The sequence below is a fragment of the Aulonocara stuartgranti genome (genome assembly GCF_965226115.1).
Source record: "Aulonocara stuartgranti genome assembly, chromosome: 17".
In the NCBI taxonomy this organism is placed as follows: Eukaryota; Metazoa; Chordata; class Actinopteri; order Cichliformes; family Cichlidae; genus Aulonocara; species Aulonocara stuartgranti.
Window position 1 is genome coordinate 34,592,476 of NC_138953.1, and position 230,127 is coordinate 34,822,602.

The 230,127-nt window shown below is 41.1% G+C and overlaps 10 protein-coding genes across 23 annotated transcripts; 4 read left to right on the forward strand and 6 right to left on the reverse strand.

The window, feature by feature from the left end:
* Positions 1-14,771: 14,771 nt before the first annotated feature.
* cald1a (caldesmon 1a) lies at positions 14,772-79,614 on the forward strand. Of its 5 annotated transcripts, XR_014272097.1 has the most exons (17): positions 46,093-46,235; positions 46,990-47,075; positions 55,161-55,298; positions 58,224-58,659; positions 58,755-58,787; positions 58,877-58,987; positions 60,683-60,786; positions 62,843-63,110; positions 65,139-65,276; positions 69,999-70,042; positions 70,257-70,332; positions 71,784-71,924; positions 72,104-72,199; positions 73,656-73,724; positions 74,038-74,089; positions 75,226-75,262; positions 78,012-79,614. XR_014272097.1 is itself a non-coding variant. In XM_082509600.1 (16 exons), the coding sequence occupies exons 2-16, from the start codon at positions 46,999-47,001 to the stop codon at positions 78,023-78,025; spliced, it is 1,782 nt and encodes a 593-aa protein (XP_082365726.1). In that variant the 5' UTR covers positions 14,772-14,899; positions 46,990-46,998; the 3' UTR covers positions 78,026-79,614. The 5 variants fall into 5 exon arrangements, 4 of the variants coding, with proteins under 4 accessions (XP_082365726.1, XP_082365725.1, XP_082365727.1 ...); XM_082509600.1 differs by lacking the exons at positions 46,093-46,235; positions 74,038-74,089 and adding an exon at positions 14,772-14,899; XM_082509599.1 differs by lacking the exon at positions 74,038-74,089 and having other exon boundaries at positions 46,092-46,235.
* A 1,525-nt stretch (positions 79,615-81,139) lies between these two features.
* LOC309692683 (troponin T, fast skeletal muscle isoforms-like) lies at positions 81,140-98,931 on the forward strand. 2 transcript variants are annotated; one of them, XM_082511410.1, is made up of 17 exons: positions 81,140-81,218; positions 84,255-84,314; positions 84,407-84,414; positions 84,503-84,526; positions 86,837-86,860; positions 87,423-87,446; positions 87,674-87,688; positions 88,126-88,149; positions 88,384-88,414; positions 88,528-88,588; positions 90,152-90,268; positions 90,388-90,465; positions 91,395-91,508; positions 91,641-91,753; positions 91,921-92,011; positions 94,921-94,958; positions 98,745-98,931. In XM_082511410.1, exons 2-17 carry the CDS (start codon positions 84,271-84,273, stop codon positions 98,782-98,784), a joined length of 846 nt encoding a protein of 281 aa, XP_082367536.1. In that variant the 5' UTR covers positions 81,140-81,218; positions 84,255-84,270; the 3' UTR covers positions 98,785-98,931. The 2 variants fall into 2 exon arrangements, with proteins under 2 accessions (XP_082367536.1, XP_082367535.1); XM_082511409.1 differs by lacking the exons at positions 81,140-81,218; positions 84,255-84,314; positions 84,407-84,414; positions 84,503-84,526 and adding an exon at positions 85,640-86,659.
* A 102-nt stretch (positions 98,932-99,033) lies between these two features.
* On the reverse strand, positions 99,034-110,167 carry LOC309692682 (dynamin-1-like protein). Of its 3 annotated transcripts, none has more exons than XM_082511407.1 (19): positions 109,929-110,167; positions 108,899-109,037; positions 108,385-108,431; positions 108,229-108,300; positions 106,998-107,084; positions 106,478-106,640; positions 106,240-106,360; positions 105,773-105,904; positions 104,382-104,588; positions 104,041-104,161; positions 103,730-103,885; positions 103,560-103,649; positions 103,365-103,457; positions 102,774-102,827; positions 102,386-102,466; positions 101,413-101,544; positions 101,205-101,314; positions 99,962-100,121; positions 99,034-99,879 (listed from the first exon to the last, which is right to left on the reverse strand). In XM_082511407.1, the coding sequence occupies exons 1-19, from the start codon at positions 110,028-110,030 to the stop codon at positions 99,823-99,825; spliced, it is 2,124 nt and encodes a 707-aa protein (XP_082367533.1). In that variant the 5' UTR covers positions 110,031-110,167; the 3' UTR covers positions 99,034-99,822. The 3 variants fall into 3 exon arrangements, with proteins under 3 accessions (XP_082367533.1, XP_082367532.1, XP_082367534.1); XM_082511406.1 differs by having other exon boundaries at positions 108,896-109,037; XM_082511408.1 differs by lacking the exon at positions 102,386-102,466 and having other exon boundaries at positions 108,896-109,037.
* Positions 110,168-110,279: 112 nt separating this feature from the next.
* Positions 110,280-112,878, forward strand: stmp1 (short transmembrane mitochondrial protein 1). The gene is made up of 3 exons (XM_082511417.1): positions 110,280-110,421; positions 111,285-111,338; positions 112,349-112,878. The coding sequence occupies exons 1-3, from the start codon at positions 110,407-110,409 to the stop codon at positions 112,418-112,420; spliced, it is 141 nt and encodes a 46-aa protein (XP_082367543.1). The 5' UTR covers positions 110,280-110,406; the 3' UTR covers positions 112,421-112,878.
* On the reverse strand, positions 112,801-113,573 carry smkr1 (small lysine rich protein 1). 2 transcript variants are annotated; one of them, XM_082511415.1, is made up of 3 exons: positions 113,461-113,573; positions 113,319-113,363; positions 112,801-113,243 (listed from the first exon to the last, which is right to left on the reverse strand). In XM_082511415.1, exons 2-3 carry the CDS (start codon positions 113,319-113,321, stop codon positions 112,998-113,000), a joined length of 249 nt encoding a protein of 82 aa, XP_082367541.1. In that variant the 5' UTR covers positions 113,322-113,363; positions 113,461-113,573; the 3' UTR covers positions 112,801-112,997. The 2 variants fall into 2 exon arrangements, with proteins under 2 accessions (XP_082367541.1, XP_082367542.1); XM_082511416.1 differs by lacking the exon at positions 113,461-113,573 and having other exon boundaries at positions 113,319-113,449.
* Positions 113,574-113,690: 117 nt separating this feature from the next.
* Positions 113,691-124,822, reverse strand: dhx57 (DEAH (Asp-Glu-Ala-Asp/His) box polypeptide 57). Its single transcript, XM_082511402.1, has 25 exons — positions 124,766-124,822; positions 124,124-124,157; positions 123,864-124,019; positions 123,493-123,771; positions 123,205-123,411; positions 122,182-123,074; positions 121,908-122,089; positions 121,666-121,787; positions 120,357-120,552; positions 120,126-120,250; positions 119,873-120,006; positions 119,730-119,784; positions 119,423-119,634; positions 119,218-119,334; positions 118,763-118,859; positions 118,444-118,617; positions 116,743-116,943; positions 116,358-116,634; positions 116,024-116,119; positions 115,848-115,931; positions 115,491-115,628; positions 115,331-115,405; positions 115,110-115,244; positions 114,820-115,020; positions 113,691-114,602 (listed from the first exon to the last, which is right to left on the reverse strand). Exons 3-25 carry the CDS (start codon positions 124,013-124,015, stop codon positions 114,459-114,461), a joined length of 4,296 nt encoding a protein of 1,431 aa, XP_082367528.1. The 5' UTR covers positions 124,016-124,019; positions 124,124-124,157; positions 124,766-124,822; the 3' UTR covers positions 113,691-114,458.
* morn2 (MORN repeat containing 2) lies at positions 124,779-127,797 on the forward strand. 2 transcript variants are annotated; one of them, XM_082511411.1, is made up of 7 exons: positions 124,779-125,123; positions 125,212-125,288; positions 125,388-125,420; positions 125,492-125,542; positions 125,716-125,822; positions 125,905-126,041; positions 127,289-127,797. In XM_082511411.1, exons 2-7 carry the CDS (start codon positions 125,282-125,284, stop codon positions 127,389-127,391), a joined length of 438 nt encoding a protein of 145 aa, XP_082367537.1. In that variant the 5' UTR covers positions 124,779-125,123; positions 125,212-125,281; the 3' UTR covers positions 127,392-127,797. The 2 variants fall into 2 exon arrangements, with proteins under 2 accessions (XP_082367537.1, XP_082367538.1); XM_082511412.1 differs by having other exon boundaries at positions 124,779-124,942.
* A 29-nt stretch (positions 127,798-127,826) lies between these two features.
* strip2 (striatin interacting protein 2) lies at positions 127,827-159,154 on the reverse strand. 3 transcript variants are annotated; one of them, XM_082511405.1, is made up of 22 exons: positions 158,917-159,154; positions 153,635-153,704; positions 149,098-149,172; positions 147,276-147,410; positions 146,923-147,043; positions 145,583-145,651; positions 144,791-144,897; positions 144,544-144,671; positions 143,247-143,435; positions 142,834-142,884; positions 139,477-139,709; positions 138,770-138,835; positions 138,618-138,681; positions 138,264-138,335; positions 137,046-137,120; positions 136,636-136,733; positions 135,732-135,858; positions 134,821-134,921; positions 134,546-134,612; positions 134,343-134,447; positions 133,951-134,155; positions 127,827-132,427 (listed from the first exon to the last, which is right to left on the reverse strand). In XM_082511405.1, exons 1-22 carry the CDS (start codon positions 158,935-158,937, stop codon positions 132,177-132,179), a joined length of 2,430 nt encoding a protein of 809 aa, XP_082367531.1. In that variant the 5' UTR covers positions 158,938-159,154; the 3' UTR covers positions 127,827-132,176. The 3 variants fall into 3 exon arrangements, with proteins under 3 accessions (XP_082367531.1, XP_082367529.1, XP_082367530.1); XM_082511403.1 differs by having other exon boundaries at positions 158,827-159,153; XM_082511404.1 differs by lacking the exon at positions 142,834-142,884 and having other exon boundaries at positions 158,827-159,152.
* Positions 159,155-160,752: 1,598 nt separating this feature from the next.
* ahcyl2b (adenosylhomocysteinase like 2b) lies at positions 160,753-215,856 on the reverse strand (the record flags this gene model as incomplete). Of its 3 annotated transcripts, none has more annotated exons than XM_082511960.1 (17): positions 215,418-215,855; positions 178,629-178,737; positions 175,317-175,460; positions 174,934-175,034; positions 174,736-174,838; positions 174,484-174,578; positions 174,138-174,244; positions 172,565-172,681; positions 172,331-172,394; positions 171,200-171,288; positions 171,047-171,117; positions 170,151-170,245; positions 168,580-168,678; positions 166,679-166,747; positions 166,504-166,582; positions 165,587-165,707; positions 160,753-163,977 (listed from the first exon to the last, which is right to left on the reverse strand). In XM_082511960.1, the coding sequence occupies exons 1-17, from the start codon at positions 215,751-215,753 to the stop codon at positions 163,971-163,973; spliced, it is 1,806 nt and encodes a 601-aa protein (XP_082368086.1). In that variant the 5' UTR covers positions 215,754-215,855. The 3 variants fall into 3 exon arrangements, with proteins under 3 accessions (XP_082368086.1, XP_082368088.1, XP_082368087.1); XM_082511962.1 differs by lacking the exon at positions 215,418-215,855 and adding an exon at positions 180,129-180,307; XM_082511961.1 differs by lacking the exon at positions 160,753-163,977 and having other exon boundaries at positions 165,583-165,707; positions 215,418-215,856.
* Positions 215,857-217,327: 1,471 nt separating this feature from the next.
* tmem209 (transmembrane protein 209) lies at positions 217,328-223,639 on the reverse strand. Its single transcript, XM_082511963.1, has 15 exons — positions 223,574-223,639; positions 223,114-223,274; positions 222,965-223,023; positions 222,343-222,474; positions 221,958-222,187; positions 221,664-221,868; positions 219,850-220,025; positions 219,652-219,723; positions 219,454-219,550; positions 219,192-219,317; positions 218,866-218,963; positions 218,420-218,534; positions 218,193-218,290; positions 217,703-217,776; positions 217,328-217,497 (listed from the first exon to the last, which is right to left on the reverse strand). The coding sequence occupies exons 2-15, from the start codon at positions 223,251-223,253 to the stop codon at positions 217,443-217,445; spliced, it is 1,677 nt and encodes a 558-aa protein (XP_082368089.1). The 5' UTR covers positions 223,254-223,274; positions 223,574-223,639; the 3' UTR covers positions 217,328-217,442.
* Between the last annotated feature and the right edge of the window lie 6,488 nt (positions 223,640-230,127).

Here is a 230,127-nt window from a genome sequence, read left to right on the forward strand (position 1 = left end):
TCACTTGCCTGTAAAATGGTGTATTGACTTCATCCCCCTCCCCTTCTTCTGATTGTTATTCGTGTGCGAGCAGAGATGCCTCTGAGTGTTTCATGTGTTCTGTGTGAGAAAAATGAGCTCAAGTCATGAGTCTCCATGTAATGTATTGAAACCTTCATACAAAGGTTGACCATGTCCTGGTTGGTGACATTGTGATACAAAGTATCCAGGCAGCGTGTGCTTTGTGTAGTGTGTGTTCTTGCTCAGGTGAGCTAATAAGGTCACTAGAACCAGCAGAATGATGTGTCACAACGAAGGTCACTAGTTCAGTCCCTGTGTGTAATGTCACACTGGTGACATTAAAGCAGATGGCCTCTTAACTCAGCTGCCTTGTGCCAGTCTTTGGTACAGCAGACACCATGGCCGAAACACAATTACCCTTCCTAAGCCTCAATTGCAGTATGAAATCTTATCTCCTACAAGTTAACATTCTCCTTCAAAACAACTGAAGGGCAATTGGCCACAGAAGTAGGAGGGATGGAGAGAAAATCAAAGAGTGTTGGAAATCAAAGGTTGTTGTTTTTTTTTTTTAATTCTTTTCACCTTTACCTTTTTTTTCTTTTTTTTTGTATCATACACACAATTTCATCCAAGGACCCTATTAACCCACAGGATGAACTTTTGTCCCCTGCTCAGGTACCCTCATCTCTGCGTGTGATGAGGGAGATGGGGTCAGCTGTTTTTATCCCAAGCTGAGACCGCAAAGACCTTGTCGATCTGGTCCCCAGAGAGATGGCTCTAATAGCATTTTTCTGTAGAAATCATAGGACAAGACACAGCCCGAGCTGGGATCAGCAGGTATGAGAGGATATCTCTATGGCTATGGGAAGCTAGTACCATTTTTCCCTGAACGTCAGTGCCGCTAAACAGTGAGATAAATGTTAAATTAGAACTGCTCATAGCCATTTATGAGTAGAATATGTAATGGTATTGAGTGTGCATGTGTTAAGACCAGCGCTCGAGGTGGTAATGAAAAGAAAATTATGTTACACACTCCTATCAGGTTTATTTCACATTATATTATAATAACACTAATATTCGGTCTAATACACCCTTTTGCATAAATTATGTCACACAAGTTTGATCATTTGTCACAATTTAAGTAAAATGCAATCTAATAACACATGATCAAATCTCATGTTCTTGTAATGCATGCCATATGGTGCCGGCTTGACATGCCACAGCTGTGAATGTAGGCCAGTCAATTGCTTATTGCACCACGTTGGAAATCTAAGCGAGGACAACCACAAGGGGTGGTTGTCTGCCTGTCACACTGTCTTGCATTTCAATCAGTGATCTCCTTAGTAATGTCCTTGTTATTGATCGTAGTTGGGAAATGATTCGCTTGCTCCTGATGTTATTGTTTGCTTTCCTCTGCCTTGACGCCATGAATGTAAGAACAGTTGTTAAGTCTTGATTTGTTATTTTTGCCCCCGGTAGTGCTTCTTTGGCCAAACGTCTTGTCTGGGCCATTAAATCCCAAACCACTTCCTTCTGCTCTTATTTAAAATCCATTGCTTGTAATAATCTGATATATACCTTCTCTAAAACAACTAGCAAAAATCCACCCTACGGGCAGTTTTTCCAGGCCTGAGGTGCTTTTTCGCTTCACTCATGTATCACATCGACGTGTGTGGTTAATTTATCTTATCCTGAATATCTTTGTTACACAACTGTATTGTTAGATGACAAAAACTTGGTATTTGTTTTAAACTCAACAACAGAATATTAAATTGATGCATAGTGAATCTATATGAATATATATTTCTGTGTTTCTAAATTATGGCAAGATCCACCCCAAACCATAATAGAGCCTCCACCAGTCCTATGTACCTGTTGAAGACAATGTGAATTAAAATTTCACATTAGGAGTTATCACTCAATAAGACCTGTTGACATTGATTTTTAGGCCAGTTCTCTTGCAATTTGCTTTTCTCCCCATTTCCCTTCCTTGACAGCAGAGATGGTAACGCGTTACTGTAATCCGATTACTTTTTTCAAGTAACGAGTAAAGTAAGGGATTACTATTGCAAAAACGGTAATTAGATTACCGTTACTTTCCCGTAGGAACGCTGCATTACTGCGTTACTAAAACCGTGATTTTTTTTGCGAGAATGTCTCATGACAGTGACGTAAGCGAGTGCGACGTTTGTGACAACAGCTGTGTGCAGATCAACAATGGATAATATATCGAGTGCGGGAGAGAGTTTGAGCGTGCAGCGTTTAAAGCGTGGAAGTACTGACCTTACTTTGAGTTTGGTTCCATAAAAAGTGACAAAAACATTAGTGTCCGTTGTGCGTGGGAAGAAAACCCCTAAACTTCCAAGCAAGCACCGAGTGCGCAACGACGTAATGGGAAATTCACAGAGAAACTCGCGGATTCTTCCACTGACCGCCGCGGCTCACCTGCACCAGGGTAAACCTCCGCCTACCCAACTCCTGCTTTACAGATGAAAATAGAGCAACAGGACCGCTAGTCTGTGACTTTATTTATTTTCTGCTGTGTTTTACTTGCATCTATTTGAAAGACTGTAAACACACACAAAAAAATATTTTATGTGCTGGAATGTGCAGAAAATGGGTTTAAATATTAAACAAATTTATTCAAGTCAGAGAATGTTACATATAATTAAATTTTTGCTTGATGCATAAAGTTAAAAGATTAAAACTAATAAAACAAGTTTTAAAAAGAGACTTTTCCATTTGATTACATTTTGTATGATGGATTATGTAGAAAAAGTAGAATTGGGCTGAAAGATCTATCGCTTTATCACCTCTTCAAGTTGTAAATCGTGTTTTTAAAAAGTAACTAAGTAACTAAGTAATTAATTACTTTTGAAAATAAGTAACCAGTAAAGTAACGGGATTACTTTTTGGGGGAAGTAATCAGTAATTAGTTACTGATTACTTTTTTCAAGTAACTTGACCAACACTGCTTGACAGTATCTTCTTCTGCTGAGAAGAAGTCATGCTTCTGCTGAGATCATTTCTCATGAGGGTTCAGCAAACAAAAGATGGATCAATTCAAGGCCCAAATCATCTCTTGGGGTCTGTTTCTTAAGAGTTTTCAGGCCTTCTTGTGCCCTATACTTGTCTAGTTTCCTCAAATTCTTTAAAGAAACACTGCACATCATGTTGAGATATACAAAGTTGTCAGCTAATCTATCTGTGGGAATCACTTTGTGTAAGTAGAAACACAATTTAATGCCTGGCAAACTGTGTTATCTTGCACATTTTTCAAGACCAATTAAGACTTACAAGAAAGAGTTTTTGGAATCAACCTAAAAAAGAAATGAGGAATGGCTTAAGACTTTTTCACCCTATTTTACATAACTTTGCCATTTAATTTTTATCAAGTTGTATTATTAATGGCATGGCCATCTGATATTCTGAATTGACTCCTTAATCCTGCTTGTGGTGTTTCTTGAAGTACTTTTATTGCAGACAAATCTGTGGTAAATATTATTGACAACCCATTCAAAAATTCTGTTATCCAGTTATATTTATTGAAATGCTTCTTTGCAATGATGAGAAATGGACCTCTCATGTAATCTTTCACATGAAGCAGTTTTCAGCAAAGAGTTCAGCGTCTACACAGTGTTTTCAGCAGATAGTTCTCCTTCTTCTGCTGTTTTCAGATTCCACTACACGGCATTCACACTGCATTTTCACAGGAAATGCAGCTTTTTCTAGTTTCACTTTAAGAACTGTTTGGTGTCTTTATTTTACTGGAAAGGTTTTTGGGGTCTTCTTCCTGTCTGTGTTTGTTTACCTGTGTACACATCACACTGCTTACTATTTTAGAGGTTTGTGGATTTTTTCAAAGTGTTCTCACAGCAGCTTTAGTTTGGGAGGAATCTGGCTTACAGCAATGGTGTGGCAGGTCTGCACTGTGAAAAAATGAAAAATGTATTACTACTACATTTAAGATGCCTCTTCAAATGCATTATCTTTTTACATCCAAATAACCTGTGCTGGGTTCACTCAAGGGTAATCCACTCTGCAGCCTCTGGTAACATGAGTCTAATGGCTGTTTGTGCAATGGGATCAAGGTGCCAAGGCTTGTGTGCTGAATGAATAGTGTTCACTGTCTCCACTATGCACTGTAAAGTAAATACCTGGTTAATCGTCATGACAAGCTGTTAAGAGGGACCGAGGCTTCCCTGGTTGCCTAGACTGCAGAGATGGTAGCACAGGGGAGTGTAAAAGCTTCCAAAGTCAAAGAGAGTGCAGCTAGAGAACAGCTGCAGTGTGGGTATAAGGAAAAGATTATTGTCTTCACAATTGACAATTTCAAACTTCGAGAACTCATAGAAAGAAAGGTGCAGACCAGCGTGAGGTTCAGTGGAAGTCCATCAAAAATACATAAGATAAATAATACAGCTGTTTGGCAAGGTGAAACACTGTGATAAAGTCTCCAAAAGTTGATTCTGTTCATCTGGATGTACGGTTTTGTGGGAGAAACGTTTCGTCACTCATCCACGTGACTTCTTCAAGAAGTCACTTGGATGAGTGACGAAACGTTTCTCCCACAAAATGCTACGTCCAGATGAACAGAATCAACTTTTGGAGATTTACTTTGCTGGATGATTGAGAATGCATCAAGACATTCTGATAAAGACACAATAGCTGAAAAAGCCAACTGGATAAAGCAAGGTAGACTAGTAGAAATCTGATTATTGAAAAGAAAACAAAGACTTTACATGATGGATTATAACAACATTGCCCTTTCATTCAACCAATACTAGTGTATTACATACACTCAATGGACACTTTATTGGCTACATCTTGCTAGTACTGCCTTCAGAACTGTTTCTTTTCTACATGCTATATATTCAAAAAGATGCTGGAAACAATCCTCAGAGATTTTGGACTATGTTGTCATGACAGCATCAACAGTTGCTACAGCTTTGTCGAACTCACGTCCACAACGTGAATCTCCCATTCCACCATATCCCAAAGGTGCTCTATTGGACTGAGGTGTGGTGATTTTGAATACAGTGAAGTCATTGTCATGTTCAAGAAGCCTGTGTGAGATGAGCTTTGTGACAAGTTATCTTACTTAAAACAGCCAACAGAATGAACTTTGGTCATAAAGGGATGGACATAGTCCAGAGCATAGTTGGGTAGGCTGCGCTGTTTAAATGGCGCTCACTTGTTACTATAGCTCCCATACAATTACACCACCAGCAGCAGCCTGAACCTATTACACAAGGTAGGATGGATCCATACTTTATAGAGATTCCTACCCTACCATCCAAATGCTGCAGCAGAAATTAAAAGTCAACAGACCAGGCAATATTTTGACATTTTTCCAGTTTTGGTGAAATTGTATGAATTATAGCCTAAATTTCCTGTTCTTTGAGGACAGGCGTGGCACACAGTGAGGTCTTCTGCGTTAATTCATCTGCCCTCAAGGTTTGACATGTTGTGTGTTCGGAGCTGATCTTCTGCATTCCTTGGGTGTAATAAGTGGCTGTTTTAGATATTGTTCTCTTTTCTCTGTAAACCCTAGAGATGGTTGCATGGGAGGATCCCAGCAGATTAGCACCTGCTGAAATACTTAGATCAGCCCTTCTGGCACCATCCCGCATTCAAAATTACCTTTCTTCCACATCCTGATTCCTAGTTTGAACTTCAGCAGGTCATTTTGCCTGTGTCTACATGTCTAAATGGACTGACTCGTTGACTCTTGTCTCCTTTTCCATTAACATTATCACAGGAAGTAAGAGCTTCATGGCTTCCATACATGATCTGATACTTTTATCTTGGCATTGTTCCTACATCATCATAACAATGTTGGCCAAGGATAAACATTGCAACTGAACAGCACTCAGTTAGCATTAGCCAAGAATTTAGCTAATGCTTTCAAAGACTGTCATAGCAAACCAGCATGAGTAAGCAAAATTTGGCTAGTAAAACTAACTTGATAATATATTTATTAAATGATATAGATTCATAACAAACGATTAAAATGCTTCCAGAAGAGACTTTTATTTCCCCTAAATTGCAATGCTGTGACTGCACAACGCAGTTTTGATCCTGGACCAACATTTTTATGGTAATCATTGAACAGCACCGACACAGAGATATCAGATACACCAGGCTTCCATTGTCAAACAGCTTCTGTTGCTGGTCCAGTGCTTTTGTACATATTGTGTATTTGGTCAGAAGTTGGTGAAAGCCAGAAATGCTCTTCATTCACTGCAAATGCACAACTTCTTTGTCAAATGTAGACTTGCATAGTAGGTTTGGATCATAGTCTTAGAAATAGAACTCGTCCATCTTGTGTCTTTGCCATCGCTGTCACTCAACTGTAATTTCACAATACCAACAGCCATTGCCACAGTCTGAATAGCCAAACAGTTTACTCCTCTGCAAATGGTCCCTGGCTCTGTTGTATTCCCCAGCCCTCATGTCTTTATGTCCAGAATGGTTTACATTCTGGATAGGCTTATCTATGTGTGGATAAACTTTGCTTTTTTTTTTAAACTGCAGCTGCTCCCATGTGTTTCTCCGACAAACAGCATCTTTCACTGTGTATACTTTACTTTCTATAAAAGGACTTTTAAAAAAAAACCTGCCACCTGTCTAGTTGACAGCTGAGTGAAATTTAAAAGCCGTGGCTTTTACATGCCGTTTGATGATGAATCATTCCTTTCTTTCTTTTTATTTCCTTTTTTCCACCCTCCCATAGTGCTTTAAAGAAGCCCAAGAGCTCTGTAAGGATTTACACTGAAAGATTGACACAGTGGATGATGAGCGCTACGATATCGAGGTGAAGGTGGCCAAGAATGAGAAAGAGCTGCTTGTCTTTGTAATGGAAATGAACAGAAGTTTAACTCTGTGTCAGAATTTTTTATAGTTGCTAACCACACCTGTATTTTACCCTGGGTAACCTCCAGCTCTTTGAAGATCAAATGCTACACTCTCATCTTAATCCTCCTTCCAAGATTATATCTATTTACATCTCTAGCCACACCAAAGTGAAATTATGATATTGCATGCACTGCCTCATGGGGCATTGCAGAGATTGGTATGAAAAACCATGCATAGTTGAATGTCAAATTGTATTCTGCAGGCTTTGTGATCTGCTCTAATCCACAAAGGATGCAGAAGAAAGATGTTCTGTGTTAGTGCATATCTAAGATTGCAGAGCGAATATAGGAGAAATGGAGAAATGCTTCGCCCGCTTTCTTTTACTGACCCAGAGTCCCAGCTCGTGATTTTAGAAGATGCTGGAAAAGAAAGTTCATAAGAGGCCAAACCTGATGCACCAAAAGAGGCCTGGAAACCAAACTGAAAAAACAGCATGAAGAAGAAGAAAGTGAAAGTCAGGCTGCAGGCAGCAGCTTGCTCAGGTTTACACAGATTTTTTTTCCCATAGAAGCTATTGTGTGTACACACACACACACACACACACACACAGCCACACACTTTTTTATTTTTTACTGCAAGGCTTCTTGTTTGACATTACCAATATCTGCAATATCTTAAAGTCATAATTTAAATAATACTCAAGTGCTCTTGTATTTCTGCTTTTATTTGGCTAAATTTACTCTAACTTTTAGTTAGACGCAAACTGAAGTGTGGAAATACCTCAGGATTTTCTTTCGACTTGATATTTTGTAATAGAGTTTTGCAGGTCACAGATTACCCCAGCCCACCCCCCAAATGTCCAACCTCAACCCCACCAAGACACAACAGTATTTCAAATACAAGCTTGTTACCAAACGCAAGTGCATTTTGCATTTCTTTGGATCTACTTTGCATTCTGAACTGTTGGTGGCAGCATAGGTCAGGATGCTGACACCATGACCAATAAGGGATCTGACTCATACTTCCAGTGTTCACTTTATCATAATCTCCACCAGGGGCTGTCCAAGCATCACCCTCCACTCATCCATTCATTTTTATTTATTTATTTTTACTGATGCTTGAAAGAGGGCTGCAGAAGGTTGAAGGATGAAGGACTGATGGCACATTAAATTTTAACCCACAACTTGAGTAAACCTGGTCCTACATGGTTTGATTCTGTAATATAAGTTAGTATGGTCATGAATATCTTTACTGTTGCAGCTTATGATGATTGTGAAAGTACAGTTTGAGTGGTAGATTGTTGAATAATAGGTCATGATTGTAGGTGGCCAAACTACATACACAGTATCTATAAAACAATGCATTAAAAATACTGTTTCCTTACCTTCAATGCTCCATGTCATTTTGTGTTTTTCTTCTATTTTGAACAGATGGTCTTGTTATTATTGACCTCAGATGGGTTTCTGTAGTAATATCAAACATCCCACACAATGTTATATTTGCCCTAGCTTTGACTCTCAAGTCGAAATTATATCAAGGCTTTACTGTCTGCTGCTGTCTTATGTGTGTCCGTGCTGCTTACACTGGAACAAGCTAGAAATAAGACATAGGAACGTCCAGAGATTGCTTGGATCCATCCAGATATAGCTGCATGTAGCTTTATATTTGTTGATGGGAATCAGAGGAGCCTCACTGAGGTGTCATGGGAGTGATTTAGTTAAACATCTGCGATGGGAGGTGCCCACTTAATAACTGGTCACATCCTCTTCCTTACTCACCCATCTCTCTCTACTGTTTGCCAATGCTGGGTTTCTAAAGTTCTCTTTTTTTGCTTTTTTCACACAGTGTAGATTTATGGCATCCTATGTAAAAATAAACAATTCCAGTGGAAGATCAGTAGCCATCAGTGTCGTTACTATGAAATGGAGTTGAATAAAACACCTCTAGCGCAATAAGTGTAAATGATCTACACCGTAAAAAAAAAATCCTAAAAAAACAGTAATATTCCGGCAGCTGGGGCACCAAAATAATACCAGAAAATAACAGAAAATAACTTTCTCATGAAAATACGGTTATTTTCAGTAATGACAATACAGTTTGTTGCCCTAATTTTACATGGGATTTTGCCTTTTTCAAGTGCTTTTAAACATTAAATTAGGAACATTTTAATGTGATTAAACAATGAAATTACCTATAAACAAGGTCAATGAATGCTGCAATATGAATAATAATACTTAAATGTACAGAAATATACAGTTAACAGTTGGTTTAAATAATAATGGATTGCATTCATATAGCACTTTTTGAGACCCTCAAAGTGCTTTACAATTCCACTTTATAATTCCCCTGTGGCCATCACCAGTAGGTGGTAAGGTAGGTGAAGTGTCTTGCCCAAGGACACAACAAGTGTCCGAGCCGGGGCTCGAACTGGCAACCTTCTGATTATAAGGCGAACTGCTAACTCTTGAGCCAAGATCGCCCTAAATAACAATAATTATTATTATTATTTGATGTAAAAAAAAAGTTCATAAGAATCATTTTATATATTTTTCCATAGCATTACATTTGAATTTAACAGTTCAATCTTTCAAATAACGGACAAATATTTGTGAAATTATGATACATTTGTGAATGTATTTTGGCAATCTAAATATGCATATGTACAGACAAATACATTTAAAAAACAAGAAAATTGTGTTTTATTACATTTACAGTGATTTTACGTTAATTTACATTTGGAATGTAAAATCAGTCTATTTATGTGAATTTAATGATATTCTGGAAGAACAGTACAAAACTGTAAAATACACAGTAAAATACTTTTATATTACAATTTTTTTTACAGTGTAGCCATAGATAAGGTGGCAAAAATTCCTTTTTTTGAAATCTGGTTGATGATGGTGGTAGATTTTTGGTCATGGGAGATTTTGGCATTGCGTAAGGCCTGATGAAAGCAGGAACCAGATGGACTAGAAAAGGTAATCAGCTTTGACAGTTCAAGTGTGAGAACATGTTTTGTTTTGGAGGGGGGGGGTTCCTTTTATTGTTATTTAAAGATTTGATTTCTTGGCACCTGGAGTGTTTGAAAAAGCTCTTCCACAGTGGGTTGATATCTTTTTGCACATTTTATTTTATATATTTTCACAATGCACATATATCGCTCTATAATGTGTGGATCCTTATGTTTCAAATATACTGGCTGAGGGCTACTTTACTGTTACAAAATCAACAAGAACAAATTATTACATGTAACTACTTAAGCTTCACATAAATGCACTGAGTCAGACTTTTGATAAGAGACAACATTTTGCAAAGAAGAGACACACTGGATTTCTGTCTTTGCTTTTGTTAGACTTTTGTTAGAACAGTCGGGTCAGGGCAAGGCTTGTGGTAGTGGTGTGTGGTCAAGTGGTTACACCCGTAGACCTGACCGAGCAGGGATCCATATATATACTCCACTGCAGTCTAATGTTTCGCACATTATTAGTTAAGCAAAGCCATTCTGAAATAAAAATGAAAAAAAAATGAAATATCTCAAAAACTTTTATGGCTCATTGTGAAATCTGGTTTCTCTTTGACACGCATTAGATATTTTTTGTTCTTGATGAAGGATTGTGACATATATGAATATTATCTGACAATTATGTAGTAGTGATATTTGGTGTACTTTAGATTTTATGCCAAATGGCACATTAATAATATATCGGATCAACTGGTTTATGAATTTACTCTTAGAAATCAAGATATCAGATAACATGTATGTATGTATGTATTTATGTATGTATGTATGTATGTATATTGCAGTATACTACAAGGTGTGTCGAAATATTTGACTTTCTGTACCTTCTTAAAATAAGAATCTATTGGAGAAAAATGTCCCAATAGATAAGTACCTTATTTCAATCTTATGAAAACCTTTCTGTTTATCCTCAGAATATTGCAGTCCAAAGGTAGTATTAATGCAAATAAGAGCCACGCACAAGGGAAATAATCCAGCTGTTTGCTTCTGCAGGGGTCCGTCTTTTGTTGGTATTTTTGTCTTTGATATTACACAGCAGAGACACAAGAAGGAACAGGAAAATGATTGGATTGATAAAAGTGCTGGGTTTTACTCAAGATACTGCAGGTATTTGATATGCACATCGACCAGCTGAGCCTCCAAGACATCTCAGATACCAATCATCCATCATACATACATAGTCGGAGCAAGGGCTGCTGTATGAATTAATCCATATGAAGTTGATGTCTGACACTAATGGTATTACTTTCTTCTCAAACAGCGTGATGACATCATTAACAATTGCGCTTTTCCACGACTTCTACCTTCACCTCTGGAACGTCAGTTTCACACAAGATGGCAACGCACTCTTTCATCTAATTTAAAACAATATGATGAAATGGGGGAAATGTCAGGGGTTTGTTGAAAGCAATGCAGTGTTAGAACCTTTATAATTGCTTCTGAGGTGTTTTAGCTGATGTAACATTTTGAAGGTATACATGTCAGATTTTTGGCAACGTGAACCTCTCTGGCCTGAGGCGCCAAAGATCTATGAATCCTTGACAGCAGCTGCAAACGGCTTGCAGAAAGCAAAACAGCCTAGAGTCGCAATGTTTTCTTCCCAGGTTTGTCTCTACATGCTCAGTGCTGCCTCTTCTGGCATACACAAGACTTATTGAGCGATGATTTCATTAGGTCGTAGTAGGGAAACTCAGTTAGGATGCACAAAGCCAAAAGGTCCTGAGGAATAGTGCACAGGTATTACTGCAAATTTTGGGTTTGATCTGATACAAGTGAATACAGGGACAGTATTGCAATACCGATACTTTTAACCTATAAAGGCAGCATATCGAGCAGAGATTTGTGTGTCATGACTTATGAAATGAATTGTCATCAATTTGCAAATTCTGAACACATTGATGAGCACTAACACAGTAAAATACACATTTCAGCTTTTTATATAACTTGGTTTTTTTTGAAGAGCTGTGCCTGTCTCTAAAGCGCTTCTGTTGTTTAAATGTGCTACAGGCTACAAATCAAAAAGACGTGACAGTCAACACAAAAACGTTTTTTCAAAGTGTGTGAGATATTTTTTTTTTCATTTCCAAGAAGTTATTCATTCAACACAAATCATTGGGCTACATACTGAACTTAGAGTATAGAAACAAAGTCTGAATCTTATCGCGCTGCTTTCAGTCTGATACCAGTACCAGCGTTGGTATCAATACTAAAGATCATTCTGTCTACCTCCACTGAGGAGGCACAGCTCAAACTGAAGTGTGTGGCTGAGGTAAACAGGTGAGCTCATAATGTAAATATAGCAAAGGCATCACAGGCCCTGAGTATGTGGGCATTGCGCTAACTATAAACGTGCCCAAACCACAGCATCATTTTTGGCAATCAAATTATGCCGTGACGTGATTCAACTCAGGGTAGTGGAGGTTTCTGAGGCAGCTGTTGTTTGCAAACTGGATGAGGAATAAAAGTCGAAAAAAGAAACACGCAAGATGAAGAATGACAGGTTTATCTTTAAATACATCATTTTTCAAAGAAATTAACATAAACACATTTTCAGATTTGTTGAGCGGAATGGCCTTCTAACCCTCCACTCTCTCCTCGTTATGTCAGCACACACGCACACTTACTCACAACTGCGTTTGCACGTGTACACAATCAGCAGAGCGTATTTATTTCACTTTATCTTTAAAGAGCACATGCAAAAGAGCACCGGCGCATATGGTGCTCATTTCTGCACCAGTTGCCTAATGCTCTTAAGTTCACTCTTTGTTCTGAGCATCATTGTTTTAAGGGAGGGGGGGGGACAAAGCCGAGCAGTGTCTGCGTGCTGCTGTTTCACAGTAGAAAGTAGAACACTGCTGCTATTGTGTTTGTCATCTCCTAACTCTCTGTATCCTGAAATTGCTGACAGACACGTGGTCAGAAATAGCTGTGGTGCTTTTGGTGGAGGGAATCAAACGAGAAACTTCACTTCTGCAATTCTCTTGATCCGTTAATCATCTCGTGTAAGGGCTGACACAGAGAGTAATGTAAGAGCTGTAGTTTCTATTGAAGATAAAGGTCAAGTGTTTTGGGGTTTGTTTGTTTTTTGTTGTTCTCTTTCTGGGAATTTTGTGGTTTCCACACAAAATTAAGAGATTATGTTATAAAAACCTCTTCCACGGTGATCCCAAAAAGTTGATTCTGTTCAATTGACCTCTGTGTACTGTAGATTTTACCCAAGAATTAGCATGCTTGCAATCTAAGAGATGCTGACATACTGAACGTAGCCTACTTGTGAATCTGTTTCTGTATTTTTCTGTCTGAGCATTTCACAGAAGAGACCTGATCATATATCCTCCATCATTTGAACACACCCTGCTGAATATACACATTTAGCTTTCACTTTATTAGGTACACCTATACATCTGCTCATTATATAATACAGTAGCTTAGGTCATTTAGGTATGTAAACATGGTCAAGACCATCTCAAGCAGCTGAGATTCAAAGTGAGTATCAGAATTGGGAAGAAAGGTGATTTAAGTTGTTGTTAGTGCCAGAGGTCTGAGTGTTTCAGAAACTGTTCTTCCACTGGGATTGGTTCCAAAAAGATAAAATATCCAGTGAGGTGCAGTTCTCTGGGTGGAAATGCCAGAGAAGTCAAATAACCACTCATTACAGTGAAGGTTTGCAGAAGAGCATCATGCACTAAAAACAATGGGCTTCAGAAACAGAGGACCACATCAGGTGCCACTAGTTCACCATAAAGAACAAGAAAGCAGGGCTCCACCCTGCCTTGTATCAACAGTTCAGGTTAGTTGGGGTTGAATGATGTGGGGGATATTTTCTTGGCCCCTTAGTACCAACATAGCAGCGCATCTGAATATTGTTGCTGACCATGTCTCTTTATGACCACAGTGCACATACTTTCTGATGGCTGCTTCCAGCAGGATAGCGTACCGTTTCACTAAGATCAAATCATGCTTAAGTGGTTTCTTGAACATGACAATGAATTCACTATATTGAAATGGCCTCCAAAGTCACCAGTTCTCAGCTTGTTAGAGTACCTTTGGGATGTCTTAGAATGAGAAATCTGCAGGAACTGTGTAAAACTGTTGCGTCAATATGGACCAAAATATGTGAGGAATATTTCTAGCATCTTTCTGAAACTGAAGGCAAAAGAGGTCCAACCTGTTACTATTAAAGTGTACCTAATAAACTGTCTGATGAGTGTATATACATATAGACAGTATAGAGAACTCATTATCAGTGCAAATGACAAAATCTTGCTAAATTATAGCCAAGAGTTTGCTTAAACTGGTAGGAAAAAACTTCATTCTAATGGACAGGGACATTTTTATATCTGTAAAAAAAAAAATTCTTGCTAGAGTGAGTAAGTATCAAAGGAAAATTGGATTCCCACTAAGACTCATATGCATGTCAATAGCTTGGCAACATTAGCTAATGAGATATTCATTTTACTTAGCACACATGCCTTTTCAGAGTCACTGCATAAATGAATGTCTTGAGCAGTTATATAATTTGATAACTGTGGTTATTTGTCATGTTATGATGGCTCACATAATGGTGAGCAGTTAAAGGAACTCTGTAACTCAGTTGCCAACACATTATGCAGTCTTTGGGGCCTGCTGGTCTGCACCGTGAGCCCCTTTTTTTGTCCAAGATAAACATCTCATGCGATCTCTGTTGACACTTTATTTATCCCAGAAGGCTTTCTCCCCCCAAAAGTGTGCATTTTCTGCCCAGAGTCACTCTAGATGTTGGGAGTTTTGCACGAGCTCTTAGGAGAGCTGAGTTTTTCACTTTGGACTCGGCGTTACAAGAACAGACCGAAGCGTACAATGCAGCCAAGGGTAGATGTGTACTGTATGTCTTAAAAATGTGGGAGGGGCTTGAGCGGGCTTTGAGTTTGGTTTTATCATTGAGTGTAGTGGAGGACCCGACTGCAGACTAGGCTCCCTCCTCTCCTCTCCACTCCTCTCACTCGACTCTAGAGCTCTACTTTGTCCCGTCGTGATCCACAGGTAAGCGCAAAAAGACAACAACTTTAAACTTTTACAGACGATATCAGACCTTTTGTGGGTGGAAAGTTAAAGATGACGTAAAAAACAAACAAAAACAATGATGCAATAGGCCGCGTTACGATGGCAGATTATCATACTTGGATGTCTGCTGTGCGCATGGGCTGCTGATTTTACTTTTCGGAATTTCTTGGCTGGGAGCCGCTCCCTCTTTTGTGCGCGTTTCACGCTGCTGGTTCACTAAAGGCATGGTGACGTCATGATTCCCAGCTGCAGGCCCAGAGAGCTTTTTTAAAAATGTGTTTTTATTGTGGGGATGCATAAAGAAAAGCATACCGTATGCACGCTCTTGCAATGCGCGCTCACGCCTTCTGATTCTTTAGCGAACAAAGTATGAAGGGGCAGTAGGAAGAAAGAGGGGTGGGCAAGTTTCTCATCGCCAAAGTAGCCACTCAGTGCAGCCTGGTGGAAGTTTTTTTTTTTTTTTTGGTTTGAAGAAAAAGTTGCTCTACTTTTTGGCCTGTTGATGTTGACTCTCTGTCAACAGCATCCTCCAGACACTAAAGGAAGGTTGTGGTTTTCACCCTTAGTTTAGAAAGGCATTCGTAAAGTGTGCAGAGCTAGGATAAGGGCAGTTATCCTAACTTTGTATAGATGCCAGCTCAACAAATGCCCTTCAAAAGATCAAATCTGAACATAAGATTTTAAATTTCTTTTTTTTAAATTAATGCTTGAGTCTTAAAGACGTCCAGCATCTCCTGCAGACAAAGCCACAGGGCAGTCTTTCAGAGGGCAGGCCTTCTTACTCAAAAATGAATTCTCTTCTCAAGGTATGACATTCTCTGCAATCCTACCACGCCGGAGGCAAAAAAAACCTCTCTTCGGCTCTCATTGTACTTCAGTTTGGGCATAAAGTCTTTTGATCTCAGCTTTATTACGTAGTAGTATCTGTGAAATAGAAGCATGGTAAGTGTAAGAGGGTGGAGGGAACTGCAAAAGGTTGATCTGTAAGGTTTTGGGGTTTTTTTCCATTTTAAATACTTTCAGGAAACAGACAGCACAGTAATTGTCCATGAAACTGTATCCGATAAGTTGCGCAGTGTTTGGAAAACAAGTGGAGAATGCCCTCCTGCTCCTTATAAGGTGCAGGAGCAACCTGATGACAGATGACTGGAATAGCCTCAGGAATGCAATGAATAACACACTTCTAATACAGTAGTTCCAACCTTATGCACCCCACAGCCATCTCATGGTATCTGTAGCAGCCATTCATTTAATGTTCTCTTTGTGTCCATTTAAATTTTTCATCTGTGGAATACAGTTAACACCTTTGATCACCATACCACAGTCTAGCCATTACTTTTGTAATTAACAATTTCTTTTAGGTAACTGTATCTCTATTTATCCATTACTTATCCATTCCTTATAGCTATTTATTTATTTCAAATACTACTTCTTAGAAACTATGTAACTATATATTTCTTTTAGCTAACCATTTAACAATTCATCCTTTCCTTTTTGGTAACTGTTCAACCTGTGTCTATTACTTTTAGTTATATATTTGTACTATTTATCTGTTACTTTTTGTTGTGTCATGATTATTGGTGTGTTGGACCCAAGAAGCAGACATACAGAACAGACCCTGACAAACTGTGCAACTATTTACTTATATAGTCAGTTGTATCATTATTTGCCTGTTACTTCAATTCAGTTTAATTAAATTTAATTTAATTCACTTTGTATAGCACTAAATCACAGAAACAGACATCTCTAGGCATTTTATACTTAAGGTAAAAACCCTACATTAATACAGAAAAAACCCTGACAATGCCCTATGAGCAAGCACTTGGCAACAGTGGAAAGAAAAAACTTCCTTTTAACAGGAAGAAGCCGATCTTTTTTTTATTCAGTATGATTCAAAATGAGAGACTCAGCTCATAGAACTCAACAGAAAACTGTTTACAGAGATTAAGACAGATATTTTATTTGGTTAGACTTTTATAGGACCAGAGGGTTTTTTGCAACCACAGATATCGCCATCTGGTGACCTGGAGATAAAATGCCGTTTTAAGGCACTTCCATATCAGCGTAATTTTTCTGACCTTGAGGCTATGTCCATGTTTTATGCTGCCTTTGCTTTTATCCTACTATGTAAATATTTATCCGCAATTTCTAGCTTGCTAAAAAGCTTGTTAAACTATCGATCTGATCGAACAATGTGTATCTATTTAAATGTTTACATAATTACATCTACTGTCTTTTTTTATTATGCATAAATTGCTTACAGCCTTACAATCTCTGACATAGGTTTAAGATTGTGATACCTCCGCTGGCTTTGAAGGCCATTTTTATACTCATTAAACAAAGCTTGTGTTGTTTTTAATAAAGCTCCTTTGTGCCTTGTGATTGGCTTGTTGTCATCACAGTAGTATTCTTATCAAGTTAGAAAGGTTTAATTACTGGATGAAGATGATCACTCAAACCACTCAGATGTGTTAATTTGCAATGAGCCCACACAGCCCACATCATACTATTTCCAACACATCATAACATACAGCCCTCAACTCCTCACTGTTAAGATCAAATGTTTAGGGTTTTTTTTTTGTTTGTCTCTATGCGTCTCTGTTTATATACGTGTCGCCGAATCATGCTTTTAAAATTTTTTGTTTGATTAGTTGAGCCACTTTGTTTTTAAAGTGCTTCCTGACAACTGCCAAAGTAAGGTTTTTGCATGCATGTTCACACTGTCACACACATATTTAAACAGAGCACACATCAGACTGCAAGCCATACACTGGAAATGTGGTGCTCTGTATGGATTTATAATTGGAACGATATGATATGGGTGCAGAAGAATGTGGAGGTAATTGCACAGAGTGATAACATGGGTTTGGCAGTGTGGGCGAGGGCCAGGGTTAGGGCTGGGCAGGCAGGATGTAGGGAACACTGCCATGCATTTCCGGAGTCTGGCTCTGAGCTGCACAGTGCGGTGAAAGGCTTCTAGTTACTGTATCCTGGCTCCCGCTCACTCTCTCCATCTCATTTTTCATCCCATTTTTCTTTTCTTGCTGATTTAACTCAAGACGTTTGCTGATTATTGTGCCTTATTCTCACTAAAATCAAGAAATGCTAATTATTTGTTTACATGAATGTAATATATGTGGCTGCTTTGTTGAAGTCTAATGCTAGATACTCATAATCCACCACAGCATCATATTCCAAAGCAAGAATCCAGAGTTTCCCTTGCAAGGCAGTAGTTTCTTAGCACTGCTGAGCCAAGGCATTCAACCAAGTGTCTCAACTGAAATTTGAATAGAGTGGAAAACTGACAGAGGCAAATTTCAAACACAAATGATCAGACGATTCTTTTCTCTTTTTCTTTTATTTTTACCCAAACTCCCCATGTGGTACACTTTCCAAACATGAAGACACGTCAGTCCAAACATACATTGTTTCTGCACAGCAGGTGCCAGAGCTATTTTCTGGTTTCTTCTCATAACGGACCAGTGAAACTATGTCAAGCATGTTTCCTGTGCTCGAATGTTTTTGCCCGCTGGCTTAATTTCATGCAGATTTGTTTGTTGTAAGAATATGGCATGAGTATGCTGGGGAACCGCAAGCGAAATGAGCACTTCCTGTTTTATCAGTGTTGTCCTTGTCATTAGTGTGAGCACCACTTGCTTTGGGGGAAAAAACGTCAGTGAAGGTTTTAAGTTTGTCTTCTGGACAACAGCAGGAGTAGGATGGGGTTCACCTCATTTTGAAGTGATTGTGATTGACGTGTAGCTAACACTCAGGGGACTCTTGGTCCTGGACTCGAGCCCTACAGTGTACTCTGTGCTGTTCCCCCCCCTCCTTTTGCCTTTTGAATTTGATAGCATGTAATTTAGATGTGCTGCATCCAGAACCGCATACTAAGTTGTATAATATTGGTGAGCTTGGACAGACGGGCAGATGTCGGGTTGGGGAAGAATTCTTAACTATTTCACTGGGTAATGGCGGTCAGCAAGTGGTAGGTAAAAACTGGTAGGGATGGTTAACTGCTTGTGAAGGAAACCTTAGAAGATGTTTATTTATGCTTTAAGAGCTTGGAAGATGTTTGCGATATATAAATTCCTGTTATTTTCCATGTTAGGAGGAAAATCTCTTATGCCATGACACATTTCCGTGTGTAATTTAGGCTCATATGCTGTTTGTTGTTCTTCGCTTTGCAGCCAAACTGACATGGAACAGTTGTGCAGTGGGAGCAAAGTGTTCTTGGATGTTCTGGCATTTGTTCACTCTACAATTAGGCTCTGGTTGTCTCTTGGGTGATGGAGATTTCTTCTGCTCCTCTTCTTTTTTCCTTGGCCTATAAGAGATTTGCCACTATATTCAGTCCTATTTAACCAAACCACAATTTCATAGCTATTTCCAAGCTGCAGTTCTTTAACACACTTTAGGATCGAGCTGTCTTTTGCTTCCTTTCCTTTTCAGACTCACTCTCAACTAACTTTCAGTCGCCCCGTCTGAAGCAGTCATGTGGGCACAAAAGACCTGCGTTTGAATTCCTCTGAGCTTTAGTCACACTCGGATGGAGAGGGTTTGTTAGATCAACCTCTCACTCGTATCGTTTTCTGACTTGAAAGTGTGATCACTCAAGGCCAGATTGAATAATAGGCAGCACGGCATGTCAGTGTTGGTAATTGGCATATTGGTTCACCATCTGCTAGTTGCCAGATGCCAAGCTCTGCCAGAAGTTTCATAGCTATAGAAAAAAACACAAAAAAGGAATATTATGATCCTTTAGCTCTTACTAAATCTTTAGATTTTTGAGTGGGAGATGATTAAATTCATGAGGCAGCCTTGCTTTATATCTTAAAAGGTAAAAAATCTTCTCTTTTCCCCACGTGGTCTGCATTTCATTGTTTTTTTTTGTCGATGATTGATAGTGTGAGAGTGAGGTCAGCAATCCTAAGCAGCATTTCTGATGTCATGCTAAAAAGTTGCATGTTCTCCTCTTGGTTTCCCAAAGCAGGTTATTCTGAGAAGTGTACAACCTTGTTGAGAGGGGACATTTAGCCTTTGGGCTTCTTCTCCTCTGATAAAACAAGCACAGGAAATGTCTATGTTAGCTTGTTAGCTGATTGGCCTTGTGTTTTCCTTCACCGTCCTCCCGCTGGGACTCCAGAGATGCACAGTGTGTCCCTGTGGCAGAGAAGCCACCTTGTGTGCCCCTCTCTCATAGCAGTTACGTTACTTTTCCTTCAGCACCAATATATCCTTCCTAAGCTTTTATTTTTCTTTAAATTTATCTCAAGAATAAATGATTGATAAAACTTTCATTTACCCAGCTTCATCTCTTTGCCAACTTTCCATTCCTATGTCCTCTCTTCACCTCCCCTCCTCCTCCCTGCTCCTCTCAGCTTTTCGTCTTCCTCCCGAAAGAGTCCACAAAACTAAACAAACAGGGCTAATCAAGAGCCTGTTAAATCGCACTTTAAAAGTCCCATATTTTTTGTTAATGTGGAATTAAGGGAACGTGGAGGTAATAAGGTGATGTAAATCCCAGAGGAGTGTGTGAAAAATACCATTCAGTGTGAACATATGACTAATGAGGTCATATATTTACACGGTTAGCAAGGTTAACCGGCCTATGAATTGTACACGGGGGGTGGGACAGACAGACAGACAGACAGAGCATTGTGCAGGTCAGTTATAGGCCTGCTGGATTTATGCTTGTGGCTGTAGAAACGCTAAACGTGCCGAAAGGCGAATTTAAAGGACAGCTTGGAGAGGCCGTGCTGGACGTCTGCCATCCTGGGAGTGAGAACTGGCAAGAGCGAGATCAAGCTTGCATGTTGTAATGATGGTAGAGGAGTTAGCTCATACATATAAAACAATCACTGTGTCCTTACATGGATATTCACATGAGTCAGACTTCTACTGTAATTCAGTTTCAGCTTTTGGATGAGCTTCATAGTTGTGTTATTTTTCCAACCAAGTTCTAAGCGTTTAAAAATTCATTGATGTAAAATCTCAGGAGAGGGTCTCACACTTGCTGAGGTATTTAGGGATGCAACCAGCAATTATTTTTAACAAATCTGCCAGTCATTTGCTTGATTAAACTCTTGATTCCTCCTAGAGTCGAGATAAATCAGTTTATGGAGTAAGCCAAATAACAGACAAATAGAGGAAGTTATCATATTTAAAATGCCTGTAAAAGTTCCAGTTCTAACTTTTGCTTTCTTTTGACTACTCTGACTCAGTGAAAACAAGCCTCAAAGGCAACACTACAAAACCATTTTCAGCCAAAATATCCAGACATTTAGTCCCATGTAATTTTTCCACAGAACTAAAAGGTCCCTAAAGAACATTGGTTGTCTGTGTTTAGATTGCAGTTTAAAGCACTGTTTGCAAAGTGGAATTTATCTTTTCTTGTGCTTTGGCTAAACATGGCAAAAGGCTGTGTATTTTAAATTGGGCAGAGCAGATCTCTGTGGCAAAAATGCTCTTACGCTCGATTAAGCTAGTTTCATTCATTATAGTGGAAGGGTGATTTATGCTACATGTTCAGCGTAGCCAAAAGACAGAATAAAATTAAGCAAGCCCACTGAGATATTAAAAAGCAAATACTGTCCTTACATATAGTTTTGTGAAATAACTTCATTCATAATGGGATCTTTGGGATCTCTCTCAACTTAAAGTTAGTGGCTAATGCAGAGACTGACTGTACTGCAAGCCCCACCCTTAAACTTCCTGAACTTTCAGAAAGTGCTACCCCCTAAGGACTTGAAGGATAAATTAATTTCTCGGGAATTTCACCCATCCCTTCAAAAGTTCTTAGTAGATGCATTGGAAACAAAACTTTAGTTAATTATTGTATGTGTTGCCAAAAGTTACAAATATACAACTTCGACAGCATCATCATTAATTTAACATTTCATTTCTGAAAACCTAACTTAATGTCTTTTCTAGAGCCCGACTAATTTATTAGCCGATTGCTATCAGCTATTTGCCGATCTGTCGTATCAGCATTTATGATGCCTGATAAATAAATATTTGAAAAGGAATGAAAAGATGGGAGAAACACCCTTCAACAATATGGTAAGTGGTGACGTTACATAGTTTGGCCACCAGAGGGCACTCTGCAACATTAGTGTTAGCAATGCAGTTGGAACTACAACCAGCTGCTCTGAGTAGTCACAAGTAAATACATAACAACAAATGTTAGAGAAATCTATGTATGCTTCATATGTCTGAAAGAATATAATATTATAATAATATCTGATTTTAAAATTACCGTACCAGTATCCACATAAAAATGCTAAGGTGGTGAAAGATCGAATCTGTTTATTAGATAGTGGTCTGCTTTGGCTCTCAGGTTTGGTTGTACCTATCCAGAACCAAATGGGCTCCTTGGTTCTGGATAGGTAGTATGCACTGTGTTTATTATAGGCCATTCAGTGGTGGAAGCTCAGAGAGTGAATCAAAAAAGTGCAAGCAAGTTGAAGGATTATAATTTTCTGTAGGATAACGGCTATGCATTAAATTCTGTGACAGAACTTTAAACCAGTCCTTAATAATTGAAAGTATAGTTGAGCATTTGTTGAGCATTTGCATTCATAATACTTGTCAAACCTTTTTCAATCTGATTTTCAAAGTAAGACAAGGCACATTGTTGTAAATGGTCCACATCCAACTTTATCACCTGAATAGGCTGCAGCACAGTCTGAGGCCTGTGTCGGAGCTGCAGTTGGGAGCAGTGGTAATTGTTTAAGAGTGCATTTATAGAGTGTACTCTTTGTGCCTCCTAATCAGAAGCATACTCAGGCGTTTACATATGGGCCTCCGAGGATTGCTCAGGAATGTATTACAAGCAAGGCGAGAGGACGGGTGAGTACAAAAGCTAGTAGGCCACTCCGCTGTTACCACTTCTTTCCACTTCACATGTCACTGCCCTGTTCGGCTGAGGAGTTCGGTGGAGAGGGGTCGAAAAGATAAGTGTGGGGAGGGGAGGGGTGTGAAAGTGATTAAGGGTGAAGATCAAATCACAGAATGGCTGATGCAAAGTCTTTCCTCCATCACTACCAGTAACAAATGTACAGTATGTTCAGGCATACACTCAACATTCTCTTTTCCAGTGACTTTGAGATATGGATACCACCAATTTCACCCCCCCAAAAAAACATTGCTCCCATCTGTCCACCTATCGGAGGCCTTTAAATAGATTAGATCTGTTTTTGTGGATTCGTTTCAGTGAGCATTAGGTAATTTGTCAGTTTTTCTCTCTGTACTCAAACTCGGGTCTGGCAAGGGGACAAGGAGAACAAAAATATGGCCTCAGAAAACCATTTTAATCAGACACTGCTCCGCAGGGACATAGGCTGGCATAGAAGAGCTTTTTACCTCATCAGAGCTCTGCCAGTGGTGATTGGGAGAAACACTCAGTCAGGTTTTTATTGAATAACCCCAGCTCTGTACTGGAGGGGCTTTACTGTAAAAGAGCAGCTCTACAGCCGCCGAGGTGACAGCCAAATGGTACTTATTAAAGTAAGGGCTGATTCATACTATATGCCCTACTGCAGCTTAACCTTGTTGGAGGCTTATAGTTTGGCTACAGTGCTAAAGTCCAGTCACTTTTTTTATGACTAAATACATATGCATACGATTAGCCTCTGATCAGACATCAGAGTTCACAAATTTCCTATAAAAGCACCACATGATCGCATTTATCTAATACGGGCAAGGATTCATTTCATTTTACTTACAATTTGAGCTGTATTATCCACTTGAACTATGCAGCAAGTAAGTTTAGCTTTCTTGGGGGTACAGCACTAGGACATGTCCTGAGGTGCCATGCTATTCAGGAGTAATAGCTGTGGGTCCCATCGCCTCTGCTTGTTTACACAGTACACAGCTCTCCAGCACAAATTGAGCATGACATCTAATGGAGTGTGAGCGCGGATTAATTACCCCCGCTTCTAGACTAATGTCTCCTTCTCTTCTGATTAATGATGACACATGTCACATTGGAGCTGAGCACGGTTAAAACATGAAAATGTTCATGTTAAAATAAGATATCTGCAAACAGAGTAGTAAGGTGTTTTCTATAGATTTAGCTCTGCTAGATATCATTGACTTGTTGTTTTTATTGGTTTGATTCCATTCTGTTCAGGGTTCCAGAAGGATAATGGACGGTTCATTTGTTCAGATGTTGAGAAAGGTTCAAATGTAATATAGTGCATGTTAAGGATGGGGTAGGGTTCCTATTATGACTGGCCTCATTAAACGTGCCTTAATGAGAAACAAAACACCCAGATGACCCCCCCCACCACCACCCCCAGAACAATGGGTGCTTGTTATCAAAGAGACTGCATCGCATATATGACGGTGTCTGGCTTGCATCCCAACGACGGCTTTTTCACAAGATTCTGGATTCCTAAGTTGAGCCTTGAGCTGCGCGGTGCCATTCACTCCTGTAACAGCCACCTGGGAGACCACCTTGGAAAATAGGCCCCTATTAGTTCAGGTTAGACTTAATGACCAGTAATGGTACACCGGCCAAGCCAAACTGTGCAAAAGGGCTCGGGGCAGGCCGAAATGAAATACCAGTCACTCAAGCTCTGAACATAAACACAAGGTGGGTGGTGAGTGCATAGGTATTTCTGTAGGTGCATGTGTATGAGGGGATTCAGGCAGGCTGGCATCTATCCATTTGAAAAAAAGAGTTGACCCAGATGCATAGCACAAATTTCCAACTGGAGGACATGGGTGAACCCCTTTGGACAGATTAGTGGTAATGGTGGTGGTGGTGGGGTTGTTGGATGTGGTTTTGGATTTATTCCCATCAAGCGCTGCTGCTTTGTGAACCAAATCTCATTTCCAGTTTTGCCATGAGCTACAAAAAGCTTGCAGCAATCTCAACGGAGCAACAAGAGAAGCCTCCTAAAAGCACTGCTCAATTATTTACAATTTCATGCCTGTCTTAGATATGTGTTACTCCAATAAATTTAGGAATTAAGAAGCTTAAATACTGCACATATATTAACCTCTGAAGCTGAATTTTATCCTTTATTTAGTGGTAAATGCCACATCATGCTAATGGCGTTCAACAAGGATTTTGCCTTCCATGGTCCAAAGAGTCTTTGGTGTAGAATTAGCATAGGCATTAATAGTAAGGAAAGCCAGCATTTATAGCGGTATGATATGAGTCAATCAGTCACTGAATTAAATTACTTTTCGTCCCAGGGAGATTGAGCTGCAGAGCTTCCAGGCCTGCTGGGGCAGACAGAGGAACATAGTGTAATGAGACAAATACTGAGGAAGAGAGAGAGCTTTGTTATGTCTCGTGAAGCTCTAGAGTTTCCTGGAATTTCTGGCAGTGGATCCCAAAGTCACATAACCACAGAAAGAGAGAAGACAGACGTGGGGTAGCTCTCCTGAACAGCAGAGTTCAAGTCTAAAGAAAGCTGCTCTGTTGTTATGTACTCTGGGTATTAGAGCTAGGGCTCACTTTGGAATCTAAACAGTCATGCTTTATACAGATTATGGATCATTTTTAATGCAAGTATGTGAAATGCCAATGTCTGGTCCAAAAGGAGAAAATTAATATCTTTAACATTCACAAAGATGAGTCTCTGTCCTCAGGGAGGCTGTTTCCTTTGAAGCGCTCATGAAGGAAGTATTCAAGTACGTGCAGAGATCTCCTGCGGTTTCATGCTATAGTCACCTCGGCTTCATCGCTCAGACTTCATCTTATGCTTGAGCTGTGTTAAGAATTGTGTGACGATGTGTCTTAGTCTCGCATAGCTCGACGTGTCTGCGTTTGCAAACTTACATGGATCATGTTTTAGTCCTTAAGACCCTCGTTTGGGCCTTTAACCTTGACGGGGATTTAGAGGAGCCAAAGACATACCCATCCTAGCTGGCTGGCTGCCACACTAATAAGGCAACATTCAGCACAGCCATGCACGAAAGTGAGATCGGGTAAAGCTAGTGAACCTCAGCCCTGCAGAGCCCTGAAAGGATTTGAGGTACGAAAAGGCTGGAATGTATCTTTTGGATGGCGAGGTGAGCTCCCTCACTTAGAGAATGTGCTTCTGCTGTTTCAAAAACAGTGCTCTGATATCTTGAAAAATGTTACTGCAAACCCACTGAAACACATGTGCTTTACCGGATTACTGTATTTACTGGTCTGTATTTGTAGCTCCCTTCATAACATGCGACAGTTGGTGGAGGTGGACTGGGATTAGGATTGGTGTATTTGGCTGAGTTTTGTGCTGACCTCTGCAGCCCTTTGTCAAGAGCTATGATTTGGCCTTTTCATCAAAGTCCTTCTTATTCTAACTTTTTCCTCAGTGTACTCTTTAAATGTTCAGTTTGTGACGCTTGCATTTGATAGAAGTATTACTGTAAAATGATATACAATTTACAAATTCCCGCTGACTAGGATGGCAGATACATTAAAATACACAAAATTCACACTCTGACTATGAAGCCAAACCAAGCCCACAATCATAATACATCAGCATATAACAGCTGATTTTATGCTCATGTGATTAGATGGCTTAGCTGATACTATTCTGCAAATCTCGTGCAATTTTAAGTATCTTTAGCATGCCTACAGTTACTAGAGCAAGCTGCTCCAAGCTGCTTTGCAACCCACCTTTACCACAGCTTTTTACTTTAATTTGTGTTGCACTTTTTCAAGTTTCACTACAACTTGGACAGTTGTTTACAGACAGTAGCACAGCCTTCAAATCAAATCAAATCAAATCAAATCACTTTTATTGTCACATCACATGTGCAGGTACATTGGTACAGCACATGTGAGTGAAATTCTTGTGTGCGAGCTTCACAAGCAACAGAGTTGTGCAAAATACAATAATGTAAACAAGCAAAATACAAGAATGGCTACATGTGAAACTAATAAATATATGTACAATATATAATAGTATATGCATTTCTGGATGTGTATACTAAATATTTTTCTACGTGTGTGTGTGTGTGTGTGTGTGTGTGTGTGTGTGTGTGTGTACACATATTTTACAAATTAAATAGAGTAAACAATAAATAAAATATATAAAATAAATAAAATAAAATATACAGAGTGAGACATGTGCAAAACAGTGGTTACCAGATGGTTGTATAATAGTTTCTAGGCCTGTGTGATTGCAACCTGTCACTGATACCTGCTCTGTTCTGTGCTGTGGGTCTTGTTGCTGCTTTCCCTGCCTTAAAAGACTTCTATGCATGTGCACTGAAGGCTAGGGGGGTCCCAAAACGGAGGCACACTGACAAATATTAATACAAGTCTTTCACAGTGCGGCATTTAGTAGCTTAAAAGTCACGTGTTGTTTTTACAGTTTCCTCTCAAGTGGCCAAAAACATTAGTGGTGCAAGCATACTCAGCAGACTTGTATGGAGAGTAACTTAAACCTGCTGAATGCTGTCTCTGTCATTGTCATGGCCACTGAAGCCCATTTATCAAACGTCTGCTGAGTATTCCACTTAAAGGCATATTCTCATCTCCACACCTGGAAGAGGAGTCCCAGCGCATCCACCATTAAGCAGTTTGGTCCTGCATCAATTCACTGAGAGCACGTCTGCATGAATACCCAGAGACAGAGTCAAAGAATTAAAGCAAAACATCCTCCTCGATCTCTGCTGAGAGACTCTCTATTATCATACCTTCTTTACTGACTTGTGTAGATGCACCTTCCCCAAAGAAGCCTTCAGATTTTTCTTTTTTTCTTCCAACAAAGGCTGAACTGAAAGCAGCGTCAGGGGATCACTCCACATCCAGTGTGAGTAATAGGCCTACTCAGTCAGGTCATCTTGCTCTCCCACCACCCCACCCACCCACTCACTCCTTAATCTCCTCCTATCTCTCTCCAGGAATGCAGCCCCTTATTTTGAAAAATACCTTGTCATGCAATACCCTTGAAAAGCCTTGCAGCACTCTTCAAAAAAATTGGCATCACACCGCATGATTTACTGACTTGTATGCAAAAACAAGGCAGGAAAGATAAAGATTTATGATATTTAGGAGTGATTTAAATAAATATGTCCTCTGTTAAAGCCATTTTCCCTTTTGTTTTCCTGATAGGGCTGTGATGCCTGCTCGAACAAATAAAACGGCCCAAACTCGTGGCAGGATTTTCACTTAGCTGTCATGTTTTCAACAGGCTCTCAGTGTGCAGGGGCATTGCATCATGCCTTTCAGCCTCACTCTCCCCTCATGCATGTTTCCATGTAAGGCATGATGGGAAGACATTCTCTCGTGGCACAGTTTGAGTCAGCCACATAAATCACTCAGCCTTCTTTTTTATTCTTTTTTTTTTGGGGGGGGGGGTTGGTCATCTTTCCAATTTTCTCCCCTTCTCTCACCGAAGTGTAATTTCTCCCTGGCCACGGAGAGAGCCACACATCCAACGCGCCAGAAGCATGTCACAAATGTTAGCAGATCCATTTTATTTCCAGTTTTTGCCTTAGAGAAACGCATCAGGAACCTCTCAAATTTAACGAGAAATACATTTTTATGCTTCCCTTAATGCTTCCAACATGTCTTGTTATTGCCTGTGTACCAGAGGCAGTGGGGTGCTGTGGCTCTTGCTAATCACCTATACTTTTTCAGTCACTGAGCTTTGGTGTGTATATAGGATGACTTTACTCTTATTAAAGTTCAGTATCCTGCTCAAAGGCCTTTAAGCCAGGCTTAATTTTTTTTGTTAACTGGAACTGTGATCTTTTAGCTGCTTACTGTAGAAAAAGGAACTAAACCAATTTATCCTTACTTGAGATCTTTTCAGTTTAATTCTATCCTGCTTTTATATTCTCTCTTCCGTTCTCTAGCTGTGGTGTCAGCAGTAGCAGTGCTTAGACTCACAATACATCAGCACTCTGGTTCCACAAGTCTCCCCGGTCAGCTCACTAGTAGCAGATTAATGTCCTGTTGAGGAGACACAGACTCCTGCCCGGGCCTCATTTACTCTGACAGAAGGCAGGTGTCAAGACAGGCTGTCCTGAAGGAACGAGAGCAGGCTGCAAATGGACATGAGAGAAGGGCGAGGAAGGGATTCGTGACAGGTCTCATGTTCATGTGTGAAAGAAAAACTCCTCCATTGCTGCTAGAGGTATCCTCGAACCTTAAAGACACTTTTTTTTTTAGAATTACCATTTGTATTTAACAAAAACTTTGGCCACCAGGGGCATTATTTTAGCGTGATGTTTAACTGCTTTTTTAAATGCTATCCCCATAAAATGCTTCTAAAAAAGTTATATCTAGCTACACCTTCTTGTGGTACAAAAATAGAATTAGATAAAAGTATAGCCAAGCCATAGTTCAACTTAAGTTGAAATTTCTTCAACACAATACATAGATTGTTTGGGCATTAGGTTACACCATTTGTTTCTTCACATTCTTTTAAGAGCCTTATTTATTGGCAGGCTTTACCTGATATCGCCCAATATTGTTTTTCTTTCAGATACAAAAAACATAAACAGATTTTTCTAGCATTTCTAGCTATTTATTTACTCGTTTACCTACTGTGTGATCAGATAAACTGGCTGTTGTGTTTGTGGCAGTATTCCAAACATGTGAGTTCCAGAGTGCCCTCTGGTGGAGGAACTATGCAACGTCAACACTCATGACATGACTAAAGGGTGTTTCTCCCATCTCTCCTTACATTTTTAAATTTACATTTTATTTTCATTCATTGGCCATTATAAATGCTGATACCATTTGACACATAGCTAATGTTGGGATGATAATGAATATGTCAGGCTATTATAGGTACCCGGGAATCTTATTTGTCTGTGTGGTTTGTTTTTTTATTGTATTGAGCTCCTCTTCTTTGTCTTTGACTTCACTGAGCATCTGTCTGTCATTATTTATTTAACCTCCCATTTAATACACTTGAAAGTGTCAGAGTGCACCCTGAGGTACTGGATGATTCGATGATGACGTCCTTCTATATTCCTCAGAGCTCTGCTTTGTTTTGACAGGAAAACGATGTGGAGAAATTACATATATATATTCATTTTATTCCTGTCTTTTCTGATGCTATTACAGTCTTTTTTTAATACTGTATTGCCTCTTCACAACATGTTTGTTGTGACATTGCAGTTGATTCTGAATGACAAAAAGATGAGGGCTTGACTATAATGTCCTTGTGGAATTCCACAACAGACTGTTAATGTTGCATGTCAAGTGCAGGGGTGCATATTTATTGAGATTATTTGACATTCTGGATATTTGCACCAGAATATCTGATGTATATTTTTTTTTCCAAGGAGACGCTTACATAAGAGGGGTGCTGCGCTGAAAACCAAGGCTGCCTGGATCTTGAGCAAACAGAGGAGGAAAGTGCCAGATTGGCTTATTTATCGCCTTTCACTCCCCTCTTCATTGCTTGGCAGCAAAGCAAAGAACATTCATTGTCAAAAGTATCATGGTAATAAAACATTTCATTTCATGTGACCTAACCCGCATAAAAGTGTATTTTCCGAATTCTTTTACATTTGGGTTTTTTGAGTTGTCAAAATTCCCGTCTTAAGACTGATTGGGTTTATAGAGGAGGAACCTCAAATTAAATATGCTAGGATTACCATAACCCGCCAGGTCTACCCAGGTGTCACTCACTGCAACTTAAGTAGCTGCACAAAAGGCTCTGTAGTAGGCGCTCAGAAACCTTACTTTTAAATAGGAAGATAACCAGAATGCAACCAGTTGGCAACCAGTTGAGTTGAGTCCCCTATTGCAAACAGACATATCTCAGACAAGTTACACTTAGCACAGAATGGCTCACCTTGATTGCAAAGTGTTAGCAATCTGTCTGCATTTAGAAATTAGATTCTTTGCAAACTTTTTCCAATGTGCTTGACAGAGATTTTAGTCCGTTCAAGTCTGGACTGCAGCTTGTATGGTCAGAGGCTACAGGTGTTGCAACTACTTGCAGTTGGTCACCAAAAGGGAAACAAATCAATGCGATTACCGGGCAATCACCAATTTTTGCTGGTCACAAGGAGGTTGCCGTCCCATTTAGTGTGACTGCGGCATTTGTGATGTCAAGTGGGCAGGCAACAAGCTAAACTACTTTTAGGTTTGAGGCAAGCTACTGAAGCAACAACCATGAAGCAACAACCATGACAGAATAGGGAATCTGTTGGAGCGTTATCAGGTATCTGGAGCCTGGAATGTCCGCTGTAGAGCTGCTGACAAGATGTAGGTAGGTCCAGTGCTAAAAATTTCTCAATTTCTCAAGTTGAGCAACTGAAGCGACTACCAGTGTGGGAAAAAGATTATGTTGGCATCCTAGTCACCTAGAGCCTGAAATATCCACTGGTGACCAACCATGAGCAACAAACTGATGCACAGTTACATATCTGGATGCAGCCATTCTTCTTATTAAAGATGCACAATTAGCCAATGTAGAACTATTTGGGTGTGCTTGGGAAAAGGAGGATTACTTTATTGCATAAAATATTGCTGACTTCATCTTGCGGACATCTGCTATGCCAGCTAATTGTGGCGCTTTGTACACTCAACCCGATGAGCAAAGATCAAACAGTGTCTGACTCCAGCATGTCTGTCTGGTGAACCACCATTGCAACTGGCTCAAACAAGTTTTCCTCCACACTGTTGTCATTTCTAAAATGTTCTGCAAATGCTAACATTAAGGCCAACAGTTGGCTGTTTCAGCAAAGCTAGCCAACAGTGAAAAAACACTTACTGCTTTAACAGCCAGAGAGTGAAAGTGGACAGTATGTCCTTGGTTTTTTAACATAAACCCATTTTTGCAGCCAGGGGCAGCACAAAAGTGACCTACTGCTTTTTAGTTTTAGTGTCCTTGTTTTCCACTCAGTTGTAGTTCTGTCGTTAGTTAGCTAACATAAACTAATGTAAAGCTATTAGCAGTGACCAACCAAGTAATGACACATGCTTAACATGCTCTAAAAACTATAACCATAAACCGTTTTCTTAAATCTAGCTTCACAGACACTGTTAAACCGATGACAAGTTTTTAGCGTAGGGTTCCATGGTGGAAATTAACCTTAGTACATGTAGTGTTTCATGTTAATCTCTAATCACTCTAATCACTTTAAAAGAGCCATAGTAGCATTTTTAGGCTAACCTACAGTCACATTCTGGGTTTAGTTGAATGTTTAGCAAAGGGATATGAGATATTCTTATCTAACATAAGGCCAGAAACCAAATTAATGTATTTCTCAAATTCCAAACTCTTCGAAACTCCTTTCAGATTGTGAAAAATACTTTCCTTTGCTATTTTTTTACATTTGGCCTAGCAGACCTACTGAGTCAAGCTAGCTGCATCCCTGTTTAAAATCTGTAAAAGATGTTAAATCAGTCATTTATCACACAATCATGAGAGTGATATCCATGTTCTCATATACACCTTAGAAGGTAAGCCATTAAGCTTATTTCAGATGTCAGAGTGTTACTTCAGGTTTGATACAAAGGTTGAGTAACTTAGTAAGCAGTTTTGGAAAAACACAAGCACATTATTTATTGTTCTTTTCAGGGGGGTTTTCGCCCTCCTGATGGAAGGAGGAGGAAAACAAAAAATAAATCTCAGATTTTTCGATAAGTTTCTTGTGAAATGACAAACCTGCATTGAGATTTATTAGGCATTTCTTAGGCAGTGGCAGGAGAGTGTCAGAGCCACTCTGTATATTGGGGGCAGATAAACAAACTGTTTCTAACTGAAGTAGAGAACTGTGGCGTTGGAGATGGCGGATTTTTCACAGAGAGGAATGTTCCCTTCCAGGGGGCTCAGATTCAGAGTGCATTGCTGAGAATGGTATAGAGCTCATATGCGAGAGCGAAGAAAGCTTTTTGTGTGTTTAAAAATGAAACGTCACCGCAGCCAAAAGATTGGTGTGCCTTTCTTTCATGACTCCTGAGTCGTGCAGGTGTTTGCGTATTTGTGTGCGCTTGCCCGACAGTGTTGGCTGAGATGTCACGGCAGGTCCGACATCACCATCAGTCATGCTGCTTTGGGAAGGAGCCAGCTCTGTGGCCACTGCGGAGTGAGTGTAAGAGCTCTATCTCGCTGTGCACACAGCATGCAAGAAAACCTTCCCTTTTTTTCCCTTTTCCCAGTTTGGTTACGGGAAAAGGCAGCATTTTTTCCTTCCATATTTGGTCATATGGAGCACTGCCAGTGAGCAGTAGCCTTTTGATGCCGTCCAAACATCCCTATTTTGTGTGGGATTTGTACTTTTTGGAATGCTTTTTCTCCCAGTTCTGCATGATTGTGGGTGTAGCATCTGAAAGTGCACTTTTAAAAGGGACACAGCCTTTAAAAAGTCAAAGACTGAAGCGGAATTATATTGGCTCTCGACCGCTGCTGCTTCACAGAGACGTTGCAGGATTATTTATGATTTGGGCAGAAAGAATCCAACTCTTAATGCAAATGTACCCCTTAAAACCAACATTTAAAAGCAAGACAGTGTTTTATAGCCTTTCCTTTTTTCAGCCAACTGCTACATCGACTCCATTTGAGCAGTGATTTCATTTGGTAAATTGGATCAACAGCTGACAAATCAGAATTTATCATCTCTTTTCAGTGGTAAACTTTTAAGAGCTTCAAGTAAGATTTTGAGGCCGGATATAGTTAGATCTCCTCATAAATGGGAATAAAAGAGACCCGTTTGCAGTTTAAGGTGGAACATCTGTGCAATCAAACCTGAAAGTCAAAAAAGCTTAGATTCAGATGATGGATGGCGTGTTCTGGTGTTATTTTTATTGCAAATTAAGTGTGACTTAGCTTCAGGCATGGTGTTTAAGGACACGTAAACACACCCTCAGCCTGCAGGGGAATGTTGGCCGGTGAAGCTTGTCGGTGTCTTAAGCTGTCTCTCAGCAAAAAGAAAAAACAAGGGCAAAATATCTTTGGATCTTGCGCAGCCTAAAGTGTGATGAACAGTACAAAACTCCCATGCATGTGCTCTGGAGGAAGAGGAGAAAATATTAAAAGAACAGTGAGTCACAGTCAAAATATATAACCAATAACAGCCTGCAGAATTCAGCTGTGTTATCGCCGCTGACAGTGGAAAATAAAACACGGGACTGAAGTATGCTGCATTGAGAATCATTTGTTTTTTAAAAACGCAGCGCAAGAATGCAGAAAGTATCAAGCTGCAGCTTCCTGTCCAAAAAAGATTTGTCATTTTGAGAGATAATTGAAACTGTTTTATTTATTATCTCTGCTTTATCACAACACATGCGGTTTGAGAAAGTAAGGTGGAAGTTACACAACATTTTTTGCTGATAAATGCTAGAGACTGCAGGGGCGCTTGCCTTTTGTAGTTTGGATCATCATTTTTGTTGCTATGTGGGGACATGGACACAATGACCTGATCAGTTATAAACACAAAAATATGTTTTTGATATTGTGTGCAGTTTACTGTTTATTTATTACAATTACATTTTTATTTATATAGCACTGTATCACAATATATATTCCTAGGGTAAAGACCCTACAGTAACACAGAGAAAACTTAAATAATCAGATGACCAACTGTAAGCAAATACTTGTTGACAATGGGAAGGAAAAACTCCCTTTTAACAGGAAAAAACCTGGTAGAACAGGCTCAGGGAGGGGCGGCCATCTGCAACCGGTTGGGAGGTATTTAAGTGAAAAGATTCAAAGTAAGGTCAAATATCTTATTATATTTTAAGTTAAAAGGCATATCATGAGTAAAACAAACAGTCTTTGCAATCACTAAGCTTTCCCACCTGAGCTGTTGTGGAAATCACAGTCACTCAAACACAAATTCATCAACTTGCAGACTAACCTTGTAGATGGTGACTGGAGCAAGGGTTACCTGAGAGTAACAGCACAGTATTAGCTGTTTGGACAGTCAAATAATCATCGTGTCCCCTCCCAAAACTGACATGCAAAGTAATGGAGAGACGCTTGAAGTGAGGATAACGATAACTGTGGTGAAAGCAATTTGTAAGACTATGGTAGGTAAAGAAAACACCTCCAAACACGTGTTAATCTATGTAAAAGTGTTGTTTTTAAAGACATTTTTCTTTAGCTATGAAAGCTAGGACTTGTCTAAAGTGCTTCAGGCGCTTTGAATTTATTGATGCGCTCTGTTACTTTTTCTTTCCCCTAACATAACAGAACAGCACACTCTCTGTGTTGTGATTTACAAATTAACCACTGGGGTTTCCCCTCTTACTCAGCCAAACACACACTACAGCAGTGTAAACCAGAACCATCCTTTCCTTGATGTAGCAGGAGGACTTGTGAGTGAGATCACAGATAGAGAGGAAGAGTGGGGGCAGGCTGTAGGCGAGTGGTGGGAAACGGAGGCTTATTTGCATTTATAGATCTGCACAAACTAAATGAGGCAAAGGTCTAATGTTACATTTAAGACTTTTTTAGATTTAAAGGGATTTGGAATAAAAATAATCTATTTTTGTGATTCTGATGACATTATATGTCGCAGGCCTTTATGAGTGCTTCCTGGTTTGTGGGTCCACAGAAGGGCCAGCTCATTCAGGGCTGACTCTAGGGTGGAGCCCTGCTAACCTTGAACTGGACAAGCTAACATAGTCTCTTGATGTTTCCAATGCAAACTGGTCCCTCACCCTGAACTAGATTGCATTGGGTGACACTTCCAAGACCCTACCAAAGGCAAATAATATTAATAACATTATGACTGGCAGCAATGCTCATGCTGCAGAAATAAGATCTAATTTGTAATGATCCCAAGCTATCATTGAAAAATAATTTTCTTTCATTAGAGTCGCACTTTATGTAACATGTACATGACTCACAGTGATCGTTTTAACATCATAAATGCTTACTTTAACCTGCTAACCCTATAATGCATTTAAGGTATTCCATTGAGCTTTTCTTCAAGTGTGTGAACACATACCTTCAGTTGGTCTGTCTCAGTGTGTATGATTCACAGTGCACAGAGAAGTGTTATGGAATGTGAACCATTGTCTGGGAATGCAAGAGTCTCCTTTTTTTCACCAAGTGGAAACTTAACATCTTTAAACTTCAGGTCTCTTCCTTACGCTGATGCGAAATATTTCCTTGCTGGTTTGTCTTCCATCTGACAGCCAAAGTCAGCACAGAGGAGATTGTAGCACGATTTGAGGGAGGATTTTGTCTGATCAGTAGATCTTAAGTCAACAGTGACGGTATATCCAAAGCATTCGTGGTCCTGTTCTTATTTCATGCCCTAATCTTCAAAAACGTCGTCACATTATCACATTGCATTTCACTTTGCGCTGGCTTTAGATACTCAGTTTCGCCTTAGAATATCGTCGGCTCACGCTTAGTGAAATTTTTCCTCAGTCGAACCGAAGCTAAACTTTCAAAAATGTATTTTGGAGGAGATAGAGTGTGAGCGGAAAGCAGATGGTATTGAGATTGAGCTGCACTCTGATGCAGTTGGCCGCTTAATATGTTCCCTTGAATATATAGTCGCGGCTGACGGCCTCAGCTTTGACAGCAGAGCCTATTGTGGTTGATATTCACACTGTGGCATGTCGATGCGCACACAGACAAATAAGGAAAAAAAGCTTGGCTGCATGACACGCTTGAATACTCTGAACCAAGTACTCAACTTAATTCATAGCCGACCAACCAGCCGTCTGTCTCTTTATATTATAGCTGAACACGGTCTGCACTTGTTGGCTGCACTGTTGAATTGTGTTCCAAGCAGGAGTCAACACACACTAGCTGTTTAATATTTGAGATTTTAAACATATACGAATTATTGATGCTTTTGATGTGAGTATTTTAGAGATATGTGATAAGTTAAAAGGCTTAACTGGAAACTACATTACAGAGATAAATTAAGGTTTTGGTTAAGGAGCCAATAGTGCCATATATTTGGCATTTCTTTTATATTGGAGGTTTCCAGTCATGTGATTACTAACCACTTGATATTAACTATTAACTTGTTATGCTGTAGGGTCAACTGAATAAGGCCCACTTGGGCCCTGTGACTGTTCTGGGACTGTCTGGTAGCCACCAGTTGCAGGGGAATAGGAGTATTCCCTGGTGTTTTAATTAAATTGAATGAATTCAGACATTTAACTTTGTCATTGAATTTTAGGCCAGGTTTCACAATGAGCTCACCCGAAACCCTGGCTGATTGGGACCCACACCCAGTTTCACACCTTGGCTCAGGCGATTCGAGGATCATCAGGGGGTCCTTTTGTCCCTCTGTGGGGGGATACTCCCACTAGGTTTAAATCTGGGATTCCCCACCATTTGACCTTAGAACTGAAGAAGCTTCTCGGATGAGAGGTGAACGTGAAGTCCAGACGCTTTTCTTTGCAAGATGACCTGGATGACTGAGAACCTTCACAGACACATTGAATTTTATTCTTTAACAGTGTCTTGCTTTCCTCACTGATAAGCTAATGTGAACTTAGCATGTTAACTTTATTGGCTGCTAACAAAAGCTAACAAGCTATGACATTGCAGTTATTAGGGCTGTTCGATATAATGATTTATATCGTTTGTTGTTTTCGTGGTGTCGCAAATTAAACAGTTTACAGCAATATTTTTTTATCGTTTTGATGGTCACTGTAGTGGCTATATTAAATTCTTAAAGTTCTCTCTTTCTCTTACATTTAAAATAACCACACTATGGATGGACAAGCGACTGTTTTTACATGTTGTCGTTAGCAACAATGATGGTAAACCCAGCGTGTGGCTCTGCTGTTCGCTTGTTTATTTTCCACATAAACCTTTCACAATAAAGCTGAAGATCCTTTCGAGATCTTTCAAAATAAACTGAAATGATGAAAAACAGAAAGACCAGTCAAAACAAATTGAGGTCCTTATTTCGAAACGTAGCATGTACATGGTTTGGATATTAAAAGTCTGACATGGATCAGAAAACTGCACTATGCAAATTATGCAGGAAACCGGCCCCCGCCTCAGACTCAAACACGACAAACCTCTTCTACCACCTACGCAAGAGTCACGTGAAAGAGTATGGAGAGAGTTTACGGATAAGAAGCAAAAAAGAGCTCAGGTGCTCAAAATAAACATTAGACTCAACTGTTAGAACAGGCTTTTCCCTGCAGCACGCCGTGTAATAAATACTCACAAAGAAAATGGCGGCCGTTACAACTTATGTCTAAAAATGTATAGTTTCATGCATCGGTCAAAACACTCAACTCCAGGTACAGGACGCCCAGCTGGAAACACTTCACGCAAGTCGAGTTGCCCGAGATTCACAGAATTTAAAGAAAATGTAAAATTTTGGGGATATATATCAATATATATCCCCAATATAATATAATGTAATATATAATATATCGGATATGAGATTTTCGTCATATCGCACAGCCCTAACTAATATCCAGAATTTTTTTTATCTATAGTTCCGACTCAAAAATGTTTCCTTATCTTAATTTCCTGATTGTTCTGGGCCATCTTTGTTCAGGAGTTTTCATTATGGCTTGTTAGTTTTTGCTTTTTGGTATTAGCAAAAAAAAACAAAAACCCAAAAAGCGGCAATAGGAGAAATTTCCAGCTAGATTGAATTTTTAACAGTTTAGTCATAACGAAACTCTACAGGCTTTAAAAAAAATAACTGGTAAAATACACTAGATTATAGACAAAACTGAGACGAACATGTAAGCATTGAAAAATTCTTGACCTTGTTGTGACAAAACGCGTCCACGAATTTATGAATGCTCAGCCACAGCAGCTCTGCATCCTGGGACTGTACGTGTTAATGTTGCTTTGGCCTGGACGTGTGAGAGGAGCCACATAGTGCAGAAACCCACAACCACCGGGCCAGCTTTCCAAACTCTACAACTGCGCTGTAGGTGTTGATGGATATCGCACATGTACACACATTTATTGTACCATAAACACAAACTGCACTTGCTTTGGTTTCTCATGTTTGCAGTGTTAAACAGTTTATTCAGTTTTTAGTTGAAGTCAGCACTAAGAAAGCCTCATCTGTACACATCTGCAGACATTTCCCCCCACACAAGCCCATTCACAAATGTAAATTTTACTTTTTAAGTACTGTTTATCATAATGCACACACCCTTACACACAGGCTGAGCATATTTTAACAGCCTTGTCAGACTGCTCTCAGGAGACTCCTTACCCCTGCAGAAAACGTTAGGTTTACCCAACTCAAACTGTCCCCAGAGCCTCAGCCAAAACAGCTGTTAGTGTGCACTACCTACAGGAAAACAGTATCTCGTTCTCCTTTTTTATTTCCCTCCTCCTTCTTGCTTTATTGAAGAAGCTTTATCTGTGCGATAAAATAACCATAAAATGATCTTTCCCACTTCAGTAAAACACACTATCATCATATCTTAGTTTAGATTGAACTGTCTCTACCCCTTTTTCCTCCTCCAACTTTTATTGCTCCTATACCGTCAAAGGACAGCACGTGACCTACAGTTTCAAGTGGAGTAATGGTTAGATTCCCACTGTGTCAGTTACCGCCTCCATGTATTTGAAAAGTGCATCTTTTGGATTGTTGATTTTAATAATGTATTGTAGTGCAATATAATGTCTTTAGTGGCAAAAAGATATGAATTGTGTGAAATGGGAGCCACGTGTCCAGCCGAATTGCATTAGCACCTTTCTTGCTCCTTCTAATAAAAATAGCATTGAAAAAAATTGATGTTTCTACACTGATAACAAATTACCCGTTTTGACAATTTATGTTCCAAAAAGGAAGAAATTTCCTTATTTGCAAGACAATTAATATTTTTATTAGTGCTGTCAGCGTTAATCTCGTTAAAACGACGTTAACGCCATAACTGCATTAACGAGATTAACGCTAACAGCACTAATTTTTTTGATATTTCATATTTGTCCATGTTGCCAGCTATAAGCCAGCAGAAGATTTACATTTTAACATGCTCAACTGGCTCACTGTAAAAATAAATAAATAAATAAATAAGACTATAACCTGAAAACTCAAAGCCCATGAAAAACAGGAAGAGTTAGGATTTTACAGATACATTAAAGATACTTTTTAGAATTACTGGTGCTATTTTCTTTCTATATTTTGAAGTTAAATAAGTAGTCCTACAAAATAGCAGCTCAACTCAAGCAACTCAATCTCAACTTCTTGCCAAGCAAGTATGAGGGCATTCGATAAGTGCTATGGTAATCTCCCCCCATAGCTGAAAATACCACAAAGAACCATGAGCAAAACAAAATTTGTTTGTTCTGGTTGTCAGGACAGCGCAAACACAAGTTCAAACTTGGGTTGATAGCCCTTTGCAGAGGCATACAAAAACACAGTTATATAACCACAAACAACTAGTTGTTATGAGTTTTTCAAGTCCACTACAGGTCCTTCTGATGGATGTTTGTATACTTGGTGCATTATATTGTAGTACTGGTAAGGCCACTTACTCTAATGACTAAATTTGCATCATTCCAACCCAAGTGGACCAGTGTATACTTACAGACACTAAAATACTGGTGTTTGGCTGAATATGCAGCACTAAGCAACTGTTGCTGTGCTAGCTATTGATTACAAAGTATCCAGTATCTTGACTAACTCGACTCTACTGTAATCTTGCCTATTGAAGTTATTAGTAAGACTATGATAATGTTTTTACCTGTCTCTTTTTTCCTTCGTATAGGAATTGAGAATAGTTTTGTGTCATGGTTTGGTGCTTTTTGTTGTTTATTTTTCAAGTTATTTCTGATTTTATGTCATAGTCTTTGGTTCCTGTCTATTCCTGTCAGCTTTACTTCCTCCTATTGTTAGATTTCCCTCCTTTGTAATTGTCTGCCCCACCCTCATTAGTATCACCAATCAGTCAATCAGTGTCCTCGGCACTCCAGCTGTCCATTTCCTGCTTGTCAGACTGATTTCCATCATGTCCTGAGAATTTTCTGATGAAAAAGCAAGCTCTGTTAGAATGAATTAATACTGTCGACATACCAAGAGCAGCACTTTTTATAGAGACAGTTACCAATACTTTCAGACAGATTAGTCTGGAACTTATACCAGTTCAATGTCTGTCCTCTGTACTCATCTCTTAAAGTCAGCTAAGGCTGTCTTTGGCATACTTTCTCAAGCCTTTAAGTCTAACGTATCTGTTATGCGTTTTGGTAAAAAACGAAAAGAAAAATCTTAATCCATAGAGCTTTGCAAAAGAGATCCACTGTCTACCATCAAGCTAAAGTGACTATTAGCAGAGACTCTTTCAGTCATTTCAGAATCAGAATCAGAATACTTTATTGATCCCTGGGGGAAATTATTTCCACTATAAAGGCGGGGTGAATAACATACGTCAAGCTAGTCTGGTAGACCTATGACAGTATTTAATAAGAGAGGCTCCTGATGTCATAAAGGTTTGTCAGAATATAGAGACAAAGTATTTACATCCTTGAGAAGCCCTAAAATTTGAGTCTAGCTAAGTCAATATTGATGGGAGACAGCTGATGTCAAAATACATGAAATCCTGCTTCTTATAAAACTTTTCTCATAGTTAGGAAGTGATGCTTTCTACAGTCCTTCGTTTGTAATATACAGTATCTTGTCAACTACTTGAAAATGACTTTGTATTGTATACATTTGAATGCACCTTGTGTATCATCAGGCCTTCTACAGTAGAACTTCTGTGAAAGATCAAATATCATGTGGCTGGTTAAAAAGAAAGAAAGAAAGTAGCTCATGAACTCTGCTGCATACCAAGTACTGTGGCAGGTGGACAAAATATTTTCTTCCACTGACGCAGAGACTAGAAAGCCTTGGGGTTGTGCCAGTGTTTCTTTTACATTTCTGTTTACTGCAGTACTTCTCTTTACCTGAACACCTGCACAGTTGTGACTGTTGTAACTCTTCTCATAACTCTCCTCTTCAGTGTTGTAGAGCTACAGCATTTGTGGCAGTTTTCACTTCTAATGCCAGGTTGGACACCCTTTGACTTTCAGAACTGCCTTAATTCTTTGTGACATAGATTTACGAAGGAAGTGGAAATATTCCTCAGAGATGCCTATTGACATGATAGCATCACGCAGTTGTTGCAGATGATTTATTGAATTGAGGTCTAGATGCCATTTGAGAACAGTGAACTCGTTGTCATGTTCAAAAAAGCAGTTTGAGATGATTTGAGCTTTCTGACATGTCACATGCCCTGCTGAAAGCAAACATCAGAGGATGGGTACACTCAGGGTACAGGATGGTCATAAAGGAGCGGACATGGTCAGCGATACTACTCTGGTAGCCTGTGGCAATTAGTGATGTGCGATACCACTGATTTCCTTTCCGATCCGATACCAAGTAAAATTCAGGGTGGTATCGACGATACTGATCCGATACTTTGTACAAAAACGTATTTCAGTTACTGTATCTCAAATTATAGCGTCATAATGATTACAGGACATCGGATTACTTGTTCTTATCGTTTAATAATGCACAGTTAACATATAGAAATAAGAAAACTGAAGTTGTGCGCTATTTGAACATGTTGCCTGCCTGCAGCACTAAAGGACTCTATGAGAGGCGTCTGTCTCGCCCTAGCAGCACCTGTCCCTGTCCACTCCTCCTCTTCAGTTCGCCTCAACATAAGCTCGTCATATTCTGTGATATGATTTACTCTGAAGTGCTTGATGAGGTTAGTAGTGTTGCCACAACACCTCACTTTCTTGCCACAAGTATTGCAAACTACGTCTCAACCGTTTGTGGAAGTAAAATACGTCTGCACATGACTCCATTTACGCTCAGCCATTGTTGTGAGTGTGCACACCAAGGGGCTGGACACATTTATACAGACGTACTTTGCACATGACTATGGCAGGCGGAAGACTAAGTAGTGCCTTCCAATGTAGACAATCCAAATAATATAGTTTCTTTCCACTCTGTTCCTGTTAATGATAACCTACAAATTTACACTAAATTACTAAAATATCGATATTTTGATATGAGTATCGATTCTAGAACATAAATGACTGGTATCGGAGGAATTGATATTTCTGTATCGATCCGCGCATCACTCAGTTGTTACTAAGGGGCCCCAAGTGTACCAAGAAAATATCCCCCACACTGTTATACCACCAGCGACCTGAACCATTGATATAAGGCATAACTGATCCATGGTTTGATGGAAATGCTGACCCTGTCTTCGAATGTCATAGAAGTCAAGACTCATCAAATCAGGAAAGGTTTTTCCAATCTTCTATTGTTTAACTTTGGTAAACCTCAGTTTCCTTTTTCCTGTGCTGATACAGCAAACTGTGGCAAATCAGTTTCCACGTGTTGTGTTCAGAGATGCTCTTCTGCTTTCAGTAGTTTCTCATAAAATCAGGCTAGCCCATTTTTTAGCAACCATGTTGTGTTCAAAGTTACTTAAATAACTTTTCTTCTACATTCTGATGCTCAGTTTGAACTACAGCAAGTCATCTTGACCATGTGTGTGCCTAAATGCACTGCATTGCTGTCGTGTGTCTGGCTTATCAGTTATGGATTTGCTTGTACAGGTATGCTATAATAAAATGATCATGTGCAAAACTTGTATATTAGCGAGCATGGTCGTATGTTAACAACTCACTATATATCATCAGTACACTTTTTTGTAGTACACCACTTACACTATAAGTGGTGTACTTTATAAGTTAGGAAGCTAAATTCTTCTAGTGCAAATGATAATTAAATACACTTGTACCAAGTCACCAAAACATCAGATCAGAATCTGATCAGATTCTGCTATTGCTAGTTAGCTAGCTAACAGTAGCAACACAATTAGCATGGTCAAAGGAGCTTGCAAAGAAAAGCGTCTGGACTTCTTTAAGTTGCTTCAAGCAACTTAAAGAAGTCCAGACGCTTTTCTTTGCAAGCTCCTTTGACTACGATGACCTGGATGACTGAGAACCTTCACAGACACAATTAGCATGGATGACATAGCTATATTATCTCCTTTCTTTACTCTAACAAAAATTTAGGATAGGAATTCCACAGAGGTCCACTTGACTGTTATAAGTTATATGTTGGAGCTGCATGTAGCTATACTTAACAGTGTGAATTTACTCTTTTAGGCACTGTGAATGGGAAGTGTAAGTACAGAAATACACCATCTGAGAGTTATTTTTGCTTAATTACAGAATTAGCTTTGTCTTTATTATAAAATAGCTACTGTTTAATTTGTGTATAAAACAGATTACATCATAATTTTTTTAACTAATGATCTTTTTTAAAAAAAACAATCTTGGGAATAGCAAGCTACCTTTGTTCCCTCATTTGCAAATCTTGAAGCTGGCAAGCACATAACTCTTGCAAAGCTGGTTTTTACTTGTTTATCTTCACATTAATTCCCCTTATTCAGCAACCAAAATAGGGTTAAGGTTAGGAGCTGAGCTGAGTATAACTGCCATGTGAATGAGTAATTTAGAGACTCTTTCAAGTCCCCTCTGCTAAAATCAGAGGCTGAATCGGAGCATTCCTCACATAGCTCCATAACCATAATGTGGAGATTAATGTGCTTGTCTAAAGGTTATGAGGGGACAGTTGCTCCGAGTATCAGAGTTACAAATCTGACCAAAAAGTTGCACTCTTCTTTTCTCACAGAATGCTAAAACAGACTTAGGAACATTTTGGCAGAGCCAAAAATAGATGCTGCACTGCTGGCCTGTTATTCTTCAGGCCAGCTCCCAGACTTTTGCTCGATCTACTCTTTGCCTCATTTGGCCGATAGGAGTCCATTGTTTGGGGGCTTTTACCTGGAGACCCCACGAGTCGATAGAGGCATTACAACGTGGTGTAAAACTAGTGGCTGTCAGGATAAAATCAACTTGGATTTCAAGGTTTTTCAAGAGGTTGGCACTTAGACACTGGGTCTCTGCCAGGGTCTGGCAGTCTCGACAGGTAGTAATTTAACTGGTAAATGTGTCATTATAGCCATTGTAGAAGGTTGGGGCAGACAGGGAAAGAAAAAAGAGGGGGAGGAGAGAAGGAAAAAGACAAACAGAAGGGAGGTGGAAAGATGGAGATAAACGATGGAATAAATGGTCTGATGCAGCAAAGGTTGAAGACGTCTTACGGCGGACCGGCTCAGGCCGTCTGAACTTATACAAAAGGTCTAAAAATGTCGCAAACTTGTGACTTCAGGTTGCTCAATTTTATGGAATGCCGTCTTTGTCTTCTGCCTCTGTTAGCTTTTGCAAAGTGTGGGTGGTCCTCTCAGTGATTTTCAGTACACAACAGTTACTCTCTGACGTCTTGCTGTGGGCCCTTTTTGTCAGTGTACAACGCAGCCCCCCATGTTGCTGCTGCTTCATTCAGAAAGCAGCCCCATCCGCACATCATAAATCAGTTTAAAACACTATTATCGCAAGTTTGTTATTCAATTAAATCTTGGGTACGTAATCCGCTTATCTTTTGGAAAACTAAGTCTTAATTTTAATTTACCTACAGATCATTGCGTAAGAGTAAATAACATGTCTTTAAAAAGGATACATAGCTCATTTTTTTGTCTAATCCAAACACCAAGAATGAATAAGTAATTTGTTATTTGCATCTATAACTCCAAATTCATTCGCAGCCGTGCTTGTGTTACTAATAAGTTTGTCTCCCTTGGCGTCGCTACTTCTAGGAAGTATGTGATTACACTGGTGATGTTTGGAGGCCTTGTCGCTTTTAGTTATTGCTCTCATTTCGTCTTAATTACAGTTGTACGAATAGCCCCACGTCCAAATGCAGCTTGCCTCCCCACGGTTTCACAAATGACACTAAGCGTGCATCTAAACATAGACGGTGAATTCTTGCGGTGTTTAGAACATCTCCTTCTCATCACAAAAGCAAAAGCTCTCACAGTGCAGAGGCAGGGCCGTGTTTACTATACGGGCTCAGAAAGGGGGGAGGACACTGGGTGAGAAGATGCAGTGGGGAGGTTGAGTATTAGCGGGACCTCTTGTCCTCGTGGTTTCTTTGAGAATGTCGCTCCTGTGCATTTCCCATGCATGTGCTCGTTGCTGTAGTGTTATCACGCTTGTGTGCGCGTGTACCTGATGTGCAGTAAGCTGTGGGGACAGAAGAAAAAGCAGACAGAAGGCACAGGAAATCGAAAACTGTTCAGCCAAGCTCTGACATGGCGGTAAACAACACAGGAAAAGTTAGCTGTAGAGATAGGGAGAGATAGAGAGAGGGCTCAGGAAGGGGTGGGGGTCACTGAGGGATGGAGGGAGGGACGACTAGCAGGGAGGGGAAAGAAGAAGAAACATTCGCCTTTTCTGTCAGCTGAAGCCGGACTGTGGGAGACTATCACTGAAAGTTTGTGCCTCTGTGTCTTTGCTTGGAGAAGGCATCGTGAGGAGCTGGTATGGTGTGAAGGGAAAATACATTGTTTGAAGTCTAAACTAAGGTATGACATGCATGATTCTTTCTTTTTGGCTTTCCAAAAGCATTTTAAAGCGGTGTCTCTTTCCCCACATTCTTGGTCTTTAGATATCACTTTATTCTCACCTTTTTCAATCAAATGCTCGGTTAGCATTTGTTTGCTATGCCTCCCGGTGTATAGTGGATGTTTTTGTTGATTTAGTACAGAGATGTGTGATGGGAAGCTCAGCAGCTCCTGGGTGGTCTCAGGCCTCACAAGCACAGCCTGTCACGTACCCTTCCAGAGTATTTTTAGTGAGGGTTTCTCGTAAGGGATGGAGTTAACATCCTGCCTTGGCTTCTCCTTTCCTCCTTTATACAGCTTTCTCTATCATTTTCTCTCTGGTTCTGCAGTTTGTTAGCTTTGATTCCATCAAATTTGTGTCACTAAACAGAAGGACAAGGCCTCACACTTGTTGTTGTCATTGCTTGCAGAAAGAGATTGTGTTTAAAGTTCTAATTCTTATAAATTTTCGCCTTGGTTGATTTGGCACCACCTGCGGCTGATATAGTAACAGCAGCAGTAACAAAAGTTAGAAGTAATCACAGAGTCACACGCATTGCCTTATCTATCAATTCCATGGTGGGAATGACACATATGACAAATATAACAATAAATTTACAGGCGTAATTAGAGTATGTAAAAATATTCATATAGAGGTTGACTATAGCTTTAAAAAAAAAATTCTGGCTGCTGACTGAGTGAATTAATGTCTATTCTTTATGATGTCTCCGTGTAGGGCACAGCCATGGAGGAAATGGACTTTGAGCGGCGCAGGGAGTTGAGGAGACAGAAGCGGGAAGAGATGCGCCTGGAGGCAGAGAGGTGAGACATGTTGGTGTTTGCAGATTTCTCAAAAGGTGTTTAAGAAATCTATCCTCTGCAGTGGCCTAAAGAACACATACAGACCAGCTGCTTAGATTGTTTGAATAGCCTCTACTATTTCAAGGCTCTGGTAGTTTCAGTGCACAACGCACTTACTTTGATGCGCACACCAAGCAGAAAGAGCAAGGATTCAGGAGCTAGGTCTTTTACAAAACATCAATCAGCAAATGTCGACTTCCTTAAACCAGGCTGGAAGGAGAAAAAAAGAGCTGATAAGAAATCTGATAGGAGACGTGATGACCTTTAATGTTCAATCGTGCCCTCCCTCTCTCTTTCCAATTTTCTCTCCCAGATACCACAGCCTTCTGAACCGCCTTTGATTCACTGGGGAAAAAAAAACGGATTAAACTAAAGTTCATTTCAGCAAATTGATTGAGTGGTAACCGGCCAAGTGCAGTAATCAAAAAGAGTAAAAAGGGGTTTTTATTGTGAGGATTTGATACATAGTCTGCCAAGGAGGTATTTTCACAAAAGTCTCTTCATCTGTGCTGCAGCCCTCGCAATTAGAGATGAGGTCGATGTGGATGCAGATACTGGCCAAGGTCACTTGCCTCTTAGAAGCATTTTATTACAGCTACTTGCTCCATCACTCATGGAAAACAAGCTGACATAGTCCTGACCACTGCTGAATACATAGATGGTTCTCTCTGATAAGTCATCTATATGACACAAAGAATGTGTAAGGGCATTAACTGTAGTAAAGAACAAGGCCCTTTGCTCAAGGTAAAGTAGCTTTTCTTGTTTTAAGGAAAATGTCCGTGATAGTGGGTATACTTGGTAATAAAAATTCAGGGTCAAGTCATTCATCCAGTTCTAGGAAGTGTGTCATTCATCTAGTAAATGCATGCCTGGATACGTTAAGTGTATTTCCAAGTTATTTTCAGAATGAGAACTTACGGGACTATTTTTGCTCAGTCATTTAACTAAACCTACCTGAATAGAAAGCTTAGAACGAAGAAAGATGGTGAACAAAGCCTGACTACATTTCTGCTTCATAAATGTTGGCAAGTATGAGAATAGATGCAACAAACTGCAGTACAGGAATGTTTAATATTTACTTGTGGTGCTAAAAAAAAGAAATAAATTACCTGTAAATTAAAAATGGCTTTGTATTGTTTTTCTGTCACTTGGGGGCAGCAAAGCAAGCTGTGCGCATTAGCATACAGTATTCTTACTTTAGTTTATCTGATATGGCCTAACAGTTGACAACTGACTTTGTGAAACTGACTCCTGCTAATGCTTAATGGATTAGCATTAGCAGGATTTTCTGGCATTCTGCTAAAATTAATGTGTTTTTATCTCTAGCTAGACATTAAGGAAACATATATTTTTTTAGCTGCTAAAAGCTACATAGCATTTGTAACCTTCGACAACATTATCTGTCTGTCATTTGGTTAGTACAACAGGTTTATGTGAGCTCTTTTGCTGAACACACCAGCTTACTTACAGATAAAATAAGACAAGCTAGCCAAAATGCTACACGCTCTGAACCAGAGAATTTATAAATATGGTGGTATCTATCATGTTATACGTAGTCACGCATGTCATTGTATTTTTATAACATGTTTTTGGAATGTTTTCATGCTAGTTGTTGTTTCTAATGTCTCTGTAAAGCACTTTGAATCACCTTGTTGTTGATTTGTGCTATACAAATAAACTTGCCTTGCCTTGCCTAGTAGCAAGAAGTAGGAATCATCAGACGCCTCAGAAAGCTAAAACCTTTATCTTTTGCCTTTTAAGACGTATATTCCTTATTTCCCCAGCTGTACCCTAAATAGCTGATTGGAGTGAAGGTCAATGCCTCTGTTAGCTTTCACAGCCTAAAACCCCCCACTGCTGGAATTATTTATGCATTTTTGGAATGTTTATGTTACATGGAGAAGATGGAATTTGGCAGAAAGTGTAGACTAAAAAAAAAAAAGGCGACCGAGAAGAGTTGTGGGCCGACTGGAAGAGCAATGGAGCAAGAGTGAAAAAGGGCCAGAGTCGTAAGCGCCCTCAACATTTACATTTTCAGCTCGGCGGGAGTTTCTCCGTGACTGTTTATTTGGCCCGAGCAGCAATAATTTCAGCTGGCAGGCGACGCGCCGCTCCTGTTATTGATAAAAGATTACATCTCTAAATTGTTTCCATTTCTGCCAATATATTGAAACAATCAATATTTACATGCCCCCTCTTGGTCGGACTAGTCAAAACCACATGTTGTCTCATTGGCTTGCTTCCATTCAACCATCATTGAGTGTGCTGTGAGAAAAAGGAGACTTTGGGGCAGTATAATAACGGCTGAAGCAATGCCAAATTCCTGGCTATTATAAGTGTTTACTGGCCAGGTCTCCATGAGCTGTTTCCTACATGCTGGGATGCTGCGATTGTGGGCTTCCTCACGCCAGCTCTGTGCATGTCACTGTACTTGAGAGCGCATGTGCACGAATGTTAGGACGCTTCCACGCAGCGAGTGTTGGTGTGTTTCGTATCAGCATCGGGCGATGAAGGCTTGACAAGCTCCATTCACTTTTTAAAAATACAACCAAGTATACAAGTGTGCGTGTTTGTCGGGATGACAGCCAAGCCTTCCCTTGTTCTGCCTTGCATCAACGTCAGTTATAGCTCTAAGAAAAGGGTCATTGACGCTGTGGCTCACATCGTGCTTTTGATTTCAGTTTTATTAAGCAAAGCCACACACATACACCCCGTTTTTCTGCTCAAAGGTTTCTCACACTCTCTCGCGCTCTATAATTCCCTGCAATCCACGCCGTTCGTCGGCGCTATAGCAATCAGACAAGGAATGTCTCTGCCTTTTTTCCCCCGCTTCTTAGCCAATGAACGCACATAGATGTGGAATTTTCCCAGTCAATTCACTGACCAGAGGGTATCTGCCTTGGTTAAAAATGTTTTTTTCTCATGGAGCCTACAGAAATGTTGCTGCCACTCCCTTCCCAAATGAAACTCGTGTACTTGAGCAGTTAATCCTCCTGGATTTGGCTATTAGAAAGCATTTGATCATACGCAGCAGTTTAATCTAACATAGGTGACTGTCTGTGTGAAGGCTACTCTGAGTGATCACTGTTTCAAAGAAATACTATGACTTGTGTGCTGAGAGCAAGGTAGTCTCACTATTCCTTCAATTTTAAACTATGAGGTAATGTTTATTCTCTGAGGCCTTTACTTAGCATTTCTTCTTTTATTTCCTTTTTTGGGAAGTGTTTATTTTTGATTTTTGCCATTCCCCACCTCCCGATCACCCTCCTCTGTCTCCTCCCTTCATTCTTTATGCATCCCATCCTCCTCCCCCTCCTCCTCCTCTGGGTCTCACTGTCTTTCTTCTTCTCCCACCCCTCCAAAAACCCACTTTCATTTTCTGATTATTCTCCTGATTGTTTCCCTCTCCTCCTCTCTTAAACTGTCACCTCTGCCTTTCCTCTCATCTTCTCCCCGCTTCTTCTTCCTTTTGATCCCGCTCCTCCACTTAAATTGTCAACCCCTCATTCTCCACTTCCTTCTCGCTCGCTCACGGTCCGTTTCTCCGTCGCTTCTTTCACGTCTTTTCACCGTCCTCCCTTTCCTCCTCATTCTTACATCTGCGCTGGCCCTCTGCCTCAGAGACTAGGAAGGGTTGAGGAAATAACACCCATCCTCCGTGAATGAGCCATGCCAAACGGTCCCCCGCCCTGGTTGAACGGACCATTCGCAACGTGACCCGGTCCTGCATCATAAATCTTTGCCAGCTTCTAAGCTGCTTTGCCACATCAGCATTGAAGGGAGTTAAGGCTACCCTTCCTCTCTTAGTTATTTTCAGATGCATGCCATATTACCTCATTCATCTTCGAGTAGAAGAATAAATGCAGTCTAGAAGGACTGTACCACAGCTAGCAATATGAATTCTTGGAGCTGGCCCAGCAGAGCGCAGGGTGGGGGGAGGGACAGACGGGGGATGTTGTGGTTCTGTGGGCCGGCAGTAGGAAGGGAAACAGTCCAGAGAGACCAGCGTGGGAATGGGTCAGCATTTCTGACAGCTCAAGCCAAGCCCCCACCCTCTCTCCCTCGCCCTAACCATCCCTTCCTTAACTCCCCTCTCCCCCATCTGCTCACAGCAGCCTTTTTCCCTCCCTCCGCTGTTTTCGAGCTTCCTCTTCACTTTTCTCCCTTCCTTCCCTCTGTCCCTCCTCTTGCCAAGGAGGGGTGAAGAAGTCTTTTCTCATGAGCTTTTCCCAAATTGTTTTCACTGACATTTCTGAGATATTTTGCTGTAAAGAAAATATTTGGACATACTTCTCCCTAATAGGTTCACTGATGGCGATGTTTAGTGTGCTTTCCATGCAGGCGGTTTAAATCAGCGAAAACACACTACTCAGGGTGTGAAACACACGTTATTCATATGCTTCACTGTAGCTGCCACGGTGAAGTCCACGGCATTCGTAGTAAAGCACCAATAATGGGCAGGTTTCCTTTATTTACATGCTGTACTCGGCCACTCAAGAAATAGGCGTCTGGTGGAGACGCCTATGTGTCCTGGTAACCTGCAATTTATTGCTGTGGCTTCACATCATTTCGTACAGGAAAAGTTGTCGACTATGATAAAATCTGCAGATTACTCCTTTTTCCATTATTGTGCACACCCCTTCCTTTCCCGTTTTTCATTTCCCACCTCTCCACTTTATCCTCACTCTATCCCATTTCACTTGCCTGTTCTCTTCTTCTCCTATTTTTTCTTTCTTCCATTATCCACCATTCCACCTCTCACCGTATTTCTGTCAGTATGCTGATAGACTTTGGGGGCCCCGCTATGGAAAGGGATATTAAATCAGGGCTTTGGTTGTGTATGTGTCTCCAGCCAAGGCTGTGATTGACAGGAATGCTAATTCAGCTTTCAGGAGTTTTTTCTGTCTTTCTTTCTTCCTTTTTTTTTCCTACTGAGGAATCTTTAACCCTGAGATTGTCGTCGTCACCGCCACCAAGGACTCCTTTGTTCCATTTTTAGCTGTTTTCGTTTTCTCATGACATTCGGTGCTGTTTCTGGGACGGTTCAGTCCTTCGGGAATTACAGCAGTTGTTGTTTCACTACTTTTTTTTTTAGGTCTCACAAAAACATCACTCTGCTCTGATATTTTAAATAAGGGTTAATGTACTTTTTTTTGCAGTGGAGCTCAATTGACCTTAATAATGAATGGAAAAGAAAAAAAAACTCTTTCTTGTATTTTTTTTGTTTGCTAAAATGTAAATATTGTGCTAGCGCTCTCAGTGTACAATGTATATCACTGGCCCGCAGGGCTGGAATTCAGGATAGACCCTCCTCTGGATAAAGCTGATTTTCTACACTCGGAGATGCTGAATAGTTTAAACTAAGCAGACACACATGCACATGTGTAAAGCATTGCCTGACGTCACTGATGTCACCGTCCCACAGGTCTAACTTGGGCGTTAGCAGATTCATCTGTTCTGTTATGACTAACCCTAACATGCCTCATATGAGAGGGAGAGGGGGTTGGGGGAACAGCATAGTGGGTGGGGGAGGGGGGGGGGGGGTGTTGTTCACAAGCTGTAAAACCTCACATAAACCCTGGCGGCTTTAGCTCGCCTCACCACACGTGTTGCAATTAACATGCAACGGCATGCTTCGCTGGCCGGCCTCAAAGGCTGCGCTGCGATGTTAGGTAGCTGGGCATGTGGTGAGCAGTGGAAGTGTAAAGGTCAGTCGGGGCAACACAGATCAAGCATGGAGCTGAGTTCATAGATGTCAGGTGGCCAGAAACACTGCACTGCACAATTTGATACCTTAAAAAAAAGGAATAGTTTCAGTGTTGGGTAGTATTGCATTGTTTGATATATGATATATAATTTTACTTTTGGGTGTAGTCTCTTTTCCTTAAAACTGTCTATTGTACTTCACTTGAGTTTCCTGCATTCCCCAGACTGACTTTGGACAGACCCGAGAGAAAGGCCTGAACTTGTTGCTTTCAATCAAATTTAAGAACATAAATATACAGTAGCTTGCAAGCCAGTTAGATTTTTGGACAGTGGAGTCTTGTTTATGATAGCATGCAGCCGCACCCTGTACTTAAACCTTTGCGTTAAATAAATTATTTTATAACTCGCAGCATGTCTCTGAATGATTGTGTGAGGTATAATGCAAAAAACAGATGTTTGCCCATGTTTTAGACATGACCTGCAATGACCATGCATCATCTGCTGTGTGCTTAAATGCAGCAGGAGTTACGACCCATGTAGCAGTGCTGAATGAATTTAATGCAAGAAATAATTTGTACAGATATTTGAGCTTGCTTTTGAGGAGTAAACTTTTATTCTGCTGTCTAAAGTTCTCCACAGTTAAAACAATGGCACAGATTAACCAATTGCAATGCAGCAGCTTCATTTGTGATCTCGCCCCAACCGGTCACAGCAGATGGCTGCCCCTCCCTGACCCTGGTTCTGCCTGAGGTTTCTTCTGTTTAAAAAGAGTATTTCCTTCCCACTGTCGCCAAAGTGATGCTCATAAGGGGTCGTTTGATTGTTGAGGTTTTCTCTGTATTATTTTAGGGTCTTTATATTATAATATAAAGTGACTAGAAATGACTGTTGTTGTGATTTGGTGCTATATAAGTAAAAGTTAACTGAAACTTAATTATCTGAAAGCCAACAGGTAGTGATAGCTCTGGTTGCAAAAGGACTTCCAGGCCTATAGAAGTCTATGGCAGAACGGCTTTGTTTCACACTCCACACACACACTCCTGTCGAGTGTATTATTTCGAGTCATGTTAAAGAAAGAGAAATCTATTTTGAAAATTTAGTTCATACCAAGTGACATCACGATAGCTACATCATCTTTATCACCTGCTAGCATCCTGTATTTTACAAGCCATTGAGCACATCTTGTTTAATCCTCCTTTATGACTCTTAGAATGATGATAAGACGAGTGTTTACCGAGGTCAGAGAGCGAGGCAATCAAGGGTCATTTGCCCAGACTTCTATGAAATCATTAGTCTTTTTGAGAGCAGATCAGTCGTCCCCTGCTGCCTATTAAGAAGAATGCAGGTAGCGTTTTGTCTTTAGTTGTAAGCTGTGTTTGTCTTTTATACTATATACAGTGGCCAGTTAATTTGATTGCGTCATATGTTGCATATATATAACTGTAAGAGTAGTATCAGTGTTGTCATCTAGCCCCGGGCGTTTCAGCAAAAGCTGAGCTTGTCTATCATTTAATTGATGCGTGCTTCAGCTATGCACGCACCAAATACAGCTAAGAGAAGTTTTTATTGTAGTATATCAACTGATTCGCACTACAACCTGGTTTTCCTTCTTATCTGTAGTTATTTTTATTTAATTTAATAACTGTACAGTACTCTGTATATAGTAACCATTGTCCATATGTAAATATGTAAGAAAAATGTGTATGTTTCTGTCCTGTGTACTGTTTGTTTGTCTATGTGTCTTTCTGGCTGCTGTTACAACCAAATTTCCCCTTGTGGGACAATTAAAGGATTATTCTATTCTATTCAACTCTGGAAAAATACGATTGCTAAATTTAATGCTGTATTAAATTCTTTGGAAGAATTATGAACTTTTAAGATTACACTGGTTATTGGCCAGTGTACACACACACACACACACACACACACACACACACAGCTCTCCTGCTTCCTCCGTTCCTGCACTGACCGGACTAGTACAAGCTGCTGGCCAGAAACACTGTTTCACTGCTCTCTTATCCTTAGCCAAGCCATGTCTCCAGACAGAGTTTTTATCAGCTCGTGAAAACTGCAGCCACGATAAGAAGTATTGGTGGTTACACAGCTGACAGCTCCACTTGATAGAAGAGAAGGGGTGGGTGGGGGGGACTTGGGGTAAATCCACCAGATTTGGTCACTGCGAAGATTACAGTCCAATTTAAAGAACCGCTCACTTTGAAGTTTCTAACTGCTAAGCTAAATTGAGGATAGGGAGAAAGGAGATGAGGGGTTGAAAGTTGAAAATAGATAATGCATGCCTTTGTCTTCTCACTCTCTCTTTCTTCTTTCGTCTTCCCGCAGGATGGCAAAGAATGATGATGATGAAGAGGAGGCGGCCCGTGAGAGGAGGCGCAGGGCACGCCAGGAGAGGATGAAGAGCAAGGAGAGCGAGGAGCCCAGCAGCCAGTCAGACAGCCTGGTTATGACCAACAGCCACAGGTATAGCAAAACAAGCTCTCGTACGTAGTCCAGCAGACGACTGATTGGCTCCCTCTTTTTTTTTTTGGATCGGCTGCAAAAGCGAGAGAGCACCAGTAAAGTCCAACTAATAAACTCTCAACGTAATGTCATTTTCTGGGTTTAGGGTGTCGGAGTGGAGCTGCATGGTTAGATAGTCTACCGCCAGACGTTTTTGAGAAAGCTTTAGTAATTTAAGTGAACTAGCCCATGAAAACTCCCAAAAGGAGAGGTGCCAGAGTGTATATGAGGAGTAAAAAAATCACTTCTCTAAAACCTAAAGTCTCCAAACACAATAAGACTGCGGATAATTTATAAGTGCAGGTTTGAGATAAATTGTGTTGGCTACAGTGGAAGTGGTGGGTCGCTCTGACATCTAGTCACACAGACACTGCTTTGTGGTGATGAATGTTTCCTCTCTGTAAGCGCTTAGATACATCCTGGGGTGGTCAAACAACAAGGGGATTGTGCAGAAGGATGCTGAGATAGGACCTAGTTCTTGCTAGCCATTGTTGATTGTGCAGATGCAAGGATAATGTTTGGCAGACTTTTAGGTCACAGTATTGTGAGTCATGCTGTAGTCATGCCTCAAGGTGGAAGGATAGTCACTGAATATTTTAGTTAGAAAATATAAATACACTTACTCCACACTTTATTAGGTACATCTTGGTAGTACCAGGTTGGGCTCTCTTGTGCCTTCAAAACTGCATTAATTCCTCATAACAGAGATTTAACAAGTTGCTGGAAACATTCCTCAGAGATTTTGGTCCACTGCAGATTTCTTGGCTGCTTATCTCCCATTCTACCACATCTCTAACAGGAGATCTGGTGACTGTGGATTGAGGCCTGGTGATTCTGGAGGCCATTTGAGTACAATAACCTCATTGTCAGTTTGAGATGATTTGTGCTGTGTTATATGGTGCATTATCATGCTGCATGTAGAAATCAGAATGTGGGTACACTGATCTTAAAGGAATGGACATGGTCAGCAACAATACTTGGGTAGGCTGGAAGTGTGCCAGGAAAATATCCCCAACACCATTACACCACCACCATCAGCCTGACCTGTTGATTCAAGGCCGGATGGCTCCATGCTGTCGTGTTGTTTATGCCAAATTCTGACCTCCCGTCTGAGTATTGCAGCAGAAATAAAGGCTCGTCAGATCAGGAAAGATTTTTCCAGAAAAAAACAGATCTTCCAATTTTGGTGAGCCTATATGAATTGTAGCCTCAGCTCCCTGCCCTCACCTCACAGGAGTAACACCTGGTGTGGTCCATCAGCTATAGGCCATCTGCTTTTGATTTGATTTGAGGTTTGATATGTTGGGCATTCAGAGTTGTTCTTCTGTGTCCCTTGGTTTTAAAGCGTTGCCTTCATATCAGCTCGAAGAAGTCGGGCCATTTCTTCTGACATGAACAAGTTGTTTTCGCCCAGAAAACTGTGGCTTCCTGGTAGGGCTGGGTCATATCATACCGGTATAATGTTGGGCAACGATAGAAAAATGAAATACCGCGATAGAATATGCTTGATGGATTGTCGGAGCATTACGGCTATCGTAGGCAGGAGCCTCGCGGAGTGATACGTACTGTGCGTCAACATAATATTACCGTATTGTGTGTGCATAACCTATAAAGTTTTGTAGATATTATACATGGTTATGCTGAGGATATGTTGGCCAATTTCCACTGGAAATGCCTTTTGGTTAAACTGTCAGCAAGGAATTTGTATCTGGACTGCCAAATTTTTATATAACTTTAATGCACATAAAACATCTGCTTGTTTAAGAGAAAATACATTGATGGGGGGGGGTTTGCACTAATAAAGTTGTGGAGTTGTAAAGTATTTTGTCTAGTGTCAATTATATCATCAGTTATATCGTTATCGCAAATTTTCAAATGTATATCGTGATAAATATTTTTGGTCATATCGCCCTGCTCTACCTCCTGGATATTTTCTCTTCTTCGAACCATTCTCAGTAAACTCGAGCGATGGCTCTGTGGGAAAATCCCTGCAGATCAGCAGTTTCTGAAACACTCAGAAAAGCCCCTCTGCCACCAGCAATCATGCCACGTTCAAAGACAAATCCCCCTTCTGATTCTCAGTTTGAACAGCAGCTGGTCTTGATCCTCTCTACATGCCTAAAAGCACAGAGACACAGTGATTGGCTGATTAGATATGTGCACGAGTGAGAAGGTGACCAGGTGTACCACATGAAGTAGCCAGTAAGTGTGTATTTTAGTCACGCTGAAGCAAAGCTTTATAAAAGATTATCTTGGTTTGTTTGGAGGTCCTTTAGCGCAGACAAAACTAAACAAAATTTTTTTACACATTTGTGCTCTGATGCAACGCTTAATCCTCATGTATTTGGTAATGTTACACATTGTGGGTTAAATTTTATGCCACAGCAACTATTGACTCGGCATCCAAAAACATGCTAACTATGATAGCATGTTAGCATGCTATCGTAGTTAGCATTCAGTCCAAAGTTTTAGCAGGTGTTAGCATGGCTGTAAACTGTAGGCTATGGCTGTATCTGAGCACATACAAAAGTTCCCACCTAAAATCAAAATTTCCATTCATTATAAGGCCTCACCTGAGTTTATTTGAAGAGCTGTGGTGAAGACCAGTCAGTAAAGCCATGGGTCTACATTTTCTGCTGTTCTTGGCTATAAAGCTGTCAGTAATAATGCAACCTCTTTCTGGAAATTATGATTACACAGGGGTTGCGGCCTTCCACCAGGGGCAGCTCAGAGGTAACAGAAGATAATGTCATGGATTATCTTTCCATGCCCACATTTTTATAACGGCTGACGTCTGCTGTGACCTCACCCCTTCCTCCTCTTTGACACGAATACACACAATGTGACATTTGTGCCGTCTCTCTCTTTCTCTCTCTCTCCTCGTAGTGTCACAGAGACGGTGTCTGTGAGCAGCTCTTATGGAGGCGGTGGAGATGACGAGGACCAAGCCCTACTGGACCGCATGGCCAAACGTGAGGAGAGACGGCAGAGGCGCATGAAGGAGGCGCTGGAGAGACAGAAACAGCTGGACCCCACTGTGACGGAGGGCAACGACAGCACCGCCACGGAGAAAAACAGCGCAGAAGAGGAGAGGCCCTCCTCCTGGCGTAGGGGACGTTACCGTGACAATGACGACGAGGCTGAGAAGATGGAAACCTATAGCTCGAGAAGAGAGGAGGAGAAGGAGCGAGAGGAGCCGAGGGAGGAAGAGCAGGCTGCCCCTGAAGGGGGAGAGGAAGAAGCGGAGGGGGTAGATGAAGAGGAGGAGCAGCCAGTTGCAGTTGTGGAGGACAAACCAAGAAGGTCTTACTTGAGAGACCAGGTCAGTTATCAGGTCACCATTCTTCTTTCATGTCAGACATTAAGTTAAGCTGGTGTAACCGACAGCCTTGGCACATTTGATCCTTGTTTCTATAGGCTTCAGCTGAAGAGCCTAAAATTCAAAACAAGGTATGGTTAGTGATTTGTTGTCTTTTTTGTTACCTTTGATTTGATCGCTGAGCTTACTTTCAAAGAACTGCTATAATCCTTTTTCATAGGACTTCGCCGAAGAAGACAGACATTCGGTAGTCAGTGAAAGTTCAAATCAGACCAAGTCGTCAAATTCAGAGGCTGGGGAGGATACAGTAGCATCAGGGGAAGCTGAAGAGGTACCAGAGGATGATAATGTAGATAATTCACAGGGGAACAAGCCTATGTTACTAAGAAATGACAGTGAAGAGGACTTTGAGGTATCTGAATCAGAAGATAATGAGGTATCATACATGCGGTAAGAACTTCAGTAGAGGTGTGATGCACAGCACGTGAAATTTCTTTGGATAACTTCAGTGTCTAACTAGACAGAAATGTTTACATGTTAAACCTCTCAATGAGACATCTTGTTGACGTGTTGATTTATGACACTGAAATTACCCGGACACCTCGTGCCGTCTAGCATGGTTTGCAACATTTGCAAACTGGTAATGACAGGTCTGTGTTTGATGAGGTGCGGTTTACAGCCGTGTGGTCAGACTTTTCAAAAGGTTAATGCTATGCTCCACAGAGTGGTCACATTTTTTTTCTGCATGTCTTCCACCTCAGCCATGAGTGCAACAACACATCACATTACACTGGCTCCACTTCAGCAACTCAGTGAGGCATCAGGTCATCTTTCGATATCTGTCAAAAGTTTAAGATTGCAATAAACCCTTTTGTACAGGGCACTAGTGTTGTCCCTTAGTTGATCCAATGTCTGGAACAAGCTCCTTTAGGCCGTATTCCATCACTACCAGCAGATTGCTTCACTCACCAGTAGTTTTAGTGTAAGACACCAGCTTGTCTGCAAACCGTCACCAGTTTTTGCAGTTGAAATTCAAATGTTCGACTGTCCTTCTTAAAAGTAAAAATTATGCCTTGACACTGAAAAAAAAAACACATTTCAAAAGCACAGTGTTTAGTATTTATTTATTTCTGTTTGTGGTTTAGGCTGCACTTGTCGCTGCTTCAGTACAAAAGTTGGCGAGGGTGTGCAACAAGTTGGTGTCTTCCATGCAAACTGCGGGTGACCACTGCAGTTGCCTTTCAGTTTTTGCTGCTGCATCATATAGTTCTTTACAACCACTTTCATCAAGCGACAGCAAGCAACCTCCCATAACCACTCGTTAACTGGTGGACGAATGTACATTTTCCCTAGTATCTGGCAGTTGCCAACCAGTTGCCAACCAGTTGCCAACCAGCCTGTGTAACTGGGGCCAGTTCCTTCTGGTTGAAAAAAGAGGGTTTGAACTTGCCTATTAGGGGTTACCTGGACATATGGCTGTGTTTTAATGTGGATTCACCACTTCAACATAGACAGATAGATAGCTATGACAAAAATAGGGAAAAGCATATTTAACTGATGACGTCAGCATTTTATATTGAAATGGTGTCAGTGCAAGAATAAGAAAGTTTATAGCGCTTTCTTGGTAAAGATTCATAATTTGCATTACATTCATAATATATCCCATGGTCTTCAAAATTTGACTGGATATGTACTTCACAGAAATAGTAATTATCACATATAAGACTTTAATTATGTTTCTGATTATGGACAGCAAATGGATGTAGGAAATACCCAGCTGGAGACACTCCCAGTGTGATCACATGTTAGATAATCCTTTGTCAACAGTAATCCTGGAGTGGACGTAGTGTGATGTGATGTTCTGTGTTATTTTATTTGGGCGTGCTCTCTTTCTCTTATGGGATATCATGTGATGTCACATGATTGAATCCAATCACACTTCACTCTGTGCACCTTTCTGCCTACCTTTGTTGTTCAGTATCACTCTATCTTGCTTTCTGTGTGTGTGTGGGGGGGGTGGCTTTAGGTGAATGAGCCCAGAGAGGAGAGGGAGGATCAGAGGAAGCACAACGGAGGGCTGCATGAGGAGGCGCCTCCCAAACAGCACAGGAAACCTGAGAGGACCACCAGGTACACAACAGCAACAAAAGCACACACTGTCTCATTGTCACCCTGAGGCCAAACTGGGGATAGCCCAGTCCTGTGAATTATTCAAGCGCCTGAGCTGTCAGCAGTATCGCTCAGATTCGTGTGACAGTTTGACGCTCTCTAATTTGTGAAAAATCATAAAGACCAGAATGCAATTTGTATTTACACTGTTGCAAAAATGTGAAGATTGCCAGTAGTTTGTGTCATCTAACTCGATAAATGTTCTGTTTTTTACTGCAGACAAACAGAAATTAGGCTAATATTTTCTCATTTTCAGTTCAATATTTTGTCACCTATCTGATAATGGTTATTTAAGTCCTACTAAAAAAGATAATGATGCCTTTATTCTGAAGCAACAGGTGACTAATTCGTTAATGAAACCTGTATGCATGAATAAAACACACAGACTCAATGAATGTGACTAATAGCAGCTGCGCTTATCTAATCTTTCTTGCAAAAAAAGGCTAGATATAAAAAACCACTTAGCTACAGTGCTGTGCATAAGTCCTGAGCCGCCACTCATTTCTCATTTCTTCATTTACTTGTATTATTTGAGCAGCAATTCTTCAGGCATTTATAAAGGTCTTTCAGACTTTTTCTTTGGACATTGGCTGTTTTTCACACTTTTCAGTCCTTGCACCCGACCATTTTCAGAGAAATGTTTTTGTTATGCTACTTAATGCTGACCTGTGACTCATTCAAGCATAAAAAAGACACCTAACTCCAGAGATGAGTCAGTGTTCTGTCTACACATAACCAATAAATTTATCTTAAGGTACTTTATTGCTAACAAGCAACATTTGTTCCCAGATCTTTAGTTGAATCTGCAAAAAAAAAGCAAAGAACACAGTCTAACAGACATGAAATAGCTTTTTTAATCTAAACGACTATTTTAAGTCTCAAAAACTTGGTATAGCTCAATGTAAAGTGTGTTCTTTTCAAAATAGAGGGAATTGTAAACTCAGAAAGTACATCAGATCCAGCATGGAATACTAACCGGAAACATGTGATTGGCAACTGCTTCGGTGTTTAATGTGACAATAATCAGCAAACACATTGTCAGTGTAGTAAAACACAAACATAGTGGAACACCATCAGTCATGGATTGGCATCCCCAGAGCCTTGACCACAACATTACTGAAGCAGTGTGGATCAAATCAGCAGAAAATGGAACAAAAGGCAGTAAACATCCAAAAAAGAGCTTTGGGTGTCCTTCAAACAGGCTGGAGAACTATTTCTGAAGACTACTTAAAGAAATGAGAAGAGAGTTCAGGCTGTGTTAAAGAATTAAGGTGGTCATACCGAATATTGATTTTCAAGTTCATTAGAATTCCACAAACTCTGATTGTGCCTTATATATTGTATTTTCATTTGTGTTTGCACATTTCAGCAAATTGCTGGACTTATTTCTGCACAAGTTTGATTTTTATGAAGAAGCTCAAGACCTTTGCTGATATATCAGTGACTCTACTCTTGTCCACTTGTGGAAAAGTACTGCAGTAACTTAATATACCAGACCCAAAGGTCAGCTGAAAAGATCAAACTACAAATAACCAAAGCTCATTGTGACCGAGTGCGAGGAGAGGACAACAGTCTGTTGATAAACAACATTATGTACTGCATTTTAAAGGAAATTAGTTTTATCAGACAGGAAGTTATGTATGAGGCTGACATTTATCATTTATTGCACAGGCTGGTGTGAAAGTATAAACATGTAGCCCGAGGCTTCTGAAACATAATTGAAAAGCAAATCTCATTCAGACTTTCAAGAAAAACACGTTGTTTTTGTTCAGCTGGCAGAGTGGCCGTGTTTTTCTGTCACAGGTCACCTGCAGTGAGTTCTCAGGTTGAAACACTGGAACGAAACTTGATACCGCCTGTAACTTTATCTTTGCAAACGTGATTGCATTTGTTTGTTGTGTGAATTCCATGAAGGCAACATCTTCTTCTGGTGTGCATTTGAATACCTGGATCAAAAGGCAACCAGCTTTCCACTCCGACCCGTGTGCTGACCTGTGTTTTTATGTGTCCTTCCCAGCCGTGGCAGCGTGCGCTCCCCCGAGCCTTCTGCGGGTGATGACCCGGACGAGGACGCCCGCCTGGAGGCGGAGCGCAAGCTGGAGGAGCTGAAGCGTCGTCGCGATGATGCGGAGAGCGGGGAGTTTGAGAGGATGAGGCAGAAGCAGCAGGACGCCGAAGCTGAGCTGGAGGAGCTGAAAAGGAAGAGGGAGGAGAGGAGAAAGGTGCTGGAGGAGGAGGAGAGGCAGAGGAAGGAGGAAGAGGCAGAAAGGAAAGCCAAAGAGGAGGTGGATGTTTTGTTTTGTTTTACTTAACTTTTAAGCTGTTTTTACTCTGTTTTATCCCATCTCTATGTAAATGTTTTGTTTAAAAAAAAATCATGATGTTATAAAAGTCTGAGTTTCAGGCAAGTGGCCAATGGACGCAAGTCTGAGTGTCATCTTACAATCGGTGGGAGACTGGAATCAGCAAAATTATTGTGCATGTGCAATGAAGTTCTGAACTGGTTGCCTTCGAAGTGGATGTTTCAAAGATGGGGACCAGTTCTCTGACCACCTGCAGTCAGTTGTTGTCTTCAAAGCAAATTTGATACATCAATAAGAGCAATAAGTTGCTATGAGTCTCTTCTTGTGATAATTGGGAACTGTGATAAATGTAAAAAAATTCAAATCAATCTCTGGGCTACCACCAACTGTTCTTAGACGCTAAGAGGTTGCTGTCCTGTTTTCTCTCTATTATGACTGAATTATCACACAATTCTGGTTTTCAGTCATCTTTTCCTTTTTTAATATTGTTCTTTTGTTTGTTTGCTTTTGCCCTTTCATCTTTGGATTAAGCCACATTTCTATGCAAATGGCTTATCGGAGTCTCCGATATATCCATGAAGCTGTCCCTTTAAACTTGAAAAAGCATGAAAAAGCTACACATCCCTGAACTATATGTTTACGTAGTTACAGGAAAAATTGCAGTTATTCAGTTTTGTAGCCCAAGAAAAGAAGCTTGCTTTCTAATTTGGATCTTGTTGAGTCCAGATGAAACACCTGCTGAGATATTTGTAAGCTCCTGCACACGCAGTGTTGTGTCTGTTCCCATTATTGTTATAATAAAAAAAAGGAGGGGCTGTAGTTGGGGATAGCAAGTCTCGAGAACGGCCCATCTCTTACAAATGAGTCATTCTGCAACAATAACACACCGTGTGTGCTTAAACCTCTGACTGGGCCAACAGCGAAAGATTGAAACCAAAAAACCCCAAAACAATCGAAAGAAGAATGGACTTGAATGGTTTTTATTGCCTGCCCACACAGCTGTTGCAACAATCAAATTTCAAATGCAGACATCAGTGAGAATGAAGTCAACAACCATCACTGCAGTCTTTTACATTTTCTCATGCTCTGCACCATGTTGATTCATCCCTTTGCACCTGTATGAGCAGAAACCCATGCATCACTCTCTCTCACACTTGCACCGCTGTGACGTTATCTCGCCATACGTCTCCGTTATCATGACTCAACCTATTTGGGTCCCCGCTTGTAACTCACATATGTCATTCCTCTGTCTCCTCTTCTTACAACATCCTCGTCCTTGCGTATCTCAGACGCGATAACCTCTGCTTTCCTTCGTGTTCCCCCGCTGTACCGAAACGCGTCGCTCATTTTCGCTTGCAGTCAGCTTGCGCCGAGGCCCCTACATTCTCGCTATTACCCTGACTGGTCTTCTTTGTTGCTCTTGGCTCCGAACGTGGCAGCCCATCTCTAGCTATCTGCCCCTGTTCTTCTCCTCTTGTGTGATGTTAATGAGGCCTTTTGGTTTGTAATTAAAAGATGGCCCAGAGATACAGAGAGACTAATTAACCAAGACAAGGCTGCCGGAGAGGGCTGATATACTGCCAAGCACCAGCCCTCTTCTGAATACTGTACAAATGATTCATACTTTTTTTCCTTTCTTTTTTTTTAACTCTTGATAGTCTGCTGTATCAGGCTTTTCAAAATGCCTTTTTTCTCCCGAGGCAGCCGATGGCTGTAAATAAGAATTTACTCAGAGTAATTGAATTCGAGACTGACCTGCTTCATTTGATAAAATAAGTAAATCAGTTAGAAAGTGTCTGGGTCGGCTGCATTTTTGATTGTCAACTGCCAGTGACATTTTCTTTATCATGTGATAGCCTGTGGCAGCATAAGTATGTTTCCATTTAGTTAGAGTCGATACAAGCAGCTAGCAGACACAAGCTACCATTACCTGGCAGGACTGCTGTAATTAAATTGACCAACGCGTTCCCTGTCAGAGACACTCAGAAATGCCTGCCATCTCTTTCTCAGGAGGAGAAGAGGAAGATGAAAGAGGAGATCGAAAGGAGGAGAGCAGAGGCGGCTGAGAAGAGACAGAAGGTGGATGACACTATGGATGGAGAGGGCAAACCGTTTAAGTGTCTCAGCCCACGAGGATCCTCTCTGAAGGTCAGTCCAACTATCTTTGACTTCTCACCTCAGGTTTTCCATTCTGGTACTGCGCATATGGGTTAGGATAGAAATAGAAGCAGCAATAGAAATCAAAATACAAAGATCATTCGGCGGCCTGAACAGGCATATGTCACTGGCAGATTTTTTTCAGCGGGGGCTAACAAGCCGATTAGGCAGAGATGAACTCTGTTTGTTGTATGAAAATGCAGTTCCTGACTGACTTTTATTCCAGTAAAGCCTGAACCATGAAATATTTGCCAGATTTTTTTTTGCTGGATTATTAACTGAACCTTCAAATTTAAAAAAAAAACATAAATTTGCAATTGAGTTTTAATTTCTGTAATTTTTCCCAAAACTGATATTTTTGTGCAATGTATTGCTCACAGTAGTCATGCTTACGTCTTATTGGATACTGCAGGGTTTTTAAAAAAAAATGGGTTAAATCCATCTGAGCTGTTTTTAAAATCAGCATCTTAAAATGGGACTAAAACATTTGCACTTAATGGCTGAATACATGATTTATTGTTGACCTGTAAGGATAAGCTGAAATGCAGTGAAGCTCTTAATAGTTTGATGAAGTATGATGATGTAAACTCTAATCATTCAAGGTAAATTAGTTTCAAACTGCATATTTTTCATCCTTAACTCAAATAAAACGTGCAAAAATGTTTGGAAAATTAAGTGTTGTAATGCTAAGCTAATCTTTACATCCCTGACAGGCCCCCACACTATGTATGAACACACTATAATGACCACGCTAACACTTGTAGCTTTGGTTAAGCAGACAGTCAAACTATTAATACATATTTGTGCTTGTGTTTTTGAATTGGACAAGAGAGTAAAAGCATGCACTTCATCTAAAACTATCAGGCTAAATTGTTGCGACCATCAAAAATCAACTTGTGATCCTGCTGCCTTTAAAATAACTGCTTTAGAGACAGGGACCAGGTCAACAACCACTTAGTCAGCTGTCGTCTTCTAAGAAACTTTACTGATCAAAAGCCAATAAGACATTGTCAGTCTCCTATCAGTCTGCTATTAGTTTGTTATTCAGTGGGGTTAAGTTGCCAATTACATGTGATTGACAACCAGTTAGCAACCAGTCGAGAAAAGTATTGCTAAGAGACATGTCACAGACGAGTTGTGCTCATCAGTAAAAACTGGCTCAAATTTATTTCAACATGCTGGCTGCCTGCCTCCATTTATAAAATAGATGGCAATTATTTGCAAACCTTCACCATTTTGTCTTAAAGTGATTGCAGTCAGGTTGAGTCAGAATTGAGTCAAAAATTAATTCACTGGGCAACCACTGATATTTTACTACATTGCAAGTGGCATCAAAGCTAACAATCAAACCAGCATTTGCATCCAAAGCTATTTGACAATGTAGTGTAGTGAACAGCGGGTGAACACTTAAATAAGTTTAAGGCTTAAAACAACTTTATAGCATTTGTGTGCTGTACTAAACTCCATTTGCACTGGTTCCTTTGCAGTCGTCAGCAGAACTCTGTAAAAGCTTTCCTGCAAACCTGCAAACACCATCTATCCTTCAGTGCAGCAAAGCCTACTCTGAACATTCAAATATTTGGAGAGATTAACCGCCAGGTGACTGGCATCTGCACAAGTGTTATCTAACTGAGATAAAGGAGTGGATTTCATAAAACCAGAGAGAGAGATGCAATAATCAAACTGTAACTTGTTTTTTTAAAACTGTCTAAATCTAAACCCTTCTCGAGAAATGCACGAAGAAAAGTTTCCCCCCAACCCTCCCCACCGCCTTATCTAAAGATAAATGTTTGTCACTGCAAAGGAACGTTTAATCAACTCAAATGTGAATAAATGTTTTCAGTTTTGCCAAAAGCCAACTCCCACGCACACAAAATCTAGGGGGATTTTTTAGCCAGTGGAGAAAATCTAATTAGTGACAGTTAGCTGTAATATCCATCTGGCTCATCCCAGTGAGACTCTAGACTAGAGGTTTGGCTCTAATGGTGTGTGAGCTCTGATTGTACTAGACCCAGGCACTTCTTTTAATTGTGGTCACTTTGTGAACAGTAATTCTCATGCCCCCTTCACTCCCTTCACAGACAAAGCTTTACTTTGTCGTCATGTTCACTGTACGTACAAGTGTTTCTTCGTGACTGTGTTTGTTTGAGTGCATATCTATCTGTTGTGTTCTTCACGTACACGGAACATATGAACAGTTATGGTGCTGTGTTTTGCTTTGAGTTAATTTGTGTGTTTTCGCAACAGATGAAATAATCCAAAAAAGGAGGGGTCTGGAAACTCCATAAATTAAATTAAAATCATATAGCTAATATGAATGTTGCCTTAACAAACATTTGCAGACACATTGCGTCTTTAGCATTTATTAAATGCCACATATTTCGATGTTTAGTGATTGTAATATCTGATATGAATTTCGGTTCAGTTATTCAGCTATTGCAAGGCATCCGAATAGTACTGACTAGCTAGCTAATTTTTGCTAGCAGGAAACACGCTTAAAACAAAAGGTACTCACTGTCTCGTAAGTACCTGAAAAGCTAGTTCCTTAATGCGGTTAGTACAAAAGGATATCAATAAAGACAAAACGGCATCTACCTGTTGCTCAAAACTGAAAATGGCTTGTTTGTGTGTAGTTTTTATTAAGATGAGTTTGAGAGCAAGCAGATCTGTCATGAATGTGAAAATGTTTTTGGATTGTAAGCAGGTTATAATATAGGGGTCATTTTAACAAGCAGCGATTTTTGGTACTTAAATGGGGGCTAAATTTAAACTCAGAAGGCTCATATGCTTGGGAGGTAGCTGATGCATTTCACAAAAAACGAAGTAACTCATTGTTAATTTAAGAAAATGGACAACCCAAAAGCCCAGTAGGTCGGGTATATACCATATAAGCACTAAATCCCTGGACTGTCTCCACTATCCCTGACTATAAAGGAACATAAAACCACAGAAATTTAAGTTTGAACCTTTTGTTATTATAGGAGCACAAAATACGGGCGTAATAATCCCATAACTGTGAAGAAGATAGAGCATGAAAAGCAACTCTAATCTATTTCATGCTGAAATACCTTTTGCTACATAAAGACAACAGACAACAACAGATCTGTTTTTCTCTATATTGGCTCACGTGAATTGGAGCATATTCTTGCTTGATTTATGTGCAGAGTGAATTTCATGCCCCTTTGGTTTTTGTTGAACCTGTCCAAAGGCTACTTCCTATATCAAAATGACATGCATGCCATTGAAGACACACACTTTACTCCCCTCATTTCTTTTTGCTATTAGGTGCTTTTTGTTTGACAGCTGCCATTTGGTGCCTCCTGTTACACTAAAACGTTAAAAAAAAAGACTGTCTTACTATCAGGAATCAGCTCCCAGTGGAACTCTCAGTCCCGAGAGCTCGCCTTCATGTTATCAGCAGTAAACCACCATAACCCCGCTCTGTATTGTAGATAAAGCTCAGTGTTCTGTGGCAGAAAAGGACAGAGGGACGAGATGAAGGACAGGCAGCAGGGATATGCAGGAAAGCGATTAGGGTTAACAGGATTACTGTAACTGCATTCGGATGGCTACGGCTCTTTAAAATGCGTCTGAGAATGGGGAATTTCCTGTCAGGGAGTATTTTTGGGAACTCCCACATTCGGTAGCAGTCGAGTGCAATGGCCTTCTTCATAAAGAGAGGGGAAGAGGGCCTTTTTTTCTGCTGTTTCTTCTTTTGTCCCTATTATAGGGTTTTGTGTTTTGTGTGTGTATGTGTGCATCTAAGGAACGCATGTGCTGCCCTCTCTTTTAGCCTTTTGTGCCGTTGATCATAAACAATCCTCAGAGATTCCCACAGACTAAAGGCAGAGAGAGCAAAGCGTTTGCTGTGGGGTGGGGGTCAGTTTCTGACTGTGTGTGCGTGTGTGTGCATGTCTTTCAGAGCATTTTGCACATAGAGGGAACAGTATCTTGGTGCTGCTCAAGTGAAGCCAAATTATATTACGTATGAAGGAAAATAATAATGAGATATTTACTATTTAAAAACACACCCTGCAAAGAGATTGCGGGAAATAAAGTTAAGTGCATGAAGGGGACCTATTTCTTGTCTGTGGTATATACTCTTACGATGATGGATGTTCATAAACATGGTCAAAGTTTAAAATATTGAGCAGAAGTAACCCCTGTATGGCAGAAGCTCAGGGCTCACACTGCTTTATTCTTGGATCTGTAAGCTGTCAATGAGAACAGATATCTATAATATGATCGTCTCAGGCACACAGCTCTGGCTGCAAGCATAGCAGCTCCACCCACCTTCTGTTCAAATTATCTGTTTGCCGGGTAAGGCAAAGGGAAGTCAGCTTGAAGTGGAGGGAAAGCGAGCTGAGATGGCCTTAGGTGTCACAGCAAGCCTCAGGTTAAAACAAATGAGGATTATTATGAACTATGTCTTTGGTGGAGTCAAGAAAAACAAAATCTGAAGCTGCACACAGGTTAACAGATCCCCTTTATGTTATTAATCATCAAAGCTTAGTGACTGTTTAGAACTAGGCGTGTCTACATGTTGAAGTTAGAAATGAGTTCATATTAACGGTAATAAAAGGATTGATGCACTTGAATCAGCAGCAGGGATGCTGTAATAAATATCTGAAGTGTGGTAGAGATGTACTGCATGCAGCGGAGCAATTCTGATGCAATATTTATAACTCACAGATTTCTAACCTTTCTTTACAGATTGAGGAGAGAGCCGAGTTTCTAAACAAGTCAGCACAGAAAAGGTAAGCGTCATCTTTTTTAGTCATGTTGACCTCTACTAACAACGCTTTTTAAGCAATCCTGTTTTTGCTGAATATGAACAATACAATCGAGAGCTAGACCCGAGGGTCTGTAGTGTAGGACGTAAAGCCCAAACTGTATGTAATGTGTATATCATTTTCAGGGCATTTAGATTTTTCATGCACTGTATGTTAATTTCTTGCTTTTGCCCAGCAGCACAATGAAGGCGTCTCATTGTCCTGTGGTGTCCAAGATAGACAACAGGCTGGAGCAGTACACCTCAGCTGCTCAGGTTAGCTCTGCATCAGCTTTGAAAACACTGATGGATGGATGGATGGATGGATGGATGGATGGATGGATGGATGGATGGATGGATGATGGATGGAGTTGTTTGTCATTTTCAACAAGTTTCACGTACGTCTCCTGTGCAATCCCAGCCCATTCTTCTTTGGCGAATCTCTCAAGCTCCTCCAGATTTGATGGTCTTCTGACACAGATTTTTTGAATGGGATTCAAGTCCGGGCCTTAAGCTGCCCAGTCAGTAATGTTCACTTTAGTCTTCTGGAGGAGTGATGTGTGTTTTGTGTTGTTGTTTCTTCAGTCCTTCCACCTTGATAAGATTCCCAGTTCCAGACACACTGAAGCATCCCCAAAGCATAATACTACCACCATGGTGTTTTTAATGTGGGGATGGTGTTCTTTGGGTTGTGCACGTCTCTCGTCTTTCTCCAAACATAACCAGAATCTCTATAACCAAAGAGCTCCAGTTTCATCTCAGGTGACGGACTTCTAGTATACCTAATCATTCTCGAGGTTTTCCTTAGGATACTTCAGTCTGGTTTGAAGGTCTACAGGCTCACAGTTCATTCCCTGCGCGAGGTTCTAGTGATTGTCTTCTTTGACATCACAATTCCCAACTTGGTTAAGTCATTCTCTTGTGTCTCTAGTGTCTTGGCAGTTGTCCTGGGGTCTTTAGACACATTTCTCACTAGTTTTCTTTTCAGAGTCTTTGAAATCTTTCACTGCCTACCTCTGCCAGCCTTGCTCTGTGTGGCTCTGTTTGAATTTCTTGATGATACTTCTCACTCCAGTCCTCAACACTTGGAAACACTATGATAACTTTTTATATCCAGCATTTGCTTTGTGAGCATCAGCAATTGTTTTTCTCAAGATTTCTTTTGTTTTTGGCACGATGCTTTCTCAAGTGACAGCTCAAACCCTCACAAAGTTTTTATATTGTGTGTAAATTGGAAGATAACCCTCAGTTTTAACTTGACTAAATCTTACAAACCCTGAGCATCACAAAGTTAAAACACATCATTGCACAGCAATGGTTTGTGCTATGGCTCAATAATTTATCTGTACATAAATAGATATGTTGAAGCAATCAAAACATCATCATAGCTCCACCCACATTGCACATACCAGTCACTGATTGATCTGTGCATCTCTAGTGCAAATATCCAATATTTGTCAAAAAGCAACTATGCAGAAAAAGTAATATTTCATTCCGTAAGCGTTTTAATTTGCTTGACTAAAATGTGCCTGCACTGCCTATTTTTGGCTATCATTCTGGAAATATTATTATCATCAATCCAAAAGTGCCACTCCTGAGCACAACATTCTACTTTGACTCCCCAACTTAGCCAAAACATAACAAAGACGTTGCATTGAGTTGTTAGTATTTATGCTTTTTTCCTGAGCTTTTATCGTAGCTTAAAACCCAGATTTCTGTCTCCTCAGAGAGAGAACAAGGAGTCTCGATCCCCTCGCTCCGGAGCCGTGGATCTGCCCGTGGTCACCGACAGCATACGAAACATCAAGAGCATGTGGGAGAAAGGCAACGTGTTCAGCTCGCCTGGAAGCGGCGGGAGCACATTCAAGGTAAAAAAAAAAAAGAAAAAAGTAAAGGTGGTGCAGGATGTTAGAAAGTTGTTGAAACTTTCTGTGTGTATGAGCGAGAGAAGGACAGACAGGAAATAGCCCAGTTCACTGGTCCTTCCTGCTCTGCCCCGCTGCCAGTGATGACCAGGCTTGGCTGACCTTTGACATTGTCCAAACAGGAAGCAGCTGTGATAAAGACAGGCGTAGCGGGCCGCATCAACGACTGGCTGAATAAAACCCCAGAGAGCAGCAAGACACCAGGAGGAAGGCCAGCGGTAGGTCAACGCTGTATGAGCACAGTACACTTAGCACTCACCTCAGAGCAAAATCCAGAACCAGAGCACATGAAGGTAGTGGCCTGCATTAGGGTTAGGGTCATCTTTTAAATATCATAAAGTTGTCATGGAAAACACAAGTAGTCATTCTTCTGCCAAAGTTTGTTTTGTTTTTCTCTTTTGTATTTTGTTTTTCTTGGCTCTTATTTTGAAGTGGGTGGTGCTTGGTTGGCAGAGAGTGATGCCACTGGCCTCTGTCAGAGACCCACCCCCGATGAGCCTGGTTCTGCCTGCTTTCATCCTGTTAAAAAGGAGTTTTTCCTTCCCACTGTCACCAAGTGCTTGCTCATAAGCGGTCTTTTGATAGCTGAGGTTTTCTCTCTGTTATTGCAGACTCTTGAGATGACTGTTATTATGACTTCACGTTATATAAATCAAATTGAACTGAATTGTACACCAGTCACGATTTAACAAGTTGACCCAGAATCCAATGACAGCTGGTGGGTTTTTCTTTAACTGTCAACCAAGGCCAAATCCCACTGTGGCCTCTACACCCTCCCATTTCGCTGGGAGTGTGAAGTGCTGTTGAAGGTTCTCTGAGGCCATCCTTGTGAAATAAAACAGGTGTATGGGCAGTTATCCGACATCGCTGCTGCTCCCACGTTAGACCAGTTGGCTTGGAACGGCTCTTAATGTAGCGGACCCTCCACATAACAGTGAGAGTGACTAGTAATAATGTGCAGCATTCCCTCTCCTGCTCCAGTCCCGCTGTCTTTTTATGCCTGTGTCATATTTACTGCTGCTTATGTTCTGTGTAGGACATGTTTTATGATCACTTTCAAACGATGCAGTGAAGCAGGTCAGTTGGACGCAGGCTGTATCCTCTCTCTGACTCCACCTGGTGGCCTCAAATAAAAATGAATTATGACGTGTGTGAGCTTGCTGCTCTCGCAGCTGTAATTTCCAGCTATAGTGCGTGTGGACAGTGTAGACGTGGCATCATTTTCAAGCATTTGATGCTAAACCCGTTGCAGTGTTTGCTTGCAGACAATGATTGAGCTTTTTGTCCTGTCCTTCCCAAGTGTATAGAAACATTTAAAGCTGTGACTTTATCCAAATATTCATGCTGGAGCATTATGCTGTGTGCTAACATTGTTAAAACAGAGCAGGGGAAACTTTCACTGCACATAACTTTATGTCCAACGTGACAGCATTAAGACGTCTTTCTCGAGTTTTACTTGGATTGCCTCAGACTATTGATTATCGTGTGAGCGCTTTTTCCTCCACACAAACCCCTCTCCGCTTGATCGCATTAGTCATTCTCTGCGCTCGTTCCATCCTGCCTACATCTCAGGTACACCGCCACTGCTGCCACACGATGAACATTTTCAATCAGAGCTCCAAATGCAGAGCATGCACTGATAATGCGCTTGCTTTCTGACTCTCCCCCTGACAGGACCTGAAGCCTGTTGACGTCACCAACAAGAGGAGTCTATGGGAAAACAAAGGCGCCTCTCCGGCCAAGGTAGATGTCATTAATATCAGCCCATTTACTTGCTTAACATGAAGTGAGATTTGTATAGGAAAAGATCCAGATTAGTGCTCCACGTACTGGAAGAAGTCCAGAATGGAGTTTTGACTCTGCCAAAACAGTTTGCGGTCTTGGATGGCTCTCCATATATATTTTTTTGCTCCAGTTTCCTGTCGTTGTCAATCAAAGAGAACATTTTGTTAAAGAGATGAAGTAGAAATATTAGATTAATCTCATGATGTTTCGACCCTGTGTGGCATTACTGAGAGTAACAATCACGTTTATGTGTTTTTTTTTGTTTTTAAAGAACTCTGATAGCTAGTTGACCTCACCGTTAAATCTGGAATAAGCCTGGAGAGGTAAAAGAGAAACTATTCTATGTCTTTTTTGTGTCTTTTTTTTTTCAAAGCGCTTATGACTGAATGAGCCCACACTGCTTTGCACTGACTTTTTTGTATGTGTTTTGTTTTGTTTTTTTGGCTGTGGTTGGACATTTTTGAGTTTCAGTCCAAAGTTAGAGATTTGTGATCTAACGTGTATGTCACTTTTTGTGCCTCCTTGACTCGCAGTGTTTTTAGAGGCTTTTATTTTGACGACCAGTACACTTTGAGCCACTTTCTGCAAAAAGAGAAAAGAAAAAAACTAGAAAGAAATAGAAATCTTTTCAATTGTTGTAAAATAACACACACAAAGTGGACTTAGTCAGTTTAAAGAAAGGTTACACTGTTGCCTCCATTAACATCCATAGGTTATTAAAGCCAACGCAACAAAATCCAGAAGATTACATCAAATTTACATTGTAAATTTACAAAAAAAACAAAGAGTGTGCCCGTTGTCCAACTGCAGGCTTTAAACTTTTCACAAATGGCTGCATCACATCACTGCTGCTCCTTCTGACGGCCACAAATCACCGCTCTCGAGCCAGCTCAGCTTCACTTTACTTTTTATTGCCCTAATGGAGGAACTGTTTACAGCATTCTTTACAGGAGAGATGCCTCACTGGGGTGTGCAGCGGCAGCTCGACCGCTGTGAATCACTGTTATCGCCTCTGATTTTCAAACACGTTTGACTAAAAGCTGATGGGAATGATCTGTTTTATCGAATGTCTGTGTGTAAATTTAAACTCTGCTTAGCAGAAGTGGGGAAAAAGGCTGGATATCCACCATAACCACTCATTTTTCTACAAACTCTCTTTTCCTTCTTATCTGGCAGCCTTGTGTTGCCGCAGTAGCTACAGCGCAGGCCAGAGGCTGTGGTCTGCAAGTGAGTAGTGGGGCTGGAGGACACCAGGCGGTGGTCTGTGCTGATGTAAAAAAAGGGCCCTGTACAGGAAAAGTGGTGGTTAGAGTTTTCATTAGGTAGTGTGCTATGCTGTGACGTCAGGGAAGACAGCAGAAGCGGGTGGGATAGGCGCAAGAATCCGTGGGCGAGGTGCAAGTGGAAGTCTTTCTGCATCTTCGCTGGCTCATTAACTTCTTGTCTTCGTGTTTTCCAGGTGGCAGGCAGAGGGGAGACCAAATCAGTTGCTAATGGTGAGTTTTTCCACGCACAGGCATGCGTGCGGCCGCTCTGAAGAGTTCAACTTCACTGGCTCATTCTGAGCTGGGCCACTTTGTCTGCTTTCTTCATTTGTGTAATTGAAAAGACTGGGGGATTTCCTCAATCCACAGGGGTACACACTTAATCCTTTAGTTGAGGTGGAAATGTGGAAATGAAGTTAGACAATCGACTAAAGGACAAGGACATCGATTATCTCATTGTGTACAGGCAGGAGCGTCTTGTAACAAGCGAGGAGCGACAGAAATTCACGTGTTCGCTTGACTCCCCCAGCAGCAAACTTTTCCACTTGTGTTTGTTTGGACACATGTCTAAGCACTTAAGCATTTTAATTTTTGTCGGGATTAGAGGCATGACCTCACCTACGCTTTGACTTACACAACACCGTGTGTTCCAAAGCGCATAACTGGTCCTCCCACAGGCAGCCGTGCAGTATTTCGGTTTGCGGTTTGGCCTTTTGTTTGGCTGCTGCTTTAGGATGCCACTTACCCATACATTGTTTGCTATTTTAAAATCAGATCCGAGCACAGCCTCCTCCTCCTCAGGCAGAAGAGAGCTTTTGGCCTTGAGAGATTCCACACATGTCAGCGTAATGCGGTGTTTGTTCAGAGCACACACACACGCGCACACATAACCAATTTCACCTTTATGAATGCTCTCAACAGCCTTCTTGACACCACTCAGACCTTTCAGCTTTTCCACTCTTGCACACGTCCACGTCTGTTGCTTAGATCCGGGCAGCGTTACAAGCAGCATTCCTGCCAAGCCGGTTTGTCACATTAATAACTGGTATGTTCGAGATTAGCACACCATAGCAGTCTGACTCAGAGGATGAGAAAGGATTTGTTTCTTCTTTTTTTTTTTTAATTAATTAATTAATTTATTTTTTATTTCTTACTAAGAGTTGGCTGTCACACCGTACAGACATCTGACACCAGAGTGGACAGCGTGGAAGTTTACAGCCCACCCGCTCTCCACATGCTTGGAGAGTTTCCAAAATTATGTAGACACTTGAAAATAGGTAGGATTCAATGCTTACTGAGTGTAGCAGTTTATGAATCAGGGTGCACAACTTATCTGCTGTCCTTCAACAATGCAGAAATATTCAAAAGAATTGCTTGTATTCGACTTTTTTAATAAATCAGAAGTAACCAAGGGTCTTGAATGGCATTAGGACCTCTGTTAATATTATTATGTGGCTTGTTTTAGATGTTGGATTGAACTATGAAACAGCGAACAAAAATAAGTACTTACTAAGTGCTTAAAAATAACAATGCTTTGAGCCAAACAGTCGTGTCAGTAAACCTGTTAGCATGATTGCTGGGCTGAGAGAAAAAAACATCTGCAATAATTTGGTGGTTAACTGGAGAAACTGAACGTTTTGACCTGATGATGGTGTTAAATGAAAAGTTGAATTGAAAATTAGTACGATAACGATCATGTTCCTAGAAATACAATACTATGCAAAAATCTTTGACTCCTCATTTCTTTATAGTTTGATAGAAAAATGGAAAATAGGTGCAGTGTTTTATTGAAACATTGAAGTACAGCATATAAGGCAAAAACAGATTGTGTACAATCCTCATGAGTGTGAAAGTCACCATTATTCTTCAACACAATCTGTACTCTTAGTTTTTGTCATCTCTTAAGGAGTAATTCTCCAGGCTTGTTGAGGGGACATTCAAAGCTCTTCTCTGGATGTTTACTGCCTTTTGCATCGTTTTCTGTCAGGACAATCCCACATTGTGTCAGTAATGTTGAGATCTGGGCTCTGGGGAGGACAATCCATGACTGATAGTTTTCTGGTGTGTGTTTTTCTATCCCGATATGTTTGTAGTGGACTGAGAGTGTGTTTGGCATCATTGTCACAGTGAAAAAAGAAGCTGTTGCCAATCAGACACTTTCCTCGTTCTGTTGCATGATGGAAGGTATTTTGCTGCATTCATAATTCCCTCAATTTTGACAAGACCCCAACACCACTGGCTGAAATGCATTCCCCAAATCATTACAGATGTGTGTGTACTCACTGCTGTTCATATATATTTTGATGACGACTTGAACCAAAAATATAATTTGTAATCATCGCTCCATAGGTTCACTTGCCACTGATTTTGACACCAGTTCTCATGTAATTTGAAGTACCTCTGTGTCATGACTTGACATGACTTCTTTCCACTGGGAGCATTTCTGATATTAGTGATCAGTAGATGGATTCAAAGAAAGGCCATCTTTCAGATCCTGCGTTAGGTCTTTGCTTGGATTGTTTCCTGTTTCTTAAGGGCACGACTTACTCTTTAAAATTGGTTCTTTGCTAAGCTGTCTGTTATTCCATTTAACTTAAATGATTCATAGGTCAGCGTTAGGTAGCTTAACAAACAAAAAAGTTAATTTCTCTGTTACAAGGGGTGGTCTTTTAAAAAATATAAAAGACCTTCGGGAAACTTGAAGAACTCTTGCTCAAAACCAACAATATTTCACCAAAGTCTTGCTCCTTGTAATCAAAATATAAAGACGAGTGGTGAGTCAAGACTTTTCCACAGTACCATATGGAAAATTAGCAAAACTATTTTGACTCCTTGTTTTGAAGTTGAAACAAGTCCAATAAACTCAGACTTCTGTGGAGCCAAATTTAAACACCTCACTGCTTGGTTTAACACAGACCTGTGTGGGAATATGGACTTGGAGTCAGGCCACTGATGTACTCGTTTTTGTGTCTTTCGATAGGTATGGGACACTAATGTCTTGAAGGAGCCACTAAAGCTGGGGACCACGACAATCCAAGAATCTTCTTTGACTTTTCCTTAAGAACCAAATGCCACACCCCCAGGAGGGACCCCCAAGAGCACGCAGGGACAGGACAGACACTGTCCGAGCACTGTACCGAAACAGCATCAGCATATTGTTATAGGCTTACCACGTATAGTGCCTTTGCACAATAATTTCTGCTTTCTAAAAAATTAAAAAAAATAAAGTATGATAACAACAAAATGCTGTGAAATTTGGACATTTAAAATCACTAATTACTTTATAAAATCCTGCCAGGAAGACAATAAAACTAATAGAATTAAGATTTATGTCTCGTACTCCGTGCTGAGTGGATGAGTTCAAAAGTTTCCACATTCCAAAGAGATGGGCGATATCACTTCTCTCCCTCAGAATATTTTCCATCTCTCTCTTTTTTTATTTATATTTAAAGCAAAAGCTTCACACAATGCTATATTATTCAACGTTCACCTGTTCAGGATAGAAATATAAGCACTTCTAGAGTTTAGCTTATTTCACTTTTATTGTCTTACCAATAGTGCAGCAATGGTCTGAGTAATATATGCTAGCACATGTGATGTTTTGACTATGACCTATCATACTGTATCATATATAACATCTGTATACTTATAACAAAAGGTATTTTTTGCTTTTTTTATTCATTCACCAACAGGCAGTTGATTTTGAAGGTGACAGGAGTGTTGGATATTCAGAAGGCCACTTTGACATTTATTGTCCTTTCATGTCATTTGTTTTTTTTAATTTATGTTTTAATGTTTTTTGGGGGGGGGGTTGAGTTCTTTCTAGCTTTCGAACACTTTAAAACATCTTCAGACATTCCTCTTAAAAGCAGTTGCACGTGGTGCCTTTGCTGCCTTAAAGTTTTATGATGTAGGACATGTTTTTTTAATCTGCCTTTAACTTCTTTTTTGCCTCTATGCACACTCTTATGCTCAGCAATACTTTTCATATTGAGGGCATACAAAGTAAAATCAGGGTGCCTAAACATATAGCAAGGTCATAGTAACAAGGATATTTACCACTATCTAAAACTTCTGGCCTTATGATTGCAATGACAGCATTTAGGACAGCCGAGGTACAGTACTTTAAAGCCTCCTAGCAGCTCAGCATGATTTTGACTTGTGATTTTTCACGTTTTCGCGCAGCACAAGCTTATAAGAATATGAACTGTTTGTCAGGGCATTAAATTGATCGGTGTTACTGCTCAACAATCTGACAATCACATTCCATGGCTCCTGAAAAGAGCAGGGGAGCTGGACCAAAATATTTTTAAGCATGATAAAATGTGACGTTTTTGTATTTTTTTAATGTAATGGTTTCATAATGTTGTGTTTTGTTTTGTTTTCTACAGCCTTGTGTCCACTTTTTAAATTTCCATGTTTAACCAGACACTTGTTCCTTGTGTAGCGCTAAGCCTATGCAGAATACATTATCTGTAGTCTCTCTCCAAATGTCATACAAGCAGGCAGTTTCCAAGCGGAGGAATGTGTTGAACATTGTAACCTTGACTCAACAACAGCAATAAATACATTGAGGTATTCCACATTGTTGAGTTTCCTTTCACACCTTCACTTAATACACTCACCAGATGCTTCTCTATAGTAGTACCAGGCTGGACTGCCATTTGCCTTCACAACTGCCTTTGTTTCTTGTATTCTGAATCTCTTGTTCCACCACATCCTAAAGGTGCTCCACTGGGTTGAGAACTGAACACAGTGGAGGACATTTGAGTACAGTGAACTCATTATTATGTTCAAGAAACCAGTTTGAGATGATGTGAGCTTTGTGACATGGTGCAATGTCCTGCTGGAAGCAGCCATCAGAGAATTGGTACTAAATTGGTCATAAAGGCACAGATATGGTCAGCAACAATATCTGGTGTTATAACCATATATAATATAATTTCTTCCTCCCCACTCTTGCCAAGTACTTCCTCACAGGAGGTAATCTGATTGTTGGGGTTTTTATCTCTATTATTTTAGGGTCTTTACAATATAAACAGCCTCAACTGTTGTGATTTGGCACTACATAAATAAAATGTAATTGAATTAAATTGGCATGAAACAGCCCAAGAAAATACCCTCACACCATGACACCACCACCACTGGATGGACCCATGCTTTGCTAGTACTCGCTACAAAAGGATCGATCTGGTAAAGGGGTGGGCAACTCCAGGCCTCGAGGGCCGGTGTCCTGCAGGTTTTAGATATCACCCTGGGTCAATACACCTGAATCAGATGATTAGTTCATTGCCAGGTCTCTAGAGAACTGCAAGACATGTTGAGGAAGTAATTTAGCCATTTGAATCAGCTGTGTTGGATCAAGGACACATCTAAAACCTGCAGGACACTGGCCCTCGAGGCCTGGAGTTGCCCACCCCTAATCTAGTACCTTGCTAGTACTAGGTTGGACCCTGTTTGCTTTCAGAATGAAAGGGTATTAATAAAAGGTCCATGGATTTGTGTTATTTATGCCAAATTCCCAGCAGCTGGGGGAAGTCTGGTCATTCTCCTCTCATCTCCTGTATCTGCTCAAGGCATTTTCTACAGCAGAACTGCCGCTCACTGGATAAGGCCTCCACCAAAGTGGAAACACACCTCCACCTGGCTATGCCTAGAAATCCTGTCCTTAAAATTAATATATAATAGGCAATCTTGGAAAAAGTTGAATATAATGAGTTTGACGATGGTCAAAATCGCAAAAACATGTTTCTGTATGAAATTATTTGGCTGAGGTGTAATTGAAGGTACAAGTTTGAAGGCAATTGTACTTCCACTCCAGCAGAGCACAGCTTTGTGGTGTCATTTCTCTAAAGGAACAAAAACCATGACGTTCTGACAGCCCTCTTTAAAATGACTCTAAAGTGAAAAGTATTTCCAATTTCTCCCATCATGTGTAGCGGATTACGGTGAGCACTCAAAGGCAGCATGTCTGTCCAGGTATAACTCATCTGTCTGCCTCCAACAATAGAACTGACCATCCTGACCAGTCATAGAAAAGATATGTGGTCACATGACAAACAGGGCTGTATTAAGTGTGCGCTGTGGGTTGGGAGGCAGATGATTGAACTTGTCTTTGTCTGGCAGCTGAAGAATAAGACCAGTACTTGTGGCTAATCCCATTTTTTCTTCAAGGAATATATAGGAGGTAAGAGTTGAGCATGGCCATCATCTCAGGGTGCATGATGTCAAAAAGGCCAATAATTGCAATTAAAGCGCTCCTGAGTTAGATACGTAAAACCCATCAGCATGATCAAACGATTACCTGTTACTCATACGTAGTGAGATGTAATGGATCAAACTGGCTTGGCCATTTTTATGATGACTTCTTCTTTTTTTTCTGTATTCTAATCCAAACTGTGTATATCACGCTGTGGAAGGTGCTAAGCTCGCTCCTGAGACTTTGGAGTTGGTTGCATGCTTTTGGCTTTAACTTAATGCTGCCTAATGCTGAAACCAGCACCCGCAACATTCTTGCCGCTGTCAGACTCTCTGTTGTTCCACAGTTTCAGCCAGACGGGGACTGACCGCATTCATTAAAGCAAATACACATTTAATACCCGGCCATGACAGCTCTCATACATTGTGAATTCTTTCTGGGTTTCCAGTTAGTATTATTCTTCAACCAGATGGCCTTCTTTCATTTCAGCTTTCTCTACCTTTCTTGGTCTCGCTCACTTTTTCTTCCTTTGCATTGGCCCTTTGACGTCAGCTGCTGAGTTTAGTGCCACAAGTAACCACACTGGGGCCTCCACAGGCGCCGCGATGTGTGAATTTGAGCACATATGTAGCAGAATTTAAACAGAAGCATACATTTGGGGCAGTAACCATATACAGAAGGTGTAAATATGGCGTGCAGAGATTGAATGTGCAGCTGGTCAGGACGGCATCCAGGCAGTGGGAGCGAGGGTGGAACTGGGGATGTGGAGCTAATTTTATTTCATCATCCATTCAACGTGTGCATGAGAACAAATATCTGTTACCAAATATGACTTTAAAAAGCAAGAGAGTCTACCCAGAGGTATTGTGAAAATGTTTCCCCAAACAATCAGCTGACCAAACTGCAATGGCAAAAATAGCCTGAGTCACAGCTCATTGATTTACTGTGAGTATGCGCGAGGTGAGCCAAGCCCATTGTCTGGAGGAGCTGTTCAGCACCTGTTCAAAAGCTTGCTCTGTTATTCTTATAAATAGACCCTCGCCCTCGGTCCTTCTATTCTGACCCACTGACATTGGCGTTTACGGTTCGGTGATTTATAAGCATGTGGAAAAAAAACACGGCCCCAGAAGGTGCTCTGCGCAACCATATTTCCGACATGTAACTGTTACATATAAAGAACCTTATTGAATCCCTTCCTCTGAGCAGCATGACCTTGACTCTGACATTTTGATGGTGTTGTTACAGAAGCTGGATCGACCGTGTTCCTATGTGAATTTTACTCTATGTATGATTTCATTTTCTTAATGTTAGGTAGCTTTCTCTGATTTCAAAGGGATACACCAATGATTACTTTCATGAAGGACCTCCACGAGAAACAGATAAAGACATCAGAAATACATTTGTTTGTGCTCTTTCTCAAAATAAAGGTTGTGTTTTTACAGAGGGAGGTATTTACAAAACTATATCCTATTCCTGTGAAAGAAACGATGAAAAATTAAAAGAGAGGAGCTTGAGATGTCTTGACCTATGATCTGATTATCTATAAAGTTGTGAATAAGAACGTTTTCAGGGGCTGGATACAGTTCTGTGAAAAATTATGTTCATTCTTACTGCTTCCATGAAAATGCCATAATACATTAAATACTTCAAAACTTTGGTGTAACACAATAAAAGAGGCAATTTAATGATCAGTTTTTAAACAATTCAAATATGAATTTAGATTTTAAACCATGTATAATTTCCAGGTATAAAATGTAAAAACAATGCAGAAGTGCCTTAGACTTGCATTTATTCTAATGGCCATTGAGGGGGAACTTTTGTGGTTCCAAATAGAAGTCAGTTAATTCACTGTTTTCTTAGTGAATTAATGGGCTTCATCACTAGAATCAGATCCACCCCTCTACCTTGCCCAGCTTTTGGCTTTTGTTTCTATTCTGAATACATTTTTTTTAATATTACAGTGAATGACAGATGTGCCAAGATGGCTACATCTGAAATCTCAAGCGTCAGCCTTCAAAACAGTAGTCCACTCATGCGTTAGGTGAACACACACTTCTTTCAAACCCCACGCTACAATTTTGTAACACAATCTTTTTGTTACAAGTCTAGCTTAACCTTCATGACATCCTCATGGCTGTATCAAGGTTGCCCTCTAAGACTTTAGAAATCGAAATTCAGAACAGCAGCCACTCAGCCTGAGTAGTACAGATCATGACAAGAAAATTGATTTCTAAGTAAACAAAAAGAGGGTAATGGCCGCTTAATAAACCGAGCTTGTACTGAAATCAAATACAACTGCTTTTAAAAGAAATATATTAAGTTAAGCATTGCCATCACGCTAAATAGCACCTGTTATGATGGAGATTTCTTGCACTACTTCAAAGCCTTTTAAGTACCTGGGAAACTGTTTATGAGTGTACGTATCAAAGCCAATGCAATATGTGTGGCTGCAGATACATCAGTGCATCCCCGAAGAACTCATGCAAGCCTGATATTTTCAGCGCTTTTCAGACTCTAGTCGGCTGACTGCAGCCTTGATCAGCGCCAAAAGGAAATGGCTGAGGATTAGGCCTGGAGCTGTTTAAAGCCCTGGGCCTCTGCCTGCAGTGCCCATGGTGGAATCGTTTCGGATTCTACAACTGCTCCAATCTCACAGCATGTAGCCAAGTTGTTTTTTTTAATTTAAATATTTTTTTGTGGATTTTTGGTTTAGTTGTTTGCACAAATGATAAAAGTACCGAAAGGAGAAGAAAAGAAGAAAGATCTGATCCATCTGTTCGAGGGGGAAAAAATCTCGAGGGCTTGTGAAAACATTACAGGCAATGAGATGTCAAGAAAACAATCAGAGCAATCACAGCACGAAAATTTGTGAAATGTACAAATAAATGTGAATGCCCTAATGACCCGGATGGATACGTGTGGGTATGATTTCGTGTTGTCTCAACAGCTGCTTCTTTTCTTATGTAAAAATGTATCAAATTAAATTTGTGTGGCGACTTTTTGATGTTTTGCTCTCCGATGCAGGTAACTGTGATCCAAGATGTGTGATCAAGAGCTAGAAGTAGAAGTTATCGAGGAGATTCTGTGAGTACCTTCACTACGCCCTCGAAACACAGCTATAAATACACAAAATCAGCTGATTTTAAAGTTTACGTCTTTGCTTCCTGCATTTTCAGGGAGGAAGGTAAGTAAAGGTTTTGTGAGAATTTGCTCTTTATATACCAAAATGTCATTCCTCGCTTCTATACGCTGACCTGATTATGTCTGCTCAGAGGCAGAGACGCAGCAAGAGGAAGGTAAAGGCTTCTTGAGTGGCTTTGCGTGTGCTTCATCTTGTTTCTGGTGTGTCTGTTGCCATTACAGTGTCTGCTGTCAGGGATAAAAAGCCATAGCAAGCTGGCTGTGTGTGTTTTCTTTTTGAATGTTAACAACCTCTCTGTCAACACCGATGTGTCAGCTCATGTTTAGCCGTCAGTTTATATTGGAAATGTCTCCGTGACATTTTCAGGACTGTACAGTTCATCTCAGTATGTATACAGTGTACTGTGGGTTTTAGTCTTCTGACAGGTTTACTAACCAGGTTGCCGATTTGACTCTTTCTAATCAGTTTGACTTTTAGAGAAAAAGTTTACTTAAATATGCTACTTTCACTCCACCGTGCCTGTAGCGACATGGGCCTTTGTTAAAATACACCAGGCTTACTCTTTTTAAATGATGGTATGTTATGCAATAGCTTCACATTTAATTATATTAATTTCTCAGTGGCTGCAGCAGCATTTTTAAATCACCTATCCCCAAAACAGCTATTTTCCAGATAAGATGGATTCCCATATATTTATTGTATTTGTACAGTAATTTTACCCCTACGTCCATGCTTAAGCGTCTCTTGTCACGTGACATATTTCCAGGCAATAATGTTAATGTGAGTGAAGGTTTTCTTCCAGTAAGCCTCTCTAAATCATGGTTATGTTATTGAAAGGGTGTGTTTTATGCCAAACCACAGTCTGTTTCTAAACATAACCAAGTACTTTGTCTCCTAAACCCAGCTCAGCTGTGAAAGAAAATTAAAAAGAAGAAAAAAAGGCAAACTTCTCTCTACCTTTGATATGCCCTTCTTCAGACCCCTTTAGTCTTAGTTATGAGTTGCATAACATCTGTTTTTTTGGAAAGGACTCATTTTAAGAACTGCACTCACCAGTCATTTGAAGAGGTACACCTACTCATCTGCTCATTAATGTAAATATCTAAGCAGCCAATCATGTGTCAGCAACTTATTGCGGCATGCAGAGATGGTCAAAATGACCTGTTTGACGCAGTTCAAACTGAGAATCTTTAAACATGGCATGGTCGTTGATTCTGAGTATTTCAGAAACTGCTGATCTGCTGAAAGTTTCTCACAAAGCTATCTCCATGGCCCCAAAAAGGGAAAATATCCATTGAGCAGCAGTTCTCTGGGAGAAAAATCCCTTTCTGATGTCAGAGGAGAATGGTCAGATCACAGTAACTCAAATAATCATCGTTACAACCAAGGTATGCAGAAGAGCATCTCTAAATTGCACAGCAGCAGGCTATAAATCGTAAGGGTTTACAAAACTGGAAAACAGAAGACTGTAAAAACTTATTCTGATGAGTCTCTGTGTCTGCTGTGATATTAGATAGGGTTGGAATTTGGCAATAATAACATGACAATCCACCCTTATTCTGAGGAAAGTCCCCATCACCTTGCTGAATCTATGCCACAGAGGCTTAAGAGAATTGGGAAAGCAAAAAAGGTCCAACCCAGTAGTAGTGGAACTAATAAAGTGTGGAGTGTAGTATAGTACAGTTTACAATTTGGTTGCATTGGCTAGCTTGATGAGTTTGGGAGCATCTGCTAGCTCAGGTTAGCACAAATATGCACATGTCAGACTGGCTAGCCAAACCACAATATTTTCTCAAACTTAACCAAGTAAACTTGGTTTCTTTACCCTAACAAAACTTCTCCCATTAACCACAATTACAGGAAACAGAAAAGCTAGCCTGGCTCTATCAAAAGGTACCTGAGCTGTGACAGTACATGCCCAACAGAAATTGCTGCTACCCTACTTATCAAACTTTTCATTTTGGAGAACTTTTACACTGAAGCATTCAGAGGCTACTTTTGTAAAGGAGAGGAGCGCTGATAAGCGTGTGGTAACAGTCATATATAAAACATGTGCTCAGGCTTTGCTTTGATATCTGGCCTGTTGCAAACCGCTCTCGGGTTCAGTTTTTGGCTTTGCTCAAAATGAATGTCAAACACCAGCACTGCTTCTCAGTGCATCCCCAAGAGACAACATCACAGTGCTCAGAGTGTGACCAAAACCCAGCCGCAAGCTGTCTGCAAGAGTCTCATTGATCCACTAATCCATATTTTGTTCACTCAGTCATGGAGACGCTGAAAGAAAAAGGTTTGTATGACTTTTTTTGTCTGTAAACAAAGCATGTTTCTTTACTTACACACTTGTGGGATATTATTGTGGTTGTTTCTGTTGTATCATGCCCTTTTTTGTGTGTTGTTGTTGTATTCACCCAAGAGCAACAGAAGTTTACTTCAATAAGTTTACTTCACTGTTCTTGCTTTGCAGAAGAAGCTGTTCCTGAAGTCGAAGGTAATTCTTCTTTGTACATTTTTTTCTCCTCCATTGTGAAGAAATGTTTTTCCTCGATTGTAACAATATTTATGGAGAAAAATTATGATTAATTTCATAAACTTGCACCATTCTAAACATCAGATGAGATCACTGAAATATAAAAAAAATGATTTTTAACATCGTCTCTCCCGTTTCCACATCAAATTGAAACGATACTTCATTCACTTCATCATTACCTCCTTAACTAAATCATTGTAAACGTTCCTATGTTCAGTACTCGCTAATTATATGTTTGGCTCCCAGGAGTTACCTGCTGAGTTTGGCAGATTTATTTGCCAGGATCTTTGAAAAAAGAAAAAAAAATAGAGACACCTACTCAGACAAAAGCGACTGCGTGCAATGCAAGAAGAGCTCTGGGTGTTGAAATTCAATTTTCATTTCAGATCACACATGTTTGACATTCATTTAGTCGTGTTTATCCCACGGCAAACATGTCTTGATTGTTTTAAGAAGGAAAATGCATTGCATCGATTAAAGAGTGACAGCATCTAATCATATTTTCATTACTCTCACCCCTCAGAACCCCCGGTTTCAACAGCTGAAGGTAATGACCTCTTTTTCCCTTTTAGCTTTATAGGAAATTACGGCCTTCTTGCGAGGGTTTCATCACCAACTGTTCTTGTTATTTTCCTTAACTTTAGCGTTCTATTATTTAATAAACATAACAAATGTGTTCAGCGCCTTGTCCATCTACGAGCAGTCTTAACTGATAAGTTGTTTTCCATTTCCTGCAATCCTCATCTACTGTCTCCTCGCCTTGCCCTCGCCAAGAGCCTGCAGAAGACGGTAATGTATACGGGTGCATATACAAGACTATATCAGTTGTTTTTGTGCGCATCTTTGTCAGGTAATAAAATCCAATTGTTTTGATTTTCTCCCGTACCGAGGCATTCATTTGCAGCGTAAATATCTCAATATCGTCCAATTTTATTTTGGCCCTTATGGTTGATACACATTTATCAAAGAGATGCCTCCACTGTTTCAAGGTAAACTAAGGCTCATGGCTTGCAACCCCGAGAGTACTTAGAGCAACTCTAGTTTGACACGTTATACAGAAACGATTTAGACTCCATTTCCGACCCTGACATGCAAGAAAGATTTTCATATCAATAGACACAGGGTAAATATCAGAGCTGAGTGAAATGGAGTTTGGAAATAATAAAAGGAAATCCATTTGCATTCCACCTGCTGATGCACTAACATTTTCCTTTGTCCTTTTGCAGCCGAGTCTCCAGCTGTGGATGAAGGTACTTTTACATGCTGATAAGGCCTTGTGAAAATAGCTTGATCACTGCTCTAGTTTACCAAAAATGTCTGGTGTCTTCAACCCGCCTTTGATAACCAAACAAAAGGAAATAAAAAATCCACAGATGCTCTCCATCACTGCTAAAATAATGGAAAAATCCAATAAAATAAAGATTTTTAGGACACTGGATACACACATATACACCCATAATATATTATTATTTTCCCTGTTGCAGATATGACAGATGAATCCAAACCTAAACCAAAGTAGGGCTGGGTTTTGGTTTTTTTTTGTTATTTGAATTTTAATCAGTTTATCCAACTTGCAATAAGGTTGTTCAAAGTTCCTCTCATTGTAACACAGAGATGTTATATTTCAGGCTGTTTGCACCACCGCTGACTGTGCCAAAGATACCTGAGGGAGAAAAAGTCGACTTTGATGTGAGTGACTGAAGCCAATTTAAAGAAACAGTGTGGCATTTTTCAACATGGCTTGCCTTGGAGTTAGATGGGGAGAGCAGCGCTATTTCTAAATATGAATTTAGAATACATCTCTTTTTTTTGGCAACATAGAAAATTATTAATTTCTAATTAAAAAATGAGTAGGTGGACTCACACTTAAAAAGACATAATCAAAGGCTTATCTGACTTTTGCATGTATCTACAAGTGGGTGTGAAGCACAGCTCTTGATAAAGCTTTGGTTATAAGTACTGGTCCTCTTCAGTTAAAAAGATACACTCAGCAGCCACTTTATTAGGTGACCTTACTAGTACCATGTTGGACCCGCTTTTACCTTCAAAACTGCCTTTAATCTTGGTGGCATAGATTCAACAAGATGCTGGAATCCTTCCTCTGAGATTTTGGTCCATATCGACATGACAGCATCACACAGATGCTGCAGAGTTCTCGGCTACTCGCCAATCATATCAATCTCCTGTTCTGCCACATCCCAGAGGTGCTCTAATGGATTGAGATCTGGTGACTGTGAAGACTATTTGAATACAGTGAACTCATTGTCATGTTCAAGAAAGTAGTTTAGGATGACTAAACTAGCAAATGAACTTTGTGACATAGTGCAGTTATCAGAAGATGGGTACACTGTGGTTATAGAGGGTTGGACACAGTCAGCAACAACACTCAGGTAGGCTGTGGTGTTTAAATGATGCTCAGTTGCTATTAAGATGCCTAAAGTGTGCCCCCACACTGTGGGAGCCTGAACCGCTGATGCACAACAAGACAAAATGGATCCATATTGGTATGTTGCCTATGCAACAATTTCAGACTCGACCATTTGAGCATCACAGCAGAAATCAAGACTCATCAGACCAGGCAACCTTTTTCCAATCTTCTATTCTTCAACTTCTGTGAATGATAGCCTGGTTCCTGTTCTTAAATGACGCCAGGTGTGGTCTTCTGCTGCTGTATTGCTGTCATTTCCTTCAAGGTTAAATTTGTTGTGTGTTCACAGATGCTTTTTTTGCATACCTTTATTGTAACAAGGGATTATTTGAGTTCCTGAAGGAAGGATCGTGTCCATTGTCCTCTGACCTCTGGCATTTTCACCCAAAGAATCGCTGCTCACTGGATGTTTTCTATTTTCCGAGCATTTTCTCTAAACCTTAGAGATGTTTGTGTGGGAATATCTCAGCAGATTTCCAAAATACTATAACAACCATGCCACATCCAAAGTCACTTTAAACACCTTACTTGACACTAACTTTGAACTTCTCGATCATGCCTATATGCCTGAAACCACTGAGTTGCTGCCATGTGCTAAGTTATTGGGTGATTAGAGATTTGTATTAACATGCAGTAATAAAGGGATCAGTTAGTGTATATAATCATCAAGTTTCATGTGTGCTGCATGTTTGAGGACTGTACTAGTGGGTGTCTGCCTGTTTTCCTTGCCAAAATGTAGATCTTAGCGTGAAGCCAGTACTGGAGATGATATGCATACGAGTCGTGCTCAGTAGAGAACTAAAAACATCTATACGTGACTGCAGGATATCCACAGGAAGCGTCAGGAGAAGGATCTGACTGAGCTGCAATCTCTGATCGAGGCCCACTTCATTCAGAGAAAGAAGGACGAGGAGGAGCTCATCGCTCTCGTTAACAGGATTGTAAGTATTCCAGGAAAGCGTGCCAGATCGCTACAGTGATGCACCACCCAGCAAACAATTACACTCTGTTTATGTGTGCGTGTGTGTGGTTGTGTTTGCGTGTGGGCATGGATGATTAGGAGAAGCGTCGTGCTGAGAGAGCTGAGCAACAGAGGATCAGAACCGAGCATGAGAAGGAGAGGCAGAATCGGCTTGCTGTGAGTTTCTAGATGCAGTTGCCTCTGCCTTTTTTCAGAATGTGATAATGTTTGCAATAAACGAAGAGTGTCCTGCCTCCAGGAGCTGACACGCTGTGGTTTTACTCACGTTCCTGAACAGAATTAGAGTACAGTCTGCAAAAGCCTAATTAACAACAAAAAAAAAGAACCATCCTGGATCTGTTTGTCCTCTGTTTTCATGTAATGTTACGCACTGGCTTTTTAATGGCTAGTGAAAATTTACGTTTGAATCAGATTCCATAAACTGGGATAAACACAAAGTCTTTGCACTCGGATATTTGCTTTCCATTTTACAATTTCTTTTTTTACTTTAAACCTGCCCTCAACATTTTTAATAATAACAGTGGGTCAAATGATGATATTTGACTCACTGATTCTTTATAAAGCCTCATTTTCAGCCACAGGAGAAAGGCGTTGTTAGCAAGTGTAGAGCCAAATATTTCTCTTAAGAGGAGCCAGAATTGTACAGAAGTATTAGACTAGTGTTAAACTTGCTATGGTCACAAACACATCTCCAAGTGAATGCTTGGAATTTAAGTAGGAAAATTTATTTTAGTGCTCTAACTTATCTTAAAACATGAGACCAGCGGTATGTCAGTGATGGATTCACAGCTTGTTTCTGCTGCCCCCAAGTGGCAGTAAAAATATTATTTATGTATTTTGCACATAGACGTTAATCTTATGTGCAAAATAACCTTGATTGCACAATAGAATAGCCTTGCTCACATAAAAACAATATTCTGAACTTTTTGAGAATGAACGACAATGGACGCTACATTCTTTTTTATGACATCAGAGGACGTCAGAACGTTTGGAGGATGCTATCTTCAGTCCTGTTTTAGTGGCTGGAAAGACAAGTGGACAGATGGTTTCATTTTCTCTTTTCTGTTCTTTAATCCGTGTCACAGGAAGAAAAGGAGAGGAAGGAACAGGAAGAGGCCCGCAGGAAGCAGGACGAGGACGCCAAGAAGAAGAAGGCTCTCACAAACATGACTCAGCAGTACTCTGGCTTCCAGCAGAGGGTGAGTGATCACACGCGCGCACACATTTGCATTCAAAGCAATAGGAAATATGATCAGCTTCACAGTTTGCCTGTTTATTATGTAAATGCGGTCTCTTCCTTATTTTACACGTTCATTAAATCTCACATACAGCAAGACGGAAAGCGGGGAGCGAAGAAGCAGACGGAGAGAGAGAAGAAAAGAAAGATCCTGGCGGAGAGGAAGAAACCTCTCAACGTCGAGCGTCTCAACGAGGACAAACTGAAGTAAGGACACTACTGTTCACAGTTCTGCTCAAACACCTAAATCCACATTTCAAGTCTGCTGCAGGTGATTTGGCGGTGCATAAACTCTCATCTACCTCCCATTACAGTTTGAGCCTTTTGGCCTTTAGGTTTTCACTTTTTATATTCCTCCTGGTTTTGATTAAAAGGGAGAAGGCCAATGAGCTCTATCAGTGGCTGTGGATGCTGGAGGCTGAGAAGTTTGACTTCACCAAGACACTGATGAGACAGAAATATGATGTAAGTATTTCGCCTCGGGATATTACGTGCCGTGCAATGACATAGTGAACACCGCTTTTATTTGCACCTGTTAAAATATCAGCTAACAGTAATCAAACTTAATGCAAAGTCATTCTATTTAAATGATCAGCTGGCTCCAGATCTGCATCACTGAGCAGCAGAATTTGTGAGTAACTGTTAAAGACGAGTCTGAGCCTTCTGGTTTTTTGGTCTGTGTGTCAAAGGGTCAAAAACTGAGTCTCAAAGGGCTGAACCAGAGCTGACTGACCGCTGAGTGAGTAAGTTATAAACAGGAGGTGAAAACAGTGGTGTGTGCTGGTGAAGCTAGCGTGTGGCCGTTTAATCCTGGACCTTAAGAGACAGTACAGAGTTGAGACGGTACTTGAGGTCTGACTTACAAGAAGGCAGAGACACAAGACAAAGGAAAAAGGGTTTTTTTTTTAAATTATTTCCTTTGTTTCTAAGATTCTAATTCCCTTAGCAGAACAAAAATCTAATATTACAAGGTTCACATTAACTCTTTAACCTAAAAAAACAACATCTGATGACCTCTCCTGTATCCTTAATGGCAAGATTTGGCAACTCAGTATATATTTATAAAGACGTGCTTTGACAATCAGTAAAATAGGTTCCGGGTTTTTCCAATAATAGCCCTACTAAGCTGTACAGGGAGAAAGTCATTCGGTTCCAGAAGGAGGCCTGAATTATGACAGTAGTAGGCGTCCAAGGGGAAAAAAGTCCGTGGTTCCCTGATATGGCGATTTCCATGTTTTTATTTGTGGGCTTTTTATGATTTACAATTCAAAATAATTCTTATTTACATGATACCGGGTCTTTTTGCACACCATCACATTTAACTCACTGTCAAATAAAAGCTGTTTTATGTTCTCTCTTTCTTTAAGGCCGCCTTCTGACTAATTTGCTGGTGGAAAAAATAGGTTAGTCAACTAGTCTAAAAGACAGAAAATCTAAAGAAAACATTTTAAAGCACACATATTAAATGTACAAAGATCAAAATTGGCCAAACAAATATTTTGTGTACATTTTAGGAGCTACATGAAACCCTTAATTGCCTCATTATTGATCTCATTCAGTTTAATTCTATTTAATTTATATTCATAACAGCAGTTGCCTGAAGGTGCTTTGCATTGTAGGGTAAAACCTTACAATATCAGAAAGAAAACCCAAACAGTCAGACAACTTGGTAACTGTGGGAAGGAAAAACACGGTTTTAACAGGAAGAAAACCCCAGCACATAGGGTTTCAAATGTTGCTAAATTGCATAGCACTTCGCACCACGTATGATGATGCAAATACACACAGTGTCAGATTAGTTTGTACAGCTGAGCTAATGTTAGCAGTGCTAGCAACAGTAGCCTTGGTTACTTTCATGCTAGTGTCCAGTAAGAAAGGGAGGTGAAGCTAGCTGTCAGGGATGCCAGTGGTGTCCTAACTCTACAGTGGCCCTGAGAGGCCAAACGGACTGCAACTTAAGAAAACACCAGCAATAAGAAAAGCACAAAACACAACGGAAATAGGAAAAACCAAAACAGAAACAAGAAAAACAACAACGGAAACAAGAAAAACGAAAAAAGAAATAGGAAAAAACACAAGGGAAGTGTTTCTGGGGAGACAATAACCCGACGGACCAGTTGCAGGAACCCAAAACGTGGTAGGCGTGTTTTATCATGATTGATATAATACTGATGATGGATTTTTAGGCTAATGGCAGGCTAACACACTTACCTCTCATTTTTTCTTTCCTCATAAAACCGATAGATCCTCCACTTCATTTAAGTGTCTCCCAGCGCAATTCTTAGCATATTTTGGTTCCTGCAACTGGTCCGTCGGGTTATTGTCTCCCCAGAAACACTTCCCTTGCGCTTTTGGAAATCTGTTTTTTCCTATTTCTGTTTTCGTTTTTCCTATTTCCTTTGGTTTTTGTGTGCTTTTGCAGCGTTTTTCTTATTGCTGGTGTTTTCTTAAGTTGCAATCCGTTTGGCCTCTCAGTGCCACTGTACGTAACACCTCTGAGGCTTTACCTGCCTTTGTACATGAATATGTTTAGTACTAGCTAATCTGGTGCTGATTAGCAAGGGCAGCAAGGTTTAAACATCGAGTCAACTAATCACACAAATAAAAGAGGGTGGGGCTGCTGTGTTCATACTCTAGGCTGTGCGACTGAGATGGACGTATTAGGCATATCCGCTTTCAGTGACATCAGAGAGAGCCAAGTTTAGGAAACAATGTCTGAAATATAGCGTTTAAAGTAGTTTGAAGCCTTACAAGGTTTACTTGTGCATACATGGACCTCATTATTTAAAACTTTGGAAATGAATGTCCAACATTATATAATTGACAGAAAATAACAAAGGTATAGTAGGTTCACTTTAAATTTGTAAGACAGAATGTGAATGTCAGATTTGTTTTTGCATTATGTTGGGACTTTTTCATTAGCATTTTTAGCAATGTTGTGTATTTAAAGCAGATGGCAACTGTGGTTTTTCCAAATCTTTTACTTGGAACTGTCAACTGAGTATCAGCCATTGATGCTGTATTTGAGGTTTTATTACATAGGGGAGAGGCAAGTAGCTTCATATTCAGTGTGGTGCAATAAAGTCTTTCTAAAATCTTTGTTTACTTTTGTGTGTCTGGAAGCACTATTTGATTTACACATTCACCAAGTTACACATGAGCAGTAATCCGAATATTAGCTTTCAGTCTGTTTAAAATATGTCTTAAATATAGACTGTTCACAGAACAGGTTGCCATGCGGACATAAAATTATGAAGGAGAATATGCTGTTAGCTAGTTACTCCATAGGACCAGAAGATCCTCTTTTTCTGGCTCAGCTGGCGTCTGTTGTTTTTCCTGGACTCAGCATGTCCTCCATGTTTCTTCCTCTACAGATCACTCTGCTCCAGGTTCGTGTTCAGAACAGCCAGAGGTAAGTAACATCTATGAACCACCCTTCAGGTGTGGCTCATATTTGCACTAAGGGCATCATTAGAATTTCTTTAAAAATGTTGTTGTGTATCAAGGTGATTTTGCTTTTCCTTTCGATTAAACACTCCCGGAGAAATCTAATCCAGGGATGGGTAATTGATTTAATTCTCCCTTTTTTTCTTTTTTTTAAAATAAAGACATGACATTAACACTGAGCACATCTGTGTTCAGTTTATTGGTGAAGCCAACAACACAACTCAGTTGCTCATTTGGCCCACTGGGAAAATTGGATTTCTATTATTCAGAAAGAATTTGGTCGTTTATACATTTTTTCTCGGGCATGTTACTTATCTCTTACGCTCAAAGCCTCCAAAATTCACATAATGCTGTATAATATTAATTGGGAGCGTGTTGTCTTAGCTGGGCTACAAATTATCACAGGCACGTGAAAACGTAGCCAAACTTCTTTTTGTTTGAAACAGACATGAAAAGGATCACCTCATTAATAGAAATTCTTGTAGTTCTTGTGTATTGCAACCTTTTTTAGGCTTGTATGCAGTTTCCTTTATTTATTTTTATCATCTTTTCTGGTTTATATTCTCTTAAATGCTGTTACAACACTTTTTCATCTTTCCCTTTCATCTTTTACATTTTTCAGTTTTTGATTTTAAGTATGTCAAAAATTAGGACAGACAGTGTGAGTTGTGTGTCGAAGCAGCCTGTATTTTTATGACTGTATCAGATCTTATGGGCAAGGGTGCAAAACAGACAGCGGCTGCACATCAAAGGTGAGGACACAGTCATCGTTTGCCAGCTGTGTTCAGCATAAAATTGTGTCCTTTGTCCCTGTCTAATAGAATGATGCTTTGGCATTTGCCCTTTCCTTTCATCTATCACAGCTCTTTCTTGCTGTCCCTCTTATTTTCATATAGCACATGGGGCCCCACTTAGTATAAACACTAAGGAAACATAACCCAAAACCAATCTATATGCAGACAAGGATATGTACTGTCATTCAAGTACCAGACACTGAGGTACCAACATGGCACGAGATATTTTAAATGTCATTTCCACTCTTTTTATTTGGTTAAAATGAAACCGCAGCTTGTTTTGATTATATTGATTATATTGTAATTTATATGACATATATTTATTTTCAACTATTTATCCAAATTGTCAAAGTTGTGGTCATACCTTAAGGCAAATATTTTAACCCTACTTGAAAGTTTCTATACTTTAATGTTTATGCTTGTGTACGATCATGTGAAAAAAGCTTTTACAGTCCTGTGAAAAACTGTGCACATCCCATAATTCATTTGCTTGTAGAAACACTTTTGGTAGCAGCCACTTGAAGTCCTTCTTTTTCTGTTTGGCTTTATCAGACTCTCACATCGTTCTGGAGAAACTTTTGCCCACCCACAGTGTGCTTCAGTTCATGGAGGTTTGCAGGCATTCATTTATGCATAGCTCTCTCAAGGTCCTGCCACAGCATTTCACTCAGGTTGAGGTCTGGACTTGGCGTGGGCTATTGCGACATGATTCTTTTATTTTTCAGCCATTCTGTGGTAGATTTGCTGCTGTGTTTGGGATCACTGTCCTGTTCTGTTACTCAGTTTGGGCCAAACTTTAGCTTGCCTCACACAATGGCCTCATATCTGACAGCTGGTATGAGGTGTTTGTGCTATTTTTCTGCTTTTTCGTTTTCTGAGCTGTGCATTATGGGCAAAACTCTTCACTGTTTGTCCAAAGGACATTTTTCCACAGGTTTTGTGGTTTGTTCCGATGCACCTTTGCAAATCTAAGCTGTGCTGTTATGCTCTTTTTTAAAGAGAAGCAGCTTTCTCCTGGAAACCTGTCTAAATTCAAATGCAAATGTTATTTGTCACATACACAGTCATACACAGTACGATATGCAGTGAAATGCTTAGACAACTACTCGTGACCTAAACTAAAAGACTATGGATAGGAAATAAATATGAAAATTAAAATAAAGGGCAAATTTAACTAGGAAAGAATAAAATAAAATGTAAAAATTAAAGTTAAAAATAAAATAACTGTAACAAAATACACAATATAGAAAATATATAAAGAATATATGAAGAAATATAGAACAATAAGAGCAGCTGTGCAAGTAATAAATGGTATTGAAGTAATAAATGGTTATGAATAATGAATAAATAAGTCATGCTACTTGCCTTCTAAAAACTGTAAACACAGTAAAGGTAGTAAGGGCGTAAAGTCCTGTGAAACAGGGGCGGATTAACTGTGGTGGCATGTGCATAAGGTGCCCACCCCACTAAAAAATAAATAGCAAAAAGATTGTGAAACATAAAAAGTTAGACTTGTATTTCTAACTGATCCACCTCTTGTTGTGTAGCTTTCTGGATTTTATACTTACAATTGGGCTACATGGTTATTTATTATAAAGGCTATACACTACATAAAATTAAAATTCACATTTCTTTATGTTACTGAAATATGTAAATATTTTGGGCTAAAGATAATAAGAAAGTTACAATGTTTATATGAAATGTGTAACATATGTAAATGTGTTGCATTTGATGTAATTTAACCTTGTTTCCCAGCCACTGTGCCTCGGCACATAGGTGTGCCGTGGAAGATTATCTGGTTCCACCTGATAAATACTCTAAGCAACCAGCATGAGTAGCGATCAGAACAATTACATTCTCCTTCGCTATAGGGCAGTACAACTACCTGCTGTAATTAAATGAGTTGCCAACTGCCAGTAAAACAGAAGAAAACAAAGAAGAAAATCCATAATAGTCATGCTGTGAGACGACACAGCGCGTAATAGCAATAGATAAATATTTGAAAAGGAAAAAAGTAGTCAATCTGGCCTGGGTCCTGGAGAAAATTCCCACCCAGAAAAAGGCCCTAGGATGAGTAGTGGTCAGAAGAAAGCAAAAAAGGTAAACAAACCAAACCAATTTCGCTATGCCTGGTGCGCGGGGAAAAATTATCAATATGCTTTTTGTGACATTTTTGTTCGGTGGTGTGCTGTGTGATTTGTCTGATGCAAAATATGTGAAATACATGGCTGCAAAAGGTTGGAAAACACAGTTTTAACCACATATAGTACATATTACAGAATGTAACGCCTGAATGTGTAAAGAAATGGCTTTGATTTTGCCACCCCGTTTGATTTCCATGCCACCCTAACCAAATTTCTCTAGATCCGCCCCTGCTCTGAAAACGTTTTCACTGGACTATGTTTCCAGCTAGTTTGCATTGTCAGCTAACAATTCCACTTTATCCATACATTAATGTTGCTACATGTACTTTAAATGTGTTTTTTACATCATTAGCTAAAAGGTTAAAATAGCTATTAGCTATCTTTTTAGCTATCTTTTTAGCTAGCTTTTTGCTTCTTGAAAATAATGTTTCCATGTATGCCAGCAAACTACAGAATTACTCCCTGGGTACTATTAAAAGACATTATGAAATAATCATAACTGCAAGCAGGTGAAGGAAGATAAGCATTAAATAGTTAAACATTGTTTATTTTCTCCAAATCCGGCTTATCGTTATCAAGTCTTTTTTTTTTTTTTTTTTTTTTAAATCTAGTGTCTATTCACACCTCTATTAAATACTGCTTATTTTTTTGATTTAAGATCAGTAAATTGGTTCATATTTATTCATGATTACAACTTCAGCAGGAAAAATGCCGTACGGAGGTTCAAATAGGTGTAAACTATGCAGTTTAACTTAAAAATATTCATCTATGCACACATGCTGAACAGTTGAATATTTTTGTCTGACTTCACAGCGCCAAAGGGAGAGGAAAGGCCAAGGGCAGAGTGAGATAGATGGAAACGTCGACATATATTCTCAGAGGAGCCATCTCACCACGAGTGCCCGTGTTGGAATTTGTTCTCAATCTGCACTTCAGTAATCTCAGTTTTGTGCCTTTTAGCCCTTAGCCTTTACAAACAATAAACAGACTTGTGCTTTTATGCCCATTTGTGTGTTTTCATGTTAAATTATCTCAGAAATGAAGCACTCTTTTCTTTTCACTAATCCTCACTCTTTGCACATATGAATTCAAACCAATTAACTGGCAGTAAAATACCACTTTTTATTTATTTTTTTTCTTTTGGGAACCACACACAGAACCACAGTGCACCATGAATTTTCTTTACACATAGGCAGCGATATGTAAACTTAATTAAATGACGTCCTGCTACAGTGCTCTGGAAATTATCCACACATTTAAATAACACAGTAATAAATAAAGACTCTGATGGCAATACAGTGTCAGGTTAATGGACTTGCTTTACAGTACAGTGCAGTTATAATAGTGCAAAGATTAAGATGGAGGTTTGATGGTTTCGGACATGTGACAGCTACTCTTAAATGAAAAGGCTGCGAATTAGGAGCTGAATATTTTAAATACATTACTTTTCTTTTTTTGAGTTTATAACTTGGAACCAAAATATTAAATGCTTTGCTGAGTTGCCAAAAAATGGATTCAAAAACTTTGATTTCAGCATCGCACAAATGTCCATCTCCATACTGGTTAACCACACTTTGGCGAAAACGAAAAGTGCACTGCCTTTAGCGGCACTCTCAGTTCCTCCTGGAGTCGTGGGTGGCGACATTTTACCGTTAGCAAACAGAGGCAGTGCATTTTCACATGCTCCAGACAACACTACACTTTTTTAGTGAACAACACGAGTTTCGCTCCTTTCAAGTAGCTCTGTACACCGAAGCAGAGATCAGAATATTTTCATGGTAGCAAATCTAAAACTTCAAGTTCAGACATGATGAATGAGTGGAGCATCGGTCCTTTGGGTGTGACGAGGAGGTAACAGCCTGGGATGCGTTTTTTTTTCCCCCCCTCTCCTTCACCACAGATGTGTTTCCCTGATCTCTGCTATCACCTGACTGGCCCTCTGCAACGCCTGTGGACAAATGTGAACAAGTATTGAAGCGACTGTACACTGGAGAAAACTTGAGCACTGCTCAAACGTAGGAACCTGTTACCTGTAGCATGTCAGCGGCTTCCTTACGCCGCTGGGCCATGTCTTCAGACTCGGTCAGCAGGTCGTTGAGGAGGCCAGATTTATACAGCTGGCCAACGAGCTCGCTCTGGAGGCTGTCCTTCACATGGTTGACCAGGAAGTGCATCACTGCCTTTGGCACGCTGCCGCAGAGAGAGAAAGAGGAAACAGACCGAACAGATGGTTGAGAACAAGGCGGCAAGATGGCCCGGCGATGGCGTCGTTTCCCCAGACGGAGGTGGCTCGACTTTGAACCGCCAGGTGGCCATGCCTGTCCGAGGACTGAGCTGTTTAAGCAGGAGCTAAATATGATGGATTTAATCTTCCTGAGCTTTAAAGGGCACTTTCTGCTCCCAAGAGGAAAGGGAGGCATTTTAAAGGACGGTGTTTACATGTCCTGTAGTGTCGGTCGCTGTGCTTTCCAAATTTCCACTGTGTCTACTGAAATTAATGTGTAGAAACAGGCCGCCAATACAGACGTCACATAAAAACATTAGCAAAACACTTCTTTCTTAAAATTCTCACAGCTGCTCAAGTTTGGTGTGTGCAAAGGCGTATGATTTACATAGTTTTCATCCTCATAAACCATTCAGTGACCCCCACCTTGTGCCCTGTGGACGGGGGTGCGTTTACAGCCTGATCCCAGAGATTAGAATTTTTTCATCACATGATGACAGTAATCACTCAGAACAACTGATTTGTAGCGACCTTTCCCTCCTAGGGACAAAGCATGCACAAAATCAGCAGAACCACCGGATCACCTCAGTATAGTGGGGGAACCGCAATTTCCCATCACCAATGTCTGTATATAATTTCTTTTTTTCTTTTTAAAGGCTCATTAGTTTTCTAGAAGTGAATGTATAAATTTTACTCAGACAAGACTTTTTTTAAATCCGTTTACTGGACTATTCACAAACAGATTACTGCTCATTTGGCGCACTACTGAGCATTTAAAGAGGCAGAGATATTATATGTGAGAGATTTAGTGAAAATAAGGTACAGTGCCTCTGGTTGCTAATAAAAATGATCCAACAAAGCGGCTCGCTGATGCATTTTAAATTCTGATTTCTGGACAACAATGGCGCTCGAGCAGACAAGGGGAATACTAGAAATGAGGCTTCAGCTGCACACACTGTGTTAGCAGATCTATCTTAGTGTTGGTTTTTGGTCTCTTTATGTAGGATTTGATGGCAATAAACAAAAGAGGAGCAGGTGGGAGGGCCTACCTGTCCTGGATGTTCTTGCGGACGATGAGGAAGTAAGACTTGATGAGGCGCTCGATGACCTCACAGTCCCGCTGCTCGCGTGACGACAGCTTCCTGGCAACAGGCACAGGCTGCAAAAGGGAAGAAAGAAGGGAAGGCTAGTGTTTTAATCCCTCAATAGACTGTCATGTTTAATACGAGCCACGCTGGAAGGCCAGTGTTAAGTTACCACATCTAGTAGGTTGACCGCTCCTTTAAGTGGGCTTCCGGGTCCTGAGCCTGGGGCTTCCTCCCCTTTCTTCAGCATGCCCCTCCAGCTTCCTGTGCCGTCCTGCTCCCCCTGAATCCCTGCAGGTGGGGCCTGGGAAAAAAAAAAAAAAAAGAATGATAAAAATGCTTTTCCACTATCTAGAACCCTTAATATCATTACAGTATGACATTTGCAGAAAGTGATGGTTAAAGTAGGACTCATATGCACTGCTAACACAAAACAGGCATGTTAAAAAAAAAGAGACCGGATTAATCAAATTAAAGTTTATGTCTTTGTGCTGTTAATGAACAAGTTAGAGAGAAAACATGACAAAAGCCATGCCAAATGTTAACTTCAGACATCAATGGCAACACTATCAAAGCAGGTTAGCATGCTTATTAAGATTAAAAACAAAGCACACCTAAGGGGGATGCTTGGAAAAAGTGAAGCAATTTCAACACTGCTACAATTAAGATGAAGGGGGAACCCAGCCACGTCACAAACTAAGTAAGAGGAAAAGTCAAGGGGTCACCAAAGTCAGCACGCTTTATTCCCTGAGGAACATGAACTGTTAGCATAGCTTACAGAAAAAGAAAAAGAAAAGAAAGGAGGATTAATTAGATGGTACGCAGAGGTAGGATTATTCTCTACCTCAAAATGTCTGGAATCTAAAAACAAAAGACTGCACATACAGTATTAAGAGGTTAGAAAGGGAAAGAGAAAGAAATCTTTTTTTTTTCTGTTAGACAAACTTTGGGTTCAACAGACTTCAGGGAACACAATAGTTGTCAGTGCAAGTCCACACAGGCTGAGGGAAAGCAAAATAAGAGCACGCCATTAGCAGACAAAGATCAGAGTGCATGCCAGCAGACCATGCCCATCATCCATCCATCGCTACCAGCAGCCCCGCAGCCAGCCAGGCACAGAGCCAGCAGGCTGCATGTGTGCCCACCTTGGCACCGTCCATCTCTGCTCCAGATGCAGGGGGCTCGCCAGACACCGCAGTTGGGCCGGCCGGGCCTTTGCCAACAGACTAGCATGAATACGAGAGCAGGAATGGGGGAGAGGAAGGAAAAAGAAAGCACTGAGAAGAAATGTGGAAAGACAGAAGAAAAGGAGGCTGGCTGTCGTAAGCTGAGGCAAGAGGAGAGAAGAGATGTGGGATAAAATTCCTTGATGGAAACTATCCGAAGCATTTGCTTCACGGATCATCATTCAGCAGTGCTCCGAGTGATTAACGCCACACAAGTCTCCTTTATACTGGGACTCTGCAGCCTGCGACCAAATGTTACAACACATGAGCTACGGTTATATTTGACAACACAGTCGCTCTCTTTTACCTTATCCCTGGGAACTGCAGCGGGCATCTCCCTCATCCTGTTTCTCCTTTGCTCCTAGAAACATACAAAAACACACGTCTGAACAGTTGATGGTTTTTGACACTTCTTAGAAAGAAAAAAAAAATATGGAAAATAATTTACTGGCAAGAAGATTAGAGAAAAAAAAAAAAAAAAGGGGGGTTCGGTCTGAAACCAACCACTTTGCTCATTTCAAACACATTTCATCATGTAGCACTGTTAGTTATTCTGTTTATAATATAAATAATTTAATAGACATGAAGGAAAAACTCAAATGACTAAATTAGAAAAACATATTTACCAAAGTTCACAAAGAGTCATATTGAAAACACAAGTGACCAGTATTCAAAACCCTGTGCATGAAATTATTTGGGTAATAAGTGAGTTTTGAACAGAGCTGGATCACCCGATCCTGCTCTATATCACTTGAACTAAAATGCAATTAAATATCACCAACAGGGGTTCAGTGTAATCAGTTGCTTCTTAATTTCCAAATACTGCCTCCATCATTTTGCTTCCATGCACTTTATTTTCTATATCTAATGTGTTTATTGTTTCCACGTGAGTACGAACCTCTATGTTGTTATTCATGACCCCACATGCGTCTGCAAAGTCCGGGTGTTTGGTGTTGATATAGGCCAGCTCGATTGCAACCAAGTTGTGAACCTGCGGCGAGAATAAAACAGCTTAAAGTGGTTGTACTTGCCGCTAAAACCCAGCCGCAGGAGATAAATGCACACGTGCAAAGAGAAGTGAAGGCGCCGGTACCATCTCGTTGGTGATGGGCAGTCTCTTTCTCAGGAGGGAGGTGACCACTTCTACGATGGCCTCGTGCAGCTTAGGGAATCTCTGCAGCTCCTGCGGGGTGAAGCGGCACGAACGTTAATGATTGCACGCGAGCAAAGGCGAGCTGAGTGCACGCCGGGCCTGTTAGCTACCTGTGTGCTGTAGTTGCTGCAGTGCTGGATGATCCTCTGCATCTCCTCGTGGACCAGCTCCACGCAGCGCAGACTGGGTTCCTCCAGGCGTTTCACCTGCTTCTTTACCAGCAGCTCGAAGGAAACCTCTGGCACGAACAGGGAAGGTCGAGGGCCCTATTGCGGGGAGGCAGGGGAGGAAGTGCTGAACAGATAAGTTGTATGACAGATAAAGTGTTTTTCATCATGTTTTACAACAGACTACTGAACGCAGGTGTGAGAGGACAAGCTGCAGTGATGCTAATGACATCATGCGACAGCTGACGACTCACTGTGGCGTTCCTTATGGCCGTTAGGATATCTATGGTGCTCAGTCCCCCCAGAGGATCCACAGACTCCAGCGTCCTACCGAAGGTCTCGTGGAATATGTAACAAATTCTGGCTCCACCGCACCTGAAAAATAGCAGCGGGGGGATATTAGCTGTGATGTGAACCCCATGGCCTCCGCTCCTGTCAGCTCTTCCCTCGCAGAGGCTGTGCGTGCCTCAACTTACAATTTGGATCATATTAAATGATGAAACCAATGCAGCTGTTTTGCTCATTTCTCCCTGCACCGGATCAACAGCGTCACCATGTGGCAGGTCGGAGGAGTGGCACAGAGACTACTACTCACAGCTCTGCCGTCTCGATGTATTTGGCCGTGCCCTCGATGGTGTTGCAGTACTCTGTGGCAAACTTGGTGATGAGCTGGAGCAAGGTGGCACTTTGGTCCTCCACAGGTTCCCCGTAGCTGCTGAGCAGGGACTGGTACTGTGCTGCCAGGACGTTGATCCGTGTCTTCAGCTCAGGGAGACAGTCTCGAATGTGATGCATCAGTAGCCTGATATTACAACAGCAAAGGGCAGAGCATTACCTTTTCTAGGACGGACAATAGCAACATGCGCTGATGCCTGTAATTAATGCCAGGGCTGCTCCATATCTATGCAGACAGCATCTTCACAGAGGAAGCACTACTTGGGCATTTTCTAGTATATATGACAATGATCACATTCTGCAAACAAACGCAAACTAATCACTGGTGTTAACAAACAAAAAGCCTCATCTAGCCTAAGTAACACAAAGTAAACAACACTATATACTCTTAAACGCTGCCCTTCAAACCACCATTTTTTTGTCTCTACACATTATGACCAAACATCACCCTGGTTCTGATGCCATTAATTGAGGATTCAAGTCAATGGTCTAACTCCAGAGTACATCAGTAGTGAATCTACAGATGCCGCCTCATATCCAGGGACATACTCAGAGGGAGAGACACGAGGAGGCTCTCACCCTCTATAAATCTGAAAATCACATTTCAATACACAGGTAAATAAAAACAATCTCCATCTGCAATATTAAAGTGATATACACATTAATACATCACTATTATCCAGTAATATAACCTAAATGATTCTGACAAGGCTCTGTCTGCATATTAGTAGTTTAATTTTAGGTCTGCAAGGCATCTTATGTAACACTAAGAACTGTGTGTTTGCCATTTTGGGTCTGACGCTGTGGAACACTCTCCCCCTGGAGCCTGGGAGTCTTCTGGGTGTTTTAAGTATCACCTGAAGCCCTGGAACTTTTGTGCTGGAGGTACACATTTTTAATTTGCAATGACTTTAACTGTCTTTGCATTTTAATCTGTGTTTCCTTTTGTAATTTGGTCTTTACTTCTTTCTACATTCATGTGAAGTAACATGTGTAATATATAAGCAGCCCACTGCTTCTGTCAGTCTATGTAATAAAGCTACTTTTAAATTACCCCAAGCATCATTTACACTTCTTGTTTTTATTTTTAGAACTAATTTTCATATGGCCACATACAGGACAGCATAAACACAGGCCCGAGAACAGAATCATCTCCAATAGGCCAATATCAGCCAACAGATACATCATCTGGGCTCTACTTCACCAACTAGCTTTTGAATGGTGCTCGATAAAGAAAATGCAACTTTCTATCATCGTCTCAGTGTGATTTAGACATTAAAGTCTAAATCATCAGGGTGCCGTTACTTTTACCTGTTTAGGGTTCTGGCCAGGTACTTGGTTCCATTTCTGTTGGCAAGTGATGGATATTTCTTCTGCAGGAAAGCGTGTTCATCACGAATTGCATCAGCCACAGACTTTTTATTGTTGATGTCCAGCTGGCTCCTAAAAGTTCAAACGTACCAAAAAAAGAAAAAGGAAAAAACAAAACAAAACAGACATTTACGAGAAAAGGTCTGTTTTACGGTACTTTCTCGTATTTTTCCCAGAAGTCTAATGGTGATTGATGTGCACAAAGACTGAAACGTTTTTATTAAATCTTCCCCCTCGATGGCACGACAGTGATAAAGGAAAACAAACAATAGATCCTGACATTAGCCTTTACTAGGAGCATTAAAAATTGATGTGGCACTCCTCTCTCGACATCTCCACTGAGCTATTCATCTCTGATATGAAATCATACTCATTATGAGTAGCGGTTTGTGTGATGTTTGTGAGACCTGTTGACTACTCCGATTATGCCGAGTTTGACAGGGATCACTCTGCCCAGCAGTACATCCATAGCGTCGGTACCAGCGTCCATCAGGTCCAGCTTGGTCACCACAGCCAATGTCCTCCTGCCTGATGAATTACAGTCATTCGCAAAGGGCACCATAACCCACTGCCACTAGATTACACCTTTAAAATACTCCTTATTTTACTAGTTTTAGAACATGGCTCCCATTTGGTTTTTCTTACCATCTGGGTCGACTTCCCGGGCCACCTTGAGGGCCTCCGAGGTAGCCATGTCTGTGTTAGCCGCCGTGACAGCCAGGATAATGCAGTTGGGGTTAGAGATGTGCTTCAGGATTAAATCTCTTATCTGAATCTCGATGTCCTTAGGCTGATCACCCACAGGCACCTGAAAGGAGCAATTCCAATTACAAGCAAAGACACAGCACCCGTTGTTTTGAGTCAGACAACAAAGTAGGAACCAACTAATGAGGCTAGAATCAAAGCCTGGATACCCTGAGGCTTTCATAGCACACGGTTGAAAAACATTAATTCCCAGCCATCTACAAATATGAAATACACAAAAGCATTGACCAGATGGAGAAATGAACATTGCTGACCAGGCTTATAAGGTAAAGCTTTTTTTAAGGCATTTTAGTGCTCTTTAATGAATAAAACTTTTAAGAAAGGAGGTGTTGTACAATTAATTTCCCTTGGGGTGCACGATGATCAAAGACTTGTCTTGGGGAGCTGGAGCAAATGTTACCTTAGTGATTCCTGGCAGATCAACCAGTGTGAGGTTAACGACATGAGGAGAGAAAATCTTCAGATGAATGGGTTCATCGCTGATTCCCTGCAGAGGGACAAGAAAAGAGGAAAGTGGAGAGTGGATTTAATAGCTTAGTAACTTAGAACTGGGGGGGTCACTGACCCTCTAGAGTCACTGACCTAAACCAGAGTTACACTTTCACTTGCCATTTTCAAAGCATTTAGTTTAAAAGTTGTGCTGCAGCTGGATTATTTTAATTCTCTGTTTTTATTACTGTATGTACGGCCTGCTAACTATCTTTGCATCAACGCCAGTAAGACAAAGGAGCTGGAGATTGACTTCAGCAAGAAGCCACCAGTGAACATCCAGGGTTTGGACATTGAAACGGTGGAGGAGTACAAATACCTGGAAGTTCACCTCAATAACAAACTGGACTGGTCCACGAACACAAATGACGACTTAGACCCTTATTGTAGGGTCTAAGTCGTCTCCACCTGCTACGGTGGCTGAGATCCTTCGGGTGAACAGGACACTCCTAAGGATGTTTTACGACACTGTGGTAGCGTCTGCTATCTTTTATCCTGTGGTCTGCTGGAGTGATGGAATGGCAGAGAGGGACAGGGGGAAACTCAACAAACTGATCAGGAGGGCCAGCTCTGTCCTGGACTGTCCGCTGGAGTCCATCGAGCAGGTTGGGGAGTAGAGGATCTTGTCTAAGCTATAATCCATCATGGACAACACCTCCCACCCCCTGCATGAGACCGTACGAGCACTGAGCAGCTCGTTCAACAGTAGACTTTTTACACCCACAGTGTAGGAAGGAGCGCTACCGCAGGTCATTCTTACCAGCAGCTGTCAGACTCTATAACACAGTTTAACATCCTTTTGGTTATCTTGTACAGTACATTTTATTCATATCTCCGTACAATTTTTTTCTATACATTGTTACCTGTATATACAAACTTCAGTTGCTTATGTATATAGGATCACTTTGTGTCTTCCTTTTATATTTCCCGCTGCTATAAGAGCTGTGTAACACCCAAATTTCTCATCTGTGGGATAACAAAGGTTTATTCTATTCTGTTCTATTCTAACTCCTAGTTTGACTGTAGGTGGCCCACAGTTTAAAGTTGGGTTTCTGACAAGCAAAATAAGGAAGAAATATCCTATAATGATTTTATCCTCAATGACCCCACGGGCTTTAGAAAATGTTCAACCCTCATCTCACCTTATTATTCCCAGATATTCGCTCGGTTTCATTCTCAATTTCTTGCCTGATTTCATCAAAATCGGTGTAGATCTGTAAAGAAAAACCACAACAACAATATCACAACAAGTATGGCTCAGCAGACTGAATTCTTTTTAGTATCACAATAACACATACCTTATTTTTAGTGTGTAGAAATTTGCCCCACTCTTCAGTGTCTCTGCCTGTGAACCAGAATAAAAACATTCTTAAAGCAGGTCGACACAGGTGCTGGCTATTAAAGAAGCTACTCTGCGCGGGAGCCTGAGCGTGATGGCGGTTAATGCGAGGACTGATGCCTGGTGACATTTACTGGTGTGGTGAATAAAAGCAGCTGGAATCACAGGTAGTGCTTTTGAGGAGGAGGAGGGGGTAGAGCTAAGAAGGTGATGTAGGTTACTAAACATTAAGACACCTGTACAATGCACCTCCTTGAAGTACAGTGCTTTTCACACCATGACATCTGCAAGTTGTTTGAAAGACAGTGATAGAGACAGGATTTTAAAACTGGGGCAGGGAATCTTTCACACAGGATACTAAAGATTACAAGGATGTGTGTGTGTGTGTGTGTGTGTGTGTGTGTGTTGTATTAAAAAAAAGAAAAGAAGTTTAAAGACCAAAAAGGGTTATTACAGTTCATAGTACATACCACCTTCATCATGTTTCCTTGTGTCTCCAGGATCCACGTGGACTAGCTGGAGGATTAGAGGTCTCCTGGTTACAATGCCAGTCCCACGGGGCAGCAAGTCCCTGCCCACCAGGCTCTCCAACACAGAGCTCTTTCCACTACTCTGCAGGCAGAAGTGCATCAAAAAAAAGATATGAGTTAAAGCACCAGAGAGTTGGCTTGTTATAGTTCAGTTTTATTGTTTAAAGGGGACCTATTATGCCCTTTTCCAACCCCATTTTTAAATTCTTGGTAGCTTTACAGCTTTACATCATTCACAATTTATCCTTATTTAGCCTATACAGGGCCTTAATGTAGCTCTTCAGTTCATCTACTGTCTGAAACAAGCAGTTTTAGCTCCCCTCTCTTTAAGGCCAATCTCCTGACTGGCTGCACCTTGCAAACAAAAGATTTGAATATCAGGTCAGTGAGGCAGCAGGAAATGGAGCATTTAACCAGGAAATTTGGTTCATCCAGTCTACCTGTACATACAACCTTGTTATTTGGAACTTCCTCTTTTAGCACAAGCTTGTATGTAGTAGCAGCTTATAATCGGTAAGAATGTTTACTTTTAGTTCATTCTTTGATAGCTTAGGTGTCTTTTTTTAGTTATTTGTGATGGGTAAGATTTACGAATTTCAAACACATATGGAACCAGGGGTTTAAAATATTTTTTTTAGCAAACTACCTCTACCTCTTCCTCGGGCTATGTCCTAGTTTTAGTCTACAGAAGCTAGATGAGGATGTGGAGATAATTAATGGTGATCAAAATAGACTTAATTGCTCTCGTTAGGTCAGACTCTGCGTATCTGTTTATTAGCTGTCAAAAAGAAGAAGTGACAATTTAGCAGAACTCCCAGACACGGCCTTTGCGTCATTTTGATATGCGAATCGGTATCACGGTGCAGTAAATGCTACTCTCTTAGTCCTCCTACATACATGTATATCATTAAAACAAGGTTATCTGGCTAGCATGACAGCCTGCTGAGCAAAATGCACCCAGTCAGCCTTTTACCTGAGTCCCCACTACTGCAATCTGCGGCAGCTGGATAATATCCGCCCCTACTGTGTTGAACACATCCTGGAGCTTGTTTATGACGGGTATAAGAGCCTCCATGCTCGTGAATGCTGAATTAACCTAATAAACCCGTATTTCTTCCGTGATGGAGCCAAAGTCATTCAATGTCCCTCCGACACCACCATTGCAACAACACCCACCAGACGGCTGAGAGATTTTGTGGGGTGCTGGGAGTTGTAGTTCTCCAATGTTCGAAAACGTATGGCTCAGGATAAGGAAAAGACTACATCATATAGACGCTGAAAATGACGCCACAATTAGTTGTCTTGCGCATGCGTAGACGTTTTGTTGATAAAAAGCTAGCTTCATTCGCCAAGAAACTCGGCTACTTCCCCCCCTCCTAACTTTGACCTGCCTGCATGCTTTTGTACCATTGAGTTAGTTTGCTTACCTCTAGTGTCTTCAGTATTTCATCATGCTGCAGTTCCTGGTAAGTTTTATATTTGTATTATTTTCCTTAAAAGTTGACGTCTGTTGCGAAGCTAGCCGAGTTAAAAATGTTAGCATTATGCTAACCGTGCAGCTAGTGCTGCTAGTTTGGATTGAAATTGAAACTGAGTTTCATGATTAGGAATAAATGTCACTGTCAACCACCACAAAGAATCTATCCATCTATCCATCCATCCCATGGTAGTTGTCAGTGCAAGTCAAATCCACTTTATTAATTTATCATCAAGAAGTGTAAACTTTGAAGTTTGCCAGATTTCTGCTCTAGAGCATTCACAATGCCACAATCATCCAGCAAAATCACCCAAGGTCAGACCGTGCAGTGCTTAGAGAAACTGGAATTACTCAGGGGAGGGCTGATGATCTGGGCTTGTTTTGCAGCCACAGTACCTGGAAGCGTGAAGTCATTGAGTACGTGAACTCCTCTCTAAAGTAGTCTATAGTGAAGGGTGAGGCCATCGTTCCGACATCTCATCCTCGGCCAAAATTGTGTTATTTAACAAGGCAATGATCCCGATTACAGTAGCGAATCTACAACAGAATTACTCAATGTGATGAAATGGCCCAGTTAAAGTCTAGCCTGATTAAAATGCGGTGATGGTACCTTAAGAGAGCTGTGAACAAACGATTGTCAGCAAACTTCAATAAAGTGAAGCAACGCTGTGACGAGGAGTGGGCTAAAATTCCTCTACAACGATGTGACAGACTGATAAAGTAATACAGAATACAAGGCTATTGAATGGGGTGTGCTTAGTTTTTCACAGAACGTTGTGGAATCCTGTGAAATTGTTGTTGTTTTTTTCACACTAGTTTAAAGGGTTTTAATGAACTTTGTTTTTCTTCCAGGCTGGCTTCACCTTGGGAAATGTTGTGGGGATGTATCTCGCTCAGAACTATGAAGTAAGTGTGTTTTGTGACTTGCAAACCTTTTTTTTTTTTTTCCAATGATTTAGTGAAAATGTCACTTTAACCCATGTGCTCCACTAACCCCAAACCAAAACGTATCTGGTGTGAATAGATGCTGGCTGGAGCCTTTTATTCCTTCAGTGACTGATGTGTGAAACTGCAGTTTTGTAAGGTCGTTGCCTTTATCTATGTATAGAAACGCATCCTGACTGAGCTATTAAAACACAAACACGGTATATGTGCACATTTCAAGTTTTTGCATTCTTTGTGTTTCTTGAATGTCTTTTTTGAACAACCAGAACATCTCAGTTGGATTATGATCTGGACTCTGGTTGGTTTACTTGTGGGATTTGGGTTATTGTCTCTACACTTTTTTTTTTTTCTTTTTTTTTTTCTGAATTTTCTTGATACAATTTTAAATTTATTGTTCCCTAAAAGCAGCTTTAAACCATGTTGTTCCCTTCAGTGTGTTGGTGTGCAGTGCAAGTTGTGCAATATTTCAAAGATTTCCATCATTACCATTCCTTGTTGTAAATGGTCCGTATTTAATTGTCTGTAACCAGACTTTGAATGTCTTTATTTACATCTACAATCTGTCAAGTTCAATTTCTATAGTACATTTTAAATGACCTCAATTGATCAAAATGACCAAGGTGCTGTAAAAGTTATGACTTGAGATGATCGTAACACATTTTCTGAGTAATCTTTGTTGTTCCAAAGGGTTCAAATATTTTCTTGCAACTGCATGTTCAGTGCCACTTTCTGCAGTCCTGGCTGTATCTATTATTTCCCACCTTTGTAAGATGGCTACAATAGATATTTAAGTTTGAAGCTTACAGCAAAAATCTGAATGTTGTATTTTTATTTTTTTTTTATGAAAAATGTACTTTAGATCAGTTAATTTACACTACATTAGTTTTAGTTTGGTGCCTCTAACAAACCACAACCTATACATTTCTCAGACTTTATTACTGGTAGTTGTAATTTGTATCTTTCTCCTCTAGGTGCCCAACATAGCCAAGAAAATCGAAGCTTTTAAGAAAGATGTGGAAGCCAAGAAGAAGCCCCCAGAGTGAGCAAAGTGGGACCGTGTTGCAAGCAAGAATGGACATCCTCTGCAGAGAAACTATTTATTTTAAAGGCTTATTTTGATGTCATGGTTGTACACTTGATAAGAGTTGACCATGTTACATGTATATGAAAATATAAGCCATGCCTGGAACAGTGTTTGTTTCTTCCTTTAGTTTTAGAAGCATACTCTTTGTAAACTGTTTTCTAAGGTAAATAGTGCAAAGACTGGATTTAAAGAATATTACAAAAAAACTAATGGGATCATTTTAATTCCAGTTTCATGGTACTGCTGGTTGACCATTTTTGTTATGCACTCAAGCTATTCAATATGTCCACAGATTTTAGAGTTAAAGTTAATAAAGATTTTCCTTCACACACCTCACAATAACTGCCAAAGTTTTTATTGTTGTTGTACAAACATCATTCTGAACCACACAATAAAGTTGAATATAGTGAAGTCTCATGCAGTTTTACTAGAATTAATTATTTACTGCCTCAAACACTCAAACTGTCATCTCAAATCCATCCAGTAGGTGTCACCATTGGAAGGCAGTTAAAATTCTCTTTGGCAAAATTTATGATTCAGTTTTTCTTTCGTTTTGTCCCCTTCTTTTTCTTCTTTGAATTTGGCCACCCAAATCCTCTGAACTCCAGGCAGTCTGCTGCATTGTGAGCAATGTAGTAGATATTCTCCATGGCTGCTGGGCTGAGGATGTCCACCTCAGTTGTGGTGACTTTGGCACTACATGAGGACCTCTTTTTAGGAGTCTTTGGGCTCATAGTCTTCTTGGCTGACTTGGAACTGTGGGATCTTGATTTCCTGGTGGGCTTTGGAGAAAATACGTGGTTTAATCACTCATCTATAAATATGTCTTTTTTTCTTTTTTTTTTTTTTTACTTTACCATAGCGAATGTCAATCTTGCTTCAGTAAGTGATCAGATTTTCATCTGTAAAACAAGAAATCAGGTTTTTCTCTGCCAAAAAAGATTTAAAGTTTTTAGGACAAAGTGCCTAAAATGATAATAAAATACAATCATTTCATACCAGCTCTCGCCTTGGCACTTTAAGTGGCACTCGAATGGCTTCAGCGGTGACAGTGATACCCCATCTGTTTACATCCTGTTGTCGTAGAAACAGACTGGACTTGCTCATGTATGAAGGGGGTTGGCCTTCCACCGGAGCTTAAATTCTTTTGCTGTATCTGAGACACAGCTGGGCATCAAACAGCACACACCGCTTACATTAAGTAAGGAAGAAAAACAGCGAACAACAGGTTATCATCGCAATAATTTAATGGTAGTGCAGCGTTCAGTGGAATTCATGTTAAGACAGTAGCTTTCCAGTTTCTTTGGCAGCTCTCACCAAATCATCCTGGTGTAAAAAGCCCTTGCATTCACATTGTGAAATTGTACTTTAACATTTAAATACATTCAGTAAATGTACACCAACTGTATACCATGCAGAAGCTCTTGGATCTTTTAGTCATGCATTACAAATAAACTCATAGTACAAAATCCAATATGGACCCAAGAAACTTCTCAGTTGTGAGCAAGACACAACCCAAAATAAAAAACCACTGTATACAAACTCTGTGACATCACTTAACAACCAATCATGTGCCAATTTATGTGCACATACCATGCAGCGGTAGTATGACATCAAAAACTGAACGAAGCATTAGCTGCTTTAGTCCAGCAGGAATAAGAGTGGAATCTTAATAATCACCTGCATAGAGACATTTTTTTCTTTAAAGGCAGAATTTGCTTTAAAAACCTTGAGTGCAACAGCAACTCAGTGGAAAACAACACTTTTAAGTGTAAGGTGGCAACACTGGTGTACTGAAACTGAGCTCATGTCAAATATTTGCCCAGCTAATCTTCCTCTGACTATCCACCATCAATGCAGTAATATTGACTTTTTAAAGAATTTTTAATAAAGACTTTGTGGGAGTGATGCAGGAGCACAAAAACATTATCACTGGGGCTCCATGCATCTGAGCCCTTTAAATAAAGAAATAATAAAGGAAGCTTTGAGTAGCAGAGCTACTCTGTAGAGATGAGGTGGACGATCATTTGTATGATGCTGGAGCCACGGGGGCAGCTGCACAGGTCCATGCTCGGGTTTTTGATTTTATCCTCCAGAAGCAGGTCCAGCTCCCAGCGCAGCTCCTTCAAAAGCTCAGCCACCTGGATATAGTCACACAAGCACATGTAGTAACATATATGTTAACTTATATGTTGTAGTTGTTCAGTTGTCGTGCTTGCACTCTCCATAAAACTTGTTAAACCTTTAAAGCATATAAACTCTACACAGCTTGTACGCCCGTTGCAATACTAAGATCTGAGCCAGCTATAACTCTTTGATCATGTGATCAATAAAAAAAAAAAAATCAGATTCTCTGACCTCGTGTGAAGCAGCAGCAAATCGGATCCACCCATCATCCAGGGAGATGACAAACTCCCTTCTGTGCAGCTCCACGTTGACCTGTCCGCATCCAAACAGCACCAGCGGGTAAACAGACACCATGCTGCAGTCCCTGATGAAAACGCGACTCGTTTTCACCTTCTCATGGTAAACCAGGTACGGGCTGTCGTAGTGGCGAACCTGGTGCATAAAGAACAGAAAGGTGAGGCTTATTTCTCCTACAAGTTGTTTAGTTTGGAGCGTATCTTTTTTTCCCCCCCTAACCTCACCGTGTAGTTGACGGATGATGGATGCACGTGGACGTAACCGTCGTTCTTGGTCACAAAGCGGAGCTCGTTGGCTTTGGGTTGCATCTTCATCACTCCCGTGCCCGTCTTCTTATAAGTCCCTTGAGGAGCTCGTACCTGCAGGACATCAAGTGTGAATGTTTCATACTTCTGTTTGGCTTTCTGTTCTTTACTTGTATGACAAAGAGGGGGACTATGCCCACCTGGACCACGTTAGGATAGAGGGCAGCACACAGCATGGCGGACATCAGCCGGATGTTACTGGAATTTAGGTTTGCCTGAGATGCAAAATATTAGAATTTTTGAATTATTTTCTCCAAGATGAACCCTTGAATCACTGATTCAGTGATTTGTATGTGTCACCTCAGGGCCAGTAGCTTCCATGACCCCGTCTGTACCCTTGTAAGACATTTGCTCAATAATCCTGGCCTTCAGTCCCTCCTTGATGAAGCCAATGTCAGACAACAGCTCAGCAAACTGCCTCTTCAGACTGGCGATCTCCTGCCAAAGGTCACAATTCACCATTTCAAATATTATTCATATAAAACACACTGCTCGGGCCATTTGAAATTAAATCTGAATACATTGGAAGAACTTCATAAGCTTTAGCACTGCTTTAGATTTATATTCAAACAGAGAAGATCAGAATTATACTGTAGAGCAAGTGAGTTTATTGATTCTGGACAAGTGATTAAGTGCTTCTGGACACCACTGCCTCACCTGTAAACCCCGCCATGACAGGAAGTTCTCCCTGCAGTAGAGGAAGCTGGCACGGTGGCCATTCCTTGCTGCGGAGCACCATCCCTGCATAAAAAAAAAAGAAAGTTTTTATATTATCTGTATGTATTTCAACATCTTTGAATTATCTTATCACAATAAGCGAACGCAGTAGGGACCTTGTATGCCTGCAACAAAGCTAGATGGTCACTTTTAGCCACTGCAAACTCCACTTTCTTTTTATTTGCTTCCTCTCGCTTATCCCATGGAGACACCTGGAAGCAGACCAGATTTTCATTTCCATAAAATTAGACACTTGCATTACAAATATACATAATAAACAAATAAATGTCATTATGTAACCTCCTATCTGTTAAAAACCAACAGAAAAGATGAAGCAGCTCATTACTGCGCTGTGTACTATACTTGTAATTGTTAATGAGCCTAAAATCAGGGGCATGCTGCAGATGAACTGCACATAGCGTCTCTCAACAGAAACTAGCGCCTTCTTACAAATGGGGATTTGAAGGCCAGACTTGCAGCAATGGTGAGTGCTGGGTCAAGGCAGCGGAAGATGGCGCCGAACAGCATGAGCTTTCCGATGCGCACGTCGACAGGCAGGCAGGCCAGGTGGTAGCCCAGCGGGGTCAGCTTCTCATCTGTGGTCAGAGCTCCCAGGTCCTGAAGGCGCTGCTTGGCAGCGTCCAAGCTTCCCACTGACGGGGGCTCGATGAGCCGAGAGAAGACTGACTCCAGCGGCTGCTCCGCGAACACATCCAGGATCTTGATTCTGTTACAGAAAGGTCAGTGTTGTGAACAACCGTTTTGGAATTTCTCCAAATCAAATGCCATTTGCATTTTATAGTCAGAGTTATGTGGGAAAAACAGATGGCTCTACCGGAGACAGAGCTGCTCTAGTGGCACTCTCTGGATCTCAGGCAGCTGCTGCTCAGCCAGCTGGTGTTTAAAGCAGTGGCTGGTGAAGAGGTGGAAGCAGACCCCCGAGGCCACACGACCTGCTCGACCCCTTCTCTGCAGCGCGTTAGCTTGAGAAATCCACGTGTCCTCCAGGCTCTCCATGCTTTTAGATGAATCGTACCTGAAAGAAAAAAATATATATATATCAAGGGAGACTTAGAGATTTGTGGATTTGAGCATATATCAGTGCATCTTCATGTATCACAAAACCATTTTAATATGATTGCATGGGCCTTTTAAAAAAACAAGAAGTATAATTCACACAGTGTTGGGAGTAACGGAATACATGTACCGCCGTTGTCTAAGGAGCTTGGAAAGAAAAGCGTCTGGACTTCTTTGAGTTGCTTGAAGACGTTTCACCTCTCATCCGAGAAGCTTCTTCAGTTCTAAGGGTCAAGGGTGGAGAGTCCCAGATTTAAAACCCAGTGGGAGTTTCCCCCCAAAGAGGGACAAGGGACCCCCGATGATCCTCTACCTAATCACATGAGCTTTTCTTTCCAAGCTCCTTAGACTACGATGACCTGGATGACTGAGAACCGTCACAGACATGTACCGCCGTTACGTATTTAAAATACAAAATATGAGTAACTGTATTGCGTTACAGTTACCGTTTAAAAAGGTGGTATTGAGAATACAGTTACTTTGTTGAAATAAATGGATTACACCGTGGTTTTTTCCTGTTTCATATGTTAGGCTATGCCCTCTCTATTTTTGGTAATTCCACACCGGTGGAAATGCAAACAAAACACGCATTAAGATGACGTGAAGAAATATTTTTTTAAATTCTCTAACATGAATGCAATAGGCAGAGTGTTACAGGCATAGCCCTAAACAATGTAGCATCATGGGCAGTGTAGTCCGTGCTGCAGGGAAAATGGACTGCCATACCCGTTATGTGTCTGTGAGCGAGAGGGATGGAGAAAAAGGAGAGTGGAAAAGTACGAGTTATCACCGAGCCGAAAGCTGGAAGCATGTAAATATAATAATAACCACTGCAGCCAAAAGGAGTGCCTGACGAGCCCAGTTGTAAGTTAACTATTAAGACTCGACTGTACACTGTTCTGTTTTCCTCCGAAACAATAAGCTCCTTTGGAGCAGCCTTTCAACGCCTCTCTCTGTCTCTCGCTAGCAAAGTTGACCCAGACAACAAAGTAAAGATGGTTTTCGGCTACGAGCCCGACATGAACCTGATGTATTTGCCAGAGGTCCCTTTACTACGGTTCAGAGCCACGGACCTGTTTTATATACGCGCGGAATAGTTTACTATACGAGATCGCTGCAAAAACTGCAGCCTGACCTAATGTCCACCCTACTGTTACTCATTTTATATTAAGATTTAAAAATCTGGTCGGTATTGGTATGGCGAGTAACCTTCAGTAATAGTAATAAATCACATTCATGTAGTTGTAAAAAAGCATAATAATATATTAAGTAATCCAAAGTATTCAGAAGACGTTACTCTCATTGAGTAACATAACAGAATACGTTACAAAATACATTTTGGGGCATGTATTCTGTAATCTGTAGTGGAATACATTTTAAAAGTAACCTTCCCAACACTGAATTCACAACCCGAAACTGTCAAAAATGAGAATTTAGGGCTAGCATAATAGAAGGTTACCTTTTCTCCTTCATTTTTCCGGAGTCGATGACATAAACCACGTCGTCGATGGTTACTGAGGTCTCAGCAATGTTGGTGGAGATGATGATCTTTGTGACACCATCTGGAGGCCGGCTAAAAACTGCTTGCTGCTCCTCATTGGACAATGTTGAGTGAAGGGGGTACACCACGCACCTGATGGGCATGACCAAAAGTTACAGTTAATGTGTTTCAGTCAAAAGTTTTCACACAAACAAACAAAAAAAACTGGTTCAGCTTTTAGCTTCATTTTATACACATACAATTGCAAACCAAGTGTTGCCATAAAACACACACAGACCTGGACGCGCCCCTGTTGTTGAACATTCTATTGGACTGAAGCTGCTCATAGAGCATCTTGATCTCAGCGAGGCCTGGCAAAAACACCAGCACTGCACCTGCAGACACAAAGCAACATAACCAGTGTTCAGCTTCACAGCTGTCCCCAATCCAGATCAGTACATCAGAGACTTACTGGCCACCTGTATATGGCAATGTTAACTGGACTGGCTCTTAGATAGAACAGAAAAGCGTTATATGAACACTCAAAGCGCTTTACACAACTTGTTCATTCAAACAAGTACTTTTTCTAAGCATATCTAACATTCACACATGCATTCATCGGAGAGCAACATAGAGTTAGTCTTGCCCAAGGATATTCGGCATGCAGACTGGAGCAGGACCGCCAACCTTCCAGTTGGCATGTGACCTGCTCTACCACCTGAGATTGCTTTGCTGTCAGTGTTGTTTTCTTACCAGGTGGGTAGTTGTGCTTTCCTTCTACTATCCACTCCAGCAGGCTTTCCACCAGGTCCATATTGATCTTGTCCAGGTCCATTGTGGCGATGGTTTTGAGCACAGACTTCTTAGTATCTGCATCAGCAACGCAAAATTTTAGATGTATGCCCTGATTGGCACTGGCAGCTTATCTGATTAAAACCTAAATATATTTTCATTTCACCTTTGTATCTGATGGTGAGATCCTGCAGGCTGAGCTGTTGGTCTGGGACCGAGTCTTTGACAAAGTCTTTATTACAGAAAGACATGAAGTTCCAGACATCTTCACTCAAATCATCTACCACGCAACTCAGGTCCCCTCTGCTTCGGGCACCCGTGGTTGACTGATTCTGTTTTCCTGAGCGCATGTAAGGGCTACCATCCTCAATGACATAGCTGGAAAAAAACAGCACAATACACAAACCGTTGTGTTACTACGCAAATTGTAAAGACAGTCTACGGTTTACTTAAATGTTTTAAAATGTATTTACCGAGTATTAGCAATGGCATCTTCAAGAAAAAACTGGTCAACAGGAAAGGTGCGCCCTGGAGCAACACACATTATTAGAATGAAGAGGGGAATGCATAGAATGAGGTGTAAGAATAGAATTAGTCAGTTCTGCTAATAGATTACCTGGTATGTGGATAGTAGGACAGTTATAGAAATAGTCAGAAAAGAGGTTTGCATTAAGAGTGGCACTCATGAGGATAATCTTCAAGTCAGGCCTTTGCACCATCAAGTCTTTGAGCACCAGAAGCAGAAAGTCACTGAAAATAACAAATTAAGAGACAAGAAACAAAGAAGCAGCTTAAAATTTTTTTTTCCAGGTTCATTTTTCCACATGTTACAATACAAGTGCCATTAAGCTGAAGTATTTCTGTCTCACCTCTCCTCTGTTCGCTCGTGCACCTCATCCACGATGACATGCGTGACTCCTCTGAGGTCTGCCTCACCCTCCAGTCTCCTCAGCAACACCCCTGTGGTGCAGTATAGCAGCCTGGTGACTGAAGTCTGATAAAAGGAGCAGTCAGTGTTGGAAGAGTATATAGTATTAATATAAAAAAAAACAGACAACCAGAATGCTGTATTGTAGATGTTTTTATATCTGTATCTGTACCCTGACACTCTCCAGGCGGATCTGGTAGCCCACAGAGTTCCCCAGACACTCTGCGCGCTCCTGTGCCACTCTCTGAGCCACTGACATGGCAGAAATGCGGCGAGGCTGCGTGCAGATGATGTTGGCCACCTGCTCCGCGGGGCCACTCAAAGAGGCATCTAGAATGAACTGAGGAACCTGAGTGGTCTTACCACACCTGCAGAAAAGTCACATTAATTAAAAAACAAAACAAAAAAAAAAAAACACATGAAACACAGTCATGTTTAGGAACAGGCAATAATCACAGGCATGTTTAGCATCTTTTTTGTGAAGGTGAATTTTTATACTTCTTTTAAACTCGAGTCCTCTTTTATATTAAGCTTACACTGGACTTTGGTATAGGCCATCTGTTCAGCCACAGCAGGTTTCTGTCTAAGTTTATATATGATTTTTATATTATATGATGATCAAATTGAACCATTTATCCTTAACCATTTTCATACAAAACCCAGACTACAAAAGAATGAGAGTTTAGAACAATGTGAAACCTGAGCTTTTGGTTCATTGAGATTACCTATGTACATACACTGATCTCTCCAAAAGTTGATTCTGTTCATCTGGACGTAGCGTTTTGTGGGAGAAACGTTTCGTCACTCATCCAAGTGACTTCTTCAGTCTCAGCTGACTGCAGGTTTTCCCAAATCTTATAAACAGTAAATTTGCATAATAACTGAAACCAGCCCACTGAAGGAACAATGGGCTGGGAGGTCAGTTCCTTAATCATAATTATGCAAATTCTCATGACCATTTCTCATGACCAAATTCTCAACAACCACTGACCAAAACCCACTGATCAATGGCCATGAGTACCATTCACAGAGAGTTGGGGAATGGCTGCAATCACAGCATTGTAAGATGGCGAAAGATGTACCCTTAGGCCCCCTCCTCGATTCAGAGATGGTTTTTCCCTTTTCACGTAAATGGCCTCCTTGACTCCGCGCTCAAACCAGCGTTCCTCTCTGTCCTAAGGGTACATCTTTCGAGACGATACACTGATCTCATTATTTAAAACTTCAAATAATTATAACAATATAACAGCAGATATGACAAAAAGTAAGGAAAGCCATAGTAGATCTCATTTATAAACTTTCAATTTTAATATATCTGATGTAAATGTTTTTAATTCCATACAAGCTAAAACCCTTCATATATCCATACATCACATTTGACTTGCTATTGGTTGGGGAAAAAAGGCTGAAAGGGTGGATCAGTATCATTAAAATATATTTTTTCTTTAATTTATAAGTCACGGTAAAACTCTGGGACCTACCCAGTCATGCCACTGATCACCAGCACCTGACACTGGTCCAGTACATCTAGGATGTGCTCTTTCTCTTGCCAAGCTGGAAGATTCTTCCTCTGTTCAAGCATAGAACTGTAGCGTCTGGAGGACTGGTTTGACAGAGGAACCAAAGGAAATCGGAAACAGATTACAAAGGATGCATCATATTGAGAAGGATTTGGAGGAAGAAAAACCAAAAAAAATATACACATTTTTTTCCTAAGACCCACCTGTTTCCTACTGAACTCTTTGCACAGCTTGCTGTTTTCTAGCAGCAGATTGCCCATCGTATTGTGCTTTTTGACCATGTTCCTCTTTAGCTTGACGTAACTGTCGTTCTTAACTGGAACTGCGTGGTCCCTCTCATCCTCGTCTTTCTCATCCAGCTCTTCTGCATCCACTGTCCGTTTTACTAAAAAGTGAGCAGAATTAAATACAGCTCTCTATTGTATAAAGAAACGACAGAAAATATATAGCAAAAATGTACATTTCTATCCGACTTACTATCTGTGGTCCTTGGGTTGCTAGATGCAGCAGCACTCCCGCTGTTTGCATGGTTACTACTGCTGGTGATGGCATTCATGCTCTCCTCAGAAGCTTTGCTCCTTACAGTTTTACTCTTTCCTATGGCAAGAAAGGGTGGAGGAACAGCAATCACAGGAGGTGGGGTGCTGTATTTGTGATGCCGTATGGACAATAGTTCTTTCATGGTATTTTCATCCTCACACAAGGTTATCAGGGTGTAAACAACAGGCTGGTTGCTTTCTGCTGCAGACAATGCCTCTCCAAGTAATCTCTCAGTCACATGGAGCCTCCCCGCAGCGCAGAGAGACTCATCATTGGTACTGAAGGCAACTATTGGTGCTTGAAAAGGGTAACGGTTCCCTTTGGGGAAACGAACTTCCAGCTCATACTCAGGAGGAGAATAGCTGCTGACACCAGGCTGGCCTGGGCCTTTCAGGTCCGAGGAACCAGCCTCAGACATGTCTTTTTTGGGAAATTCATGTTTGAACCAACATTTGTTTCCATAGCGGCAGCCTTGACCTTTCATGTAGAATTTGCAGATGTCACCGATGTTTGGAGCTCCTCCACCTACCACTCCTCCTTTCTTAACAGGAGATCGTGAGAGGAACGACAGGTCCAGGGTTACTGTCCATACAGCATTGGCAATGCGCTCACTGAAGCGATCGCCATAAATAGCAGCTAGAGCCAAGGCCTCCTCCTGCTTTTGGTTTACACACTCATCCAAAGGCACCTCATCAAGTCCATCAGGGGAAACTGCTTTCTGACCATAGCGCTCAGTGAAAATCTGTTGGAGGAGCTGTTCCAAAGTTGCCCCAAACTCTCCTCCACCAGCTTCCAGCGCCTGTTTGCTGCGCTCCCTGTCAAAACCATATCTACACAGAGGAAATTATGAGAAAGCAATGGGTTAGAAGCTAATTATATTTACACACAAAAGCACCGATTCAGAACATCTGATTTAGCTCATAGGTAAGGTTCTGGAAATAAAACAAAATTTGAAATCACCTGCAGAGCTTTCCTATGGCAAATAAGGAGATAACAGGTTCAGGGCTGGGCTGTTCATCCTCATATTCTAGGTCAAATGTTGGGCTCTCTGTTTTCTGCACAGGCTCATCATTTGTGGCCCAAAACTGGCCTTCCTCACGGTAATCCAATTCATCAAATTCCTCTTCTTCCTCCTCATCTAGCCCGGAATAATCTGAACCAGAATCACTAAGGAACAAACAGAGGGTTGCATGAGTTTATTTCCTAGCTTTCTAATTGTTCTTTTCAAACAAGTGCGTATGTACTTACTCATACAGTTCATCAGAGTCCTGTGTCTGTAAAATCCTCAGCAACTCCTTGAGTTGTTCCTGGTTCGCATTAGTCATGAAGATCTTCTGCAACGGCATACTGCTCACCTCTGGTCTGATGCATTCACTGACCTTTGAGTGCATCCTGGTACTCGTCAAGGACCTTGGCAGAGCCTTGCTACTACTTTTCCCATTTCGGTCTCGATCTCTAGCTTTCTTTCCTCCTCGACCACCATCCCCGCCACCAGCATGGGCGCCACCACCTCGTCCTTTATTTGATCTGCAGACAGAATGAGACACGAGGCAAAATGATAGGAAATCAACTGAAGCCGAGCACACAAACCTAAATATTTCTTCAATATAAATTAACACCTGCTGAAATAAGAGGGTCCAAAATCAAGGTTGAAATCATCCCCGTCATCCCAGAGCCTGGTTCCTCCTTTCCGATTTCCTCCTCCTCCTCTTTGTTTATTAAATCTTCCACCTCCTCTGTTGGGCTTCCCACCTCTTCTCCTTGCGTTCATTTCTCTACCAAAGGACACACGAACAGTTTCATTACATAAACACCAGTACAAATACAAAATTGACTATTAAAAAAGAAAAAAAAATCACTGCTGTCAGAATATACTTACACTCAATCAGTGTCCAATCATAGCAGAAAACAATCTGCGAAAAGAGACATTAAAAAGCATGGTCTGAATAAATTTTTCCAACCCTGGGAGTATACCCCCCAAAAAAAACCTAGATGAGGGAGAGAGAGCTACTGGTTGCGGACCCGGGAAGAGCAGGCAGCTACTACTGTCCACCCTCTGCAGAGCACAGTCACACATCGCTGTGGGCTGGCTGGCACTTCAATTCAAGTGCGAGCAATGAGATGGTGGCTGACACACAGCGCTGGTGGCTACAATTATGCAATCAAACTTAACATGCAGACTAACAACCCAGTCAGGGCGATGACCGATTAACCCCACGGCTAGGTGGCTGGCTACAGGCAAAGTACAAAAGACCAGAACATATAAGGAATAATGTGGAAGTAAGGTGCTGCACGTTAATCATCTTCAAGTATAAGGAGTCGGCTAGCTAACGAGCTAACAGCTAGCAAGCACACTCATCACTTTTAATGTAACAGTAAGCTAACTGAAAAAAGCCTCCCGGCAAGGCAAGTCAGTGAATCTAAATGCTTTAAAAATGTCAAAAAGTATAGAGCCGTGTTATAATCGGTAAAGTGCGCAATAAACTGAAAAACGAAACTTTAATAACAATTGCGAACAAACCTGAACCAGCTGCTCTGACCACCGGTAGCCTGCATCTCTTCTATTGGCCCAAACTCTTGAGTTCAACGTTTCTTTTCCGGTTTACGTTCGCGCTTAGAAAAAAAAAACACAATAAAAAGTTAGCAAACAGTATCTCTCGGTCACTCGACAAGGTTAAAGTCGAAGGTTTTAGCGGCGGTAAGCCTTTCTTCTTGTTATTTAAAAACGGTAGTTTAATAAAACGCATTTAGAGCGTCGCACAAGCCATTAAAGATATTACTTTGCACCAATTCCGTAACTATGGTAACAAGGGCTAGCCTCTAGCTGCCTTTAAAACACAGGACCCCCGGCTTACTGGCAGCATTAGCTCCATTTAAGGGCAAGTAAAAGTGAACAGTTACAGTGCGGTTGTAACTTGTGTCATAGTCACAACTTTCTAATCAGCTGTCTGACTTTTCACATTGAAGAAGTTGGCCAGAACACAGCATTTGCTCTCGGCTCTGACAACCATCTGCCAGCTGGGGGAAGCTGTCACGGATGTCTGGTAGAGTGTGATTGTGAAGATATGAGTTCTAACACCTAGTCTGCGCACACTCACACACACACAAACCCTGTTCTGATTCGGTGTGATTTTCATTTTCAGATAAGAAAGGAAGCGATTCTTTGAACACTGATGGTAAATATCCTCTTCGCGCCACAGTTTGCGCATTCTTGTGACAGCGTGAATAAATGTGTATTTGTTTACAGGGGGTGGACCTCTAAAAGTCTCCTACATTTTTCCAAACGGAGACAGATATGGTAAGTTATAGCTGGCTGATGATCCAGCTTTACACGTGAAACATTTCCACGTGTAAAAATCTTGGGAAGAAGAGACCTAATTCTTGGTTAAAGCAATACACAATGCCTCAATTTGACTGCTCAGATGAAATTTAAGTCTATGCTAATTATGTATGAACCTCTGTTCTCCACAGAGGGAGAGTGCAGCAGGTCTGCATATGGAGCACTGGTGAGGAGCGGTGCTGGTAAACACACCTCAGCAAGTGGCATCACATACACTGGAGAGTGGCATGAGGACAAAGTATGCAATTACTGCCTCAAACATCAGTTATTTTTACCATGTGGTTAAACAAACATAATCTCCCTCTCTGTCGCTCTCCCAGATGCATGGTAGAGGGACCATGCAGTATCCCTCTGGAGCACAATATGAAGGAGAATTCAAAGACAACATGTACAACGGCACAGGAACATACACCTTCCCAGATGGTTCTATGTGTAAAGGTCACTTTCATAATAACAGGTAAAAAAAAATGCCTTTTTAAAAATATTTTCTGGAAAAAAAATCAGATAAATATTAAAGACAACTATTATATGAGAGTTTTTATTTTAAAAGACACAAACATGTCATTTGGGAGTTTGCACAGGAGATGCAATTGACCAAACAAGAAATCCCAGACAAACCTAGTACAGTTCTTAAAGCACCTGACGATCAGATGAGATTTAAAGTTACATTGCTTAGTATGGGGACGATTCAAATGCAGGATGTGGGAACAAACAAAAAATCCTAAATTCAAACTGGATTCTTCTAATCTTATGATTATACAGTCCAACCTGGGAACCAAAATATAGCCAACACAAAGATATGACAATGACAAGGTTGAAAAACAGGTCAGTATATATGCACAAGTGATCGACTGAGGATGAGAAACAGGTGGGGAACCAAGCACAGGTGAAAGTAATCAAGCAAAGACAACCACAACCAGAGAAGCAGGCGCGAATGAAAGAGTGAAACCTGACATATTAGGAAACCAACTATCAAAGTAAAGCAGGAAATAGCTAAAGGACAAATTATAAACACTGAAATAATAAGACTTAACACTAAAACATGATAATAAGTAGAAGGTGCTACTACATAGACAAAACAGTGGGGAAGTCAGGGAAACACTAGGAAGACTTGAATAACAGTAAAATCAAAGCAGGAACCAAAAGAGGAATTTAAATGATCTCAGCTGGTGATATAAAAAAAAGCATAAATCAACCTGCTCTAAATCAATTTTACGCTGCAGCTTCTTGAACACAGAGTAGAACATTGATTAGTTACATCTTTATTTGCATATTTCCACATTCTTTATATTCTGTTCATGTGACAATTTCTGTGATTGGAGTGGTTTCTGCTCAATTAATCTTTTTTAGTCTTAAGAATAGTCAAGCATGAGGCAGAAAGTACCCGTTTTTTTCCCAGCTGGAGTTCTTAGGTTTGATTAAGCCAGCTAACACAAAGGAAACCTGGCTATGTTAAACTTCCTTCATAGGTCAAACCCCAGGACCCCGACATAATAAATTGAAAGAATATATGGTAACAACAACTGTTTGAATGAACTGTATCCAGACCAGACTGAAATTTATCTTTCCTTATTTTTATTTATTGTACGCGTTTAGCTACAATATTGTGTAACCCAGTAGTTGTTGTTTCTTCGGTTCTTTGGCTTCGTTTGGTTCAAGCAGATGAAATTGAAGATTTTAGCTGTTTTTACTGGTGTGTTCCAGGTTGGAGGGAGATGGGGCCTTCATTAGCGCACAGGGACTGTTCTGGACGGGGGAGTTCCACGGCAAAGCAGCGCTTGGACTCAAATTGGAACACAATCTTTAGGCAAAACAAATACCACACTTTGGCACATATATCTATAACATTAAAATGTAACTGCATCAGACAACAAACTTCTTCTGTATTTTGTTTTTCATACAAGATCTTGTGCACATTTTCTTTCACTTCATATATTAGTGGGTGACAGTCGCTGGCATAAGTGAGTCAAGTATCTACAATACTGTGTCTTGACTCTTTGTGAGAGTGAAGGACAAGTGCAGGGTAATTTTATTATCACTGCACCACCATCCAATCCCAGAGGGGCTCATGTCCCCATCCATAACAGCTGTACCCAAACTGCTGGAACATTGGCCTGGGGAAGAGTGAGTATGTGGTCATTTTGACCTTCAGTGTGTGTACACACAGCTTTGTGTGTGAACTGGCTTTCTGCCCCACATAACCCCTCCGACAAATTAAAATGAGTCGACAAACAAACACAAGTGTTCAACACTGTTTAATAAGCAACTCTGCAACTCTGATATCGTAATCTGTCACTCTATCGTATAATGCCTCTATGGATGTGTAATTGCACATACCCCTGAACATCTTCAGTGTCGAGTATTTACTGGATCTAGAATATGCAGATATGGAAGTGTGAGTAACAAAAAACACATATATACGGTAATAACGTCCATACAATACTAAACACTTCTGGTGAAATATTACCCTAGATACAATAAACGGCAATTTTCACTGATTGTACAGTTTTCAGGTAGAAAAAAAACAACATTTTTTTTTGCATTCCAAGTCTTCAGTATGGACTTGAATGCAGATAGCAGAAACAAGAGAATAAAAACAGGAAATGGCACTCAAATTTGGCACAAGATACAAAAAGAAATAAACATTACATCTGAACTTTAAGTGCGACCAACACTCACAATGAGCTACTGTGTTTTTGTGACGATGCACAGCTTATGCAGTAAATGTTTAGAGGTTCAGGTGTATCAGAATGTATATTCCTCTTTACAGGTAGTGAGCCAGAGAATGGCAAGGAAGCTTTTAAAACTGTTGTCATATATATATATATATATATCATCTCCATAAACCTGAGAATCTATAAAGTATACAATATTATTGTTAAAGATATCGCCTTCCTGAAGAAGAAAACAAAAACAGAATCCTGTGTGGTGCACAACACTGTACGAGTGACTGTACGAGAAACAAAAAAAACTTTTCTTACTGGACTGGAAAGACATTAACACGTGAACACAGAACAGAACCATGGTCATGCACATTTCAACAAGACTGAGTATCAAAATTATTTCTATACAGAGATAATACGTAACAGTTTGTAACCCCTCAAAGCAAGTAGATAACAATCTGAAACAATCAACAATTGTACAAAAACAAAAGTACATGCTTTTTGTCCTTTGTGCTTGTTTGTGTGCTTAAGTAAAGACATATCCAGGAATCAAGGTGCTCACCTCTGAAGCATCGTTTAGGCAGTCGCATCTACAGGAAGTTGCACTAAACTGGAAAAGCAGCACCATTATTGTGACAACCGCCACCACCAGTGTGGTTCACATGTTGTGCTGTTGTTGAGTGGAAGTGGGGCGTCAGTTAACGGAATGGCCACTGTTCCGATCATGGGTTCGAATAACTCCAGATGGTTCGATAGAAAAGCTCAGGGAAGCAAGCAGACACAGTCCAGCCAAGACAACAAATTCGTTTTCACTCTAGAGGTCTTTTTGCTTTAAAATAAACAAATTACAACTTTTGGAAACACTTCATAAAACATTTTTTGTTTGGTTTTTAATGTCTTGCTTCTTTGTGGCGTGCCAAGACAAAACAGACACACTATCGACCTTTAAGTCTGTGGAGGACAAAGAGTGCCAAACTAAACAATCAATAAAAGAAATGCTCCATTATTTAGATGAAAAACCTTTTAAATTGCCTTAACTTAGTTATAAAAAGGGACAATTACATTATTTTATTTGAATTTCTTCTGTGTGTGTAAATTTCTCTATTCACAACAGCCAAGAAAAGACACGATCAAGACAGACTTGTGGACTTTCCAATATGTCCATAATATTGAATAATAATGTTTGCAAATATCTGTCAGAACTATGTCTCAAAATGTTTTTTATTGAATAGGTTTCTGGTGCATTGAGAGAAACTATTTTGTGTTTGTTTATGTATTAATATTTGTTTGAGTATTTCTCTGTTTGCATTGTTACCACAATAATCCAAAGACATCCCGAAGCTGTAAAGTCATAGAAAATAAACAAAGAAAAATAGACTTTAACGTCAAAGCTTTGACATTTAGGAAACAAAGATTTTTTTTTTTTAAAGACAATTTTGGACTTGTTTTTCAAATACTGCACATATTTATTTATTTCCAATTAAATTTAAATCCTTAATCAATTTGTTAAACATGTACTAAAAATAGCAGGCTCCAGCCCCCCGTGACCCTGACAGGGAAAAGCAGAAGAGAATGGATGGAATTTACTAAAAATATTTGTTTTAAATCGTGAATGTATTTCAGTGTTATTTCCGCCTTAGTGTCTACGATTTCAAGCAGCTTTCTGACTGTTCAAGTTGAGCCTGGCATTAACTAACCAAAAGACACGACGATGATCTTATGATGAACTTGAAATTACAGCTGCTCAATTTGCATAACATAAGAAGATATTTATTGAGAAATGAAAAGGTTGTAGTTGAAACATAATAAATGGATAAATAAACAAATGAACAACAAGAAATAAATGGATAAATTGGCAAATATGAGAATAAATGCACGAGTAAATAAATGCTATGCCTATATTTTTGGTATATTTTAAAGAATATTAATTAACTGAGTCACTCATTTTTTTTAATTTAGTTCTAATCTTGGCAGTTTTGGTCTTCCATATAGGTAAAAAAAACCTTCCCCATTCCACAGTCAATAACAAATTCAAACAAGTGATACACAGGTCATATTATGGCTCAGTCATACTTGAGTGAAACTACAACTATAACCTCATTGTGACTGGGAGAAATGAATAATTGCCCAGGAGCTGCACTGAATTTTTCACATTCGCCAACCAATTGCAAGCATTTGTGGTGACCCACTGGGGAGATCGAGAGTGCAACGCCCCTACGTCTGTGCAACCAGTCCCAATTGTAACTGCCGAGGTCGCCTGCCGGGAGAAAACCTGTTTTTAAACAGTCGTTGTCCAATTCAAGACTGACTGCCAGACAAACAGAAAAAGGTTTGCAAATTATTGTCCGTTTAGAAATGCAGACAAATTACCAACATGTTGCAATCTGAGCCAGTTTGTTTTGTTTTCAACAGAGAACTCAAAACAACTGGCTTTCAATTGACTGCATTTTGTTAAATTCCTGTGTAATTTTCAGTAAAAATTGCTGTCCTGCAGCAATTACGTCACCATTTCTGAATTTGTATTTCAGATCTTTGAGGTTCTGGCTGGACTCTTAATCTAAGCAGTGATGTCCTGTGTCTGTAGATAGCAACAGATTTGCAGTTTTCACTGATTTATCTTAGCTGATTGCTTTATTATCACAAACGCATTGCATTTAATTTCCAACTTGACCATATTCAGTGACAGACTGATAGAAGACTGACTCCATCTTGTTGCTGGTTCGTCAATATCTTTGTTCTTGGCACACCACAGTGGCTTTGAAGACAGCGACTGACTGTGAGTGGTTGCAGGCTTGGTCTGCACCTTTTGAAGGAACCATTTCAAAAGCAAGTTCATTGCACACGGTTGCAATAATTGTGGTCACACTGCGACCTCCAACCAATGTTTTCCCCAGTGTGACTGTAGCGTTACAGCTTCATTCAAAGTGATATGAAAAACTGAAGCGTTTTGATAAAAAGTACATCCAATTAGCTTCTGTGACCTCTTCATCTCTCACGACATGTATCGAAACAAACCCTGGAGGACATCAGTAATTATAGGTTTGACGTTGCTAAAAATGAAGCTAAGATATTTGGAATAGCAGGATTTCTGTATATAAGGTTAATTTTCTACTTAAAAATACAGATATATATATTTTTTAGGACAAAACATTTTGTTTTTTAAACTCACATCTCCCATTTTTTCAGATTTCCTTCTCCACACAAAGACTTTTACACATCCACAGAACAAACCCATACACTAATACGCTGGTATATTTCTCTTTAGTTTTTTTGGTGCCTTCGGAGCAAAGAGCTCCCATTTCTACATTTGGACTATCATAACCCTGTGGCTCCATTTCTCTTTTATACAAAATATATAATAGAAATGTTTAAACCCATCACCGACAATCCACAATCTCTATACCTACAGTAGGCTCTGTGTTAAATTTAAAAAAAGGTTCTTTCAAACAATCATTTATCACGTAATGTTTAGAACACACGTTGATACAAATAAAGAGGAAAACATCACTGAGGAATCAGAAGAGCACCGACGTGTTAAAAAAAGGGACATGGTGTAGAAATCGATGTTTTTGTTGTCTAACATGGGGGCGGGGCAGTATAACTGGCCAAAAAAAAAACAGTTTCCTGCTACAGCGATACCAGGTGTTTCTTATAACTGCTACCTCTGTTCTTGCCGGTCATGTGTGTTCATAGTAGTTATAGGCACATGTCAGTGTGTGGCACTCTTTAATTGGATCCATTTTACAACTCATCTTTGATCCTCTTGTCGTTTCTTCCATTGCTGCATGCAGCTGCCAGCTCCTTCTTCCCGCTGGCGCTGCTTGGTACGACCTCCTTAAACCACTCCCAAGAGGCTGAATGTGTGACCTTCGCACAGTTACATCCACCCCACGCCCTCATGCCCCCTCTCTTCCCTCCCTCCCCGTACGTTATGGATTCTGTAGTAGGCCCTCCCACTGGATTGGCTGCGAGAAGACCTCTCTCTCCAGCCACATCTCGTAGCTGTAGTGGAAGTCCTCCGGCAGCTCTACGCGCTGGCCCAGCACGCTCTGCAGGCAGTTGTCCACGGGCGCGAAATCTCCGTTCCTGTTCCTTTCGTAGCGGCGGCTGTTGAACTTCTCGATGCTCTCCCGCAGGGCACACTCCTCTGCCTGGAAGTCCCACGGCCGTGCGTCGATATCTGCGATTTTTACACAATTTGAATTTAAGTGCCTGCTTCTTCTTTCTATCTCCTACTCTTTCCCGCTCTCTCTGTCACGCTCACAGTGACAGCTTGCTTGCTCTCCCAGCAGGGATGGAGACCCTGAAAAGTCCCCCCACCCCACTGCCACCCCCATCCGTGTTGCCATAGCAACACAAACCAGACAGTTTGCCATTGGCTGCTGGACAACTGTACTACACACATATATGACAGTATAGGAATCATGCAACCAGCTGCACAAACACCCACATACATGCAGTAACTACCCTGAACGTTCCTGTTTTCACAGCCCCGGGTACACATGTTCATTATGCTGCAGTCTCCTCTCTGTTCATCAGCTCTGAGTGAGGAGCACTGCTGGGGCCAATTAGCTCTGTGACTGCTTCGTTTAGGAAGATCTAAAAGGCTAAACTGAATGTATTCTGAGCAATGCTGCAGGATGTTCCTAATTTAATCTGTGACTCCAGCCTATCAGACTACAATTTACTAAGCTCCACTCGACAGTTTTTGACTAACATAATAAGTACCCTGTGTCATCATCATAAAGCATACAATAAAACTGTCACAGCTGTTCCCATTAAAACGCTGTTAGAAAATTCTATTTTGCATTTTTAAATCGGATTTTAAATTTGCCTGCCTCTCGCCCTATGACAGCTGGGATAGGCTCCAGCGCCCCCCGCGACCCTGAAAAGGATAAGCGGAAGCGAATGGATGGATGGATTTTTAATTTGTATTATTTATATTTTTACTACATTATCTTTTCTTTTAGCTAATGTACTTTGTCACTGTGAACTAAGAGTCAGACACTGGCTTATCATAGACATATTAATGCATACTGACATTTTTTTAAAGCACACTGCAGAAAATCTGAATTTGGAAGTGCTGTTATAACAGCGTTTGTCCAGCAGAGGTTGCTCTATGTGTTCAGCACTGCAGCACAGGTAGCAGAGAGTCATCAAAGCTGAATGGTGCAGAACAAATGCCTTCTTCACTTAAGTTACAGTAACTTTATGGTTTAGATATACTGTATGTGTATTATACATAAAGAATATGCGTTGCTATATTTATTAAAGGATTTTTTTTGTATCTGTCCCCAAAATCACATATCAGTTGCTCCAAATTGGATAAAAATTGGCTAAAGAAAAATTCCTAGACAAAGTGTTAAAAGGAGTAAAAATGAAATAAAACCCAGAGAGCACACGAGTCACAAAACATAAACTGGTCTTTAGTAAATCAAACTGAACTGTGCAAACAGATGGCTGTTCCCCAGTACACAAGGATATATTCTCTTCCCATGAGACGTGTTTTTTGACCTTTCGTCCACACATAAACAATGTTTTAGGTCAGTGAAAACGGAGCTTCCGTGCACAGTGTTATTTGTAGCTTCTGATTGGCCAGTATTTTCAGATTTTTGGGGGTTTTCGTGATATTTTTCAAAATGTAAGCAGAAAATCCCTGTTTCAACAAATCCCAGCATACTACTTCTGCCAGCTGCTATTTACCGTTTCCATAGGCCCAGTCATCATTGAGCCTGTGCCGGACCTTCTGGTAGATAGCCGACATGGTCTTCATGTTGCTCTTCCTCCACTGGCGGCCCAGGTACTTGGTCTGAATCTTGAGCAGTTTGAGAACATAGAGCTGCATCATGGCCTGCTTCACCTTCAAAGCCCTCTTCAAGATGGGGGCAGACTTGAAAACAACCAGCATCTGAAAGAAAGATTAAATATAATGAAGCAAATTGAAGGAATCTTACAAACTAAATGTCCCTTTAACAGGATGCACACTAGTAAGGAGGCAAATATCACTTTGCATTCAATATAAAGATATTGAATTCAGGTGGGTGTTCCAACCTAAGGCTTCCTTATGAGACGCAGACTAATGCAGATTTACACACCATGGTCCTCGAGTGTTTCCACTTGGTCAGCTTGTTCAGGATTCTCAGCAGATTAATGCAGGAAAACAGATTCCTCCAGCAGAACTGACTGCTGTCTCCGGCTTCCTGAAAACACACGTGGAGACACCGAGATCATCATTAAACAGCGAGCGCTACGTTCTTAGCTGACTATTACTCATTGAGGCTCAATCAGTGTGACTCACCAGGCTCTCAGCTGTAAGCTCAGGCATCTCATGGACCACACAATGGGGAAAGTCCAGCACACATATACTATAGTGTGAAAACACAGAAACAAACAACGAGAGACAAAAACTGATAACTCTGCAGATCAACCTGTCACCTGTAACTTAATGTGAATCTGTATGAACCTCTTTTAGGTTATTACACAAACAGATGCTTGTGCAACTGATCGTCGGAGGTTGAATATGGTGACGTAAATGGCGCTGTAAGTCGAAAGGATGAGAGAAAAGGATCCTACCTGTTTTTGGCACTGATGTAAGACATGATGTTCTGGTTAAAGAACTTGAGGATGAGTGGGATACAGTTGGCAAACACCAAGTGCTGGGAGACAATCTCAAACTGCAGGGAAAAAAAGAGGAGGCGGCAGTGAGGAACAGTCTGGAGAAGAGCCATGGCTGAAAATGCAACGGTTACATTTAGTGATATGTATTGAAAGAAAGGAAAGCCAATCAATCAGTCAATAATAGTAAAAATAATGCAACACATTTCAGACTTTTCATTGGGGGGTGTGGGGAAAAAACAACCCAATATTACTGCTGAGTGTGGAAAAGATCAGGAGCCAAGTGGGGTCATTTCTCATGCTGAAGCTACAGTATTCATCTCAATGCCGAGTTTGTGTGGGTCTCAAACAATCCGCAACCGATTTGGCTTCCCACTGGAGCCGCTTTCCCCTTCAAAATTGTGTCAGCATGTAATCTCCTTTAGTTGCAACAGAGGGCGCTATCATTCTAAGTTTACAGAGCAGCTTTTCAACTATGTAGATATCCCTTACTAGCATCAGAAAAATTCATAATCACTGAAGCAACAAAAAACTGAGATACTAAGCACCAGAAATGAGGATGAATCATTTTTCAGTGAGTTTTACGTCCTCACTGAGATGAACTCCAATTACGAGTCTGTGTGGCTGAGTCAGGGGTTTGCGAGTTGTGAGTGAAGATAAAGCTACAAACGTGTGAGGGGGGGAGGAGGATGAAATGGAGAAAGCGATGGCACACTTGACTGATTAATCAGGCGCAGGACTGGGGAGGTTACAGTGGGGGAGGTGTATGGATTTTATCAGGGAAGAGAGGTGACATGTAAGAGGAGGAAAAGTAAGTTAAGGTGTATGTAGGAGGGCACAGTGAAGGTGTCTGTGTGTGTGTGTGTAACCTGATAGATATGGTTGAGTTTGAAGTGCTTGAGGAGCAGGAGCAGCAGAGCAGAGATGGCCTTGACGATGATTTCCTTGTGCCGGTTAACATCGATTCCCAGCTTCATGCTCTGCAGGACGGTGATACTAAAAGAAACACACGCTGTAACTGTAAGGCCTTTGGGTCTTTAACAGTATAATCACTTCTCTGACAAAGTGACAGGCACAGAAGGAGACCGAATAAGATTTATTTTGGGCTTTTTAAAAAACTTTTTTTTTTTAGCCAGGACAGAACTGGAAGACACGCAGGAAACAAACTGGGGCAGACTTGAACCCAGGCACCCTGTATGGCCTTCTGATGGTTCTGCTGCCAGCTCAGGCAGGTGAGCGAGTGCGTAGTTTCAAAACACGCTCACAAAAAAAAAAGAAAGAAATGGATTTCAGCCATGAAAATATCAGACATCTTTCTTTTTTCTGAGTGGGTGTTTTTGCATCAGGAAAACTGTCTCTCCTTTCATTGGCGTGTCAGCGAATCTAAAACAGAGCCATCCTACAGACCACGAACAACCCACAAGTAGTGCATTTCCACCAGTGCTAACAGCCAAGAAAATCCATAAGAAAAGCAGGCTGTTTTTTTTCTTGCCAAGCAATTAGACAAAAATAAAAATAAATCGTACATAAACAGCAGTGCAAAGATGCTCCCGAGAGAATTTCTTTCTTTTTATTCCACACTGCATCTTTTTTTAATTATCGCTGAGCATTATTAGCAAAAGTGTGTTTACTCTTCAAAACTGTCTCATCTAAATATGGCTCTAGATATTTACAGCATCATGACAAAATAAAGAAAAAAAAAAACAGCAGCACGGGTAGGGGAAAGAAAAGAAAGACAGTCAAGGATCCCAGCAGTCTTTCTGCAGTACTTACGGCATCTCCTCAGGCAGCACATCAGCCAGGATGTTGATGGAGTCCGTTTTGGCTTTGGAGGTCGGAGCTGCAGCGAGCAGTAGCTTCAGGAGGGCAATCTGATGCAAAAAAGAACACAAAAATAGAGGAATAATAACAGGCTAATCATTCAAGTTTCTACAGTACCCTCTTAAAAATCTTGTAAGCTTTTTTGTCCTCCACAAAACACATTTCATATGAGATAATGTGCAATAATTTAATGCTAGCTAAAAAAAAGAAGCACGAAGTGCTATCAGAAATATGATTGAAACCAGTACAGAGACAGTTGCTAACCACTGAGACTCTGTGTTAGACTATTAAAGATTTAATGAGCTGGTTTTATTAAACAAAGGTCAATAACTCCGGTGAGAATTTAATCATTAATCACTCACCACATACTGTGACAGGTTGGGAAGCATTCCCAGGTACAGCATCTCTGCTGCTGTGTCCTCCACTTCCTCTTCACCCTGGGAGATAACACGTGCATACAGTGGAAAGTCAACACTGAGTGCTCAATAGGGCAACATTCGAATCTTTCTTCCAAATTTAAGTTCAAACACCTGAACAAAGGCAGATATAAGCTCAACACTGACAGAATTGGGGAAATTAGATGATGTGATCACAGCCAATCGATCGAGTTAATGTTGCTGAACCAGACCTATATTCACGTTCATGCTCAAGTTTGACATCAGCCACTGTATTTCACACAGTTTTAATGTTACCGCGCTGACAACATCTGTCCAAAGGCAAAACAATGTCTTTGTATTGGTAAGAATTAACAGATCTCTGGATCACATGATTCCTTCTTGCAGCCAGTGTGGTCCTACTGGCTTCACCTGCCCTGGAGATGCTCCAAAAAACTGCAATGCTGTGGACTTGTGGCTGATTTAAACTTCTGCAGTGAATCTTTGTAGAGACCACGACATAACCTACATAAGCATTGAGCATGGGGTTAAATACTTTGCAGTTATGTGAATTAGATCTATGCAGTATCACGCATATATATATATATTTCCGGTATATATAGATATATTTTTCATTTATGTTCACCTGCTGTCACAAGCTGTGGGTAGTGACTGACGGGATAAGGTCATGGACACTAGCAGCATGAATCACATTCACAGGTGTTTGTTATCACCCGCAGAGTTTGGGTGAGGACCTCAGACATTTAGGATGCAACCTTCTGCTGGGAAGCCTGGGGTCCTATGATTCATGTACTGTATATGTCAAGTAAATGCCCGCGGCAGTCACTGGAACACGTCGGATACACGGAGGCTCCAACAACACTGGAGCAGAGATGTTGCCGTGGCACCAGCACAGTATCAGGCAGGTGGTTTACGGCTGTAGCTGATCAGTGGACAGAGATCTGAAGGACCGCTTATGCCAACTGTGCAAGATGCAGTTCTAAACCTTAAATATGTATAGCTGGCAAAGAGTTTGGCTTGATGGGAATGGTACTTTCTTCATTTTTAATGTATTTGTGAGGTTACTGTGTCTGGTGCATAAGCCTAATAAGTCTTAAATCAGGCGTGCTTGGAGAAATCATTACAGTTGTGCCTGCTCCCTGTAATACACTCTATATTATACACAAGCCTGGTAGGATTGCTGACCAGAGTCAGTGGACACTGCTGCAGCTCCTCTTCCCTTTTGATCTGCACTTCAGCAATGGACATGTACTTATGCTGGAGAAAAAAACAAAAACATATGAGAATAATTGTTAATTAGCATCGTCGGCTGACACCCAGAGCTGTGTGATTAAGCATATCAGTCTGTTCTATGAAGACGTTATGGATTTTTCAGTGGGAGGCCAATTTCAAGAGGATTCAACAGTGTGGGAGTATTGATTAACGGAGACTATATCCACAAGGAAGTGGATAAGGGCATCTAGAAATGTGAATTTGTGTAAGAATGACTTACTAAGTCAAAAACATAGAAAATAATCCCACAGTAATTCCCACACTCACCTGTTTAAGAGTCTTGACACTCTCATGGATGGGTCTGGGTAAGCCCACCAGGGTTTCTGTGTCACTGTAAAGTAACGAACAGCACTCGAATGAAGAAGTCGGCAAAAACTGAATGAATACAGATATTTAACAGTCTTAGATGAAGCACCTACTTCCCCAGAGTAAAACCGATGAACTTGTTCCTACTCGTCTCGAGGAAGTGCTCGATGTCTTTCTCCCTGAAGACACAGGAGCAGACTTAAGCGAGATTTAAGCCACAAATATGTGCGCACACACCCACATAAACGCACACAACACAAGGTCACAGCGTACTGCATCAGCTCCCTCTCAAATCTCATCGGGCACACGGTGTGCTGCTGCTGTTCTCTGTGAGAAGGGTTAAGAACCTCCTACTGATCAGAGTCTAATCACCATTGTGTGATGCAGCGCTCTGACCAAAGAAAAAACACACAGTAACGAGAGCGCCCAGTGACACGGCTCAGTTAAAGAAAAGGCTTTAACTGATGCACTGCTATAACGTGTTTGTCTTCTCTGAGATGTATTATTCAACAGCAGCCCCCTGCAGAGACACCCAGGCTTGTGTCTGAAATACACAGATGGAGAGCATATTGTTGGACGTTGGCGAGGAGAGAAATCTGGAGGAGGTTGTGTTTAAGATCTACTTTTAACTTCTCGAAACCAGGGTGGGAAACAGACACCACCTTCCCGTCATGTCCCAGCTGAAGTTTCCTGTACCCCAGTGGTCACCGTGGTAACAAACCAACCAATCCTTTGGAACCTTTGTAGAATAAAACGTCATATCATGAACAACTTTCTGACTTTTAGGAATACAGATTGCAACAACATTTTTTTTATTAACCTGACTTTAGGGGCCCAAGGAAGACCTTTGGGGAAGTTGACCCTCTCTGTCGGTGGTCTTAGAGGAGGTGGCGGTGGTGGCGGTTGGATGATGACGTCGCGGTCCAGAGGGTCTACCTCACCCTCAATACCACTGTCCGTGTCCTCAGGGTCCTCCTCTTCGTCCCGGGCGTCGTCGTTCTTAAAGGGGTCTCGCTCGTTGTACGTGTCCAAGCTGTCCTGCTTGACCAGGGGCTGGGAGACAGAGGGGAGAGGAGGGGAAGGAGGTCAGATATGCACCTACTGTGCAACCAAGGAGTTAGCAGCTCGTCCAAATTTTTAAGACATAATAAATTCCAGTTTTCACTGCAAAACCAAGAAGTGATTGAAAATCCACCATATAAACTTTACCTGTGAGTTTATCAGCTTTAAGCACCTTTTTCTCTGCAAATGTATATAAAATCATGCAAAAGGAATTAAGGTGCTTCTATCTAGACTGCAGGAAGCAGTGCACCAGATACCATTTTTACTCCATAAGACGATGTGTTTTAATTAAAGTGCCAAAAAATTCACACGCATACTAAAAACTACACACTTTCAGCTCAAGCGTTCCATATGTGGTTAGTAGTTGGACCGATAGTATATAATTTATAGCAATGCAGTCTCAGTGTGAGGACTCTTCAGGGACAGCTGAAGCAAACCTGCTGCAGGAGGAGTATTAAAGAAAGCTGCTGACGGAGGTATTTGTGAGGCACCACATACTGGTCACACTGAAAACACACAGCCTTCAAAAAGTGTGTAAGTGTACCTCAATGGGAAATACATCTTCTCCTCTGCTAAAGGATAGCAGAGGAGAAGATTGACTCCACTATTATGCATCATATCACCTTAGCACAGAGGCTAATTACGACCCAAGTGAAGCTGAAGTCAATACATGTTGAGATTTACATGTCACAGTTACAATAATGAGAATGACAAATGTGCACAGCTTCTTAACAGCAAAACAAACCGCAATATATCTGCACACACCCACACAGACCTGTGAAGTGGTCTAATTACACAGGAATGAATACACCTGTGTGGGTGGATGTGTATGTGTGTGACTTAAATATGAAGCTGTATACAGGAGGCTAGCTTTAGGGATCTCCACCTCTATTGCTCACTTAATATCAAATTTCATTATTTTGAGGCAGTGATAGCCTTCCTCTTAACCTTTAAATAGAAAGAGGCAGCTTCCCCTTGAAGCTAAACGAAAGTAATTGACATCATTCCATATTAAATGTAGTGTTATAGCATCTGCAAACACCTTTAAAGCGCACTAATTAACACACATTAGAAGCAGTAATAGCAGTCTTTTTGACGTTTGGAGGGAACTATGTTTGTTTTATCAAAATACTATCAAATACTGATACTATACTAATACGCAAAGCTAAGCTAACTGTTTCTTTGGGCTTTTTGGTCATTGATATTTAAGCTGTCAACCAGCACCCCTAAAGCAAATTATTGAGGTTTAGAGCTAAGGTATGTTTAATAATAATAAAAAGTCTATAAAAAACCTTATAGGAGGATATTTATTTGTTTTTTAACATTAGCTTAGAGTTGGGTTAGCTGTTTAATTGCACGTCATGCTACACCAGACCTGGAGGCATTCGGCCCTTTGCATTATTATTTACTTCTGAATCCTATTTTTCCTTTAACCTCACTGAGGCCGGTCAGGCACAGGCAGTTTGCCCCATTTTAGCCACCAAACACTCTTTGATAAAGTCCCCTGCTACATGAAGTCCAGTTGCCTTCACCTCAAGTGCGTGAGACTGAAATAAGCTGGATGGCTGGAAACCTACATAGACACATGTTTATTACGCTTTAAGTCTTTATGCTAAGCTAACAGATATTCCGCATAAAAAACTGAAGCAACAGATTTCTTGAAATGTTCTTTTAACTCTCTTAGGTTACTGTGTCCTGTCAAAAACCTGTGAAACAAATGTGATATATTGAAGAAAGACTTCCACAACACCACAAGCAGCATGTCTGATTAAACTTACCACACACCACACATCTGCACTGAAGAAACGGGTAAAAACGCAAGCGGCAGTCTCAAAAAGACAGTGTTCATATTGAACTCTTAAGTGCCAAACACACACACACACACACACACACACACACACACACAAAGCATCTTTGTTTTCTACTTCTACAATGAATGATTGTGGTAAGAGTGCAAGCATCAGGCATGAGTCAGCGTTCGGGGCATTAGTTGAGCTACTGGAGTTGATGTACAGTATTGGTGTATCAGTGGTAGCGCTAATGCTAAGTGAGCACTAATAGTGAGTGTATGGTGGGAGCGAGGGAGTGGGAAGAGGGAGAGGAGAAGGTGAGACTGTGTCGTGAGCCATTCTCTATGGAAAAGCCATTCTCTGCTATGTGGGAGGTAAAGCTAGTGGTTTTTTCTACCAGGGTTAGGGGGCAACTGCTTTTAATGCCATCCATTTACGAGAGAGGTCAACTGAAACCTACAATACAGCACCTGCAGAAGTAAAACTACAGTAGCGGTGATCTCAATTCACCTCCTCAATGAATGCATTTTAAAGACATTGACCCCTAGTCCACACTCTACGGTGCAAGGTGATTTTTGAGACCAAACCCAGTAGCAATGTGATGAAAACTACAAGGGAGATGCTCCTACTGTTGATGTCTGAAGTGAGCTTTCTTTATGGGACTGCTCCAGCGTCAGTGATTACAGCCAGCAAGTCAGCCCTGTCCCTCAAACCCTGCCGCCCCAGGAGGAAGAGGAGGAAGAAAGAGTAACGAAAAGAGGGGAAAATAGTGGAATATGAGCACAAATAAAAGAGGGGAGAAGACAAAATGGAAAAGCAAAGCAGGGGAAGGGAATGAGGGACACTTGGAGGATTAAAACAGAAGCATGCACAAATGATTAAAATAACAGGAGACTTAAAGGAAAGCAAAAGAAATACACACATGTGCATGAAGCTGGAAACAATTAAATGGAGTATTAGAAATTAGGCAGAATGTAAGGCTGCACCAAAACCATCTATAACATCAGAATTTTGCCAATCCATTATCTATTCAAACACTAAAGAGTTTGCCCAGTGGATAACTTCAAACTCCAATTTAAATCAGGTAAATTATCTGACAAGTGCAGTGCATCCGGTCGGGACTGGATGAGTTTTAAATGGCAACAGTTAGGACACGTAGAGGAGAAAAGTAAACGCAGGTAGAAGGAGAAAAAGGAAGCCAAAGTGGCAGAGAGAGGAGATTTTGCACGGGGCGGGTTGCAGGGATGTGGGAGAGGAGTGCAAAAAGTCTAGCTCAGTGCAGAAAGAAAATGCAGGAGAATAAGAGGGAACTTGTGGGTAAAGACCTGCTTCTTGGGAAAAGGACTGTCTCCTTCCAAGCTATCAACAAAGGCACTCTGTGGGGACACAAGGAAGGAAGAGGGGCAATTAAAGAGGAAGCCTGTCCAGTCAAACTTTGTAGTATTAAAAAAAATAGAGAGGCTGGGATTCTCAAAGCTGTCCGAGCACCAAGATCATCTGTGGTCACTGACTTACAGCAGGGAACTGATGATGTTGGAACTTTTGGAAAAAGGTGACCCAGCAAAGAGTTAGAGAGTGAGAGTCTACTAGGGTAGATAGATGAAACTGATCAACATTACATTAGTTTGTATTAATAACAGCATGCCAGCAATATACACTAAAGTGACACTGTCACCTAAACGTTGTCTAAATGGATTTAGCTTCAGTGTGAGATCCGTGTGTGCTTGAGGGCTAGTACCCTGCGGCTGCGGCGGCCTCTCTTCTGCTGCTGTTGCTGTTCGATGAGCTCCATGGCGGAGGCCGGGGGCGAGGCCGCTCTCATGGCCCTGACCACCTTGATGCTGTCCTCTGGCAGTGGGGGCAGGTTGAGACGCTCCCGGTGTCGCACCTTCATCTCCTGGAGCTCCTCAAAACCTCCCAAAGTAAACTGAAAGACAGAAAAGACCCAGGTAAACAATGATTCATTTGTTATAAAACATTAGCAACTAAGTTTAAGTAATGTCTATTAACAGCGGAATTAATTTTGTAAACAATAATGTGTATGTGTTAGTCCCCATAGGGAAATAACTCTTCTGCATTTAACCCATTCACCCAGTGGGCAGCCACCAGTACAGCGCCCAGGGAGCAGTGTGCAGGGACGGTACCTTGCTCAGGGTAGCCGTTCAGTGGATTCGAACCCCCGACCTTCCCATCATGGGGCAGTATTAGCCTGTTTGACTTCCCCCCCAATCAACCAATCACATGGCAGCAACTCAGTGTATTTAGTCATGTAGACGTGGTCATCACGACCTGCTGGAGTTCAAACTGAGCACCAGAATGGTGAGGAAAGACAATCCAAGTGGCTCAACCTGGCATGGTGTTAGTGTCAGATGGGCTGTGTATATTTCAGATTTTCCACATCATAGCCATCTGACAATGGTATTAAAAAAAAGGAAACTATCCAATGATTGGCAGTTCTCTGGGAGAAAATGCCTTGATGACGCCAGGGTCAGAATCTGGTGTAAACAACATAAAAGCATGAATCCATCCTGCCTTGTATCAACCGTTCTGGCTGCTGCTGGTGTAATACTGTGGACACTTTCTTGGCACACTTTGGGCCCCGCAGTGGCAATTTTGTATCATTTAAACGTCACAGCCTACAAGACAGTACTGTTTTTGACCTTGTCATGCCTTTATGGCCACAGTGTACCCATCCTCTGACTGCTGCTTCCAGCAGCATAAAACCAGATGTCAATGCAACAGAGTAGCAAATTTACAGCGACTGTGCGATGCCATCATGTCAATATGGACCAAAATCTCTGGGGAATATTTCCAGCACCTTGTTGAATCTATGCCACCAACTATTAACACAGCTAAGAAAGCAAAATAAGGCCCAACCAGGTACCAGCAAGGTCTAAATAATGAAGTGGGCGCTGAGTGTTTGTGAAACTTGTTTTATTAAAAAAAAAAAAAAAAAAGCAAAACAAAAATGCAGACATGGACAGAAATAGATTTATTTGCATTACATGCAACAACCATGACTGTAACACACTGACCAGTATTGTTTTCCACAGCAGCAGTAGTACTTTCTTCATGGGGAAGTGTGGCGCGTTCATGCTGCAGAACTTGGTCACCATGGTGAAAAGCAGTAGAGCAAAGGGCTCTCCGTTGTAAAGAGGAGAAGCTGGAGGGGGGGTCAAAGGCAATGTTTTTAAATGGAATAAAATGACATGCAGCATGAAAGCCAATGAAAAGATATACTCATGCAACTTCAAAATACTGAATAAACACACACGCACACACCGAGCTCATTCTTGAAGGTCTCTCTGGCTGCTATCCACTCAGGTCGGTCGTCTTCTGTTTGCACTCTAATGGTTTCCACCATCAAGTACATGATGCTCAGTAAGACTCTGCGAGAAAAAGAAACATCCAAAGAACTCATCATGGACACATTGAGGTTATGTGTGCATTTGTCTGTGTGTGGCATGCATTTAACTGCTGCCCTGACCAGATACAATGGCCCTAAATGGCCTATAAGTACAAGAATCATTGATATAACAGAGGAAATTATAAGCAAGTAGCGCTTGGTTTTGCAAATTGCTCGCGCATTTAGGAAAAAATAATCTCCGAGCTCTGGCTGGATAATGCAGCCATTCCCTCGTAATTATCTGATGCAATACAGGTGGTGTTTTGTACATTAAATGCTTTGTTCGCTCAACAAAGCTTCTCGCTCGGTTCAAAAGGACTATAATGGCTTTCGGTTCTGCGGCAGTAATTAAGGGCAAATCCACTCGTCTAGCTTGTAATTATTTGTAAGTGTTCATCTAGGGAACACACAGACGGTGCTACTGTATGTGTGTGAATCGTATGATTTCATGTGTTTGTGTGTAAGGCCTGTTGTGTTAAAAAAAATCAATTTCATTAGGCAGAAGTAGAGTGAAAATGAATGTGAGGACAACAGTCAGCGAATACAATTACCTTTTGCAGATTAGGCCAGATGGCATGAAGTTAAGCATTTTGGTTATTTTTAAACGGTATTTATTGGCCTCCTGATCTGAAGCAGACAGGAAGTTGAATCGGTTTTATGCTGCTTACCTGAGCTCTGTGCTGTCTGCAAGAGAGATGGCAGGCTTCCTCACCGCACTGCTGCACGCCTGGCTGTTGCTGCGGGAACAAACGCTACATGATTTTAGTGGATTATCTGAACGTGGCAAGCCAGTCTCTGAATACATCGCAGGTGAGACTACCTGTACCTGTATGATTAACACTTCATCATGTTTTTCCTGCTCGTCTTGCTGAAACCGCCCTGCTCTGCAGCTCTATGCAACTTGAAGATGCCTCGCAGCAGCTTATGTAACAACAAAGCAGCACTGAAGCCCAACTGAGGCTGACACCAGCAGCAACAAAGCTGGCTTGAAGGAGCCTTTGTCACGCCACGTTCCCAGTGAAGGGGTCTGTTGATCACAGGCGGCGCGCTACCTATAGTCTCTCCTCAGCAGCCTTTTATGTGTCTCTGCCTCTCTGAAGTAATGAAGAACAGAGGTGTAGTGCTATGTATCCAGTTACAATGCGCTCCCAGTATCATTACATTTGTATATGACCATGTAACTAAAGTGGCAAGTTTGCATACATTAGTCATCTTTAACTGACCACATCATCAAATGATGGACTGGATTTATGATTAGATCACAGCCATCTGTCTGTTCAGCTTCAGCTTCATCTCTGCCTGGCTGACCATCTTCATCAGCCTCTGCATATTCCTCACTTCTCTCTCTCTCTCTCTGTTTTCTCTCTGATCCCCAGGGAATGCTAGCCCCTCTCTCCCTTACTTATTCTGAGTTAGACTAAGACGTGAACTTGTATTTGTGTTTACAAGGCAATTACTTTTTCACACAAGACGAGGTTGGCATTTTCACTCAATTAATGATATCATCATTTACAAAACTGCATTTTGTATTTACTAGTTTATATTTGTCTAATGTTAAAAATTGATGATCTGAAACATGTAAGAGTAAGAAATATAACAAAAAAGAAACTTTTTCACTGCACTGCAGGGGCATGTCTACAAGGGGACATGGGATGGCAGCAGCATGCTTCTATGCCAGCCCATAAAAAGCTTGTTTGAATCTCCACTTTTCTTATAATAAATCTGCGATAGGACAGAGGTTTGTACCTCAGTTTTCTATAATTGTTCTATTCTTTTTGATAATTTTGTTTTAATTAAACAGTCTGCACTCATTCTAAGTCAACCCGCCGGGGGCGCCCCAGCGAAGGGGACCCGAACGGGCATTGCAGCTGAGGCGATCCACAAGAAGGGCGAGGAGGGCGATGGAGCATCTACTCCCCCAGGAGCGCTTCGCACCCCAGCCTGGAAACATCCCTGCAGCACTGCATAAAGAACAATGTTACATTTATAACCAGGGTGTCTTACTCACTCTATCTCCATGCTAAGCAGCTCCAGCAGTGCTGTGAAGATGCCCATGTCGTACAGCAGGAAAATGTTGTGCCTGGACCAGTGCAGGACATCCACCTCTGTGTCACACTCATCAAACACTCCTGGAGAAACAAGGCGAGAAGTGATGACTATTCGAAGCAAATGATGGCAGAATAGCAGTGACCGGTGTAAATAATGAAATCATTCTATTTCAGGTGCTGTGCATTCTGGCTCACTGTCACGACCTTGTTGAAGACTTAGCCATGGTTAATATTAACAGCAAGACATGTGCGTTTCCTCTAAAACCTAAATGTCTGCTGTGAAAAAGGCTTGTATTTTGTGCAGCCCACACACCCTGAGCCAGGTAGAGGATGGCCCTGGCCACCTTCAGCCTCTTGTCCCTGTCCGTCACCTCCAGCGCGTCCAGCAGCCTCATTACATACGCCCTCTGCTCCTCCACCGTCAGCTCGATCCACCGCCTGCCTCGAGCTGCAGAAAGGACACAGAAACAAAAGGTTCAAGGTTGCAGTCAGATAAATTTAATTTGTATTTTTTTTCTGTGCCTTAGAGAACTCCGAGTGTATCTGTGTCGACTTTTTCAAAGTTTTGATGCACTTTGCAGCATTTTTTTATGCGAGTGGAGGAATAAGTGGAGGAAAAAGTGAGGAAAAGAAACTTGAAAACAATCTGAATCTACAGGGAAGTTAATTTTTCAAAATAACAAGAATAAATAATTTTATAATAATGACACAGTCCTCGTACCTTGGTTTGCTACGGTCAAGGAATGATGCAGTTGCTACGTGCTGCACTAAAGCCGTTTCCTATAGTAACATGGATGTCGTAAACCCAGGATTCTCATTGGCTGTTGCACAAACGAGGTACTTATCATTTCCTGTTCTCGTTAGGAGTTTTCTTCATCACAGTGGATTACATATCAAACAATTAAGATGTGATTAAAGTGCAAATTTCCAGCTTTAATTTTACTGCACTGTGCCGTGCATGCAATTAATTAAGCTAACTGCAAAAGTAGCTGTTAGTTCTGCCATCTGGGAATCCATTATATTCAGATATTTTGGCAGACTTGTATGTTGTGGCTCACTGCATTAGCTTTGGAGATAGCTGAAAGCAATGAGGAGAAACCTGATGTATGCTTTAAAAAAAACACTATTTTTAAGACTAGCAAAAACTAAGTCTGAGTGCACCTCAAACAACTACAAAAACAGCAGCACTGCAGAAATGTCTCAGTCTCTAGCAGGGACTATGGCATTTTTTTCCTCCCATCTTCTACTCTTAGACTCTTCAGTTGATTAGACAGGCAGTGATAAGCATTAAGGAGTAAAGCATCCTCACTGATCTCTTTCAACTTAACACACTCTCACTTGTGCAAGGAAAACACACAAAAAACGTTCTAATTTCAGCACACATCACAAAAAACGTTTTTTTTAAACAGCAAAGACCATCAATTAGACGTGCCTTGATAATAACTGTAATTCATGAGAGTGACTGGGAGGGTAGCAGCATAAAACATTGATGAGCTCTCACATCTCTGTCCTCTGTTCCTCCATAAAACAGTGAAGCTCTCATCTAATTCTGCTATTCATCATCACACAGCATGGAGGGAAAGTGACAGACGGCGAGGACCACTCACTTCTGATTCAAACCGTCTACAAAGGGCGCCTCGAGACCGTCTCTGCAGGACTTGATGTAACGCCCTAAACCTAAAAATAATACCTCCCTCAATACAGAAAACCCGACTTTGTCACAATAAAATAAATCAAGAAGAAAGTTTTTCTTCTTGCTCAACAGGAAAAACGTAATTTAATGCAATTTTCCACACAAAAGCAGATAAAGCAACACCGTATTAAAGCTCGATCCTGTCAGGCTGATAATAACGCCGACGTACAGACTGGAAAAGCCACTTTGTTCTCGATAACCAAACGTTAATCACATGCTTTAAGGGTGGCCCCTTCAATCTGTAGGGATATCAATTCTTTGAACAGCTTAAAAGAGCAGAGCTTTGATGTGTCTGCTCACCCTCGCCTCGCCTCACCTCACCGGTCAGGTTGTAAACCACAGCAGCTCATTGAACACGTCGCTTTTACAGCCTTTAGTGTGCAAGTGCAATTTTGTAATTCTGGAACTTGAAGGGACACACACACACACACGCACACATTACCATGGCTTCTGAAGTCCTCCTCGAAGTAGTCTCTGTTGAGGGCAAACTCTGGCTCTTCTGTGTAACTGTAGAGCTCTGTGGACACAACAGGATACAATCAGGGATGAAATAAATACTATAACCCACTCAGTAATGGAAAACCAATTTCCAGTTAATTCTAGAGCTTGAGAAGCAATTTAAACCCGCTAATAATTCCCCAAAAGTAAGAGAATGAAAAGAATACATCAGAAGAAAGATGAGCCTCCTAGCAGAGGATTCGAAGTCCTACAGCGCCTTGTTCTCGAATCAAAAGATTTTGAGAAAACCTGACCTCTGACCTTGACTTTAAGGTTGAGCTCACCGAGATTCAAACTCGCCCGAGATCTTTAGTAGATATACCTATGGTATCAACTTGAAGCTCCTACGTCAACTTGCTCTTAAGTTATCACATTCACAAACTTGGGTGCGTCCATGCTGCCGGCCCGGTGAACTGACGACAGTACCCCGTCAGGCTTTTAAAGTTAAGGGCTAAAAATGAAATGCTCAAATCCAGCACTCCCCAAACTGCATTGTGCAGTGTTGAAGCTGTTCAATATTGTAATGCAATTGGGATGTTTTTGTAGCATCTGCTCCAAAAGGCTTGGATAAATCAAACCATGCTGTGGTATTTCAGTCAGCAGTTGTCCAGATGAATTATTCCGTAGTATCCCAAGAGTCCTAGATTTCCTTGATAGAAAAGAAATTCACATTTTACTGATTTTCAGAAGTTTTTTGAGTCTGCAGACTTGTATAAGCTCTAACGAAATAAATGTATTTACTGTTAACATTGGAGACAAAGAATTAATTGAAGACGTGTTTATCATAAGTCTGAATTCATTTCCGGCTTCATATAATGTACATATAAATAAACGTGATGATAAGATGTCCCTCCATTATAGACCAGTACAGTCACACCCAGAGACGTGCGTCTGACAGGTTTGTAAAGAGCTAGGGATGGATCTGAATGAGAGTCCAACAGACACTGCACTTTTACGTGGTAGGAATCTGTTAGTCCCAAGGTAGACCCACCACCAAACACCAAACATCAGTCAATCACAGGGCAGCAACTTAATGAATTACACACAGCCTGGATGACTGTGGATGTACAATCTGAGCATCAGAACGGGGAAGAAAGGTGATTTAAGTGACTTTGAATGTGGATGATGAGCTGGTCTGAGTATTTCAGAAACTGCTGATCTAATGGGATTTTCACACACAACCATCTCTAGGGTTTACAGAGATTGGCTTGAAAAAGAGAAAATATCCAGTGAGCGGCTGTTCTCTGGAAGAAAATGCATTGTTGATGCAAGAGGTCAGAGGAGGAATGTCAGACTGTTTTGAACTGATAGGAAAGCAACAGTGACTCAGATAATCAATCAATACAAAGTATGCAGAAGAGCATCTCTGAACACATGGAACCTTGAAGCAGATGAGCTACAGCAGGAGACCATACCAGGTGTCACTCCTTTCATCTAAGAAGACACTAAAATTACCATAGGCTCAACAATATTGGACAACAGAAGACTGAAAAAACACTCAAATTCTACTACGATATTTGGATGTAGAGTCAAAATTTGTCATGAACAATCTGATAGGATCCATCATGCCTTATGTCAATGGTTCAGGCTTGTGGTGATGGCGGTGTGGGCATTTAAATGTCACTCAATAGAAAAGAGCACAGTGAGGATGTGGTGGTGAAAGTGCAACATCTTGTTGAATTGATGCCACTAAGAATTAAGTCCATTCTGAAGGATAAAAGGGGTCCAACTCAGTACTGGCAAGGTGTAACTAATAAAGTAGCACATACTCTGTAACCACAGCTGTATGCATGTAAATAAGAATGCAGATCCACTAACAAGCATGCAAAAATTCTGATTTTTTCTTAAAATCACTCTGCATCTATCTCTCTAAACAACCTTCATTCCAAAGCCCTGCAAAACCAAGAGCTAAGCCTCACAACAACAGTGCTGTGCAAACACCGATTAAAATAACCCAAATAACAATGCAGTGCAAAGAAAACGTATTCCGCAATCTACTAAAAGCCAAAGAGATTATGAATTGGCAAAATATCCGTCCGCCCACGCTCGACGGGTGAGGTCAAGACACAGATAGACCTCCATCTACAGCGAAAAACAACAAATTTAACTCGGAAATCCCAGATTTTTACAGAGCTTAAGGGCCTTTCAATATTATAGCGACACTTATAATAAGACACCTACATCAAGACCAGCAGGAGAATGAAATAGGACGACTTTGCAGCCCACTACGCACAACACAAAAAGCACACATGCACATGACAAACTGTAAATGCTGCATATAATTAAGGAGATGAATTATTTTCTGCCATAAGTTATAATATAATAATGAAAATTCAGGTTTGTATGTATGCATCCCCTTCACATTCACATTATTGTAACCGTATGATGTTTATTATATGCTCTGATGCTTTGAGCAGCTGTCCTCCTTGGTTTGTTTCATGCGCAGTCTAAAGATCCGTCACACAGTCACGCGTCTCCTCCTGTTCTCGGAGCAGTCGTCATTCCCTTACCCCGAGGAGCTGTCGGCAGAAAGCCGCGGTGACTGTCTTGCCCGTTTGTGTGTGACTAACCTTTTTGGCAAATCAGCTGCCGTTTGCCATCTACCAGGTGGACCATCATTCTGACTTCAAATCGACACACTTATTCAACGTTTCTCTCAGCACACCAGCCGGATCGGAGAAAATAAATAATATGCTCTCTAAATAATCTTTTTGTACTCGGCCCTGAAAGGAACATTATTAACCAAGCTCCAAGTCAAGTACAGGCTGTTACCACCTTACACAGATGCTGCGGTTCTGAATGAATAATCAGTGTTAATGATTAGTGTTAGTCATTTTTTCTGTGCGTGGCAAAAAAAAAAAATAAATACCAGCACGCACCAAAAGATTTTTGTTCTGCGCCTTCATCGCTGTTCTCGTCGACTCTCTTTGTTTGCATGTGTAACATAAAACAGCTGAAAGGATCCTGAGGAATGTGGATGTTTGATTTATTTTTCAAATCAATGGCACATTCTCGTTCCTATGCTAAGTAGAAACAGGGGTGTCACCGTAGGAATTCTGTGGGCGAAGAGCTCTGTCATGCATAACAAGCAGACATAGATCTTTGATCTGCAGTCATGAGAAAGTTTTCACAGCAGTCTATACAGTCCACACTCACTGCTTCCATAAGAATTAGGAGAAAAAGAAGCAGCCAGGTCCTGCTATTCAACACTAGATTTGCAAAGTTGCATCTGAACAAACCGGTTACAGCTGACAGCTGCCCCTCCCTGATCCTGGTTCTGCTGTAAGTTTCTTCCTGTTAAAAGGGAGTTTTACCTTCCCACTGTCACCAAAGTACTTACTCAGAGGGGGTTGTCTCACGGCTGGGGTTTTCTCTGTATCATTGTAGGGTGTTTGCCTTACAACATAAAGTGTTTGAGGTGACATTTGACTGTAATAGACACAGCACCATGTTTGATGGAAAGCACACGCAGCATATTAGGGTAAACATCTGATACCAACTATAAAGCATGGTGGTGAAGGGGTGATGATTTGGGTTTGTTTTGCAGCCACAGGACCTGGGTACCTTGCAGACAGATCAACCGCAAAGTCCTCTGTATAGGTTGGTTTGGGCTTAAAAATTGGGGGATATTTTCTTGGCATATCTTGGATCTCTTAGTACCGACAAAGTATCTTTTAAATGTGAAAGCCTACTCCAATATTGTTTAGCCATGTTCTGATGTTCTGCGCCATGTCACAAAGCTCAGATCATCTCAAACTTGTATTCTAAACATAACTGTACTCAAATGGCCTTCACATTTGAGTCCATATCTGAGTCAAATGTGAGGCTATCTGTCTGACAGCTAAAGCTTGGCTAAAACTGAGAGATACAGCAGGATAATGTTCCAAAACAATCCAGCAAATCTACAAAGGGAAAGGCTGAAAAAGAAAAGAAAAGAATCAAAGAATGACTGCAGTGGCCCAGTCAAAACCTCAATTCGACTGAAATGCTGCAGTGGGACCCTAAGAGAGCTTTGTATAAATGAACGTCAGTGACTCTTAATCAACAGAAGCAACGGTGTAAAGAAGAGTGAGCCAAAATTCCTCCCCAATGGAGAATATTTATTATGCACAGACTAGATGCACAGCACTGCATCGAGCCCTGTGAAAATGTTCCTTTTTCACATGACTGTAAGTCTGCTCTGGCAGCTTTTCGACTGACAGGTGTCCCAACACAGATTGTCAATCGAGTCGCTGATCTGCACCTGCATCGTGTTTTCGCTTTTGGTGGCTGTTAAAGTAATTTTATTGGAATCGTTTGACGAGTAATATGGCCCGCTGTGTGGTACTGACCATCCAGATGGCTGTGCTCCATTTTTGATGGGTGAAACTTCGCACCTGTCATTCAAATACGGCCACAAAAGCGCAGCGGTGGTCAAAATGGTAATTCTGAGGCTTCGAATACAAAGTCCAAAGCCAACGGATTACGGTCTGTGATCTTACCAGAGAGCTCTGCAGTCAGTGTGTCCGTGTCTCCGTACTCAAACTCCAGGTTTGGAGACTCCATGGAGCTCTGCAAGAGCAAAACACACATTAGCACACATAATGTAGCTGAATTCAGTTAATCACAGTTTCCCCAAACGCCCACAGACATTGAAATAGATGCAAAAAACATACTGTGGGATATTTACATATCCCAACACCTACAATTACTATGTACTCGGTTTGCAGTCACATCCATACACACATCACCCACACACACACACACACACCATGGCTTTTTACTGGTGGCTGTTTTTTCAGGCAGTGCTGATTAGTCATTTACATCTTTCCTCTGAGATCCTCTTACGCAGAGCCACTCACTCATGGTTACAGGTGCTCTCTATGGACGCACACAGCTACTGCTTTAATCAGCCTAATTGAACAGTCAGAGAAGGCTTTCCCTAGCCAGCACCAGAACAAGAGGAAAGAGAAGGCACAGGAGTCAACATGCCCCCACCCCCATATCAAAGCAGATTATCCACTGTATCCAGGAAAAGGTCTCTCTAAGCTCTGACATTAGCCTCACCCTGTGATTTACAAATACCCACGAGACAGGCTGCACACATTTTCTATGTTTCACGCAATCGCAACACTCAGAATCTGTGAGCGTGTGAACAGTATGTCATCCACGCACCCGCGCACACACACAGTCATATTTAGAGCGTAACCTTAGGGCAAGACAACTGAAAAATGTAACTTTGTCCGAGATCTCGCCAAACTAACAACACTCCCAGCAGCCTCAGACTCTTTTGTCTAGCTAGCTTAATGACCAAGACAGACCTAATAAATTATGAATGCATTTTATGAAGCCTTTCTCAACATCTAAACAAGTAAAACCAAAGTTGGGAGGGTAAGCATGTAATCGCACGCACACAACAGAGGGAGATGGGCAGATAAGCTCGCAGAAAGGCCTGCAGTCACTGTCCTTTTGAAACAAATTCATTTGCAGGGAAACAGGATGCACAGTACACATAATGACACCTTACTAACTTGCACCAAGACACACTGCACAATAAGTAGCATGCAGCCATACAGAGAGGCTTTTAAAACCTTGTAAGGGTAGGAACAAAGTGGTGAAAGGGTTGTGCTTGATAATAACGTGAAGCGAAATTTCTCTACAGGGATTATAAAAGATTCATGTTATGCTAATGAGAATTAAGAAACGCTCCTGGCAGCACTTAGCTTCAGGCTAAGGGTGTGAGCCGTGTTTAACCCTGTGCAAACCGCCCTGGGGACCGGTCCAGGACTGTAAATAAGGATCTGCTCTCTGAGTCAGGCATCCTGGTTAAATAACTGTGTGCTGCCATGTCTCCTATAAATACCTGCTGCAACCAAGTCAGCAGGAAGTAGAATATGCAGGACATCAGATGGCAGTTTGTTTATGACCGAGAGCCTGAGCAACACAATTTGATGTCATTACTGCACTTGTAAACCAGGAAATGAAAACCACTTGGGAGTCAGAATGATTGAAGGAAAATGCTTATCGTGACCCTTAAAGCAGCAGAAGGGAGGCTCTGCAGTGTTTATCCTTGGCTGTCTGTTTTTGAAGGGGGCGGGTGAACCAAAGCTAGGGGGATGTTGGTGACAGTGGTAAGGGTTTTATTTTCTAGGGACAGTTATGAAAACGAGCCATATCGTCATTTTAGACGGATTAACACTTGCCGGGGAGGAATTACGGCACTCACGGTAATTTACAGAGTCATCTACACCTTGAGTATTAATGTCTTCACATTACCACACTCTGGTTAGTGTATGTGAGAAAGGGCTTTACACACAGACAAGCCCACATGATAAAACATACACAACAGAAAGCCCAGGAGAGCAGAGGACAGAAATTAGTGTCATCACAAGACCCTAACTAGAGCTCGGCCAAAAGTAAAGAATAGATGGGAGAAATGCCTTTAAACCATGTTTTGAGTGTTGCTGTTGCACATTTTTTCCACCAGGGGGCAACTTCCCTATTTCAAACATATGTTTGGAAGGTAAAGGAGTAATCTTTGACAATGAAATCATTGTTTTTTAAGGTCCAAGATAATTAAAGAATCCAAAGACTTATAAATAAATGCACATAACAAATATTAGAGAAGTATGTTTATGTTTTTTGTGTCTGAAAGCAGAAAAAAAACATTGGCCGAAATATCGAATTTTCGTCAATTATCGGCATGGTATTCGTCTTAAAACTCCCATGTCTATTAGGCTCTAAATCTAACTTATAGCTTTAAGGTAAGTAATGCTGGTACCAGTACCAATAACAACATTTCTGATAGTGTGACATTCCTACTTTGGACTTGTTCTTATTTTTGGTCTTCTCTTTAACTTCATGCATTACAAACACATGTTTCAGAACAAACAATTTTGTCAGGCAACTTTTATCAAGTGAACTTCATCTGATTAGTAGCTACTATAATATTACAGCTATTACAAAACCATCCTTTATTAACATTATTCATCATTAATAATTAAACAATGCATAAAATTCCAAGGATTACTAGTTTTCTTAGTCGATTAGTTTTATGCAGAAGACTATACAAAAATTCAAGAACAACCCAAACTGTTTAGCTTACACTGAAAATTGTGTGACCATGCAAGAGCCCACTCCTGAAAGTAAAAGTGATTGAGGCGACTTGTTTTCAAGGCCTTTAACACTTTCACTTAGGCTTAATTAGCCTTGATAAATTACTTAAATAGATTATATTACTGAGTCTCTTAGTCCCTCAGTCCTCCATTGGCATCCCTGAAACTGAAGTTAACTCCTCTGCCCAAACTGAAATGACACGTCTCTTTATGTTTCTCTTTAATTCTCATGCCTCTCCTCTCTCTTCTTCGTCTGCTGCTACTCTTCCATTTCTCCTTACAATTACCCAGTCTCTCTCTTCCACTCCTTCATTTTCCCCCCATTCACTCTCGTTTACCATTCCTCTTCTCTTTGCCACCAGCTGATAACCAAAATTGCCCCGGCTCCAAACTGAACTGGCACGGCTCCTGTGTTTGCACGCTCTACACCGCATCAGCGTGCAAACACCGGGCGCAGTGTCAAGGCTGAACGCCCCCTCTCCTACCAACATATGCCAACATGGACAACCGATGACCACTCCAGCCAGCAAGAAAGACAAACAGTCACGTACACGACTGAGTAAGGTTTGAGATTCCTGGTTCAACTGTAGAGGCCAGGGAACCTCATTCATTCACCCCCAACCCCCTATCCATTGACCGTATGATGAATATGCTCTAGTTCCCCCAAAAAACATTCAGCGTCCTCTTTCAAAGCACTCTGAATGGTTTCGGCTTCAACGCACTCTGAGTAACATCTCTTATGTATCTGGACCGAGTAACCCCACCAATGAAGCCCATCATCTAGTAATTTTTTCATGAGGAGGATGAATTATAGCTGCCGAGCACTGAGGGAGCCTTAACAACAAGCCTCGCCAGTCAAGTTTAGAAATAGCGGAGGAGATTACAGCTTACAGGTCCATATTACAGAAGGTGACTCCCATAAGCGTCTACGGTGGCTCTAAACACTCTTTAAACCACAGAAAATATGCTTATACACCGGACCTATGGGACCGCCTCAGTCTTTTTTATCAAAAAAAGGATACTGCAATGATGTTAAAAAAAAAAAAAAATTATTGGCTGATTCCAATGTACACCCAGCAGTTCAAACACAAACTCACTGGATTTGCAGGTACAAATTCTTAGACAGTAAAAAGGCTCTAATATCAACATATTACTCAATATTCTATTTACATACACTTGCTAGCTACTTCATTAAGTATACCTGTTCAACAGCTTGTTTATGCAAATAACTAATCATCCAGTTATGTGGCAACAAGTCAATACATTTAGGCATGTAGATGCAGTCAAGTCGGCCTGCGGAAATTCAAACTGAGCATCAGAATGGGGGAAGAAAGGTGATAATCTACTGGGATTTCTCCGATGGCAAGACTGCTTCAAGCTGAAAGGAAGGCAACGGTAGCTCAAATGATCACTTGTTACAACCAATATGTGCAGGAGAGCATCTTTGCTGCTGAAGCAGCAGAAGAGCACAATGGGTCCCACTCCTTCCGGTTAAGAAGAGGAAACTGAGGGTACAATTTGCACAAGCTCACTAAAATCAGGCAGAAGATTGGAAAAAAACAAACATTGCCTGGTTGGATGAGTCTCGATTTGCAACAGGATCGATATTTGGTGCAAATGACATGAAAGCATTGATCCACCCTGACGTGTAGCAATAATTCAGAAGGCAATTATGGTCTAATAGTCTAGGGAGATAATTTCTTGATTCACTTTGAGTTAAAATACAATCTCATTTATATAAAACGCATTACAAATTTAAACTTTCTAACTCACAACGTTTACGCTGACTACATATTTTCATCATTTGTGCCTCTCTGTTTTTATCAGTTTACAATAGACGATAACAGCCTCCAGAGCTAGCTAGAAGGCAGAGGAGGGCACCTGCTGGTGATATGTATGGGACTGGAAACAACTGTACATTTAGTGGGACTGTAGCATCCAAATTAGGTCTCTGACGCGCCCCAAACAATTCTAAATTTATAACAGGCCAGCATCGGCTTATTATTGTGCCACCAGTATATCACTCATACTGTAGTTCAAACCTCAAAGATTTTAAATTTGCATATGTTTTATTGTCTGGCAGCCACTTTTATTTCAGTTTCCAAGAAAGCGTACTAAACCAAATCCCTCCTTTCACAAAGATACCAAATAAAACCAATAAATGCTCATCTGAGGAGCAGGCGGACTGCCAAAAACCGATCCGATTCTCTGATTGATTAAATGGAGGATGCACTCCAGATGCCATAAGGACACCACGAGGACATAAATATGATATGCAGTTACGTTCGGTGGTCCTGGGAGCAGCAGTCACATTTCACCACCTGCAGTCCCCCACGCTGAGCACCGCTGTAGGATTACCGCTGGGTTATTTATAGGAGCCGCTGCCAAAATAACACCTCGCCGTCTGCCCGCATGCATGCTCTGGAGCAAAGACGACTCGCTGCATGGAAAGGACATTCAGCTGATCTGAAAGCTTCCCAGCAACAACACACACATACACACACGTACGCGCACACAGCCGTCCAGTGCGCTCCTGTACCAGGAGCTGTGGGAGCCCGCTGTGCTGTACTTGAATTTACCTCTGACTCCTTCTGCTGATCCTTGAACACATCTTTCCCTTTCGGCCTCTGTCTGTCGCCGTTATCGTTAAGGTTATTAATGATAGGTACCTCCATGTCCTCCGTCTGCATCTTTCACGGTCGGCTCGGCTCACTTCCTCCTCCGCGGATAGTGCATACCGATCCGGTGGACAGCTCAAGACTGCACCGCGTCAGGAGGGGGGGACCGACTCCGGAGAGCCAAGTTGAGGATCTCCTCCTCCTCCTTCTGCTGCTGTTGCGACTCCCCCCCTCCCGATATGTTTGATTCGCTGTCCCTGCTCGAACCGAGAGGGCGGAGTTAAATAGAGTCGCATCAGCTGACACATGGAACCAAAACGATGTCAGTGTACTAAAGTGGAGGTTGAATGGCTCAAAGTATTAGAAGCACCTACATCTTATAAAAATAACTGCTGCATCCCCTTTGCTGAGCTGCCACACAGTCTGCCGTCAGCCGTGATGTCACTGTCGCAGATCACTTCACGTGTGTGCATCTTCATTTGTCATTTCACCTCCTGTCACTTTCCCCTGTGAATTATTGATGTGTGGCTGTGAGGGGATTGTCCTGCAGACTGAAACACACACAGCCCCCTGACTGTGGAAAAACCACTTAAGATGACATGATTGGAGTGAACAGTTCAGAGCAGGCTTGTGCCACATGGCCTAGGGCAGTGGGGGAGGTGAGAGAGTTCAAGGTTAAATAGTAATTTACTGGTGGTTAAATCCATCGCAGGCCAAGATCAGCAGACACAACACAGGAGCTACAAAAACACAGTGATGTGAGGAACTCTAGAACTCTAGTCTAAATGTAACTCAAGTACTCACTTTCAGAATTTTATGTGATTTCAGTTGATGGACGATTTTTTTTTAGGAAGGCAAATTGGATTTATCAAAAACATTAACTGTTTAGTTTCATGGTAGCAGACAAACTGCAAAGTACCTACAGACAGTTTTTGCAAGGACGAGGTTTCCTATTTTCTGTTATAAATTCCAGGCCACAGCTCAGGTTTGGTCTAAAAACTATTCCAATGGTATCATCAGGGTTAATTTCTCTTAAAGGTGGGTCAAGGCAGCTTCAAAAGGCCTGACTACAGACTGTATGTAAAAGATGGCAGCAGACAACAGTGGTGGATCTATTCACATGACAGATGTAACATTAAGTTGTTTGCTGTAGGGTTACGTGAATAAGGCTCCAGTGAACAAACCTAGAGACCAGTTGGCAACTACTGATGTCTATTCTCTGGTTGGGAAATAGTTGGTTAAATAAATGTTAATAATGAGTCCTCATTGTGTATTACACTGGCATGAATGCAGTGTAGTAAGAAGCAGTGAGTTTCAGAGCCACCCCTGTGAAATTAATGGTGGCAGTCTGGTGACCTTGATAAAACCCGTCTGGCTCCACTGCTGTGCCCACTTCAGGCCACCCTCTCCCTCCACCTTAAACACTGCAATTTGTCACAGTGACACTTCATATAAGAAACTAAGCTTACACATTACTGTTGTAGCACCCAAACCAAACCTCATTTTAAATGCTTCAAAAGAAACAAGCTGAAATAGAATGTAACTGGATTATAGTGTAACACACATACAATACGATTCTATTTAAAGTAATCTGCTCACATAAACTTGACTAATGTTTCTAGAATAAATAGAGGCTCAGAGCCAGCTCGGCTCAGCTGATGTCAGAGATGTCCCCGTCTGACTGCTGCTGGCTCAGATGAGCTCACTGTGGCTGTGACAGACCTCAGCAGCTGCATGCATCTTCTTCTTCCACGGCACATAAATACAACTAGAAACCAATCCACGATGACACAACACAGGCTGCGACATAAAAAAAACCCTCTGTATGTGAACACACTGGGTGACTGTGTATTAAATGTAGTAGAAATAAAGCAGCACACAAAGGAATAACTTTTTTTCCCCATTTTTTTATTCATTCAGATTACAGAATTTTGTCATTATTGCTCATCATCTAACATTATCACTTGCAATATTTAAACATAGGGTTTATTTTTTCTTTATTAGACAACTTAAAACATGTTGAATTTTTGTCAGTTTGAACAGTATGAGGATTTACAACAATAAATACAGGTGTCAATTCTTCTTTTACCTTCCTATACTTTTAAAGGTTGTCATATCTGCATATAGTATGTATATACATCTATGATGCTGGTGTCTTCCCCCGCCTACCCGGTCAGCAGAGCGCTGACGGAAAAACAAAACGGTTTCTCCACCCCTAACACACAGGCTAGGATCCTGAGGCAGCTGGTAACAAAGCAACTATGGCCTACAAAACAGAAAGGATGCTTACAAATACAGAGAGACATTTAGATGTGCACCGTCGTCGTCGTCATCACGCTCGTTCACACACGCGCGCACAAAAGGAAGAAAAAAGACTTAAGACAAAAGGTTTAAGTACTACAGACAAGCAGTCAACAACATGAAGAGACGGATGAAAGGGACTCAGTATAGGAGTTTGACTAAAGGGTTCCCATATTGTTCTTATTTTTGCCTAAAACAAAAAAGGAACAGTTTTATTTATTTATTTGACCAAAATTTCAACAGATGCGTGAAACCTTGTCAAATAGGTAGTACAAGCCCTCTCAGGAACCCTTCAAAATAAATCCTGAACTACTTGATTAAACTGACCTGCAAAAGCATACTTATTCAACTGGTAAACAAAGTTTTTTTGTGCCACTCCCACCTTTTCAAAAAATAAAACTTTTACTGTTACCTTTCATATCTAGTACGATACAGTAAACTTTCAGACTTGGGTAATGAGCCACTCTGTGTGCGTTTGATCCTAGTGTGTGAAAGCAGAGCTGGCGGCGTCTCGCAGCACGCCAGAAGAGATTGTGATCGGTTCAGGTGCAGAGCCGGTGTGGCAGCGGGGTACACTTCAGGTGAAATCACTGTCAGGGCTTTTCTAATTTCAAATGTCAGCTCAGCTGGGGACGAGCTGCAGTGGATGGCGACTGTGCAGCTCATTACAGCCATAAGAAAGACAGACAAAGACAAAGAAAGAAAGCGCCTTCCGGGTGGGAGAAAAGGCGGAAATGGACCTGAAAGGCTAGTGCACGTCAGAGATGTCGTGTGCGTGCCGTCTTTCATTTGTAAGCTCAACTCATCTGTGAGTACCAAAGAGTTGTGTCATCTGATTATGGCAAATACAGTAATTCTTAACAGCACCATGTGTTTTACTGAGGACCTGACAGAAGAAATCTGCTTAATGGGACAGCTCACCTCACAGTCACTTATTAAATAGATTTTCCTGGCATTTAGTGTTATTTTATCCACAATGTACACTGCACAGATAGAGATGTATGCTGTAGAGGCGTCTGCCTTCTCTTAAATATAATGGACGTAAGTGGGGTTTTGCTTAAAGCGGTAACTCAAAAATACTGTTGGCCTTCTAGTAGATGCAACTATGGTATCAAGTTAAAAATCATACATCGTTTCATTCTCGAGTTATCACATTCACAAACCTGGGTGTCTACGCCGCCTGCCCAGCAGGGTGTGGGTAAAAATCTCATCTTGTTATTGGAGGTTTCATGTAGGAACTATTTTCTTTCTTCTGTCTACATCAGCCAAACAAACAGCTCAGGGGACGGGGGACACCCATTAGTGTTCACACCCTGTCACAAAAATAAGCGTTATGAGTGAGAGGGTTGTTGTAATTCAGCAGGAAGGAAACAGTTCCTACATGAAGCTGCTCACAATATTTGGGTGGAGTTTTGTTCCTTTATCTTGAATAGCCGGAGCATAATTTTGCGAAAGTGATACTGCTACCTAGTTTCAGATCGATTTTTTTTAATGCTCCAAGAACTAGAAGAGAAGGTAATGCTTTTTAGTTCCATGACGTTCAAGAGAAGGCAGATCCAAACAAAGCTACAACCTACATTTGAAAGAAAACAAACAAACTAACTAACTACATTTGATTTTTGAGGTGAGCTGCTCCTTTACGTACCAGGGTGGCTGCTGTTTGGTATTTCTGTAAATATTTTCTCACAGTATTTAAAACGAGAGTTCGAGTATATTTATTACACGCATCATTAGAACATTATACTGCAATGATATTAGAGGAGAGGAAATAAACGAAAGATAGAAAAATCTTTTCTTTATAAACATCTAAATACACAGTATACCCTCGTGATGATCCAAAAGCCTGCCATGCTTTTACTACAGTATTCTTGTTTAAGTGAAGGACCAAATAAAAATACTTTTCATTACTTCAACACTGGCGTCGCTACAGCGGGTGAGAAAGAAGAGCAGCGAATGAGATGGTTTCACTGTGGGTTTGAGTGACAGGTGTTTGGGTGAGGGGCTGGCGGGGGTCACCCTCCAGTCACGTTTTAAAAAACAAAGGAAGAAAGAAAAACTACAGGGTGACCCGTAGTGACATAAGAGCGTACTAAAAAAAAAACAACTTAAAAACAGACAATTCGCAATCAAATAAAACGATATGATTGGACCCTGAGACCCCCGCCTAAACCCTCAGTCTAGCCCCACCCGTCCCACCCCAATAATACACAAAAAAAGAGAAGAAAAAAAAATCACAAGTAGAAAAGAAAAGACGACAAAAATAAGGGACAGGAAAAATTGTCCGACACAAGATAAATCTTCAAAGGTGGTCTTCATTCACACAGTTTTTTTGTTTTTTTAAATCAAGATTTTTTTTTAATATAGTATATATCTTTAGCTTCAGTAATTTCATATTTAACAGATAAACGATAAAAGATCTGGCAACGTGGAAGGGAGGATGGAGGTTTACATACGACTCGACATACAAATGAGCGTCTGAAGAGGACCGGGTGGAAATGATGAAATGACGAGTGAGCGGGAGACGGGGTTTGGGAGCTAGCTCGAGGTGAATGGCAGGAGCAGCTCCGAGGTGTAGTTAATGTTATTATTGTTATTATTACTGTTATCAGGCGGGGGATAAATAAAACGACTGCCATAAGCAGGGAAAGCCACGCCCCTCCCCACCCCCACCCTGCAGGCTCGTTCAGAGCTCCGCCCCCTTCTCCCTTACATATAAAGCAGGTGTATTGGCTGTTGTGTCCTCCCTCCTGTCCTCCGCTACCAGTCTGTATGATTCACGGAGTTCTTCTTCCCACAACACTTGGCTAATACCTTAAAAACAAAGAACATACATGTTAGCAGCTGTCGGAGCAACTGAACTGACTGTGGCGGAAACAAGCAGGTTAAACTGATGTACAGGTGTCAAAGGAAGAAATCAAAATCATTTTGGATAAACCAAATGCAAATTTAAATGATAATATATACCCAAATATATCTAAAAACCAAACTTTGTTGTTAATCTGATGCTTTTCATTACAGTTCTGCACAGACGAGGAGAGTCGAGTGAAGCAGCTCCTTCAGGCTGACAGACAGGCATTGCTGTAACCATGGCCTCACCTAATGGTTTAACAAATGTCCATCCACAGCAGCCTGAGACTGCATCCATGCACCAAAACTACATTTATCGAACCCCTTGATCTGGATTATTATCCTCAAAACTTTAAAATGACGTTTCCATATTTTTTGTCTTCTTTTAATTTGATATACATTTGTGAAGATGTGACGGGATGTGAGTGTTGAAATTTGCACATTTGCCTAACAAACAAAAGCTCTCCGGTTTGATCTTGGGAGGAAATGCAAAATGCCACTTTATCCTTCAACGGTAAAGATTCCTTCTAGATAATCCTGGATTCAATTACGGATCCAGATCAACTTTAAATTTTCCTCTTTCAGTTTAGCCATGCCCTACTTGTTAGGGTTTGGGGGGATCGACTGAAATTGTGATAGCGTCCACAGCAATGCTGGTATTAGCAGTGGCTAATACTACCAGGATAGGAGTGATGCTTTTGTTTGTCTCCTATAAGCCCAATGCACTCCATACAAACACACTTGGCTCCGCCCCCTCCTCCCTACTCTGCTGTATTTAGTAGGCGGTAAATGAAAACACTGCAAGCAGTGATGCGTGTTGAAGGGAAATTCTCTACTTTGGCAACACCACCAACTTATTTGAATACATGAAAGATCACAAAACAGAAACAGCTTCTTCCTGGAATGAGCAGCAAAAGAAACAATGAGGAGGAAGAAATGCCTTCAGACAGATCCAGTGAACAAAATGTTTCAGTCATGATGATGATTCATCTCTTATTAATGTCACACAGCTATCCTCAACATAAGATCCCATTATAAGTCAAAAATACCAGTATCTTTACTTTGTATCAGGAATACTGGCTCTGCATTTTCGTCGCATTGGGCGGATACCGTATCACACATCACTACTGCACAGCATCAGTCCAGCGACGCTGCTCTTTACTTGCAAATTTGTGTTTACGTTGAAATGGACCATGACCTGAACAGTAAGCGCGACACAGAAGTTTAGGTTCTGAGTCTATATGGAGCTGGTAGACAAAACACCTGCATGTATTAATCTCCCAAGATAACCAACCTCTTGCTCAAAACAAAGCATGGCTATAGTGGTGCGATACCTGGTGGCTGCTGTAGCTCATTAACATTCAGACCTAAAGTCGCTTGGTGAAAAGGCTGATTAGAAAGCTAAACCCACCAGTATTCAACAGGGTCTTTGAAAGGATTTAGCTTTAATAAGAGGGTGTGGTACACTATGTCAATTTAATAACAAGTACATACACACGGGATCATTATTTGAATTACGGGATTATATGTCAGCCACTCAAAACAGTGCAAGTGCGCTGAGGTGTTTGCTTACCTATAGTAATTTGGCTTAAAGGGCCCGTTCTTGTTTAAGCCCAGGTACTTGGCCTGCTCGTCGCTCAGCTCTGTAAGATGCGCATCAAATGTTGGGAGATGCAGGCTGGCCACATACTCATCTGAAGGGCAAGAGCGAGAGAACGTGCTTACATTCACCAGGCGTCCATGTTTGATTAATCATTTAAATGAGAACAGGAAGTAGCAGGATTTCCCAGCTGTTTTCTTCTGCAGTGATAACCGTCTTCCTTTTTCCCTTTCTCTGACCGCATTCTTCTCTTCCTTATCCGAACCCGGCCCTCTCCCACCTCTGTGTCAGTGTGTGTTGTGATAACAGTGGCAGTTGCTTACAGACCGACCTACATTCTTCTCCTTGTTTTTCTCTTTACGATATGTGCGCTCTGCTCTCAGCCTCTGAGAGACGGCTCAGAGATGTGACAAGCGGCAGACATGCACACATGTGTCTACAGATACACAGGATTCACTCTGCTGTGAGTGATTTGCTATCCGGGGAGACGACTCTGGACTGAACAGATGAGTCTGTCTGCAGAGATAAATGTAGTCTGTCTGCAGGGCTTCTAACATGCTGTAATCACATCCTGTACATCCACGTAGATGGTATTTGTTACACAAGAGGTTTTTATGTGTTCTGATATCAAAGTGGACTCTAAATCATAAAAAACTACTATGATAAAGTCCAAAATAATTCGTATTTATCTCACACTGGGGTTAGGCACAGCCCTGCAGTTCATCTTCATCATCCCCTTGAAGACAGAAGGTTTGAACAACAAGTTGGTGGAGCTTTTGCCTAAAACCTAAGAGCCTGACTGAAATTACTTGAATGCCGAAGTCGTTATTTGAAATGTTTAATACAAACATCCACTACTTTAACACATCCAGAAATGATGGTACTCTTACCCATCTTCTTGGGCAGCAGGTAAACATCCTGTTTGTACCGTCCTTCAGGGGCATTGTAGAGCTCTATCAGTGCCAGTGCCTGGACAGATCCACACACACAAATGCAGCAATGCAAAGTGTAACAAGCCAAACATATGCGACAATATAAATGAGACAAATTGATCCACAGCTTTACCTGAGTGGTGGCAGTGATTGAGAGAACGAAAGTGGGCACAGTGGAACAGCTGAGGTTCAGCAGACGACCCTGGACAGGAGGGAAAAAACAAAACAAAAACAACAACACAAGGTTAGAGTACAAGTCAAAAATACACATACAGGCTCGCGCCTTTGTGTAAAAATGTACCTTTTGGGCGGCATCATGAAAAGGAATCAATAAACTCAGATCTCGGTGTCCCTCAACAAATCGACTGTGTATCAGCTGTGTAACGCTGCAGTCAGTCCTGTTAATGAATGAAACTGCTGTGCATTAGCTTACTGATGAAGACAGATGTTGCTAACTATGCACCGAGTGGCCATCCCTCTGAAACTGAAAAGCTACACGAAGAGAGGGGAACAGACTGCCGTTCAACTGTTGTTGCTGGATGATGAAAGCAGAACAGAAACTCCACACAGGGGTTTAATTTGCTGTACACACTGAAGTCCACACACACGCTGCTCGCTAGTGCTGTGTGCATTTTCACATGATAAAGCAGCTGTCTGTGAACCATCTTACAGCTTAATAATGCTCATAAATATGACATAAATGCCTGAGTGTGCATTATTACACTGGGACACAAAAAGGGAACAAAAAAATAACTTCCTTTTTTTGGACAGAGCCACAATTTAAATAAACTTTAAACATCCAAATGTTAGCTATACTAAAGGATCAGATGTTGTTTTGTATATTTAAACTGAATGGCATTTTTGGAGCACTGCTCTATTTTAAGGATCAGAACAGAGTGATCTGGAGGCAGGTGAGGTGAGGATGGAGGCGCAAATCTACTGATGTGGTTAAAACTTCTGCAGATCAAACAGCCTCAGAGAGGCAGGCATTGACAGGCTGGCAGTTTGCCTGTCTGGCCCTGTTGGACTGCTCTCATTCTGTCACATACGCACACACACCTCATCTTATCCTAAAATATTCATGATCAGGGGGTGAGTGTGTGCATATTACTGCAAGTAAAGTTGCAAAAAAGTTTGCAGGGTAAGTGTCCTGTTTATGTGTTTATTCCATAACAACTTGCACTACATTACAAAAGAATATTTTAAATGATGATTAATCAACCAATTATTAAATATGAGAGGATAACTCTGCCAAAGAGGTTTCCAAAGTGATTAAATCAGAGGAGAAAATAGGATGAATAAACTCGCCTAAAAGCAAGAATACGCCCTGAAAGCAGTCGAACTTGAAGATAATTTAACGGATGTGGTTAAACATCGTCTGTGTAAACGTCTACTGTATTTAATCCTTTAAAATTATTTTCTTAAACATTGTCATGGCAGTGGGCCCATTTTACAAAGTGCTCTTTAAATGGCCATAAACCCAATACAGTTTGTGACTCTGATGACAAACCATACGGGGATATTTGTGGTATCAACGCAGAAGAAAGCATTCACAAGGTTCTGCTGTCTGAACACAGACAACTTGGTGTTTTAGGCATAAATTTGGACACGTTATTCGATTATTTTGCCTGCTAACATTAATGCATTATGTACTGCTCTGTTTGAGTGGCTGTTTGCCTGCCAGTTACAGTCTACATACAAAGTAATGCAGAACAGCACTAGCTAGGGGTTCTCTGTCTTACAAAAGTACTCCTGACTTCCAGTTACACAAAGAGGTGCTTAAGAGAATGAAAGAATGAAAAGTGGAATATCCAGCTCTCTAAATAAAGTAAAAGTTTTCTTCTAGGATTTTACATTCTGTTTTTGTATCGCAGCACCATGAATCACTTTATGGCAACCATTTATTTAAATATGGACATATTATCAACATCATCACACCAAAAATGTCTAGTTGCCTGTTGTTGTACCCCGGACTGAACTGATGCCAATTAGACACCAGGATTAGAAGGAAGACGCGTGGCTGGGTGTGTTTACCTCTGCCAGCAGGACTATCCTCTTTCCATCAGGCCAGATTACGTGGTCCACCTGAGAGCGCACTCTCTCCCAGGTGAGTTCAGGAGTCCGCAGACTTGCCTATAAGGAAGAAACGACATCATCGGTTATTTGTATTTGGCTGTTTGCTCTATGACATCTCATCACGAGTCATATATTGACTGAGCACGCTTCATTTCCAGGACTGGAGTGACTCAGAGCTTCCTTTCATATGAACCATTTCCTTTGTCCATCACCCATTGTTATTACTGATTTTGAAACATCCTCACGTTGCCCTGTGTTCCAATTTCTAAACACTTCTGTACAATCTTTAATGACCAGAAAGCTTTATTAGCCTGTTACAGACTGATAAAGGTACTAACAGTAGTGGTAAAGTGTGCATCCGGTGTCTGCAAGTACAAAAGTTTCACAAGACATTTTGAGACCTTTATTATCATTTTATATGAGGTGTAGATTGGAATGTTTAAAGCACACCCATAATAAATATGAAAATATGATTTTTGTGTTAACTGGTTGAAATGAACAATAAGTCAAAATGAAAAAAGGAAATAAAAGTTTCTTGTTAACGCCACGTCCAGCCATCTCTCATTAAACTTATCTTTCCATTCCAGCAGACTTATCGCACAGACTGGCTAGCCTCTTGATTTTTATCTTCACAATTTCCACAAGTGTACTGTAAACTCTAAATGAATGACCTGAAAAGATTCCGTAAACAACAGGGAAACTTATAATAACTTAAGGTTAAGGCAACAAATTAATCTCGTTTTGCTGCTACACACTTGAAACAGGCTTAAAGCATCATTGGAACATTAAGGAAGTAAAAAAAGAAAGCTGCACATGTGACATCCATCCACTATTTGTTGTTAACATTAGCCTAAACCGCTCATCTCTGTATATGAAGATGATTAAGCGTCTTTCTGAAGTGTTCTGCTGGTACAGCCTTTTGTACTGAAGCAAATATCTTAAACATGCAGCTGCACAGGTTGATTTCATTGTGTACATGGGTCAAAGATAGTTACACTGTGTGGTGCAAGTTCTTGCATGCATGTGACTGGTGATACTTAATGATTTATTTTTATGGGTTTTTTTTATTGGTAAATGTGTATTTCAAAGACAAAGATTCATGGCTGCCCTGGATAAAAGCTTAACAATCTTTATGGTTTGAAAGCTTGTAAAGGTCTGCTAGTTTTTGCATTACGTAACCAAAGAAAGGCTAGTGGCAGCTCCATATTTTTCCCTGTCTTTCTAGGAAACTAACTATCCATCTGTCAGTCTTGTTTATTTCTGAGTGTAACAGCAGGTTATAGATCAGACCTTTTACTGACGCCACACTTACTCAAGTCTACGTCGACTGCTACCATGACAACAATGAGCAATCACTGCCCCAGGTCAAGCTTTACAGACGTGAGGACATTTAACAGGGGAGCAGAAATCTTTTACAGTCTCGATCGAGTAGTTCAGTCTTCCAAAATGATAACTAGTGGCAGTGTTTTAACACGCCTAAATCTGATGAGATGACTACAATTTAGACCTCGTGCAAACTGGCAACTGACCACATCGATCTCAGTGTTGGAATGTCCCATGTTGCAGACGATGCAGCCGTTCTTCATGCGGTCGAGGTTCTCTCTCACCACAACGTTCTTATTGCCTGATGAGGGGAGAGGACACAAAGAACAGAGAGAAACGTTGAGGAAGCAAAAATCTCCAGAGGAAGGAAAGAGGCTCGGCTGTACGTGAGGTTTTAATCAAATACGACGCTGTAAAGGGACTGAACAGGTTTTCTGAAATCTATGTACTGGGGGGAAAAGAAGGAGGATTGCCCTTATCGCTCATGATTTAATTACTTATCGCACGACTTGAACAAAGTTAATTAGGGAATGTAATTTAGTTTAGAGTCTCACCTGTCTACATAGAGCATTTTAAATGGTTTTGTATTTATCTATTTAGATCAAAACAAGCTAAAATCTTTTACTAAGCAATAAAAAACAGACGTGATAGAGGTGAATAAAAACCAAACAAAGAGACTGCTGTGTGTATGTGTGAGATAAGAGTTATGACAGCGTGTTTTAATATATTTGTTTCTTTTATTTCACAACACTCTTGAACTTTATTGAGGCCACAAATCCTTTTATTATCTTTGCTGTTATCTTTGCCATTTCCACCTAAGGACAGACCTCTGCAGCTCGCCTGCCAGCAGCACCGACTAATGAAGCTGAGAGGGCGAGTAATTCTCTGCTTCAAGCGCTCAACTTGCTGGCTGCTGAGTTAAGAACTTTATTAGTAGCTGCTGCAGACTGATTACAAGGACTTATTATCCGTTTAGGCACCCTGAATGAATGATACCAGGGACTGCTTTATGTTTTGTATCCTCCTAACATGCAACATCTAAGCTGGATTTCTCTTTGCATTGTGTTTCTTCTTGTCAGATAAGGACAGCGGCTGAACCAACCTGTGCAGGTAATGACGATATCCACTTGTCTGATGACTTCGGTGAGTTTCACCAGCCTGAAGCCGTCCATGCTACGGTTGGTTAAAGAAAGTGTGTAAGATGAATGCAGCATCAACGGCAACAAAGGAAGAACAAGAGCTGAAGAAGTCTCACCAGGCCTGCAAGGCACAGATGGGGTCGATCTCTGTGACGTAGACGATGGAGCCCATTGCTTTGAGGGCAGCGCAGCAGCCTTTTCCAACCTGAGGAGAGAAAAAAAGTACAAATGGAGTTAACACAAAGGACATAAACCCATATCACATGCAGAAACTGTCCATGATGCTTCTGTTTGAGTGAATGTAGTGTGTTAAGTGTGCACACTATTTCACTATTTAGAAAAAGAACTGAAAACGACGTGTTTCTTAATCAACCAGTCACACAATAGGAGCCACGTGGAAGCAACAAGGATCAAACCACCTATTTTGTAGCACTGCTGTCCATTTAGTGTGACTCAGTAGTAATATATTATATTAAATAAATACCAGTACGTCCTACTTGACTGGGTTGCATTTGTCAGTATGCAGGCCACAATTTGACCCCAAATCCTCTGAAGAGGACAGATTACTTACGCCACGACAAAGCACTAACATAGGAGTAATTTGAAGTAATCTTTTTACCATTTTAAAACCTCATACATTTTAATTTTACTCGAAGTCCTCTGTTACACACAAAAAGGTCAAAACTAAGGGCTATGTTTTGAAGCGTGTTCCAGTTTAATAGCAACTATGGTACACAGCGTTGACCACAAGGCGCACTTAGAATTCATTCAATCGTGTCTCAGTAAGTTAAGCACTTGGGTTCAAAGAAAAGACCTCCTACTGTACACTGACACATTAGCCCCGTTAGGTTTTAATTTAAACCCAAAGCAAAGAAAAAGAAAAAAAAAAGAAAGAAAGAAAGAAAAGGTTTAAAGACATTTATGTACTTTTTAAAAAAAAAAAAAATCCACAGCAGCTGGCCTCTGCTACCATCACTTGGATGTTCTATTAGCACAAAACTCTCTGGTGGCTTGTTCTGTATTAATCAAGTTCAAGCCAGCCTTTTACAAATTTAATTGCCACGGCCTTAGCAAAACCCCATCCTTACTTAGATGCCTCAAAAAGGCCGACAACAATTATCTAACTTGTCGTGCTACATTGAAATCTGTTCATGTGCATAAGCGAACTCACAGGAGACAGGACAAGGCTTCAGTGTTTGCATCACTGTGTGAACAAGAAAGGTGCGTGACGAGGACGGTGGCCTTACCTCTCCATATCCACACACCACCACCTGTTTGCCTCCAAACATGACGTCAGTAGTCCTCTTCAGGCTGAGGACAGAAACACTGTTATAACACACAGGCGACCCAATATTTATTCACACTGTTTGGAGCAGACTGGATGCGGGTGTATACACCTTGCAGCAATGCATGTTATTAGAAACAAAAAACTTGGCCTGTTTTATAATTCTAACAAGGTTCAACAGGAGAGCATTTCCTACCCGTCTAAGATGGACTCTCTGCAGCAGTACAGGTTGTCAAATTTCTGCTTGGTGACTGAATCGTTGACATTCATGGCTGGAACGCAGAGTTTCCCGGCCTTGGACAGCTGATATAACCTGCACACACAAACACACACCAAAAAACATTTAAACTTTACATCAGAATACAATCATGTCTCTTAATTCAATGACTGGAAGAAAGGTGGCAAATTAATCCTGACAGGAGAAGCTGCTGCTTAAATCTTTGAAAGGATTTGTTTTATCATTTAGATTTAACTGATGTGTTTCTATTTGCGCAAATGAAGTTGAAATTTTGCTACCATGCCACAAATATACAGTGGAGAACATATTCACCACTAGATGGTGATGTTGGCACACCACAGATTATGTAAACACTTCTTCAGTGAGAAATAAATACACAAACCAGCACATTAACAGACACATTTACAGCACCTGGTTTTATCTACCTAAAGGTGGAATGTCTCATTCATCTGGAGGTAGATGCTGTACTCCTCATCTAAACAAATAACCCCCTCCCACTGGGGCTCAATCACAAGCTCAGCCCTAAAATTCATTGACATGCATCTCCAAGACGACTGCACTAATAATGGGCTAGCTGGTTAGCGCATTCATGCTTACACAGCATGAATGCATATTTCTCATAGCTGTGATTTAAAAAACAAAACACCAAACAAACAAGATCAGCATTAAATATTATCACACAGACCACATGTAAGCACAAAACCCCAGCATGCCAAACTAGTGAGAGCAGGTTGTTCGGACGTTTTTTCTCTCTCTATAGGACGACTATAGTGCCTGCAGGCACCATCCTTTCCCCGGTGAAGCTGAAGCCAGAACCCAGGGCAACCTGCTGCTGCGGCTGCTGGCGCAGAGAAGCCCACCGACAGATGGGGAGTCTTTGCATGCAACAAAGATGCAAGGAAGGCTTCTTGCACAACATTCTCCCGTGAAAACGAGCTAAAATCAAAAACCTCATCAATTCCTCTGAATCCAGTTTTTTGGGATCAACCCTATTTTGGCTAAACAGGGAGTGTTTGCACGTGCAAAACAAATGCAAGCCTTTTTTTCTAATGTCAACCATCGACTCTGAAAACCTGTGCAGGCCTCCTTTTCCAAACTCAGAGACTGACCCAGAATTAATAAGGGGAACTGATGAATACGATTCTATTGATGTCTTCATTTCTATATTTCCTTAGTAACAGAGAGAGGTGCAGGCTCTCAAACCGTCCTGCTCTACAAGCTGGACGGTTTTCCTCTGAATCCACTCAGGAAAACGTGCAGACACTCTCAGGCTATGGTTCTCCTGTGTGTGACCGAACACTCCTTGCTCCAAGTCGGCTTAAACGTTGTGTGAATTGGTCAGAATCACATCTCCCCACAACATGTACAAACACCTGATTTGACTTCAGTACACATACAGAACGGACAACCAGTGGACCATAAAGGGATCTCGTGTGTTGAATCAGAACGGATCAATCGACGTTTATGACACACACACACACACACACACACACACACACAAAAACTAAACTAAAAAGACACCACGTCCTACCTGTGCACACCAGTAACGCTCTCCTCTACTATGCCCTTGATCTTCTTGAACATGCTGGGATATTTTTTATAAATCCAGTGAGTCAGGTCACCACCGTCATCCAAGATCTGACGAGAAATCAGAAAGATAAGTTTTCTATGTTTGAATATGCAGAACAAATTATCTGATATAATGAATGCCCCTTTCTTCACTTCTAGCCACAGTGGTAGACAATCATCACGTAAAAATACATTTAAAAACCTACTACACAACAGATGAATGGCCTACCAATGATTGATGTTTGATGTAAAAACCACAGAGGCAACTTTTCTGTAATAAGCTTTATTTAGATATGTAGGTGTGCTACCATGTTGGGCTGCCAGCCTTCCACATTGACACAGCGGTCGATGCACCACCAGAAGTCGTCCTCTGATTCTCCCTTCCACGCAAATACACTGAAACCTACAAAGAGAGGAAGCGTTGAATACATATTGCATACGAGTGTATGAATAACAATGGATGTGACCATGAAGGGAAAAGCGAGCGCATTAATATTTTAGGCAGCAAAAAAGAGAGAAGAAAAGGTCAGGTGTCACCACATGGGAACACTGAGCCTCACCTCCCTCTGCCAGGGCAGCTGCCACCTCATTCTGGGTGGAGTAGATGTTGCATGCTGCCCATCTGCACTGAGCGCCCAGAGCTGACAGAGTCTCCATCAGCACCTTGGGAGAAGACGAGGGTCAAGTTTGAGTTTTCGTCGTGGCAGAAGAGAAAAATAAACAAGTGTGTGTGAGTGTTTTGCACTGCTACTACTTACAGCAGTCTGGGCAGTGATGTGGGTGCAGCCCACAATCTTGGCACCAGCGAGGGGTTTTTCCCCCTGGGCTCGCTTCCTCAGAGCCATCAGTGCTGGCATCTCTGAAAGAAAAGGAAACACACACATACACACAAATACACATAAGTGGATATACAGGATTGATCTGGATGATTAAGGAATTCCCATCATTTAATCCTCCTAATACTTCAAAACTAATCCATCGCCTCGTGCGGTGGAGTAGCTCGATGAGCGAGGCTCTCTGCTAGGTAATTAGAGAGTAATGTCAATGAAATACATTGAGTTTGATTTTAAATGGTGGTCATAACAGCAGTTTGGTATTTAGCTCAGTTCCCAGTTTTTAAAGCTACTGCCCGCTGGTTCACCTTGCTCAGCTATCTCGATCTCTCTGCGGCCGAAGTCGGCCTGTTTGATGTTTTTGATGCAGAAGTCGCCGTTGCCCTTGGAGTTTTTCTGCTGTTTGTCACGAGGAGATGTCTCGTCATCAGAGCTGTCCGTGTATGATGCCGCTGCAAACAAACACACACAGGCATTGTCAGCATGTCAACACATCACATAGGAGGCAAAATATTGCCGCTGTAACCAAAAACAAAACAAAAAAAAGTTGTAAACTGTGAATCCATGTTTAAGTACAGAATACACTGAATGTATTCTGTACCTAAACATGGATTCTCTCAGCCTCTGGTTTCATCAGAATACATTAAACTCAAATGTGCAACTTGAATTTGTTAGCCTACAGATTTCAGGCACCACAGGCTTTAATTTATCATAGAGCTGCCAGCCAAACTTTTCCCACTAAGAGCAAAACTAGCAGCTTTATCACCTCTGACTGAAGCAGAAAGTAAACACAGGATGTTATTGGACTTAAGTATTTACACTTGGATATAAAAAGAAAACATGTTTGAGTAGTATCACTGGACCTGTGATATAAACAGTCATATGCACAGTCTGCACTTTGCATTATTGTGTGGTTTCAAATGTACTGTACATTTCTATACATGGAGGTGCACAGGGTGTACTCCTCCATGAGTACAAATGGTGCATGATGCCAACATCACACACGCCTTTAAGTGCAGACAGGAAAACAAAGGTTTGAGGGTGTAAGAGGATATCCCGAATCCAATTCTTCAAGTTTTAGTTCATTACAAGCAATCGATATTGATTAACAATAGCGTCACCTCATGTCCGGGGGTAACACCCATGAATTCAAGACAATGTCTGTGCTGTGTTTTTGGCTGTACATGTAAATGATATCCTTAGAGAACGTTCCAAAGATTTTTTTTTTTTTTTAACCTGGCCTTCTTTGGGAAAATCTATGAAATTCTATGCAGAGTGCCTAAATCAGGTAAAAGCTGATGAAGTAAAACATGATTAGTGAGTTGATTTGAAATAATAATAAAAATAAATAAATAAAAAAAAAACAATCTAAATGCCCAAAACTGAAAAACAAATCATCTATCAATGAAAAAAAAATACCCTTCCGTCCTACTTCCAAAACACGTTGGGACAAAACCAGGTGAGGGGAAAAAGGTTTTGCATGATGAAATTCTTCTCAAGAAACACAAAATCTAAAAAAGCTTAAAAACATCCAAACTAAGAAGCCTTAGCCTCGATCTGCTTTACAGTGGCTATAAACTTCAGCTACATGTTAACTTTACCTGGAACCTGTACTGTCATGACATTATTTACAATGTACTGTAAATGTGTTGGTTCTGCTTTACAGACTAGGACCACCAGCTTTAAAAAGAACCCTAATCAAAGGATCCTAAACTAAAGTGGTTCGGGGGAAGCTGTGTGACTGGTGCTTGCTGTAGTCTCTGTACTGTGGGAGCCATCAGAGAAATCAGAATCACTCCAGTGAGGGAATTATGAGGAAAGACAGGGAATCAGCCGAGGAGGAAGAGCGGGGAAAAAAAAGCAGCACAAGGATTCTGTACTGGAGTCTGAAACCAGGCTCAAACAGGAAGAAAGAAAGGGAAAGAAACACAATGTCGCCTTCTCAGCTGACCCCAACAAGCGCCTATGAAAACACAGAGCTGTCTGCAAATGTGCCAGTGGGAAGTTACAGAGCCGAAACGCCTCATCTTCTCTGAATAAAAGTACTGATGCAGGGGCTTTTCTTCTTCTTTTGCACCCCTGACCTGAGGGATCCATTATGCACATGCACTAATACTGACTGACAGTCCATGTGTCCGTTTGCCATCCATCTGTCTGTCCTAGCGCCATCATGCAGATTAATTCATCATGTTAAATGGTGTCGTTTAAAGTTATGTGGCCCGTGACTCTGACACACAGCAGGACATCAAAAGAGCCCGAGTCCAAGTGGCTTATGCAATATCGCATTTAAAAACGACTGATAACTGAGAAGGAAAGGAAAGCCAGGATTATAGTGACCGATTTATAAAGAACCTTTGCTCCCTTGTCCCTTCTTGTTTTCTGTGGTATTTGAGCAGAGCCATGTTAACCATTTCCAAATATACAGGAGTGTTGCATCAATCTACTCAAACTATGGCTACAGCTATCAGTTATATTAGTGATGAGTATTTGAGACCTCTACATCATCAGTGTGACTCGTTTACTCCTAACTTTAACCACCTTATGTGCTTTTATTCGTTAAATTAATTCTGGATGAAAGAAAGCAAAAGATTAAAAAAACATTTTTTAAACAACCACGTTTTTCCTAGTTACTCGATAAATCGTTGCAGCTTGAACTTAAACTAATCATACACAGAGTGTATTGTCTCCAAATCACTCAGCCTGTCTCTCCTGGTTACTCCCAAAGAAAATCATAACATCATGACAATGCATACTTAAACCAAATTTACAAAACAAAGAAACCCCTTATCTATACATACAATGAAACTTGTACTGTAAGACATAAAACTACACCTTACAGTTGCTGATACTAGCTGCCAGCTAAAACTCTTTTTAGACTATTGGCATATTTATCTTTACCAGCTTTCCAGTTAATCACCAATAGGGCGATGGTTTGGCTCTCCCATCCTATTTGGTTTCAGCCACACCCAATGCTTCAGCACCTGCTAATCCTCTAACACAGGGCCCACAGTTTCACATAAACCCAGGGTCTGAGTGTGAGAAAGAGTGCTAGAAACACAAGGACAGAAGTGGTAGATAAGTCCAGTCAACCATTCATCCAGGTGGAACTCAATGGAAAATTTAACATCCCCCTGGAATATCAGATAAGCAGCAAGGTAAAGTGATTGAGTAACAGGCTATAGTTTAAGACAGGAATGCAGGTATGGCGAAAGAGAGACACTGTGATGAAGTCTGCACTATATACTTAAACAAACAGGTCATTTTAGTCTATTTACTTTGTGCTGTAAAGACACTGCTTTAGTCTTAGATGTCTGTGCCAACAAGGCTTGCACGGCCCTGCTATATTTTGTTCAGCGTTTCTTCCACCACTGCTCGCAACTTCCCAACAAGGCCGACTTTATTTGGCTCAGTGTGAGAGCCTCTACCATGCTACCAACTTTCAAGTCTCACTCCTGTGCTCTTTGTTTCATGAGGACACAAACTGAGAAGAGTGGAGCTGAGCAGGTAAGAATAATGTTACTTGAGTCGATGACAAGACATTACTGTGAGCACACTGACACCAAAAATAATAGCTATCATAATCAGGATGAGTCACCCAAACATAAAATCTGTCTGTTTACCTGAGCTGTAGCTGTCTGTGGAGGACTGGGAGATGGAGCGGGACAGAGAGCGCCGTCCGATCTTGGAGGGACGCTTGTTGAACTCCTGTTTCTGGTCTGCAAACTGGATCTGTTGGTGGAGAAGGAGAGCAGAAACATTCAGGCAATCTGAATTGAGCTTTGAAAAATGTATTTAAATAAAACTATTCACAAACAGGACTCACAAAGCAATTTGAAAGCCAGGAAAAGAAAACTTTGCATCTTTAATAAACTGATTGCTTTTTAGCTCAGGTTACTCTAGGTTCATGTTAAGCTCCTGATTAAGAGAATGCTATCCTGAGTGAAAAATGTTTTACAGATAAGAGAAGATCAATAAAATAGATAAATAAGACAGGCAATAAACAGAGAGAGAACAAGTTCACTATAGTCTCTGAGGAGGGAGACTGCCTTTGAGTTCACTCTGACTCTGAAAGATAAAAGAGACAATGAGGCTATTATCAAGCAGTGACAAGGCCACGCGAGGTGCACCAGTTCATTCTGGTTCTGTGAAAATGAGCGGGATGTGTTTGGCTATTTGCCGCTTTCAGGACACTAAACTGACCATGAGCCTATCTTTCAGTGTTGCATCAAAGCCAATGACTTGGTGCATCATAATTCATCCAGTGATAATATTACAGCACATGAATGGCTGACTTATTCCTACAATAAAGCCACACGACAAGAACAAAAACTGCCAGTGTGTGTGTGTATATGCATTAAAACCTCTTTTTATTAGTCAGGTTGCTTTTATTAAATGAGCAATAATGGTGTCCATAAATTCATAGAAAGAAAGGCTTTTACATTGCCACATGGATGTCTAATGGATGTTGCACAAGGCAAAAAAAAAAAAAAAAAAAGCAGCTGAAAGAGCATCAGTTCTTTGAGCATGTACTCATTTTTAAATAATTTTCATCCTCACAAAAAGATGTCCTTGAAAATTTTCAGGTTCTTGAGTGTGTGTGTGTGTGTGTGTGTGTGTGTGTGTGTGTGTGTGCGCATGTACGAGTAAAATACCAGGAGGCTTTGTATGTATTGACTTATTTATTCTCATAATGTGTGGAGACATTCGGTAAATTTCATGAGCGAGAGCTGCTGTTCACTCAAAAGTCACCTCTACGATCTGAAATCATCAGCAATATACACATTTCCCCCATTTTTTGCTTTGTGATCTCTGAGGCATTTCTTAAGTAGAGCCCAAACCCTGGTGATTCAGCCTGGAAAATGTGCACCTTAATAAACAGGCATGGAAAGGAAAGCAATGCAGCATTAAAGCTCTCAGAAAGCCAAACTGCACATGCAGCTGGGCAAGTTAAATAGTTAAAACTCATCACAAATTATCTGGTTAGGATGCTAGCTGATTAGCTGAGCATTTCTCCTTCCATTTCAATTCCACCCAAGCACCGATACTCTCAATATCATTTTAATCTCAATAAATAACACGTCATAAATCAGACTAATCCACTTCTCATCCATTCTCCTTACCTTTTTCACACAGCGCTCACTGCTCTCCCCACTCTTTTCCTTCTTCAACATTGCCACGTGTGTGTGTGTGTGTGGGACGAACTGCCAAGTACAGTGCGTGTTTGATTCAGGGCCTTGTGCATTGACGGGACATCATCTTTCAATGATCATTTCAGTGGCTGCACCTCTTGCCCTCTGCCTCTTTTTAGCCTTTCCTTTTCTGTAAACCAGCCCAAACTGCTCCGCCCATGTGCCAACAACACAATGCAATGAATTGTTTTCCCTTCCTTTCATTTTTTCCCCTTCCCTCTCTCCTACCTCAGTATTCTTGTTTAATTGTCAATTGTTCAAGCGCAGGCTGAATCGCTGCCATCAAAACTAAGCTTTGCCCTTGCTGACCCAAGACATGTAGCCAACAAACTAAGAGCATTAAGAAAGGAAGCAGTGATAGAAAAGGACTGGAATGAGCCATCTATACATCCTTATAAACTCTCTTAATGAATGGAAATGCTCATTAGCATACAGAAGAAGAGGTTAGGTTAAAAACTACAGTGATTACAGTTAATCTTGAAAGGAAGTAATTTCGATTGATCCTTTGAGCTCCACTCTTATCAGCACTGTGATTAAAAATGGCCATCATACAAGAAGATAAATAAATAAAAATATGAGGATTAAACTGTTGTTCTTTGGAACATAGAAGATTCCAAAACAACACAAGCAGAACAAGTCAGAACTGCTGCTTTATGTTATTTACAAGGGCAGCCATTGGTGCAAACATCGCTGACCTCATGCAACCTGTAATGGGTATGCTGGTCTCGAAAGTTTATTGGATGGGAGATTAAATGAGGGGCTTTAAGAGCTCAGAGTTGCACTGAAGGATTGCAGGTCATTTTAGGAGCTGGGGATAGAGGGCTTATTGGATGTTTTTTGGGACAAGATTACCACAGGGCACAAAGGAAACAGGGGCTACTGCCAGAGAGAATGGCACAGTGGTTCACTTATTCCTGTGTAAAATGAGAACAAGCAAACAGCATGAGAAGAACAACCCAAACGTAACCCATTCAGTTCTGATTTCTATTCCCTAGCTAATCTTTGAAAAGCACAGAATTAACAGGGTTTTTATTACTAAGGTATGGGGTAAGCATTGTCTAAAAGCTATTAAAACTCCTTTCCATTAAACGCATACTATATGAATGTGAATCAGTGAAATCTGTCACTTTTCCATCGCTGGCACACCTGCAATCTTATCAGTGTGAATCCAGTAATATTTATGCACCACTTCTACCATAGCTCAAGTCTATTAATCCAGTGCATGCATTAACAGACAGCCATGCACAAATTACAAGTGTAAATAGTCAAGTTATAACATATGTCTCTGAGCTCGAGTCTCAATCAGAAATCAGCTCTCTCACTCAGACACTGGGTGCGAGGGGCAGGATCATAAAATTCAAAGTGGCTTATATGTGAATGACACAGCGCCATTTATAGACCAATTCTGCTTGCAGTGCTAAACACCTCATCTGTGAGAAAAGGTTTAAATCTGTATTTCAGCTTGTGGCAATAAAAGTCTGCAAATAAACTCAAAGTAATGAATGAGCTGGTGCTCATCCGCGTACAATAACCCGTCAGCCAAATTCTGGTTAGGTGTTCCTGCAGCTTACTGCTCACCACGAGTGGCAAGTCTGAATGAAGGGCTGTTGTTATGAGTGATCACATACTGGTTAGATTAGAGATGACTTTACAGTAACCTGACAGATTCTAAGATGGTCCTTCAATCTCAAATAATAAACTATTTTCAGTTTGACCATCTCTGATTTGCATAAACATTTTATGGTCCACAGCTTGAACAAGTGTAATGAAGAAAATAGCATTTTCTTCTTTTTTTGACTAAGAATTTCATGTAAAAATGTATTCAGCATGTTTTGTTTTGCATTATTGTGAAATTCAACTATATACTATTCAGAAATTGTCACCAATTGTGTTTTGACATCTTTTTAATGTTTAATTCTAATGAGTCTGCGGTCAAATACGGGGCTTTATAAGACTGCTTAAGTTTTTTTTTTTTTTTAGTCCTCAATACTGAGACGTTTTTTGATCCGTCTATCCCAATTTCACAGCTATTGATTCATTTTGATGGTAAGAAAGGGCACTGAAAATTTCAGGTTTGTATCTTTAGTTTTTGAGATATTCATGTTCAAACAAAAACAACAAGAAAATTGCTGCAAGTGGTTTGACAAAAGTATTTCGAAAAGTATTTGAAATAAAAAAATCATTATATAGAAGTCCAAAAATGGGAACATAATATTTTTAGGCAAAATTGGGGATGGTTGAGGTGAAGGCCCACAGTGATTTGAGATCAAAGAACCCAAAAGACACTTGTAGCTGAAGGCAGTGAAAACAGCGAATGGAGTCAGCAGCATGCTTCTCCTGTGCTCATATATTAGCCACTCAGGAATGGCTGTACAAGTCCCAACATATAAAAAGCTATTTTCAGAGGCAAACAGCTTTTGTGTGTCAATGTCATTCAATTTGTCAAATACCTGGAGAAGAAAGGCCACTGTGTAATTCAGTATCCTCTGATTATTTACAATATATATGTCTGTAATAGTCTCTCATATAATGATCCAAGACTGGGTAAAAATGGAGAAAAAAAATCTTGGTGATTTTCCCTCCTCACATCAGTCAATATTGATATATAATCACGATATATATATTTAAACCAAAATGAACTTCATGAGTTTGTCATAAGCTGAACATGATAAATGTACTGCAACACTGTAACTGTATTTTAAATAAATACTGTTGTAGTATATAGACAAACTCTTTCAAATTGTTGGCCACATGAAGTGCAGTACTGGGTAGTGAGGCTCATAAATGGGCCAGGTGTGCGCTTTGCACTCAGCTGCTTAAAATATGACATTTTGGACCATGTTTACCGACATCATGTCTTGTAATGTGTGTAAGCCGCCATTGTGGAAACATGTTTTCAACACAGTTTACAGTGTATACTGCTCTGCTTCTTTGTCAGACTTTAAATAGCCAAAATATCGCCACATTAATTCCTCAATAGTGTCCTAATCCTTTGAGTATCAGGTTGTATCCACTGCAGTGTCATATTTGGTAACAAAGTCGTTTGATTTTTCAATAACAGTCTTTGTTCTCATTTTCTCTTTTATCTCACTCGAATTCCTAATATACTGTAGTGTGTAGCAGCCCAAACGTTAGCACATGTGCTGACTATTCTTACTGTCATTGGCCTTCAGTGTTGTCAGTAAAAAAAAAAAAATGGATTTGGATAAGCTCCATGCAGTTTATATTGACCTTGTTTAGTAATGCCATCTTGGAAAGTTTTTGCACGATAATTATTTTTATCGTTTTATCACCTGGCTCTATAAGAATCACTCACTTTTTTTATACTAGGTTTCCTTTCAGACAGCACCGGCACTGCTGCAGAACTCCAGCATGTTTGCAGGTTGCGACACTGGAAGAGCCATAAACGTGGAGTTCGTGTTGTGATGTGGGTTGTATGCAGGTAATAAAAATATTTCAGACTAATCTGCCTTAAGCAACAATGTTCATCTCTTGGCTTTCCCCTCCATGACATTCCTAATCTTCCACTTTCTATCCAGCTTTCACACCCCGCAGGAACTCTTTTACATAACAGATTGATTGGGTAGCTAATGATTTATGAATAATACATGTTCAATATTCAGCACTTGCCCACATGGGACACAATCGTGTATCCGGCAGTGACCATGAGCCACCAATACAACCACAGAAGAAAGGGGATGAGGAGCACTTGGTATGCACTTGTTTTCTAGCAGTCGCTTATATAGACGCATGTGCACAATGAGGAAAAGAGATGAAAAGAGCTCTATTTAAAGCCATGTGCTCCTTTGTTACAAGTGTCTTTGAATGGGCTATTCCAATTCAGTATAAGATGCTATTGAGCTCTTATGCTGAATTGGACAGACACAGATGCAGCATCGTTTTATATGTTTGTGCTCGCTGGAGGACAAATATAATCTTTCCAGTCGTGGGGTTGGGGTGGAGGCCTAAGCTTAACTCCTAATAATCTATAACCCCTTAACTCTAAATGGAAGCCCTAAAGTGCTGCGAAGCATCCATGCTGGAATACATCTGACATCTAACATCAGAGATCAAACACGCAGGCTTTATGCCCCATCTGTTTATGTAATTCATATGGCGATACCCACAATGAAACCATAAATATCACAACATCTAAATCCTGGCTCCTGGCACATTCAGCTGGGCTCTGCAGCCCTCTGGAAATGACAGATTTGTTTTAAATTTGTGGTAAGACGACATGTTTTAGAACTGGGTGGGGGGAATCTCCCGTTGAACACAGTCAACAAGCTAGCTGAGTGCCAAGGGAACTGTGGTACAGCGCAAAGAACATCTAGGCTGGCGTTGTGAAAAAACAGAGACCCCTCTGGGAGAGAGAAAATGAAAACAGACACAGATGCAGCATCAGATCTGACGAGATATGGTACTGTTTTGATTTCCCCACAAACACCGTGGATTCATCTCATCCTGCTAGACTATCAACAGAAATTTGAAGTGACAAGTGACTTAACAAACATGCTCTGTTATTAATCACAGAGGTGAAGATAGCAATATTTAGCACTTATGAATACACTGTAAAAAAAACAAAACAAAAAAACATGTTTGTCATGTTTTTGTATACAAATACACTTTGAAGATATACAACATATCAATACAACAGTGCACTTGCCTTATACCTGCTTTGGCTTGTGAATGTCAATAAGAGGATTTACAGCTCTTTAAGGTACAGCTATACGCTGACATCTTTACCTTCTTTCTGCTGCTCACTTTAGGGGTCACTACAGGTAATCATCTGCCTCCATTTCAACCTATCCCTAGCATCCTCTTGTCACGCCAACCCCCTTCACCTTCCCTCCTACCTCATAGCTTCATCTTTTCCACCCAGATGTCTGCTATCTGCTCTGCACATTTCCAAACTCAGCTTTGCCTCTATTTGCGTCTAAACCGCTCAACCTGAGCTTTCCCTCTGATGTACTCATTTCTAATCCTTTCCATCCTAGTCATTCTGAACAAAACCTTGGGAGGATACCCTGCCACATCCATCATATCCATACATCATAAACCACCATCATAGCAGGTCTCACTGCCATCTCTTAAACATGCCCTTTAACCTTGGTACCATTTGTTACGATTAACGCCAACGCTCTTCTCCAACCCCTCCACCTGCCTGCACTCTCTTCTTCACCTCTCTTGTGCTCATCTGTAGCTTTGGATGGTTGACCAGCCAAAGTCATCCACCGTCAATCCTCTTTTCTCCAGAGCATATCTCCACCTGTTCCCTCCTCTACAGATAACAGTATGGTAAATGGTAAATGGCCTGTATTTATATAGCGCTTTACTAGTCCCTAAGGACCCCAAAGCGCTTTACATATCCAGTCATCCACCCATTCACACACTGGTGATGGCAAGCTACATTGTAGCCACAGCCACCCTGGGGCGCACTGACAGAGGCGAGGCTGCCGGACACTGGCGCCACCGGGCCCTCTGACCACCACCAGTAGGCAACGGGTGAAGTGTCTTGCCCAAGGACACAACGACCGAGACTGTCCAAGCCGGGGCTCGAACCGGCAACCTTCCGATTACAAGACGAACTCCCAACTCTTGAGCCACGATCGCCCATAAGTATAGTCTGCAAAAATAACAGTCCATGGAAACTCCTGCCTGACATCACCTGTTAACCTGTGATGTTGCTATTTTTAATATTTTGCTTAAAGAGTTGAATGAAATGTTACTAAAGCACCTCAGGTAAAAAAAAAAATCATGCCTTTATAAAAAGGGAGAAACAGGAAGAAGTTACTCCTTATTATAATTCATTTGGACAAGGTTTTATCTTTAAAAGAACATATAATATTCACTTCACACACCATATTGTTATTCTCTGATTCTAGTAGAATAACGTGGCATGATTCACAGTTAAAAATGATCATCATTTATCTTTTGGGGCCTTGAAGAATTTTTTTAGTTCACCCGCTCTCAAAAAAACAAAAAACATTTATGCCCTATCCTACTCTCTTCCTCTCTAAGACCACACTCACTTTTAAGCAAGCTTTCTTCTGACTAGCACAGAAGGTCAGAACAGCTGGTGGTTTTTTGTTTGAGGGAAAGAAAATACACCCATGCTCACTGAAGTCTTGAGTACAGCAGGCTTTTCAGCTCCAGCAGCAGGAGGAAAAAAATGCCTCCCTCTTTTAACCAGTTTGGTTGTTTTTTGGTATGAAAGCTGCAAAAGATGAGACACCAGCTAACTACCTTAAAAAAAAATGGCACCCTGCAATCTTGAATAAAAAACACATAAATAAGCCAATAAAGAGACCAAGCACAAACCAAAGCTAAAAGCTTGGCTCTAACTGCTAAGTGGCTTGTAATGACGTTGGTCACTTAATATTTTTGTAATACATTTCTGCTCAGAACAAAGCACAGAGCAAGTGCAAAATGCCAAGCTCTGCACTCTGCCTTTGGCATCACTCCACCAAGGAAAACATTTCATCTTCTAAAATTAATGTTTACCCCATACTCGCGCAACACCTCCCACAGGACGCCCCTGTGTCTGGCCCATTGCTACGGGCCATTCAATCCCTATACAACCGTTGCAAGAGCTTGGTTCGCATTGCCGGCAATAAGTCGGACTCGTTCCCGGTGGGTGATGGGCTCCGCCAGGGCTGCCCTTTGTCTCCGGTTCTGTTCATAATTTTTATGGACAGGATTTCTAGGCGCAGCCAAGTGGCGGAGGGCTTTCGCTTTGGTGGCCTCAGAATCTCATCTCTGATTTTTGCGGATGATGTGGTTCTGTTGGCTTCATCGGGTGAGGGCCTCCAGCTCGCACTGGAGCGGTTCGCAGCCGAGTGTAACGCAGCGGGAATGAGGATCAGCACCTCCAAATCTGAGGCCATGGTTCTCAGCCGGAAAAGGGTGGAGTGCCCACTCCGGGTCGGGGATGAGTTCCTGCCCCAAGTGGAGGAGTTCAAGTATCTCGGGGTCTTGTTCGCGAGTGATGGGAGAAGGGAGCTGGAGATCGACAGACGGATTGGGGCTGCGGCTGCAGTAATGCGGACGCTGCACCGGTCAGTCGTGGTGAAGAGGGAGCTGAGTGTAAAAGCGAAGCTCTCAATTTACCGGTCGATCTACGTCCCTACCCTCACCTATGGCCACGAGCTGTGGGTAGTGACCGAAAGAACGAGATCGCGGATACAAGCGGCGGAAATGAGCTTCCTCCGAAGGGTGGCTGGCCTCTCCCTTAGAGATAGGGTGAGAAGTTCGGCCATCCGGGAGGGGCTTAGAGTAGAGCAGCTGCTGCTCCACATCGAAAGGAGCCAGCTGAGGTGGTTCGGGCATCTGGCAAGGATGCCCCCTGGGCGCCTCCTGGGCGAGGTGTTCCAGGCATGTCCCACCGGGAGGAGGCCCCGGGGCAGACCCAGGACACGCTGGAGAGATTATATCTCTCGGCTGGCCTGGGAACGCCTTGGTATTCCCCCGGACAAGCTGGAGGAGGTGGCTGGGGAGAGGGAGGTCTGGACCTCTTTGCTTAGGCTGCTACCCCCGCGACCCGATCTCGGATAAGCGGATGAAGATGGATGGATGGATGGAAAATTAATGTTTAGCCATTTCTGAGTATTTCAAGGAATTCTAGACGAAAGCTTTAAAGATTAATTTGATGTTTAGTCACACATCATAACACGTATGCCTCGAACAAGGACTTTAAACCAGCAGTGAGGTGACGGGACAATGACCGTGCAGACTTTAAGCCTGGTGTCTTCAGTGCTGGCCTTTGCCACTGATTGACAAGCCAACAGGAAGGGAGGGAGGGCTTATTCGGCATCCCCACAACACCTGATAACTGTGGGGAGCCAAAGAGTCCTGCCCAATATGCCTTTCTGTGTGCGTGTGTGGGAGTACAAAATGTTCCCTTTGGCTGAAAGAACCTGAGGTACTTCAGGTTCATCAGGAATTTTCCCAGCTTTGAAATGCCTTTTCAGGGCAACACAAAAATCAGATGTGATGGTTTAACATTCTAAAAGGCAGTAAGTCTTTGTTGACCATTTCATAAACCAAAATATCTTTATGCTTCATAAATGAAACCCAGATTAACAAAATTGGTTTCAAAATACTGATGGCCCTCAGCGCTATCCCTCAGCCTTTTAGGAGAAGCACCTATGTCAATTAGATTAGAAAATCCTAGGTCATATCTTTCTCAAGTTACCACATTCACATGATTTTCAGAAAACATGACATTGATGTCACTGAGATTCAAACTTTAGTATCAATATGGAAAATCAATATGGAATAAAAAATTAAGTACTTCGATGCTGCTGATTTTTCTGTCTCAGGATGAAAACTTTGTAGGGTCATAAAAAATAAATCAATAAAATGTATTCTTTGTCTGAAAAATCCTGCATGAAGGGTAAAATTCTAGTGGTAATTAATCAAATTCAACTGAGACTTCAGACAGAGACTGTTGTGTGCACTCAGGTGAAATGGACACGTTTTAAGATAAACTTCAGGGCAAATTATTGAAGTGACTACCAATGACAGTGCAAGATACTAATGATTGACATTTTACAGTCGGGCAACTGAAGCCCTGAATGTCCACTAGCAACAAAACATCTTCAAAAAGTGATTAAAATGCAAACAATTACTTTGCTAATCAATTCTTTTACATATTCAACTTGCAGTTTGGGTGGCTGTTCGAGCAAAAACGTGCAGTTTTAAAACATCGCTCTGTAGGAAATACTGAGAGGGTTGTAGGGGGGGTTGTAGTTTTTCCAACAAGGAAAAATATTTCACAAATAAAGGCTGTGTGTGTACTCAGCTGTGACTGTAGGGACACAAGCTGGCATGCTATGCTACACAATGCAAAACATACAGTGATGTCTTCACAGCTGTGTTTCTGAAGGCTCTGCATGCAAATTTCTTCTAAAAACATTCGAGTTCCCGTAAATCAGATGTTTGGCTAGAAACGAGAGCAAAGCAAGCAGCTCTTTCGATGAGCCGTGTGTATGGTTTGGCAGCTTGAGTTTTGTTTTAATTTTTTTGTTTTTTCAAAGGTGGCTTCACACCAGAAGAGATCAAATCTGTGTTTTTCCGAACCATTGATCTCGGTCACACGACGGGGTAATGGGCTGGAGCGGTGACCCCTGCAGCAACGACCGCACTGAACCTACTGAGTTGAACTGTGGACTTTCATTAGAAAGTAACCATCTCACGTTCAATTGCTAACTTGCTTGGAAGGGATTCAAACCTTATGGCACCTCTATTACACGGCCCACAAGATTGCCTCATTGGCACACACATGAGATAAAATTGTCAGCCTATCCAGATCTCATCAGCATACGGTGGTGGATGTTCATTTCCCATTCGACCTGCTTAACTGACGTGAATAATAAACAGATACGGAGCCTCTCGTCTCACGGTGTGAGGCTTCTACACAGATTGGCATGTGTTCCAAAATGAGTAATCGTAAGTGAAAGACAGAAGGAGACAGACAGAGAGGAGCATGCTAACAAACACTGATGAGAAGGTAATGTACTAGAAAGAAAATTGAAATTTAATGATGATGACAGGGAAAATTGGCCAGCTCACGTTGGCTCCATTTGCCAGGATCGGTGCTGCAAAAGTTCTTTTTATTGTGCCTTTTTTTTTTCTTTCTTACAGTGGCACAATTTGCAATCACCTTGAGCTGGTCTGTTTTTTACACTTATTTATTTTTTGCTTTGCATCTGTGTGGACACTTGTCAGTCCGTTCTCCAATCTGGTGTCAAATCTTGCCTTCGAACTGCACGTGTCATCATCTATAAAAGTTTTAGCCACATCAGGAACAGAAAGAGACAGGGGCTGAGTGAGGAAGAGGAGTGGGTATATAAAGGATTGAGGCAAAAGAAGACTTGAGCCCTGTCTCTCATAATTGAAGTCTTATTCACTCACTCCCACATAACCTGTCAATTTTTATCGCCTCACTGCAGCTGTTCAAACTGCCAACCATCTATAATTACCACTCTAAAAATACATGATGCTGACCAAATAATCACAAACCAGCTTAAAACCTTTGTCTGATGTTTCTGGGCCCCAAAGCACTTATGTAGATGATCATGGGCCATATCATTTAATGCTCCTCCACCTAAAACCAAAGAGCCATTGTTCTCATGGAGCAAACAGTGAATGTTTGTGTCAGAGATACTGAGACCCCATGTGTGGTCATCTGAATGACACTGTTGGATTGTGCGCATCCCCAAAATGGATAAAACTCACCCAACAGCTCCGATGAGTATTTAACAGTATAACAGTTATAATTTTATGCAGGTTTTCAAATACAGCTATACTGGTAAACAAGTAAAAACACCCAGTGTGCACATTGCAAGCTTTTTGGAAGGATGGATAACCCAAGCAAGTTTTAAGTATCCTGGGATCTTGTTAATGAGTGATGGGAAGGTGGAGCGACAGGTGGAAGTGTGTATTGCTGCAATATCAGCAGTAATGCGGGCACTGTACCAGATTGCTGTGGTGAACAGAGAGCTGATCTGGAGGTCAAAATTCTCCCTGAGGTCTGCACTCGCCCGGCTGAGAGGAGACAGCAGGATAGACGCAGGACTATATTGCTCATTTGGTCTGGGAGTGTCCCACAATCCCCTAGGATGAACCTGCTATACTGCTAGGAAAAAGGGTGCCTGGAAAACCCTCCTCAGCCTGCTACCAAAGCAAGCCAACTTTGGATGAGGGGAAGAAAATGGACATTTATTTAGAAACTTCCAGCAGGATCATGAGGAGACTTGTAGAGTTAATATGTTAGGGTGCCGTTATAATTATGGGGATCCACATTTGATAAATATTCAAGAGGTGAATTTAAGGGTTTCAAGTATGAACAGACTTTTAAGTACTTTTATTACACCATAAAAAGTCACACACAGACTGAGCCTCAGAATGAAGGGACAAGACTGAGGGACGTGTGTATATATTACAATTATAGCAACAGTAAAACAGTATAATTGCTAGACTGTTTTAGTATGGTTGATGGGTTCTCCTATGAACATTTACCAGCATATGCTATCGCCACCTGTTTGTTTATTTAGAGGCTCTAAAGCACCCTTCATCCTTCTTTTAGTACCCACAGCTTGCCAGCACAAGCAACCATAAGCCAGGACACACTTAGCTCCTCCACTGATATATTAGCAATCACTGATGATTGAAGTGACAGTGACTGACATATTACCTACCCCTAGTGTCTATGTAAAAGAAGGAAGGTAAACAGTTGAGGTAACCTAAGCTAGGCCTGTAGAAGCCTGATGCACAGTCCTTTGAGAGGAAACCCAAGAGGAGAAGAGGGAAGGAAGTATTCTCCATAAGGCCAGTAGGAAACTTGCTGTTTATACCTCCTTTGCTGCTGCTCTTCTCTGGGGGAAATCTCAATTGCTTCAAATGTATTTCTGTGCTGATATTTTTACAGAAGTCATATCCTGATATTATAGCAAGTTATATTTTACCACCATAAAACAGAAGAAAATGAACAGTTTGCTAATTATAGTTTTTGAGAGGTATATAAATAGCAGACTTGTCTTAGCCAAACACAAGTTTTAAGCAAAAACATAATAAAACAGCAGCCTGGGCAGGACGGAGGAAGGGAAACATGAGCACGAAGCATTACGTCAGTGACTTTAGGAATAAAATTCTTGCTTATGGTGTCTTTTAATGATGCAATCTACACAAGATCGCATGCTCATTTAAGCTCTTCCAGAGTATAAGCTAGTTAGGAAAGACACCCTTCCCCCTCACTGCAAATGTTTTTTTCAACACCTTACCAGGTACCAAAGCTTTGTGATCGTTGTTCCATGGTGCTGGACTGGCTATCAGGTTTTTATGTCATAATAACATAATTATAGGTGATGATGACTGAACAAAGTTCAAAGGAGAAAACAAGCGGATCAGATCAGACTAAGAGCAAGGATCACTTCTCTTAAATCAAAGTGCCAGAGAGCTTTTAATAGCTTTGTTCAAATGTCTGCCATAAGGTCTGGAAAACTGAGTGGTGACATTTAAAAAAAAAAAGGAAAGAAAACAAGGAACATGTCCTGTTAACAGCTTAACGCACCACACAAATATCTGGTAATGTCCTCAAAACCAAATCCTAAAAGTGCTTCTGTCAGACTGTCCCCAATCTGGGAGTCATTTAGTTAAAAGTAGAGACTTTAACTCAGAGTTAAAAACAGTAGGAACCCTACCCATGTGCCAAAGGTTGTAAAAGCAAAATGCTCATGCATACAATATAATCTAATATTAAAATTAACCCAAATGCTCCCTATATATTACAAAAAGAAATATCTTGTAAAATTGATCTGCATCTGCAACAACTCATGCAATGTGGTCAAAAACATTTATAGGTAATTATTATGTGTGTAAATGGTCCTTTGGGGAAATGTAGTTTTTGAATGCCACAAGCTTGGGCATCCATCTCTTAGTCACTTAACACAGGTAATAATCCAACAAGGCTGGACACTAGAATATCAAACACAGTACTACATGAATGTTAACTTATTAGACAACAAGTTAAAATCAAAAAGCTTATGTGGATATTAGATGAAGGTTCTTCTGACTGCTCCCTTATTTCCACAGAGGTTGCAACAGTGGATGGATCCATAGGTTTCATTTGACACAGATCTTATGCCAGATGCGCTTCCTGATGCAAACATGCCAATTATCCATGCTTGGGACCGGTGATGTGCCAAAAAGTAATAATCTGCCACAAAGTGATTCCCAATGTTTCTGTTTTTTTTTTTTTTTTTTTTATTATCTAATACATTTGCTCACATTGCAAAATAGGCTCTACTTAGCATGACTTATTAAGGCATTATACATAAAATGAAGAAATGACCTGTTCTTCAAGTATCTCTATGGCTCTGACTTGTTGTCCCTACCATTGTGATCTACATTATAATCAATTGGGTCCTTTATGGCCACTTAAAATATCTTTATAGAACCGTTTTGTTATATTCATTCAAATTGCTGCTCTCCTCTTGGCCAGAACGCCTCTGAAAAAGACATTTTTAATGTCAATGATAATGTTTACGTGATTAATGTCACTTTGCTAAGAACTGATTACAGCTTTAATATTGTGAAAGGTATCTATGTTCTGGCTCATAATGGCATCTAATCATTCATGAGAGATTTGTTTGACATGTATTTGACAGATTACAGGCCAACAAGTAATTTACAACAGTTCGCAAGCACTGGAAATCACTTTTTGGCACAACACCTGGCACCAGGAGTACACTAGCTTGTGACTCACAATTAATGGTAATTGCTAGGAGTTAGGTGGCTAACATTAATATGTGTGCCAGCAAGGTTAACGTTTTCGATAACTGTTCAATACTTCACCATTGTTGAAACGGGAGCTTTTATGGCCTCTTGATATTAGCAGTGTGTCACTATAAAGAAGCCAAAGAGCCGTCAAGACACCTTGGTGGAAACACGTATTGTTACAACATCTTGTTAACAGTGTGTTTTGGCCTTGGTTCTTAAAGCAGAGGAAGTCCTTCAGGCTTTTATGAAGTGTACTAGACAAAGCAACGGATGTCTTGCTTTGCAGCACTCCGTAGAGGACATGCAGTCCTAAAGGAAGCAACTAAAAAGAGACCATAAATGATTCTCTCTTTTTACTCCATTCTTGTTACAACTCTTCCTCCGTAAACAATCTTGATTCAGAGTGGAGCCGACCACAGTTTATTATGTGCTTGTTTTGTAAGCTGCTCTTGGATGCCACATGTAAGAGCTGTGGACATGCTTCTCAGTGGTTTTACTTGCTATTCTTGGATTACTATTGTGTTTGTGTAGAAGAAAACCTATAATAGACTGCAGCAGACAGAGAGGTGTCGACAATATTTTAAAAATATATTTTTCTTCTTATGTCGCTCTCCCTCTCTTTACACATTTCCCTGCCTCTGTAATTGAAGTGAGATCAAACACAGCCCACAGCTTGGCTGGATTACAGCAGCCTCAGATTTAAGTCAAACTGTACTGGCGGACAAGTCTTTAAAAAAAGAAAATAAAAAAATGAAAGAATTTTTCCATTTTTTTCCTATTATTCTCACAACATCTACACTGAACCATCACAGTTTATCCACCTTGTGAACAATGTTATCAACCAGACAGAGCTAACAGGTGGCTGGATCTTCAAGCACGCACAACGCTGCTGACTGACATTTTGGCTGACAATTGAGGCTGTTGAAGACAGCTCGGCCTGTCATACACCCAGGCTGCGCTACCGCTGGATCGCATGCAAGCAGCAGACCGTCTGTCGATCTTTGCTCGGCCTTCAGGGAGGTAACATCTGCGTTAAAGGGTGCCATCAGTCTCATCTTTGCCTGATGTCTAAATACTGTGCAATGTTGCATGTCACTGGCACTTCCATAGACAAAAGTTAAGTTACTGACCAACATGTTTAACAGGCATGAAAGGAAGAGTCCATTTTGCTTTTGTAATGAGAAACTGCCTTTGTCAGAGTGAAATTAAAGGCGACAGAGTAGGGTTTCTTACCCATGCATAGATTTTTCTACAAAAAATGAAAAAAAAGAAAGAAAACAATAGTTGGAGAGAACAACCTGCACAATGGAGCAAAACAATAACCATCTGAAAAACAAGCCTGTGGCTAAGATCGTGTCTGAACTCACGCCACAGGAAAGGCCAGACACAAAAACAGGGGCAGAACTCTGGCAGACGCCTGGCTTTTACTGAAATGGCTCTGTAGTCTGCAAGCTCTGGCAAAGCAGAAGCAGACACACAAACCAGACAAGCAAGTAAAAGGCAGAGAAACCTTTTTTTTTTTTTTTTTTTTTGCCTGTCCCGTTTGGCTCTTTTGCCATCAGAATTGTTGTCTAAAGGCAAAGAAAGATGCCCAACGGATTTACTTTACCAAATTGACCATCCCAGCCTTGCCGTAATGGTCCATTTGATTCACCTTTTATTGTTTATTTTATTTTCACTTACTGAATACGGGACAGATTTGACTGGGGGAAAGAAGGGGAGAAAGAAAGAGGGAAAGAGAAACAGCTGAGAAGAGGGACGGGGGAGAAGGGCAAAAAACAAAAACCAACAGAATGAGCAGAAAGAAAAAAAAAAGAAATAAAAAATGCATATATCGATCACCTGGATCACCTGCTGAGAAAGAAAAAAGAAAACAAGCAGAAGAGAACAAGAGTAATAGAATAAACAGCATCACAATGATATATGGGAATATGACAGTAAATACTAAATATTAAACATTATTGTGCAGCACATAAGATCAACAGAACACAGTGTGCTTTGAGGTAGGAGCCAAAAAGGGTGTAGTTTGTGGGTGTGATCACCCGTGTGTACACCTGTGAGCATGGACGCGCTTGTTTTTTTAAAAGGTTCCTTCATGTAATGATCTGCTAGAGGGTGTGGGGGGGCCACAGCCCCGTCCTCCAGGGCATGAAGCAGGTATGGAGGAGATCAAAACTCCAGACATCCAGAGGCACCCAGAACACAAGAGACCAAGGAAGACCAACAGAGGGGCAGCCGCGCCACTGTCCCAGAAAGAGCTGAGGAGAGTCCCAGATGAGGGCTCACTCAGCAGCCGCGGAGCAGAAGCCAGGGGGAGTTGCAGTGACGCGCCCGTGAGCTCCGCCGGCAGCCAGCCGTGCCTGAGTGACCGAGCCCCAGGCCGAGAGGCCGGGGGCACCCCACCTCCGAAGTGGCCCGAGCGAGCCCCAGGCTCCAGGCCCCGATAAGCGGCCGCCAAGGAGTGAGCCGGTGTGTACCTGGACGCCCATCCCCGGACACAAAGAACCACCAACGCACCGACACCTGAGGGAGTCCGCCACCGGCAGGGGAAGTGGTGGTAGGGGGAGATAGGCCTCCAAACCTTGGAGGGCCTGAGATGTCCCCAGAGAGGTGGCGCCTGACACCCAACCTGACATATAGACACAGAAATACAGGCACACACAGATACAAACATCCATTCCCACCCTCATGCTCTCATATGCACTTACTCCACACTCAACCAACGTGGAGACAGACATAAAGAGACGCTGTACACACGATCACACTCCCCAAGCGTACTCTACAAACCGGGTCTAGGTACCCTTGCCCCTGGAGGGGGAACTGCACCCAGACCCAGGTGGTGTTACCCTTTTCCCTGCGGTGGGGGGAGGCAGACCGCCCCGACTCCGCAGCAGCAGGGAGGCCCCACACTCCAGACCACAGTCGGACGGCCAACTCCTCCTCCTAGCCCCCCCGCTCCAGCAGGTCGCAGAGAACGGGGGTGAGAGAAGACTCCAAACCTCCCTCCACCCGCTCATTGTAGTGTTGATGCATGTGTGTTCTAAGGTGCATTTAAAACCCAGGAGGGCATGGAGCTACCTGCCAGAGAGCAGCAGGTAAGCGCATGGTCCCTCCTGCTAGCCCTCAATGTCTACGTGTATTTAACCTTGAGAGGTGGGCAACGACGCCAGGGGTGGGGTGTACACCCTGATGGTACTTTGGATTCCGTGTATCGTGCCCACCCCCAAGACCCTATATGTATGTGTAATGAGAGTGTGAGTAATGTGAATGTCTAAGTTGTGGGATAAAATTGAGGCAGACAGAAGGGGACAGAGGGGGGGGGGGGGGGGGGTAGCCTCCTCTGCACCCTGGTGACATACCCCTACTCCAAGGCCCTGCATGTGTGGGTGGTTGTGGTGGAGCGGGAAGAGGGAGGCAGCTGGAGATGGGGAGGGAAGGAAGGGAGGGGCAGGTGACCCCTCCCTGGGGCCAACTCCCCCGCTGACCCCAGTAGGCACCCCCATACTCCGCGACCCGCCAGGGAAAGGGGGCCCAGGCCCATCCAGACCGGGGCCCAGTGCAGCAGCGCCTCCCGGCCCCACAGAGCCCGGGACAGTCCACCCAACCCCACCACAGAGAAAACTGCACCCACCCCACCATCCACTCATCTTCCAGACTACATAAGACAATAAACACCCAGGCTGAGATCTTCCTCCACCTCTCCTGTATCTCCCCCTCCTGCAGAGAGAGCTCCCGAGGAGAGGAAAGCTCCTGCAAGATGTGACAATCTCCCCCACCAGTTGAAGAGCCCCCCAGGCGGCTCGATGCACCGGCGGCACCCTGCTCCAGGGGTGGGCCCCCATGCACCCACCCGCCCACAACCCCGGCAACACACCAACCAGGCAACACATCAACTAGCAGGTGGCCAGAAATCAAACAGCTTCTCGTTGTGTTATGCTGCCATACAGTGTAGTGACACACCTAGGGTCCACCTAGCTAGCCAAACTTGCTAGTATTAGCTGACAACAGCACAGCACACCAAGCAAAGTCAGGTGCACCTGTCCGGATCTAATCAGTCAATCACATGGCAGTAAGTAGTGTATTTAGGCATGTGGACACAGTCAGGACGAGCTGCTGAAGTTCAAACTGAGAGTCAGAAAGGAGAAGAAAGGTTACTCAAGTAACTTTGAACATAGCATGATTGCTGGTGACAGATGGACTGGTCTGAGTATTTCAGAAACTACTGATTTACTGGGATTTTCCAACACAAACATCTCTAGGGTTTACAGAGAATGGTCTGTCCAGTGAGCAACAGTTCTCTGTGAGAAAATGCCTCGGCGTAAGAGGTTTGAGAATGACCAGACTTCTGACAGATAGGCAACAGTAAGTCAAATAACCACTCGTTGCAAACAGGGTACGCAGAAGAGAATCTCTGAATGCAAAACATGTAAAATGTTGAAGCAGTAGAAGATCACACCAGGTACTGATTCTGTGGGCTAAGATCATGAAACAGTGGCTGCAGCTAACCAAAATTGGAGAAAAAAAAGAAAACTAAACGTGCTGCCCTGTCCTAATGTCTGCTGCAACATTCAGATGGTGGTTTTATTACCTTCCTTTCACCCAATTGTAGATTTCTGACTGCTCTGAGCAATAAGGAGGAAAAAATATGAAGGAAGGAAGCAAGCTAGTGTGAGGTGGTGTGTATAAGGATATGTTTCAGAATCAGAGCACAGTGTGCTGCCCTGAGGTTGCCTATGATGTAAGAATGCCCCCTCTGATTTATACACACAGACAAGTATTCAGACTGTAAATAAAAAGGCACACATACGCACACTCATGCGCCCACCATTACCGTGCATACACTTGGCAGCTACTGAGACAACATGCAATTACCAATGGGCTAGCACGTGCCCACACACACAGTATGTATATGTTGGTAGAGGCTTTGTGCAGCCACGTCAGCAGCAGAGAAAGCCATCTTAAGCTCTTCACTGAAGCCTATTTGCAGCATCAGCACATACTGTGTCCCAAAAAAAAAAAAAAGTAAAGATGCATTATGTAGATGAACAGCTAGCAGCTACGTACCTGGTACTTTGGCAAATTGTTGTCCTTTTTTTTTAAATTTGTTAATCAGTTGTATTAAAATTGATATGAACACAAATGTTTGTAGAAATGTTAGTTTAATCCATTGCAAAAGGAGATGTTTGAGTCTAGACTCCATCAGGGGACCAATTCACTTCTCGCTCTTTTTCTTTTTATTTCAAAAATGGAAATATTAAAATAAAAAGCACCCAGAGACAACTCATACTGTGAATTGGTTCTGCAGAAACAAAACTGAATGGACCTGAACTGTAATTCTAAGTTTTCACCAGGATGAAACTGTACAAGAGTAGAGGGAGCTGTGGGTATTTTCGGTCTGGGTGCATCTTTAAGAGGGACATGTAGTGCTTATTCAATTGTTTCTAATGACAATGCCTCATTGGTAGATAAGCTACACGCACCAACAGTGCAATGAAGCACTGTGTGTCTTTTCTGTTGCAAGCTTTCACCCCCCCCCCCCCAGGTCCTAAAGAGGGGAGAAATGTCCTTTGACTAGACAGACACTGACCTATGACCTAGCTGTCCAATCACTTTGGAGAAATGAGGGACAAACATCACCTGTGTGAACCAACTTGTAGCTGTATAACAATGGAAAACTTATTCTGCAACTCTCCAAATATTCCCACATATCAACTGACACCCCAGGATTACCACAAGAATTATATCATTACAGCACTGTTTGGGAGAACGTTTTGTTTGCTGTGGATCTGCAGCAGCAGTTAGACAGTACTCATATCACTGACAGGGGATGTTCTGTATTAAAGCAATCCAAGTTTCTTAGTTTTAAAAAAGAAAAAGGAATAATTATTATGTCCTCAAAGTTAAGTGTTATCAATACATTTCATCTATGTTTTATCTAATGATATAACATTATATTTATAACATACCAACACTGTCACTAAATGTCATAAATGCTGCCATAAGATGGAGTCTGTCTGCTATCACTCTGCAATTGAATGGGATTAAGTTGGCAATTTTGCAAGCAATCCGTTTGCGATAATACAGCAATTGACTGATAAATCATTTAAAAAATATATATATATATATATCACACACACCTTTTGCCGTCTGCATAGACTGAAATTCACATTTTGGCTAAACAAGCTTTGCAGAAATTGCTGTCAGGCAGTGGAAAGCTCGGGTTTGCTGTCCAAGTCCAACATGACATGAAAAAAATGAAAGAATGAAAAAAAAGTTTTTTTCCTATTGCCTACAAACTGTGCATGAGAATCAGAATTCAAATCTTAAAAAATAAAATTAAATAACATAAAAACAAATAATAATAATAATAATAATAATAATAATAATAATAAGGGGAGGATTACTGAATGAGCCTACTTCCTTTTGAATGCCTCTCTCTTACTGCAACTGCCTGAAATGATCCCAGTGCTGCTATAAAACTATGGAAAGTATGCAGGGCCATCTACACAGAGCACTCCCCACTAAAACAATCGCTGTCCTTCTGATATGATCTGATAGTCACAGTAAAAACCCAGGGACACTGATACTGGAGGAGAACAGGCAATGAATGATGGGGCTTAGTGACAGATTAAACCCTACCTGCTTACTTAACAGAGACGGGGGAGAGAGGACACATGCAGGCCTTTCTGGAACTTTTTTCTTCTTTCACATGACTCTTCCTTCTTATTCTGAGTGGGGGTGGGTGTGGTGGTGGTGGTGGTGGTGGTGGTGGGGGGGGGCTTTCACATGTCCTTTAAGAAACGTTTTGCTGTGTCGCTGATTTTAAATGCCACATTTTACTTGCAGTGACCACCAGAAACATTACTGATAAACTTTTGAGTCTTCAGCCCAAACTGACAAAGCAAAATATTCTGATTTAAAAAAAAAAAAAGAAACAAAAAAAACCCCAAAAACTGTTAGACTTTGTTAATTAAAAACAGGCAAATTCAAATCATATCTAATTAAGAGAAGAAATACTGTATTGAGGCATTGTGGCATTAAATAGAAAAGATTTTCTATTATTAGAAAATCTCACTGAGTCTAATTATAGTCTTTATCTATCTCACATGCACAGTCCCAAAATTCAGTTGTGTAACAGGGTCTTTTTTTCCCCCCACTACGTCAATCAAACTAGGGCACGGTTTGGTGCCCAAAGGCTTCACACTCCCATTCAATGGCTGTGGTCAAATAACCTCCATTCACAGAGATGACCAAGCCATCAATATTACTATTGATCAGCTCATTTAATAATCAATTGTTTCTACTCTGACTATGTGGCTCTCACATCTGAGAGAAAACAAACCGCAACAATCGACAAATGATGACTAAAAGAACTGGCCCAATGAGCTGAATGACTTCCGACCGGTGGCACTGACGTCTAGGGCTGAACGATTATGGAAAATAATCTAATTGCGATTTTTTTGCCCCAATATTGCGATTGCGATGCGATATGCGATTATTTTTTAAGGTCTTTGTCTTCTGTATTATTAAACAAAGACAAGCAATACATCATATAGTATGGCCAATACTATATTACATTAATTTTAAACTGTTCTTTCCTGGAAGACAGACCTCTGTTATGATGACATGAGGCGATGCATGAATTGATGACTGACATTTTTATTTAACTTCTTCAATCACAACAGTATATTTGAACATACACAATAGTTTATTTTTAGCTTACAAACATCTGAGCATAAAGTGCTGACAAGGAACCCTGGTGTAAACATTAAAATGAAAGTCAGTACAATGTGCAGATTGCAGAAATATACATAAAAAAAAAATCAGTGGCTTTACCACACTCAGTTTTTCGACATCTGTGAACTACTAGACAGTCATTCAATTAAAAAATAATATTAAATAAATAAAACTAATAAATAAAAAATACACACATCTTACTGATCTCTGCAGTCAGTAACATTACACATAAAGTGCAAACATAATAGCAATTGTATAAACACACACACACAAACACGCCTTTAAAGTTTAAAGGCGTGAAATTGGACGGTCTAGCCTTCTGATTAGCTAATCAGAAGGCTAGTTCTGATTAGCGTCACCGCTGTCTCGGTGGAGTTTAATAAACTCGGCCGTCTGCTTCTTGCTATCTAAAATATAACCAGACACTGGCGTAAATTCTCGACTGTCTCATACTTCTGTTTAATAAGTTTTCTGTTTGACGTTTAGTCAGCTGTGTGAAAACCAAGGAGGAACCCACCCGGGGGATTAATAAAGTTTTATTTTATCTAATCTAATAACTTTAATCTCAGCCAAACCGATTTACTCACGAACAAACAAAACACTGAAAAAAGCCCAACAATAACATTTTTAGGTTGTCTAAGTGACTTATATATTACGTTTAACCCGAGCAGCGAAACTCCGCGGTGATCTGAAAATGATGTGCCGGGAGTTGTGCCGTTCTCGGCCGCATCAGTAATCCTCGAGCTCCCGGCTAGCTGTCGAGCTGGTGGGTAGCAGACGCCTCTGAAAACGTCGAAGCACTTTTGCAAATATGGGATATCTTGATAAACCGAGCAGATATTTGATGTTTACACAACTACTTTCTCGCCTGAAAATATGTTAAAAGTTTATTTTGTGACCCAGAAAGATTAGTATGAGTAATTTTAAAACTTAGTAGCGGCCGCCATTGCTGGAAACTGGAGTTTGGCTGGGCCGCGCTATGAATTCTGGGATATGGTAGTAATTTGGACAGCCTTATAATCGCAGTATAATCGCAGCCTTTGCGGTTAGAAAATTGCACTTGATCATGTCGCGATATTATCGCAAATGCGATATATCGTTCAGCCCTACTGACGTCACATCTTATGAAGACTCTAGAGCGGCTCTTCCTCAACCTCCTCCGACCACAGGTACAACATGCCCAGGACCCACTACAGTTTGCATACAAGGCGGGTGTCGGAGTGGAGGATGCCATCCTGTACCTCCTACACAGAGCCCACTCACACCTGGATGGGGGAAAAGGCACGGTCAGGATCCTGTTTCTTGACTTTTCCAGTGCCTTTAATACCATCCGGCCCTGTATGCTTCAAGAAAAACTGAACAGGATGGAGGTGGACCCCTGCCTGGTGGCTTGGATCTCCGACTACCTCACCGACAGACCACAGTACGTCAGGCTGAAGGACATCACGTCTGACACAGTGGTCAGCAGCACAGGAGCACCACAGGGAACTGTGCTGTCCCCTCTTCTCTTCACCCTGTACACCTCTGACTTCTGCTACAACTCTGAATTATGCCACATTCAGAAGTTTGCAGACGACACAGCCATCATGGGGTGTATCTGGGATGATCAGGAAGAGGAGTACAGAAGTCTGGTGAGGAACTTTGTCGCATGGAGTCACACAAACCACCTGCAACTCAACACCTCAAAGACTAAGGAACTGGTTGTGGACTTCGGGAGGTCTAGAGCAGGTCCACTGCCGGTTCAGATAGAGGGGGAGGAGGTGGAGGTGGTCAACAAGTACAAGTACCTCGGGCTGTGGGTGGACAATAACTGGACTGGTCATGCAACACAGAGTACCTGTATAAAAAAGCCCAAAGCCGACTGTACTTCCTCAGGAGGCTGAGGTCTTTTAACATCTGCAGGAAGCTCCTGAGGATGTTTTACCAGTCGGTGGTTGCTGGAGTACTTTTCTATGCTGTGGTGTGCTGGGGGAGCAGCACAGCAAAGAAGGACTCATCCAGGCTGGAGAAACTGATCAGGAGGGCTAGCTCTGTGGTCGGCATGAAGTTGGACACTCTGGTGACAGTGGCAGAGAAAAGGACATTAAAGAAACTGATGGACATTATGGACAATGCCAGGCATCCTCTGCACACGGCCATTAACAACCAGAAGAGTCTGTTCAGTGACAGGTTGCTTCTCCCAAAGACAAGAACTAACAGACTTAAAAACTCCTTTGTCCCACACGCCATCAGACTGTTTAACTCCTCTCTGGAGGGGAGAGGGAGGGGAAACAGGAGGACAAAGGAGGGAACAACTAAGCTGTAGTGCCTCTGCACCTCACTGTGCAATACCTTTTGTGCAATACTTTTGTAAATAGTCAACGGTGCAATAGACTCAATACTTGAAATGTGCAATTCACTTGTATTTTTATTTTTATTCCTATTTATTCTATTTATCCCCTTCGTATATTTTATTTATATTGTCTCTGTATTTATATATATGTGTGTGTGTATAACTCTGTAACTTCTGTCGGTGCTGTGCTTTTTTGGAAATCGAATTTCCCAGAGGAACCCACCCGAGGGATTAATAAAGTTCTATCTTATCTTATCTTAAGTGATGCATCAAAACTGTGTCTGTGGCCTTTTTAGCAAATTGAAGAGCAACCTGTATCTGCTGCCTTTATACAGATCCATCTCCAGTCTACTTTTTTTAAGCCACTGCAGGGTCGATAAATGTCACCATTAGAAAGAAACATAATTTAACATTAACCAAAAATCAATTAAGTAATTATATATAATAATTTTTTCCACGAGCTTGAAAGCAACACCACACACTTTTAGAATATGCCACAACAAATCTCAAAAATTAAGTGATTTGTCTCTGGAAATGTGTGTTTGTGTTTTGTCTTCCCTCTTTTTGAAATGCTAAAAATAGCAGCAGCTCCCTGTGGGGAAGGTATAATTACATCAAAAGCACACAGTAGGGGGTGGTGCTGCTCTATTTTTGAATAAACCCATTATGGGGGTCGATGATCTATGTTTAATTAGGATTGTGGAGCAATTTCTTCATTGGTTATTAGGCTGGATTTGTCTTTATAAATTAATCCGACTAACAACAAAACCTGCACAGCAGCAAACAACATGAAATATGAGGAAAGCTGGTGTTTAAAGCTACTCTAAGAAGGAGGTTTTTTCCACATATATCGCCTATGCAAATAATTATCATATGACTCTAGTTTCCCTGAGCTATAGGTAACATTTTAGCATCATTCAGCTTATTGTTTGGGTTTTACACCCTGGAGTTTTGCCATTTTAGTCAATGATTGCTAAAAATCAAATACTAAAACACAACTGTGAAGAGGGCTGTCTGTTCAAACAGTACTATTCAAACAGCAGTTTGTTAGCAATACCATCTTTACATGATGTGCCTGACTTAACTAAGTAAAGAACATTACTTCTGCTCATATCAATGAAATTTCCTTAGCTCAAATGTAATAAAGTGTACATCTAGAAGTGGATTTATACATCCATTATCCAGCTCCAAGGTGATTCAAGCTTTAGCAGCCATTGTCTCTCTCTGCCAAGAGTTGGTGGTTTTGTCTAACTAATAGGAAGCTGGATAGACAGATGGGTGTGTAGGGGCTCATTTCAGGCTTTGTGAAGGCCTTTTGTGAGGCAGCACTTTTTGAGCACAATGTTGTTCCTTTGTTCACTTGCAATGCTCAAGCACAGAGCATTCGCTGTATTGCTGGGAGGTGCAACCAGAAATGTACACTACTTATTTTGTTTTTGTTAGTTTAAATTAGTGCTGTAACAAAAGGAGATTTTCATTTTGATATTACTGTATGATCAGCAAAATAACAATATTTTCACAGAATCAACAGAAAATTAAAGGGAAGTAGTGGTTTCATGTCTTTAAGCATGCCTGGGTTCTTCGGCACAGCCTGAACTCTCTTAGAAAGCTTTCTTCTAAGATCCCACGCTGCTTCAATAATGGTGAGGTCTGGGCTTTGCTGAGGCCAATCCATCACTGATGGTACATTTTTCTACCCAGCATAGACAGTTTGTTTGGAATCACTGTCATGGTGAAAAATCAAGCATCTATAGACATTCGCTGTTATACCACTTTCCTGATCTCTGCTGTACATATTAATGATGATTTGAACCAAAACGTTCAAAAATCTGGATTCATCACTCCACAAGAACTGCTGCCACTGATTTTCAGTCCAGTTCCAGGGTAATTTGGTATACCTTTGTGTCTTTTCTCAGTTTCCCTTCATTAAAAATGGCTTGTTCACAGACACCCTTCAGCTAAGACCATTTCTGACGAGCATTCAATAAAGAGCAGCTTGATCAACTAAATGACCAGATCTCAGATAGTTCTGCCCTCCATGGCAAGATACGCCAAGTTTTTGAACAACAGCTTTTTGGGAACCACCTTGTTGGTGCAAAATACTACTTTATGCCTGTCAAACGTTTTCATCTTTGGTATTTTCAGTTAAAGAACTGGAACAAGTGAAGTGTTTTGTCAGTTATGTGTAGACAACAATGGTTCATCCCTTGAGTTAGGTTCCTTTTTTATGCTTGAATGATTCATGGGTCAGTGTTAAGTGGCTTAAAGACAGACAAAAAAATTCCAATGAGAATTGTCATCTGAAACTCAGCGAAAAAGTAGCTAATGTGCAAACAAAGAACAATTGCTCAATATCTCTTTAAAGGTGACAAGAAAGTCTGGCTTTCTTGCAATAATATATCAAGAAACGACAGGTGACTCGGACATTTTTTTTTAAACCACTACAGTTCCTTATACTACTGCTTCTTATAACAGAATTAAAATAAAAATAACAAAATAAAAACACTAAATAACAAAAACAGACTCTTGGATTCAATGTTTATATTGTTAGTTTGCCTCCCCCCCCCCCCCCTTCTCTTTAAAACTAACTAAATCATACAGCATAGAAAGCTCCCAAATTTAGTGATGAAGCCTCTCTCAGCTCCTAACAGGTTGTTTTTGTCTAGCCAACATTACCCAGCATGCCCCTGTGGTGTAATTTTGAAAACATACAATTATAGGTGTTACAAAGTGTCTAACATGGTGTTTGTTCTGTTACAGTTTTACTTGTATGTGACTGACTGCAGTGTTAAAGTTAGAACCATAAGTAAGAACGTTTACATAGTCGACAATATTACAGATTTCTGTTTTCCAGAGCCACAAGAACCTTGCATAATTTATATCGTATGGGGAAATTGAAACAAGCACAGCCCAACACCATTTTCTTCTCATGCTTGGCGACTTGTCTGTTAATGTCCACAGATTCTCATGTGTACTCAGCATTGTAGGCTGGAGGTCGCACATACACACACACACACACACAAACAAAAAGCCTGGGCTCCCTCGCTGGTTCAACAGTAACTAAAGTAAGGGGTTTAAAATTTCACACTATGCTGGTTGTTTATGAACATGGGTTCCAGGAAAAGTGAGTGCTCTTCTTTTCCCTTCATTATGTTCACTCCTCTGTGCCAAGGATCTGAGGCTTGTAAAAAGCCTATTGATGGAAAGATGTGTAACTCAATCAGCTGTACATGCTCAGTGATACCAAGCTGGGATGACAAGGCAGGAAATGAGTTTCAACTGGGGAGTTGCAGATGTGTATGTGTGGGTGGTACACTCATTAGGAGGGATGCAAAGACTCTTAAAGTGCCAGTCTCAAACCAGACCCACAGGCAAGAAAAGGGGAAAACCTTCATGAATTGTCCACGACAGGCGTTCAGATCCCATCTACTGAGCACTAGATGTCAAGGCCAGTAAAGTCAGCATCATGTGCCAGTGGAAGGTGATACATGTAGGTGCAACCTAATTTAGAAATGAATGTGTGCTGTAAGAACAGCAGGAGACTGGGAGGTAAAAATGCAAGCGATCAGTGATTTTTTTTTTCCCTCCCCAATCTGACAGCTGCACACCCTTAATGCCAAGGTAACCCTGTATAACCACTGTGCTAAAATGTCACAGACAGTCTACCCTGATAATGTGTTCTCATCCCAGGGTGCAAAATACTGCCATTTCACCAGCAGGCACTGCATCACATACAGGCACAGCTGAATGGCTCTCTTATACAGGTGGGCAAACTTTTGTGCCTGTAAGATGGTGGGAAGTTTCAAACTTGGCAGAGAGTGCTGTCCCATTCAGGAACTTTAAGTGCTGCAATTTGTTTAGTTTTCACTTGCCAATTAGTTCCCCTTTCCATTAAAGAAACATTAGACATCCATTGTGTTTATCTATTGTGTTTATTCTTTATAATAACCAGAGACACCGACAGCATTTGGATTGTTGGCCTATAATTTGTATTTTTGTGCTACCACCAGCCTCACAATAGGCTGGAATTTTCCTGTGCCAAACCAGATTTACTTTACAACAAAGAGGAAGTATGTTAGCAAATTGCACAAATAAACCCAGACGCTTACGCTTGATTTCGCTTCAGCTCTTTATATGTTATTATGAGGGGTGGCTGTAGCTCAGGTGGCAGAGCAGGTCAGCCACTAATCAGAAAGTCGGTGGTTCGATCCCAGGCTGCCTCCTGGCTGCATGCCAAATATCCTTGGGCAAGATACTAACCCCGTGTTTGCCTACTGGTGGTGGTCAGAGGGCCCGGTGGCGCCAGTGTCCGGCAGCCTCGCCTCTGTCAGTGCGCCCCAGGGCAGCTGTGGCTACAATGTAGCTTGCCATCGCCAGTGTGTGAATGGGTGTGTGAATGGGTGAATGACTGAATGTAGTGTGAAGCGCTTTGGGGTCCTTAGGGACTAGAAAAGCGCTATACAAATGCAGGCCATTTACCATTTACCATTTATTAGGTTGCCCTTCCCCGCAGCTGGCTGAAGGACCAACGGCACAAGCTAAAGTATCACACAGTTTGTGATCCGGCCACCGCTGATCATAAACACCTACAACGCGTAAACGATGGTCTGCAAAGCTGTCCACACAACCACCACAAAACCATCTTTTACCCATAAGACCATAAGCAGCCTGTGTCCCTACCAAATGTTGGCTGTACAACCGCATAGTTCTATCAAGCAGTGTAGCCACTGCCCGCAGAACAGGTATCCATTGAGGGACTGCCAATAGAAACAAAGAACGCATTCACAGATTCTCTTTCTATGTGGCTGTAGATACACTGAATCTTTAACAATGCCTCTAGGTAGTGAACCTAGTTATTTCTTCTATGTTGATGGCTGTTGCTAGATTACAAAGAAAAGTAATACTACCTACTTCGTGACAGTACTACATAATACCATTCAGCATTGCTAGAGGGCCAAAAACTAGTAGATGTTAAGGGTTCAATTTGTTACTTTACTGGGGAAGGGTGCACCTTGAGCATATTCTTTTTTCTTCTGGTCTCTGCCCCAAATTCAGAGGCTGCAAGGCATCTTTCAACTGGTTGCTTCATTTAGGTTCCTCAGCCTGGACAGCTTTGCCACATTCGTGAAAAACAATAATCCAAATTAGTTGATTCTGTAATCATTTTTCCCAAAAGCAAGTATGTGAGTGTGGGTATGGAGAAGACCTCAGGACTAACTGTTTATAAAGATTTTTACATTATGCCCACTCTATTCTATTACATTTATTACAGCTCACAGTTTTGTCTAATGTTTGCTTGACTTCACCTCTCAGCCAGTCCACAGTTAATGGAAGTACAGCAAGAGTTGTGTGTATTCATACGTGAATAAAACACTATATAAATAAAGCTGGTTGTGGCATTTTACTTTAATGCATTACATAATGAAAGCAGCCATTATTTATCAATTGCACAACTGGGATTTAATGACCAGGCTGCTGGTTAGTTTTATTTAGTGTTGAGAATATTGTAACAAATATGTTGACCACGTGACCACCTTTTCAGTGTGAAAATTCTGATTCTTATTTTATCCATCCATGCATGCAGCCCTACAGCAGAGCAGCCGCTACAACGACCAATCTGGACAGCGATGAAGGGCTAACTATTTGGCAACTTGGAGCGAGAGAAACTGTAACTGGTGTAAAGTACTAACAGTCCATTTCCTGATTTGGCCCGAGTGCCATGGATAAAGATGGTTAGGCAGGCATGATCTCACACATAGTGGTGCTGGGATTCGCGCTGGGAAAAGGTCTTGTGCTGTACGGGAACACCAAGACTGTGAGAAAGTGAGACACGGCGTGAAAGCTAAATAATAAAAAACGACAGAGGAAGCGGTATCCTGCAGTGTGGGTAGTTTGTAACTCAGACTGTTTTGGGGGTTATTTTAAGAAGTCTGCTGATCCACTGTTTGGAAAGTATTGTTGAGCAGGCTGACATGAGGCACACAGCCTGAGCAGAACCAGAGGGGAGATGGAGCAAAAATAAAAAGTGGTGTGACATGGTAATTTGAGCAAGAGGAGAGTGAGAGCACCAGAGAAAGATCAGATAAATCCGGGGGTTTCACTCATAGGCCATTAAAAAGAGCGATAAACCTCAGCTAAGTGCACTGAGGGCAAAGCTGGCCAAATATACACCCTCTACCATGAGTGGAAGAGGCAGTTCAGACTTGCCAAATCACACAACAGTACCATTCAGTTCCTATAAGCATTTATTTTGAGATATATTACTTGGTCTCTTGCCTGGAAGTATTTCACAGTAATCCACAGATATAGCTCTTTGATCTTTTAAGTTAGTATTACATACACATACAACCAATCAGGCTTACCAGTGACTAACTGATTAATCAATCATTTACATTCAAGCTATGCACTCAAACACACACATTAAAACCCCAACCACTTACTACAGCCATTAAAGCTCTACCCAGGTCTGATTAACTAGTGGATCCCATGCAGGCCTGCCTGGGCCTCTCCACCACTCCTTACAACTGGGTTTGTTCTTTTTAAGACAGTCCACTCTACTGTCTTAAAAAGGGGCCAGGAACTTTCCCACTAAGGCAAGCCTTCAAACTACCATGAGGTTCAAGGTCTGGGCACGGGCTGTCGATCATTCTTAATGCTTCTCCGGTGACCTCTGACAATGCGTTAAAGCTTGCTGGGACCTCACAACTCCTGTGAGCTTTTTAGTCCTGTCATAGAGTTTCCAAATCAGCATTTAAAGGCACTTGTGAAGCTGGGAAGCTGTCACGTTGTTAGACAGATATAAAAATGACAGTAGAAATACGGCTCTTTGTGCTGTATCTGTAGTAGAGACGTGCTAGCCAACAAAAAGATAATTATAGCAATTAATTTGTATTAAATTCAAGACTCAATAGTTCATGTCAAAGTGGAACCATAACAGTTTTCTTTTAAGGAGTCGCCAGCAAAAAGTAAAACTGTATTTATGAAGCGCCTTTCAAGATGCTCATATTAAACATGCCCAAAGTTTCAGATAATAAGGTCAAGGTGTGTTCAAGTAACCACAGGCTTCAGACTGCTCTAAATATTAAGGGTCAGATTCTGTTTCAACATTCGGCTCAGTATGAAGTCAGAGAGATAGCTGTGAGCACATCAGCCCTACTTTCAAACCTTCTGTTTTGGAGGGAGAGCCAATCAGAAGAAGGTTGGCAAATTGATGTGCTGCACCATGGCCCAGTATAAGATAAATAAGGATTATTTTGAACTTTGACTCATTCTACTAGAGTCCAAAAAGAATAGAGTTGGCAATGAGCTCAATAAGGTCTGAGCCAAGAGTCTAGCCAGTATATCAGTGGGGCCCATGTATAGGCCGATATTAGCTCCTTACCGATATATTGGTACTGGTATTTACAGCAGTCAAAATATAAAAATTAAGTAATAAAATAGATGTGAGAAAGATGTACACGTGTGTGTGTGTGTGTGTGTGTGTGTGTGTGTGTGTGCGCCACAAATACAACCAGCAGAGTCGAGCAGAGCATATTGTAACCCTTGACTTTTGACAATAAAACTGCATTGTTATGTTATCTTAATAGTGACTCATAAATAACACGCACAATAAAATGTTAGGGAAATCTGTTTGTGTTTTTGTGCGTTTCAAAAAATGTAATAAAAATTGTCCGATATTAGATATTTAAATAACTAAATATCTATCTCAAAAAAATTTTATCTGTCAGGGTCTACAAGTTTATCTGAAGAGGGGACTTGAATAAATATATTTATTCCTATAATCTATTTGATGAATACAAAAGTAGGGGTAGGACATAATTCAACTTCTATCCCTTAGGAAGTGCATGTGATCACCACAATGCAGGCACTCCCCCACACACAGACCAGCTCAGTTGCTGAGGTGACTCACCAATCAGAGGGCGCAGGGGAAGGACAGTGACACATTCGCCTTTGTAGCTGAGAACAGTCACGGGGAGATGAAGATCAATGTGCTTGCATGAAGATGGCCACGCTGAGAAACCACAGAGCAGCCACCTCATATCCTTCACCAGATGACTTGGAACAATCACGAGAGCATGGAAGGAACTGATGAGGAAACAGGCTGCGCAATCTTTAGCTCAGCTGGCTTCAGCACATCGTACTAGCTCCCTGCTTCATCTCACCATATTGACACCTGCATGAAACTGATCACAACAATAGTGCCTTTTACAGAGCAAGCTGGTGTAAATATAGTTACAATTAATGAGTTAATGAGTGGCATTAGAGTGGAAACCTATAGCACCATCAACACGTGGCAACAACAACTTGGGCTGATTTTTGACTCTTGTGAAACACAACCCCATCTTCAAAATTGTTTTCGTCCTGAGCCACATGTCACTAAGCCTGTTAACCAGTGAGCACTACCAGGAACATCAGCTTAGTAGGTGATATAACATTACAACAGAGAGGAATGTTCCTGGTAGATCCTGCTGTTCTGTGAAATCATTTACCGTAATTGTCGGGCTATAAGCCGCTACTTTTTGCACAAGCTTTGAACCCTGCGGCTTTTAGTCAGGTGCGGCTTTTCTATGGATTGTCCATGATTTTTGTCATATCGTAAGACTATTTGTTTTATTTGTTCCGCTGTTGTACGGCACTACGTTGCCTGGCGGAAGGGCATGTGATCTGACACACAGTATCGGGGTTCAAGAGTGGTATGTTGGTCACATGTCCATCCGCCAGGCAACATAGTGTTGTACAAGTAGCGCGAAAAACAAACTTCAAAGTAGCGCTACCCGTTCAGCAGGAGACGTGGATGATGAGCGCCGATAAACTTGCGAAAAGCAAGTTATGCTCAACTCCACCAGTGGAATCTGACAGCGTGGAAAAGTTTGAAAACATCCATGATCACCAACGGATTTCGAAGGGCTGGACTGCTGCATGATGGAGAGGATGACACCGCCACGGCCCTTCTGAGGGTGTTCGACACTGACACTGACAACGAGGATTTGTTTGGTTTTGAAAGTGACAACAAAGGAAAGAAGCTGAGAGTGGATGACAAAGCCATCCTGAGCCTGTTCGTATCCGACACTGGAGAAGAGGACTTTGGTGGTTTTAGTGCGCAGGAAGAAGAGAAAGATGGTGGTGAATGACTGACTTTTCTTCTTGTTAAAGCCGTGTCACTGCACCTGAGCCTAAAAGGTAGTCCGGATCCATTTTTCTGGTGTGCTGTAGGTTATTGTTATGTACTACATTTGTTACTCATTTATGAAGCACAGTACATGTTTCGTTCCATTACCGCTACTTGTACATATACCTAAAAAGTTATGCAAATATGTACCCATAACTTGTTATTCAAAATATTAATAAAAGGGGTGTGTCTCCAAACAGCCATCTCTTTCCTGACAATTCCCTTTGTGCATATTCTCTTACATATGATAAGTCAACATTGAAACACCTGCGGCTTTTAGTCAGGTGCGGCTAATGTATGTACAAAACAGGATTTTCCCCTGATTTTAGCTTGTGCGGCTAATATTCAGGTGCGCTTTGTAGTCCGGGAAATACGGTAATAACATCACTATGCATGCTTCCCATAAACCTGTTAGGAAGTGCAATCCCTGCCAAATCAGGCAGGTGACACTACTGACCAAGTATGCAGCTACAAAAATGTCTGCCTGCCACACGAGTCTCGCACAGCAAATGTGATAGCAGCTAGGCCCGCTTCTTGAAGTACTCCGCAGCTGGAGCCTTCACCCAGAACTTCCCAGAGGCTGGAGATATTCAAGCCAAGCTGGACGGGTTACAATCACACTCATCACTGACTCAGAAAGCTTACATCTGGGCTCACCTACAACAGCAAGCTGGCCTTTTAATCCCCTCATGTGGTGACATGATAGAGGCAAGGATTAAAAGCCAGCCAGCCAGCCATCCAGCCAGTCAGTCAACACCACTGCCCTGCCTGGCTGCGTACTTGCATCATCGTCCCCAGTGCTTCACTTAGCTTTTACTGCAACTGGGGAAGGACAGTTCAGCAGATGCTCGAGGCCAGGCTGTGGTCATATAAATCTATAATGCAGTACCATTACTCCTGCTATACTTCATCTATAAATAGGCTGCAGGCAACCTTCTGTGAATAAACAAAAACAGTTGATCAGACCAATACAGTTCCAACACACTGCAGAAATTTACATAACAGGCAGACTTCAGCCCTAAAAGTGTTCAGGATGGCGTTCATCCTCAACTCAAGCTTTCTGGACTCTCTGCATCCCATGAACTTGAAACAAGACAACACACTTGCAATGAAAATTCAAAGACAGACATACATTTTAATCACACAAGCTAAGCCATAACAACAGGATATAAAGATCAACATATAATGATCAGATATTTAATAGAGTGCCTGCACTGATATTTGAAGGAAATATTGGTAAAGAGTTAACAAGTGTGACCAAAATGTTTACTTTCAAATAAAATTTTTTTAAAAAAAGCACTATTTTAAGTAAATTTTCACAACTACTTCTCCCCTTAATCAACAGTCTGTACCTTGCACCTGCATTCAAACTTGGCCTCCTCAGTAGCACAGATGTGGCTGTTGCTTTCCCATAGCTCTGGCTGCACTTCCCCCTGCAAGCCCGGTGTTTCCGACTGCTCATTCTCTTCTAGATGCCGGCTCGCTTTGACAGTCTGAGGTACTTGAAGCCATCTGCTCTGTGCTGCGCACTCCATTCTCTCACGTTACTACCAAACATTTGGTTAAAGGGTCTTTAAGCTGGGTTTCCTTCGGGGTTTGGTTTAATAGGATAGGATCACTGACGTAGTACAGGGTGTGGGTGGGGAGTGCATCCCACCCGACTTGTCCTTTCACCGGGTTTCACCCAATTTCTAGGCTTTCTGAAGCCAAAAAAAAAACACTAAAGTGGCATGTGTATTAGTGCAACAGCTGACCACTACTTATAAAGTCCACTACAAAGATAACAGGATATGCAACTGTTAATAAAGCTCTTGCAATCATTTTCTTATCAAATAAAAAAAATGTCCTTTCCTTGAACGTTGCCCTTCTTCTGTCCTAAAAAAGACCTTGTAAGGAGCAGAGCGATAAGACAACCACAGCTAAACAGTGCCTAAATCCACCTACGGTATCAATTATAGGTGTTACAGACTCAAAGAGGTTTATTTTTATAAACCAGGTCACAGGGGTTACACATCACTGACTACTGTTACAGCCAAGTTAGACCACACACCTGCATAAATTTGACTAAACTAAAACGGCATGTCTGTTTTACAGGCAGTGAACTGTGAATAGTTTTAACATAATAATCTGAGGTCAAGCAAGGGTCATGAAGTTCCACAGAAGGACACCCAAGTGTCAATAATCAGAGCTTCTTCAAAAATAAGAAAGATGTGCCACAATTAAACTATGACTGAAAAGACCATATCCGAAAAATGTAAGCGGTCTGTGTTTTGCGTTTGTCACGTTTATGCTCAAGATAATGTGACACAAATATACACAAACCTACAAAAGCATGTGGGACCTCATGCTATGAGAGAGCTTTTAAATACCCAGTATCAGCACAACTTGTGAGAACAGTTGGATACTGTCGCCCACCTCCTGAGTCCTAAATATTTCACTTAAATGTCAGCCTTAGTGAAAACGGGTATGAGAAAAAGAATAACATTCCTTCCCTTGTGTTATAAGCAGTGAAAAGCATCATTTAAACCGTCAACGGCCGCCGCCGATTCAGCTTTGGTGCCAGCTAGCCTGTTAGCATCGTCACACAATGCCAGCTTTCCCAGCAAGCTCGCGCTGCGGCGAGGTCCTCAGTGGTGGTCCAGCAACAGCGAGATATACAAAAGCACTTATGTGGAGGGGAGAAAAATGCCGCCTGTCTTACCTTTTTCATGCGAGGAGCCTCGGCAACGGTTCCGTCCCGGTTGACAAACGCCTCCCCGCCGTTCTGCTGCGGGTCCGAGCGTTTCATAGACGACGCTTGAGGCATCTTCGCCGGGTTTGGGGTGAGCAAGCCCGTGCCTCCTTCCCCGGCTTTCGCGGAAGGCTCCGCGATAGGGGACACGGCAGCCGCGGAACCGGCCTCGTGCGGGTCGTTTCTGGGGAGGTTCTTGCCTTCTGACGTGGGTGTCACCGGGGATTCAGCCGGCAGGTCTTTGCCGGTGGGGACGTCTTTGAGTTCGACCTCTGCCATTTTCGCTGCCACAACCTGGACTGACATCGCTGCAGTTTCTCAAAGTCCTTTTTCCAGCACGATAGCGAGTCAAGCGGATGTGAGCGGAGGAGCCACGACGGCCAAATGCATTGTGGCTCTTGTAGTTCCACTAAGTAGCTCAATGGCTCACAGGACACTTCTCACACCACTTATTCGTACATGAGTAACGTTTTATTGGACGTCAATACATGCAGCAAAAGAACAATATCGTTACTTATTATTATAATACATTTAAATTAGCTAAAAAGAGAGTCCTAATAGACATTGAGACCACATTTCCCAATAGAGATAGCCGGGTTGTTAAATACACTCTGGGAAATGCAGTTTTTAATAAAAAAGAGGACGACAATAAACTACATAACAAACGTGAGCTTTGCAGATAATGCGGTTTCAAGAGACAATCTCATAAAATGCACACTTAGATCTTTTTTGTGAAAAATAATCAAATTTCTTTCTAAAATAAAATATTTACAACGTACAAAATCCACTACTGGTGGTGGTCAGAGGGCCCGGTTGCGCCAGTGTTCGGCAGCCTTGCCTCTGTCAGTGCGCCCCAGGGTGGCTGTGGCTACAATGTAGCTTGCCATCACCAGTGTGTGAATGGGTGCATGACTGGATGCGTAAAGCGCTTTGGGGTCTTTAGGGACTAGTAAAGCGCTATACAATTACAGGCCATTTACCATTTTACTTGTTTTGTCAAAGTAATCAAGAGCAGGCTGCGCTATTACACTCTGTGTGTACCAGAGTGTTTATCAATACTCTAGTCAATATACTGCATCACATAATGCGGTGGTACATAAGACGGGTACAAGACGAAGGTCAAATCACAAATAAGGAGCTGCACTGCCACCAAGTGGATGCCTAAGATATTTAAAAAAAACAACAAAAAAAAAAAACAGATCTCAAGCACACTGCGTACAGTTCAAGGAAATGAAGAAACAAGTGTTTTCTATAATTAATATTTCAATTTAATTTCCAAGTCTCGTTTGACACTTGTAAAACAGCTTTATCGAAAACAAACAAACATGTAGAGGGTGGTATAAAATCTAAGGAAAAGAAATATTCACAGAAACAGACGTTGGTGACTTGAAGGCTTTTCATCTCTCCATCACACATAGTTCAACTGTTATACATGTATGTGCAGCATTTCCGCAGCTGTACATATACGTACAACTGCTTTCAGCATAGCTGCAATATCCACTGGTCTTTTTTTCCCCTCCCCAGTAATTCAAGCGCATGCCAGGAATAATCCGATTATTGCATTCTAAACTACAACAGGACAGGCGGGGAAAGCGACAAAAAGTTGCTATTTACATTCAAGCTGATGGGTCTGAGCCCTTGCTGTCCACCAGATAAATCTGAGGTATATTATTTACAAGGCTGCCATGCGGGTACATTCTTAAAGTAAAAAATCAGAAACTCCAAACACTGTTAAAAAATACAGCTCTTTGTTGTATCATAAGCACTCTGTGGTGAAAAAGAAACATGTCTCTAAAAATGCAAATGAAAACACAGCAGGCTGTCAATCATCAAAATGTTCAAAGAACATGCATCTACTCTAACTGAAGTCTTGTGTGCTGTTTGTTTGTTGTTGTGTTTTGTTTTGTTTTTTGCTCATGTCCACCAGAAAGGGGAGACACATGTCCTCAAATCCACTTGGAGTTCCCTTGTAACTTAATATTTGAGGATGACGCCTCAGTCCTCAAAAATCCACAGGATGTTCACACCTGAGAGGCCCAGATTCACTCTCCTGAGGAGAATATGAGAACAATTTAACCACAGTACACAAGACAAGGTCAAAGTAGTCACTTAAAATAAATAAAAGTCTATCTTAAATCTGAACTTTAGTGCATCATTTCTATCGGGAAAATGAATCATTTCATGATTCTTTCTAATGGCTCTGTTCACGTTGGAGATTAAAATCCAACTAGCTTTGAATAAAGAGAAACACTCACCCCAGCATCCCTGACTCCTTGGTCTTAATAACATAGAGGAACATGAGGATTGTGTGGAACAGGTTGTTCCTGCCCTGTAACCGAAATCAACATAGGTTCACATCAGCGCAATAAAGTGTTACAAACAAGCAAGAAAACCTCAAATGTTACTGAACGATACGCCCGTTACATGCTGGCTCTTTCTCTAGGACGAGGAAGGCCCATGGATTTAAAGTAACAAGAGTTATTCTTTTATGAATAAAACATGGGTTTTTGATTTGCAAATCATTTTATTCAGCATCCCAACATTTGATAATGTGATAATGGCATTAGTATTTTAAGTTATCCTCCATGAAGGAGATTTTAATGTTTCCTTGGGAAAACAGAGGAATATGTAACAACCGCAAAATTATTGGCTACATTGTTAATTTAAACACTGCCTACAAATGGCCAACAATTTTACAACTGGTGCATTCCTAAAAAAAAGAAGAAAATAAAAAGGAGTGAGAACCTTGGGAAGACTGTAGACATGTCCTTGGTAGATGAGCTGGTAGTGAGGAGGAGTGGTGCTGCTTTGATGAATGCAGAAGAGGTTCTCCTTGGTAACATCTATGAGTTAATACAAAAAGGTGACACAAAAGAAAAAAAAAGCAATGCTGGATTTCAAGGAGGATCAAACAGTGGCCATCTTAAGTCTTTAAGTACTATTCTTCAAATCCTATCTAATGTTGTGCTCACCAGGTTTGTCCGGGGTGTGGCTAAAATGTTGAGAAGTGAAAGTCTTCCCATCTGGGTACTTTGGGTGCGGAGGCAGCCTGGAGTCCAGGTATGTGCAAAACACATGCATGAGGATCTGAGGAGACAGACACGTAGTTATTGTGACACAACTGAGCCACAGCGTGTGCAGTAAAAGAGCAAGGTCGCTTTGATCTGACGAGTAGAACAATTACGGTAATTATTCCAACCTTTGCTACTGACATTTACTTTTTAGCTCATTCACACCCCATCCTTGTCCTTTAGAAGCATTAAAAAATCATTTATATGATGAGAACTGAACACTGGAGCAATTTAAACACATTTTGAGTATACTCACATGTGACATTTATTAAATGCACATAATAAATAAATAATTGCTGCTCATTATGTCTGTGTGGATATCGCTGGGTGTGGTCATGTACACTCACAGCACAGTCAGTAGGAAGGTCTGTATCCCATTTCCTGTTCTTCAGGTCACCACCACCGTTCCAGCGAAAGGAGCTCATACAACCGCTGTGAGCCAGCTCTGACACAAAGAAGAAATAAAACACACAGCACATATGCAGTGAAGTCCAATCACAGGTCCACAGTGTTCATTTTTCATGGCTGAAAATAACACATTTTATTTAGTTTGATGCAGGTATACAGGACTTTTATATATATATATATATATATATATATATATATATATATATATATATATATATATATATATATATCAATTAATGCCTATATGCTTTAATATTAAACGCACCCTTTATCCGGTCCACTAGATACTCCTGGTTGGGTGTGATATCCAAGTATTGGACAATAGAGTTCAAAGTAGGGATGGAGGAGGCTTTGGTCACTGCTGCCTGTTTCAGACTGCTTATGCTGGCCTCTGGTGGAGAAAAAAAGTGAAAAGGTAAAGTAGCTGGCATAACAGTGCCTACAGAGTGTCAATTTCAATTGATTTGGAAATATTTTGAGGCAACTCCTTACTACTCATCAGTCAATAGCAGATTTTAGAAGTTTACCTCCTATCTGGAGCTCTGGGCAGCCCATTCTCCTGAGCAAGCTATTAACTGAGTCTATTTCTTTGACCAAGGGGACCAAGATAGTATCACTGATCCACTGCAGACACACATAAAATTATTTTTTAAAATTCAGATCAAATATTTCTGGACACCTGGAATTCATTAAATATATAGATAATCAAGTGAAGCCCTACTCACATTTCTAAGCTTGGCTGTCCAGCCATCAATGCGATCCAAAACCGGGCGACTGGTTGTGATTCTCGCCCACACCTACGTATCAGAAAGGAGATAGAAAACATTTTCAAAAGAGCCAACTATAGTTTAAAGAAGAGACAAAAAAAGGCTAATCTTTCAACTGATAAACCCCGCCCAAAAAACAAATACTGACACACAGACCTCCTCTGCAGCCTGTTTGGAGCCCAGGTCCGTCTCATCCTTGTGGGCAGAAGGCGCCTGAGAGCGGCATGCAGGCTGGTAAAGGAACTTCCTCAGGCTCTGCGCATAATCTCCCACCGAACGGTTGTAGTTCCAAAACGTAGGACTGTGACTTGGAGACACAGACTCTGGACTTCCTACACAGGGAATGACGCCATCATGACATCAGAAGTGACCTACTATGTTAGAATGGGGGATACTCATGCTAACTATAGCCAAAGTTTCAAATAGAGATGGGCGATAGAACGATAACGATATGTATCGCGATAGACCTCGCCGCTCTTGTCCTCTTAAAAAAAAAAAAAAAAAAAAAAAAAAGGTCAGCCAATCCAAATTAAGTAGCGCAGAGCCGAACCAATCACAGCTGCAGCGTCACGTCGCGTGACTTGTTACGTACAGCACAAGTGCCAAGCCGCACGTGTGTTTGTTTGGGAAGCAGCCAGCCCGTAATGGAGGAAATGAGTGTGCCGACTAGAAAAATCAACCGAGCGTGACCGAAGAGAAAACAGATGATGGTTCCAATGCCGGAGAGATTGTCAAACGGAAGAGCCATAGAAGTTCCGTAGTGTGAAGGTATTTCGGCTATTTCAAGTCTGACAAAAAAATAGAGTAGCGCGCACTGTAAATTGTGCCGAAAGCAAGTCTGGAAATACAATAAACTGGAGCATGCGTCACACTGTGCGCCACGTTATTGTTTCGGTGAAATGAATTTCTACAATACTGTTACTGTTAATTCTACTCTCTGCAGTGTTTAAATGCTTACATATACACACAGTTACTGTCCCTCCACACATACGACTCGGTTCTGCTTCTATGCCCCAGCTTTGTTTCCTTTTTCCCACCGAGGCTTCTAGACTTCTGATTGGCCAACATTTCGGCACGGTTAGGAATCTAGCGCCACCTGCTGCTTTGGCATGTTCATAGCAGCGTTTTCCTTCATTTCTGCCTTTATGTGTGGACGGGATTATTTTTTAAAACGAAAACGGAAAATCTCAGTTTTCAAAAATACCCGTGTACGTGTGGACGTAGCCTCAGTCTCTGACTGGAAGCGCTAATTCGTCATTCGGCTGTTGTCAGACTAAAGTAACTGTTAAAACTGTTTGAAAAGCTCAGCTATACAACAAGGAGAGATTGAGAATTTCCTTTTAGTTCTCAGTTTATTTGATATTGACAAAAGTTAGTCAGTTTTGTCTGTTCTTCTGTAAAACAAACTAAGATTTATTTTTAGAATTAATATTTTGTTTCCAAGTGGAATTGACAATTTAGTAGTCTGTTTCGTTTGTTCATTTTGAAACTTAAACGCTTTAGCGGCTGCCTTTTGTGTAGTTTGCAATATTTGCCTTTATTTATCTGAAAAAGTCTCATGTTCCTTAAGTACATCTACCCTGTTGAACTTATTATGGGAAATAAATATTTAAATAAAAACAAGCTGCTGATTATTTCACATTTTACTTGTGAGCAACAGCACATTTAAATCTTACAAATATAGTTATTTGGCTTATATCGTGATAGATATAGTTATCGCCTGAAATGAAAAAAACATATCGTGATATGAAAAAATCTCATATCGCCCAGCTCTAGTTTCAAATAATAAGGATTTTCCACTCTTGGATCTGTACAATGTCCAAGAGAGGCACTATCCTTCAAGGCTGTAGTTCAAACCTTGCTTGTTAGCATAAACCCAACTGCCTAATTGTATTCATTCATTCATGCTTTAAAAATCGTGAATGAAACCTACAATTTCCTCTGTGATCTACTCTACTTTAGCTACCTACCAAGCTGGCTCCGATGACTCCTTTCCTCCTCTGTTCGCAGGAACCTCTCCAGACTTTTTAGATCCTCCATGTAGTCCTCCTTGCTTCCAGGGGAGTTAAACACTGAGGGAGGTGTGCGGTAACGAGCCCTCAAGCTGGAGCCTTCTGCTGACCCAATAGTAGTGGGATAAGGAGAGGAGCCAGAGGGTGGACTGTAGTTCAGCACCTGAAACAAGGAGAATCGTTAATGGAAAGGAAATGGAGTTCAGTTTTCTTTTTTTCTCGTGTACTCATGTCACTCCTGGTTAAAAGTACCTTTCCAAAGGACACAGAAGGGGAAAAGGGGCCTCCTGCACTGTTTGTTGGGGATGGGTTGCTGAGTGTGGGGCTATATCCAGGAACACAGCTGGGGGAGAACTTGGGGCTGCTGGAAGCTGTACGAGAGGGACTAAAGCTGAGCACGCTCTGGCCCTGCAAAGGAGATGACTGGGCTGGAGCCGGAGCTTCCTTCTTTTCTGGCTTTTGGGGCGGAGATGCCTGAATACCTGCAAAACAAAAAACCCCAACTCTGGCTCATATGTTCATCTAAAGATCGGATGGGGCTTCCTTTCTGCTACTTTACTTGCCACAAAGGATCTTGAACATAGCAAGAACTGGATAAAAGGTGTGGAAAAATATAAACCATAAATTTGCGCCTCACTTGTGTTTCTCAGACCCAGAAGGTGATGCTGCTCAGGGCTTACAGCAATTGTGGACGGAGCCATTGTGTATTTGAAATACTTCCAGAAGTCAAAAAGAGCATTGAGGCTAAAAAGGGAGGCAAGCACCAGTTCTGTAAAAGAAGAAAAAAACTAAATAAAAGACTGTAGCAGAGCATGAACATGCAGGTGGCAAATTAAAAGCCATTTCCCTGTATTCCTGGCATGAGTCTTTTTAGCATTATATATGGTATCGTGCAAAATTCCTCTCATGTGCAAACGAATGGAAATACAGCATGAAAAACAAGTCTCTCAAGTTACAATTTAAAGTTGTTGTAAAAGCAGCCAATGTCCAAAGAAAAACTCTGAAAGAATTTCAGAAAGTCAGGACAACTATAAGAAGAACACATTATAACCCTACAAGAAAGTCTGTTTGCTTGGAAGCAAAACATGAAGTGAAGCATGAGTTAAGACTTTTCTACACTGTAAATGTTACTTTAAGCACAGCTGAGAATAAATAGGACTTATTCTGAACAGAGAAACAAAACACAATTCTGATACGTAGCCTAATACGGTATATTAGGTCTGCGTTGCTGTTTGTGCAGTAGTGTAGAGGAGCCTCACCGATGTACCAGATAGGCCAGTAGGTAATGTTGTAGTATCGGCTCAGCAGCTTGCCTGACCTGATAGAAAAGTAAAAAGTAAAACCAGACGGGTACATAACCACACCGCCAAGCACACAGCATTATTTAACATTGAGGTATGTAACTTACATTTCAGTGTAAATCATGCCAGCAAGAGATACGTTTAGAACAGCCCAGGCAAGGACCACCTGACGAGCCTGCTCCTCCCTCCTCATCCTCAGCGCCCTGTCTATCATGCTGGGCATCCCCTCCTTCGGCGGAGTGAACATGGTTTTATCCCACTGATCAGGCTGAGGGAAAGCATAAAGAAATAACTGTTCTCTGGCTCGGCAAGGAATAAAACCGCGTGACAGTAATAGCTGTACTTGGCTCACGACTACGGGTACCATAGCATAGTTTAGTTAGCCCGGCATACTAACAGGAAGGGCTAGCTAAAGTTAGCTAGCTTACAAGTTAAAACAGTTCTAAGTTAGAGGCTTGGTTACACTTTATGCGCCCCTTCTCATTGTTAAAAGTAACAACATTTGAACCAAACATTAATACAACCACAAAACAAACACAAAGCACAGGGAATTTAAGAAATTCATACCACGCTAAAGTGAATGACAAATGCGGCGCTGCATGATTTGTATTTCACCGGAAGTTGTAGGGTGCACTTCCGGTACCTTCTATATACGCATCAAAGCTGCTCAAATTTCAATAGTAAAAATAAAATATTATTATATTCTTATATATATTAATGCAGACACAATTAATTATTTGTTCATTTTCTGTAAGACTAAAGTAGTAGATTGCGCTTTAATCTTAGAAGGTCACAGTTTGTTTCAGGTCATAAATATTGAAACATGTGATATTAATATGGCCAACTGGGGGCGTTGCCCATCTTGTTTTACCATTTTCATTCACGTAGAGTTGAAATAAGGTATTAATGGCTTAAACTAAGGTCTAATTTTGACAGACACATAATCACAAAAAGACAAACACAACCCGAATTAACTAATAACAGAAGCTATTAGTTATAAAGTTATTCTATTTGTATTTAATATCTTGAACGAGAGGGAGACAGGTGTAAGAGTGAAACTGCAAGGAGCAGAGGTGGTGAAGGTGGATGAGTGTAAAAACCTCATCCAAAGGAAAGGGAAGGTTTACAAAAGGCTTGAAACCCCATTAATAACTATAGGGACAATCAGTCCCATACCATATACTGTCATGTTAAAATGTTTCAGTGATCAACAATTCATGCAGGAGTAAAAAGTGTGACAACCAACCCTGGTCTACCCTACATCAGAGGGACAGCTAGGGATGAGCGGTTAAGAGACAGAGTGAGAGACGCAGGGCAGAAAATGTTTGTGCGAAGGAGGGACAGTGGATATACTGTACAATGGGTGTTAAATATGGAGCTGTCAAATAGAAGAAAAAGAGAAAAAACGGCGAGAAGATTCCTGGATGTAGTGAAGCAGGACATGCAGAGAGGTTGGTGTAACTGAAGGGATACAAAAAACATGGTGAGATGGAGATAGATGATTCACTGTGATGATCCTAAAGGGAGCGGCAGATTAATTGTTCACGGTGCAGACTTCTCAAAAACTCCCCCTAGGATCAGATGTTCTTAGCATCACTTTACTAATAGTCTGCTGTTTAAGAAAGACTGATATTTGTGAATCATGCCTCATTTGCCTCAAGATCAAACACAAACTGAACAAATTTTCAAAATTCAAGAGCACATACAAACAACATGGAAAATAGATAAATACAAATAAAAAAAAGTTAACAGAAAAAATAAAATAAAAGCTGTATTTTGAGGAAAGAAAGCCAACAAATCCTCAGTGTGAACTATGGTGGAGGGGGCATCATGGTTTGGTACCTTATTTCTTGGTCACCTGGAAATCACCTTGAAAGCAGTAAAGGGGAAAAGATGACTTTAAGCTTTAATCCTAAAATGTAACAGGAAATAATCAAGGCAGCAGCCTGTGAGCTGAAGCTGAATCTGGAGAAAACGGTGTGTGTGTGTGTGTGTGTGTGTGTGTGTGTGTGTGTGTGTGTGTGTGTGTGTGTGTGGAGGAGGTGGTCTGGCATTTAAGGTTTTCAATATATCATTTTCAGATTTGGTTTGAAGATCACACCAAATATGAAAATTAGCAAAGACTTTATATTTCCACCACAAGTTTTTTTTATGGAGCATCCTCAAACATTACAACAATATACTAGACCTAGACCTTTTTCAATATGACAACCTACAACATCACATTGACACCATAACAAAATTACACAGTGTGTGAACATATCTTAAAATCTCAGCTTATACAAGCCACAAATGCTCGCTAAATTTGGCTCCTGGGTGTGCTCTCTGGGTGTTCTTGTTCAGGATTTATTCCAGCCAATATCTGGCAGTAAAAATCTGTATCAAATCAAAAAGGTCATACACGTTCATAAGTCGAACTACTTCGGGGCTTGTAGTTTAACTTTGATGAAGTACAAAACATTTGCTGTATGAAAATGTTCATCTGTGGTAAAATACAAATAATCAAGATGGTTTGCTGGTGGTGCAGTGTTTGCTTCCGGGACCTGAGGTTAATCTCCATTTCTTTCTTTGTTCTCTTCCTCTCCTCTTCATAAAATTTGATTTCTTTCTGGTTCTCAACCAGCATCTGTCTTTCTTCCTTACACTGGGTGAGCTGCTGCCTCAGAGCAGCATTTTCTGCATCCAGCTCCTGACTATCCAGAAGGGCTTGGTGCAGGGTTTGCAGCATGCTGTTGGGGAGCATGTCCATCATGCTGGGATGCAAAATCAGGCTGCACTTGTTCAAGTGACTAAAAGACAAAGAAATACACATGCAACACATGCAAAATAAACATGTTTTGATTCACTAAAGACAGTCACTTAACATTAAGATGAATTATTCTCAACAAGAACTGTATACTATTCACAAACTCATGCAAACTGTTAGATCAGCGGTTCGAGAACTCCAGGCCTCAAGGGCCAGTGTCCTGCAGGTTTTGGATCTCATCCGAGGTCAGCACACCTGAATCAAAGGATTAGTTTATTACCAGGCCCGTGGAGAACTTCAAGATATGTTGAGGAGGTAATTTAGCCATTTAAATCAGGTGTGTTGGATCAAGGACAAATAAAACCTACAGGATACCGGTCCTTGAGACCTGGAGTTCCCCACCCCTTTGTTAGAGTGTAGGTAGATCTAATGGCCATCAGGCTCAGCATGAGGCTACCAGTATGGGTCATTAAAACTCATCCCACCCTTCTTTCATCCTGACCCTCCCTGGAAACTTTATTTTTTGATCCAATCACACAATTGCATTTGTACAGAGATAAGATGAACCAATCAAAGAATACTGGACTGTCCTAAACACTTTAAGAAAACAGTCTCTGATATTCAGAAAATCTTACCTCGCCTGTTGAGTTGGTGCTTATCTCCATGTTGACTAAACACAGACAGTGTAGAAGTACTAGTCAGAGTATTGTTGTAGTTTTGCTTCTAGTTTTGGTGCTTTTTCTGTAGTTTTCCTGGTTGTTTGCTGAGTTTCATCTGAGAATTGATTTTCTATTGGACTTCAGATTAGAAATGAATCTATTAATCTAGAATTCTACAGTTTTATATCACAAACTGTACATACAGAACCTACAGTGCACATATCCTACTACACGTATAAAATGTAGTGGACTACAGGACCTGGATTTTCCTGTGATGTCTAAAGGCCATATGTGGTGATTGTGCTTTAACTTTTGTCCATCTGTAAATGTGATGGAAAAATAAATACAATATTTTACCTTTACTTACATAGTAAAATTGTATTACTATTCATTACATTCTCACATATCCATCACTTTAATAACCCGGATACGTGTGACTATAAATAAACCTTTTTTTCTCTCAAAATGCAGTTTGAGATTGCAAATTAAGCATTGCATTTATTTCCCCCGCTATACACTGACCAGCCACTTTATCTAGAACGCATGTTCAACTGTTCAAATATCTTATCAGCCAGTCACATGGTAACAGCTCAGTGCTTTCAGGAATGTAGTCTCAGTCAAGATGATTTGCTGAAGATCAGCCTGAGCAGCAGAATGTAGAAAAAAAGATGATTTAAGTGACTTTGAAGTGAACATCGCACGATTGTCGTTGCCAGACTGAGTATTTCAGAAAATGCTGATTTACTGAGATGATGCCAGCAACATGGTTTAATAAACTGGGCTACATATAGTTCTGTGTTACATCACTGCTTCTTTTATCAACACTATGTCAGCTTTCAGACAGCGAGGACATCAGTGCATTTGTACGCCACATATGCTTCTTGACGTAGGATTACAACAGTTCAGTGTGTTCTTTGTTTTTCATCTCAGAATGTGGTGAATGCTTTGAGAATTTGATAGGACATGAACTTTTACATTTGAGCCATGTTGTCAGAATGCACGCAAAGTGTGGTTTTGGCATTGTGTCTTGAAATAAACAAAGCTTCCCCGGAAAAAAAAGATGCAATCAGCATGGCGGCATATGTTGCTCCAAAACCTGTATAGATTATTCTGCATTAATGAGGCCTTCACAGATGGGAAAGTTACCCACAACATGCTTACGAATGCAATCTCACGCCATCACAGATGCAGGCTTTTCAACTGTCGAGCTATTTAAATGCAGGAGTTTTACTAAAGATTTTTTATGGTGTGGCATTACTCCTTTCAATAAAGTAAAGCAGCTGCTTCCCCCACTGCTGTAATAGTAATGATGAACTAACGCTGATAAACTTGCTTTGCCACAAACACATGCTCTTTCAAAACATGTTTTTTAAGTTGAGCTCCACTTGTGTTTTTCTGCAGTTTGAGGAGGACACCTCAGCATCATTGCGTGCCCTGTTAGTCCCATTTCTTCCGTTTCCGTCCCCGGATGAGGGCTCTGTGTCTGAACATGCGGCAGCAATCTTTCCTGGTGGTCCCCTACTGATCTCACTGCAGCTGATAAACTTTATCGCGCCTAGTCATCGCGAACGTTTGCAGGAATTCTCTCACCATGCGCTGCACGAATGTGTAGCCTTGCGCAAACAGGAATAGATCAGCAGGCTTAATATTGAGATTAAACTTGCTTGTCTGATTGTATTCTAATTTCCTTCCTCATTTTTCTTCCACGTGTTATTTTCTTTATTGTTTTCATCTTTCTGTTTTTGTGACTACATAATTGAAATCTTGCTTAGCATGCTTTTCACCACATTGTAAGGGATATACCCAATTGTTCTCAAGCGTGTGTTTACTAAGGGCCCATGGTGGCCCTGTGTGACAAGATGTTCAGAGGACAACAATGTTTGAGCAGTTGTTTTTGTTTTGTTTTTTTAGTCCCTCAGATTCAAAAAACTGATTGTATAGGAGGTAAGGATGTGGAACACACTTTCCAAAAATAAAACACAATCCACATGATTCCTCACAACCCTTTCCTCTTTATTATGGGTTAAATCTCACGCACACATAGGCAACAAATTTCACACTGAAATAGATCCATGGATCCAAGGAATCTGTGCAGGAATCCGATTAGAATCTGCCTGTGTACTTCAGGAAAGAAAACATGCATTATGGCAGAAGCTTTAGTAGCTTCAGTAGTAGCTTCATGTTTTCCATCTTTAGAGTGCCGCTGAACCATCAAGCGCAAAGTACCAGCACTTGGCTAATTATTGGGTCTAATTCACACACTGCACTACCAAACGCCTTTTGTTGAGGGTTTGTCATGCTTTAGTGGAAATCAATGCCATTCTCCCCTATCTGCACGGTTCAGTTGGCGTGCATTCTGCAGGGCTTTCCAAATCCCCTTTAACTGTATACAATATCGCTAATGTTTACTTTTTGGGGGTAAATTTGTGGTTTTGGTATTACAGAAAATGAGAAAGGGGCTGTTTCCATGCAGGCCAGCGGAGGTTGGAAGGATAAACATGCAAATAGTAGAAGTAGAGACGAATGTTTCTAGAGTTTCCTCTTATGAAGCTGAGGGTTCCCTGATAAATGCATTCTTCAAGATATTAGAAGGCAAAAACTTCCTGAGTACCATGAGATATGAAGTAGGTGGTCTTTGAAGAACATTTAGGTGCAAAAAACATGAAGAAAGAGAGAGATACTTTCTTCTGAAGGGATGCTTCTTGCTTAAGGAGTGCTTGGGAAACTGCTTTAAAAGCATGGTTTTGCAAACAACCGTTTAACACTGGCGAGAAATCAAGTATGCTAATCTACAGCTGCACAAACTGCTTGACAATGCTGATTATTTATTACAAAAAATAAAAGTTAAATGGCAGAAAAAAAGCAAGGAGTACCTTGGTATTGTCAGCTCATACATAAAGCAGTAAGATAAAACACTCAGAATGCACAGCTTACAAATGAGAAGGTAGATGTCATCATTGAGTGCTGTTCATCTTCGGGCTTGGCTTAAGAAGGTTTTTGTCCAGAGTGAACACTGAGCAGCAAATGGCCTTTAGCACAAGATTCTCAGCAGTCAGGGTGGGAGAAAAGGGCTCATCAGAAGGGCTACAGTTACAACAGAGAAGCAACAGCAAAGTAAAAATCCTCGATTTTCTGTCATGGCCAAAAGCGTTTTCATAGTTACAAATATATCAGGAGACTAACTGAATTCTTGAGCTCATATTAATGTGCAGCAAGTTCAAATGAAGTTAAATAACCACTTTAATGACAACTAAAGTGGTTAGTTGTCTTATGTTTTCAACTTATTGTTTTATATTATTACTTAATTTTTATTTCTGGTTTTGTTGTGATTTTTATCTGTGCTATATAAATAAATTTATTTACTTAACTAGTTCAGTAGCAGATTTGAGATTTCATTTCTCTCATTTTTTATGACTATATCAATAGCCGCTCGTTCTTGAAACAAGACGAGACTGAGCGTGTTGTTGTTAAATAACAAACCAAAGAGAATAAATTCCACTCAATCGAAATCTTGTGTGTCAAAGCAGAATGATAACATCACCTTATTCCATTGATTAGAACAGATTTTCTGATTGCACAACCAAACTGCCCATGCGCGAGGCTCAGAAAAGTTCAAACAGCAGATTTTTTGAGTTGCTTAATCATTCAGTGCATGATTGTACATGCCACCTTAGACCTGTGCACGGGAAAGCCATTATTTTTTTAACTTACATAAG

Coding starts and splice junctions, on each gene's coding strand:
- tmem209 (XM_082511963.1), bottom strand. CDS start 223,253: ATGTTCACTCCGCCGAAGGAGGGGATGCCCAGCATGATAGACAGGGCG. Junction 221,869..221,957: donor CTTCTGTGTCCTTTGGAAAG/GTACTTTTAACC, acceptor TCCTTGTTTCAG/GTGCTGAACTACAGTCCACC. Junction 220,026..221,663: donor GAGTCATCGGAGCCAGCTTG/GTAGGTAGCTAA, acceptor TTCCCTGTGTAG/GAAGTCCAGAGTCTGTGTCT.
- cald1a (XM_082509600.1), top strand. CDS start 46,999: ATGGAGGAAATGGACTTTGAGCGGCGCAGGGAGTTGAGGAGACAGAAG. Junction 58,988..60,682: donor CATCAGGGGAAGCTGAAGAG/GTACCAGAGGAT, acceptor GGGTGGCTTTAG/GTGAATGAGCCCAGAGAGGA. Junction 72,200..73,655: donor CACCAGGAGGAAGGCCAGCG/GTAGGTCAACGC, acceptor TCCCCCTGACAG/GACCTGAAGCCTGTTGACGT.
- morn2 (XM_082511411.1), top strand. Junction 125,421..125,491: donor CGATTCTTTGAACACTGATG/GTAAATATCCTC, acceptor ATTTGTTTACAG/GGGGTGGACCTCTAAAAGTC. Junction 125,823..125,904: donor GAGAGTGGCATGAGGACAAA/GTATGCAATTAC, acceptor TCGCTCTCCCAG/ATGCATGGTAGAGGGACCAT.
- stmp1 (XM_082511417.1), top strand. Junction 111,339..112,348: donor ATCTCGCTCAGAACTATGAA/GTAAGTGTGTTT, acceptor TTTCTCCTCTAG/GTGCCCAACATAGCCAAGAA.
- LOC309692683 (XM_082511410.1), top strand. CDS start 84,271: ATGTGTGATCAAGAGCTAGAAGTAGAAGTTATCGAGGAGATTCT. Junction 84,527..86,836: donor AGAGACGCAGCAAGAGGAAG/GTAAAGGCTTCT, acceptor CTTGCTTTGCAG/AAGAAGCTGTTCCTGAAGTC. Junction 92,012..94,920: donor TGATGAGACAGAAATATGAT/GTAAGTATTTCG, acceptor CTTCCTCTACAG/ATCACTCTGCTCCAGGTTCG.
- dhx57 (XM_082511402.1), bottom strand. CDS start 124,015: ATGAACGCAAGGAGAAGAGGTGGGAAGCCCAACAGAGGAGGTGGAAGA. Junction 118,860..119,217: donor AAAGCACAACTACCCACCTG/GTAAGAAAACAA, acceptor TTGTGTCTGCAG/GTGCAGTGCTGGTGTTTTTG. Junction 115,021..115,109: donor CATCATCCGTCAACTACACG/GTGAGGTTAGGG, acceptor TTTATGCACCAG/GTTCGCCACTACGACAGCCC.
- strip2 (XM_082511403.1), bottom strand. CDS start 158,937: ATGCAGACGGAGGACATGGAGGTACCTATCATTAATAACCTTAACGAT. Junction 142,885..143,246: donor GAGGCCGCCGCAGCCGCAGG/GTACTAGCCCTC, acceptor GTGTCCCCACAG/AGTGCCTTTGTTGATAGCTT. Junction 134,613..134,820: donor TACATCAGTGCCAAAAACAG/GTAGGATCCTTT, acceptor TTCACACTATAG/TATATGTGTGCTGGACTTTC.
- LOC309692682 (XM_082511406.1), bottom strand. CDS start 110,030: ATGGAGGCTCTTATACCCGTCATAAACAAGCTCCAGGATGTGTTCAAC. Junction 105,905..106,239: donor ATAATCGGAGTAGTCAACAG/GTCTCACAAACA, acceptor TTGAACTTTTAG/GAGCCAGCTGGACATCAACA. Junction 103,886..104,040: donor CGGCCATAAGGAACGCCACA/GTGAGTCGTCAG, acceptor TCCCCGCAATAG/GGCCCTCGACCTTCCCTGTT.